This window comes from Echiichthys vipera (genome assembly GCF_963691815.1).
Source record: "Echiichthys vipera genome assembly, chromosome: 11".
Taxonomy (NCBI): Eukaryota; Metazoa; Chordata; class Actinopteri; order Perciformes; family Trachinidae; genus Echiichthys; species Echiichthys vipera.
This window is the reverse complement of record NC_139836.1, coordinates 29,907,919-30,196,276: the sequence shown is the minus strand read 5'-3', so window position 1 is coordinate 30,196,276 and position 288,358 is coordinate 29,907,919. Positions and strand designations below refer to the sequence as shown.

Below are 288,358 nucleotides of genomic sequence, written 5' to 3'. Positions count from 1 at the left end.
CCCCCGCGCCCCAGCCCCGTTTGTACTCACACTGCCTGGGCCACGGCCAATGCTTCTTGCTGTCCATACGCCATCACGCCGTAACACGTCACACGCATTGATCGCATGTGTGTGGCTTTGTTTACAAATCTTTCCATAGACCTCGGAGTTTTTGTGCGTCTTGTCGACTGTTTTTGAATATTTTCATCCGACCAAATCTGCAGTAAACACAACGTGAACCTTTCACCACCATTGTTGTTGTTGTTAAATATCCGCGCATGGTCCGTCCTTCTATTTACATGTCCGAACAGGCGGACATAACGCTACTGCCGTAGGGCTCGTGCTCGTGCTTGTACACGTGCGCACGCTCGTGCTCGTACATGTGCAAACGGCTCCGCTAAAGCCCACCTATTTCAAGCGGGCCGTGGAGGGCCAGCTGGCCCCAGTTGAGCGCGGAGCGGGTGCGCTCACACTACTTAAAGGTACTAGACTTTAGCTGAAAAACCGGTTTTGGCCGCGGCCAAAAGGATAGTGTGATCACGCTCTCAGACACCTGGTGGGCCTCTCTGGTACTGTTCCTAAATGGTTTTATTCTTACCTCACAGACCTTAGGTGGGGGGTGCCCCAGGGGTCAATTTTAGGTCCAATACTCTACTACTTTAATTTATATATGCTCCCCCTTAGGGACGTCATCAGGAGACACGATCAATTTTCCCAGCTACGCTGATGATACACAGCTCTACATTGCCGTGTCTCGTGATGACACAGGGCCTATTTGTTCCCTTTTAAACTGTATTTTAGACATAAAGTCATGGATGGCAGAGAACTTCTTACAGCTCAACCAGGACAAAACAGAGGTTTCAATTATTGGTCCTGAAGGCAAGAGAGAGAAACTTTTACCAAAACTAAATGCTTTTAAAGATTCACAGTGCGTAAAAAAACTGGGCGTTCTTATGGACTCTGAGCTTGATTTTATTCCACACATCAGAAATACTACAAAGATGTTTCCATCTTAAGAATATAGCCATAGTTCGCCCATTTCTCTCTATGGCCAGCACAGAGGTGCTAATGCATGCTTTTATCTCTAGCCAGTTAGGGCGCACTCACAGTGTTCTACTGCACCGGGCCAAAACAGGTTTTATCTGTGATTCAAATTCTACAGGAGGCTTCCTGGAGTCAGCAGAGTCGTTGGCAGTTTAGTGCGCAAGCAGGCATTTATTAGCAAATGGACATTGGATGTTACAGACATCTGGAGAAATGTTCTATTCTCTATCTAGAGTAACTGTGTGCAACACAGTACCCGTGATCAGAGGCAAGAAGTTTCTGATCTCTATTCTATCTGCTCCAGCATATAAACTTGTTACAAAGGCGTGGTTATGTGTCTGCTTGTGCGTGCATATGTGTATTTCAGAAGCAGCCGTCCCGATTCCTCCATCTTACACCCCCGCCCTTCTGGGTTTCATCTGTTTGGCATGACTCGTCTTCTTTATCTGTGAAGGAAGCACATATTCTCATCCTCCCTCATACCTTGCCTCCTTATATGGTTGTTGTTTGCGAACGCCGATGCTCTAATCTCAACTAGTTGCTAGGTGCGTTTGTGCAAGCTGGCTATTTCATTGTCTTTGTAACCTTGACTGACTGCCAAAAGTTTGTGTGCTTTTGGAGAAAGCAGAAAAGCTTGAGCCTGGTCAAATAATAGCAGAGGCACATACTATCACACTGACATGATTATACTTATTGCGTCTTATTATCACACTCTCATTAATCATTACTAATACACACGCTAACACATGAGGCCCAGGCAGTGTGAGTACAAACGGGCTGGCCAGCAGGGGGAGGGGGGGACAAGTACCCTAAAGCCCGGGGCGTGGTGCGGAAGGACAGTGTGAGTGCGCCCTTCGAGGCTTTGTAGTAGCAGTGCTGGTGCTGTAGGAAACGGCTGCCTCTCCAGTAGCTCCCCAGTTTTTTAGCTCTTTTACCCTATTTTGACCTCTTTCTTTCTACTTTTTTACTCTTCTTGTGAAGAGATTGTGTGTTTTATATATATCTTATGGATATTTCTAACTTTAAAATGCAACAAAGAGCCAGTTTTCTCAATTACTCAAGAGAGGAACTGCTGGCTCTGCGTACAAAGGGAAGAGCGTGGACAAGGGCGTACTCACACTGTCCTTCTGGCCGGGGCCAAAACCGTTTTTTCAGCTAAAGACTAGTACGTTTAAGCAGTGTGAGTGCACCCGTTCCGCGCATAACTGCGGCCAGCGGCCCGCCCACGGCCCGCTTGAAAGAGGTGGGCTTTAGCGGAGCCGTTTGCACATGTACGAGCAAGAGCGTGCGCGCGTGTACGAGCACGAGCACGAGCCCTATGGCAGTAGCGTTATGTCCGCCTGTTCGGACATAGTAAATAGAAGGACGGACCATGCGCGGACATTTAACAACAACAACAATGGCGGTGAAAGGTTCACGTTGATGTAATGCGGAGGTGGAGTGTTTACTGCAGATTTGGTCGGATGAAAATATTCAAAAACAGTCGACAAGACGCACAAAAACTCCAAGGTCTATGGAAAGATTTGTAAACAAAGTCACACACACACGCGATCAATGCGTGTGACTGTTACGGCGTGATGGCGTATGGACAGCAAGAAGCATTTGCGCGAGGCCCAGGCAGTGTGAGTACAAACGGGGCTGGGGCGCGGGGGGGAGAGGGAGGGGGGACAAGTACCCTGAAGCCCGGGTGGTCTGGAAGGACAGTGTGAGTACGCCCTAAGACACCCCGTCCCGAGGCAGCGGGCGCAGGTTCAACTCCGACCTGCGGCCCTTTGCTCTCTCTCACCCCACTTCCTGTCCGTCCTAAATAATAAAAGGCTTGAAAAACAAATAAAAGAGTTTCATTCATTCTTTAGACTGGCAGTGTTTTATGTGTAAATATGTCACACTTGTTATGTAAAAATTAGTTGTTTAAAGTATAATAAAGATGCTTCTGTATCTAAATAATTTCAAGTTATTATTCTATAATAATATATGTATTACATATGTACATACATAATAATGTATTACATTATGTATATATTAATAACACTTGCTGATGTTACTGTTACTGCGATGAGCTGCATTAATTGTCCTCTGTAGAGATGACAGGCATTTTTAGGGTGTCCCACAACCCTCTGGTCCTGTGCTAAAAAAGTAAACGTAGAGCCCTGTAGCGTGAGCGAAAATACTCACGATGCATGCAGTGAGAAGGGAGTGTTGACATTGTCTTCACTGACACACAGATCAATACCAGTTAACTCCGGCTAGCACAATATTAACTTTATTGAATTTAACAATGTTGTGTAAAGATGACGTTTGTATCACGCTGGTGATGACTGAGTACAGGAGCATCCATCAGTCCAGGTGAAGAGCTGAATGGCTCTTGTCTGTCTGTGTGATCCATTCATACACACATCATGAGTGTATTTGCTCAGTATTTTTTTGACTGTCGAATTGTTGAAATCTATCGAGTCTGCTGAAAAGTGGACCCCAGGAACACTAGCAAACTGCTAAGGCATAAGCTAATGGGGATCCTTTAATAAAACAAAAAAACAATAAAACAAGACTAGAGAGGGACAGCTTGTTGCAGCCTATGGAGGGCGAGTAATCCTCAGCTCTCTGATCCACTTGGTATTTATCGATGCATCAAACAAGCTGCCAGGATCATCTGTCCCACAGATTGCATGTTCAATGAGAAGTGTTGTAGGCCACTGTTTGACTGGGCTGTTAGACCTGGAATTTTGCAGGTTTCATTCACATTTGTAGTAGTAGTTCATCACTGAGAAACTGCCTGGGAAGCTGGGATATCAGGTGAAATATAGCCTAAGCCTACTCTAAAGGCCTTACAGCTCATTTTAGGGTACCATTTAGGACTGGAGAATGTATTTTTTATAATATAACTTAGCCTGATTAGATGACTTGCCTTCAAAAACAATGCTACCTTCACATCAAAGCACATCGCGTTCCTTTAGCACACATTGACCCTCTTGAAGCCATGTTAGGGGGGCGGTTTCACTGAATTTTTCCCCTTTGCAGCATCAGTAGCACAGAGCCAGCCTCCAACCAGACTACGCTGCTCCTGCCTGCTCTCTCTACGGGTTTTTTCTAAGGTTGGGAAGCTAGATTACGCACAGGGACAGCAAATAAACAGAACCAAAACAAAGCACGCTGTCTTTCACCGGGGGATTCGTCTGTAGTCCGTGCAGGAGCATCTCTGACTCGCGCTGATTCGCGTGAAAGGCGGACAAAACAGGTAGAAACTTAAACGCTTTTTCATTTTCAATGCCTCGGCGCATATCCGGATTCACAGGGACGCTGCACTTTCCATGTCTGATGCGATTACACACAGGATTGGAGGCTACATGAGAAGAAGGGGGCGGGCGGGGACTCGTTGAAAGAATTGTGTCGTTGTGGTTCACGTTAATGTCTTTATTGTAGAGCAACACGCGAAAGTGCCTCGTAGAAATTTGTACTGAATCATTTGGTTTAGCGAAACGAAGCCTACCTGGCGTAGCTAACATTAATCCATAGCTTAACCCCCCCCCCCCCTCCGGCTGAATTAATGTAAATACATAAATACACCTCCGTTTAAGATAGTGTTGCCGTGTCGGGCTTCTCTACTATTTTAATAACAAAGTCTCAAGGTCTGCGTAGCTACGTCAAAGGGCTGTTGCCTGCTTCACTGGCGAGGCTCGGTAGGCTACAGTAACGTTAGCTTACATGGCCACGGTCACATTCCCGTAATTTTCCATTCGGTTCGTAAACCGAACACCGCACGCACTCTTTATATCCCTCCACCTCTAACGCCATCGAGCAGCTCTTAATTAGTGCATACATGTAAATAATATGGGAGTTCCGGCGGCGCCGCTGCAGGCCGCAGCCTATCACACCGCTCACTGCTCGAACTTGTTTACATGGAAACCGGGGGGTGGGGGTGGGGGGACGGTAACCTTTTTCCTCCGTAACACCCCCGGTCAACATATGGTTTGTCGGGGGACCGGCTTTCCTTCATTATGGCACCCTAGGTACAGATAGTGGACGTGACATATGTTGTTTTTCACAACATTAATTATGATGATTATAGATTCCCCTGGGCTTTCTCAAGCAGTTCACTAACTTGTGTGTTACATTTCATACATTTAGAAATGATGTATGTATTTCATATAATTTATGGTTTAGATATGGTAAATAAATAAATAAATGTAGAAAAACTACATGATAAAAAGTCTCAAGTGTCTTACCATCTTCTGCGGTCAGTTAATGTGGCCCATTTAACTCAACCCTCATAAATCTTTTATAAAGGCATATAGGCGTCAGTGCAATTGAATTATTATCCAATTATTAATTAATTGACCAGGAGGAGGGTTTATGGACAAGTATTTCCTTATTTTCTGGCAAAGGCCAGCACATTTAATTCCACTGGTGTATTATACCACTCTGGTTTAATATACAGTATCACTACATGAAAAGGCCAGTTCACTTAAATTACAAAAAGATGACTGGAAATTATGCTGATATGCTGTTTTGTGTAGGTATTGAAATGTGAAAAGTTAGAATTTAATTTCATAAGGTGTCCAAAGTTTTCAGTGGAACTTAACTTATATAAGAGGGGAGGGCCTCTTATTTGGCAGGCGCTACAGAGCACTGAATGCCAAAATGACCGGAAACAAGAACAGTTTCTTCTCGCTGGCCATCACTTTGATGAACAGTTAACATCAGCCATATAGTGTTAATAACCCTGTAACACCAAACATCTAACGTACTTCACAGTATCTGTCCGTTATATAGTCTTATAGTTTTTACAGAGGGTTTTGTTGCAAAGAATTTCACGATATGAATATCTCTGCCAAATCCAACTACCTCATGTATATAAAACAACCTGTTACCTTAATAATCCCATATTCTTTCAGCACCTTTTTAGCTGTTGTGTCTTTTCTGTTTAGGAACATTGAGAGTAACAAAAAACAGTTAAATTCCTTGTTTGTGTACACACTTACTTGGCCAATAAAGCTGATTCTGATACTGAACAAAGACATTTTTTTGCATTTAGATTTTATTCATTTAAAACAGTTTATGTTGATAAACATTTAGGTTGTAAATATAGTCTGAAAAGTCTCCAGTGTGTTCTTTGGATTATCCAGAGATAACAAGGACACTGTTTCTGGAAAGAGATATTCCTCAGACATGTTTTAAATGCCACTACAAACTAAGAGTGCTTTCACATCATCCTTATTTAGTTGGTTGAATGCAACTTGAGTGCGCTCCCTCATTTGCTACAGTTCGTTTGTGCAGGTGGGAATGCAACGATCGTACTCAGGTGTGCACTAGAAGTGAACCAAATGAGCGGAACCGAGACCTGATAGAAGAGCTGGTTTGTTTGTGGCGAGAACATGACTGGTCCTGGGTCCGCACTAACTGCAGAAAGCACTGTGCATTTTTGAACCAACCCAGCTCCTGTAGGCAGCTACGTGATTCACGCCATGATTAAGTCCCTCCCCTGTCACCACGACAACAACAACAACACACTATGTAATAACCGAAGATCAACGCCAAAACAAACCCACAATGTTGTCTCGCCATTGTGACATAATTTGTGGTGGGTGCGTTGTCTAATGTCACGTTTGCATTCTCAATGTTCTGACCAATCAGAGAGCAGTTCAGGATCTACATTATTGCGCCCGCCCCAGACACATCTGACCAATGAGTGAAGTGCTTTTTTTCCTTTTGTGTCCCAAACCTTTATTGAGCCTAAGTAAAGCTACAGTTAGGTTCACTTCAACATGTCATCAGCTGATCCGAACCAGATAAAATGAATAGGTGTGAATGAACCAGAATGAAAGAGCCTTAAAGTCACCCCCTCTCTCTCACTTCTGTTTCCTGTCATTCTTCAAGCTGTCCTCAAATAAAGTCATGAAAAGGCAGAAAAAAATAATAATAAAAAAAGAAATCTCAGGGACAGATATGTCCAAACCTTGACAAATAAAATCAGAACTATCTATTTCTTTTTGCACATTAGGACGACTAACCCCTTCTACTTTATTCTAATGTGTGTATTCTGTTTAAAAAGGTGCTACACGTGTAGCATAGCTATGTCTGTCTCACTGGCTGTGTTTGTACTGTGTGTCCAGAGCAGGATGTCAGCAAGAGGAGGAAAGAAGAAGGCCACCAAGCTGTCCCGTTCAGCCAGGGCAGGTGTCATCTTCCCTGTGGGAAGGATGATGAGGTACCTGCGCACCGGCACACACAAATACCGCATTGGCATGGGGGCGCCTGTCTACATGGCAGCAGTCATCGAGTACCTGGCAGGTAGGAGGACGACATGATTCAGGCTTCTTACATACAGTGTATCATATTTACATATTCACTGTACTCTTGCGTGGGTAAATTGTGTGATATAGGGAAATATTCCTCCGTTCAACTGAAATTATGAAAAATATTTCAACATAGCAAAACGAATTATTTGGTGTAATTTATTTGGAAACAGAAATGTGACTAAGGGCGCACTCACACTGTCCTTCCGCACCGGGCCAAAACAGGTTTTTCGGCTAAAGCCTAGTGCGTTTGACCAGTGTGAGTGCAACCGCCCCGCGCATAGCTGCGGCCAGCCGGCCGTCCACGGCCCGTCTGGAGAGGTGGGCTTTTGTAGAACGCGTTTGCACATGTACGAGCATGAGCGTGCGCACGTGTACGAGCACGAGGCCTATGGCGGTTCTGACGTCATTTATGTGCGCCTGTTCGGACATAGAAAATAGAAGGACGGACCATGCGCGGACATTTAACTACAACAACAATGGCGGCGAAAGGTTCACGTTGGTGTGATGCAGAGGTGGAGTGTTTACTGCAGATTTGGTCGGATGAAAATATTCAAAAACAGTCAGACAGAAAGATTTGTAAACAAAACGACGCATTGCGATGACGTCATCAATGCGTGTGACGTGTTACGACGTGATGAGGTATAGGCAGGCAAGAAGCATTGGCCGGGGCCAAGGCAGTGTGAGTACTAACGGGCTGGCAAGCGGGGGGAGAGGGAGGGGGGGACAAGTACTCTAAAGCCTGGGGCGCGGTGCGGAAGGACAGTGTGAGTGCGCCCTTAGTTTTCTGGGACATCACAAAGAAAGTCCGAAGAAGGACAAAAACGGTAGCAGAGCCTGGTCCATATTTCTTGACTGTTTTCCTCTCATTTCCGATGGGCTGGGAGTCACACAGTGGAAAGTAAACATGTTTAAACAGTCGAACACATTGGATGTCTGATGGGTTTCCACACTTTCTTTTTTCTCCTCTAAGCTGAGATCTTGGAGTTGGCAGGAAACGCAGCACGGGACAACAAGAAAGGCAGAATAACTCCCAGGCACATCAAGCTGGCTGTGGCCAATGACGAGGAGCTCAACCAGGTAACAGTGCTCTATACGCGTCTGATGGTTTTTTGGGTGTAGACCATTACGCCTCAGGTTGTAGAACAGTGAAAAGTGAGCCATCATATGATAAAAGCTGCTCAGGACAACATCATTATGTACAAACAAAGGCAGCTTCTCACACTCACTCACAATGGCCCTCATTTATCAAACGAACGCACGGCAGAAAAACGTGCGTACGACCATTTCCTGGCAAACGTCGGCATTTATCAATTTGGAGCGTGAGCTACGATCAAATCTCACGTCTGGTCTGAGATTGTGTACGCACATTTCAGCCTGTGGATTTGCGGTGCAGCACAGCAAAATCTGGCTGAAAATAATGAACAAACCTCAGCTGTCATTAAGCATAAGCAGTCACATATTAAGAACAGATTAAAACGGATTCTTAAAACGAATAAAAAAAATAAAAATTGTGGTTGGAGCAATTGATTGTACTCATGTGCGTCTGAAGGCACCATCCATGAATGATTACGCATTCATCAATCGCAAAAACTACCACTCGATAAATGTACAGGTGATTTGTGATGCCAAGCTGTTGCTTTTAAACGTGGTGGCCAGGTGGCCACGGGGTGGGACACACGATTCTTTTATATTTCAAAACAGCTTGGCTCAAGCCCCCCGCGACCTCGACATTGAATTAATGAATGAATGTGTTGGCGCGCGGCTGCAGCAAGACGCACTGCAGAGCCAAAGTCATCTCCTCGGTTGGTGGCTACCCTCGATAAATTGCATTAAATCAAACAAGGTATCAGATGATTAACATCTTGGTATGGTTCTAGGTGACAAAGGTATTATCTTACGGAATACCTAATAACCCCGCTTGCAAACCGAGCAAGAGCGCCGGTGTTGTGCCGTATCCAGCACCCCTGCCGTGAAATGCACCCCCTCGCATTATAGGTGATATTCTGGATCAGAAGGCTGTTGTTTCCACCTAAAGGAGTAGTTTATATACAGCTAACCCACAACGGTCAGAACATTGGTTACTTACAGTCTTTAAACTATTTTAAAGAGTTTAAAGTCACAAACTTGGATAATAGCGAACACAAAACAACACCTTTTTGTATGTTCTGTGGAAATACACTGCAGCCATAATTACAAAATAAATGAAATGGATCTTTTGAGCAAGTTGAAGGTATTTGACTCAGCGTTTCCTAAATCTAATCCCAGCTTTTCTTGCAGTTCATATGTTCAAAGGTGTGTGCTTTTAATTGGGTTACCTGCATATAAACTACTCCTTTAGGTGGAAACAACAGCCTTCTGATCCAGAATATCACCTATAATGCGAGGGGGTGCATTTCACGGCAGGGGTGCTGAATACGTAACACCTGTCCAACAGTGCTAACTTGGGTCACAGTGGAGCGCTGCTTTGGGTTGACTGCCTCCGTTATTCTTTTCCATAAAGCATTTTTATGGGCCCCTTTTATTCCACTCTTAAAAATGCCAAAAAGCACATCTTTCTTTTGCTCCATCTCGGATGTCCGGAGGCCGATCTGTGTGTCAGTTTCTTTTCTAACCTGCGTTCCTTCTCTCCGTGTTTGACCTCAGTGGGCAAAGCCTCCGAAACAGGAATATTTAGGGGCGTAACATGTTAAAGACGATCAAATTCAGCCGCCGCATTTATCAAGGCCCGCTCATTCGTACGCTGAGATTGGTCAGATACGAATGTTTCATAAATCACACGTGGGTCCTGCCATAAGACCAAGTCTGCGCTCAGATCTGTGCCCTTTTTCACGCAAGATTGATAAATGAGGCCCACTGTGTTGTTGCAGAAGAGGTAATCTTGTTCTTGCTTACCAACACATTGCAGTTCATGTTACTACCAAGATGTTTTTCAAAAACAAACTAATCAATGGTAACTGATTTTAATTCAGGGGTTTCATGCAATCAGAAGTTGTTGTGTGTCTTGCTAAAATACACTGTAGTTCTTACAGTAAAGAGATATGTTCAGAATATGTTTTTTAACTACACAAGTGAGGACAGAAGTGTGGAGGAGGTAAGGGATAATGCCCGATGAGGTGTTGATTAACAGAAATGAATCGGACGACTAAAGGCGTGAACCATCTGACACGAAGCGGAGGTCCGATTAATTTCTGTTAATGTCGTCGGGCATTATCCCGCTTATACCATGTTCACCTACGAAAGAGAGTAATATTTAACAAATTAATAATACTTCAATGTGTTTTAGAGTTAAACGTTTTTTATTTTATTTTTACAAGTCGAACGGACTATTTAATATCTCCCGTATGCATGCGTTGCCAAATTTTGTTTCAAAGAATCAAAGTTCACAGATAGTTTCCTAAATCGTGCTCCGGAGGCTGTGGTTGGTGTTAACCCGCAACACACCCACCTTAAAGAAACAATAATAAACACACTTAGGCTACATTAATGAGGACAGAAGAAGGGTTATGCGGCTACATTATTATTAAAATGTAGCTAGTGTACAGACCTCTTTGCTGATTTTTTTCAGCATGTTCCCCAGGTAGTTGACACCCATCGGCTCCCTGGAGTACCACACATCAGATGCCACAGTGATAGAGCGCTTCGGGTGGAGATAAAATGATTTTGCATCTGGGGGATTCTTGGAGATGTACTTTTTAAAACTGTTTACTGGATACAGAGGATCCCCGGGCCTGGCGAACATGAACCCTCGTAGGTTTTCCTTGTGTGGGTCGTTGTGTGCGTCGTCGATCTTTATAGTTGTTTGTCTGAGGATTATGCGCTAAGCTGACGTATTCAACGCCATGTTAGTCTCTTTGGATGACGAAAGATGTCATGGTCAGCTCACGGCTTCCCTCCCTGCCACGGCGAGCGTAACACAGCTGGATGTCAAACCGCACCTTTCTGACGAGGCCGAGGGGCGTGTCGGGAGACAGCGCAGATGAACATGTGATTCTCTAAAGATCTGACTCAGTGATGCAGGATGGTGGAAGCTGGTGTCCTTCCCACTCTTTCTGTAACGTTTCTGTATCGCCTTACAAACCGCAATACTGGTCTTGAACACAGTGTCACTGATGATGTTGATGTCACATAAATGGCGGTTGATACCGGCTGTCAGACTCCTCAAACTGGTAACACTGTCATCTCCTCCTTCCTTGGTCGACTGGACAGACGCATAAAACAATCACAAAACGTCCTTGAGTAGCCACGGTTACCATCTAGTGCTTGAGCCACTGCAATAATTTAGAACTGTCATCAGGCAATTTGACAGAACGTCTTTCCTAGGTGTAAATTAACACTTTCTAATCTACACCCTCCAGCCAATCAGAATCTAGTATTTACCCAGACCATGGTATAACTTAAAGTAAAATTCTTGCGTAAAAACATCCCATGGTCTTTTTCAGCACTTACATACATCAAATAAGCCATAGAGACAGTTTTTTTCATGTAACAACTATTAACGGAGAAATCTGGGAGGTTGCTAACAGTCGGAAGTGGCTTGCACTGATTAGCGCTGGGCAGCACGGTGAAGACATTAAAACATCTCAAAATAACAGCAAACCTCTGCAGTAGCATGAGTAGAGTCGCTACACAGAAAATCTGTCATTCTGTCTCTGCCATCTGTGGCTGCCAGTGGGTGAGGTGATCTGATGCAGTGGCTCTATCACAACAAACACATGCTGTACAGCTGAGCTATGTTCGGACTCTCAGAACATTAAACTGTAGCCTTGTACAGATATATCAGGATATATTTAGACAATATCTATAAAATGCATAAGACATTAACAATTGTCCAATGACTGCAATAAAAAATGATTCCAGTTTTGATGTTATTATTGTTCTGTGAGTAATAAGGTAACTGTCCTCAATGCAAGGTATATGTGTGGTGATTGTGAACGTTTCAGCTGACAGCAAATGGTGTGTGTAGCAGCTAATTTTTCAGCAGGCACAAAGTGTCCCAACAAACACTGTGGTTAACCTCAGCTGAGAACAATCACATCTGTTTTCACAAGGAAGTCACTGCTTCTTAGACTGAGGGAATCGTGGTACTGTATGTTGTAGGACAGTACATACTGAAATGTGTTCTTCACCAGCTCTTGCGGGGGGTGACCATATCAAATGGAGGGGTCCTGCCTCGGATCCATCCAGAGCTGCTCTCCAAGAAGAGAGGAGGCCGGGTGAAAGCGGACAGCCAGGCATCCATTCCTGAGAAGCAGGAAGAACGCTCAAAGAACAAGAAACCCATCAAATCCTTCAAAAAGGTTAAAGGAAAACGAGGCCGCAAGCCAAAGGTCAGTCAATTCACCAGAATACTCAGGAGATTAAAGCCTTAGTATGCTTCAAATGAAATGTTTCCAATAGCGGAGTCAGGGGGCTGCCTCTGAAAATCTTACATCCTCCACATATCTCAAGAACCATTCACCCTATCTACTTCACGCTCGGTAGGTGTTTGTCAAGTCAAGTCAAGTCAGTTTTATTGTCAAAAATTGCAATATGCATGACATACAAAATGCAAAAAAATGAAATTACAGTCCTCTCAGACCCAGTGCAATCGGCATATATATATACAACATAATAAAAATATACAAAGAGTAAAAAATGTAAAGTGGCAGTGGATTGTAAAGTGAATAAGATAATAATAATAAATAGACGGTAACAGTGCAATGACATTTGTTGAATTGAGGTAGAGCGGTATTGTTCATTAAAGTGAGGTAGTGCAGTGAAGTGCAAATAGCAGTTCGAGTCCGAGTTCAGATGTAATGTGTGTGTGTGTGTGTGGGGGGGGGGAGGGGGGGCATGATGTCAGATGACGGAGGGGAGGGGAGGTGTAAGGGTGGCTGTGGCAGGGGGCAGAGTTAGAGGGGGGAGGGGGGGCAGAGTAGGGAGGGAGTTGAGTCTCCTGACTGCCTGGTGGCAGAAACTGACTTTTAGCCTGCTGGTTTTGGCTCGGAGACTCCGCAGTCTCCTCCCCGACGGCAGCAGGCTGAAGAGGCTGTTGGAGGGGTGGGTGGGGTCACCTGCGATCCTGATGGCTCTGCGGGTGAGACGGGTGTTGTAAATGTCCGACAGGGGGGGGAGAGAGACACCAATAATCCTCTCAGCTGCCCTCACGATGCGCTGCAGAGTCTTGCGTCAGGACACGGTGCAGGCGCCGTACCACACGGTGATGCAGCTGGAGAGGATGCTCTCGATGGTGCCTCTGTAGAAGGTGTGCATGATGGGGGTCGGGGCTCTTGCTCTCCTGAGCTTGCGGAGGAAGTACAGGCGCTGGTTTGCTCTCTTGGCCAGTGATGCTGAGTTGAGTTTGCTGGGGACCCAGAGGAGTGCATTTAGTCGGGGAGACAAAGTCTCAAAAATGGGTTGAACCTGACATGGTCTGCCATACATTTTATCTGTGTTGTTTTCTCTGGTAACTTTGACCCTAAAAACCAATAATTGGAGCGTCTGCTCTGCCGGTAATGTCACAGGAAAAAAATTGTGGCCGTTATAGTGTATGCATCCTTTATTTTTTATCAGAAAAATGTGAAACATGATTTTTCTTTCTCAAATCGTCAGTGGGTTGGGTAAGCTGTCAATAATTGCATTCCAGATACACAGAACACATTCTGTCAACATCCACTAAAAAAAATAACTCTTAAAACACGTTTCTACATGATTTTGCAAAATGTCTTTTTCTTGCTTTTTTTCCCAATATTTTCATCTTTACCTCATTGGCAATCAACTATTCCCACAAGTTATGACTTCAGTCAATATGCCATTTGTTTCACCAGACAGTATACTCATTCCACAGAAAATCCAAAATGAGTGCATCTGTGTGATGTATGATGTAAAATGATATCTAGGACCTTCCAGGATCACAACCTGGGTGGAACACCTGGTCAGCTAGGGGAGGATAACTCAAGAGAGAGACCTACAGTACCGAAGGAGCTAAGGAGGAGATGGCGAGGCTGCAGAGCAGAAGCTAAACGGAGGAGGAAGTTTAAACCCTGCATCCCGGCAATTATTACTGCACTACAGACGAAACACTCCGGAGTATTCGTCATCATTACTATGACTTCAACCACGTCTCTCTCTCATCCACTCTCCCAACGTTTCACCAGTTTGTCAAATGCACAACAAGGGACAATAAAACGATCGATCTGCTGTATGCAAATGTCAAAGAGGCATACAGCTCCACTGCCCTCCCTCCCCTGGGAAGGTCAGACCACAACCTTGTCCTGCTCTCCCCATCATACAAGCCTGTGGTTCAGCAGCAACCAGTGACAGTAAGAACTGTGAGGAAATGGTCTCCTGAGGCCATGGAGTCACTCCAGGGTGCCCTAGAAGCCACTGACTGGGATGCACTGAAAGCCCTACTCAAAAAGAAAAAGAGGGCCTTCAGGTCAGGGGACCGTGCAGAACTCAAGCGTGTTCAGAGAGAACTTAAACACAGCATCAGGGAGAGTAAGGAAAACTACAGGAGAAAACTGGAATCCAAACTGGAGAACAATAACACCAGGGATGAGTGAGATCACCCGCTTCCAGAGGAAAGGAGGAGGAACAGCTGAGGGAAATGAACAACGTGTGAAGAAGTTTAACCTGTTTTTCAACAGGTTCGACCCCAGCTCCCCCAGCAGCCCCCCTGCTGCTCCTCTGAGCAACTACCTCTGATCACAAACCCCCACAGCTCCACACCAGCCCCACAACCCCACACCAACCCCTGCAGCAGACACCAGGTTTCACCACCTCCTGCTCCCCTTCCCCCACCCCCCACCTCCCTGCTGGCCCATACCACAGACCGTCTCACAACCCCCTCCTCCAGGACCCTCGCACTTCCCCCACTGCTGCCTACAAACTTCTGCAGCAGTCACCACTCTGCACTACCTCCCACCCCCCAGTCTGGACTTAACATCACAGCCAGCCAGGTGAGGAGAGAGCTGGAGAAGCTCAGTCAGAGGAAAGCTGCTGGACCGGACTGCATCAGCCCTCGCGTGCTGAAGGCCTGTGCCAGCCAGCTCTGCGGAGTTCTCCAGCACCTCTTTAACCTGAGCCTCCACCTTCAGAGTGCCAGTGCTCTGGAAAACATCCTGCCTTGTTCCAGTGCCCAAAAAAGGACATCCTGTGGCACTGGATGACTACAGGCCGATTGCACTGACCTCTCACATTATGAAGGTCATGGAGAGGCTGGTTGCTCTCATACCTTAGACCCCTAGTGTGCCCATCACAGGACCCCCTACAATTTGCATATCCGCCCCATGTTGGGGTTGATGATGCACTCATCTACCTGCTGCAGGAAGTCCTCCCTGGATAGACCCAACACTGCTGTCCGCGTCATGTTCTTCGACTTCTCCAGCGCCTTTAACACCATCCAGCCTAAGCTGCCAACTGGAGAACATGCGGGTGGATTCTCCTATCGTCACATGGGTAAATGACTATCTGACGGGCAGGCCGCAGTATGTGAGATTACGAAACTGTGTGTCTGATCAGCAACATCGGCACCGCGATACTGTACTCTTATTGTAGTTCATATTTTGTATTTTATATTGTATTTTATTTTTTGTACTTCTGATTGTTTTGTACCGCTGCTACGATGACCTAATTTCCCCAATCTATCTATCTATCTATCTATCTATCTATCTAAAGCAAAGCAAATTGGAACCTCAGATTAAGCAAGGGGTCAATAGGGGATTTTTTTGAACCTATAGATATCATTATGAAACTTTGCAGATTGACTACTGACATTAAAAGAATACTTTTTTGCATTATAGTATTTTCTAAATTGTTTGAATACATATGTGAATGTGGCAATATCTTACTAATTATGCGTACATTTGCATATTTATAAAACCAGAAAAAAATCTAGATGTAAAAAAACATTCAATTTGTTTTTAAATTTTGTCAACATATACAGTGGCTTCAGGAAGTTTTTAAGAGCTTTGGTGAGAGAAATAATGAAGAACCCAAAGATCACTGTGGCTGAGCTCCACAGAGGCAGTGGGGAGATAGTTCTGGAAAGTCAACCATCACTGCAGCCCTCCACCATTTGAACAGAAGCCTCTCCTCAGTGCTTGACACATGAAAGCCTGCTTAGAGTTTGACGAAAAACACATAACGGACTCCCAGACTATGAGAAATAAAAAAAGATTCTCTGGTCTGATGAGACCAAGAGGCTTCCGTCAGGTGGAATCTTCTACCTATCAGGGCGTACATGGATGAAATGACAACAATAGCAACAAGTGCATGCACCAAACGCCTGCTAGATAACTCCAGGGAAACATCAAATGGGCACAAATGGAGATCAAATGCATCTTTGGGTCACTGAAAAGTGCTATATAAATAAAATGAATTATTATTATTATTAAATCCAGCAAATCCCTCAGTATCTCCATTGTTAAAGGCCAGCTTGCAAAAGAGAGGTTCTACGTCAACAACAGGCCAATTCCAGCGCAGAACTCAAAGACTCAAAGCAGGTGGAACAACTCAGCGGCCAAAGCTGTGGAGCTCCGAGGCTAATAGGTTAAGCTTCATCATTAGAGGCACATATAATGTCCTGCCCTCCCCAACTAACCTACATCTACGGTATGGAGAGGACCCAGCCTGTCTCCAATGTGCAGCACCAGCAACCCCCAAACACATCTTGGTGGGATGCAGGATCAGCCTAACTCAAGGATGATACACTTAGTGCCACAACCAAGTGCTGACATTTTTGGTTGCCGTACTGGAGAACATAAGGGTAACCACCAATGCCTTGCTTCTAAATGAGAAGCAGCGGACGAAGCCATTGCCTCTGGATTTGGGCCCACTGAACACAGCTGGGGATTGGGAAGTGTGGGTGGACCTGAGCCCGAGGCTCACCTTCCCACCTGATATTGCAGCGACCAATCTGAAACTAACACCAAAACCCAGACCTGGTACTCTGGTCCAAGTTCTGCCGGCGGGTCTTCATCGTTGAGCTGACTGTCCCATGGGAGGATGCCATTGATGAGGCATTTGAACGAGGCTGCGGTATGCCGCCTAAGCAGCTGAAGCAGAGGGGCGGGGCTAGAACGTGAAGGTGTGGCCAGTGGCGGTGGGCTGTAGGGGATTTGTAGCCAGGTCCATCACAAGGCTCCTGAAAGAAATAGGGATCAGAGGGCAGGCCCAACAGAAGGCAATCAAATAACTTGCCACTGCAGCAGAGTGAAGCAGTCACTGGCTGTGGTTGAAATGTAGGCACACAACATAGGTAAACCACGGGCTGCCAAATGACCACGCAGTGCCATCGTGCAACACACACCTAGGTCTGTGGTGGGTCCTGTGATATGTGGCAGAAACACTCTGACATCGAGGCACACAACTGATGATGTGTCCTGCTGGTGGCACCACATGATTGGTGCCTAATTCCACCCCACCCAAGAGAACATCTCCAACCCTTTTCAATTGTTGTGCTGATATTTAGGGATCTACCATTAATAACCAAGTCTTAACAGACACACAAACAAACAGCCTGTTTGTGCGTATTTTAGTGAAAGAAAACCTATTTTCTTAATTTCTTCTAAGATTTGATAATGTAAAAGTGTTTCTTTGTGTATTCTTACCTAGAAGGCAAACAATTTTTTACCTTTTTGCCAACTAAATATATAAACGCGTAAATAAAGCAATGTGTCTCCTACTGTTTAAAAATCTCACTTCACTTTCATTTAAGATTGTTACAGTAATCCCTAAACAAGCTGCCTCATTATTTCAGTTTTTGCATGATTGCATCACGTCCTCAAAAATATCTGATTACATTTTTTTTTTAATTATTGGGCTACAAATCTGATACATTTTTTTTTTTAGAATCTAAAAGAAATAGAAAAAAACAAGCGAACCGAACCGAAAAACCGTGACCCGAAATCCGTGATATGAACCGAACAGTGGATTTTGTGAACCGTTCCACCCCTATTGGTTATGGATAAACATGAAATGGTTGTGGCCCTGGTACCTTCACATTGTTGTGCCATGCTCTTTGTCCAGTCTGAGTGGTAGGGATATCACTAGTTACCCCTATTTCACTTGAAAAAAGGCACCTTTGTAGAATGAGTCTGAACACAACTGCGCCTGAAGAGTTTGGTGAGAACCCCACAGTTGCACTTACAGATGACCTCCTCAACCAGGCACGAGACCTCACCATAGCTGTGTACACAGTCACAGCTAGTCACATTAAGGATTCTGATCTTAGCAAACTGAGAGCATACAAGTTCCTAAACAATAAATCCACGCTCTTTAAGCCAATACTTGCAACAAAGAAGGCAATTATTTATACTTTGGATGCTGAAAATGCAGTTCCAGTTCCATCCACACAGCCACACTTGTACAAACAAGGCAGTTCAGGCTACATAGGGTGCTGTTGCCAGGGACCGGCGAACAAATGCAGCAGGATACACACTGTAACAAATTACAGCAGTGACCCAGAAGAGGAAAGTAACATTGAACATTAATATTGAGTGTAGGTTACATGTTAACAATGGCAATTCTAGTCTGGGCCAAGTGAAGGATTTGATTTAGTTCAATTTCTGTTAATTCTGTGTCATATCTGCTGATAGAAAATGTAAAGTAAAAATAGATGATTAAAGTGAACTAAAGGTTTTGCTGCCAGGAACTTTGGTTCTTTCATTATCTGGGACATTGATTTGGACTCATAATAGCAGGGTAGTCATTGGGCAGGTGAATTACTAAGGACCCAAAAGAGCACAGTTTTGAGTATAAAGTCAATCGGATGAGCGGTTCTCAAGAATGCTGCAGGCAGTACTTTTAGGGGCCAAGCATTCGGCTAGTTCTGAACAGGCACTGCATAAATATTTGTCAGACAACTATGATCACCGTCAAGAATGAACTTTGATAACTTTTGACCTTGATTTAATTTTGCATTTGGTAGAAAAAATAATAAGTTTTTGTCATAATTGCTGAAACTGTCAGTATATCCTGACAGTATTACATGAGACAGATGATCTGTGAAAAATCATGTCCCCCTGCCTCCACCTGCTGCTCCTAATGAAGAAGAAGAAAAACAACCACTCAGAGCTGAGGAGTTTCTGACACAGCGTCAATAACTGCTGTGAAAATGGGCAGTACCTATCAAATATGAATCAATATTATGTTACTTTATTGCATATTTCTCATTAAATGTTTTCAGAAAAATAATTAAGTTACTGTTTAGCTGTAAAATAAGACATTTTATTGGGCTGGTCGGCTGGTGGTCGAACCTTGACATCTTGGATACTCAGTACTGAGGTTTGATACTAAGCTGGCTCATTACTGAGCCACACTGCCACATTACGCACTCTGTTCTAATTTAAGTGTAGTTTAAATGTGCTATTTGTTTCCATCTGACAAAGAGCACAGACAACGAGTCTGTCCCAAACTCCACAGTGGAAGACGGCCCTGGAGATGGATTCACCATCCTGTCAGCAAAGAGCCTGTTCCTAGGACAAAAGGTAATGTTCGCCACACTCACTGAAGCTGCTGATGGGAAATAAAATGCATGTTAAGATCTTCTAAGTGACAACCAGAGTAAATATGTAAATATGTAATCAGAAGAGACATCGGTCTAATCTAGCACATTTACCCTAAAGACTGAGTAAGAAAACCACAGCAGCTGTTTCCTCACACTGTGCTGATGACTCTATGACTCCACAGCTTTCACTAACAGAGAGTGAAATCAGCAAAATTGGAACAATCAAAGTGGAGGGGATAATAAACCCAACAAATGCAGAGATGGACCTCAAAGACGGAGTGGGTGAGGACATGTTCATGTGTACTTTCTTTCCTATCAATAAGTTTTCAGACTTCCCTGTACCCATCCAGTCTTATGTTTGCTCGCTGATGCTGTGCCGTTTTCAGGCAACGCCCTGGAGAAAGCCGGAGGCCGAGAGTTTCAGGATGGAGTCAAGGAGCTGCGGAAAGCACAGGGGCCTTTGGAGGTGGCATCAGGTATAAGGTCTTGGGACAGAATCTTCATACAAGGAAACTGTATCATTTGTGCTGTTTGAGAAGCAGTTTAAGTGTATTTTTTTGAATGGAGAGCTAATATACAGTTATAGTTGTTTCAGGCAACCAGGGGCCTCATTTATAAAACTATGCGTAGAATTCCTGAAACATTGCGTTCCCACAAAACCATGAATGTGCTTTGAAAAAATATGGAGGGCTATTTAAAAAATGGGACTAAAATGGCAGGTCTTAATGTGTTTATGTGTATGAAGTAAGAAAAAAAAAAAGGATGATATTTAAAAAATGGGAACAATATGGCAGGTTTTTATATGTATGAATATATTAGTATAGCCTAGTCACAACTACAACTAGGCTTTCTACAGTGTGAAATACATTTGCTACCATTTTAAAGTTCATTTGTATTTTTTCTGTTGACTCAGCTGTATTTCATGATGTTTCCATCGTGTGTCGCTGATTCTCGAGTCGGACAAAACTTTGCAGGAGCTCTAAGCACCGTTGATAGTAGGCGCAGGAAAACGCATGCTTCTTCACAAATAATTTTTCTATCAATACCAACGTTTGCCACTGCTCATTTTACTGCACATTTTTACTTGTCTATGCAAGGTTTTTGTGCACAGCGAGCTTAAGAAATAAGGCCCCACGTCTTCCACTATGATTGAAGGCTCACCCATCCCTGTGCTACTGTCCATGGGCATTATAGATGATGTCAGCTGATCTAGTATGACCCCATCAACTTTGAATGTCGGTTCCACATAGATCTGGCTTTGGTTACTCTCTGAAACTTTGAAGACTTAAAAGTACAACATTGTTAATGCTACAGGATTCTAATAGTGTCAAAGTCTGGGCCTCAAGCAAAACAACATAATCTGACATTCTATTCAACGGCATGAAACAGAAACTGGTAACTGGCCACGGCAGTAAAATTCAGGCACCAAAAAATGAAGGTTAAGTTTAAGCACCAAAATGAAGGTTAAGATGAGAAAAAGACCACTCTACTCCAACAAGTTGTGAAAGAAATTCTCTGGGGTCCTCAGTGTTTCTCAAATCCTGTCTTTACTATATACTGTATGCATCCAGGAGAGACGTTCTACCAACAGCCGGGTCTCCAACAATCTCTGCCTACCTCCAAATCACTTCAGCAGATATACACTCACATCATAGCACCTTACAAACACAAGGACATCCAAGTAACAAAAACACACTACCCAATGTTTATGACCCCAGTGGATGTTATCAGTGTTTTACGACAATCAAATGTCACCATTTGCAACCCATGTGACTCCTATCCGCAATCCCCCCAGCACTCATTCACAGCTTGACTGTTATGTTAATCAACACAAATGAATCAAGGATTTATATTATAAACTAGAAAACACTTACAAAGAAAAAAGAAATCTCTGGTTATTTCCCACAAAGTGCAACTCACTCCATCAGCCAGCACCACAAAGCAAACAATGGCTCTGCCGTGACCCGTGGACGCCAGCCTAAACCCCAGTACCTGGGTCTGATCCCGGACCGCCCTGAGTCCAACCCCCCGCCGGAGGAGCAAACTAGTTGTGTCACATCAGTCAGTCAGTCCACGGCCTGTTATAGACAACTAAGAAAGTTGATGAACGTCTCAGAAATACAATGAGTAAAGATAGTGATTTCAAAAGGGTGTAATATGGGCCCTTGTCTCTGGAGAGCCAGGATATATGAAAGTATCACACTCAGGGTTTCTGTCTTTCCATCCTGCAGTGGCAGTAAGCCAGGCCAGTGGGATGGCAGCCCGCTTCATCATCCACTGTAACGTCCCTCAGTGGGGCTCAGAGAAGTGTGAGGACCAGCTAGAGAAGACGGTGAAGAACTGCCTCTCAGCAGCAGAGGAGAAGAAGCTCAAGTCTGTGGCTTTCCCTTCACTTCCTGCTGGACGGTAAGCTCCACTCTAACTGTGTGTGTGTCAGGCAGTAATGCTGCTAATGCATTTATCCACTTAGAGGAGAAGCAGGTCAGTGGAGCTTATATACTGTCACTTGAAGTTTGAAAATGAACGGCTGGTTCAATCTGTTTGATGGTTCAGTGTCAGTCACAAGAGACTCTATTCACGTGCATCTCTTGCAGTCACTCAGCAGGGAAACTAAGAGTTCTGTTGTTCATTAGAACCTAATAATATTCCCCTATTACTTTCAACTTGGCAGAAGTTAACATTAAGGTACAACATGCAGAGCACTGCGGGGTCTTAAAAAGTATGAATCAAGATTTTATACGGTATTAAATTTTGTTTGTATTCAAGCTTTGTCCAAAGAGTTTGACTGCAAAATGCATGCATGAACCCGACGACTAATAAAAACAATAATGTTCAGGCCAGATCAGCTTGGGGCCGAGCAAGTACAGATGACGTTACTCATCTTGTGACAGCAAACACTTTCCTGGTGCAAAAAAACTCAGAAAGAGGGGGAGATGGAAGTTTAAACAATGATTAAGCCTGTCTCTAAGAACAACTGGCACGCTAACTATACTTTAAAAACAATATTAGTGTAGTCATGATGTGCATCAACACAGTCAAGTCGCACATGCACGGTGCTAGCCACAAGACTGCTGCTGCAGCTGTCCGTTGCTAGTTTCTGTGCTCCACCAGCGACACCACTACCCAGTAACACAACAGCTGAACCACCCAACCCAGCTACGACAGCGACCTCTGCCTCGTCGTCTGCAGACACCAGGGTGGTCATGGGCGGCTGCGCGCTGAGGTTATCTTTTGTCTCAACGCTGCGGAGAATCACCACTCACTGAACTCAAACGAAGGCATTTTTTATGTTTTAAAGTCAATGTTTCCTCCATTAACATGTACTTAAGTACTCATGCATAAGGGTCAATTTCAGAATATGCTATTATTAGATTATAATTATTAATAGATTAATGTTAATATCACTTTTATATTGCAGCTAACAGTTATTTAAGTTTTTAAAGTTAGATATTATAACTTTTTATTTACTTTATATAGTGCTGTGTAGCCTAATCTATCACTATATGTTATTTAATTTGTTGAAAATATTTTATATTAATAACCTGAATCTGTGAAGTAACTAGTAACTGAAGTTATCAAATAAATAAAAGGTACCATTTTTTTTTCATGACCAAAAGAAAAAAACTGATCTACGATCAGTCGACTATAGGCAAGACGTGACCAATTAGATTTGACTATGAAAATGATTAGTCGGGGACACCCCTAGAATAAATTAATCTATTAAGACCCAACAGCATGTAAGCAAATGTTTACAAATGAGAGTCCCAACTGAATGTCTTGTCGTTGTATGCTTTGGCATAATGTGACTTTATAAAGCAGCAGCAGTGTTCTCTAATGAATGATAGAATTGATATGATGAAGAAGACACTCATTCAGCTTTTCCCCAGCACTGACATACTCCCCCTGTGGACCAGGTGCCACATATCCTCCCAGTATATTGGCTTTCTGTAACGCCTTAGTGAACATTTAACAATGGTGTTTGACTACGTTCACATGAACCTGTGTCTGAAAGTCAAAAAAACATCACTTTGACAGATAGACTGAAGGCACCAATGATACTTACTCCATGCTGTCAGAACACTGTGCAGTACAACGTCTGAATATTCCTTCTAGAAAAACACACAGGTTCAAATGTGTGTGTGTGTGTGTGTGTGTGTGTGTCTGTGTGTGTGTGTGTGTGTGTGTGTGTGTGTGTGTGTGTGTGCGTGTGCGTGTGCGTGTGCGTGCGCGTGCACGTGTGTTGGCCTGCATCGTGTAAATGTACCCCGTCTCCTTCTCCTAGGTGTAGTTTTAGTTTAAAGAGATCATTCACATCATCACTCTGGGAGAACAGAGCTGAACTTGTTAAAATAAACATTTCTTATGTCGTTCCATTTTGTACATTGTAGGAGAAAGTGCATCTCTGTCTCAACCTCACCTGTCCAACAGTGACCACACGTTCTGTTTTCTTTTGGCTGCAATGTTTTTTTGTGTCTTCCTATTTCCATTGCCAGTCTGTGGTCACTGAGCCGGTACTTGGTCAGGATCTGTCTCTGCTTTCTATCTCTGACAGTACACAGATATTCTGATCATTCATGATCTCTGTGAAGGGCAAGAGAACAGTCCAATCTACTTTGACTTTTAGTTGTTTCTTCCCAATGGTTCATTATATCGTGATATCATTTGCTTTACTCTGACTGGTGTTTGGAGAGCTGTGTTGATGTGAGGCTGGTCAGACTGTGTCTAAGAGGGAGCAGTCAGCCTCAGATCCAACTGACATAGGGGACTCTTTTCTGGGCTCAGCTCTTGGGTTTGGAGGGGAGGGTGTCTCTGGGGCTGGTTTTAAGGTGGTTAAAAAAGTTGAGTGTTCGCTTCTGAACGTTAATCATCAGTGGGCATTTGCCTAATTCTGCTCTACATGCGTTTGTTGGTGTTTTTCTGTGTACGTGTAAAATATATCTGCAGACTTCTGCGTGTAAAGTTTCTGTTGGACGTTTGTCCAATGGGTAAAGCTCTGATGACCCCATACTTCACTACCAATAATAGGCTGGATGCCAGTATTCAATATTTTAAGACAGATTTTTATTGGAATTTGGAAATTATGAAACTTTCTCTTAATTGCATATAGAGCTCTTCAAGCATTTTCTTTTAGTGCATTCACGGTTGAAGCTTCCAGACACTGTTATGGTTATACAAAGGTAGATATAACTCATGCGTTGTTCAATGACCTGATAATTTATGGTAAATTACTTTTTTTTTCTCCTGACACCTGGGGCGTTTTTGGAAAATCATGACATTGGTTTTCTTCATGTTTCCTGCTAGGACCAAGTTCTGACAGTACCTCTCTACGTCCAGCTGTTGCTGTAGTCCTTGTTCAGTAGGAGAAAACAGAACGAGGTCATCAGCGTAGAACAAAGACTTCACCTCTCTATCTAGGAGGCAGAGAACAGGAGCAGAACATTGATCTAACTCAATAGCAAGTTCCTTTATATACACATTAATTAAAGTCGGACTTAAAGTGCAGCCCCGCCGAACGCCTCTTCTCTGGAGGAAGAAATCTGTTTGTTTGTCTCCAATTTTAACAGTACACGTGTTTTCCAAATACATTAATTTAACCAGATCTTAAATTTTACCCCCTATACCATAGTTTAAAAGTCTTTAATGGAGCTCTTCATGCCAGATAGAGTCGAAGGCTTACTTAGAATCAATAAAGCAAGTGAATATTTTACCGTTTTTTGTTTGTTGTACATGTTTGCTGATTAAAGTGTGAAGGGTATATAAATGGTCGATGGTGTAGTGTTTTGGGAGGAAGCCAGTCTGACTCAAGATGGACTGTTCCTCAAGGAAATCTAGTATTCTTATGTTCAGAATACTACAGAAAATTTTCCCATAGACAGCTGCTGACACAGATGCCACGGTAGTTATTGGGGTCTGATTTGTACCCACTCTTAGGAATGAGGGAAATGAGCCCTTTGCACCAGATATTAGTAAAACATCCTGACTGTAATACAAGGTTAAACAACTTTAACACTGCACCCTGCATCATGGGCTGCTGTTTTTGAGCATTTTGTTTTTAAAGCTGTCTGGACCACAAGCTTTATTTGACTTCAGACATTTTGTCTGTGCGGTTAATTCTTCCCAAGTCATTTCAAAATCCATGGGGTTTTGGTTATCTTTAATTGTTTCTTCTAATTTTAGGAGTTTTTCTTTTTTTAATATATTGATAAGAATTGAATTGATGGATTGGTATGTCATTGTAAAGACTTTCAAAATGTGCCCTCCAGATGTCACCGTTTTAGATGGGTAACATCTGTTGCTGCTTTGTGTTGAACTTGTTCCACATATCCCAGAATTGATTTGGATCAATGGCATTCTCACTATCTTCAAGTTTCCTTTTTTTTAATACTTTATTGTCATGGTATCTTATTATACATTAGCCAATTATATACACTATGTAAAGATGACAACATTTTTTATACATAAATAAGGTGAGTAGGTGTTACACCCAGTGATTGCTTTAGTCAAACTGGCAGTCGATGTAAGTTAAAATGGGTGATACCAATATTTACTGTGCAGGTTTAGGTTATTACATTATTTTTGGAATACATGCAGCATTGAATTCATACAAAAGCATTGTTCTTCGAAATTCTGGCTATTATTATTCCATAAACCCATACGTTTTTTCCCCCACCTAAGGTTATCCACCTTCTGAGCACTATGACAAAGCATACAGAAACACAGACCAATAAAAAAATTGTAAACAAACACGGAAAGAAGGAAAAAATTAAATAAATAAATTTTAAAAAGGAGAGAAAATAAATAAAGGCAAACAGAAACTAGAAAAACAAAAGAAAATGGGAAAAAAATAGATAAATCCATCATCAGTCACCATCTACAGTTTGGTACGGATATATTGAGTTAGATTATAAATTGATATGTCCATCAAATCAGGGGAGTTCAAGGCCTTGATGAATTTGTCTCCACTGTCTGGGGCCCATCTGTAATTAGAATTTAATTTATACAGTTCACTGGGTTCTCTTTTTGTGTCATCCATTTCAAGAACACATTTAGTTGGTTGTGGTCTGAAAACGGGGATTGCTGTCTGATAGTGAATGCCCTGATAGTTGAGGGGTCCGTGTCAGTGACTGCATAGTCTACTACACTAGACGCAAGAGCCGAGGAGTATGTGAACCTCCATAAAGAGTCCCCCCTGAACCTACTATTAACTATGTACAGGCCTAAGGCCCGACAGAGATGCCACTTTGATTCATTACAGAGTCAAGGTTTTTCCGATGGGTGATGGTTGGTGTGGTGAACATGATTGTTGCCCTATGGGTCCATGACATCAGGTTCAATTCCCGTTCGTCCATTCAGATCTACAGTTAGAACATTTCCCTGGGTCTGTAAATAGGCAATTTCTAAATCTAGTGTGTCAAAAATGTCTTCTTCAAAATAAGGAGAAACTACTGGGGGTATATAAATTGCATAGAGATAAATGTCTCTCTCTGTTATGCCTAACAGATTGTGTGACTTACCCTGTTTTACTGGTTAGATCTGATGGCAAAAATCTCCTTTATACCACACCAAGATCCCGATGTTCTGCCCTTGCATATGTTTTTGAGTTTTATAGAGGGCACCATGACTTCATTATATCCTGGAGGACAGTGAGTGAGCAAATCGTTTTAACACCATGTTCTGTCAATACAATTATGTCAGTGTCTTTGATAGATTTCGTGAACTCAGGGTTTCCACTTTTTAGCTCAAAGGTTGAGGAGTGTAGACCCTGAGTATTCCAACAGCCTATATGCAATGAACACACAGAAAGAAAACAATCAAAAATAACCTCTATAGTGAGACAAATATAGAAGATTAAAAAAAATATCTTTCTATTATCTATATACTGTATTTATAATCATAATGTGATATTAATTCCATGGAGATCGACTATTTTCAGTAATATTAAAAAGTAAAGGAAAGTGTTCCAAGTAAATATATCTTTGCTGGACAGAAGCTGGGTGCAAAGGGTGTGTAACATCTCCCTGATGTCTCTCAGCTCGGAGGTAGAATGGGGAGGAACTGTGAAAGCAGAGAGAGAGAGGGGAGGGGGACTGTGAATGTTCTCATTTGTCCAGGTCATCCAAGAGACTGACAAGGTACAACTGTCACTCTAACGGTGGTCATTGGCACTTGGAGCACAAAGGGTTCCAGTGACATCATCGGCCTTGTGAAAGGTTAAATACCTGGATCTCCACACCAGTTAGTTGGACCAGTCCCAGCCTGGTCAGATGCATACATGAACTGATGAAGCCTCTTGAATGAGAGGTGAAACATCTTCATGGACAAATAACCAAGTCCAGTTGCTTTTGACTAAAATTGCTTTGGGGATAGAGAGAGAGACTCTCTGAGTGAATGGAGGACTGCATGTTGAGAGCGTGGTGTGTGCTGAACTTTTCTAACTTTATTCATTCTTTTGTTTTGGTGTGTTTACAGTTTGTCTTTAGTTAGAGGTGTTTTTTCTTGTGTTTGGTGTTTTGGTGGTTGTGAAAGCAGCGTTTGTTTGGCACCATGCCGTTGGCGGCCACTGCTGCCGCAGAGTTTGAGAGGCTGACTTGGCGTCATGCCGTCAAACTGATCCCGGCGGTGCAGTGCTCTGTGGGGGAAGCAGGGAAGACGTTTCCCCTCTTATCCAAGAGGCTTCATCAGTTCATTTACGGATCTGACCAGGCTGGGACTGGTCCAACTATCTGGTGTGGAGATCCAGGTATTTAACCTCTCACAAGGCCGAGAAGACAGAACACCACACACCCACAAAAGCAATCTGGTTTATGCTGTCCAATGCAACGAGGAATGCAAAGATCTCTACATTGGAGAAACAAAACAACCACTGCACAAATGCATGGCCCAACACAGGAGAGCTAACTCCTCAGGCCTGGACTCTGCTGCCAACTCCTTTGATGACAACTATGTCCAAATCCTGGACAGAAAGGACAGATGATTTGAAAGAGGAGTAAATGAAGCCATCTATGCAAAAGTAGAGAAACCATTGCTAAACAGAGGAGGAGGTCTGAGACACCACTTATCTCCAATTTACAATGCTGCCCTTTCATCCCTTCCCAGGAGATTCAACAATCTAACAACTGTTCTCAAATGGCCTCCTGTGACTCCAACAACTGTCGTTAAGACTCAATAGAGCAATAACAAAGTCAAAACCTACAATGACATCATCGGTCTTGTGAGAGGTTAAAAACCTGGATCTCCACACCACTTAGTTGGACCAGTCCCAGCCTGGTGCCCAGTCCCAGATGCGTACATTAACTGATGAAGCCTCTTGAATTAGGGGGTGAAACGTCTTCCTAGACAAATGACTGAAATTGCTTTGGAGGTTGTTCACACACTTGAAAACAAGTTTCGAAATGAAAAGCTGTCAAAACCCAGTAAATTAGGTTTCTTGAGGATTTGGATCAATGGTGCCATCTAACAGGTTTCTGCTTCTATTATTTGGAGTGCCTGTTTGTATAATGATTGTATTGGTTTCATTGATGCTGTGAAAGTCATCTGACAACCTGAATCTCTCTCACAGGAACGGATTCCCAAAACAGACGGCCGCCCAGCTCATCCTCAAGGCCATCTCCAACCATTTTGTGTCGTCCACCAGCTCCTCTCTGAAAAACATTTACTTTGTTCTGTTTGACAGCGAGAGCATCGGAATCTACCTTCAGGAAATGGCCAAGCTGGACGCCAAGTGAGGGTTCCTGTTTTAGGGCTCTGTTTTTTAACTGTTGTGTCTTGCAGGTGGTGTAGATAGGTGATCTGACAGTAGAGGGTTTGATGTGATGTCACTTGGTTAAGAGGAAAAAAAACAATCTGTGTGAGTGGAGTGCTGTTCACATTTATGTTTCACTGTCCCTTCAAGAGATTGCATTCTTTTTAGATTAGATAATTTAAATCCCTACAGTTTGACATTATGGTTCCTTATTTCAATGATGTTTTTACATTCCATGTACAAATCTAACAGTTTGCCTGGCCTCTGTAGTTTCTGATACAGTTAGTTTACTAAAAAACTGTTCTCATTCTGCTTTGAAATAAAAATTCAGATGTTTTACACCAAAGATCTGCTCAGATTTTTAACACGTATGTTTCTTTCTTGTCACATTTTTGAGAGTACTATTATGAAACACATCTGTCTAAAGAAATACAAAAAAATGCATATAAATGCTATAGAATATCAAGTAGACATAATCGACTTGAACGAGAGCCAGTGATAGCAGACACAAGTTTGAATTCTACCATCAAATGCACAAAAAAAGAAAAATCTAGAGGCTGAAATTAGCCCCTAACTCAACAAGTGCAAGACATGCATCTTTAAAGACACCTCACAAATAGAAAGCAGCTCAGTGATGTGTTTTTAACGACAATGAAGAAAATAAATCACTATACTATTAGTAGATACAGAGTCTCTTGGTTTGGCTCTACACATGGCATTACATGTCAAAAAGAAAATCAAAATATATATTTTATATTTGTGCAAAGAAGTGGCATTTATCATCTAAGTGTTTACTTGAACAAAGAACAAAGATGAAAGCTGGAAAATTGAGCAAAGCTTAGTGAAACTAAAGCTAAAGGATCATCTACTGTATCTGGAACCTTCCACCTGCCCAGGTAAGCATGAGCTAAACCAATCAAGCATCCAAATCACACCAAATAAAGAATCCATTAACGCTGATTTCTTTTTTAACCATTTTTTAAAAAACGTTTTTACAGTTAGAGAATACACGGACGTGGTTATGAACTCCATGTATACTCCTGAAGGCTCAGTGGGCAGGATTGCACAGTACAATTTCATGAACTAAATAAAAATAAATAAATGTTGGAAGTGTTATTGACTTTAGCTGAGATGATGCTTCACCTGAGTTACCGGCGGTGTCAGTGGGTGCACTGTTGTCATCCATCCTCGGCTTCGGCGCATCATTCAGGGTTCGATTACTTTCCCCTGCGACCTGCCTGTGACCTATGTGACGTAATTTCAACACTTTTTCTACTCGTACCCACAAACTGAATTCGTGTTCACAGGGGAGACTTCGTAGTCGTAGAAATTAGAGTTGTACTCACAGCTTTTAGATTCATACTCACATAAAAACGCTCCTAAACCCAACAGTTTCTCAGACCTGTGTATGACAGCAGAATTTTGTGTAAAACTTTTTTATTTACGAATACGAATGGTTAGAATCACGGAGGAGTCTTTTAATCATGGACACATCTTTTTGACAGCTGTCCTGCTCCATAGAGAGGGACACACATAAAGGTTTAACCACTTTTAGTAGAGTGGCCAGCGACGTCTGTGGACTGTGTGAAACCTTCTTAAAACAATGTCCTTCCACTCATTCCTACATTTTCGGGTCATGTCCTTCTCAAATGCCAACTGGATCAGGTTAATTAAGGTCCTTCCGTTAATGAAACATGGTAGTTCATGGCCGTGGTGGCCAGGCCGCTCCCTGTAGACATGCGGACACAACGCTCCCCACGCTCCCGCTACCCTCTTCTTTGTGGGTTTCTAAATCCTCTTGGCAACAGCTCGCCAAGCTCCGCTTTGTTGTTTTTTTTGCAATAGTTTCAGTCTTGTTAAATCCTTGGTTAAATCACCACATCAATGTATCTTTCTACTCTGAAAAACAGAAAGGTTGACACAGAAAACCGTGAGTTCACCAGAGACCCGATTCCGGGTCGCTGCTCGTGTGGTCGACCGGTCGGAGCACAGAGCAACCTTTAGCGTTATTTATTTATTTTATTACGTTTTTCTACTTGTTTTATGTATATATTTGTTACTTTATAGTTTACCCTTTGCATGCCACACACGCCGAGTGTGTTTTCTAACTTTTCAACTACGTTACATAGACGTAGCTGACTTTTTTCCCCCTGCCCGTCCCCTCGTGATGCTCTCTTTGTTTACCTTCCTGTTAACCCCGTGACTGCCGGACAACGCGGAAGTACTCTTCTTGTTTTTCTTTTCCTATTTCACCCGGCACTTTAATTCTCCATTCGGCATGGATATACCCGTGTTTTTCATGGCCATTCTTCAAGTGTGGTTTCTCCTGGAGTTTGTGAGGGCGAGCAGAAACAACGACCAGCGGAACACATACTCCAGAGAGACCCTACTGCAGCTCGGACTCCATCCTCCACACGCCTTCGCCGTAGACTTGCTACCGAAGGAATTACTGCGGAGTAACTCAACCAGGTAATAAGGTAGGGCGGCTGTGGCTTGGTGGCAGAGTGGGTCGTCCTCTGTTCGAGAGATTGGTGGTTCGATCCCCATCTCCCCCCGGTCCACATGTCGAAGTGTCCTTGGGCAAGACACTGAACCCTGAATTGCTCCCCGTGCTGCGCATGGGTGTGTAAATGTGGTGTGAATGGTTAGATCAAATTAGATGGTATGTAGATGTCCACTGCCATCAGTGTGAATGTCTGTGTGAATGGGTGAATGTGACAGACACTGTGAAGCGCCTTGAGTAGTCAGATGACTAGAGAGGCGCTATATAAGTACAAGTCCATTTACCATTTACCAGAAGGGGGAAGAGAAAGAGCGGAATTAGGGCCAGGCTCAAACAGGAGACTTGTAAACAACGGCCGCTTCCATCTATTGTCCTAGCTAATGTTAGATCCCTCCGGAATAAAACAGACGAGCTACAAGCTAACGTTAACCACATGCATGAGTACAGGACTGCCTCGGTTCTTGCTTTCACTGAGACGTGGTTAAATAAGAACGACGATGACAATGCTCTGCACGTTGATGGCTTCGGCCCCCCTCTAAGACTTGATCGAGACAGTGAGCTCATCGGTAAACAACATGAGCGGCGTGTGTCTGTATGTAAACACACGCTGGTGCTCAACGATCGTCGTGAGGGAGAAACTGTGCACCCCGGACATTGAGCGTCTGGCTGTCTCCCTTCGCCCTTTCTACCTACCCAGAGAGTTTCCTCAGCTCTTTGTCATCCTGGTTTACATCCACCCCAGAGCCAACGCAGTCACAGCCACTGAACACATCACAGACTCTTTAAACAAACTGGACCACATTTCACCGGACTCTCCCAAATTCATCCTGGGTGATTTCAACCACTGCTCCCTGGACAAATCATTAAAAGGTTATCAACAGTATATCACATGCCACACACGCCAGGAGAAGACACTGGACCAATGCTATGGTTCAGTACCCGACGCATATAGATCTGTCGTCCTCCCCCCTCTGGGCTCTGCTGATCACCATGCCATCCTTCTTGCTCCGGCTTACATCTCTGTCATGAGAAGGGTGAAGAAAGTTGTCAAGAACATCAAGCAGTGGACCAACGAAAGCATCATCACACTCCAAGGATGCTTTGAATCCACTGACTGGGACAACCTCCTAGCCCCCTCTGATGATATTAATGAACATGTGGACACTGTGTCATCGTACATTTCCTTCTGTGTGGACAACATCATCCCCTCCAAAACGGTCACTATCTACCCCAACAACAAACCCTGGATCACCAAAGAGCTCAAGGAGATCCTCAACAAGAAGAAAAGGGTCTTCTTCACCGGCTCTGAAACGGAGAAAAAGGAGGTCAACAGAGAGGTCAAGCATGCCATAAAAACTGCCAAGCTGGAGTACAAGAACAAAGTAGAGGAGTGCTTCACGCAGGGTAACCTCCGCTCAGCCTGGCAGGGACTCAAGAACACGGCTGCTGTGAACACTGCTGCCAGCAACACAAAAACCATCCAGGTTTCAGGCAGCAGCTCTTCATCTCTCCCCAACGACCATAACTCTTTCTACACAAGGTTCGAGCAGGACAACACCACCCAGCTGGAAGAAGCGATGTCCAAGCTCAAGCCCAGTGACTCAGCAGCCTTCACCTTCAGCGCAGAGGACCTGGTGAAAGCCCTCAGGAAGACAAGGGAGAACAGCTCACCTGGCCCAGACAACATCAGCGGCCACGTCCTGAAGCACTGTGCTGAGCAGCTAGGGGGCGTGTTTCAGACCCTGTTTCAAAGATCCATGGACAGCAGCATAGTCCCCCAGCAATGGAAACACTCAACAGTTATCCCCATCCCCAAGAAGAGCGCCGTCAAATGTCTGAATGACCTCCGTCCGGTGGCCCTCACCTCTCTTGTGATGAAGGCCATGGAGAGGATCATAAAACAACACATCATCAGGGAAACCCACTCCCAGATGGACGCGCTCCAATTCGCTTATTGAGCTGGCAGGGGCGTCGAGGATGCAAAAACATTCATAATAGACACTGTTTACAAACACCTGGAGCGCCCCAACACCTCAGCCAGACTCCTGTTTGCAGACTTCTCTTCTGCATTTAACACCATGCAGCCCCACATCCTGGCTGACAAACTCTCAGCCCTCTTTCATCTGGACCAACAGCTAATCCTGTGGATACTGGACTTCCTAACCAACCGTTCACAGAGAGTCCTGGTCAACAGCACCTTCTCCGACCTCCGACACACCTCAACCGGCTCCCCTCAGGGCTGTGTGCTCTCACCTCTGCTCTTCATCCTCTACATCGATGACTGCAGAACCACGCAGCCTAACTGTCATCTGGTGAAGTACACTGACGACACCGTCCTCCTGTCTCTGCTATCAGGACCATCTCTGCACCACGGACCAGCTCTTCAGGAGTTTGTGGAGTGGTGTGACAGCTCCTGCCTGGAGCTGAATGTCAACAAAACCAAAGACATGGTGGTGACCTTCTCCAACAAGCAGAGGGAACTGGCTGCATCAGCAAACACCGTGATCCACGGGAAGCCTGTTAAAGCAGTTGAGGAGTACAGGTACCTGGGCACCATCTTCCACAGCCTGCTGAAATTCTCCTCCAACACAGAGGAGATTCTCAGAAAATGTCAGCAGCGGAAATACCTCCTTAGGAAGCTCAATTCCTTTGGAGTCTGCAAGAACATCCTCCTAACCTTTTACTACTCCTTCATCGAGAGCATCATCACCTTCTCCATCACATGCTGGTTCTACTCCACCAGCCTCCAGAACAGAAACCGCCTGCAGAGCATAGCCACGGTCTGCTCTAAGATCATTGGACTTCCTGTAAGAACTCTGTCGACCATCCACGAGCAGCAGACACTCAGGTTAGCTGGTCGGATCATGCAGGACCCCTCTCATGCTCTCTTCTCAGCGTTCGAGTGGCTCCCCTCAGGACGCTGTCTTCGCTGTCCCTGCTGCAGGACACAGAGGAGAAGAGCAACCTTCATCCCCAGGGCTGTCCAGCTTCTCAACTCCTGACCCCTCGGACCATCCCCCTCCCCACTCTTGACACTTCACCCCCCCCCTCCCTGGACACCATCACCCACCGAAAAATTCAAATACCATTGAGAGTGAAAGCAAAAAAAAAACAGAATAATGTGTCAGGATTTAGAGTGATGCATCAATATTGCATTTTCTAAAATCAATCACCAGCAACTCAAACCTGTGACATCTATGATGCCTTTTCAGGTAAAATGGGAGGTATATTTAAGATATTCCACAATGGCATGCTTGTTTTATAAGAAATAATCAGTGTTGCTTTCAATAACTTGAATTTTTTCCTTATGTGAGCTAAAAAATATTTTGTCTGAGCATATTAATCAAAACCTTAACTTTCTGTTTGTCTAATGATCAACTCTTACTGCAAAACCCTAATTTTCCCTATTGACAACAATACTTATTCTTAATAAATGTTCCTATATGTATATGCAAGTGTATGTATGTATGAAGGCTGTCCAGCTTCTCAACTCCTGACCCCTCTGACCATCCCCCTCCCCACTCTTGACACTTCACCCCTCCCCACTCTTGACACTTCACCCCCCCCCCCCTCCCTGGACACCATCACCCACCCAAAAATTCAAATACCATTGAGAGTGAAAGCAAAAAAAAACCCAGAATAATGGGTCAGGATTTAGAGTGATGCATCAATATTGCATTTTCTAAAATCAATCACCAGCAACTCAAACCTGTGACATCTATGATGCCTCTTCAGGTAAAATGGGAGGTATATTTGAGATATTCCACAATGGCATGCTTGTTTTATAAGAATGGCATGCTCTCATCCAAGAGGCTTCATCAGTTCATGTACGCATCTGACCAGGCTGGGACTGGTCAGATGCGTACATGAACTGATGAAGCCTCTTGGATGAGAGGTGAAACGTCATCCTAGACAAACAAACAGTCCAGTTGTTTTAGACTGAAATTGCTTTTGAGGATAATGATGACCTGGACGAATGAGAACATTCACAGGCTTAGTCTACTGCATGTTTACATTGTTTACATCATATACACCCGTTGTGAAAAATAACCAAAGATTGACCTACCTTATTTATCTATGATGTAAATCCTTGATTAACATAACAGTCAAGCTGAGAATGAGTGCTGGGGGGATTGTAGATAGGAGTCACATGGGGGTTTGCAAAGGGTGACATTTGGGGTGGTCGTAAACACTGATAACATCCACTGGGGTCATAAACATTGGGTAGTGTGTTTTGTCTACTTTGATGTCATTGTGTCTGTAAGTAGCTTTGATGTAACTGTATAAATGTTGAAGTGACTTGAAGAGAGGCAGAGATTGTTGAGACCCAGCTGTTGGTAGACCTCTCTCCTGTTATGCATGCAGTATTTAGTAAAGACATGATTTGAGAAACACTGAGGACTCCAGAGAATTTCTTTCACATTTGGCGACAAGGATGGGATTGGACGTTCTGCTGATCAGGCCTGAGTCCTGACTGAAGGTTAAACCGGTAAGGAAAAATTCCGCTCCACCAAGGAGGACAGGATTCCGCCTGATGTCAGGAACGGGTGCAGGACAGCAGACGCTCCATCCATTTTAAACGTGAGTACAGTGTGGGGTTTTTGAAGCTCAACAGAAGGTGTGTAAACCTAGGCGACAGTTCGAGAACCTGTGTGTGGTCTGCTGTCAAGATATTCTGTAATTCCTGTGAGTTTGAATATAAGGTCCGACGAGTCTATTTGTAGAGGTCGGACCGTCTTCATATGTCCTTTGTGGTTTTGAAGACTAGTTTCATTTTCTGTGTGATTTTGAGGCTCTGAGAAGGCAAGATAACCTAGGTGACAGTTCGAGACAATGTGGTCTGCTGTCTGATATTCTATAAATCCTATAGGGTTGAATATCAAGGTCCAATGAGTCCCGTTTGGTGGAGGATGCGACCATCTTCATATTTTCTGTGTAATTTTATTTTGTAGACTAGTTTAATAAAAAATATATATATGCACTTAAAGCTATATAAGTGATGTCTTAAAATAGACATAAAAGAGTATAATGTGCTGTGTGAGGTTGGTGCAACCTAACAAATGAGAGAAGTGTTTTTGGAAAATACACAAGCATTTAGGGAGAAAATGAATGATTTCTGAATCAATTGATTCAGAAATCATTCATTTTAAAGGAGTAGAAATTTTTGAAATGCAAATATAATATGCGTGAGTGTAGGGATTCCCAACTACAATAAAATGGGCGTATGAATGTGGTAAGAAAAATAAACTTTGGGGTAACTCATTTCAGTGTCTAAATATCCAGTTTGGATATTAAAGGGTGCGTTGCTCTGAACGAATGTGTCGTATAAACCACCTGGCTGATAGATTATCCAAAGTTAGTGTATGTGTGATAAGATCTAACCATATTCGTATGGAAAGATCAGCATGTGTGAAATAGTCTGAGTGAACAATAAGCCCATTGAAAGTAAAAGCACATCCCAGTGAGTCAATAGAAAAATGTGAAACAAAATGGGAAAGTTAAAATTTTTACAGATCCTGCTAAATTTATAGCAGATAAATGGGTTAATGTGGTTGAGAGCTTCCATTTTGGCATTACTAGACTAAGAGGGTTTTTTTTATTTTTTCGTCTTTTATTAGGCACATATTTAGGTACATATATAGTGAAGAGGGTAAAGTGATGAGAGAGAAAGGGACAGCGAGTAGGGAAAGATAGGAGGAAAGCAAACTCAGTTATAGAAAGACAAGAAATTAAAGAAATAAGTATGTGTGACAGAAAGAAGTGAATGAATGATGAGGAGCAGAGATTAGGGAGAAAAGGCAGCGGCCTCCTCCTAATGTCTCCAGGCCATGCAGCCCCTCCATCAAGCCCATATGCATATTCCCAGAAGGACTCTGACAATGAGGGGGAGGGGAGACTGAACCTGCATCTGATGTGTCAGTTTTCACAAAACCAGTGACTGAGGAAAACAGACTGAAAGTACTGCTTCTCCAGAAAGTTCTCTCTCCAAACAGCAACTCCTTTTTGACTACTGGCCTGAAGAAAATTAAACCGATGTCCACCGCACCAGATGTTCAGTTGAATTGAACACTGAAGAGCTTGTGTTCAGGACATGGCAGCCAGAGGAACTAAAAGATGGAGAGGTGTGAACTCTGATGGGCCAACATTCGACTGGCCATTTGGTTCACTATACCAGCAGAATGGGGCACAGAATCCTGGACAAAGATGGCCTCATCAAGACAACATCAGAAGGAGAGAAAGAAGGAGACTGGGACAAGATCCAGAGAAGTCCTGGTTGCGTGTTTCTGTTTGATGTTTTTTCATGGTTCCCCCATGAACAGGCCATACAGACAGCGGAGGAAGGTCAGAGCATTTGAAAATCACAAATTAGAAATTAAAGATAAAAACATCCACACTACATGACAACGTTAGGTGAACTTAGAATGAACATGATGTTAATGTTCAACACATACATACACTTGCATATACATATAGGAACATTTATTAAGAATAAGTATTGGTGTCAATAGGGAAAATTAGGGTTTTGCAGTAAGAGTTGATCATTAGACAAACAGAAAGTTAAGGTTTTGATTACTATGCTCAGACAAAATATTTTTTAGCTCACATAAGAAAAAAATTCAAGTTATTGAAAGCAACACTGATTATTTCTTATAAAACAAGCATGCCATTGTGGAATATCTCAAATATACCTCCCATTTTACCTGAAGAGGCATCATAGATGTCACAGGTTTGAGTTGCTGGTGATTGATTTTAGAAAATGCAATATTGATGCATCACTCTAAATCCTGACCCATTATTCTGTTTTTTTTTTGCTTTCACTCTCAATGGTATTTGAATTTTTGGAATTTAATGGTACAGTTTTCTGGGAAAACCTGGTTTAAAAAACTGCCATAGTGATGGTGAAGTTGTCAGAAACATACGTCTTGTTTTTGCAAATTGAAGCATTAGATATAACAATAATAATAAGGATAATATTATTAATAATGATAATAAGTGGGTCCTGACTGCATCCATAGGAACTGGATGGGTTTTTAAAAAATAAATAAATAAATAGATTAAATTCTATTGCCACTTATGGATTATTTTATGTTTCTGTGGAGATCTCCCCTGTATAAAGAAACTTGGCCAATGACTGACTTTTTAGACTGTGACTGCTGAGGCAAACAGCCTGTACCGACTTAAAATGACCTAACTTATCGAGCTGTTTCTGATTGTTTCTTTTTAATTTTTGCATGATAATTGTATGTCAGTAGTTTTATGTAGATTAACAAACACTAACATCTGACCCTATTGTATTTTGAAAGTGTGCATGATCTGCATGATCCTCATTGTCACACTAATGTTTAATGTCAGCCTGAAGCGCTGTACCGTCTTAATTTTTCAGCTTTTGATCCTACAGCTGAAGCTGGAGAACCATTCTTGAGTGGAAATGTTTAACAGTGGATTAAAACCATGGGATGCATTGTTTTTATACATAGTGTCTAACGATGATTCTGCTTTTCTTTATAGATGGTTCTGCGAGGAATCCATCTAAATGCTCTTTCTGTGTTTGCCTTTGAACTAAATTGCCAAATAGCTCGTCTGCTAAGGCGACAGAGTTATTTGTATTAATCTGTGGTTTTCTTTCTAGGCGCAACAGATGACACAGTGTCAGAGTCACAATATGCTTTAATATTGTCCCTAACTTTCACACTCTGGGAAAAACTGTGGCATTCTCACTCCTACAGGAAAACCTTTTGTTCTTAACCTTTTGTCTCTAACACTTTTACCTGTTTACAGTTAAAAGAGTTCACGCTGACTGTAACAACTTAGTTTTCACAGGGCAACGCCATTGCAGATGATGGTGCTAAAGAAGAAATTAAATGAGACAGTGGTAAAGACTGTTTCCGACGGTGTTAAGTGCTGGTAACCTCTGACACCAGGACATGGAAGAGAGAAGGAAATGGCATCCATGGCATCGAATGAGGCAAAATAAAGCAAAGAAACCTATATATTGGCTCAGATGAAGAAACCGTGTAAATAGAATTGTGTTTGTTTTAATGTTTTTCGTTGTTTTTATTTTTCCTTGTCATATTCGGAGAGTTAAAAGTGAACCTCTACTAATGTTTGCAGTGTGTAGTCAAAGAAAGAGTTAGTTGATGATTTTGTGTTATTTCCAAAAAATTATTTGACACTTTGTGTCAAAAGGGGGAAATGTGAGAAATAACCAAAGATTGACCTACCTTATTTATCTATGATGTAAATCCTTGATTAACATAACAGTCAAGCTGAGAATGAGTGCTGGGGGGATTATGGATAGGAGTCACATGGGGGTTTGCAAAGGGTGACATTTGGGGTGGTCGTAAACACCTCTTAACATCCACTGGGGTCATAAACATTGGGTAGTGTGTTTTGGTTACTTTGATGTCATTGTGTCTGTAAGTAGCTTTGATGTAACTGTATAAATGTTGAAGTGACTTGAAGAGAGGCAGAGATTGTTGAGACCCAGCTGTTGGTAGACCTCTCTCCTGTTATGCATGCAGTATTAAATAAAGACATGATTTGAGAAACACTGAGGACTCCAGAGAATTTCTTTCACACCGTTCACATGTCTGCTTACATCTGATACACGCATGTCTTTCTACATCTCACGCCGACGATGTTCTCCGTATCTAACCTGTACTAACACACTAACATCCTGTCACTTATTCTACCTGTACTGACACACTAACATCCTGACACTTATTCTTCTTTTACACTTTATTCTTGTTGTTAGGTTAAAATGTTTTTGTATAGTTGCACTGTCGTTATTTGCTGCTCTGTGTGCCCTGAATTGCCCCTCGGGACGAATAAAGTTTTTTTTAATTTAATGGACAGAGAAGTTTTAGTTTCTGTCACTGAGAAGCCTGTGTTTACTCTGCAGCTATATCTGTTTAAAGAGGATAAGTTGAGAAGGTATTTTAAGAAAAATCATGCTAACTTTAACACCATTTTCCCACTGAACTGTAGAAAAGACAGTGAATGAATAAACTAATGTTTCATATATTCTTGTAAGCCTACATGCTGTTGGGAATCATATAATATTTATGAACCCTGTCTATGTTTTATGTGTAAAAATCTCAATTGGTAAAGTATCTAGTAACTGAAGTAATCAGATAAATGCAGTGGAGTTAAAAAGTAGAATATTTCCACTGGTTTGTAGTGGAGTAGAAGTATAAAGTAGCATGAAAAGAAAATACTCAAGTAAAGGAGAAGAGCCTCAAACTTGTACTTTAGTCCAATAAGTGAGTGAAAACCTTTGGTTAACAGTTCATTTACTAAGGATTGTGTGTGAGTTGGCCTATCCCTACTTGTTTTGATCAGCTGTTATGCTGTTGCACTTTGAGGCCTGTTGCTACCATTTATATTGATAAAATATATATATGAGTATGTACTCCTATGTCGCTGTAGTTTTTTACAATATCCATTAAGGGGACGCTTATATTTTCCGGCCCCTCATTTTGGATCATTTTCGTCAACCGGCCTCAATTCTAAATTAATTTATTAGCTCGCTCTAATATATATTCATACTTATAAATTTTTCTCTCAAAATGCATCAGATTGATGCTTTTAGGGGGAGCATGCCCCCCTCACCCTTATCACCTGGTATGTGACTCCACGAAAGCAGAGGGTTACGACAGACATGCTGCCGATAAATGTCGTTGACGAACAGGGATTTCGAGAGGTAATAAAGTACATCAAGCCAGGGTACAATATCCCCTCCAGAACGACCATAACCACCTGCGTGGAAGCAAAGCTACACAAGGAAGAAGGCCGAGTTGAAAATCAGATCAGAAATCAGAAATATTTTAATAATCCCAGGGGGAAATTATTTTTGCTACAAAACTCCAGATATACAAACAACAAATATTATAAAGACAACATATATTAGAAAAACGTTTTAAGAAATATATACACGATTAAAAATACCTAACTAATGTGCAAAGAACCGATTGTTTATAATTGGATCCATATTGCAGAGAGGGGGTGACAGACTCTCCTAGGGATGCGTTGTATAATTTAAATTTACAGAAATGAATATTTACAGTAGTGAAATATATACAAGATCAAAGATTGTCTGTGATTGGGTCTGAATTATAGAGAGGAGGTGACAGGCTCTCCAAGGGATGCATCGTATAATTTAATGATTACAGGCAGGAAAGATTTCCTGTGGCCCTCTGTGGTGCATCTGGGTGCGAGGAATCTTCTGCTGAAGGTGCTCTTCTGCTGTGCCAGTGTGTCGTAGAGATGGTGGGAGACATTGGCCAGGATAGACCGGATCCTGGACAGCATCCTCCTCTCTGCCACGGTCACCAGGCTGTCCAGCTCCTCTCCCACGACATCACTGGCCCTCCTGATCAGTTTGTTCAGTCTGTTGGTGTCTGCAACCTTCAGCCCACTGCCCCAGCATGTGACAGCGAAGAAGATGGCACTGGCCACAACAGACTCATAAAACATCCTCAGCAATGTCCGGCAGATATTAAAGGACCTCAGCTTCCTCAGGAAGAAGAGTCGACTTTGGCCCTTTTTGTTCACAGCCTCTGTGTTTCTAGTCCAGTTCAACTTATTATTGAAGTACCCCCCTAGGTACTTATACCCCTCTACAGTGTCCACAGGGCCCCCCTGGATGGGGACAGGGGTCACAGGTGTAACTTCTTCAGATCCAGTATGAGCTCCTTTGTTTTAGTCACGTTGAGCTGCAGATAATTCAGCTCACTCCAAGTGACAAAGTTGCCCACAGCAGTCCGGTATTCACTTTCATCCCCCTTTCCAATGCAGCAAACTATTGCTGAGTCATCAGAAAAACTTCTGAAGGTGTCAGGACTCTGAGTCTGAGTTGAAGAGGGTGAAGAGAAAGGGAGAGAGGACAGTCCCCTGTGGGGCCCCAGTGTTGTCACCCTGTCAGAAAAACAGTTCTGTAGGCATACATATTGTGGTCTGCCCATCAGGTAATCCACAATCCAGGACACAATGGGGGCCTCCAACTGCATCGCAGCCATCTTCTCACCCAGTAGAGCCGGACGGATGGTGTTGAATGGACAAAATCTGCTGAACACTAGACTCTGTTTAGGAGGTAGTTGATGCAGTCCTCAACTCCCAGGCGGGGCTGGTAAGCAAGCTGTAGTGGATCAGTGAAGGGCCTGACCATAGGCCTTAGCTGCTCCTGGAAGAGTCTCTCCATGGTCTCCATGATGTGGGACGTCAGGGCCACCGGTCTGTAGTCCTGAGGGCAACTGGGGGGTGGCGTCATTGGCACAGGCACGAGGCAGGACGTCTTCCACAGCATAGGGACCCTCTGTAGGTGCAGGCTCAGGCTGAAGACTTGACTCAGTACTCCACACAGCTGGGGGGCACAGGCTTTAAGCATCCTGGGAAATGCACCATCGGGGCCTGCAGCTTTGCCAGAGTGGAGTCTTGTCAGCTGTCTTCTCACCAGGTCAGGCGTGAAGGTGTCCGTTGAGGGAGGGCTGAGGTCATCAGATTGTGGAGGACATGATGTAGAGCAGGGGGAAGGGTGGGATAGGTAGGTATGAAGTGAGGTGGTGAGGGGCAGACAATGGGTCTGTAAGGAGGAGGAGTAGGGGGAGGTAAAGTAGCAGTCGTTGAATGGCAGCCAGCAGCAGAGTCATGTGGGGGATGGGCCGCAGTATCAAACCTATTGAAAAATAGGTTCAGTTAGTTTGCCTGGTCCACACATTCCTCCAACCCTCAGCTACCAGTCTTCTGGAACCCGGTGATGGTTCTCATGCCACTCCACACATCCCTCATGTTGTTTTGCTGGAGCTTTTTCTCCAGCTTTCTCCTATAATTGTCTTTAGCTTCCCTGATTTTCAGTTTCAGTACCCCCTGCACTCTCCTCACCTCATCGTGGTTGCCATCTCTGAATGCTCTCTTCTTTTCATTTAGGATGGCCTTAATGTCCTTGGTGATCCAGGGTTTATTATTGGCGTAGCAGGTTACAGTCCGAGCTGGGACATTGCAGTCCACACAAAAATGAATGTAGTCTGTGATGCACTCAGTGAGGTCATCGATGTCCTCCCCGTGTGGCTCACAAAGTGCAGGCCAGTCAGTCACTTCAAAGCAGCCCTGCAGTTTCTCATAATCCTCCTCAAACCACCTTCTCACAGTCCTTGTGGTCGTAGGCTTCCTCTTGACCAGAGGCACATAACAGGGTTTGAGGTGAACCAGGTTATGATCTGATCTGCCCAGAGGGGGGAGAGAAGAGGATGTATGTATCCTTAATGTTAGCATACATCGGGTCCAGAGTCCTCACCTCTATGGTAGGACAGCTCACGTACTGTTGGAAGGTCCACAGAACTCCAAAGTGACGTGGTTAAAGTTTCCCGACATGATGATGAGGGCACTGGGGTGTGGAGTCTGGTGTCTGGAGATGGTGGTGTGTATGATGCAACACACAGATGTTGGGTTTGCAGAGGGAGGGATGTACAGAACAACAGTGATGACATGCGGGATCTCCATCCACCATGTGCTGTTTACGAGAACGGCAAGCCCCCCTCCTTTCCGCTTACCGCTCTCGGAGCAATCCCAGTCAGCCTGATTGGTGTGGAAGCAATCCACGGAGACGTTCTGGTCCGTAATGTCCCTGTGCAGCCATGTCTCACATGATACTGCAATCAAGGATGGCTCTGGGTTAGCGCCGTCAGTTCATCCATTTTGTTGTAGAGAAACCATACATTTCCCATAAAAACAGAGGGAAGACACAGCTTCAAATCTTCTCTCCATAAGCCCATCCCGTCTCGACCCTCTTCTATTGCCCCAACGTCGCTTCCCACCTCTGCGTCCCCGGTGTGTTTTTCTCCAGAGTTCGGGTGGGATTTCAGCTGGTCTGACCGCTATGCCGGTATTAGCGCGGTCAGCTGTTCTCCGGAGTAAACAGAGACAGCGTGTACCGGTTGAAGCGGCCTTGATAAAAACAACACAAAAAGATACACGAAAACTAGCGAAAGTAATCTCATTGTAGAGGGCAGAACTTCACACCGGTTAGGGTGAAGAAACAGAACGAACAAAATGACAATAAAAGTTATGAAAGTTTTAAAAAAGCGAACTCAAAGACCGGAGCAGTAACAGGCAGCATGCAACTTATGCGCATGCGCACTTCTGCAACACAACTTGCAACCGCGAATGTGGCCCTCACAACAGACTTTTGGACTTCCTTGACAACAGAAAGACAACACAGTTACATGCCACTACATTGAACCGGAGTGGCAGGTAATGTCAGTCTCCAAGGCTGTTGCCTAGTAATGGAATTCCATTAAAAAGGTCTATACAGTCAACCTATTCAAAGGGGAATTAAGCTTCTCAGAAGAATTGCCGCTTATCAATTAATCGATCGTTAAGATGAAACAACTATCGATTAATGAATTACTCGATAATTTGCATCCCTAATGCAACTATGATGAATCCTGCGTAGTTCCGTTTTATCCAATGCATCAACATGTGTGCTGATTTCCTCAACAACGTAGTCAGCAAAGGCAGTGTTCTGTGAGTGTTTTCTTTTTGATGGCCTTTTTGTGACACTGTCTCTATGCACAAGGATTGCCTAGAATTCAGTCTCAGTGCGGATATTCTCAAAACAGGTACATGCACTGCAAGCCTAGAAGAAAAACCTTATTGTTACTGTACAGAATATTACACAACTTAAAAAGCAGCGTTTCATGAAAAGACAGAGGGAAATGAAACAAAACAAACAAATCCAGCTATAAAATATTGTGTAACACACATCACTATGGGGATGCCCACAACAATTTAAAGTGATTCTTTAGAATTTTCCATAACACAAATGAAACCTAAACTAAAGTTAAAGTTGCAAGCAGCAATGAACGGGCACTTGCACCCGGTGTATGTCGGGAAGGTGGCTGGTCGCCGGCACTCGCGGCAGTGGGCTTTAGATATTGAGAATTTCATATAAATCTAATTCATTTTCTCATATAAGTCAGATTTCCTGTTGCTAGTAGATGGGGCTGTGTCTGTTAGTCGATATTTGCATGTATTTGTCCTCAGGCCTTGACTCTTACCATCTCTGGGAAATGTGGTGCAGTTAGGCAATTTATACTAAAGTTAGAGCGACTTCCTGTTTATGGCTAGCGGTACAAAATGCCTGCAATGCCATTACTCAACATACACAAAACATGCATTGTGTTACCCTACATCAAGTGTAGAACCCACAATATAAGTTTCATGTAAATCGGTAGATATGTCATTTTTCCTGTTGCCAGTAGGGGTATGCTTATGACTAAATATTGAAATGCAGATGTTTTCAGGCCTGGACTGTCATGAATCATGATATATTTGGGGCATGTTGTTCAATGTTGAAGTTACAACCACTTCCTGTTTCACAGCGAAGGATGGTCGCTATGACAACAGAATTTGATGAAAAGCCAAAAGCTACACGATCAAGCATAATGAAGGTCTTAAGTATGTGCTGACAGGATTTGAGATGGATGTGTTCAACCGGCTGGGAAAAGAACATCAAAATATATAAAATGTAACTTCCTTTTGCCAGTAGGGGGCGCTATGACAATGATTCCAAACTGTCCTACATACATGTTAAGGCCAGCGTTTCTTATCAAACATGTGAAGTTTGGAAAAGATCTGAACTCCTGGTGTGGAGTTTCAGCAGTGTCTTTTGTCATGGTGTTGCATCGAAATTCGCCATGCTGCCACAGCTGTGCCGTTACACAACGTCATCCCTTTGTCACAGTGAAGCATAATTCGCGTCTTAAGGCTCTCATCACCACTTTTGAGGAGGATGTGATGAACCAGTCAGGCCGAGGACATCAAAGTAAAAAACATGTCATTTCAAGTTACCAGCAGGGGGCGCTATGACTATACGTAAATATTGTCACATAGATGTGTTCAGGCCGAGAGTCCAATTATGCCTGAGAAGTTTGTGACAGATTGGACAATGTATGGTCATGATTTTAAAGTGTTAAAGACAACTTCCTGGTTCATGGCGTGCATGCAAAATTTGAGGCCCCGACACAGCCAGGTCGGCGTCGGCCATGTCTTGAAGGCGTACAGACCAACTTTGAAGTAATTCCGTTGAAAGCTCTAGGACGAGTTTGTTAAAGTATAGAGCAAAATTTAGGAAAAAAAGGCCAAAAATGAATATAAATTACATGTTCAAATCAAAATGGCGGACTTCCGGTTGTTTTTAGGGCATATCTCCAAGAGGAACTTTTGTGTCTCTGCATTCTTCACATGCCTACCACTTTTCATACATGTAGGTGAAAGCATATTGAGTGGCTGGGCTTTGGCAATAATAATTTGCCACGCCCAAGACTGAGACCCATAAAATATCAAATTTTTCACCACTTCTGATCAGTGTGCAAAGTTTAACTAAAATTTATACATGTTTAGGCCCTCAAAAATGCGATTGAAGAGGAGGAAAAAAAAAAAATAATAATAATAATAACAATAATAATCATTCCAATTACAATAGGGTCCTCGCCAACTTAGTCTGTGCACGGGCCCTAACAAGGAATTACATAAACAAGAAAAACACAAGGGAGTCACTATCCAAGAAATCTGTCCATTTTCTTTTACTTATCAAGTTTTTTGTTTTGTCGCTGTTCATTCATAAATATTGTCCATCTTAACCATTTCTCTTTGAGTTGAGCTTTCTGTTACAACACCACAGTCTGGGATGTGCTGATCAACACGCTCGGTGAGGACATAGAGCGGATGACACATTGTCTGATGGAGTACCTGAACTTCTCCCCTGTCAAGACTGTCCGCTGTTACACTAATAACAAGCCATGGCTAACGCGGGAAGTTAAGGCTGTCCTCAACAAGAAGAAGGCTGCCTTCAGGAGCAGGGACAGGGAGGCCATGAAGGCACTTCTCCAGTGCCTTTAACACCATCCAGCCCCCTATACTTTAGGACAAACTGAACAGGATTGGAGTTGACCCCTATCTGGTGGACTGGGTCAGAGACTACCTCACTGACAGGCCACAGTACGTCAGGCTGAAGGACACCAGGTCTGACACTGTGGTCAGCAGCACTGGAGCCCCTCAGGGCACAGTGCTGGCCCCTCTTCTCTTCACCCTGTACACCTCGGACTTCTGCTACAACTCGGAGCTGTGTCACATACAGAAGTATGCCGATGACACAGCCATCGTGGGATGTATCAGGGGTGACAGAGAGGAGGAGTATCGAAGTCTGGTAGGGGACTTTGCTCTCTGGTGCCACACTAACCACCTACAGCTCAACACCTCCAACATGAAGGAGCTGGTCATTGATTTTGGGAGGTCCAGACCAAGGCCAGTCCTGCTATAGGGAGCTGAGGTGGAGGCTGTGAACAAATACCTCGGGCTGTGGCAGGACAATAAACTCAACTGGACAACACACACCAGCCACCTGTACAGGAAGACACAGAGCAGGTTGTACTTGTACAAACTACTGTCGATGTTTTACCAGTGCTGGGGGGCAGCATATCCAAGGACACCTTCAGAATGGATAAACTTATCAGGCGGGCCGGCTCTGTGGTCGGCACACGATCATCAGCAACCAGAGGAGTCTGTTCGGTGGAAGGCTGCTGCTGCCCAAGTGTAGGACCAACAGGCTCAAGAACTCCTTTGTCCCTCAGGCCATCATACTCTACTACTCCTCACTCGGGGGGAGGAGGAAATAAAGAGGACAGAAGAATATTCTACTCTTACATACATACTGATTTAATTTTCCGGGAATTTTATTTTACCTGTATTCTTACATCTACTATATATATGATTAACTAAGAGTTTATTGATTACTGTTTATTGCTTTATATATATATATACTTTCTGTATTTATTTACTTTTGAGTTTATTGGTTATCCTATCCCAAAGGGATCAATAAAGAGAACTCTAAGTCTAAGTCTTCCTGTAACCTTAGGCGGTGCGTCATTTTCTCCATTGTGTAGATTTCCTCTACAAAGTGAGTCCATTGGTCTTGTGTAGGGATGTCATCCCTTCCCGATTTCTGTGTGATAGCTTTCTTAGCTGCTGTTAGAAGTACCTTTACCAGGTAAGGTATCTGTCCTTCGTTCTTATATTTTCTTCACATAGGTTACACAAATACAGTACTGTACAAGACAGGAATTTTATATCCAAGCATTTTCAACAATATATTGTGTAACATTTTCCAAAAGGGTCCGATTCCATCACATTTCCAGAAAATATGCAAGTGATCCACATTCATTACTCCACAGTCCCTCCAACAAGGTGTATTTTTGGTTCAACTGTTTACTCTTGACTTTGGGTGAAATAAAAAAAAATGTATCCGATTTTACGAGGAGAACTTTCTCTAGATCCGTGAACTAGTGGATGTGTGTTGCATTTTCCACATGTTCAGCCACTCTTCATCAGTGATTTTTATTATAAATTCTGATTCCCATTTTTGTTTTATGTATTTAGTTGAGTGTTTATTTGATATAAATGTTTTATATAAACCCGATATAATTCTAATTTTGGTTTCTTTGTATTTATTAATTATTATTTGAATCACACCATACACTTCTGCAGGGGGGTCCATCCTAATCTCTAAGTTGTAGGTACCTATAGAATTCATGCTTATCTAAATCATATTTTTCTTTTATATTTTGGAAACTCTCCAGCTGACCGTCCTTCATTAGCACACATTTTATATCCCGATAGCTGTCCAAATGCTTCCAAAAGTTTCATCAACAGAGGTAATGATTTATTCGGGCGTTTGAGGTAGGTTATGACATCATCTGCGAAAAGTCCTAGAGTAGCCTAGAGTGTTTTTTTGCACTTTATTCATTTATTGCTGAATCCATATCTGCCCAATACTTTATAAAGAAATTTCCAATTGACACAATCGAAAGCTTTTTCTGCATCAATACTTACTAATACAGTGCTCTTTTTGTCTTTTTTTGCTTGCTTGACTACCTGTAGTGTTCTTCTAATGTTATCATGTGTCTGGCATCCTCTTTGATCTTCCTCAATTATTTCTGGTTTAAAGGAGTTCAATCTTTTAGAGATTATTGTTGTAAATATTTTATAGTCAACATTTAATATAGAGATTGGTCCATAGCTTGCACATTGTTCTTTGTCCTTTCCTTGTTTTGGAATGACTATGATTATTGCCTCAGCCCATGATTGGGGAATTTTATTGTTCTGGAGTGTCCAGTTGAGAGAGGCAAGGAGCAATGGGAACAGCTCTTTTCCAAACATCTTATACCACTCTGCTGGGTATCCGTCACTCCCTGGTGATATATTGTTTTTCTATTTATTTATTGTACTCCTCTAATGTAATCTCAGCCGTTAATTTATCATTTTATACGTCCAATTGAGGGTAGGTCTAACAGCTACAGGAATGCAACCATTTTGTTTTCTTCTACAGATGCTGGTTGTGTATACAAATCTTGGTAATATCTTCGGAAAATATTTTTAATACCATCTGGGGTTGCTAATCGCTTGTTTTTCGTATACGCTTTTCCAATATTCTAGTTGCCTTTTTTTTTCAATTTCATTTTTTTTCATTTTGTTTTCGTTTCTTTAATTTGTTGACTTGTCTTGGGATCATTAGTGTTTTGGTATTCCTGTTCCAATTACCTTAACTTCTCAGCATGTATTCTATCTGCCTCCACTTTAATTATTTTTGCATATGCCGTTTCAGGCATATCAGTTTTCCTTCAATGATCCCCTTCGTGACATCCCAAAAAATTGTAGGGTCTACTGCGCCATTGTTATTTTCCTCTATGTATCTTTTTATTTCTGTTTTTACCTTCTTCCTTGTAAGATTCATTCATTCATCTTCAACCGCTTATCCCGGGGTCGGGGTCGCGGGGGGGCTGGAGCCGATCCCAGCTGACATCGGGCGTGAGGCGGGGTTGTTATTCATAATTCCCAGATTGAGTCTCCATGGTGTATGCTGTCTTCCATTGTTTAAATTAAGTAGAGTGGGTTGTGATCTGACACATCGGTGCCTCCTATTCTGCACTCCTTTTCCATATGGTTATCCTCTCACTGATTCTTGGGAATTTGGATAAAACAGGTTTTAATTTTGAAAATAAATGACAAAATCTGAAGGTATATCATAATAGACCAAGGTATTGACTGTGCAGCAATGTACCGGTACAACTTCCCAAATTTGTAATTTTTTTTTTCATGAAATAGGCGTTTCCGAGTTATAACGTTGTTTTTGTTGAAACCGTCAGACACAGTAGAAAGCAGATAATTTCATACTTATTTGGTCGAATTTGTATTTAGAGTTTTAAAATCATTATCTGGCATTCTTAGTGTGTCTTAGCTATTTAATGTTGATTATTCACTTTTGTTCATATTTTATACTGTTTCACGTGTTTCACAACATTTACTTTAAGCCTAAATAGAAAAAGTAATGTTCTTTAATTTAACAAACATATTTTTGTATTAAAAGAGACTATTCCTTGCATAACTCAACAGCACTGAAGAAATATTTGTAAGCATATTCATTTAAAACAAATAAAACTCCCTCTGACGGTGGTGACTTTAGAACTGACGGTGGTGACACTAGTCTGATGATGACAGTGGACTCATTACAACATACAATTCCAAAATGTATACATCTCTGGTCAATGGCTTCTTGCTTAATAACTTTATTTTACTTTTGGTCCATAAAATAACAATCCAGAGCACTGTGATTAACATTTTTCAAGGAATATAAGATACAATTAAGCAACATCAGTATTAAAAGTACCCCATCCCCATATTGTCAAATATCAAATCATATTAAAAAATAAAGTCATAACCAGTAGGAATAATGTATAAAATATAATCACTGACATTATCTTAAACTGCCATCAAGAAGTTCCAGGTTGTTCTCTTGAAACTTAGAGTTGGAGGGACACTGCAGAGGAGAGAAAAGTTTTTCTTGTTCTTTTACTGCTTGCTGGGGCCATCTGACCAGAAGTGAATAGTATCAACTTTTAGAAACTTTAAACGAATATCTGTCAGGACTAAAATGGCAGATGCAGGGGCGGCTGTGGCTCAGAGATAGAGTGGGTTGTCCTCCATTCGAGAGATCGGCAGTTCGATCCCCTCGGTCTGCATGTCGAAGTGTCCTTGGGCAAGACACTGAACCCCAAATTGCTCCCCGTGCTGCGCATGGGTGTGTGAATGTGGTGTGAATGGTTAGATTAGATGGTCTGTAGATGTCCGCTGCCATCAGTGTGAATGTCTGTGTGAATGGGTGAATGTGACAAGTGGTGTGAAAGCGCCTTGAGTAGTCAGAAGACTAGAAAGGCGCTATACAAGTACAAGTCCATTTACCATTCATTTACCATGCATCTTGTCGCTTGGATTCTGATACTGTGCAAAAGCCTGACTTCTGTTCTTTTGTATAGTACATGCCAGTGTGCAGGTTGATATGTGGGAGGTTCTGACCAAAATGGCATGGCTGTACCTCAGAACTATACTTACATTTCCATGCCTCAGAAAAGTCTACATGCACAATTACTGTGCTATCATTGCACTTCTCAATCATGCTCCAGTACTCTGGTTCTGAACTGAGCACACGTGTGTTGTTTCTGTCTTCAGTTTGTCTTCATATTGTTGGATAAGCTCCCCAAGCGTGCTCCCACTTCCTTTGATATTCCCTGTTTTTTCTCCTTCTCTCCTCCACAGATAGCCTAGCCATAACTTCCTAAAAACATAAAGTCAAAGTTGATTGTAGTGATTATAACATTGGAGGGAATTACAATGATTGTTAGATTTGGTTAAATGCTGTCATGCCATTTTCATGTGGCTTTAGTCATTGGAGATGCATAGCCTACCAGGGATATTGTATGATGTGCTATGTAGTTAGGTAGTAGGTGCACTACTGTATGTGCATCCCAAATGACGTAAGCCAAATGAACATGGCATAAGTAAGGGATAATGGACAACACACCATTAGACTATCCAAAGTTAACGCACATTCAAGGTTGTAATGCGGCCACAACATGCAGATTGTCTAATGACATTAAGTCCATTGTCCATTATATTATACATAAATAAATACATAAAAGTGGTTAATGAAACATTACAGGTCATATTGGTATTTATTGTGATCAACAATTACATTCTAGCCTCCGTTGAGGACCATTTTGGAGGTTTTTGTCACCACCCTCAGGTGATGGTGGTGACTAAAACCTACTCTTTCAAATGATATGCAAGAGTTCTTCACATTAGCCATCTTGTTTCCTCTCTGTTGCTAGCTACTTCAGACCTCTTATTTAAAAGCAGTGGTGGACCCTCAAGGCCAGCAAGGCCTTCTCTGCTGGCCTAAACATAATCAGGAATATATTTTTTTAATATATATTCTTTCCACAAATATGTATTAAATTGTTCCCCATAGTCTATTTTGTAGGCAATGGGCCAGCATGTGATCATTAAATTAAAACAAATTAAAAATAAACTAATAAAATAACCTTACATTTGTGCAAAGGACCCCTTGATTATAACATAGATTATTTTTATTCATGAAAATGTTATTAATTTCCAACAGATTTCGATCTTTTCTTAGTGGGACATGTTTTATCGAAATTTCCAAGAATCAGTGATCTACATTTATAAAAAAGTAATCCATCCTTGAATGGACTATGTGCTGCCGAAAAAGTATTTTTCCAGGGGGTGCAGACTCCTCCAAACATTAATCATCCCCCTCTCCCCCAAAGATATGTTTATAAATCTTGTCAAATACATTTTGTCCCTTTTTGGAACTAGTTGTATCTATTTTGTGGTCTTTCAAAACATTCAAGTCTCCCCAGCAAACCAAAATACCATGTGTTTCTGCTATAATATCATTAAATAGGCATTTAAAAAAGTATTTGTGACTTTCTGGAGGTGCATATATGTTTACTAATGTTACTAGTTCATTCTCTAGTCTTCCTTTACTATGATGTATTTTCCTTCCTTATTCCTGCTTTCCTTCTCAAGCTCAAACTTAGATGTATTTGATATCAGTATCACTACTTCTCTTCTGCATCTCTCTTTAAACTAACTGTGGTATCAGTTCCTGTAGCCATCATTTTTAAGTTTATTATGTTCTGACTGACATGTGACATGTGATTGTCATGACCTTGGACTATTTAGACCATTGACGTTCAGCGACAATATCTTACTATGGTAAGTTATCATTATGCTCTGCTATTCTTTGAAAGTGAACTCCCAGACAATTCTCAACAAAAAAGTCATGAACAGTATGCACAACAACATGAACTAAACAGTTAGTGACGTCAGACAACGGGGTGAGCTACGTTTTATCCCTGAGTCCCCATTGGTGGGTGAAGGGGTGGTCCTCATCTCTAAAGATGGCCCCTTCCTAGACTTAACTAGTTCCTAGAATTCTATAAGGTGTCCAACTATTGAAAATAAAACTAAATATCTCCCAGTCGGGTTTGCATTTGTGTTGAAGGAGTCTGTTTTACAGATTCACGGTGCTACCTTTCTCCTCCGGTGTCACACCGCGGTGAGGACTGTCCTGTCTTTGGGTTTGAATTTCATGTTTTATTTTGAAAAGTAACTCTCCTCTCTTTTCAGGTCACTTGCCCTTCCTCTTGTGTCACCGGTCTGAGGTTCCCCCCTGATCCATGATTGTTTCCACCTGTGTTCCTCTTCCTCATGTGTATATAGTCTGTGTACCTTGGGTTAGGTATAGTTCATCTGTTGAGAAACCTGACATTGTGTCCAAAGGCCTGACATCTGCGGCAACAGTCAGGTTGATCATTGCATATTTAGTTTTTTTGTACCACATAAGCATACAAATGCTCATCAAAGAACTTCACTGTAAATTTTTTTACAAACATCAGAACGGATACATTGTCAGCCTGTGGTATAATATGATTATTTCACAAAACAAAGGCTCTCCATTGTTGTAAACTTTAAGTGGCATGCTGAACATGCTGCAGACGCATCTGCTAGACCAACACAGTCTCACTCCCAACGCGTCAAATACTGAAGATTGGTCAGGGCCTTTGGCGTTAGTTACGGACTAAAAAGGTCTCCTTAAACGTACAAACCCGACGCAGAGGGCTTTCAACTCATTCCAATGTAAGCCCGTCCGAGGCGATATTTGAAGCTTAGGGCTATCCTTTAACGTCCACATCTGAAGTTTTGGGCTCTCCTTAAATGAGTTGAAAGCCCCCTGCGTCGGGTTTGAACGTAGGCAGGACGTATGCCTCTTTTCGCATGTGTCCATGGTGCATTGTGGGTCTATTTGATTACATCCTTTTTCATCGCTTGACACACGGACTATTAAAGGTAAGTAGCTAGTAATAAATAGTGCTAAAAACTATTTGAGAACGATCAAATGTGTAAATCATTGCATTCTTTGTCCTTTCGCCGCCTATTAATGTAATAGAAACTAGATTATTATCGGCTGTATAATGTTTTAAGAGCTCAGTTAACATTCATTTAACTAAGCAAGCTAGTCAGCTAGCGCGGACAACCACTAACGTGATATTTAACTTTGATGATGATTTGTATAAATATCCGTTTTCACAATAGCTAATATTAACTGAAAGAGATGGCTCATCGTTATTGTTTTAGGTGTTTAACGTTATATGCGTTTACACGCTCCCAATTAGTCTTACGTTACATGAAATGGTAAGCTAAAATGATATGTATTTTAGATTTAATCTTTTCTTTTAATCAGACTGTCTAGTTGAGATTCAAATATATTTTTAGACACCCTAGATTACGTAAAGACACGTACAGGTGCAAAGCCAGGAATACATAAGACACGGTAGAGGACAGACAAAACAGGTGTACCGTCAAATATGTGACCCATTTACTATGTTTGTGACTATTTGTGCATGTTTTAAGGAAGAATGCATTTGTTAATATACCACCTAACGTATTTTGTTTTCAATAGACCTTTTCAACGGAATTCCATTGCTAGGCAACAGCCTTGTTCCTTGTTTACTTCCTGACAGCTGGTGTCATTCACATACACTGCAACAGGAAATAAACTAGGACTGTTGTGGAATGTTTAAGTTTACATCTTTGAAAAGGTCTATAGGTATTTCTTAATTCATAACAAGCATTTATTGTTACCTTCTAGAGCCCTCAATAAACTATCACATATACAGTTTTTATAAATTGACTTGGAAAAAAAACTAATTTGGGGACACAGGTCCTGAGTAGTATTATGCTGTAGCAGTTTTCTTTGAAGGCCAACATGTAAGAGCACTGTATTTATTGTGTTAATTTATTATTCACTGGTAACACAGCATGCAGTGTTCTCATTTCTTATTTCTGTTTCTGTCTCCAGATGCCTACTCAAAAACAATGCATCACATGCAAGGAAACGATTGGTGTGGCCAGCAAGATGTGTAAGCAGTGCGGGGCCAAGCAGCCTTACAAAAAAAAATTAGAAAATCAAAAGAAGGAATTTGGCCACGATTGGAAACACACAAAAAAAAACTTCAGCATCAACAAAATGTATGATGCAACAAATTTACTGGTAGGTTATTTTTTTTCTTTCAGACAGTTGTCATAAATAATAAGTAATTAATTGCTGATCTTTACATTTACATTGCTATATTTCTCTTACCTTATTTGCTTTTGCAGCAATTTAACACTCATCTTTGTTTTATTGTGCAAGACAATCCTGAATTCTCGATTTACTGTACCACTCCCAATTGTCTTGTCTTGTTGTCTTGTTTTCACTCTACCTAAGGGCGCACTCACACTGTCCTTCCGCACCGGGCCAAAACTGGTTTTTCGGCTAAAGCCTAGTGCGTTTGACCAGTGTGAGTGCAACCGCTCCGGGTATAACTGCGGCCAGTGGGCCGTCCACAGCCCGCCTGAGAGAGGTGGGCTTTTGTAGAGCCCGTTTGAACATGTACGAGCCAAGCACGATGCCTATGGCGGTTCTGACGTCATTTATGTGCGCCTGTTTGGACAAAGTAAATAGAAGGACGGACCATGCGCGGACATTTAACAACAACAACAATGGCGGCGAAGGTTCACGTTGGTGTGATGCGGAGGTGGAGTGTTCAATGCAGATTTGGTCGATGAAAATATTCAAAAACAGTCGACAAGACGCACAAAAACTCAGAGGTCTATGGAAAGATTTGTAAACAAAGAGACGCATGGCGATGACGTCAATCAATGCATGTGACATGTGAAGCATTTGCGCGAGGCCCAGGCAGTGTGAGTACAAACAGGCCTGGGGCGCGGGGGGAGAGGGAGGGGGGACAAGTATCCTAAAGCCCGAGGCACGGTGCGGAAGGACAGTGTGAGTGCGCCCTAAGTCACTGGTGAACAGGGTTATGTACTACTAGATCAGAGCCTGCTGTTATTGCGTATATATAAACACATTGCTATCTATCAATTTTGGATAAAATATCCTGAAAATGAACATTTACATTGCAGGATTAGAATTCGGAAGTTGTTCCTTAACGCATATCTGACGGTCTTTGATATCTTATAGTGTGGTTTTGACCTGCTCTTTATGAAAAGTGTCCTGAGACTACTTCTGTTATGATGTGTTTGTTACCAAGGTCTTTTGTTTTTTACATTGCTACTAAAACAGTTTATAGTGACCTCACTCTGAGTCTCAATGTATAGCTTATATGTATAGGTATGAAAGCATAAAATATATTTTTTATGTATTATGACCTTCCATTTATGTATCCAATTTTCTGTCTTGTGATTTTGTGCCAATTTTGTTTCAGCTCCACAATCGACATCCCATCCTCCTTGCCAGCAGAGCTCCAGATGGGTTTACAGCCGAGTGTGTCTGTCCATGGGAAATGGACACAGAAGATGCCAGGAATGCCCTTATTACAATTAAGAGGATTTATGAAAGTCTTCTTAGCGGTAATGTACACAGTGCATGCTATATTTTCAAGACTCCTTTGAAATACTGCCTTTGCAACATATTTCTGCATATAGCAAAGCAAAGTCTTTTTTTCTTTGTTAACATGTGAACAATATGGCTTAGGATGAAAATGCAGACCTGGTTACCCATCAGTCTTTAACTGTGTCCTTCCACAATTTGATGCGGAATAATGAATCTTGATTGATTCCATAGTGGTATTATGTCTCTTTCATTTGGTACTGACATGTTCAGTTTGTACAGCAAACTGTTTTGTGCTCTAATCAAGTGTCACACACTTATTGTTCCTTATACCTTTCTTTCTTTTTTAAGGACCGTGCCGAGGTGTTGGTGCAGTGGCTGCCTTGCTCTGGAGGGTGTTTATGTTCTTAAGTTTATTTTACTGTAGATGAGAAAAATCCACTAATAAAAATAGTAAAATGTCTTCAACTTTAACTGCAGTTTAATAAGGGTCAGCAAAGTCTGAGGGTCAAGCAAGTCACATAGCAGTCAAATGTTTTGGGCAGTATTGTGCGTTGGACTTGAAATTAATTCACAGTATATAACATAATCAAGAAACCCCCTGTGCAATATCACTATAATGTGAAATGATTCAAAATTGTATCACCTTATAAAAGTGAACGCCACAATTTTCTCAGTTTTGGCCTGGTGTCTAAGCAATCTAAGAAAAAAACATTCCTCATAAAACGGCACAAAACTGCAAGATTTAACTTGGCCAAAAACATGAAGAAAAAAAGATTCATACTGGCAATACATTCTTTAGTCAAATTAAACCTAAATTTACAAAATTTATTCCCCCATACAAATTTCCCATTTACACAGACGTCGACTCTGTGCTGTTGCGTCTCTGTGACTACCTCCAATGCCAGCTCAGGGGTGTAACAGTTCTGTTGCCCCCATTCCTTCTCCATACCTTTCACACAGACGTTGGGGAGTTTTCTTATACACTGTCTAAATATGATATTGAAAAGCTCATTTTCAAAAAAGAATGCATGCATACCTGTATAATCCATGTCTCATTGTAAATAGTACAGTGTCAGTTATATTCTCAAAAATTATGAACAATTTGACAGTAATACTTCTTGCTGTGTTTCTGTCTTACAGTGGGGACAAATGGAAAAACTCCTGGGAGCCGAAAGACAATGTTTTGCAAAAATAAATGTTTTTAAAACACATATACCAGTTACTGGCTGTGTTCCTTCATATACACTTGATTTCTATGATCGTTCAGAACCTTTCAAGAGCGAATTGTAGTAGTTGCAGTTTCCCCCCCCAAAAAAAACATTTTTCTGTTATTTTTACTGTTGGCAAATTTAGTGTTCAGTCACCATCTTAAAAACATAAGAAATAGAATGATTTACTGAAAAAAGGTGGATGTAAAACAATTATTTTTTTGCTTATTCCCTCACCTTTTCTTAAAGCAGAAATATTTTTCCATCCCCTGGGTTTCTTTCTATGTATTATGTATTTGTACGCTGAAGACAATACCCAGACAAAAGGAAGAGTCCATCCTGTTCACACAGCTAAAAATAAACGTTTGAATGTATTCACAATCACCATGATCTACAGGCACCTTATCGATTCATCTGAAATGCTCATTCTTGGCTGGTGTAATAACACCCATAAGGATAAGGTAAGAAGATGCCAGAGAGGGATAACGTTTTTATCGTAGAATCACTGAGCTTAGACTCATAATTGTTGTCCTTTACTAAGTAAATAATTGGGCTTTTGTTTTTGAATACATTTATGACTTGACATGGGTTTTAAATCCTCCTGCAGTCCCATTGGAGAACCGAGGACCCGCCTCCCGGAAGCATTTTTTTCAACAATCTCCTGATAAAGAGTCCTTAATAACTTCACAATACGATGGGTTAATGCAATGGCCATCGATTATAATTATTTCTTTCGGATCTGAGAAATATAGTTTTATTTTGTCAGTTTTGGATAACGGAAGGCTACGTTTTTACCCCCAGCCACCGTTGCGCTTGTTTGGCTTGTGTTGCAGGCGGAAGTGGTGTGTTCGAATACTATTATGAGCTGTCCGCCGTGGATGGGCTGCATTCCAACTCAAATTGCCGCCGTTCAGCGTGGTGTGTTCGAATACTATTTTGAGCTGTCCGCCGTGTATGGGCTGCATTCCAACTCAAAATGCCGCCGGTCAGCGTCACTAGCTCTGTTGATGAGACATTTTATAGCCAGTGATTGTAAAATATGAAGTGGCTCATTAATATAGTTTAATATTATATTTTTAAGAATATATGGCTGATTTTATTTCAAATAAAATCGTATTTCGTATGTGTCTTCCTCAATTAATATTGAACCACATACGAATCAGAATGGGTTTTTATTATCATATTGTCATATTAAAAGGAAAAAGACCAAAAAATAAATAAAAGGTAAATACTAAATAATAGATAACAGGCTATAGACATTTGAATGTAATTCCCGTGCTAGGCAACAGCCTTGGTCCTTGTTAACTTCCCCAAATTTCAGTCCTGGAGAGCCACAGTCCTGCATGTTTAAGTTTCTCCCTGGTCCAACACACCTGATTCTAATGATGTGCTCGTTATCAAGCAGCTGAAGCTTGTCACAGGTTTGATAATCATATAATCTATATATGTAATAATATGTTGCTGAGGATATTTGATCTATATCATCAAATAAAGCACTGTGTGTGTGTGTGTGTGTGTGTGTGTGTGTGTGTGTGTGTGTGTGTGTGTGTGTGTGTGTGTGTGTGTATGTGTGTGAGTGAGTGAGTGAGTGAGTGAGTGAGTCTGTGTGTGTGTGCGCGCGCGCGCGCGCGCGCGCGTGCGGCATTTGTGCGTCATACATCAAACATCATTCAAAAGAAAGAAATACAGAAATGGGACCAACTGTTATAGAGAGCTCTTGGCCCCAGCTATAACATGAGTACAATCAACAATTTTGGGTTTTGTCAATTATGGGTCAAATTAATTTTCACCTATGGAATAATTTGATTTTAAAAATCTGATTACATCAATGTGTTAACTATGCCCTTAAACTCCTCAATGTATTCTCATTTCAACATTTACAACTTCCAATTCTATGAAAAATACAACCTTAATTAAAGAACTACAACTCCAATGAGCCGCGCAATAACGCTAAGTACTGCTATCTGCCATAGTTGTAGTTCTCTGTAGTTCTTCCGGTTTGTAAATAAATGGGTTCACAAAAAAAGATATATATATATATATATTACATATATCATATCTAGAACAGCTGGATTAGTATTGAGATTACATAAAGATGATCTATGTCAACAAAAAGTAAAGATGTATTCTTGAAATAGGTATGCAGTTTTCTGGTTTGCAAAAAGGGTAGTAAATAATGTGCCGTATACTTTAAATATTGAATATAGCCTAACTCCCGGTTTCTCTTCATTTATATGGTCTTTATGTTAAGAAACAGTTCAGATGCTAGGTGTTTGAACAATATGTATTAGTTTTAAGTAAATTAGGGTTTGCATGCAGCGGACTGGCTCCGTCTCTATAGCCACTTCCGGCTTCCGCAGCGTGCGTGGCAACCACCATAGCAACAATAGAAAACGATGCATCTGTGGATTCCAACTATTTGTTCGCTTTGTAATAACTCATAAATAATATATCATAAACATTCACTAGACAAAGCTGTAGATAAGACATTTATTTGTGAGGCTTAATTCTTCATGTCTACATTGTTATTACATACAAAATACAATATTTTTAAAGATTATCTCCAGACATGTTAGATGTATGAAAAAAACTTGTTTGTAATAACAGTAATGTTTGAATAAGCCACCGGTATACTGGATGAACCAGAACACCATGGCACAACAATTTGTGACACAAATAATGTTACATTTCAAAACGCTATGTTTTTATATTCTATGTACTCACATTAGAATATGCCACTCTCATGCAAAATAAAACACATCCCACTGTGATATACTGTAAAACTTACAGAACCTTTAAAATATTTAAACAAATAATTGGTCACACTGTCCAGAACTAGGCACTATATAAATGCAGCCATTTACTGAACTTCCACGAGTAACAAGTACAGCACTCTGACCAAAACTGAGCACATCTTTCGTCACCTGTTATGTAAACTTTATACAACAGTTAGTTTCCAGCTTACACAAAGTATCAAGCTATTGCACAGACAAATGGTTATGTGTTGCTTAGCCACAGTCCAGTTCCAGTCTGGTGCTTTGTAGAAAGGATGTATAAAAGCAATATCACATGAGAGGGAGTGATGCTGTGCTGAACATCATCACAGCTGTGAATATGTAAAAGGCACACGGCCTGCGGCCTTATGTCCACAACTGAATCACAGCCTCAAAGGCTTTACATTTCTTCCTCTGAAATATCTGGAGTGCTGTTGTCCTCCTGGTCACTGTCCTCTTCAATGTCCTCATTGTCTTCCTCCAACATGAAAAAGGAGGGTTCAGTGTCAAAATGGGTATAAGTGCTGGTGACTGCGCTCAGTTTCTGCTGCAGAATGTGCAGCTTGTGCAGCAGACAACAGAGCAGCCCCCTGTATCCCTTTTCTCTCAGCTCTCTGGGAGGTGCTAAAATAAAATGTAAAAAAACAAAAAAACAATAATCAGATAGAAAATAAGGCAACTCTTTATGAACATTAAAATGCAGATTGTCTGCCCAGCTCTGAGACTGTACTACTACATACCATACTATGTTTCGTGAGGCTGTATACTTTGTCCAAGGCCTTTCTCAGGTACTGGCAATGCTGGGTCATCTCCTTCACAATTATAACTTTTTCCTCTTCCATAGGCCTGACCAGCATAACCTGGTCAAAAAGTCGCCTCTTCAGGCGAAGACTCACCACTGTTTTGAAAAAGAGAACAGATGGGACAAAAGTAGAACACTTAAGCCCCTTTCACATATACACTGCAACCATAAAATGATCTAGACAATCAGTATGTGAAAACACAAATACTTGATCCAGTCAGACTGGACATCAAGTGGAATTTACCTGGCCAGCTCCCAAGTACTACTACTATGAGCTACGTGTCTCTTTTGAAAAACAGAAACAAGCAAAATTGACCATAAAAAAATAGTATTGTAAAACATATAGCGAAATGTACCATAACACATACCAGTGGCTGCCCACTGCTGGACGTCACACACCCATTCCTCCGTGTCCTCCAGAGAGATGTTGAGCTCCTGCTTGAGACTCTCAAGATTAGCTCCTTCGATTTCTGCTCTCTGTTTAGTCCATTTAGAATGTTTAAAAAAAACAAAAAACATAGATAAGTCATGGTGTGATCCGTAAAAAGGTATGTTAACATAGGGCATTAGAGATAAGAGAATAAAGATGTTTTCACATTTGAACCCAGAATAATGTCAGAGAATCAGGTCCGTAGATAGTCCCGAGTTTCTCTTTCACACATGCAGCACACACTTAGATGTGTTCACACTTAATGTAACTACTTAGTTTGGTTTAGGCAAGGGGAGCGTGCAGCTGTATTCACACATGTGCACACTCTGGATTTACCCAGTCTTTGCACTATTAAGCTGGGAGGGTAAACTCCATTTGATGCCCGGTCCGACTGAATCCGATATTTGTGTACACACACAGCTGTACCAGGAAATGTTCAGATAGTTTCAGGTTTGCAGTGCATGTGTGACAGGGGCTTAAGATGTAGGACAACTATCTAGTGGAATGTAATACACCAAAAATATTTCATAGTATCAGAAAAAATGTTATTTTAAAAAAAGGAGACAATATCAGTGAGTGTATCTCTAATCATGATTGAAAAACCTAAATGACAACATGCAAAACATTCAAGCACAAATTGATGAGGATATTCTTAAAGGTATGTCCTCAAAAGAGACTATGTGCCTCATGAAACAATTATTTCCTTGTTATAACAAAGGCTATTTTATGGTGAAAGAATGCAATACGTATATAAGAATGCTAATTGGATAGAAAGGACATTGAGTTGTTTGCTGCAGTCATTTGATGTCAAAAACACTTAATGGTGATTTTTGTGAGTTGTCATGATGACAACACACACCAGTGGGGCCGTCAAGTGTGCCACAGCTAGTTGGGAGGATGTTCTTCAGAGGAAGGTGTGAGGAGAAGGGACTGTTAAACTCAGTAGAAGTGAGTCAGTGGACCATAAGCCCATTGTTCTGCTCATTTTTTGTGGCCAATGCAGCACAAAAACACAGCGATCCAGCAAGCCAGCAGCCAACCAGCATATGGCTCTGCCATGCCTCCACACCACACCAGTCACAGGACATGAGCTGAACAAAGTTGTCACTCCTTTAACCTGTGATGCCAGTATTCAAGCCCACAGAAAGTAACCATGAAATGACAAATGTTAACTTGCAGTAAAGACTTCTTACTTTGAAAAATCTTTTTGCCAGGGTCTTGTGCAGACTCTCTGTCTTCCTGTTGTTCCATCCCATGGCAAGCACAGTTATCATCTCTGCTCTGCCTGTAAAAAAAATATCCACACACACAAAACCCCCCAGCAAATATCAAAATTCAGAAAATTTTTACAATCTGGTACAGTGTCAAGCCTACCCTTTTCTGACTACACACCAACCAGCATCAGCTGTTTTACATTGCTGACAGCAATGTGGAGTTACAGTCTCTGCGCCCAATTTCGAATTCAAGAGCTCTGGCATTGCAGCTCTGAATTCTTTTTCAGACATTAACTGTTTTCTTGTCCATGCTGACATTGTGGGTGTCTGCTCCACTTTAGTCTCTGAAGATGATGATCTAAAATAATAAAACACAAAAATTGATGTAAAGGACAGCGTATTTAAAGACAGAAAAGTCCTTTCCATAATGGCTTTGTTACTGCACGTGCATAAAAAAAATCACGGCCACTACTTAAGTCAGTTGCCTAAATTTCACATTTTTAAATGGAAACATAAAGGTCGTCTTTAAGCTATTTAAGCTATCAGATGTCAATATGTGTACCAAGACTTAGGACATCTTGAGGAATGTCATCTGTCAGCAACTCCTCCACTTCTGGGGGCTTCCTAGCCACACGGTTTAACTATAAACACAAAACATAATGCAAGAAACATTACTGCTGACCAACTTGTGATTAACAGTAGAACTGTATTATATTTTACTGACCAGATCGATTCTTCCTAAAGTGTTGAGCTATAATGTTCCCATTCTTGTCCCTCTTCCTCAAGGTAACTCTGGAAACTTTAGTCCCTTTGTTTTCTTTTCTTTCCAGATGCCATTTTAGATGAGAGAGAGAGAGAGAGAGAGAGAAGAAACTAACAAACAGAAGACCAAACAAAGGCTACAGTCAAAGTAAAGACAAAGAGACAAAATGACAAAGCAAAAGCTCAGAAAATTAAATGAGTGTAACAGGGAGAAGGATTAAGAAAATGGCTCTTAAAAGTACCGTTGGATTTGTGATATATGAAGAGAGTTTTTTTATTATAAAAAAAATGAAGCAGGATTAGTTGCACTTCCATAAATGTTACTTATTGCCACTAAAAATAAAAATTTAGCAAAATGTAGAGTAAATAATCAAAAGAATAAAAAGAGAAATAAAACGTGTGCCTACAAAAGTTAAGAGTACACTAACACTAATTAAAACTATCAGGGCTCTGTATTTGAGTATCAAAATGCGCTCTCTAAGTTCTAACAGTGCATTTTCACCTGTTTATTACCAAAATAAATAGTTAACAGATGTCCTAATACTGACGGAAATACACAAAATCACATAAGGTAGCATTTTTTTGTCAAGATAGCATAAATAAAAAGCGTGTTAGCATGTGCGCTAACCTTAGCGCCTTATTGATAGTTAACATACGACCTCCGTGGCATTCCCAACTGAGTTGTAACTTAAACGTCAAACTGAACTAACTTACTTACACATGATTTGGAGACAATCACCGTGATAGCTCACGCACAGAACACAACATGACCACATAAATTGAGTACACAAACGGACTTACCAATGCTACGACGTCCAGTGAAACGTGAATGCCACGCCTCCTTCTGGCGCATCACATTTTGATTGGTGCCAAAGGTTAAAGGGTAGGCGATGACGACATACTCAACACACCGTTTATTGTATTCATGTACACGACCGCTAAACTCGAAACGTGCCTATGGGTCGTAATAAGCTCCTTGATCAAACAACCTATGTGGTCGTTTTTGGGTGGAGGACAGGCTGCTTACATTGGAATGAGTTGAAAGCCCCCTGCGTCGGGTTTGTAGGTTTAAGGAGCGCTCCGATGAGCGCTCCGATGAGCGCCCCGAAGACCTTTTTAGTCCGTAACTAACGCCAAAGGCCCTGACCAATCTTCAGTATTTGACGCCTTGGGAGTGAGACTGTGTTGGCTAGACTGTGGTCATAAGCTTGGAAAGACACTTTGTCCAAGAATGTTGTTGTGGACTGGTGCTCTCTATGAAGATGTTTGGAAAAGTGATTGAAGGTGTGGTACATCCTTGGGCAACCATCTTGGCTGCAGAGAATAGTCAAGTCCTGTCCATCTGATTAGGCGTGTATTTCACATAAATGCCAAATGAGTGTCTTTACTTCTGTAGATATTGACTGTCTGCACCTTGGACATATGTACATTTTCTTGTGATCTACTCTGAAGCCTGACGCTTATAGATAAGCTCTAGTACCTTGGATGTGGACATTGTTGTCATCAAAGGAGTAGGCTTTCTCCTTGAGAGGTACGTGGGCAGCAGAGTCCAGGCCTGGGGAGTTAGCTTTCCTGTGTTGGGCCATGCATTTATGCAGTGGTTGTTTTGTTTCTCCAATGTAGAGATCTTTGCATTCCTCGTTGCATTGGAGAGCATAAACCAGCATCTGCTTGATCTGAGTACTCCAGCCAGGGAAAGCTTCCAAACCAAGAACGGCAAAATAACCTCTTTTTCCCTGAGAAAAGGTGCAAGGGAAAGCTCTGCATGAGTGACCCAAGGTCAGTAGGCTGCAATGGCCTGTTGCTGTTCCTCGCAGCTGTAATGTTACTGTGAATCTCTGTGTTGTCGATGTCACCACTCACGTTTCTTCCATGCAGATGAGTTACACTGCTCGGTGCTGCTACTTGTGCTCCCTAGCTGCTGTAGCTATTCAATTTTATTTATAGTGCCAAATCATAAGAAAAGTTATCTCAGGACACTTTACAGAGTAGGTATAGACCACATTCTATGACTTATTTATGATTTACATAGACCCAACAATTCCCCTGTAGAGTACGATGGCAACGAAAACCTTCCCTATAACAGGCAGGAACGTGGAACAGACCCAGTTCTGTGGAGGATGGCCATCTGTCTGCACTGGTTGGGGAGAAAGAAAAGGAGAAAGAAAGAAAAAAGACAGACAGATGGACCGAGAGAGACAAAGACAGACACAAAGACATAGACAGAAACACTTCCAGTAACTATAATAATATCTATAGTAATGTGAATATGACTTATATGTTGTGGGAGTTAAAATAGTAGAATAGTAATAAGCAAGCACAGCTAAGGTGATAGATATGAAAATGATAATTATGGTGCAAAAACAGTAGGTAAGGAGAAGGATTTTAAATTATATTCTAGATTTTACAGGTAGCTAGTGCAAAGAAGCTAATAGAGGAGAAATATGTTCTCCGATTTGTTTTAGTCAGTACACAAGCTGCAGCATTTTGGACCAACTGGGGACTCTTAACAGACTTATTGGAGCAGCCTGATAATAAGGAGTAGCAATAGTCCAGCCTAGAAGTAACAAATGCATGGACTAGTTTTTCTGCATCTTTCAAAGACACAATGTTCCTAATTTTCGCAATATTACGCAGGTGAAAATATGCATTTCTTGTTGTTAGTTATATGTGAGAATTGAAGGACATATCCTGATCAGAAATAACACCCAGATTCGGAGGCCAAGTACAATAACTTCAGTTTTGTCTGAGTTTAACATCAGAAAATTGCAGGTCACCCAGCTTTTTATTTTCTTAATGCACATTTGAAGTTTAGCTGACTGATCGGTTTCTTCTGGTTTGATCTACAAATATAATTGTGTATCATCGGCATAACAATGAAAATTTATGGAGTTCTTCCTTATAATATTTCCTGAGGGAAGCATATATAAGGTGAATATAATCGGTCCAAGGACAGAACCCTGTGGGACTCCATGACTGATTTTAGTGTGCATGGAGGATTTGATGTCAACATGTACAAACTGAGATCTATTTGATAAATACAACTTAAACCAGCTTAATGTGGTTCCTTTAATGCCATTTAGATGCTCCAGTCTCTGTAGCAGGATGCGATGGTCAATAGTGTTGAAAGCCACACTAAGATCTAGCAAAACAAGTACAGAGACAAATCCTTTGTCTGAAGCTAGTAGAAGGTTGTTAGTTATTTTTACCAGTGCTGTCTCAGTGCTATGATTCGCTCTAAATCCTGACTGGAGTCCTCTAATAACTCATTAAATAAAAAGTCACACAGCTCATTGGCGACTAATTTAAATAAAATAAACAGCTTCCAGCCCAGGGTGGGCACAGCTGACTCTGTGGGCGGGCACGGCTGAGTCTGTGGGCGGACATGGCTGACTCTGTGGGCGGGCAAGGCTGACTCTGTGGCCGTGCATGGCTGACTGTGGGTGGGCACGGTTGACTGTGGGTGGGCACGGATGACTCTGTGGGCTTGGATGACTCTGGGCGGGCACGGCCTGCTAATGCCCGCCCATGCCGCACAGTTTTGGCCTAAGTTAGCAGGAGGCTAACCTATTAGCAACTTCCGACAATGCATTATGGGTAGCAGCTGTGACGAGACTGTTTACAGCCTAACCCCATCGCAGCAACTGGAGTTCAGTCAGGAAGACTTAATGCTTTTGTTTATGATGTGAAAGAAAGAATTTAATTTAACTATGCATGACAAATAATATGATTGAATGAGAGTCTTTTGCGATTAGACTCCATGGAGACTTCATGTCAAAGGGGTCGTGAAGCTGAGGGAAGAGCAGGATACCCCCCTCCCGATGGAGTCTAGACACTGGTGTGGTGAAGAGATGACTGAGATGGATGCAGTGGAGAAGGAGTCCAGATGATGCTGTTGAAGACATGGAGGTGAATGGGGTGGAGGTGGGTGTTTGCCATTGCCTGATACCTGGAATGACAGCTGACAGCACAGACAGAGACCACTTTTAAACTTTTGAAAGCTACAGCCTGATTGGCTGAGGACAACAAGGAGATCTCTGATAGGTTTGAGAGAAGTGGTGAACCGCCCCCATTTAGATGACTGATCAATGAAAGAAGCGGGACAGCAAGAGAGATGTGAGATATGATGAGGGGGAACAGTCTTCCTGTCTGAACTTTCGCTAAGCTACATTTGTTCAATCATTTAGCAGTTTACCTGTCCAAGAGAAGAACAGCGAGCTCTGAGTCGAAGTTCAAACCAATGTTATCACCAACTTCTCTTGTCAGACTCTCTTTTTAGAGTCCGTCTTCCTCTTCTTAGGTTGTTTTACACTGAACCGTGTTTCTAACCCATGGAATCCCAATTTTTCCTGTCCGGTCATTGGCCATTGCTGCAGACTGGTTTCCACCGAAGAGATGTGAACATGCATCTGCTTTAGTAGAACAGCCAATCACAGGGCTCACTCTCTCAGCTGCTCTGTGATTGGTCAAAGTCTTCCGTCACAGGGTAGATTGTTGTCAGGCTGAAAACAGCCTAGGGGAGACGCAGAGGTATGATCTTCTCTCACATCACTTCATTTACATTATCCCCAAGGTTATTATGGAAGTTTTTGCCTAATACTGATAAAAGCTGATAAGCTGCCTAATGAGCCTTTAAGCCCCAGCCTAAGGGTCACCTGAGCGTAACACAAAGTGCGGTCCCTTTTTCCCACCTCCCAGAGATGAAGATGACGAGTTGCAGTCCATCACAAATTTATTATTAACACAAGGTAGTTATGTTCAGGGCCAACATAACAAACATGATATCTTTCAATTGAAACTGACTTACCTATCCATGAAGAAATAATCTAAAAGAAAAGACAGGAATTTTACCTGCCTCCCTAACACAAAACAGGAGCAAAGAAGGTTCCTGAGCCAAATGGTTACTCACCCCAGCCTACCAGGACTGCACTCACTGAAAAGGTTTCTTAAACAAAGATTCACACTTGACAATAATCAAATCTACACGACACAACACAGGACAGCATGGTCTGGTTGGAAGTCAGGACAAAGGCAGAGAGGACGACATTCTTCTTCTTCTTTTTGTTTATTGGTTACAACAGGTTACAGGTTACAACCACAGCTTTCTTTAGTGCGTACTGCCACCAACTGTATCAGTATGTAACAGTAGTATCTACTATATAATCTTACAAGAAAAGAAAGAGGAAATAGATAGATAAATAGATGAATACATTAATAATCATAATATTAAAGCGAGAGAAAAAGAGGAGGGTTGAGGCTATATAAATACTAAATTCTTTGAAATAATCCTGTCTTCTTTAAGTACTCGATCACTGCCTTCTCTCCTGTTTTTCCAGTCTGCCTCCCAGACTCCACACTCTTCCTGCTCTCTGCACTTTACCAGCCAACCTCCTTCTCTCCTCCATTTCTGTTTATCCACATTCACACTCATCCGTTCCACGTTTTCCTATTAAAAATAAATTTTGATTCAGTCCTGTGTGTTTTATTCTCATTCTTGTCAGAGCTGTTTCCTCCCTTCTGTTTTTACTATTAACACCATGTGCACTCACACTTTTGGATATTATAATATTTCTGCCACAAACCACAAAGTTGATTTGCTGGAATAAAGCACCAATGAGCTCCTTCCTTTTGGATTGACTTTGGTAATCGACTTGAATGGACTTTACTATGAGAGGAGCTGGTACAGGGGCCAGTAGGTAAGTCTTTAAAACACTCTTTTAATAAACTCTGGGTTCACTAACCACAATTTTGGTGCTTAGTTTTCTGTGTAGGGACTCTTCTCATGCTGCTGCAAAGATTTGGTGTTATTTTGATGAGTATTAGTGCTGCAGCTGTTAGCGACTCTCCTGGATTTCTCAGTTAATAGTTGTTACACAAAAAAAAACTGTCTCGATGGATAATTTGATGCATATGCCGAAAAAGACCATGGGAGGATTTTAAACCGGAATTATGTGGAGGAAAACATGACTGAGAAAGTGAATAACAGGACAAGGTCACAGTGTACTTTGGACATAGGCCTGATAAGCACACATTCTGTTTAGAGAATAATAGAACTATATTTGGGCATAATGACATCTGGACACAAAGTAGACCCTACTTATGGTAAATGTATGAGTGTGTATTGGAAAGACCTGATGGGGCGTGTAAACGTTGTCAGCACACGATCATCCATATAAGACGGGAAGTTCTGTTAAGAGACACTTGGAATTTAGGAATTTAGGATTTGGAATCTTGGAATTTGGAACTCTGTGATGAGAGTGTTAACCTTGATTCAATAAATTCCCCTTGATGGCTGTGAGACTTCTCTTCTGCCTCCTACTTGCATGGAAGACGTCACGGTGACTAAAACCATCTCCATCCGGGCCAACCAGAAGCCATGGTTGACAGAGGAGGTCCACAGGCTCCTGAAGGCTCGTAACGTTGCCTTTAAAGCCGGCGACGAGATGGGCCTGAGGACAGCCCGGGCCAACCTGTCACGTGGCATCAGGATAGCCAAGAGACAATACTCCAGGAGGATCGCCGACCACTTCAGAGACAGCAGAGACACCAGGAACCTGTGGTGGGGGATACAGACCATCACAGACTACAAGCCCTCTCCACAGACCTGTGACAACTCCTCAACTCTGCCAGACCAGCTGAACGACTTCTTCGCTCGCTTCGAGGCTGACAACAGCACCCCGGCACAGAAGACATCACCACCTCTCGGCGACCAGGTGCTGACGCTATCCCCGGACAGCGTGAGGAAATCCCTCAGAGGGACCAACGCACGCAAAGCCCCGGGTCCCGACAACATTCCTGGTCGTGTCCTGAGAGACTGTGCTGAGGAGCTCACAGATGTCTTCACGGACATCTTCAACACCTCACTGAGCCAGGCTGTTGTCCCCACGTGCCTCAAAGCCACCACCATCATCCCGGTCCCGAAGAAGTCGTCCCCCACCTGCCACAATGACTACCGCCCGGTTGCACTCACTCCCATCATCATGAAGTGCTTCGAGCGGCTAGTCATGCAACACATCAAGTCTGCCCCCCCCCCCCCCCCCCCCCACCCTGGACCCTTTCCAGTTTGCATATTGGTCCAACCGCTCGATGCCATCTCCACCGCCCTCCACTCAGCCCTCACCATCCTAGAGACCAGAGACTCCTACGTCAGAATGCTGTTCATCGACTTCAGCTCAGCATTCAACACAATCATCCCTCAGCAGCTCACCCACAAGCTCAGTCAGCTGGGGCTCAACACCTCCCTGTGCAACTGGCTGCTGGACTTCCTGACGGGGAGACCACAGGCAGTTCGAGTTGGAAGCAACACCTCCAGCACCATCACGCTCAACACAGGGGCCCCCCAGGGGTGTGTGCTGAGCCCCCTCCTTTTCACTCTGCTGACCCACGACTGCACACCATCATTCGGCTCCAACCTCTTCATCAAGTTTGCGGACGACACAACTGGGGTCGGTCTCATCAGCAACGATGAGGAGACCGCCTACAGGGACAAGGTGAGCCACCTGGCCACGTGGTGCAAGGACAACAATCTCCGCCTGAATGTGGAGAAGACGAAGGAGATTGTTGTGGACTTCAGACGACGGCCCTCCCAGCATGTTCCACTCACCATCGACGGTGCTGCAGTGGAGCAGGTGAGCAGCACCAAGTTCCTGGGAGTGCACATCTCTGAAGACCTGTCCTGGAGCAACAACTCAGCATCACTGGCCAAGAGAGCAAACCAGCGCCTGTACTTCCTCCGCAAGCTCAGGAGAGCAAGAGCCCCGACCCCCATCATGCACACCTTCTACAGAGGCACCATCGAGAGCATCCTCTCCAGCTGCATCACCGTGTGGTACGGCGCCTGCACCGTGTCCTGCCGCAAGACTCTGCAGCGCATCGTGAGGGCAGCTGAGAGGATTATTGGTGTCTCTCTCCCCCCCCTGTCGGACATTTACAACACCCGTCTCACCCGCAGAGCCATCAGGATCGCAGGTGACCCCACCCACCCCTCCAACTGCCTCTTCAGCCTGCTGCCGTCGGGGAGGAGACTGCGGAGTCTCCGAGCCAAAACCAGCAGGCTAAAAGTCAGTTTCTGCCACCAGGCAGTCAGGAGACTCAACTCCCTCCCTACTCTGCCCCCCCTCCCCCCTCTGACTCTGCCCCCTGCCACAGCCACCCTTACACCTCCCCTCCCCTCCGTCATCTGACATCATTCACTATTTTTATAATACATTGTTCTACCATAAATTGGTGACCCCGAACGTTTGATCGCTTTGGACCTGCTCGCTGGGACGATGGCTGAGCTCACCTTTGCAGGGGCTGTGCAGAAGGCGCCAAAAAGGTAGGAACTTTTTTCCTATCTCGCACAGTTGTATGCCTGTTGAGGCTCGGCCTCGACTCAGGGTAGTGTTTTTGAGGTTAATTCCAAGTTCAACAGGCTGAGTCAGCTGGGAGGCCTCTGGCTGTCTTGTGTGTTCCTGCATGCAGGAAAGCTGCTGTAATTCTTTAAAATTTGCTATGATATAACAAGAATTTGAAACATTGGACTTTATCAGCAGCTGTGATACAAAAAGGAAAAAGAATACTGGCCAGAAAAAGGGTGAAATTGTGCGTGTGTGGTGACCGGTCATTGTGATTGTTATTGACTGGATTTTTGGTATTGGCTTAAGAGAATATTTCCAAAGCTGATCACCATGGTACTACAGAGTCAACTAAATCATTTATATATATGTGAAAGGAAATTCACTAGAGATTGAGCAGGAACTGTTTGAGCACTGGATAAAGATATGAAAACACACACCGCACAGCAAACAGGAAAAAGTGTCTCAAGAGGTCTATTGAAAGGCTCACAAATAAAGTAATTCAGTCGGTAAGGGGAACACACTGCTTTTGAAAACTTCCATAGAAATATACACAAACTCATATAAACACTGCATGTATGATATGTAAAGCACCAATTAATAAGGGAAAATTCATTCATTCATTCATCTTCAACCGCTTATCCCGGGGTCGGGGTCGCGGGGGTGCTTGAGCCGATCCCAGCTGACCTCGGGCGTGAGGCGGGGTACACCCTGGACAGGACGCCAGTCTATCGCAGGGCACATAGAGACGAACAGAGACAGACAACCATTCACACCTACGGGCAACTTTAGAGTCATCAATTAACCTAACACATGCATGTCTTTGGATTGTGGGAGGAAACCGGAGGACCCGGAGAAAACCCACACAGACACGGGGAGAACGTGCAAACTCCACACAGAAAGGCCCAGGCCGGGATGCGAACCTGGATCCGCGCGGGCACCGCGTATAGTAGTCCTTATTTCTCTTATCTTTTCCCATTCATTCTCTATGGTAGTTCTTATCACTACGACTGCCATATATTTTTGGCCACAAGCGTGATTGTGGGGGCGCTGTTTCTCCCTTTGGGAACAGTCAGGAGTGTGATTTTTTTCAGACGGAGCAGCAGCAGAAACACAATCAGTGCACGGAGTTTTTGCATCTACACGGACTTTTATCACAAACTAGACGGTTAGTGACGGTTTGACTCGACAAAGGTAAGTAGGGCTCATGTTTCATAGTCGTGAATTAACGTTTTTCAGTTATATTTACCGGGTTTTTTTTAACAGTTTTTTTTGTGATAGCATCGACAGGTTGTAACAGTATTTACAGTCACCGTTAGTTGACGTTATTTAAATTCATCAATTGTCATTAGTTAGTTAACGTTAGTTAACGTTATCTACACTCTTTCATCGTCTTTTTTATTTAAAACGTATGGGACCTAATGGCTTTCGCGCTTTCCTTGTGTAAGTTCGTTACTGTCGTTAATATTTCTGATACAGGGGAATAACAGTACACTTGAATGAGCAGCGTGTATAACGTCTGTGTCTGTCTGTCTGCTGTACTGTACAGGTGCACACTTTGAATGAGCAGCGTGTATAACGTCTGTGTCTGTATCTGTCTGTCTGTCTGCTGTACTGTACAGGTGTACACTTTGAATGAGCAGTGTAAATAACGTTACTACAGTGTGTGTCTGTTATAAAGCTTACATGTAAGATGGAGGTCGAATCGCTCTGTAATACATAAATGATAATACTGTATGCGAAACACATAATTAGTTACCATCTGTCTGTCTGTTTATTGTTACCTTGTCAAAACAAATGCTAAATAATGATTATATGATTGATGATACAGTTCTGTGTGTGTGTGTGTGTGTGTTTGTGTGTGTGTGTGTGTGTGTGTGTATATAAATGGGCCTGTTTACAATATTGTGCATACATTTTTAATCATTACTATATAATATGCATTGTGCTTTGCTATGCACAGGAGAAAATGAAGAAGAACATCTTCAGCTTCTTTCCAGGAAAGATGACGGTGTCCTTCAGAAAGGGCCCATCAGGCCATCTGCGTCAGGACCCCTCTGATGAAGCCATGAGGATGACGACTTATCTTTCACTGCAGGACAAGTCTCCACCTCAGAGACAGGGCCTAGTGAGGACCAACGCCCTCACTGTGGTCGTTCAGCGGGGTGGGGATGTGTCGGACTGACAGGAGGTGATGGGGGAGTATCGGCTTCAGTTCGGAAAATACAAGGGGAAGTCATTCAGGTGGCTTTTGCAGAACGACGTTGGCTACACCATCTACCTTATGCAAAAGGTAGAAGACGAGGAGCAACATGGGACCTTCAATCCTCAGGGAGCCAGCAAAGACAGCCTGCTGTCATTTCTGGACTATGCCAGAAGCTTCAAGGAAGTAGAGGACCTGAGGGAGTAATCTGTCCTCCAGGAAGCCTGCTCCCACCGTGGCCTCAGAGGGGGACAACATGGTTGGTTTCGGACAGAGGGCCAAGGACACCTGGAGGCAGGTCTGGGAGAGCAGGGCAGATGGGTTTGCTGGCTTCATTCTGGGGGTGAAGTGTGTGAAGAACAGTAGGATGGACATGCTTCAGCAGTATATCCTGAGGCAGCAGACGGCCGAGTCTTCTCCACCACCTGTCTCCACCACATCAGCTGCCTCCACAGCGACATCCACCACACTTGGTCAGTTCACAACCATATACATACTGATTTAATGTGAACATTTAATGTACTGAACATGTCATAAATGTTATTGTTTAATCCCCTAGTGATGGAGGAGGACGAGGAGCTGGAGAGAGAGATGTTAGAGATGTCTCCGTCTAAATATGACACAGAACCAAGTAGGTGGATCTAGTTTAATAAAAATAGTTTTCTAAAGTCTTACTGTACATGATAAAAGTCTTATGTCCCCTGTGCTTCAGGGCCATCAGCAGCAGTATCCAGATCCCCGGCTGTGCCTCCAGCAACAGGTTTTTCTCCTCACTGTGGAGGGAGGATTCTGTTTCACCAGAATCCTCCTGCTACTACCCTTCTCCGTCAACTCGTTTGTTATTTTGGCCTGTTCTGATGCTTGTGTTCTTCTACTCTCCTACTAACTGAAGGAAATAACATGTCAGCGATGAGGGTAAGTGTTTTCTTTTTTTGTAGCAGGTAGCACCGCTGCCTGTTGCCTCGTCTCCCAGGGCCACCCCAACAGCCTTCTCCATCCAACCACATGGCAACATATCTCAAGATATGTAAAACATCTGGCCAAGCTAAAAAACACCAGCTCCTCCATCAACACAAGCACAGAGGTTCTGGAAAGACAGCAGCTGTGGCAGAGTTTGACCACAGGCAGTCAAACGGTCAGTGTGCCTGTCATCACCCTGCCTCCTGCACCTGTTAACCCTCCACCTGTGGCTGCGCCCCAGGATGAGTCACTGAGTCGGGCTACAGTGGAGAAGATTGTGAGTGAGATCCTCCAAAGACAACAGCGACATCAGCAGCATCAGAAGATAACAACCAGAAACTGTTTAGCCTGCGGTCAGCCAAAGTCCCGGTATCTCTGCGACGGCTCTTCAGTTTATTTATTCTATCAGGCAACAGCAGTGAAGTACTTTTACTGCTCCAAGAGGGTCTTTAAGACATTCAAAGATGAAGGCCTCACAAACCCGCGGATGCCTTTTGAGGAGTTTGCAGCGTCTCCGTCCTTTGAGCAGGAGCTGGAGGGTGCCAGAAAGCGAGGCGCAGAGTGGAGGAGAGTGGTAGAAGAGAGAGCGAAGAGAAAGTCAGCGGTGCAGCTGCCTACAGGTCGTCTGTGCAGGTTCTGTCACCAGCCGCTGGAGCAGAGCCCACACAGCCACCACATTCACGCCTTTTGATAATGATCCCGTGGATGAAGGTGCAGCATTACTGCGCAGAGAATTAAATATTCGTCGGGAGATGATTATCAGACCGCGCATAGACGTCCTTAATATACTGCAGCCATAATTACAAAATGAATGAAATTGATCTTGCGAGCAAGTTGAATGTATTTGACTTAGCGTTTCTAAATATAATCCCAGCTTTTCTTGCAATTCATAGGTTCAAAAGTGTGTGCTTTTAATTGGGTTACCGGTATATAAAATACTCCTATATAGCCTTCTGATCCAGAATATCACCTATAATGCGAGGGGGCTGAATACGGCACAACACCGTTTCATGTCACAGTCCATCTCACCCCTCCTTACATTTCCAACATTAACAACCAGTCATGCTCTCATATCACAGCAGATATTGTGTGTTGCGCTGCGTTTTTTTGCAAATGGGAGTTTTTTATACAACATTTATATGTTAAATAAAAAACAGCCACTTACGGTAATATTTACTTTACCATGTAAAACATGCTCAAAATGAGGCGTCACCATGAGATTTTGCCGATGTTTTACCTGTTTGAACAATGTTTTTATGTTTCATCTTAAGCTGCGCTTCTCCCCCGTGGGGTTGCACTTAAATGAAATAAACTAATAGGCTCCCACTCAAGCAGTTTCCCCTGTGATATTACTGTGATTGCAACAGGACTACATTTAAACTTAGACATTGACCCGAGCAGCAATGTTCTCCCGCACCGTCTCCCTCTCTTTTGCTGCTGCAGCGGTGTAAACCTGCTCAAACTCCGTATGAGCGCATTCATATTTCCAATTCCAGTTGTAGCGTAGCCCTTCGCTTCCCCGTTGCTATGGTGACTCGTCGAATCAGGGCTCCATTGATGCTGTCTTTTTTTACTTGTGGTGCACGCGCTTAACTCCAGGTCAAACTACTCTGAGTTGATCAACCTAACGCAAATCTGCTGTTCTGGAACCGAAAACTCAGAGTTTCCTATCTCAGAGTAGATCAACTCAGAGTTCAGGGTTAGACTCAGAGTTTTTTGAACCTGCTTTGTGAAACAGGCCCCTGGACAGACTTCAAACTCTCTGACTTTTATGAGGCTGAGAGGGACCGATGGGTCGCAGAGAAGGGAAAGTGACTGCATACCACAGATATACCCTCAGACACACATACACACACACACACACACACACACACACACACTCACACACACACAAACATACACACACACACAGAAACACACACAAACAAACACACAAACAAACACACACACACAAACAAACACACACACAAACACACACAAACAAACCCACAAACAAACACACAGACAAACACAAACACACACACACACACACAAACACACACAAACAAACACACAGACAAACACAAACACACACACACAAACACACACACACACACACACACACTGTACATGGCCGTTGCTACATGTTCATAACCAAAACATAGATTTTTTTATTTTATAAATGAAAATGAAGATGCTGAAATTAATTTATATGTTTTTATAAAGAAAAAATAAGTGGTTATTAATATATTATTCAAGATTCAAGATTCAAGAAGCTTTATTTATCCCGAGGGAAATTATTGTGCAACAGTTTCGATACAAAGGCGGAAAAGGATCAGAGTAACAATAAGCATAAACATAAATCAAATCAAAATAAAGCTAACGTCAGATAAATCAAGCAATGAACCAAGTGTGACAGAGTGCAACAGACGTTGTGGTTAAGCGTAGGTATATACAATATACAACAATACGCAGCGTGCAGTTTAGCACCAGATTGAAATAAAATAAGTACAAACTAGATAAGTGAGAAGGAGCGATAAGTTATAAGTGTTAAAAATGTTAAAAATGTAGCAGCATGTCCTACAGAACTAAGTGACAGTATGGCACAGTGGAGTGTAGCAGCATTTCGTACTTAAGTAAGTTACAGTAAACCACAGTGAAATGTAGCAGCATGTCCTAAAGCACAGTAAGTGTATCAGCAGATAGTTACAGTAAACCATTAATAAATAAATAAAGTGATGTAGTGGTGATATAAAGTGACAGTGTAGTATAGCAGCATTACTTACTGAAGTAAGTGACAGTACAACTGAATAAAGTACAACTGAATAAAGTGGTGCAGTGATGGTATAAAATTACAATTACAATTATAATGTTTAATTTATTTTAAAAATACTACTAATTATAGAGAAAGGGTGGGACTAAAGAAATTATACTTTTTTTCCTCCTCCTTTTCAAATGTTTGAATTTAAAAATTTTTTTTTGTTTGCTTGCAATGGTAAGATCATTTTGCTTTATTATTGTTATTTTTAGAATAATTTGTTTGCTTTTGTTTTCTGTTAATTATTAGATTGTATATATTTATGAATGCACAAATATCTGCTGTATTTAATCTGTGATCTCTTAATCTGCTGTTTATTATTATTTGTTTTATTCATGCGTTTTCAAGCATGTCAGTTGAGATTTTGTGTGTTTTAGAATTTAGCTGTTTTTCAATAAAATATTTCATATAAAGCATCACTGTGACTGTCTTTACCTGGGAGGGGGAAGAACTAGTCATAAAGAAATGTTTTTATTAAATATTATAATCTATTACTTTGTTTACTTTATGGGTGAAGTAATAGTGATACAAAATAAATGAATTAAATATTATAATCATTAATGTGCACAGCTGTATGCTTACGCATCAACACAATATATTAATGAAACCTTAGAATAATACTAACATCATTTTGGAAATGAATATCTTTCTTGTGTAATTATTTAAAGGCTGTTCTTTCTGTAAATCACTTTGTCTAGTGTTTAATCTATTATTTGTATTGCTATTATTATTTAGTTCAATTCAAGTTATATTATTAACACTGATACTTTAGTTCAATTCATTTTTTACCAGCAGCAGCATATAAAAGTTGCATTATTGTCCATTCTTTAAACAATATGGTTTTATCATCTAATTATCATCCTAAACAATTCTTTCTACAAACAAATTTTGATTAGTTTCACTTTAAACGACTGAATCTGATAGTTTTGTGTTATGAACGCATGCTGTAGTTTAATATTCTTGGTTATATATGACATTTATTGGTCTACTCATGCCGGGATCGAACCTGTGACTTGCTTGCAGGGCCTATTTTCAAGGAAGGTCCTCTATACCTATACACGGGTGGCCCTTCCGTGTGAGGCGACAGTGCTAACCACTACACCACCGTGTAGCCCTAAGGGAAAGTTAACATCGAAAATAAATAAATAAATAATAAAATCTATATATAGATGTGTAAAAATCTGTCTATAGCCTATAAATATATATTTAGATCCATAAACTGAATTCTAGAAAATCTTTGACTGAACTGACTGACCCACTTTCAACAAGGATGTTCGTAGGGGTGTGAGACGTGTTTTGACTGGGTATTGAGATACTGTATGTGCTTTGGCAAACTGCTATCTGCATGTTGAGCAGCTGGCTTACAGGGTTCCAAGTAGAAAAGTTAATGTGACTCAGCCGTGATCCAAATTTAGAGGAAAAACAGCAAAATAAAATTGTGCAAATACATACTGTTAATTAAACAAATAGGGTTTTGCGGGCGCTATCATTTTAAGGTTGTGGCGCAGTTGAAATTCAGAAGTTGGGTGTGGCTATAAAGGCCAATCGCCATTTTGAAGCAGTGGCGCAGAAGAAAATCGGAAATAGGTGTGGGTGTGCTATCAATCGGCATTTTGAAGTTGTGGCGCAGTTGAAATTTAGGAGTTAGGTGTGGCTTGGAGGGCCGCCATTTTAAAACCTGATGATTCAATTGATTTAAAATATCACTAAAGACGAGCTTAGCATAACCAAGGTAAGCTAGGCCTAAACTTACCACCAGTACAACATAGAAATAGCATTCACCTCTGCAAAGGGGATATCAAAGATTAGCATCGCCATAATAACACAGCAACACAACAATGACTGCACGACCAATTGAGATGCAGGCCAAACATACATAAACCAGACAGATATGAGGCAGGCCAGTATCCAATTTTAATAAAGGGCACTCAGGGGCATTATGTGCCGTGGCAAACAGTCGACCTTGCAGGTCTTGTCTCAAGGCTGCCTGACATTCACAAAGGAGCCAGAAAATGGATTAGAGCATTTGTAGAGGAGACAGTAGGTAAATGCTGTCCCTCGGTGACATAAAAGCGATATGGGCAACATGTTTTGGGGCGGCAGCATTGAAGAACCTTTTCGTGATGGTGGTATAGGAGATACAAGAAAATCAGATACCACAACCACCTGCACAAGCGTTAACACCAGCGCAACAATCACCAGAAGCTGTCAATGTATACCAACAATCTTCTGGTGCACGGGGTGGATATGGAAACTCATATCGTTCAAGGGGAGGTCCCTACAAAGGACAAGGACCACGGCCAACCAGTGGTGAATGCTGGGAGTGGGGCATTCCAGGTCATTTTGCAGACCGATGTCCAAAGAACAATGCATTCAGAGGGGGCAGAGGCAGGCCAATGCAACGTTGAGCTAGAGGCTCGGCAGGCCACTGGGGGAGGGTCAGTTTCCAGGGTTAGCTACCGTGGCCCTAAGGGGCAAATGACAACGACAAATTCAAAATGACAATGACAAATTCAAAATTACAACGACAAATTGGAAATCGCAACATTAACTCAAACCGGAAAGGGTAGGTCTCTCTGAGCAGAGGATGGGCCCCTCTGATTGGACAGACGGACTGTCTGTCGTATAACAGGAAGAGAGAGGTGGAAAACCCGGAAAAGAGCCTATTTTCAAAGCATGAGTATTTCCGAAGATACTTTCGCTATTATTAAGGATTATTTTTGATGCAGGGCAGCCATACGGCGTGACAGATGATATGCTGTCAACAAACCTAAGCATCAGGATGAGTATATCGGACTATGTGGGAAGTACTTCAGCAAAAACACCAGCTGCGCGTTAAACGCAACCTTTGCTAACAGCAGATAGCCGAGTAGCTGCCCTGGTCCACGCAGCTCCGTGAGGACGGCACGTCTCACCTCATCTGGATGTGAACAGTTTTCTTCTGTACAACCCTGCTTCTCTCAAACGTGACTTTCAATATGTACGGCTACACTACGTGTATGGGGCTGTAACGAACAGCAGGAGAGTGAGGACAGAGAGAGAACTCATTTATTATTTTATGTTTTATATGAAATGTTGACTTATCTCTGAACTTGCAAATACGACTAAATAGATGAATAGTAATATTAAAAAAGGGTATCCTATAAATAAAACAGTAAATTTAAGACCATTTTAAAACAATCTGGGTTATTTTCTGTACTATTTTTTTAAGTATGAGATCATCATTACCTGTATCTACCTTTGAAATGTTTCTCTCATTAACTGTAGATATTGTGTCCATAAAACAATGCACTATTATTACACAGCTAGGATGCAGGTCGTCTGCTCGGCCTGTGGCCGGCACAGAAAGCCCTTACCTTCACTAGGTCCATGATCAGGAGACAGTTTCCAGAAGGAGGAGGACTTTAGATTATGAAATGTCCCGTTAAGATGACAGTCTACAAAAATACTCAAAGTGTCATACTGTATAAAAACATTTTATGCAGTTAAGATCAGCTACAGCATTAATGTTAGGTCTGCATACAGAAGTAAAACTATTTACCAACATCCCAAAATATACAAACTATTCATGTACTTTTATATTCAGGAACTACAGTTAAAACAATAAGAAACATTCTGCAATACAAATGTAAAATAAGTACTGCACCAGCAAAACTTAAAACACAAGACTGGATCTTTTTGAAATATGAATGTGGTTGTGCCAAATGGTCAAAAGTAAAAAAAAGAAAAAAAAGATGTATCCATTTAAAACTAGAAAGCACTCATTAGATTTGTACGATCCTAAATTAACTATTTTATTATTAGAAAAATGTTTTAATTGATCAAAATACATAGACAATCATGAGATATATGGAACATTTATTTCTCAACGTAGTAAAATATGCAAATGTGAATAGTGACAAAGGTAAAAGCAAACATCTTGCAATGTTTTAGTAAACATTTTTTTTTATTCATATGAATTTTAGACTTTGCCTGACGCATAATAATCTTAAGCTTTAAACTTTCACACTAATGTGCTGTGTTAAACTGCAAATGTTGTGTGAGAGACAGGCTGTCCAGCTGTCCCCGATGATGTTCTGGCAGGATGTGGAAAGGGCAGGCAGCACGGCTCTCTGGTACAGCAGTCTTTGATGAGGTGATGATGTGATGAAGACCTCCCTGTGACTCTGTTAGGGCCGATGTGAAGGCTGAGGAAGCAAACACATGCTTTTAGATCACATGCAGTGATTCAGCGTCTCCTTGATAGGGTGATCAGACGTCTCCATCAACCTCTCAGCTGCCATCATGGTTTAAAAGCAGGACTGCCAAGAGAAGCCTGGAAAAAAATGTGGATATGTAAATATGTCTATTTCTATTTCTTCCCTTTTTAAATTTAACTATTGCTTATTTTTGGTATTTTTTATCTTATTTTGTATTATGTTTCTGCTTGTTATATTCTGTTGCTGCTGTGACAAACAAATTTCCCTGTCTGCAGGATATTAAAGGTTTTCTGATTCTGATTAGGGGATCACTACCAATCTGATAAAACTGTTGTATTACACACTGACAATAAATAAATAATGTAGTCAAACACAAGGGCCCTGCAATGAGTTCAATATGCATTACGTTTATAATGGGTTTGTTCAAACTGTTAAAGAGATGCTTTAACTTTATTGTTTTTTTATGAGTCTGCAGTTGAGTTGTTTATCAGTCCAGCTTTACTGAGATGAGGTCATCACATTATGTCATTAAGATTATCATACAATATTATCATTGAGGTCAAAGGGACTAGTAGAGTTGTGTCTGACTGCATTATACTCAGTGGAGTTATTTTACACAGCATCATGTGAGTGGAGTGGCTATATCTATGTACAGTCAACAGTTCATGCTTGATAGCAGAGTAAATGCACATGAATCTACAACACTAACAGCTCTGTAACTGTTGGTGCATCTGTCCCTACATTAACGTTACCGACGTTATCTCCATTAAACTTAGAAACTGACGCTAACACACCAACATCGCTGTTAACGTTACGTGCCTGATAGCTCCGTTTAACTGCCTGTGGGCTGTCTGGGCCCAGGCAATAACAGTCCTTACAACCGTAAATTATAAATACATTAACTGTGCAAACATACTCTCAAACTAACGCTCTGTAACTACACTTCGGGGTTTTAACATTAGCGAACTGATGTTACAGATTTCGCTGGGTTAACCTGTAACGTTAGGTTTGATAAAATCCGATGCTAACCGCTAATGCGGGCTAACAATAGCGTTAGCTTGTTAGCTGGTGTGTTTGGGCTGCTCTACAGCAAGAGTACTAACCACACTTCGGTTCTTATGACTGAAACACTTATGCTGGTTTATGTGGACACTGACAAACATAAAGAAATTAAGCTTACGATGCACAGTTCATGTATTGGTCCAGCTGAATCTTCACGGCCATTGCCATCCCTCCCACCGGGGCGTCGACAGCATCGGTGGAGCTGCTGCACTGAAGGAGGTGCAGCAGCTGTCTGCCTCACATGTGTGTCGGTGTCGGCTTCAATATCTCACTCTTAAACCCGTCATATCACCGGGAAATTCAGAGCGCCCTAACGTTACACGGCCATGTAGAGCTGCAGCGGGTTCTCCACCTCTCTCTTCCTGTTATACGACAGACAGTCCATCTGTCCAATCAGGAGGGCCCATCCTCTGCTCAGAGAGACCTACCCTTTCCGGTTTGAGTTAATGTTGTTGCGATTTCCAATTTGTCGTTGTCATTTTGAATTTGTCATTGTAATTTTGAATTTGTCATTGTCATTTTGAATTTGTCATTGTCATTTTGAATTTGTCATTGTAATTTTGAATTTGTCGTTGTCATTTTGAATTTGTCGTTGTCATTTTGAATTTGTCGTTGTCATTTTGAATTTGTCATTGTCATTTTGAATTTGTCATTGTCATTTGCCCCTCAGGGCCACAGTAGTTAGCAGTGGAGGCTGATGAAGAACCTATGCTGTAGGTTCAAATTGAGGGTAGACAAGTACCAATGCTAGTGGACACTAGAGCCACTCACACATGTGTGGGTCAAAAGTTTACGACGCACCTCCCCATGTCAGACAGATTTGTTGAGACAGAAGGATTCTCGGGACAAAAGCAGCTAATTCGAATGTCGGCTCCAGTGAAAATAACCACAGAAAACTAAGAATAACTAAGAACTAAGAACTAATTCAAATGACGGCTCCAGTGAAAATAACCACAGAAAACGAAGAAATTAAAATCCCAATCCTCATTGTGAAACAAACACCTGTCAATTTGATTGGAAGAGATGCATTGTGTAAATTAAACATTACAATTTTGTGTTCGTCAAAAAATCTGCAAAATTCAGTAGAAAACACCCTTGACAGTCAAATGGCCGTTCATTCAGGAAGAGCTAAAGTATATTAGCTGGGAAACATCACAAAGCCAGTGTCACAAGCACTCCAGAAGTGGGAGAAATATTTAAAAGTACATAATTTTAATACAAAAAGAAGCGGTTGAGGATGAATGAGGCATTTGGAGAAGGCGAGGCGCAACAATGAGTGAACAAGGGTTATGGAGGTCACAAAACGGTTTGTTGGTGGCCCCAGTGACGTTGTTATCCATGTTCATTTCTGAAGTGCACAGTCTAGATCACTGTGCAAGGGGGGAAGTGATGAAGAAAATTTGACAAAAAGGTTACTGGTTGCCTTATATGCAAGCAATGGTGAATGAGGTGTTAAACCAATGTGAAATATGTGCTCGAAATAATGTAAAGAAAGGTGTGAAAACACCTGTTGGACATATTCCAGTACCAGAAGGTCCATTTAAACATTTAGTTATGGACCATGTCGATATGATAAAATCAGTTCAAGGCAAAAGATACATGCTTGTGATAATCGACAGATTCAGCAGATGGATTGAAGCTACACCATCAAAAGACTTGAGCGCTGAGACTGTTTCTAAAAAATTTCTAAGAGAAGTCATCCTGCGATTCCAGCAGAAATCAGCTCTGACAATGGGTCTGCGTTTGTGCAGAAAGTTGCAAAAGGTATCCTACAACAGTTGAGAAGAAGAGATGTAAACACTCAAGAGATTAGATGGTGATAATCGCCAGATCACAGCGGATGATCTGCACAGTTGAGAGTCAGAAAAGAGGAATATTGAGTATTGTTTTCATTCATTATATTCAGTTAGGTCAAGATTCATTTTCATTCATTGTTCAGTGGTTTCATTCATTATACTCAGTTAGGTCAAGATTCATTTTCAGATATTAACACATATATACTCTGATTTCATGTTTTGATTTAACACAACTGCACAACGCAGGCAAGCGCTAATCTACAGTTTCTCAGGCTTACACTACATTTGTGACTCAGTTGATAGTTTTACAGGTAATAACACTATGTCATGATTGCATTTATAATTTAGTTTTACAGTTTATAATTTACAGTTTTTATAGTTTAATTTACAAATGTTTTCTCACTGGTTTATTTTTATCACATGCTAAAAGAATAACGCTGAGAAATTAATGTAGCCATTGCTCGCGCCCAGCGCAGTCGCCCATTATCTATGTATGTCAAAACAGAGGCCATGGGGACTATGCAGGACTTTTCTCCTCCACAGAATGATGAGATGATCAAGAATGAATACATGATGACGAAATGAAGGCCAATGGTCTGATATTTAGAAAACCACATTCTAGTGTCTGTAAGGTCTTAAGATAAGACCCGCAGTGTAAAACAAACAAACACCACAACGAGCACTTTCATTACATTATATTTATTACATAGTAAAAAGTACATTACCTTTAATTTATATATATACAAATTATATTCATGTAATGTCCTGTTCAAGCAAGACTCCTCTCCTGATAGGAGTCCCCTGCAACAAATAAACACACAGCTTACAAAATGTCTCCTGTTGGTGGCTCTATAAGGCTGTAGTGTTACCTGACTGCCGACTGTACTGCAGTGGGAAAATTCAGCTCTTCTTTCCCAACTCAATAAAAGCCATTTCACATCACTGAGAGGATCCCAGGGCCACTCTGAGTGGATGTTAAGCTGTCCACATCTACACCTTACTCTAGATCACATATTTGGTATTAAAAAGGTGAATTAGTTAGTTTGTCAGGGGTCATTGTCATTGTACACAAGGCACAATCAGCATGCAATAATGTCAACAGATTTCTAAAGAAGTAAACTGGAGCAGCTCAACGTCTTCTTGTCAAATGTTCACACCTGACTTTGAGTTGATGTGTTGAAATCCCACTGTGGTGAGTACCTGCCACATCAAACACTGAGCTTTAGTTTAATGTTGTCTATGCAGGTTCCTCAATTGTAGTTGGTCAAAATATGATGTTAAGATTTAAGTTAGGTCAAAAAACCATAATCATAATGGATGTCCTTAGTCAAAAATTGTAATGAACAGGTACAAAAGGGAGGAAAAAAAGAGGAGACTTGTATACGAGACTAAAACGGTGTTTCACTCAGTTTCTAAAGAACTGCTAAAATGAACTATAGAACTGTCTGCTCCTTTTCACTTTATGACGTATCAGGGAGTGGAGAAGTGGAGCGAAATGCACTCGGCACCAGAGTTCCACTGACAGCTTTCACACCAGCACAAACGAAGCAAAGCAGAGAGCCAAACAGGTGAGGTGTGAGAGCAGTCACACCAAAAGGTCAGTGTTACACTAACACAGTGAGTCTGAATGAAGTGGATCTTTGTCCAGTCTGAAATACATAAGTATTCTTGGCAGCCAGGATGTTCCACTCAGAATTTTTGATTTGGAGTTTTAGCTGACTTGAACTTATAATTATTATAATTTTATAATGCTGGGGATTAATCATGTGTGGACTGTGGCAGAAAGCTACACAAACAACATCAATACTGACGTTTACTATTTGTTAGACTGTACACTCAACTATCTACATTTTGGAATGTTGTAGATGTGACATCTCTGGTACATCCGAGAAGACATCATATGCACACAGTCCCTCTTTATTTAGGGGAAGAGGAATTCATAAGGTTGCCAAAAGTAGTTTGTTTTTTGTTGTTGGGGGCAAATAGCTCATGCAGAATGTAAAAGAAATCAACAGAACAGGCCATGTGTCTGTCTTAGTCCGTTACAGCAGAGCAGAGCACAGTGTGGCTTCTCTGAAACTAAACCTGCCGCTACAGAAATAAAGTCCTTCTCCTGTACAGTTTTTAATCGACGCTGATCCATCGGTGGTGTGATAACAGTGGGTGATATAACAGTTCTGTTAAACTCTGAAAAATCAGAACAACATGCAGCTTCTAAAATTCAAATAACTTACTTTACTGCCCCTGCCTGCAATCTCTAGATTCATATGAACTGTGACCAAAGCCATGAGGTCAGCCAGGTCTTATCAAGGTAAAATAATCTACGAGAGTGAGTTTTGTGAGAAAGAGATGAAATCAGAAATAGTATGTACTGCAATTTCAATACATTTGGTCCGATTTTAGCACTGAGTCTCCTTCTGATCTACTATTGTTTGCCTTGTTAAAGTAATTGCATTAGGCCGTTAACACAAACCCAACACTTCCTGTATCTGTTTCCATTTAAAAGTTGGAAGTTTATTCCCAGGACTTAATTTGTTTGTGTTGACCACATCCCTGTCCATTATCCAAGACCTGGCCTTTATCTGAAGAAAGATGGTAAACCATGTCCCCCAAAGCTATTGGTATCTCATATTAATTCTTCCTAGCAACAAATGACATGTGCCCAGCCACACCAACAGTTCATAAATAGTGCTATCAAGTATTGTGATACAGTATATTTTCTTCATCTGTGCCACAGAACTCCACTGTCCTTATATGAACACACGCTGCAGTTCATTAGAACTCACAAATACTAGAGCACCAACTGTGGATTCATCCGCTGCTGAAAATAGTCCCCAACAAATGACTAGTTCCTCTTGTTTGAGTAACGTTTGTTGAATACCACAGTGAGCAGCTGTTTTAGGAGATTACTGAGCCTCTTTTTTTGTCTGAATGTATAAATGTGTTAGATGTTTTAGAATATTTAAAGTGAAATTCCGATGTAAAATCATCCCAGGTTCTTTTAAGGCAAATTAGGTCATCAAATTAGCCATTGAGACAATTATTTGTGTGTATGAATTATTGACGCAGATTTTCCGGAGAGTCGCTAACTGCCTGTCGCGGCTAACACAGATTAGCTCGGGGCGGTGAGTTGGACGCAATAAAATGTCTTTTTTAACCACTAATACTGCTCCAAATTACACCAAACCTCCGCAGTAGCATGAGAAGAGTCCCTATAACCAATTACATAGTATGTGAACACAGAGTTTATTAAAAGAGTGTTTTAAAGACTTACCTACTGGCCCCTGTACCAGCTCCTCTCGTAGTACAGTCCATTCAAGTTGATTACAAATACAACCCAAAAGGAAGGAGCCCATTGATGATTTATTCCATCAAAACACGTAAACGTTGTGGTTTGTCTTAGTTTGGTGAAATGTCCTACACAGCTTTCCCTGCAGCACCAAAACTTTATGCAGATCTCAGGGGTCAGGGCGCGTGTGTTGCACAGTGAGTGCAGGCACGGGTAAAGACAACTTGCCTGCAACTTGAAGTGAGGAGACAGAATGGTTCGTGTTTGTATCTTTCCCGGCTGTGAAACAAAAATTAAAAAAGCTTACAACCCAGAGACTTTTCATAGGCTGCCATTACGATGAGCGTGCTCTGATAAACCAGTGGTTTATTGTTTTGAATCGGGACATTGAGACGCAGATGGAGACGCTCAGGCAGAGGGATTACCGTGTCTGCAGCAAACATTTGGAAAAGGACGACTTTATAATTTCTAAAAGAGCTTCTGACTCAAAGAACCCAAAGAAGGCGTGCTTGAAGAAGAATCCCATTCCACGAGTGCAGCAACTGACTACGGATAGACTGGAGGGTAAGATATTTCACCACACTGCCACAAACCACAACGTTTACGTGTTTTGCTGGAATAAATCATCAATGGGCTCCTTCCTTTTGGATTGTATTTGCTAAACGACTTGAATGGAGCAGCTGCTGCCGGGGCCAGTAGGTAAGTCTTTAAAACACTCTTTTAATAAACTCTTGGTTCACTAACTATGTTGTTGGTGCTTCGGTTAATGTGTAGAAACTCTTATCATGCTAGTAGAGGTTTGGTGTTGTTTGGAGCAGTATTAGTGGTTAAAAAGATGTTTTAATGAGTCCAACTCGCCGCCCCGAGCTTATCAGTGTTAGCTGCGACAGGCTGTTAGCGGCTGTTAGCGACTCTCCAGAAAATCTACGTTAAAAGCTGTTACGTGAAAAAAATTGTCTCAATGGCTTATTTGATGACCCAATTTGCCTTAAAAGACCCTGGGGTGATTTTACACTGGAATTTCACTTTAAGTCTTCACTGTGGAGGGCAGAGGAATCAGAAAGTGTTGATTGATGGAATAACACATTGTGAGCTCTGTTTCTTTTTTGATGAGATTGGAAGACAATTGACAGCTGCCTTACATTCCCATAAATAAAATTTGTGTGAAAATACTCAATCACAATTTGTATTTTATTGTATTGGTCTAAAATACACATAATTCATTGATTTTTAAAATACTGGACTCAGCCAATAAAATGTTCACCATGTGAGTACAACATAAACTCTTCCCTGGTTGCCAAAAAAAAAAAAAATCCAATTTCTCCTTTTTAATATTTTTTCACCCTAATATGTGGACATGGTGTCCCATTGTCTCCTTGAGTCATCTATCCACAGTAGGGGGATAAAACGTGGTATAACTGAAGCGTCTTCTTCTACACATCATTTAAAAAACCTGGTGACAAGCTCTTGAAGTTGTAGTTGAAGCCTGTTGGATCCAGATGTGAAGGAGGTGGTGGTCTGGAGAGAGGACAGAGGTAGAGGTGTAGGGTAGTTGGAGTGGTCTTACTTGACCCTATCAGAAGGGCTCGAAGGTCTGGGACTGGGAAGCAGCGGTACAGGGGATGTGGCCTCGATGAGGGCGGGGTTCAGGATGATTGGCAGGGACATGGGTGGGACTCCCACCTGCAGGGGGGAGGCAAGGGGCTGCAGGATGAGGGGAGACTGGCTTAAAGGTGACGGAGTCTGGACAGGGGACGTTGTTAACGGCCCCGGCATGGTGGCAATGGATGGTGGGACCGGAGAGGACCGGTCTGATCCTGGAACACAGAGAAGAGAAATTCAATAGAGCTGAGGTCATGTTTTCTTCACCAGCTGCAGTGTGCTTCTCTGCTCTGGTTTGGTCCTTGTTGCCATTTTTGCCAAGATGCTTTATAATAATGTTATCATCAACATGGACGCAGGAAATATTTCTTTCATTGTTGTTCATTCATATGAGAGATATTTTAGAAATTCAAAGATTTTCTTTAATACAAATTTAACAGACTATAAAAAATGGACGTAGCGTCTAAGCCGAGGTCCGTTCTCTCAACTTGATCCAATCGCACTTTTCTATGGGAGTCGTCATCTTGTCCGCCTCATTTACTCTTACCAAAAAAGGGCATGTATGTGACGTTGGGGTGAGGGAGATCCGAGGAGAAGTGAGGGCCATAGGCACTCAAGAGGCCACGCCTCTAATGATTCTTAAACTTTAACCTCCAATGAAATAAAAACTAGCCTGGTACAAAAAACTTCACCCCCCTCAGTGTTTTCATGGAGATATGACCTAAGCATACAGACGATAATGTTTTTTGTCCCAGGCCTTAAACAGGTTTAATTATGCTGTGAAAACGGCCTGTTTAACGTGGGTGTCAATGAGAAACTGCTCTCTTATGAAACCTGCACCTAGTGGACACTCAGAGAACTGCAATTTTTGGCACTTCCTGATTGGATCAACCAGGAAGTCACTTTGGTAGGGGCTTAGTATTTAACTAAGAAAGTTCCAGGAATATGAACACAACACAGCTGTGAGTGGAACAGATGGAAGCTAAATCTGATCTGCTGTTCTGCTTTAATCCTATACCTACACACTAGCTGTTTTTGAGTGACTCCCTCCTGGAGTAGATTTGAGTGTTGTTCTCAGAAGTGTAATAAATACAGACTCTGGTGTAGTCAGTATGGTCCCTGTCACATGGATATGATACAGTATTTAGTGTGGTGTGTTTACTGTGCAGTGTGCTGAGGATGGTGATTGACAGAAAAAAAACTGTGACTATCTTTTTTCACTTTTAAACAACAGTTTCTGTATTGAATATGCAGTGTAAGGAGTGTGTGATTGCTGTTCGGAATTATGAAACCCTTTTGGCTCTGAAATGCAGATAGGAAGTTCAACATTAGAGTGCTGATCATTATAATCAAGGCAAACTAGCATTGTAGGTAACCTCCTAATGTTATAGGAAATCCAGTCGGCGGGGCTCTAATTCAAGCTTTCTGTTATGTATAATGTATAATTAATAAAGAATAACGTCTGTGTTATCTGTTTGCTATGTGTTCACCAACTGTGGAAAGACAAGTGTGGAGCCCAACACTGTATAATGATCAATAGCATCATAAAGAAACAATAAAAGAAGAATATTTACTTATACTCTACACTAGTGTCAACATTATTTGGCTTTGAACTGCAGGAATACCAAGTGCATAGGGATGGGAAGATTTTATTGATCGATTCTGCTTATTGGTCCAATTCTTTATGGATTCCTGATCAATTTTCTGTGTGGAAAAAAGTGGTCCTGCCCAGGATTTCAGCATCAAACACAACTGTTTTAAGATCTGAGTATGAACCTAATGTAGATGAAATAATATTACTACAGCTTTCTTTTTCATTAAGGTCTGCAGGTTTTTCCAATTAAAAAGTCTGCTAATCCTGCCTGCGTGGAGCTAATGTTATTAGAACACTTTGGACTGGTTCTTCCTCTCCACCATCACTTCTTGTTGTTGCAAGTTTTCAGCTGCGTAGACACGAGTTTGACGTCATTGTTTTGCAATTGCTGAAATTAATAATAATAATAATAATAATGATAATAATAATAATAATAATAATAGGAATTGATATATGACTTATATGATTATTAATGAATACTTCTGCACCGTGACAAAGATTGTACACTGAATAAATGAAAAATGCTGTCATTTACAGATAGTGAACACTGACACATTATGTCACTGTCCTGCATGTGCTGATCACAGTGGGCCTCATTTATCAAACGAACGTACGGCAGAAAAACGTGCGTACGACCATTTCCTGGCAAACGTCGGCATTTATCAATTTGGAGGTGAGCGGGAGCTACGATCAAATCTCACGTCAGGTCTAAGATCGTGTACGCACATTTCAGCCTGTGTATTTGCGGTGCAGCACAGCAAAATCTGGCTGAAAATATTTAACAAACCTCAGCTGTCATTAAGCATAAGCAGTCACATATTAAGAACAGATCAAAACGGATTCTTAAAACAAATAAAAAAAATTAAAATTGTGGTTGGAGCGATTTATTGTACTCATGTGAGTCTGAAGGCACCATCCATGAATGATTACGCATTCATCAGCGCCAAAACTACCACTCGATAAATGTACAGGTGATTTGTGATGCCAAGCTGTCGCTTTTAAACGTGGTGGCCAGGTGGCCGCAGGGGGGGGGGGGGACACGATTCTTTTATATTTCAAAACAGCTCGGCTCCAGCCCCCCGCAACCCCGACATTGAATGAATGAATGAATGAATGTGTAGCCGCGGCTGCAGCAAGACGCACTGCAGAGCCAAAGTCATCTCCTCGGTAAGTGGCTACCCTCGATAAATTGCATTAAATCAAACAAGGTATCAGATGATTAACATCTTGGTATGGTTCTTCTAGATGACAAAGGTATTCTCTTACGGAATACCTAATGACCCACCGGTGTGCCATATTCAGCGACCCTGCCGTGAAATGCACCCCCTCGCATTATATGTGATATTCTGGATCAGAAGGCTGTTGTTTCGACCTAAAGGAGTAGCTTATATTCAGGTAACCCACAACGGTCAGACCATTGGTTACTTACAGTCTTTAAACTATTTTAAAGAGTTTAAAATCAAAAACTTGGATAATAGCGAACACAAAACAACACCTTTTTGTATGTTCTGTGGAAATAAACTGCAGCCATAATTACAAAATGAATTAAATGGATCTTTTGAATATCACCTATAATGCGAGGGGGTGCATTTCACGGAAGGGGTGCTGAATACGGCACACCTGTCTAACAGTGCGCACAGGCGCACTCAGATCACAGTGGAGCACTGCCTCAGTTTGACTGCCTCCGTCATTCTCTTCCATACAGCGTTTTTATGGGCCCCTTTTTTTCCACTCTTAAGACTGCCAAAAAGCATGTCCTTATTTTGCTCCATCTCAGATGTCAAGATGCCGATCTGTGTGTCGGAAAAGTTTCTTTTCTAACCTGCGTTCCTTCTCCCCATGTTTGACCTCAGTGGGCGAGGCCTCCGAACCAGGAATATTTAGGGGCGTAACATGTTAAAGACGATCGAATTCAGCCGCCGCATTTATCAAGGCCCGCTCATTCGTACGCTGAGATTGGTCGGATACGAATGTTTCATAAATCACACGTGGGTCCTTTCCTACGACCAATTCTGCGCTCAGATCTGCGCCCGTTTCCACGCAAGATTGATAAATGAGGCACAGTGTGTGTGAGAAGACAAGACTGTTCTGAGACAGGAAACCTTCAGTGTTTTACCGTTGGCACTGGCTGGTTGGGGCTCCTGAGGTGATGCTGGTCTACTGGGGGTCTGTGTCTCTGAGAGGGTAAGTGGGACTGGGGAGGGTGGCTGAGCAGGTGGAAGAGACACTTGAGGGGATGAAGCCCGGCCTGCTGAGGGTGTCTGCTGAGCAGGCTCTGCTGGAGAACTGGGCATTGAATCTAAACATGAAGATGATTCATGAGAAACACCATTGTTAAACTCCTGGTACCATAAAGAAACTGAGCCATTTACCTTCTCAGACCAACATCATGCTGTCTAGAACATACAAATGTATTGCTACATCCCTGCTGTGTACCTGGTATGACAGTCTGTTTGAAGAGCTCCTCCCTCAGGTGAGGCAGGAAGCACACGATTCGTTCCCAGGTGATTTCCCACAGGTCTGAGTATCCTGTCTTGGAGTCAGCGCTGTGAAAGATCCCTGCTGTGTCCATCACCAGCAGCATGTTCTTCAGAGACTCAGGGATTGCCTCCAACTACACGTAAAAAGAAGAGGTCAGAGAGTCAATCAATCTCTCAATACCACACCTCAAAATCGTGGCAGATATATTCCTTTTTGTTCCACGTTTGATTTTTCCATTTTTAGATTACTTGAAGAATTATATTCTCCAGAATATTCCAATTCACAGGCTACCCTTTCATTCACTGGATTTTTTCTTCTCTTCTTTTTATGATTAACATTTTTTATTTTAATAACAAAAGTTAAGTACTTTGCATCTCTTTGCATCTCTCCACCATATGACCTCTTTCAAGAGTCCTTTAAAAACTGTAAGTATTTGCCCCACTTTGCTTCATATAGATCCAGAAGTTGTTTACATGACATTTTTTCAAATGCTGCAACTCGTGCCAACTCCACAGCCCACTCTTGAAGACCATAAAACATGAACTAGATTACCATCCTCATTTTTGCATCGGCAACAGCTTGATGTGGGTAATAATCCTAATCTAAATAATCTGGAGGGAGTCCAATAAAAACGATGAATCATTTTGAACTGGATAAGACGTACTCTTCGATCCCTTGAAACTACTTTCACATTTTTTAAAACTCTGTTGAAATGCTGAAAAAAAGCTGAAATGTGCCCGTTGCCAAGAGTCTGAATCATCCTAGAATAATAGACAGCTGCCTCGTGTCCTTTTCCATAACTCAATGGGGTTTGAGTCTCTCAAATACTTGTTTGCTAATTCACCAGTGCTTTGACACGATCATGCCAAATGAACAACTGGATTTCCAACAAAAAGTAATGAACACAGAAGTTTGAGAAGAATTGATTTACACTGATGATTATATAATGAGTTCATAATGAGTTAAGCCAATACCAACAGTTTAGGAATAGTAGTCAATAGTCAATGAATGCAAAAATATTTGGAACATGAAAGTAAAAGCTGCTGCAATATTTCCATATATTCCATTTTTCTGCCATAGCTGAAAATCTATAAATGCAGCCATTTACACTCATCTGTTCTTAAAATTCCCCTCATGCAGATAGCCTTTCAATGGCATCGCATCAGAGGTGGAGAAGAACAACGGACCATGTTCATAAAGCCATCAGCCTGATATATCAGTTAGCTGTAATCATTTTACAACACTGTATGCTAGTGCTAACATTGTCCGCCGTCTCAATCCCCTCACCAGTAAGTCACTGGATCCTGCATGCATGTACTTGTCCATGAAATCCAGAATGGTGAGCCAGAGTGCAGCAAAGGTAGGCAGGGACAGCAGAGGAGAGAGGTGTTGGAGGAAAACCTGGACAAATGGAAAACAAGGCCACATCAGCCACAGCTGCTGCCATAATGTGAGATGATAGGAGACATTTCATGTTCACTTGTAAACCTGTGGTTGAGGTAAGTGGGTGTAAAAAGATTGTTATGGCATCTCAGCACACATCTTAAGTGATGCTCATCAACAGCTGATTACTGTGGATTAGGGTCGTCACAATACTAGAATCGATCTGAATACCCAGGAAAACACTCGATACTATTTTCAATACCACAGGGAGAAAATTTAAAAAATGAATATTTAGAACACTACAAACAACATCAATCACAACCCTTTTAAAAAGTTCCCTGATGTAGAGCAAAAAAGAAAAAAACAACTGTAGGGAGTATATATGACAAATATGTTGAAGTTCTCTTGTTTGTTTTCCTTTGATTATAGAGCTCAGGGATTTGTGTGGACATTAAATGATTCCATGAAGGAGGTTAAACCTTGGATTCCAAAACTGCACTTTTGCTTCGTCCAATTCCTAAAACTTGTAGCAAAGGTCCTCAAGCAGCAGCAGCAGTGTTCCATCAGCTCAGAATTGTTAATATTATGAACCAGCTGGAGCTTCTGTCTTGTTTTGTCTGCAGAGCTTCTGGGTGACGTTATGTGTCAACTGGAGGAGGCGGAGACGGCACTGTTAACGCCAAAAGTATCAATACTTTTTTTGACAACCCTAGTGTTTATGGTTAACAGTTCTTTTTTAGATGATCTTCCTCTGGTTCCATCTGTATTTAAATATTTAAATCAACTGGGAATGTTAAAGTCCCCCTCAAAAACAGATTTTCTTCTTCCTCCTGTTGGATGTTTGTAACCTGACTCTCACCACATGAATTTGGTTCCTCCTTGCTCCTCTAATCCATCTGGGATCTCTCGACTGGGAAGGGATTTCAGGAGGTTGGGCTAAAAATCCTTGCATATGATTGGATAAACCACTTTTCCGTCATCTTTATTGACGTGCTACTTCAACCACTCACATGGAAACAACCCGTGACGCTGATCAGAGTTACGCAGGGAAAAGCCAAACCCGGTCAGGAGAAGGGCGACAACTTCCACCAACCAAAGCCTTCAGAGCCGTTCTCTGGTGTTCTTTTTAAGAAGAAAGATTGTCTAGATCGGACAACACGGATAAAACAGCAGCATCCATGCGAGCCGCCACAGTCGTTTCTCTGCTACGTCACATCTATAAAACCCCGCCCAGCGGTCCTGATTGGCCTAACCATTCTTTACAGACCCTGAAATCACTTTCCTATGGAGCGAATCCAGATGGTTGAGTGGAGCTAGGCGGAGTAAAGGGAGAAACAAGGCTGAACGAAAGTCATCTAGCAAGAGTCATGTTAGGATGTATGAGCTTCAGCTTTCTCTATGCTCACTGAAAACCTGATTTTAAGGGGCGGGCCTACGAGCATGATTTGTGACATTTAAACTAGTAGGGAGGGGATCTTTCAAGTCTTCAGAAAAAGGGGCCACGAGGAGCTATTTTCATGTATTTGTGAGCTCTTGGTGGTGGGCTTTACTTTCCTAATAAAATGTTCTGTCATGTTCAAATGGCAATGTTTATGTATCTTACAAATTGCAATCACGCTATAAATTCAGCATCTTTGAATAAAACAAAACAACTCCAGCACAGCGCTATTTAGAAAAGTGTGTAATGCTCTAAACCTTTGATAGCAGTGTGCAGGCTCTCATTCTGGTCTCCTCCATACCACCCACATCTGCTGGGCTGATGTTGTCAAGCAGCTTAGTCAGCAGGGGGAAAAGCACCTGCGCGCACACACACACACACACACACACACACACACACACACACACACACACACACACACACACACACACACACACACACACACACACACACACACACACACACACACACACACACACACACACACACACACACACACACACACACACACACACACACACACACACACACACACACACAATGGTTTATATTATCCAACATAATTCACACATCTGATGGACCCCGTTGTGTGATATAAGAGCACATGGAAGATTTGACTCCCCCCCCTTCCTTTCTTACCTTATTAAAGCAGGACTCCCACTCAGTTGCATCAAGTGTCTGCAGATCATGGACCAGCAGCGCCCTCTGGAGGTAGGTGAGGGCCTGCATGCGAACCTGTCGTCTGGCGTCACAGCACAGCCAAGCAATGCCTGGAGCAGGCAACGATATAACAGACATGAGCATTAGCGGACTTTAACAATGACCTAAAGCATGGGATGGACAGTAACAGTGCTATAGATGCTGAGGCTAACCTGCCAAAAAAGCATGTTATTCTCAACCTTTCATCAGTCTCTTCAACATTACAGACATCAACATTCAAGGGACAAACATATTATACACATTTATGGATAGCAAATGGCATCATTATTATTTCATTATGGCTAAAGTCAGTTGAGAAATGGCAAAGAAAGGTTTAATGCTGAAGTTTGAACCACCAGGCGACCCAGCTGCCCGAGTGTGTGTGAATGCATCCTGAGACAGACCATCTGGGAAAAAAATCATGAAGCTCTACCTCCACCTGCTACTCCCTGTGTACTCTTAATGGCATCTGCAAGATTCCACTGCGCCCAACCTACAACCAATCAGAGCCGAGGAGTCTCTGACGCAGTATCAATGACTGCTGTGAAACTAGGCAGCAATGAGGCAAGACTTTATGTGAGAAATATGCAATACAGTAACAGAATCTTGATCCATATTTGATCTGTGCTGTCTACTTTCACACTCTGATGAGGTCAGAGCAGTTGTCGACACTGCAGTGGATCTAACAGATGCCATTAGTCTGTCTCGTAGTGCAGTCAGGTAGTTTTAGCAAATATGAAAAAGAACATATATTTCTCATAAAAGGTAACCGACTGCAACCTTTAGGTAAGTAAGAAACCACACATCTTGTCCACCAGAGAGCACTGACAAGTTTACTTTGAAATTATGAAATATCTTGCTCAGAACATATTGGCCACACTTAAAAAACAAAACAAAACAAAAAACAATTTAAGAAATAGCTTTCAAAATATACTTTTATGTTGTGTTTATGTGAAGAAATGGATATCAGGCAATATCATTAACTTGTTTTTAAACTCATAAATATCTGTAGCTGATTATGGCCTTTGAACACCTGGCATTTGAACCTTTATTTAACAAACCGCTTTGGGCCGAATCAGTGTATTTGCGTGTTTTCAGGATCACCACTAACTAACGTCATGACATCAGCTACAGAATTGTTATAAATGACACATTACCTTTAAGACAGTTTTGTTAAAAAACAGACCCATGGGGTCTGAAATGCCATGTGTGGGTTGAAAAGATTTGACCTTTGGTTGAAGTAGTCTCTCTTGCTAAAATAGTAAGTACAGTAATAATGCATCAATTTGCACAAACGGCAAGATGTGTCGAGCAGGTTTTGACCAAATTCCATTTTTTCCCAATATAATGCATTCTGGTAAAACACCACAATAAAACAGATTCATAAGTTTCAATGTCTCAACAACAATGCATTCTAAGCTTCTTTAAGGTTCTATTTAAAAAAGCTTTTGTCCTGTATGTGACAGGATCTACCTTGCAGCAGAGGGCACCAGCAGCTGGTCCATAAAGTCTGGGAGTCGGCTTCAATCTTCCTTCCTGCAGCCTCCAGATGGCGCTGCTCCTCTGCCCAAGAGCTGTAGATGCTGGCAGCCCGCGTGTGCAGAGTGTGCATGAGGTCTAACAGCTGCACGCACACGCACGCACACACGACCACGCACGCACGCACGCACACACACACACACACACACGCACGCACGCACACGCGCACGCACGCACGCACGCACGCACGCACGCACACACAAACGGTAATATAGTTTGATTTTGAGGTTTAATCATAGTAAAAGTCTTCATAAATCTGTGTCTTTAAACCACCTGATGCAGTCAAGTAACGGTATATATTAAACAATGTAGTTGTAACTTTAGACTCCTATGAGGTATCAGTTTCAAATCAATTAGGTTTCTCTAATTGTAAAAAGATTCAGAATTCCAGATCACTCTTTACTGTGCAGCCCTCCAGCAGAGTCACTTAAGAGTAACTATAACTTAAGAGTGTTTTATGAACAGGAACTCTGGATAATACTAGCGACAACAAGATGCAAATACACTGGAATTATCCTTTAATCTTACATTCCCACCAAAGCCAGCACTACACCAGAAATATACCATAGGGAACGGTGTGTTCTGCTTAAGTACTGATATGAATGTTTCACATGAAAGCTGTAAGGAAAGCTCCTTCGCAACATTTTCATTGAATCATCTTATAAAGCTACAGCTGGGCCCTGTTTCAGAAAGCAGGATTAGTGAAAACTCTGAGTCTGTTAAACCCCAGATGAGGATGGATTTACAGATCCAGAGAGAGTCTGCGCTCAGAATACAACCTATCCATGTCCCATTTGAGAGTGGAAGATGTTATTTTTAACACTGTGACACTGCAGACAAGACAGCTGTCAGTTTGTTCGAGCAGTTCCACTATATGTCAATATTTTTGAATGAGCAGATTGTGGTGCAGCAGAATGTAGTTTTTCAAAGAGGCTGTTTACAGTCTAAATATGTTTTAACAGCATTTCACTGACTGTGTTACTACTTTAGTCGAAGCAGCTCAGATAAAGAAACTGAATACTGTTGAACTAACATTTAAATCTACTGTATTTTTACCTCAACACATTTTCAAGTCAAGCTCACCAAACACATTATTACTAGATGGATCAGATTGTGAGTTTACAATCGTGTCTCTATGTTGCTTAGATCTATCTTTTTATTCTTCCTCTTCAGTTGCTGGCCCCTGTGTTTCGTCCCTGTCAGATTATAGCTGAACAAATATATTTCTAATGAACGGTAGGCCCCAGCCTAATACTGTCAGAATCCACCACTCTATTATCCATTAAGGAAATGTAAAAGGATGAATTAAGGGACAACATACTGTAACTCATAATAATAGAATGTTATGTTCATTTAATGTTCATTTAGTGACACTTTCCCTTGCTCTGACTCTATTCTTTAAAGATAAATGTGGACAGTCAGCATATTCTTGCGTTAATATCACTACGTCTACTGGATTAAACTGGAGGCTCTGCCTTTAGTTACCTTTTGCCATGGTGAATCATAGAATTGCAGCTCCATTGATTGCTTTTTTCATTCACCACCCATGAGCTTTACCTCTTAAATTTACTCTGAGCTGAGTGTAATCTGATCAGCTGTTCAGAAAAGATTTGGTACAGAAAACTCAGGGTTTCCATCTGAGGATAAGTCAACTCAGAGTTCAGGGTTCGGCTAAGGGTTTGGTAAACCCACAGACTGTATATAAAGATGGACAGCTTCACAGCTCCCTGAAAGTGAAGCCAAAGCATGTGGAGCGCCCCCTGGTGGCTGTATGCTGGGTATGTCATATGGCCAAACTTAAAAGTCAAAGTACAGGCGGGTGTATGGACAGGACTTTGATGATGTGACTTCACCGCCTGATCACTACTGTGCAGACCCTGGTGGTCGAATAACAACATGACAGTGCCTGTGTCTGGGATATTTGGCTTCACTTTTGTACAGTGGGAGGAAGACGAGATGAGTCATCCATTTTTATATACAGCCTGTGGTTAAACCTGCTTTGTGAAAAAGGGCCATGTCCTAAATCTGAAATCTATTTGGGAGCCAGAGCCATGGTTTCCCAAAAACGTCTTAATGCCAAAAAAGACATGGTATCCTAAAGCAGAGTTTACCCAGCTACTGAAAAGAAAGGGGGAGGGACTATGACTTTCATGAATCATTCTAGTGCTGCAGGGACTACAACGCTCCCCTACGCTGAGTGAGAAACATTTGTGAGTGAAACAAGTTTTGCTGGGCTCAAATCAACATAAGGTAGAAGGGTAAAGAGTGCTGTTGTACTTACATCTTGACTAACCTGTAATGACACCGTGTGGTAGCTGGCCGGGACACCCTCATCCTCCTCCTCGTCGCTGTGGGAGCGTGATGGACGCTGGCTGGACACCCGGCTGCCCCCTCGTCTCGTGCTACCTCCACCCTCCTTGTCCCTTCCCCCTGCTTTCTTCCTCATACGGGACTTGGAGGAGTCGTACTTGTGGCTCTTCTTCTTGTCGTGGTTGCGGTAACCTGAGGGAAAGAAACATTCCAAAGGAAAAAAAGTATGTTATTTAGGATCTAAAACTAGAAACAGAAGTAGCCTTGGGAACAATAGTACTATGGTACTACTGACTATCTGATTGTGAAAAAAGGACACAGTCATGCTCATCACACACAGCATAATTATGTTCAACCCTTTTGATTGAGGTTAACATGACTTTTCCTCTGATGCTACCCTTAAGCCAAATTAACTTTGTAATGTAACCTTTCATCCATGCATCGTCTTGATTTTCTGTGTGTCATGTGCTTTACAGCCTCAGACAGTGGTCTTTTCTATTTTTCTGTTCTTCAACAGAGCAGCTAACAATTTCATAACGAGGAACTCACACTGCGGTTTTATATGGATGTTGGTGTGAAGGTGGTTTCCATGGAGTTGTCAAGGTGCTGTTTGATAGTTGAATAGTAGGAGACTGACCTCACCAGATCAAAACACAGCACTTGTTTGTTCAAATCAAACTACAGGATCACTGCAAAAACTGACTGAAGTACTGGAAAGACTCAGGAGTGGTTAACATCAAACTAAATATGTTCTCTACATACTTACAGGCATGGTGCCCACACCCCTGTGTTAAGTGGTAATGTCTATTATCATGCTACAAAAGCTTGTCATGAACTAATCACACCAAGATGGTGTCAAAACAATCACAGAACTATGGGCTATTTCCAAAAACTTTCCATTTATCTTGAAACCACCTTTAAAAAAAAGATATGACCGCAAAAGCTCAAAAGAGTAATAGCAGGTTTTCCACTTTCTATTAGTGTTTCCTACAGATTAACGCCATGCCTCAGCCAAGTGCTTTGATCGACCCATGGCTTTTGTTGCTCTGTGTAAAGCTGTTGACAGCATATATCCAACGGCCTGAAGCACTAGGACAAAATAAATAGGATATCATCTATGCCACAGCACATTTGTACCACCGCCGTTTCTCTACGTTAATCCCTGTAATACTGTAGATCACAAACAGCACAAGCAGAGACAAATGGTAAAAGGCGAGGAAGAGGTTTAAGGGACAGATGACAAGGAGGTGGAGGAAGTGTGGGAAGAGGAAGAGGGAGAAGAATGTAGGGCAGGACAGTGAGGTGGAAGGGAGAAGCAGACTTTTAAACCTGTCAGGTTGTAACATTTGTATCAGTCACCATGGAGTTTACAGGTTTAAGAGATATTACATGACTGTAATTTGAATCCAAAGGTTCTACACACTGCTACAACAACATTCTATTCAGGGAACAGTCTGGCCTGGAAGAACTAGGGCTATTACGTATATTGTTATTGTATGTCCAATCATATCCAAAAATTAAAGAATCTGAATTTGATATTAAGGAACTAATAGAAGGGTCCCTCACTTGATTTTACACATTAGTGAAATTCAATTCTATTTATAGCTTCAAATCATAACAAAGTTATCTCAAGACACATTATATAGAGTAGGTCAAGACCACACAATATCTTATTTATGATTAACAGAGACCAAACAATTCTATCTGTAATAATAAGTAATGTACTTTAACAATAATAATAATAATAGATCAGTTTCAGGATCAGTTTACTTATCATTAGGGACTCTAAGCAGCTTGTCAAAACAGTTGTATAAAGTTGTCTGGGGCTCTGGCTGAGCTTGATTATGTCAGGGTTATTTGTGATTAGGGTTCTCAGAATTATTTGACAGAATCTCAGCCTTTGCTTGAGGACACATATTCTGAGATAAGGGAAAAAAACACTTTTTTTTTTCTTCTTTGAACCAATCACAATCTTCTTGGGCGCAGTTAATCTCTGGATGCAGCGATGGTGCCTCTGCAAAATAGTCTCGGAGTGGACATGCTTCACTGAGACATTTGTACGTAAAAGACTGGACTTTTCCTAAAAGAAAATACAAAGATAATGATGGTCGGTGACCTCGAGGTGAAACCTGCCTATACTTGGCCTAATTAAAACTACAGACCAGAAATGTGTCAAACCGTTTTCACAAAAGCTTGTGTGAAGTGGAAGTGATCAGTACAATGGTCAAGTCAAAGTCAGTGCTGTATGCCCCTACCAGAGTTAAAATATGTGTTAAATCAACTCTGACTGACGCCAGCCGTGTAAGCAAACAGATCAACATCAAACATGAGACTGTGAATGTTCTCATTCGTCCAGGTCATCGTTATCCTCAAAGCAATTTCAGTCAAAAACAACTGGACTGGTTGTTTGTCTAGGAAGACGTTTCACCTCTCATCCAAGAGGCTTCATCAGTTCATGTACGCATCTGACCAGGCTGGGACTTCCTAGACAAACAACCAGTCCAGTTGTTTTTGACTGAAATTGCTTTGAGGATCAAACATGAGAGTACTGCAGACTGAGTCTGGCCTTTTCCCAGGTGTGTTCACAAGTTTCCAGTCTATAATCAGAGCCACAATGCAAACTCAGTTTAAATCAGTGTATTGCACAATGAGCCACACACAAAATGTCTTAAATAGTTGTCCAAAACTAGTTGTTTTGTGTAAGAGTGAATTATCTTCTCAAAATGAATAATAAAGGATCTCTGGTTTCAGTTTCGTTTTTCCCGTTAAGAGTGGAGCATCTTCACAAACAATTTAACAAACGATCGAAGTGAATCTCTGATGCTGTCGAAATTTTCTGAGAATTATAAACAGTCAACCATGTAGAGACAGAAAGTACATGCTGTCATGTAAATAAGATCAATAACATAAGGCTGTTTAGTTTGTTTACTGAAAGGACAAGTTACAGAGCTGTTCTATAGGAAAGGGATCCTTAAATGACTCCTGTTGGATCTGACGCTATTCAGAAAGTACAATTACATAAAATTAACTTGACTTTCAAGGGGGGCGGGGGATGCCGATGGGGGGGTGGGGCGTCCCCCTAATATAATGGTAGGGGAAACACTGAGAACTATACGTTCAGTGGAGAGAACACTGCCCAGTCAACTTACGGTTTCCACACTAGTAGCTAAACAGCTAATTGTAATAATCTTTGGGTAGCTTCATGTCATGTTTTAGACCGATACTCTTTTGCTTATCTTCGTCCCTTAAATAGCTTCTATGAAATGTAAAATGTATTTCTGTGTCTCACCTCCATTGAGGCTGGCCTCCACAAACACTCGTATAGCTCGAACACATAGCTCAAAGTTGTCAGGGGTAACGTGGGCGGCATCACGGACGATGAACGAGAGCGTTTCCACACACTTGATGAGAGACTTGGTGTCGTGCTGGCCCAGATCCTGACCAAGCGTCAGACTGTACTGGTTGACCAGTGGGTGATTCAGCTGAGCTTTAGAGTGTACCAGAGGGGTCTTACTCGTCTCCAGGTCATCTTTCCCAACCTGGGAAAAATACAAATCACAAGAATATACAATAAGATTTATATTTTAATATTTGAGCACCAAACACCCTATTTATCTGCAGCTCTCCTGGTTACTTTGTAAGATGTCAGCTGCTCTAAGGTGACTGAAACTCTGAGACAGCAGGTTGCCAAGATGAAGGCCTAAGGGATGACCCTCTCAGCCATCAGAGAGAGGTTGGGTGTTCACAGTCTGTGATTTCAAGAAGATTGAAACTTTACAAGGACACAGATTCCTTTAAGTCCCTCAAAAAGGCCAGTCGTCCACGTAAAACAAGTGCACCAGAGGACAGGATTATGAGAAGACTCTCAATGGGGAATCAGTTCAACACTGCAGCTGGAGTTGGTCTCCAGTTCAGTGCTGAGCAGGGCAAGGATCCGCTCTGCACACAGAGTCTCACAGTTTAAGACTTTTTGGACTGAAAGCCCACTCTGCAGTGACCAAACCTCTCATCAGCAGAAAGAATAAAAAGACTAGACTTGCCTTTGCTGAGGAGCATGTTGTGTGGACAGAGGAGAACTGGTCCAGAGTGACTTCACTGATGAGAGGATGTTCAGTTGATTTAGGTCTGATGGAAACATTATGTTGGGTGTAGGACTGGGTAGAAGTCAGTTACATATGGAGGAGGAAGTGTCATCTAAACCTCTGAAAAATCCTTAGCAACAAAGTAATGTCTAAGAAACCCAGAACGGACCAAGATCAAACCAGAGCAGTGTGAGAAACTAGTGATGTCCTGTGGGTGCAGATGTGCTGAAGTCATTCAAAGCTGTGGCCTCTACACTTCCTGTTCATTTTTGAACCCTATACAAGAAAACATTGTTGAATCCTCTCTTTTGACACAATAGTTACTGTTCTCTAATTTTGCTCACTGTTTTTTTCCCCACAAAATAAAGGTTTTTGTTCTTTAATGATTTTCAGTGTATGTGAGGATGTGTGTGTGTGTGTAAGCTCTGACCACGAGCCATCCGCTGCTTGCTACATCCACATCTGTTGCAGAGCGAGGGATCCTGGTCTTGCTGTGCTCTGTGTAGATCCCAGAGTCAGACGTGTAGCCTCGATCTAAACTCACTTCACTGTGATGATGAGATGGCAGCTCGCTATCTGACTGGGCTCCTGGACACACAAAGCACACCAATGTTTGCTCTTTTGCTTGACGGCTTCATATAAGACAAACATTTGGGTCAAAATTTGTTTTTCAAAAATGCCACTACCATTATAATCCTCAGCTTTTTGTGTTAAAAAACATAAACTTTGGGACAATCACTTAAATAATCTGCTACTTTCACAACTTCAAGGTGTTTTTCAAATCCATTAAAAAACTAAATTGAGGAGCCTTTTGCATACATCAGCACCTAATCATAAAGTCAAACGGTCCAAGGAAATGTCTGAATGGAAGAAAACCCTTGTAAAATATTACCGGCCAAGTATTAACAGACGCGAGGAACAGTAAGGACAACACACTAAAAAGTAAAAACACATTTCATTATCAAGAAGTCATTACCACAATTATCACTGATATGGAGCTTGTATTTATTTACTAAAACCAACCCACCACACAACCTGGTCAGACTTTCACCACATACTGAAAGGAAGGCCTCTTGGAATGATTTGGATTTACATACTTTATCTACTCTACTTTTCCATTCTGTTTTGTGAACTTAATCATCTTTCCTACATTTCTAGGGATACACTTCTGGAGGGGAAATACTGAATCCTTTATTTGTATTTCCTGGCTTATACTGTACAATGTAAACTTCCTAAAATAATAAATAAGAAAAATACAGATATTTGTGTCTTCAGTGGTGACAGAGTAAGGTCCCAGTTATTATGGATTAACTACTTCTAGAGTTCATCATATAAGCAACCCTGTTAAAGAGCCTTTGCTTTAAATTTAGAGAACATGCGTATTTTCCAATATTGGTTGTGGAGTTTTACACCAGTGATATCAAACCCTGTGTATTGGAGGTTAGGTTTAATGTGTCTCATCAGTGCAGAATCAACCTCAGACACAAAGTTATGATGTGGAGAGAAAGACTGAACCTGTGTCATTGTCAGTAGAGGTGGAGGCGAGCTGGAAAGAGGCCGGAGCTTTGACTCCGGCTCCGATGCACTCCAGCAGGGAGAAGAGCGTGAACCAGTCGTTTGTACAGTGGATGTTGGCTGCATTAGTCTTCAGCAGCTCATGAAGGCCGTAGGCCACCTCCCTGCTTACCCGGGACAAGACATGAGGTTTCATCATCAGCAGGAGACGCAGAGAGAGGAGAACCTGTGGGTACACATGAAGAGAGTGGATCAGAGCTGGAATATAACTGTGGTGTTAGGTTTATTGTACATTCTTCAATCCTACCTTCATCTCAGTACATTTTAACAAAGAAATGTAATCCATCTTGGGCTGTTTGAGTCATGGTCTGACGCCTGCAGCTGCAGGCAGGATACATGGTATGTAAATGGTTTAAACCATGGGGAAGTCCACCTTGAAACTTTTAGCTGACTTTAGGAAATGAAACAGTGGAGCTGTACAGCTGCTCCACTGCTGTAGTCGATGTGAAGTGAGAATAAAATAAACTGTATTCAGTATTTTTAGTTTCAGAGCATAGAGAGGCTTTTCAGTTATATAGCCTGTAATGACCTGTTGCCTGCTGGGAAAGTGTGTTCAGTGTTTGTAAATGTGATACACACGTTTAAAACTTGAAAATGGTGACATTATACTAAAGTTGCAGGTGGACAAAATGCTCCCTCAGTCCCCATCAGGAGGATTTTGTCTTTGACACACAAGATAAACATATGCTGTGCTGAACTCCTTTACCGGGTATCAACCAACTGTCACTTCTACACCACACCTGCAAATGCAAAAATACTAGAGCAGTCTTCAGGTATGGCCTAATGACATCACCAGGAGCATATACCATTTCAGTTTGCTTAGATCTTCTTTTTGATGATTAATATAAAAGCACTGATTTGCACGTGAGTGCTTCAATTTGACCTCAAATGTTCTCTTTCCCTGTCCTGTTTATATGTTTCTAAAGGACTATAATGTTTGTTTTGTTTTTCACACAAATTGTTATGAGTCGTTCCTTATAAGGTTAACTTCAAATACATAAATGAATGAATTCAAATAGTGAATAATGTGGTTTCAACATCGGCTCGACTGAAAACCAGCTGCTGCAGTGAAAAGAAACAATTACTCGACACTCTTGTACAGATGCCCAATTAAAAACATTGATTGATTGTTCCTTTCTGCCTACTGGTCATATTATCATGATCCTTTATTATAAAGTTATTATAACATTTATTAATTAAAAAAACATTTTACAAGCATTAAGTTAACTTGATTTGTTGTTGTATTATGAGTTCAAACTGTCTTTTACCTACAAAAACAACACAAACTAACATAAACCACACACAAAAAAGGTGAGATTCAAAGCTCTGTCAGAGCATTAGACTATAGGGTTTAAATGTAGGGCACCCTCCTAATATGAGGTCAGGTCAGCATTAAATTACCTATTATCAGTACACATCTCCTAAAGTACTTGTTTAGACACAATGGAGTCTTCATCATATTAATGTTCAGACAGTGTCCTCATTAGAGAAGTAGGGTGGCTATCGGTAAAGTATTATCTTTTGAAAGCCTAACTGTCATACTGTAGGTCATCAACATTATCATGATAACATGAACCTTTAGTCAGTGACCCCTTGACTAAAATGACTGAATGTAAGACGAGCTGAGTGACCCTGGAGAAAAATGTTTTTAGATCAAAGCACAACACTACCTAAACGCTGTGTCCCATTTACGCAGTAGTGGACAGTAACGGAGTACATTTACTTAAGTACTGTAATTCAGTACAATATTTGTACTTTATTTTAATATTGTTTTTTTGGAAACTTTTTACTTTGATTTCACTACATTTCTATGAAGACCCCCGTACTCGTTACATTTGCGTTCATAACTCTATAAACTATGTTCGTGCAGGTCTGCGTGTGTCTTGATTGTTGTGTAAGTGGTGTTGCCGTATCTCTACCTCACGCATGCGGTAGGCAGCTGTTTGGTAGAGACAGGTAGCTAGCTAGAGAGACGACATCATCAATAGGTGGTTGTAGGTTAGCTATGCGATAGAAGTTAAGTAATGGCTATGGCAGCTGCTGGAGACAACGCTTTCCCACCAAATCGTCCATGGCCGTACCTTAGATCTATGTTTGAAATTAGAAATGCAGAGAGGAGAGGAAGGCAGAGAAGATGAAGTGAGTAAAGAGGAGGGGAGAGATGAAGAAGAAGGGAGAGAAGAGGAGATGAATGGAGAGAACAGGAGTGAAGAATAGTAGAGGAAGGGAGAGAAGAGGAAGTGAGAGAAGAGGAGAGGGGATGGGAGAGTACTTTTACACTTTTGGACTTAATATTAGGTGGATGTGACCCCAAAGTTAAACAGTCTATTTTTATTGTGAATTCATACAATTTTAGTAAGATTTTGCTATCGAGCAGAGTTTCTGTTTAACGCTATATAGCTACAGGTGTCGTGTAACTGAAATGTTGGAGTGTTTTATTTATGATTTATTATTATTTTTTGAACAAGTTACAGTAGGGATCAAAATTAAAGAATCGTATTTATTTATTATTAAATCTTGATTTTTCTAAAAAATACTGTTATTTTTTACCGTCCATATTTTGATAGAATATCCGCTGTGGCTAAACCAGTGTTGTATGAGCACGTTTTTTTAAATAACCAAGGCACTTTAACAAAAACCTTTAGTTTTTTAAAAAAGCTGTTTTTTTAATTTAAATGCTTTTATTCTGAAGCAGGGAAATCAGGAAATGGGCTTCATCTGCAGTAACTTAACATGACAGTAAACTACAGCAGCCGGCGAGCGGAACATGGAGACTTTCAAAAGTGGATTTCTTTCTGCTCTCCAACAGCAGGTTAACATTGTCATTTATATGTTCATTTAAAACACCCGAAATTCTGAACATATTACACACAAACACTGCCGTTTGTGAGAGACAAATGTCCGGATGAGGAAATCGCTTTCATGAGTCATCTCACCTTTCTGTAATAAAGATTGATGTGAGAAAACTAACAACACAACATTAACAAAAACAAGTTTCATTCAAATATATAGGTTACCTGAATCCTAAATGGAAATAATGTACATGTGGATTTCCACATCAGGGAGGTGAAATCAGATCACAAGTGGTCACTGAAGACGCATGTGGAGAGGCAGGCTGCTGCCGGGTGAGTACAGACAGACTGAGACACCTGAGACACCTTTGCTTGGATCACCCAGATCAGATGTTTTTACCAGAGAACAGCCCCTGTGTGTGTGTGTGTACCTGAGAGCTAACATCTTCTCGTCGTAGCAGGCGGATTGCGAGTCGAAGGAGTCCCACAACAGCCCTCTCCACCAGGAAGCAGCTCTCGTTGGGGTGCACGCAAAGATGGTAGAGATGGTCTCTCACTGTCTGCCACACGCAAGACACGCGGTCTCTGCGCGCACACACACACACGCACACGCACACGCGCAGACACACACACACACACACACTCAGAAATGACTAAGACAACACACGTGGCTGTGCTATCGACAGATTCTCATTCATACCGATTCTCCAGAACGATACGCAGCAACATCTCCAAGCAGAAGGCAGCATCCTCTTCATCATACGTCTCTTCATCTGGGGTGACTGATATCAAAGCCTGAAGAGGAGAATCTGCTCTGTTTTTGGTTGTCTTTATGACTGAGCCATTATGTAGATGCCATGAATTAGAAACATTTAACCAAACTAGCCCACAAGCACATTGAGCAAATACTACCCCGGCAGTCAAATCAATACATAGCAAGACAATTATGAGTTACATATTTGTTGAGAGGAAATACTACTAACCTTCATTAGCTCCTGCAGAGACTCCAGCTGTAGAAATTTACTCTCTGTGATCAGCTTTTCTGGGTCACATTGCTTGAAATGGAGAAATAGAAGACTAAGTGATGTTCACACATTTCATGAAACTATTAGAATGGGTGATGTCATGTGTTCATCAAAACAAACCATAAAAGTCTTCACAGCCAAGGCTTTTATGTGCATGAGAAGGTCAATAGAAAAATATATGGTAACGTTTTAATTTATGGGTCTGTGAAGATAAATTAATTTGTCCAGATGCAGTCTCTGTCTATCATAAAGATACTGTAAATGACACAACCAGTTGAGAGGATTTCAGGCTATAGCCAGTTCCTGGACAGACTGATAAATACAGACCAAAAGATTAATAGTGAAGACAATGGTTTCTAGTTTTGTTTAGTAAAGCAGAAAGGAACCTGGCTGCATTCTAATCTAAGAATGATTATGCAACAATACTTTTTAATTTGAAATGTGTTTTCATGTAACGACAAAAACGATCTCCGTCCACAGTAGTGCTGCCCCCAAATAGTCAACCAAGCACTGGTCAACCAAAAATAATTAGCAGACCAAAACTTCATTAGTCTATTGGTCGAAGGAATTAAAAAAACAAAAATTTGGAGCCGTTTCTTGTCAAAATTCAGTGAAAATCTATGTGACTGGTGGCTGGCCTAAAAGGCTGGAGGACATTTAATTTGAAGGGCCAGGTACAGTAAGTCGTGACACTCACTCAACGTCAGTGTTTTGTTTTTTTACATGGCAGGTCCTTTCGACATCTCGATTAGACAGTTAATAATTAATCGGCAATCATGTCGGGAAAGACGTCCAAAATATGGGAACACTTTGAAAAGAACAAGGATGACCCCAAGAAGGTCACATGCAAACTTTGCAAGAAAAACTTGCAACGAACATGACATTCCATCTTAAACATGTAAGTGACCTTAGCCCAGAGATAAATACATTTTATTATTGTTATTTGCTAGTATTAGACTATTCATACGTACTTTTCCGGTGTCATTAACAGGCGGCAGACTTATAGCGTGCGGCTGTATGCACTTGTAAAATAATTGTTATTAATTATATTGAATTATGTTGTTGCAGCTGCTCGTTGGGGAAAGAAACCGCAGAGTGACAGAACAGAGTCGCCAAACACAACGCTAGTGGTTTTTAACAAAGACAAAGTGGCTGGGGATCGGTAAAGTCTCTGGATCAGTTCAGAACAACGGAATGAAAAACTTGGAAAATGCTCCGCTGGATGTATATTCTGCAAGATCACTGATTCGCTCATTTAGCTGTCAATCAAAAAAGGATTCCGCCTCAGACAGCTCATCCAATCATCATGCAGAAGCCTAGCGTCCAGGCCAGTCCACTGCCCCATAGACCCCCAGAGACTTCTAGCTTTCTAATGCGTATTTAGTCAATGAAATGTACACACAGCAGTACATATTTCACCACTTTTTAATTTCTTTGGTGACATTTTAATTTCGCTTGCAGTCTTAGAGCAATCGTCACTGCTCAGCAGTGTTTCCAAATGTCTCCATTTTGGAGGCTTGTGATGATGGTGTACAGTAGTGTTGATGCCAGGTTTAAACACAGTAAAAGAAACGTGTTTTTAAAGGAAGGAGTCAGTCTGAGTAGTACCTTTATGCAGAGGATGGCAGCCTGCTTGGCCTCCTGGTTTTCTGTTGACGGTCCTCTGAGTCCTGACTGCTCGGCTCCACTCAGCGTCAACCAGTTGACAAAACTCAACACTGCAGACTCTCCACTAACATGCAACAAAGGAGACATTTAAGTTTTACTTTGGTCCTCTTGGTCAGGATGGTATTATGAAATACAGTTTTTCTTATCATAGTCAAGTTGGTCTCTTCTTCTTGGAATTAAAGTTAACTATGAAAAAAATTGAAAGGAAAACGACTGGAGTGATGACACAAACACATATGACTCTGTATGAATACCAGGACAACATTTTCCTATCAGCTTTTAATGTGAATAATCTAAAAAGATGGCAGATGAGATTTGTGCATACCGATTTGAAGGCGTTTCCTCTCTTTGAAGAGAAATTTTCCCATTTGGCTCCACAAAATCCTCCACCTGAAACAAGAAGCAAAGTGTTTGAGCACTCTGAACAGTAGATGGCAGCAGAACATGATGGATGCAGTGTCTTTCTCACACTGTATCTGCAGAGTTATGACAAAGCAGACGTTATCAAATCAATGACAGAATGGAAAAGAGTGTTTAGAGTTTGTGAGTCCTGACCTCAACCATGGCTTTGGGCAGGAGCTCAGCTCTGAACAGCTGTAGCATGGAGTCCATGATGTTCTTCCAGCCCTCCCTCAGGATGTTACCATGCCGATGGGCGAGGTCAAACACTGTCTTGGCTGCCGTCTGTGCTTTATTATTGCTGCCGAACACTGTAGGAAGGTTTTCCACAGACTGCACACAGACACCCAGTCAACAGACTTTCTGACACACATTTTCTTTCTTTATCTCTGAATATTGGAAATATTGGACCGACTGAACGTGTAAGTGGTCCAAAAATATACACCTGTCATTTCTGTCACCTGTCATACTGTTTTAACAATATATTGTGTGAAAATTGTTAAGCTCCAGTGCCCCTAGGGAGGTATATGTTAGTATATGTTTGTAGTTCAGGAGAGGATCATATCTTGTGTTATGCTTTTTACACATGGGAAAATGTCAGCTTTAACTGTAAACTGAAGTTTGATGTCCATATTTTATACATTGGTAAGCCAAACATTAGCACAACATGATGCTGAGGACTGATTTTCTGAAGGGGCCTCACCTCACTGCTCAGAGTGGTGAACTTGCAGAGGGAGATGATCAAATTGTCGAAAACATCACTGAATCCATAGTGAGCTGCTATCATTGCGCATTTCCTGCAACGGCAGAAACACGTATGACTATACACCTTAAAATCTCACGAAAGACCTTAATACATGCAGCATATTACATTCTTAGGGATTTCAGTCACAAAGGTCTGGTCTACTGCTGAATATGATGAGGATGAGGATGAATTTCATTCAATTTCACCCAAACTAAATCTCAAAAGCTTACTTCTCACACCAGTCAGCACACTGTGGAGTGAGGTTTTTAAATTCTGACACAATTTGCCCCCTTGATATATTTATGTAGAAAGGTGACAATGCTTCAAGTAGAGCCAAAGCCCTTATTCCAATTTAAGATTAGAAGCTGAGACCAATGTAAGCCCAGGTAGTGATGCGTTCCTCGAATCAGGCTCAGGAAAAGAGTATGGTAATTTGTGTAAAAATATATCTGAAAACGAGATGCGATTTTGGTACTGGAAGTGGTGTGGTTTCTGCTTGTAGTCCTTTACAGTCTGAGTAGTATTGACCAATCACATTAGAGCAGGCTTTGGTTGCATACAGGTAACCAGTCAGATATCTGTTTATAGAGCTGAAAAACTCCTACAAAAAGTATTGGCACAAACTGTACAGAATTATCAGTGCATGGAAGAGGAAATCTTGGCTCGAATAACCGGATAGCGGAAGCCCAGAAATATTGGCTGTTGCCAACAGAGGCTAAATCATGGTCAGAACAATAACCAATGAGATTGCAGTATGGTTGGACTGACAACATAAGAAAAGTGATACTCAACTTACTGACCATTTTCTATTTCACACCCAAAATAAATTGATTCACACCGAATGTGAATAAGGTGCCAGTGTGCATGAAAAGCATCAACATTACAGTTTTTCTCGATTGCTAAGACACATTTCTTGAAAGCTTCTCTCCTTTTCTCTAAACTGTGAACACAAACCCCAATTTTCAAGCTACATTCACAAAACCTCAGACTCTTCTTGCAAAACCAAACTTTCACCTCAAAACAGTTCAATCTGTGCCCAAAACTGAACTTTGTTGTCAAATCATGCCCCAAGTCAATCAAAATTAAAAACACTACTGAGCAGCCACTAAACACTACATAGAAAAATAGAAAACACAATGCTCAGGACATGAAGCTGAATGCATGTTGTAAAACAAAAAAACTTGCATTTAGCACTTTACACAAAGACAAAAAACAGAAATCTTGTGCATTTACTTGTAGCACTTGTACAGTACAAAAAACAAAGAACTTTTGCATTTACAGTACACATATTATTTGTTCAAAACAAACAGAAACCGTATGCATTTGCCACTTGTGTACAGTTCGGCATTGTCCTCACGGACCATATCAACAATTAGGGTCTCTTGGTGTGGGGAGAACATACCTGTCCTCACACCCTTATGTGACAGTCTTTCAATTCTACAAAAAGAGAACATGCAGTTACAAAAAATATACATGGAATACTAGGCCTAAAGACAGTTAGACTAACCCTCCATTACAATACTTCAGTACATTGGCACAGTGATGTACTGAAACATATATTTACTTACAGTATACTGTGGTACAGTATATACTGTAATATTTCATACTGTAATTTGCTCTCAACATTTACATACTGTACTATAATGTCAAAAAAGATAATTACCTATTCTCTTCTCTAAATCTTCGGAATATGGTGGACACAGTGAATCTACTGATGTTTGGTTGTACACCTTGTCCAGCTTCCCTCATGCTCATACCATGGACAAGAACATGGTCAATCACAGTAGCTCTGATTTCGTCAGATATTACTGTTCTTTGTCTTCGCTGACCACCTTAACCACCTTGACCACCTCGACCTCCTCTCACACAAACTCTTCCTCTTAGATTTCTATCCATTGTAGTGCCTCACAAATCAGTGCTCTCTGAACTGGCTTTATATATTCCCTCACATCATTAGCCAAAACTGTCAATGTCAACTCATCAATTTTGAGTTGTTGTGTTCAAGTAGTGACAACCGTGCTTTAATTGTGTTTGACTTTTGCCACCTGTGCTCGACATTATGCAGCACATGTGCATCACAATGAAAATGTGTTGGTAAGTCGTGTCTACACAGGTGAAAAGTGCTCATGGTTTTGCCAAAAGAGTGATTGATTCAATCAGTGTGTTCAGGCAACAGAGAAATTGGTTCAGACAACAGGGTTTAGTGTTTTAGCAATTGAGAAAAACTGTAATAGGGGAGGACCTCAGTTCATCTGAAAAGAAAGACTTTAGTTATGGGCCTATTAAAGTTTATATATTTGATCTGATAATAATTAACTATCACCCCTTCATTCTGGAAGAGTGGCCCTTGGGCAAAGACAGAGGAGTATCCATGACATAGGAGATAAGTAGAAGATTAAAGTTTCTTCATTTGGATGTAAAATGGTAAATCCTAAATGGGCTGCACCTACGAAGAACTGTTCTACCTTAATGGACAAAGTGCATTATAATTTAGAACAACACACTCACACACCAATGTTGACAGAGCCGCCATTCACAGCGGAGAAGCCATGGATTGAATCGCTCTACCTCCTTTGCCACCGCAGCCCCACACTGAATTTGTGTTCAAGTACCTCCCTGTTCCCGCAATAAAGCTTCTGACCGTTTTCAGCTTGTATACCTGAAGCCAGTGATGGCCTTCTGGATGATGTTGTCGTCCAAGCTCTTGTCGAAGACGTAGGAGAGGGCAGCGATTGTGGGACCCCAGGTCATGGTGAACAAGTCGTGGTCGTAGCTGCCGGGTGGCACGTGGAGGAAAACACCCTCAGGTGTGGCACCGCGGTGCAGCAACACACTCCATACGTAGTTCTCCTTCACTAATCCTATCTGCTCATCTGGCATCACAATCTCCTCATTCCTACAGAGGAAAAAGCATCTCAGCTGGAACTCCAACTCACATTCTGGAAAAGACTTTTAGAGGAACCTTTGTCAAATCTTATCAATGGATTATCGGGCTTTACACTGAGCAGTATAAACATGTCCGTCTAAACACAAGCAGTTTAAATAAAAACTTGCCTAAATGAGGGGCATTATTATTAAAGAATAAAGAAACATCAATCTGACCAGACATATGATGCTAGCTTTTGGTACTTGAGAGTAGGGCTAAAACTTTTTGTCAATGAAGGGGAACTGTGTCTGCAAAATTGTGATAATCCATGAGTTATATCAGTCATTAATTTAGTTGAATTGCCCAACATTCTCCAGCTCCAGATTCTCCAATAGGAATATTTGCTGTGTTTTCTCATTATAAATGAATTATCTTTGGGGTTTGGATAGTTGGTTGGAAAGAACAAACAACCTAAAAGCTCTCCCTGGACTTGGATGGGCATATATGAGTATTTTCTGACATTTTACTGACCAAACTGAATATTGGTCCCCAAAAACATAATAATATACCGGGCTCTTGAGTGTAGCTGTGTATTTACTTAAAACAGGCCCCATAAAAAAGGTGTGATGGCAGCTTACTTGATAGCATTGTAGATATCCTCCAACATGTCCTGGTCAAAGTCTTTGTTTCCATTTACTCCCTTCAGGTTTTTCTTGAATTGCTGTTTAATGAAAAAAAACAGTTCAGTTATCTATGGAACAGTCAGTCTCTTTCAGAAACTTTGCTCAAACATCTCACAAATGGACTGTCATTTCTCCACCATCAATGTGTCAGTCAGTGCATCTCAAGACAGGAGCTTAGCTCAGACACCCAAGCCTCTGGAATCCACTGCTTTGTTAACTGAGCGTCTAGCAACCAACAATTAAAAGGGCTTTGTATGGAAACACACTCGCTGTGTGTTACTTAATATGCTTTAGTTTCAGTGTTAGGAAAACAGGGATTAGAGCCAAGTAAATAAACAGAACCATCCTGTGATGACTGACGACCTCAAGGCTGACAAGACAGGGTTTGTCCTACAGGCAGGTAAAAAGAGGGGAAACAGGAGCTTCTCTGCAGGGACACTCAGCAGGAGGCTAGCTACTGAGGATCACACCTCTATTATCCATTTCCATCAGTAACCCAAAAATAATCTTACCCCGGTTTAGGGAATGATCGGATTTTTGAAGTTCCCCTTGTATACATGAAAGGAGGTTGTATGGGAAAATGGAGTAACTCTTCCTACGATACAGTAGGTGAAGCTCTGCCAACATACATCTGCTCTGTATACAGATTTATTTCTGGTTCACCTTTGTCAAAATTACAAACGGCCGACTTTTGGACAGAATTACAACAGAAACGGGTCTTCTTGGTATTAATGTCACTTCCCATGGTGAAGTCCTCCCTCGATTTAAAAGTAACACTCTGTTGTTGCTGTTTTTTCACGTTGTTTTCGGCGCCGTTGCTTCCTGGTTTATTCTATTTCCGGGTCAAAAGCCACTGCTGCAGAGTGGGGAGCATGCACAGACAAGAAATCAGATAATAATCCGAGAATACTGTTTAGATGCATGAATAATCAGGGAACTGAAGGAGTTTTGTAGGTCTGTTAACCGGGGTATGGTGTTTACATGGTGTTTATGCCCTTAACCCAAATATAATCAGGTTTTTAAACTGCATGTAAACGCAGAGGGACTTTCTCAGGCACTGTCTCACACTAGGCACATATAGCGGAGTAGCCATTGGTAAATATAGCCAACACACAGGCTGCTACAACAAGCAGCATGCTGTATTTTATGGACAAAATTAAATTATACAACTGACCTTACCTGCACCTTAGTGAACACATGTCATCTCCTTGTCAGATCTTTGGGAATAGGATCTGATTTACACACAGTAATGCTGGGCAGTGTTTTCTCATATCAAAAATAACCCCACTGCCAACACATGCTGTGGTGAATACTACACATTGCAAGCTGCTAAGTAACTGAAGTGCTAGGCGCCACTTTTATTGGCCCTCTCCAATCTATTGTGTGGAAGACTCTGCATGTTGCCTGAGCACGGAGGTCAACGGGTCTTCGTCAACAAAGTGCAACTGACCTTTTGGGAATGTGTAGGGATCATTTAAACAACATACAACAGCAGCTGTACAATGAGGTATGACTCAACTCGAGAAAGAGCATTTCTACAAAGTATGCAAACATAGAAGAGAGTGAGACAGAGAGCCTAGCGAGTGCTTGCTATTGTTTGTCAGTGAGAGTGGCCCACCCACAAACCGTTCATAAGCTGCCCCAGAGACTGTTTAGTCTTCAGCCACTGTCAATCAAAGGCAGAAAAAACAAAGACCAGTACCAAATGTACAGGTTTGAAACTTTACCCAGACCAAACAGCCAAACCTTGGTCCGGACCGGATCAAAGCATTTTATGGTTCACACTTTAGACCAGTTACAAGAAGTTCTGACGGGCTATCATGATGTAATAAGAGAAGGGAAGCTCCTATAAGAAATAGCTCAGTGCTTGTACGTACTGTTGGGTTGAGATTACTTTAAAGTAGGGCTTGGCGATATGGCTGAAAACTGTATCATGATATACAGTAAGTGTTTCATATCGGTCGATATCAGTAATTATTGATATTTTTTTATTAGAAGTAGAAAGTTCCCGGTTTCTGATTACAAATGAACGCAGCATAACTGGTAGTGACGATCTGGGCTGAGAGTGAATGTTTCCACAGACACAGCTATTGTAATACTCAGCTAAAAGGCAAGTAGAAGTGCTTCCATTAGTGGGTCATATGATCACTTGCCATTTTTTTAACTCACTCTTTGATAAATAGGACACCAAAAATACCAAAACACACAAACATTCTCTCACTTCTCCCTGCATGAATTAAAACAAGCAGATATTTGTTTTTTTTGTACATGACAATGGCATTGTAAATACTCAACATTGATCTTTACAGAGGCAATATCATGGTTACTGTGGACAAACCACAGACGTAGGTTTAGTTTCCATTGGGACTGTGAAAGGACTTCCACAGAAAACTGTGTGTGTGTGTGTGTGTGTGTGTGTGTGTGTGTGTGTGTGTGTGTGTGTGTGTATGTGTGTGTGTGTGTGTGTGTGTGTGTGCGTGTGTGCGTGCGTGCGAGAGCACTCACCTCTATGGTCATGGGGATATTCTGCTTGCGGACATTGTGGTTATGCTGGTCAGTGTTCAGCATTATAACAGCATAGGCCAGGGCAAAGCCAGCATCATTGGTCATGAACGGAGAGCCGTTCACTTTCTAAAACGCACACATAAGGTACAATATAACACACAATCAACAGTAAAAGGACCTTACTAGAAATAGTTTCCAGGTCACATAACTCCTACGGCTATTTTGAGAAGTGAAATGTTCCCCCCTGTGAACTTTGTCATGACCATTGTGTATCTGTGTGTCTGTGTTAACACTTATGTCATCCTACTACTATAACCCAGAGGGTCAATAATGTGACGCTTTGATTCATATTTTCACCACCTTTACAACTGGAATTATCTGATCAAGGGAAAGTCTATTTGTATCCTATGTGTGTGTGTGTGTGTGTGTGTGTGTGTGTGTGTGTGTGTACATGACTGAGAAATAGTTGCGTTTTAAGAGATGAGAAGAGGAATCTGTTTTAACTTTTTTTCGCATGCTGCTGTGTTTTTTTCCTGCACCCCTAAAGCCACTATTGCCACAGCCTAAACACTACCTCCATTCAAATGAATGGCAGGACTGATGTTTTCACCAGAGCATCTGATCTCAGTGTGAATGCCGCCTTAAAGCCAAGTCACCACCCATCGTGTTTTGAATATGCTGCTGCTAACCAAGGTCAAGTCAAAGTAATCCCTTATTTAAGTCTGACTCAAGTCAAAAGTAAAACAGTTAGGTGCACAGCTCTGCTACTAACCTTGTTCTATATTCATCTGCATGTAAAAATGCTGCTGATACACTGTATCAACTTATTCAGACATCTTTAAAAAGCAAATGTGCCTTACATGCCAGTTGTCTGTGAAGGTTTCGAGGAGTCTCTGGATGACAGGAGCCTCTCCAGGTAGCCTGAAGGCCTCCAGGTAGAGCCGCAGGGCTTCATCAATACGAAGCCCCTGGAAGGTGAATGTGCTGCAAAAAAGATTCACCTTATTAGGAAAAACCTGAAATATTTTAACACTTTAAGGAGTTACTATCAATCTTTCATTAAAGACCAGATTGTAAAATCCCATTTGAGTGATCAACCAATGCACAATGGAATTTCACCCTTACTTTACAAAGCTGTCCAGGAGCTCCATGTTCTTCCGATCGCTGATGTATTCGCCGATCATCTTTTTATCGAGTCGGGGGTTTTCCCTGAGCCACTGGGCCACCTGGTTGTTGTCTATGGGGTTACTGAGGAGGCCTTTCTCCTGTAGAAACTGGATTCCCTTCTTGGGCTTCTGGTTAAACTGCTCTGTGCCTGTGATCAGCAGCTGGAAACATGATTAAAAAAGACAGTGTGAAGGTGAAGTAGGTTTTATAATTGGTGGATGTGTTGTGTTCCAACAAAACTAGATCAATCAATAGAGCTCACCTTCTTCTTCGTTCGAATTCCCATCAACTCTTGGGAATCGGGTAAACATGAGGAGAAACGGTGAGGTTTTTTCGGGGCTCTCTTCTCAGCTGGATGAAAAATTAAATGTATATCAGCTTAGGAAGACTATAAAGTAAAACTGAGTATAAGATGGGGGTCTTACCAGTGTCAGTGTCCCCTTGATCCTGTCTACCCAGTGTCATCTTCTCTGCCATCAGATGTCCACTGGTTGGTGGACACACTGGTGCATTCTCAGCTTGTGGAAGACTCAGGCCATTGGTACTGCCCAGTCTATTGAGATCTGAAGACAAAAGGAAAATATGGTCGGTTAAAAAAAGAAAAAACTATCAAAAATGCCATTTCTGCACCAAACCTACTGATATCTGACATTTGTGTTGTTATTTATTATCTTTACGATGTAAGCATGCTGATGGTCTACATGGAACAAGTCAGTATGTTTTATTAGTATAAGAAGAAAGACAGGAAGACTACCAATAAACACAGTTAAAGCACTCAGACTCTAACAAATAATGTGTACCAGTTGTAGTCTCTGGTCCATTTATGGAGGAACCTTCTCCCTCTGCCAGCAGTGTGTCTGACTGCTCCTGCTGTACAGTGCTGTTGAGCACCTTGGCTTGGCAGTGGGCTTCAGTGCTGTCAATCACTGTGAGCAGAGCCTCCAGTGACAGGAGGTGGGTGGTGTAGAGCTGCCCTGATACTGGGAACGCATTCTGTAGCAACAGGCAAAAAATAATTAGTTTATAATGCCAGACACATATTTCTAGGTCAATAACACACGTTAAAAATAAACCTGACCTTTTATTTGACATTTGTTGTCTCAAAAATGGTCAGGATGAAGTATTTCATATCACCACATTTGTAATTAAAGAAATACTTATAGTATAATGAAATAACATATTTAAAAACAGGGACCCTGCAGTGTTCACAATGTTTGATTTAAAACTTTTTCAATGACTCGTATATTGCAATTTAGTATCTTCTGCAAGGTCATACTGGTCAAAGAAGGCCAGAAAACAATAATAACATAAATAAAAATGTAAGTTGATTTAAGTTTTTGCTAAATTTGACACTCGCCTGTCATGAGTGAATGAGCTTTCTAGCTACTGTTGCTAGCAGTATCAACAGTGTTACAGTAGCTACAGGTCTGAAACCCCACAAAAAAAGCTTGAACCACCTCCTGCATGCACAATTCATTTTCCACTTTCACTTGTAGCTTTGAGATCTATAATATCTCCTGAAAGCCCACAAACCACGATAAAATAAAATAAAATGCACACAAAAGTTTGGAAGCAGCTGTTGTATTTATATTTTTCTTCTTTCCTTCAATAAGAACTATGATAACAGAGATGAAAAAAGTATATTTCTTATCCTATTTTTTTTAGCCTTTGCATGCCTTCATTTGCTGAGTGGTTAGAGCAGGCGCACCATATACAGGGTCTGAAGGTCCGACCAATTGCAGTATTTACATTTGAAATAGTTTTGTTAATGAAATGATTCAAACTTAGTGAATTAATGAGCCCACAGTATTCATGACAGAAGGTACAGTTGGAAGTTGGATAATGAATTTGTTTTCCAGGGTAGAAAATGGTCAGTGACCCTGGATCATTATTGTAGCCCAACAATGCAATGTGGCTCTCTGCAGTCTGCTCAGTGGTTAGATTGAAGAGGTTTAAACAGGGATTTGTCCGTCCATAGTATGATCAGCTATTATATATTATATATTATTATTATGGTGCTAACCTTAGACTAACCTTGAGTTTTTATTGTAAAAGAGCTTTGCTGAAGCAACACATTGTTAATTTCAGCTTATTTGAATATGCATCATTGTTCTCTTGACAATTATTTAAATCAGCACACAATTTGATGCTAAGCATGCTGGAATCCAGTGGATTGCTTACTCCTTAAAGGGAAGTTCGGGGTCCCCTGCTAGAGCTGCTGCCCCGCGACCTGACCTCTGATAAACGGTTGAAGATGAGTGAGTGAGTGGGTAAGTGACATTTTAATGCTAAACCTTCCATTAAATTTACCACTGACTGCTCATTTCGTCTGTTGCTAAGAGGGATCTTCTCTTTCAGTTGTCAGTCTGGGTGAACCATTGTGCAGTGCCTATGGAGAGTCATGATACATTTTTTAAATAGTCACTTTCTTTGTTTTGCAGCCTGAAATGATAATACATAAAACATATATTTTTCTATTAATAATTCCTTCTATTAATCTCAATGCCAGCTCCTCCGTAATCTTGAAGTCCCTCCTTATTGCCCAGAGAAATACCTGTAACTGGGCAGTGTCACGGACATCACAGCTCTCATCCAAAGCCAAAGGGAAAAAGTCAAAACTTTCAACTCCACTATTTAGCTGAAGTTCGAGATTCTCCACGATGCCCTCTACCCTTATGGTGACGGTTCGCCTGGACAGCAGGATTTTTTCAAAATGCTTCTTTATTCTCAGGGCATATTAGTGTGGCAGAGTCCACCAAGCACTCTTTCACAAACTCGCCATCCGAGAATGGCTTACTGTTTTTAGCGATTTTGTGGGATATTACAAAGCTGCTCTTGGTCGATGCATCCCGGGCTGTGTGTAGCTTGGTAAAATAGCCTTGTTGTTTTGCTAGCTTCGCTAGCAGGTCTTCCGAAATTCGCGGTCTCTCAGCCTCCGCCAACTGTATTTCTCTGCGTGTTTTGTCTCATAATGTCGACTCAAATTATACTCCTTAAACACGGCGACCTGCTCACCACAAACTTAACAAACGGGTTTACCCCCGACTTCAGTTAACAAATATTTAGTGCTCCAAATCTTCTTGAAATTTCGGCCTTCAGCGTCCACCTTTCTTTTTTTGACATGCCCATACATCGTTGAGGGGTGACAATGATCGTGCACTGATATGCTGCGTTTCAATAGTACGCAGGTATAGACTTGTTTTACAGATTACGTAGGCTACGTACACTGTACATAAATAAACAGCAATAAAAGCATTTCCGTTTTAGTTTATACAGCCTATGGTTTTAGTCCATGCATTAAAATTCAAAAGTAGGCTTTATTTTCTAAATTCCAAGCAACCTTTCGCAGGCTGGTCAAAGTCGGGCCAAATACGGCCCTCGGGCTAAAATGCCCAGGTCTGCTTTAGACCATTACCCTTATACCACTATAAACATTCTCAGGTATAACCAATCACCTTTCAGATCACACACCACGTTAATTGGCCTCCATCTGACATCAATCGTGGTGGTTTTGTCCAGAAGTGGAAGGCATATGGCTCCACCCAGACCTTGCCTAGATCTAGTCGCCCCTCCAAACTGGAAGACCGAGCCAATAAAAGACTGATCAGGGAAGCTACCAAGAGGCCCATGGTGACCTTGAGTTAGAAGTCTTAATGGCAGAGGTTGGTCGATCTGTGCATTTTCACAAGTTCTACATGTATGGCAGGGTGGAGAGAAAGAAGCCTCTTCTGAAAAAATGTCACACTGAGTCATAAAAAACATAATGAAGATTCTGATGCCATGTGACAAAAGGTTATATGGTCAGATGAGACCAAATTTGAACTTTTTGGGCTGAACTCCAGAAGCTATGTTTGGCAGAAACAAAACACAGCACACCATCCCTACAGGGAAGCATGGTGGTGACAGCATTATGTTGTGGGCTAGTTTCTCTTCAGCAGGGACTGGGCAGTTGGTCAGGATTGAAGGGAAAATGCATGTGCTATCTCTGTGCTGTATTATTGTGATGTAATGTGTCGTGTTGTGTTGTACAGTTTTGGGATTGGTGTGTTGGTGGGTTATAAGAGCCTCTATGTATGTAATGTTTGTCATTGTGATTGTACCTGTTATGTTTTTTAGTGTGATTGTACACCTCAAGGGGCTATCTGTGAATCATTTTACAAATCAGACATCTGACTGGACACAATCAAGCTTTGTGACAGAAGATTCAAAGCTTTTGAACTAATGCTAAGGTATATGACAGCAAGGAAAAATATTCTGGACCTTTGTAAATCAAAGACTTTTTAAAATCTTAGGCTTTTTTTAGGGAATCAAATTCAATGTTTTTAAAGACTCATCAAAACCTTAAAATACAAATGATTTTATCTCTAACAAATCAGTGGTGAAGAACACAATGTTTTAAAAAGACAGAATTCATAGTGCGTCAGAGATACCTCACAACCGACCCCACAATCCAACTTGGAGCAGAGCATCAACAGTAGAAAAATCTGCAGTAATATACTGTTATTAGCTCTTCTGTCTTATTTGTGTCTCATTAAATCAGTTGTGTACACGACAGTCCATATTTTATATGTGGACATGTTGCTACGGTGTTTGAATAAACAGAATACCACTGGATACATTCTTATCAGATGGTATTGCCAACAACAACTAACCTGGCTACAGTCCCCCCACCCGGTTATGGTTTTCCAACTTGTAACTGGAATGCGATCAACTCGGATGTGACATCATTCCCAGTTCCAACCTCAAGGTTGATGGAACGCAGCAATAAAGTGGAAAGCAAAAAAGTTCATCCACCTGCAAATCTTGCATTATTTCTTGTAATGTAAAATTGTGGTTGAAAAAATGTATTCATTTGAAAAAAAAAAAAAAGCACTAAAAATGGAAACAAAGCACTTTGATTGAAGTTTGGCCTGTCCACCAGGGATTTCCACAGTCTTGTGTATGACAAAGAATAGCAAGAATGCGAAAATTGGGATTTTACCTTGGACAGCAGCTTGGTGAGGTCTTCAAACAGATTGGAGAAATAGAAGTCACAGTCATAGTTGATGTACAGCTCAGTGACAAAGCTGGGAATCCTCCACAGCTGGACCAGCGCCTCTAGAGCCATCTCCTTCATCTCATAGGGCATCTTAATGTTCTCTGACGTGATGATGTCCATCAGTTTCTTAAGGTACATCTGCCAGTTCAACAAAGGGTGATGATTATTAGGGCTTCAGGTCAATTTTACCATATGCTGTATTGTCCTAAATATAAGAAAGTGTTTTTTTTCCCCTGGAAAATCTGCCTGAAAAAGAGGTGGGGGTCATTTTATTTTTGGGGATCTAGATTTTAAAGTGAGTGTTACAGCAATGTCAATATACAGTCACGACAGCAGATAGCGCCAAAAATCTCTAAAACAAGTTCCTTTCACAACTAACCGTCAATCACAGCAGTTTACAGCGACCTTGTTTACAGAGACAGGGGCCTGAAACATGGAGAGACTCAGTAATTGCGCTGAAAAAAATGGCTCAAAAGTCGACCAAGTTCGCCGACAGCTGAAGAGGAGTTCTGATGCAATTTTAATATAATGGTGATTAACGCAGCGGTAGCTGCCCTGGCCAAGGCCGCTGCTGGAATACTTGTTCTTTGTTAAACACGATTTGGTCTTCAAAAATTATTCTTAAAAAAGGAGAGCTGTCTTATAATCAGGGTCGTCTTATATTCAGGGCAACACGGTATATATATTTGGACTGCGTGAGTCACTTCAGATGGCACACAACTGACAGAGTGTAAAGCTAATTTGATTGAGAAGACTAGTTACATAGTTACCTCAAGCTGAAACTTCAGATGAACTCTCATGCTTTCAAAAAGCAAGAAGCAAACCCGTATGGAGGAAGCATAAAGGTTCATACGGTCCACACTCAGCAACTACACAGAAGAAATGATCAGAAAAGATGCCTCAAAACATCGACTTAAAAAAAATCAGTCCAGCTTTTCATAAATACAATTTTGATTGTGTTCCATACCAGTGATGTGCTCAGCCTGCCAGATCGGCTGAACAGTTATGCATTATAGGGCTTTAATTGTGAAAGGTATGGAGGGAAGGAGTGGATCTTGTAAGCGCTGCCTTTGAAGATATATTGACGCGTGCCAGTGTTTAGGCCTTAAAGGCAAAATTATTGTCAGAGAAGATACAATGAACTTCTCTCAGTTTATACATATTGCATGACAAATAAACTCATGATGAGATGGTTGGTCGTGCTGGTAACCAGACCCAATATTTTAGCTTTATTTTAATGACTTAACATGTTTTGTGTATTTCTTGTTTTTAATCAACTTGATTTTAATATCGATAAAGGTATTGTGCTTTTAAGTCCTGGGTGCCCAGAAAGGCGCCAGCAAATTAAATGTATTATTATTATTCTAAGTAGACAACATACCCATACAACATATAATAGTCAGAATAATAAAGCATAATTTCAATTTTAACAAAAATATTAAACAAATCAAGAATCTGCATAGGTGATGTTTTTGCTTTAGATTCCCACAAAGTAGATCCCATAAGATTCAAGATTCAAGAAGCTTTATTTATCCCGAGGGAAATTATTGTACATAAGTTAGAGTCAACCAATGGAAAAAGGCAATCCCCGGCTAGCAGGTGCTACAAGCTTCTTAGTCGAAGTGCTAATAGTTTTCTGAATTAAACTGTTGATAAAGCTTTCACAAAGCAATAGCAATCGTCACTAATGCAGAGAAAAATCCAACCAGTATCCATCTGAAATCAAACAACAGGCACATAAGGTACATGCAACAACTAAAAGCGTTCATTTCTATATTCCACTTTACCTGGAAGAGATGTCTGCAGAGCTCATCTTTGACAAGTCCCAGTAAAGACTGGTAGTTAGTAATGTGTGCCGACTCAAGTGCTACAGTCAGCAGCTGCAGGCCCATGTGCATCATGGCATCAGTGTTATGGCGGTCATGGGGATTGGTCAGTGAGATCAGGAAGCGAAAAAGCTCCCTTAGACATGGCAGACCATAAGGTATGATGGACGCTCCTACGAGGGAGACGAGAGGAAGACAAGATTAACAATTCATCGATTTGGAGATTTTTATAATCGTTAATGGCATAAAGCAATACAGAAAACAGAAGTGAGGTCAAAAAGTAGAGAGAAATACGAGGTGTAAAAAGCCTCCGGATCCTACCGTCTCTTTGTGTGGACTGTGTGAAACGTACTCCTCTGGGGTTCACATAGTCCATGTCATGGATAGAGGTGCTGTCTGACTGCTCTGTAATGGTGTCTTTGTCCTCCAAGCCTTCAGGGATGGACTCCACTGAGGCCGAGTGAGCTGGTTCTACCTGCCTGCCCTCAGACTGGACATACATTGGAAACAGCACACAATTCATTAGAATTATATACACATACACAGTATATATATATAGGCTATGTAGGAGAGGAGTCCCTTGTCAAGCACATCATTCAGAAACGGACACGATGCTGTGAAAGACAAATCACACACCAATAGGACCCTTATAGGTCTATTGCTGTCGTCACTGACTTTATTGAAACCTCATTTGCAACTTTATTGGTCATTTATAATCCCCCGTGCAATTATATATATTTTGTAGCCTAATCTTAGTCTATTTATCAAACTTGTGACGGACAAAAAAACATGAATAAACTATCACATGAATTAATCTTATGAGGCTGCCTAAAATAAAAAGAATAAAATACTTTTTAACGGACTATGTATCTCTGGTGCTTTCATACAGGCTTATAAAATTAAAGTAAGCTAAAAGATCATTGAATAGCTGTGAAACATGTTTGATTTGTGATTGGAGTGACAGTTGACTGAACAAATAAAGCAGCAGGATTAATCAAGCCTGGCTGTTAGCCTGGTCTGGAGCAGGCTAACAGCCAGGCTCCCATCCATCCATCCACCCAACCATCATCTTCAACAGCTTGTCCCTAACGGGGTCTTTGGACTGTGGGAGGAAGCTGGAGAACCCGGAGAGAACCCACACGGGGAGAACATGCAAATTCCACATAGAAGGGCCCCAGCCGGGATCAGAACCCTCTTGCTGTGCGGTGTAAAGTAAGACAGGATAACCAAAATACCACAGCTTTTGTTTTATTTTGGTTTAGTGCAACAGCCAATGTGGTATTTGTCCCGCCCCTCCTCAACTGTTATTGGACAGGGTAAATAGGGACAATGAAGAGCGCTGGGTTTAACGAAAGAGTGAACTGTTTTCAGCTCTCGGCGAACAGAAAAAGCTCCAAACGTGCAGTGCTCAGTGCGGAATAGATACTCAGTGTTTCATCATGCTGATGATGTTTGTAGCAGAGTGTAAATATGTGGCACTCTTATTGCAAAGAATTAAAAAGGGGATGCTGCCCTCAGGACAAAACACGTTGGTGGACACACAACGCTGCCAGGTAGAATGCTGTCAGAGCACTGCGGACCATTTAGTTCATCTAGAGATAACATGCTTTTTTTCACCCTGCATCGACCAATAAAGTGGTTGAAGAGTAGCTAAAATTTTAGTCCACCTGATTACAGCCTGACACAATTTGAGAAAATGAGCTTGGAGATATGGAAAAGCTGAAGAAAATATTCATCAAAAAAAAAAAAAGTGTTTGTGGGGCAAGAACTGATCATGATGTTGGTCGTCTTAAGCCTGACCTGTGCATCCAGAGAGCCAGAATCAGTCCCAGGAAGAATCCCAGGGGTGGTTGCAGATGAGTTACATTGTTCCAGGTCAGAAAGGTCTTCCCTGGAGGTGGCTTTGGAACAGGTGTCCAGGCCACTGTCTGTGGTTGTAGGGCTGGAAACGGATGAACCAGCACTGTCTGAAGCTTGTAGGCTTGAGGTGGACAAGCCTTGCTCAATGAACGGGACACCACCTAACAGGAAAGAGATGCAGTCATACAATAATGTGACATATTGTGTTTTCCCCGTTCACCTGCATGCACAAACGTATACTAGTGTTTATTTTATCATGTAAAAATCAAAAGCAATATGTGAGGTCCAGCAGATTCCTTGTGCGTTGCCAGAAAATGGGGTCACTACTAGACAACTCTTTAGGAAAAAGGGCAGGTTATCTTTCTCTCCTTTCTGTCATTTTAGATTCTTGATGGGTCACTGATCATAGATCACAATGATGGGTGTGTCTTACTTAATATGTTGTTGTTGCTGAGGGGACTGGACTGGGCTGAGTCCATCTGTCCGGAGGGACTTCGAACCATGTGGCGGGGCGGCCTTGGCGAGCGTTTCTGCTTCTTCCATTTGGATGACTCACTCATCCCACCGGCACGCATCTTCAACTAAAGGAAACACAGTGTATGGCTAAGTAAGGCTTCACCAAACACACTGTACTGCTGGACCACCATAACTGATTAAGGCTATGATCAGATAGGCTGCTTCATCTCTCTGAAAATTGTTTGATAGGTAGCTTTGTGCATTGTGAAAAGGTTGCAATCACAATTATTTGTATTTTTAACTAGAGGATGAGGAGCTTATTCTGAGTGGGGATCTCCACTGATGCTTATGGCTGGGTTTTATTCAAAACTATTCAATGCCAGTACCAGTACCTTGACTTTGATATTGGTCCGCGAATGATTAATTTGAATAAAAATAAATAAAATTAATTTTAAATTACAACATTACGGTACCAATCTTCATTTTCCAGCTCCTTTACACCTATGTGGCAGTAATATTGGCAAAACAGGAGACCGCTCCTGACTACAAGAAGGTTTTAACAAGGAAGAATGATGCATGGAATTAAAAAAAGAGAATATCTCCCATCCTGCTTTATCAATTTTGCTACTTTAAAAAAAAAAAACTGTTCTGAGTTTAATTATGTTATAGGAGTGCAATATTAAATAGGCTGAGAAGTGTCTGAAATGAAGGACTGTCTCAAATAAACAGCTGCATACAGTATTTTCCCTCGAACAGCATTAACATAAGCTACAGAGTAGACTGTCCCAGGGCAGCTCAAAAGAAACCATTCAGTTGTTACATTCTGATTGATTACACTTAGACTGTAAAGCTTGCACAACAGGCTTTAGCAGCACTTTTCTTAATAATGCTCATACAAATAAATCTAATTTATCACCTGTCGTTATTATCTTGTATAACATAACTAGGATAAAAAGGGTAACCGTGGTTCTCTGAGGAATGAGTGGCGTATCTCACGCTGGGAAAGCACTCAGTGAGAATCAAAAGAGAACATCCTATCTGACCATGACCTTAAACGAAAACAGCTTCAGCTGTGGATTAACCAGCAGGTCATGTCATAAGAAAGTGCCCAAAAAAAACAGCAGTGTATGTACATGCACACAAACACTGTACACTAAGAGGAGCCATTGTCACTTGCTCTGCTCTGATGAGGTATACTGTGTTTGTGTTTATGCATTCAAACCATTTACAGCCTCACTCTGTTTTGAGGCCTTATATTAACTTCTTAAAACAAACTAACTAAAACAACTAGAGAGACATGCTCTCACCTGCAACAGCTGAGAAAATATATGGGTTGCATGAAACACAGCAGCTGAGACAAACGCATGAAGGTGTAAACCCAAAAGATGATGCAATTAAAAACTAAAATCAATAACAATTTGGATGTAATGTGAGCATTCACAAGCACAGACATGTCATAGTGAACTATGTTTCACTTGATCAAGACTTTCCAGAATCATCTACAACAGCTGAAATGTTCTTCAATAATAAATAAGTTCTTCATCTAGCCAGGTTTAGAGGAGTGGGAGGTTAGTGAGAGCTTTAAAAAGGACACGGGTTACAGGGGGAGATTCTCCTGCCTAAATACTGAAAGTCATCTTCCTTACCTGCACTCGTTTGTTTTTCCACAAGATATTGTAAGCCTCAGAAGAGAAGGGGAGCGGGCAGGTGCCCGTGATTAGTGATGGGTTACATGTCAGCAGTGGGACCAACACAAAACACACTTGAACATACACGTTGGTGCATGGTGGGAGGGCACGCGCGCACGCGCGCGCGCACACACACACACACACACACACACACACACACACACACACACACACACACACACACACACACACACACACACACACACACACACACACACACACACACACACACACACACACACACACACACACACACACACACACACACACACACACACACACACACACACACACACACACACACACACACACACACACACACACACACACACACACACACACACACACACACACACACACACACACACACACACACACACACACACACACACACACACACTCTCTCTCTCTCTCTCTCTCTCTCTCTCTAACCACTAGAGGATGTGCAGCCAGCTAATGAGCAGGCAGAGTGAGTGGATGGGTAGACAGAGCATGCAAAAAGTGCTGGAACAACTGCTTCCAGCTCAATATTCAGGTCTCACACAAATACATGTCATACGGCAGCCATTCAAAGAAACCGGTAGAACGGGCAACGTTTAGTTAGGGTGTATTTATACAGTGTAGTTTGTTGTCATGGAACCATAGTACAAACAATAGTGGAAAAGCTGAAAGAAAGAAAATGATAATCCAATTTCTGCCTAGCTCTACTTGGGGAACAGTCACATAATATTTGCATGGAAAAGTTTAGGGAAGCTGTTTTGTGCTGTTCTTTATCTGAGCTGGGGAAAGAAACAACTAGCTAGACCTCATTTCTTTTGTAAAACCAAAACAATGCTGTTTGAACTGTTTGAAACATTTCAGAGAAAACCTAGAACCCTATGTGGCTGTGTGACTTGTCCAAGTTTGTTTTCAAGTGCAGAATGGGCTCATTGTTGTCCTTCATGGCCTACAGGGGAAAAACAAGCCCCCCACCACAGCTATGTCCTGGTTGATCCAATAAAGAAGTGCCACACATTGCAGTTCACCGAATGGCCACTAGGGGCAGATGGACCCCCATGTTATTATTATTGGATGTTAAAGTTCATGAATAATTAGGCGCGCTGCCTCTTGAGTGAAGGCTAGCCTCTGGTCCTCACTTCTCCTCAGAGGTATACATCAGCCCGATGGACGTATCTCCTTCCCCCCAATGTCACATACATGCCCTTATTTGGTAAGAGGAAATGAGGAGGAGTCTGGCGACTCCCATAGGAAAGGATGATTGAATAAAGTTGGGAGAACGGGCCACGACAGGTATGCTACGTCCATTTTTTATACAGTCTATGGGGGAAAAAAACCCCACTGCAACTGCAGTGAAAACACAGGATGCAGTAATGAGCCAAGACTGGCTTGGCACATCAGAAAACGAGGGGGCGGCCGGTGGCACAGTGGTCAGAACAGTTGCCCCCTGTAAAAAGACTGAAGGTCCTCGAGGCAGCGGCCGTAGTTTCGACTCTGACTTCCGGCCGTTTGCTGCATGTCTCCCCCCCTCTCTCTCACCCCAATTCCTGTCTGTTCTATAAAATGGCTTGAAAACTTGTCAAAGGCTTGAGAACTTCCAAAAAAATAATCTTAAATAAAATGATGCCATGTAAAGGTGAAATGTATGCTGTATCAGAATTGTTTTGAACCAATATGTTAAGGTTTTACAAGAAAGAAGGCTTCCAGGGTAAGAACTTATTGATTGGTAGAGCAAATGCTCCAGCTGTGACAAAACAAATTCAGTTGGAGATAGCAGGTCAACAAGAGATGCCACATTAAGTGGTGTACATCATCTGACATATGCAGCTCAGCACTATGTGTCAAGTTCTTCAGGTCATAAATTCAAATGTTGAAAGTTTGTGTAAGGGCTTGGAGCATTATGATGGAAGTGTATGATGAACATTGTATGATGTGCTAAATTGAACTTTTTAAAAAAAAAAATTGAGAATAAATAAAAATGGTCAAAAATGAATTTACAATATCACATTAAGACACCCAGACCTTGAGGAACACCATCGGAAAAATCCATGCATGTCTGTAAAAGGTAGACTTGTCTGTACCATGCCAGTTTTTCCCTCATCAAAATTTTGAGTGTTGTTTAGCCCTCTTCCCGACAATTTAACTGGTTGGTACCAATGGATTTCTGAGATTGTCTAGTTTCTCTCTCTTACTGGGTTGGCACCGAAATCCCAGGCCACCCCAATGGACACACCCCTGGTGGATTTGGAATAAATTGGTCTTGTTGTGAGTCCAGATTTTTGAATTGTGTTGTTGATACAGTGTAGCAGTGCCAATTAAGTACAGCCATTTTCTTTAAACATGCCTCATCTATTTCTATTTCACTTAATCATCACATGTGTTTCTATTGAAGTGGACTTTGAAACCAAGCGTCTAATTGGTTCAACCTGTCTAAAGTCACAGAAGTAGTCCTGATACGATTAGCTATTCTATTAGCTATACTGTCTTAATTAGTTAGACAACTGGGATATGTAATGTTGGAATAACAGAAAACTGTTATATCTCAAAATGAATTAATTATTTTAATAGCTTGAAAAGGCAAGAGAAAACACACTTTGAAGGCCGTAAAAACCACCAAAGTTTAATAGCAACCCAATGCACCCTCATGTACTCCTGCCAAGAAAACATGTGTATGGTACTACTCAACCATTTGGTAGACCACATTTTAAGTCACTATATTTCATTGAAAAATGCATCAAGCTTAACTCAACCTGAATGAGTCATCTCTACCGTTTGGTGTAGTTGTGCAATCCCAAAAAATCCACTAGATGGCACTGTGTCTGTGAGCAGTATGCCTTTTTCTGTGTTCCTTCAATCAGGAAGTCACACAGCAAAAATTCACTCTTCCTTTGATGACGCATATCGGTGAGACTTTCAAAGGTAAAACGCTTTTGTTGCATATCATTTCAGAGGAGTTGTTTAACACAATTATGGAATTTAATTCAACAAAAATAAGGTCAAATCATTTTTTCAAAACATGCTCTAGCAAACAGTTGAGTTGTCATTTTATGGTAAAGGTAGAGAAGCTGTTTAGGATGTTGTCTCTTTAGGTGCTTGAAAAGGTTCGTTGTGTTACAATCCGATGTGCGCACCTTGTATGACAGTGTGTGTGTGAAAGGTATGGGCAGAAGGAGGCCTCTGTGAAGTAACAGCGCTGCCTCCTTTGTTAAACACATTAGGAGTCTGTAGTTGCATGGGACATTTATTTGATTTTTAGGCGCTTGTTCCAAAATTCTATGAATAATTGTGTACAGACAGGGATGATGTGACGTGATAGTCTGTTAGGACCCAGTAGTTTCATTTACATTTTCAGCCATGATTTCCCGCTACTCTCTGAATCAATCATGATGGGGGGATGAGAAATTCTCGTCACTGCCTGTAGTCCGCTATCAGTGCATGAGACGGACTAGCCAATAGTGTGATTTGGCTGAAGAATAAAACCCTGATCCGTCTGTGTAAGAGCATAGAACAGCAGTGGATAGAATATGCCCTACAGAAGATACTACGATCTCTCTGCTTTGGCAGATTGTCAACAAGTTCTGATCCTTCACCATCTAATATCGTCATATCGCCCACCCCTACTGCTGCCTCTCAAAAAGTTCCATCTGGCAGTCGCACACACTTTGGCTCAAGTCAACAAGCCAGCATCCAAAGTTGGCCGACCTTCATCATCCTCTCTACCACAGATGTCGTCAAACAAAAAAAAAATACCCTAAGACTCTCCCACCTACAACCACATGTACAGTATGACAACTTCGGACATTTGCCACTTCACTCTAACAAACAGGGGCGATGCAGGACTGCAGGAAAGCAAGAACGCTTTGCAGCATACCATCAGAAATGAGTGGCCAAAAGTAATATAATTGCTGTTGCAGCCCTGACCAAAATCTTTAGTGCAGTTGCACAACAGGTCGAAAACCATTAGTGCTGTTGCCTGACCACCAAAAGATATTTGTGCTGTTGCATGACCACCAAAAAATGTTTGAGTGAGTAATATTGGTCAAGAAATTGCACTCAATGGCCCTCATTTATCAAAAGAACGTACGGCAGAAAAAAGTGCGTACGACCATTTTCACACAAACTTCGGCATTTATCAATTTGGACGTGAGCGGGAGCTATGATCAAATCTCACGTCAGGTCTGAGATCGTGTACGCAAATTTGAGCCTGTGGATTTGTGGCACAGCAAAATAAGGCTGATAATAATTAACAAACCTGTCATAAAGCATAAGCAGTCACATATTAAGAACAGATCAAAACGGATTCTTAAAACGAATTAAAAAAAATAAGAACTGTGGTTGGAGCAATTGATTGTACTCATGTGCGTCTATAGGCACCATCCATGAATGATTACGTATTCATCAATCGCAAATACTACCACTCGATAAATGTACAGGTGATTTGTGATGCCAAGCTATCGCTTTTAAACGTGGTGGCCAGGTGGCCAGGGGGACACACACGATTCTTTTATATTTCTAAACAGCTCAGCTTTTTATTTGCCCCTTTTATTCCACTCTTAAGACTGCCAAAAAGCACATCTTTATTTTGCTCCATCTCGGATGTCAGGATGCCGATCTCTGTGTCGGAAAAGTTTCTTTTCGTACAAGCGTTTCTCCTCTCCATGTTTGACCTCAGTGGGCGGGGCCTCCGAACCAGGAATATTTAAGGGCGTAACATGTTAATGACGATCAATTCAGCCGCCGCATTTATCAAGGCCTGCTCATTCGTACGCTGAGATTGGTCGGATACGAATGTTTCATAAATCACACGTGTGTCCTGTCCTACTACCAATTCTGCGCTCAGATTTGCGCCCGTTTTCACGCAAGATTGATAAATGAGGGCCAATGTGACTTGTTCTGAATGTTGTTCATTTATTATGAACAGACTTCTCAAGCATTTGATAGAGGATTGTATCTGAAATACTATAAGGTCTGATTTAAAAAAAAAACTATTGATTGTTGTTATTGTTAAAATTGAAAAAAAAAAGGAAAATTATTTTTTCCTTTGCTTTTTTCATGGTGCGTACCTTAAAGGGTTAACGCTGCCTATGCCAGTGCACTACAAAGAACAAGTTATGTACACTTGATTCAGTCTGAAATGTTATTTTTTATTGTTCAGAATTTGATAGAATATCAGCTGTGTCTATACCACTGCTGTACTAGCATGTTTTTATAAATAACCATCCGGGTTAATACTAAAAAACAACCAACAAATGCCATGGAAATACAAAAAACGACAGAAGTACCAGGAGCTACTGCAACAAGCTGCCACTAGGACGGTGCCATCTTAAAGCCCACTTTGCAGTGACCAAACCTCTTATCAACAGAAAGAATAAGAATATGCTGAGGAGCATGTTGTGTGGACAGAGGAGAACTGGTCCAGAGTCACTTCACTGATGAGAGGATGTTCAGTTTATTTGGGTCTGATGGAAACATTATGTTGTTTATGTGAACCTCCTCCAGCAACATGCAATACTTCCACTGCAATTATCTCCCAATCAGCTGCAATTTTCATGCAAGACACTGCCCCCTGTCACACTGTAAAACAGGTTAAACAGTTCCTTGGAGCTAAGAATATTGAAACAATGAAATGGCAAGAACAGAGTCTAGATCTAAACCCCATAGAAAATCTCTGGAAAATCCTTTTCAACAAAGTAAAGCCGAAGAAATCCACTACAGTTACTGAACTGTGGAAGAGACTGAAGAAGAATGGACCAAGGTCAAACGAGAGCAGTGTGAGACACTACAGATGTCCTGTGGGCGCAGATGTGCTGAAGACATTCAAACATGTGGCCTCTACAATTCCTTTCTATTATTGAATCCTAACGAAGAAAACATTGTTGAAATCTTCTCTTCTGACACAATGGTTACGGCTCTCTCATTTTGCTAGCTGTTTTCTTCCCACAAAATAAAGGTTTTTGTTGATGTGGTTACTGGTTATTTAAAAAAAACATGCAAGTACAGCAGTGGTATAGCCACAGCGGAAATATAATTCTCACCCATTCACATTTATCTTCAACAGCTTCAACATCTTCAACAGCAGGGGACCCCAAACTTCCCTTTCCCGGGCCACATTAACCAGCTCTAACTGGGGGATCCCGAGGCGTTCCTAGGCATGTGTGGAGATATAATCTCTCCACCTAGTCCTGGGTCTTCCCTGAGGCCTCCTTCCAGCTGGACATGTCTGGAACACCTTCCTAGGGAGGCACTCAGGGAGCATCCTTACCAGATTCCCGAACCACCTTGACTGGCTCCTTTCAACGCAAAGGAGCAGGGGCTATACTTGAGTTCCTCACAGATTGCTGAACTTCCCTATCTCTAAGGGAGACTCCAGCCACCCTCCTGAGAAAACACATTTTGACCGTAACCTTGTTCTTTCAGTCATGACCCAGCTTTCATGACCATAGGTGAGGGTAGGAACAAAGATTGACCGGTAGATCGAGAGCTTTGACTTCCGGCTCGGCTATCGTTTTGTCACAACGGTGCGGTAAAACGACTGCAATACCGCCCCCACTGCTCCGCTTCTCAAGCCAAACTCACACTCCATCGTCCCCTCACTCGTGAACAAGATCCCAGAGATACTTGAACTCCTTCACTTGGGGTAAGGACTCATTCCCTTCCCGGAGTAAGCAATCCACCAGTTCCTGCTGAGAGCCACGGCTTCAGATTTAGAGGTGCTGATCCTCATCCCAGCCATTTCACACTCGGCTGCGAACCGATCCTGTCCATGAAAATCACGAATAGGATTGGTGACAAAGCGCAACCCTGACGGAGGCCAACCCCCATAAAAACGAATCCAACTTACTGCCGAGGATCCGGACAAAGCTCTCACTTTCAGTGTACAGAGATTGGATGGCCCTCAGAAGTGACCCCCCTCACCCCATATTTCGCAGCACCTCCCACAGAATCTCCCGGTGTACCCGGTCATATGCCTTCTCCAGATTCACAAAGCACATGCAGACTGGATGGGCATACTCCCAAGCCCCCTCCAGGATCCTTGCGAGAGTGTAGAGCTGGTCCGTTGTTCCATGTCAAGATGGAATCCACATTGCTCCTCTTAAATCTGAGGTTCGATTTTAGGACAAACCCTTCTTTCCAGCACCTTGGAGTAGACTTTACCAGGGAGGCTGAGTAGTGCGATACCCTGTAATTGGCACACACGCTCTGGTCCCCCTTTTTAAACAGAGGAACCATCACCCAGGTCTTCCACTCTCTTTGTAGTGTCCCAGACTTTGCAATGTTGAAGAGACGTGTCAACCGAGACAGCCCCTTCCAGCCCTAAGTTTTCAGCATTTCTGGACGAATCTCATCATTCACACCTACACTTATGAGCATCCTTATGTTCGAACATGGTGTTTGTTATAGACAATCTGTGGCTAGGACAGAAGTCTAATAAGAGAGGCCCGCTCAGGTTTAGATCAGGAAGGCCGTTCCTCCCAATCCCGCCTCTCCAGGTGTCTCCATCATTGCCCCAAGTCTCCCAGCAGAACTATGGAGTCCCCTACTGGAGCCCCATGCAGGACTCCATTCAGGGTCTCCAAGAAGGCAGAATACTCTGAACTGCTGTTTGGTGCATATGCACAAACAACAATTAGAGTTTTCCCCCCTACCACCTGCAGATTTAAGGAGGCGACCCTCTCGTCCACTGGGGTAAACTCCAACACTGCGGCACTCAGCCGGGGGTTTGTGAGTATCCCCACACCTGCCCGGCGCCTCACACCCTGGGGAACCGCAGGGTAGAAGAGAGGCCAACCCCTATCCAGTAGTACGGTTCCAGAACAGAGATTGTGCATGGAGGTGAGCCCCACAAGAACTGGTAGCGCTCCACCTCCCTCACAAGCTAGCGCACACGACCCCAGCAGTTTCTCCTGTGAGTGGTGAGCCCACAGGATGTATACAATTCTGAACAATAAAACAGTATTTTAGAATAAATCAAGTATTAATAATTTGTTCCCTAATTTTGAACTTCAGTGTATGTCAGCGGGCCAGTTAGGAACCCTCTCTCTGCCAATCTGACGTGTGGATGGGCTCTGTGGGCAGGAGAACAGGCAATGGGCATGAGATGTGCAACTCAAACCGAAAATTAAAAGTTCCCAAAACCAAAAGTGAACTGAAAGGACAGAAACTCACTTAACTACATTGTTTTATGAATCAGGGTAATTTTATCAGAGATGTGTTAGTTAATTGATTCTACAGACTACCATATGCAGTAATGGTGTGGCTGATCTTGGTATTTAAGACATCCCAACCCTGCTCTTGGAGAGCTACTGCCCTGAATGTTTTAGGTTTCTCCCTGCTCTTACACACCTGATTCTAATGCTGTGCTTGTTATAAGCAGCTAAAGCCTGTCACATGTTGGATAACCATTAGAATCAGGTGTGTTAGAGCAGGGAGAAACCTAAAACATGTAGGGCAGTTGCTCTCCAGAAAAAGGGTTGGACATCCCTGTACTACATCAATAACTGGATTTCACAGCCACAGACATAATGCTCAGACCGGAAACTTAAAAACGGCACAATGACAATGTGAAAAACCAAGACAGTAAAAACTGAAAAAAGAAAGAGGACAACAATAGTGAGCAGATCAAATACTTATTCAACCTTTCTGTTCTTTTACCTTTTTCATGTTGGCACCCACATAACTCTTGGCCTCCTCTTTGAACTGTGGTAGTCTGGAAGAAAAAATAGACCCAAAGAATCTAGTTAAGAAGTTAATCTGAAATCATCGTCTCAAAATAATGAATCTGTTTCTGCTGAGTAGCTGTTTACTGCTTCTGTGTTATTTCTTCCTTCATTTTATAATCTTTATTTGCGTATTCAGATGCTACATTTGAAAAAGAGAAAAAGGATGTATGCAGTGACAATAACAGTCTAAGCTGGATACAAAAGCAAACTGATAAACATTGTCGTGCACGAGGTGGTGTGGCTGCTCTGTAGTTGGAATTTTGTGAGGCTCAGCTTAACATGAGACTTTTTTTCAAAATGATATGTGAAACTAGTTCTTACCCATTACAGCTGTGGTTTGCGACATCCGTATAATTGTGAATGGCGTCATAGCATTGTTAAATTAACTGAAATGCTTAAAATACAGTGCAAACAGGCAAGTACAGCACTTATTGGGTCATCCACTGGCTTGTTAATGCGATTAGGAGGGAATGAAGCATAAGCTTGTGTCCTGAGGTGCAGCCTGTTGATACTCTGACAGCAATTAACACCAACGATCTCTTTATTTGGTTTCTTGATGGGTTGAACGTGGTGTTGCTGTTGTATTTTTATCTGTCACACCTCTGGATGTGGCATGAGTAATCAGAACCCTGCCAAATTTTAATGCACTGAGAATACATAGTATCTCTGTATCTGGCCACATGCAATTAGATTATCTAAAACTATGTGTGTGGACATGACCGTTGTCAATTATGTCATGTCTGCTTATCCAGCTCATCCATTTATTGCTTACTATGACTTTCCTTGGAATGACCTACATATGAGCTATTCTCACATTCCGAGACCGATCGCCACTGCGGTGGAGTTAAATGGCAGGCTAGGATAAATCCTATCCTTCATCTAAATCTGATGAGTATATAACTGAGTATAAACAGAATAACTGTTGTAGTGCCTCAATCAGAAGTATAGTACAACAAGTAGCATTCAGGTAGATAGATACTTTATTCATCCCCTCAGGGAAATTCTATAAGATATATAGATACCCACAGGTGTATCACATTTCAGCCACAGCAAATAGGCTGGAAACTGAGAAATATCTTTCTTACCATAAAAATGATTGGACTGCCCCAGCAAAAGTTGGTTTTCGTTGCTATTCTGATTAAGCTTTTTAGAAGTGAATCCAAAGTTAGAAAGTAGGCTAATAAACTAATGAATTCCCCTTTTCGATTTGTACAGAGTCTGAGTCTAAGCATAATGTCGGGGCAGAAAAGATTCTACTACTTTTCAGGTTGTACGGAGTAACTATACAACATTTACAATGCAGACATTTTGCAATTGTGCCACCCATGGAATAAATCCTTAACAGAAGATACATGATATCCAATGGCAACATAAGAGGAAACACCACAACAATACATTTCTTTACTCATATTTGTGGATAAATGTTTTGCAATTTGAGTAATGAATACTACTGGACATAATAAGATTTTAGAGGACACTGTAGTGATAATTACAAGTCAAAAATATTTTTGAAGATTTTTCCGGAGAAAAAAACCCTGATAAGGCCATCAGGTTATCTCCCTTTGGGCTAGGAGACTGTAAATGTATCACAGGAAGTGTGACAAACTGGTTCCTTTGGTGTGAAAGTCACTAGGGCTGTGACTATGATTATTAACCTGTTATTTTAATGAATAATTCACGAATAATTTTGTCTATAAGAAGTCAGCAAATAGTGAAAAATGTCTGATGTATCTTCAAAAGTCCTAAATCCAAAGAGATTAATTTACTGTCAAATACTAAGAAAACCATATGATCTTCACATTTAAAGTGTTGGAACCAGCTTTACTATCTTTGCTTAAAGGGTTACTCAGCTGTTTAACAGATTATCAAAATTGTTTCAGACATTCGACTAATTGATTAATCCCATTTCAGTTCAAAAAAGTCACTATATCTCAACATTACTACTGCTTTTATTCTGAGAAAAAAACTTAATGCAATACTAAACTGCCAGGGAACCCCTTTCATGTATTTTCTTAGCCCAAAACAAAAGAAACAAAGAAGAACATATTCTAAGCTGAGAGGCTGCTTGAGAGGCAATATCTCAATGGGAATCTCAACATTTTCAACCTGATCCACAAATAAACTTTTCCACTGCTGCTGTTCTCAAGTGTGTGTGTCAGTAGTTTCTGTGGACTCTAAAGCTTTGCAGGAAGCACACACACACACACACACACACACACACACACACACACACACACACACACACACACACACACACACACACACACACACACACACACACACACACACACACACACACACACACACACACACACACACACACACACACACACACACACACACACACACACACACACACACACACACACACACACACACACACACACACACACACACACACACACACACACACACACTTTAACTCAGCGTTAATAGAGTGCTAGATTATTGGATGAGCTGTGGGTCCAACAGATTAACATGCCTAATACTTTCAGCAGGCAATCTAAGACTCTGTGCTGCTGTTCATCATTCTCCGATGTGGTGGGAGGGGGGTGGCCCAGACCCTCTCACATCTCTATTATCCAGGGTCTGTGGACAAGTGTGGGGGGCTGGGGGTTGAACATGAGCAAAATGAGATGAGGGGCATGTGTATATGGGTGTGAGCAGTATCAAAAGGCTGTAATAAAAACCCCCACAGTAAACTTATACCTCCTATTTATGTGCAGGGATGCCTCTGTTTACGACTGTGGCTGCCCTTTTCTATTTCCATGCTCGCACAGTAAAATCTTGTTAGACGACCTGATAACAAGGTGCCATACAAGGGTCCTGCCAATAAATAAGAATGCTTTGAGGAGGGCATCGGTGAATGGCGACAAGCTTGGCAAAAAACAACACTGGACTTCACTGGAGGGAAAATAACCCAACCCTTTGTGACAAATCCTGCGTCAAATAGTCATACATACCTTCAGAGAAAAGGTGAATAACATCATAATTTTTTTTTTAGCTCTGTTTGTTCTGCAGGTGTGTTCCTTTACATTCAGATGAGCACAAGGTTTTTTTGTAGCTGTTTTCCCTGATTGCTTCTGTCTGAGATCGCTGGCAATGCTAATTCTGTATGCATGCGTGCGTGCGTGCGTGCGTGCGTGCGTGCGTGCGTGCGTGCGTGTGTGTGGTTGTGTGTGTGGTTGGGGGGGTTGTGGGTATGCTTCTTAGTATTTATTGGGCTGCGAGCTTTGCTGCAGAAGCAGAGAACCGCTTCATTTATATGCAGATCATGCGGTGTGCAGCTCAATTGGCTCATCCCCTTGTCTGTGACTGAATGTGACTGGCACTCTGATGCATCTGGACAGGCTGCTTTGTGTGGGGGGTGATGGGGAGAGAGGCGCTCTTATGCTAAATGCCAAAGGAGAAATCATGTTATGGCATTAGTGAATCAGTGACCCATTGACCCTGTGCACAGTGCAAAATGAAATTCATGAGCTTCATGAGGAATAATGAGGCCTGAGAGACAGACATATGCATAAAGCCGACAATCTATAATCCAGAGGTGATGAAGGAGCACAGCTGGACTGCGTCCTGCTCTTCTGTGGAGAGACAACTTCAGATTTGGGGTTTGAAACTACTCTTTACTTTCCTGTTCTCTAAGATTAAAAAAAAACTGAAGCAGCACCACATATTCTATTTTAGTCCTACAAGAAGCAGCCTTTGATTAGATAGTTATGATATTATATATATATTTTAACATATCAGAAAAAAACTTGAACATACACAAATGTCTTACTTAACATTTTGCCCATCTTAAGCCCCCACTGTCTCATTAATTTACCTAGAGAACAGTAGCTGCACCATGTCAACCAGTGTATGTTCAGCTGATTTCCTGAGGAGCTCTGTGAACAAGAAAAACAGACATTAGAACCAAACAGAATGAAATAGAGAAGCAATAAAAGTAGAGATTGCCAGACATAGAAATTTAGACAAACTGACTGAGTAACTAACTAACTAACTAACTAACTAACTAACTAACTAACTAACTAACTAACTAACAGGTTTAAACAAACTAGAGCTAAGACAGAAGAAGAGAGAGAAGTGCCAGCTCAGGCAGAGAGTTGAAACTGGGCGTAGGCTTATTCTGACCGTTTCAGATGTTTCTACGATGTCCCTCAATATTTTACCATTTTAATGTCTGATTAAATGTTTAATTTTTTGTCTTGCACCTGACTATTTTGGCTGGATGTGCGCACAAATGGTCCCTCTTCTGGTTAATAAACATATCATCCAACACATTAATTAAGAAGTTGCACAAGAGATAAATGTAACTTCCTGTCTTGTCAGTACAAGGCCAATCTCACTCAAACAGTACTGATCCTAATAAACGTGTATGTCAAAAGTCCTTAGGTTACAACAGTGGCCACAACCTTTTGGTTTGTGTTAATTTCTAATAAAGTAATATTTGCAACCCTTTGTCACAGTTTTGAGTTTTAACTAAGGGATTTTTCCTTCTCGCTGGGGTAAATGATTGTACAATAAAATAGAAATGGAAATAAAAAGTCTGAAAACACAGAGGATTGTTTTTATTGTATTCCTTTTCATTAGTCATCTTATGAACCATGCGACCCATTTGGAGGTCCTGATCTTCAGGGCTGGGAACCACTGTGTTACAAGATGGTCAAAAACTAAGAGTATGCACACAAACCATTGGAGTCGCTTCAGTATTTTGTGGTAAGTGAAGTAAAAATCTTCTTCGAAATGACTATCATTTGATAAAGAGAGGCTGATGGGTGTTTATTGCGGCTCACCACTTAGGCGCATCTCAAAGCAGATTCTGAAGCAGGACTGCATGATCTCACAAACAGATTCGTTGGTCAGATGGGCTCCGACTGGTGTCAGCAGCAAAGTCCGCAGGACCTGAAACACAGTATAATATGACTGTACTAAAATCCACAGTTGATTCAATCAAGTTCTTCTAACAAGAAATTAAGCTGAGGACACTGAACCTAACCATATCAGTGGACTGAAACTGTGGATGGAAATCATACGACTACTTGCTCTGCTACATGTTTTGTTTTATCCAGCACACAAAATACTGTTCAGAAACACAGAGCTCCATAGCCCTCACTGAAGGACACTGTGGACACACAAGAAGGGGCTTAGAATGTGTAGTTCACTTCCCTAGCAAGAGCTGGGATTTACTACTCACTCAGAGCAAAAGTGTGTTCCTAAGCATCCTGTTCCCAAAACTAGTGCTCAGTGATAGCTTCATGGAAGACTGTTGAGGGTTAAGACAGACCATATCATAAAATAAATACATGTGGTGTATTTGTTCATTTGGTTAAGGTGGTATTATTATTTCATTCTGTCTAAATATGCATAGAAATAAAATAACACAATATACTGTATAAATGCTTGTATGCTGTGTACTTGCCTCTGCAAATGGAAACAATCATTTTCAGGTTCAAATTTGTATTTTTGGTTTCTACTAGAAAACGGTTACATGTTTTAATGTTCAAATACACATTACTTCTCTCATACTCATATTGCTGCACCACCTGAATTCTTTAACATTTACACTTCCATAGTGAGGAAGTTCAATGGAGAAGCTTTATTTTACATGTTTAATGTCACCTGCTTAAACAGTATAATCACACATAGGATGTTATATCGAGCTGCAAGTTTAACTAGCTCGTTGTAACGCCAAAAACACACTAAAAGGCGACAGATTGCATGCTGCTTGCCACAATAATTACATTTTTTTGCAGCTGAGAGTGGTGTTCATGTGTCATCATCAACATCTTACAGGAGTCACAGGACTCTGTTACTGACTGGCTGGGGGTATTATCTGGTCGCAATTCCCTGTGAAAAGTTGATCTATCCCCAACTTTTAGTTTGCCACAGTGAGCCGAGCCGCTGCTTTGAGTGTTTTCAGCATTACACACATTTTATGAAAGAAGGATCAGGAGAAACAGAGAGAGGATGGTCTGTTCAAAGTTTGAGATAGTTCATAAAAAAAATGTGTATCATCAAAAAATGCATGATATTATATCAAAATAATGTTTAACTGCTCTCCTTGTGACATCTCACTCAGAAACATGTTGTTCTAACTCCACATTACCATGCACTTAAATGTACACAACGTGCACAGGGATTGAGACAACATGAGCCATATTTTTCGGGTCCATCACACATGTGCAAGACCACTACTGCTAGTAAACATATTGTACCTGCAGAATTTTCATAAGGACGACTTCATCGCTGGCAGGGTCTGTTCCCACAAATCTAGCGTGTGTGACCGCATCTGCCATGTTCTCGATAGCTTCTGCTGCTGCTTCATGGTTAGCATCTGCAAACACAAGAAACACACAATTTCACCAAAAGACTGAAATATTCTAACTTTTTTAGCTCCATAATGAGGAGAGAACATAGAAAGGAAGCCATGTTACTGATGGCAGGCAGAGTCTCAAATTGACAATGATTGACACTCAACTACATACAGAACCATGGAGATCAAATCTGAACAGGGCAAGGATCTGTCTCTGCACAGTGTGTCACCGTTTAAGACTTTTGGGACTTAAGATAAATAGAGAGATAATTACTTTATTCATCCCTGAAGGGAAATTATTTTGTTGCAGCAATCTGGTACAACTAAATATGATACAATACAATAGAATAAAAATAAGATAAAATAAAAATAAAAATATCTGGGTATAAGAAGTAGAAGTAGAAACACAGAACGGAACATGGGCACTTGAACATAAGCATGAGATAATGTAAGATAATTGAATAAATGAATAGTGAGGTGTAGTGGCAGGATGATGATAAAATAAAATACTAATGTATATGTTCATGCAATATATGATATAATATATGATATGTATGGGATTTGTAGTATGGGTATAATATACATACTGATGCTAAAAAAATACTATACTATGAATATGTGGATAGAGAATGCGCAAGAATGCAATGTGCAAGAATTTACAGATCTGCTTTAGTCCAGGTGGGATATTGAGGCTCTAACGAAGGTTTATGAATTGAAAAGTCTTATTGTTGTGGGTAGAAAAGATTTCCTGTAACGTTCCTTAGAGCAGCAGGGTTGGATCAGTCTGTTGCTGAAGCTGCTCTTCAGCTTGTCCAGTGTCTTGTGGAGGGGGTGAGAGGGATTGTCCATGATTGCTAGCAGTTTTGCCAGCATTCTGTCCTCCACGACCTCCTCCAGGGTGACAAGCTTGGAGCCAACAACAGACTCTGCCTTCCTAATCAGTTTGTTCAGTCTGGTGGCGTCCTTTGCCTTGATGCCTGCACCCCAGGACACCGCAGCAAAGAAGATGGTGCTTGCAACCACAGACTGATAGAACATCTTCAGCATCTTGTTGCAGACATAAAAGGACCTGAGCCTCCTCAGGAAGTAAAGCCGGTTCAGGCCCTTCTTATAGATGGCCTGTGTGTTGGTGGACCAGTCCAGTTTATTGTCCAGTGTGACACCCAGGTACTTACAGGAGTCCACATCCTTCCCACTGATGCTGACTGGAGAGGGCAGGGGCTTGTTCCTCCTAAAGTCCACCACCATCTCCCTCGTCTTCTCCACGTTCAGCTGCAGGTAGTTCTCCCCCCACCACTTCTCAAAGCGGTCGACCAGGACCCCGTACTCTGCCTCCCCCCGCCCTCAACACACCCCACAATGGCCTTGTCATCAGAGAATTTCTGCAGATGACACGACTGAGTGCAGTACTGAAAGTCAGATGTGTATGTGTTAAAGAGGAAGGGGGACAGTACAGTTCCCTGGGGGGCCCCGGTGTTACTGATCAGACGACCAGACACACAGTTCCGTAATCTCACAAACTGCGGTCTGTCCGTCAGATAGTCATCGACCCAAGTGATGAGGGGAGCACCAACCTGCATGTTCTCCAGTTTGGCCTTCAGCAGTCTGGGCTGGATCATGATGAAGGCGCTGGAGAAGTCGAAGAACACGATTCATGACTGAGGAGTTGGGTCTGTCCAGGGAGGAATATGCCTTCTGCAGCAGGTAGATGATTGCATTATTAACCCCAACATGGGGCTGATATGCAAACTGTAGGGGGTCTTGCGATGACCACACCAGCAGTTTGAGGTGTGCCAGGACCAGTCTCTCTATGACCTTCATAATGTGAGAGGTCAGTGCCACCGGCCTGTAATCCTTCAGTGCAGCATGGCGTCCTTTTTTGGGCACGGGGACCAGGCAGGATGTTTTCCAGAGCACTGGCACTCTCTGAAGGTGTAGGCTCAGGTTGAAGAAGTGTTGGAGAACTCCACAGATCTGGCTGGACCATGCCTTCAACACATGAGAGCTGATGTGGTCCGGTCCTGCAGTTTTTCTCTGTTTGAGCCTCTCCAGCTCTCTCCTCACCTGGCTGAATGTGATGTGGAGTCCAGACTGGGGGGTGGGGGATATGGCAGTGTCTGAGGTGGATGTCAGCCATGGGTTGTGAGTTGGAGGTGACGACGGTGGGGCCGGGAGGTGTCTGCTGCAGGATGTGGTGGGGTGCTGTGGCGGCTGAGAGGATGTCCTGTTGGTGGGAGGTGTGAAAAGGTCTGTGGTGAATGTCAGCGGTGTTATTGGTGATTTATGGCAAGGGATGGTGGGGGGAGGTGGGGGGTTGTTGCTTGTAGGAGCAGTAGAGGGGCCGCTGGTCGTGGAGGTGTTGGAGTTGAACATATTTAAAAACATGTTCAACTCATTGGCGCACTCAGATGCCACTCCAGATGTTCATGGTGTTGTTCTCCTCCAGTTTGTGTTCCAGTTTTCTTCTAAAGTTGTCCTTGCTCCCCCTGATGCCGCGTTTCAGTTACCTTTGCACACGTCTGAATGCCTCGTTAAGAGGGGCCTTCAGGTCGCTGGCTACCCACGGTTTGTTGTTTGAGTAGCAGCGGACCTCTTTAGTAGGGATGGTATGCAAAACCCAATGAACTCAGAGACACAGTCAGTCAGGCCATTAATGTCTTCGCCATGTGGCTTATACAGAGCATCCCTGTATGTGGTCTCCAGCGCTCCACGCAATGTTTCCATGGCCTCAGGAGACCATTTCCTCACTGTCCTCACTGTGACTGGGTGCTCTATGATGGTGAAGTCCGGACTAGGTTGTGGTCTGACATGCCCAGTGGTGGTAGGTCGCTGTGGTGTCTCTGTCTGCACGGACCATCTGGAAAACGGGAATGGTGACGTTAGAGTCCGGTATCTGCCCATGCAGCCATGTCTCCGTGAAGCACATAAAACTGGACTCTCTGTACTCCTTCTGCGTCCTGACGAGCGCTTCCAGTTCATACACTTTATTTGCCAGAGAGCATACGTTTCCCGTGATGACTGCAGGGATGTAGGGCTTAAACCATCTCTTCTTCATCCTCCATTTAAGCCCAGCTCTTCACCCTCGCCGTCTCCTCTTTAGCTCCTCCAGTACGGAGAGTCTCTCTCTGACCAAGAGGGTCGAGTGCCTGAGGGCCATCAGCTGGTCACGGGTGTAAACGATGCCGGCGGTGTTGCAGGCATTGCTCCCAGTGATCCGAAGAGACCCAAGTGCAATTAAAATAAGTAGAAAGTGTCCAATCCGTTGGAAAAGCTTCTTGCCGTTGTGCTTTGCGAAGTTGCTCAGGACAGTGCAAAAATACTAAAAAAAACAACAACAAATGCCATAGAAATACAAAAAACGGCAGAAGTACCAGGAGCTACTGAAACAAGCTGCCGCTAGGACGGTGCCATCTAAAAGCCCACTCTGCAGTGACCAAACCTCTTATCAACAGAAAGAATAAGAATGTGCTGAGGAGTATGTTGTGTGGACAGAGGAGAACTGGTCCAGAGTCACTCCACTGATAAGAGGATGTTTAGTTTATTTGGGTCTGATGGAAACATTATGTTGTTTATGTGAACCTCCTTCAGCAACATGCAATACTTCCACTGAAATTATCTCCCAGTCAGCTATAATTTTCATGCAAGACACTGCCCCCTGTCACACTGTAAAACAGGTGAAGCAGTTCCTTGGCACTCAGAATAGTGAACCAATGAAATGGCCAGCCCAGAGTCCAGATCTAAACCCCATAGAGTATCCCTGAAAAACCCTCATCTACAAAACAATGTCTAATAAACTCACTACAGTTAGTGAACTGTGGAAGAGACTGAAGAGGAATGGACCAAGATCAAACCAGAGCAGTGTGAGAAAATAGTGATGTCCTGTGGGCGCAGATGTGCTGAAGTCATTCAAAGCTGTGGCCTCTACACTTCCTGTTCATTTTTGAATCCTATAGAAGAAAACATTGTTGAAATCTTCTCTTCTGATACAGTGGTTACTGTTCTCTAATTTTGACCATTGTCTTTTTTACAAAATAAAGGTTTTTGTTTAAGTGCCGTGGTTATTTAAAAATAAAACATGCTAGTACAGCAGTGGTATAGACACAGCTGATATTATATCAAATTCTGGACAGTAAAAAATAACAATATTTCAGAATAAATCAAGTATTTATAATTTGTTTTCTAATTTTGATCTCCAGTGTATTTAATGGAACATCTGGCAAATTATTTTACATTTGAAGCCCAGTCATGTCATGATTACCCTGTGACTGAGGCAGTGTGGAATACACTCAGAGGCCACATTAAGTAAGTACAACAGCTTATAATGTCCAAGTGTTGGCGATACTGTCAGTGGCTTAAATCCAACCATATGTTTATTGTTGAGGTCATACTTGTAATGTGGTGGTGTTGAACTGGAATACATTGTATAAAAAGGTGCTTTGAATGTTTTGTTCACCACATAACATACATAAGAGAAGCTAAATATTAGAAAAACCTCACATTATTTCTCACATCAATATAATGCAGTCCCGTGCGACACCAGCACTAAAGAGAAAAAAAAATGAAAATTATGAATAATAAACAAACATAAAGGTAAAGAGAACAGCTGCAGCAGCCTGTTAATACCTGCATTTGCCATATCTGCTACATCTGTTCAGGGAAGACTTTAGAATGAAACAGGACACCTTCATACAGTATATTGGTAGGCTATTCATTCCGACCATCCAATGCCAGTAAAGAGGTAGAGCAGTGTGTGACTAGCCAGTGCCCAAAATACATTTATGTATATGTAAATATGTGTGAAATCATTGCTGAGATACAGTTATTTCTTCGTCCTTTTTCGGCCATAAAGTTTACCTGTGGTGCATATGGTAAATTGATGTTCTGAATGGAAATGTGTACTTTGGGCAATTCAAATAATTCTGTGCCAAATATGACAAATAATATGAATGAGTGACCCCCCAACAGTGATATAAATGTAGGCTGAGATTGTTTAGCTCAGCAACCAAGAACACAGCTCCAACAGCTCTATCCATGTACAAAACTCAACAAATCTGGTACAGCCTTTCCACATTGTCCTTGAAACCCGGGATCTAATGACCAGATGTGGCCTTTTGTTGGGGGTAGGCTGGGACAAATTGGCTGTCAGAGCAACAGGAGCCAGTGTTTTTGAAACCTGAGCGGCTGGTCAGCTCTCTGCCTGGAGCCAGCCTGTTTTCCTTTCCCATCGCCCTCAGGAGCAGCAATTCATTAACTAATAAGCACAGGGGGGAAGAGAGTAGAAGAGAGGAGTAGAAGGATGGAGGGAGAGATGGAGAAAGGGAGGTGTAGATAAGGATTATCCAAATAAGACAACAATGCAGTGGACATGACGACTCTGATGTGGAGGGATGATATTAAACCTTTTGTGTGAGCATGTGGTTGGAAGTAGATATTAGATAAATGATAGACGATATTAGTTCTTGGTAAACTACCAAAATAGCAAATGTTTGGGACATTTTGGTAATTGTCAGCTGTTGTGAAGATCTGCAGTGCAGACAGTATATCAGTCAGAAGTTGGTTAATGGCTGAGAACTGGTTGCGTGGTTGAGACAGAGCAATGCCAAAATCCCTCCAGAGGCTAGGGCGACAACATGCATGGAAGTTGTGCTGAAACCATCCAATGTCCAGACACAGAAACTAGAGCCAGAGGGGGATCCTGCTGAATGTCAGAAGTGATATAAAACACTAATCCTTCTCTTGGCACACAGTCTATACAAGCGGCGTCCAAAGGAAGGGTTGTGGAGGGGGGCATTGTTAAAATAACAGAGGAAAGGAGAGGCTTGATATGACTGTCTGTGTGTGTGTGTGTGTGTGTGTGTGTGTGTGTGTGTGTGTGTGTGTGTGTGTGTGTGTGTGTGTGTGTGTGTGTGTGTGTGTGTGTGTGTGTGTGTGTGTGTGTGTGTGTGTGTGTGTGTGTGTGTGTGTGTGTGTGTGTGTGTGTGTGTGTGTGCCTGAGGGTATGTAGGCAAAGTCAACAGGGGTTTGAACCAGCTGCCACATAAAGCAGTTTAAGTAATATCAAACTCTGGTCACAAAAATCAAAAGACATGGTGAGAGTGAGAGCAAGCAGAAAGGGCAGAGTGGCTGCTTTTTAAGAGACCAACACAAAAAGCTCTCAAGCTGCACTCTGCACAAGGGCCAATACATCTTTAGAAACCAAACAAAGGGACTGCTGCTTTTTCCAGCGTCAGAGAAGAAAATGAGTTTGTTCACCTGTTCATCTTGTGAATAGCAAGAGATCACCTTTCAGCCAGGCTGCTCTGCTCTCATCTTTAGCTACACATTCAGTGTGCATAAAAGTAAGGAAAAGTAGGAGTTTGTTATCTTGATGGTAAGTGTTTGTGATTTTGCATTTAGTTTTCCAAAGATCCCGTAATCTCTGGGGTTTGTTTGGTTCCCCAAAACAAATCCAGGAAAAGGGCAACATTGAAGTTGATGGGTAAAAAAAGGGAGGTGTGGTGGAGAGTGGTTACCTTGTTCCTTTTTGGTAAATTTTATTTTAATAAACCAAATCAGCTTTATTGGCGAAGTATGTGTACACATACATGGATTTTGTCTCAGTTTCCAAGAAAGAAAGAGACATGCAGATAAAAACAAGAACAAGGCTGACTGAACTATGTGACAAGTATAAACATACAACTGTTATATACCGTACATACATATACATACATACTGTGTCTTCTGTATGTACAAGTCAAATTGTTAATGTAAACTGTAAACAAGAATACATACAGCAAATAGTGCTGGGGTACAGAATGAATGGGAATATAATTAGTCACCTTATAAACATGAAGTATGCACACACAGTACAAACCCACTTCATGTATACAGTATAAAGTAACTTCATACATTACCCATTTTTACATTTAAAACTATCTGAACCAAAAATCGATAAACCTAAAGTACAAATCTCTTAATACAAAACCACAATTGGGGCTAAGAACAGAATAAGCTACAGCCAGACATCTTTACTTAAGTGTGCTGGTTCTAAAAAAAGAAATTCTCTGGAAATGAACTATGTGTCATGACCCTGCATTGTCTAAGGGCGCGCTCACACTATCCTCCCGGACCGAGACCCGGACTTTAGGGTACTTGTCCCCCCTCCCTCTCCCCCCCGCGCCCCAGCCCCGTTTGTACTCACACTACCTGGGCCTCGGCCAATACTTCTTGCTGTCCATACGCCTTCAAGCCGTAACACGTCACACGCATTGATCGCGTGTGTGTGGCTTTGTTTACAAATCTTTCCATAGACCTCGGAGTTTTTGTGCGTCTTGTCGACTGTTTTTGAATATTTTCATCCGACCAAATCTGCAGTAAACACTCCACCTCCGCATCACACCAACATGAACCTTTCACCGCCATTGTTGTTGTTGTTAAATGTCCGCGCATGGTCCGTCCTTCTATTTACATGTCCGAACAGGCGGACATAACGCTACTGCCGTAGGGCTCGTGCTCGTGCTCGTACACGTGCGCACGCTCGTGCTCGTACATGTGCAAACGGCTCCGCTAAAGCCCACCTATTTCAAGCGGGCCGTGGAGGGCCAGCTGGCCCCAGTTGAGCGCGGAGCGGGTGCGCTCACACTACTTAAAGGTACTAGACTTTAGCTGAAAAACCGGTTTTGGCCGCGGCCAAAAGGACAGTGTGATCACGCTCTTAATGACTTCAAGTTTAAATGTTTCGTAATGTCATGTCTATGCTCTGTTCAGGTTTTGTCCAAGTGTATCAATATAGACCCTGTGGAATACAATCCCTTACTGCTTTTTTAAGAGGTGTTTTTGATACCAATTTTTCCTTCCCGATATCGATTCCCAAACTTGTGTATTGGTCAATACCGAGTATCGATACGATATCAGTATGTCAAAAAAATCGATATCATTATTCATTGTGTTATTGTGGATGTGATACGGTTGCTATCATTATTGTATGTCCGGGATCAGGTTAAACTTTTTGTCTTTGTCATAACAGAAAAAGAACAAAAATAAAGTTGTTTAAAGTAGATTTCTTTCAGGGCTAAATTACGTGGTATCGGATTGGTGCATACTTGTGTACTCACCAGTGCCGATCCCAGCATATGAGGCAGTGTTGGAGGTATTTCCAATACTGTCACAGCATTGGAAGAAATCTTTATTTAAAGGACCTACAAGAGGGCCATTTAGAAAAAACAAGACAACCCTGATGAAATCATTGGGTTAATTCTCAGACTTTTTCTGCACTTTAAAGAAGTTGAAAGAAAGTTGTCCTCTGCATTTACATATTTACTCTTTTATAATACATGCAAATCCCATCCATGTGAGCTATGTCTTTGACATAATACAGAAATAATGAACATTTGACATGAATATAACAACATGGCAACCCCTTTTGAGGAATAGAGAATTTTCTCTTATCTCATTAATTTATGTTGTTATTCATGTTATTATTCCTTTATTAATAAAAGAAAATGAGAAGTGAATAAATATATTAATGTTTAAAAAATAAGTACTTGTTCTACTAATTCTTCCTACAATACATTTTTAATTTTTTTTTCCTCTAGTTTATTTTATTCAAGAACAAAAATTCCTTCAACCTTAAAATCATAGGCAGGCTAACGCCTCGCTAAAGCCTCAGCTGAGCCTCGATCCAAGCCCTATGTGGCCTAGTGACTGTGCGGCTGCTAGCAGCACAGTGAGTAGCTTTGCTGGCTCTGCTGGGCAGGAGAAGAACAGGGAGAACGAAGGAGGAACAGGGGCGGAGAGATGAGCAGTGGGAAAAGAGAAAATAGATAGAGATCTGGATGTCTATCAGCACAGAGGCTTAGTTTACGGCTTCCTCCATGCCAGTAGACCTCAGGCCACAGATTGAGAGAAATTACCTAAATGAAATGGGTAAGTGAAATGAGTGGGTGAGTGTGGAGGCCATTTCCTTTCTTCTCTTGGGCCTTAGACAAGCAAAACATTTAAAAGATGGTGCGAGGGAAACGTTGGGAGTGACACACTGAAGGGTAGGCCTATATACGTCACAACTGCCTGCTGGAGGTGCTTCTATCACTGCAGGCTCAGAGAGGGCTGATGGTGTAATGTGTGCAAACCTAAACTGTCCCTGACCATCAACATACTCCAGCCTTTGCTGAAAGCTTACAAGACATAAAATAGTAACATGAATCATTCAGCAAGTATCACAATGAAGTGGTGACATCATGTCTGCTTACAGAAGCACACCAAACAACATCGGCCTTATTGCAGGTAGACAAAACAAACAGATTTGACAATGAGGTATCACATGCAAAACTAATGCTGAGTAACATTGTTTCAGAAAATGCAGAGGAGTTAGCCACAAAGAGTGTTCAAAGGCTTTTTTTCTATATCGCCCTAGCCAGGAGATGGCAGTACTTGACAAGACCAGTGTTGTTGTACTTTCTGTCCATTTTACGCTCACATCTACTCAGCTCTCCTGAAGCCAATGTCAGTTTCATCTATTTCAACTTCAGTTAGAATTTGATCTAAAGCAATGTACTGATGAATAAAGACATTCTTCAGACATTCCCATGGAGCATCAAGATATATGATTTTACTGTCATGTAGTTTGGAATTAATGTTAATATTATTATTAATATAATTTGATGTTATGATTCACATGATGTGCTTTGAACTAGAATTACAGGAACTTACAGGAATTACCAAACTTCTGTGTTTTTTAACAGTAGCATATCCCTACTATATGGATGCTTTTTGCTTGGGTTGCCTGAGTGTGGACTTGCAGTATAACACTACAGTATAGTACAGGGCACTGTCATTGTACAGTGTATAATTAATATAAAGTTAGTTAGGGTTAAGGTACGAGCATATGGCCCTAGTTTTTGTTGGGGGGGTTTTCTTACATTTTATTCCTTGCACACCTCATTTACTTTACAACTTTCAAACATGATGATGTAACACTCACCATCAGTTGTCTGTTTACAAGACAGAAAAAATCATGTGTTTGACACTTTGCAAGGACAAAATGTAAAATGACATAAAACATAAAACAAAACATAAACGGGCACTAGACATTCCAAACGATAGGAACTAGTTAAGAACAATTTTTTAAGCTCATTTGAAAGCTATGTAATATTTTGCAGTTGTATAGATGATCTGGTGCAATACAACTCTAACTCTTAGACACAATCACTCATGACAAATGATGTCTTTGGGAGTCCCATTCTTCAGATCAGGTTTCAATACTTTGAACTCATATTTAATATGACATGCTTATAGGCCACACTGCCAGAAAAATAATGGATTCATTGCTAAGTAAAACAAGAGAAGAGGCCAATGTGTTATCACATTGCTCAAGATTTTGTACTGTTTGAGGAATAAACGTTAATCTGAGGGATAATAAAATTGTCAAACTACTGTAATATTTTTTCATCTTTACAACAACTGGAGTGCAAGAGCAAGTGTGCTGCATCGGCAAAATAGTTCACCCCTTAGAACAATGCTGATGATATGCTGGTGGAGGATGGCTTTAGGATGGGGGAGGATGGGGGTGGTGGGGATTAAGGGAGCTGGTGTCAGGTCTGGAGTGACAGACAGAGGCTCTGGGACTCTGGGCGATTTGTGAGGTGATCTGTGAACAAATATTATGTGTACATCTGTGTGAGCCCTGGCAGGCAGAACCATCTGTTCCAGAGAATGTTTCACATACAGTATATGTGCATAAGTAGAGATGCCCCAATCCGATACCCTGATCGGATATCGGCTCCCATATTGACTAATCAGCTGGATCCGATATCGGATGAATGAGGCCGATTCAGAATTCCAACCCAGTCATTTCTTTATTAATATCATAAACAGCAATACAGTTACAGTGATCTAGTCGCTTCAATTCTATGTTTGCAAAACGGTTAGGGTTTTATATTCCATTTAAAAATATCTTTTTGCATTGCACTTTACATGGAAGTGTTATTTCTTTCTTTTTGCTGCTAATGTACACTTTGTTATTTGTTAATCAATAATATTAAGTACATTTATATCTCTGTTAATTTGTTCCCTTTTTTTAACAAGGCTAAATGTTTATATCAAGCCTGATGCCTTCACTCACATGAACAGGTATACGCTTCATTCATTCCACAGTAGTTGTACTGCTACTGAACACTGAAGACTAAACAGAAAAGTCAGTCAGTGTCAGGCCTTGATGGAAGTGTTATGTGATGGTGATCCATATTCTCCCGCTCCTCTGACATTGCTACAATGAATGATGTTCCCTGAAATGATTTAATAGACTACATTATCGTTTTGTTTTCACCAGATCTCAAATTAATTATCTTGTAATCACGCGAACAAGGAGGAAAATGACCTTCTTATCACAAGAAAACATAGGTATTATCTAATTATCATGGGAAGATGGAGGAAATAAAATGTATGTAATGTATGACCCTTTAGGGCTTCCTTACTAAAGGGTCATACATTACATACATTTTATTTTTATTTCCAGGCAGTCCTAACTGGATGAATTAGCTGACCATTCAAGGTAGAATTCTGCTATGTCAACTAGATAGCTATTCTTCCACATTAGCGAACATTACCCAACTAAAAGACCAATGTATTTCACATGTCAGTGTTTCCTCTAGGATTTGTATCAGCACTGGGTGAAAAGGGTTTGGTTGTACGACCAAAACACACATGCTGTGCCTCTGCTACACACACTCCAGCCTAAACCCCAGTGAAAGACGGTGAAGTTATGCAACAAACCATTCATCCATTGGCAAGAAAAAAATGATCAAGATATGTAAAAAGTTACACACAGGACGTTTAAAAAGGACCCAGAAATGCAAGGTACATTCCACAGAGCTTTTTAACAGTGTGCAATATATCTGTAAGCTTAGGCTACAGCTGTTTTGACAGCATTGTAACATTGACTCAGCCCCTGATATTATGACCAACATCTGGTGATGCATGCTCATTTCACACTTAACAAAACAACTGGCAGACACTGGTCCATACTTCCATGATGAGGCTAATGAGGACAGGCAGTCCTGACTGTACGCCAGCACAAGTAAGCTTCTGCATCGATGATGAGAATAGACCATTCCTAGTATTCCTCAACTGAGCTGTTGATGAGCAACAGCATTGACTAAATAAAATATATCTTCTCAACAGAAAAGTCTTTCATCCTTTCGAGAAGATGACACACAGGTTTTCTGAAGTGATTTACTTATTTTTTATGAGGGAAAAAAAGTAGAGCACTAGTACTAGCTTGACTACCCCACCGGACACATTGCATTAACATGCCTTTTTCCTTAACAAATACACTTCCTCCATATAAGACATTCAGACACAGGACGCATGTTAATAAAAGGTGTAAATGCGGTCTACGTATGAGAGCAGTAAGTGAACCCAACAGGCCAGTGAAGAAGTGCTAAGAGAAAAAAAGACTTGGCTGGATCAGAAACAAAACAACAGACAACTACATTTGAAGAGTTTAATTTGGTACGGCAATGTAATGTGGGCACATTTCTTAATGTGGTAATGCCAACTGAATATGAATATGATCCTAAACTGCTTCAACATAACCTATTATGAATGAAGGACAAAAAATAACTCTTTTTAATGATCATGTGTGATCATTCTCTAATCTGTAGTAGAGACAGGCCCAGCAAACATTGGATGTGAAGGTGCATCTCTGTGTGATCGTCCCTTAACACGTCCTCTTATTTTAATTAGAATATTGTTGGTTGTGATTAGTTTGCAAGACCTTTTCTTCTGTTACAAAGAGTTTAGACCTTCACAGATTACTGACAGGTCAAGTAAATAGAATTGGGGACCAGGTTCCTGAACCATGTTCATTTTCCATTTTCCCATGGGACCATGCTGGTTCTCCCCACTTACATTCAGTGTCTCAAGCTTCTGACTGGAACTGGAGCTACATTTCCATAAAGTAATAGTCACAACTTATATTGCAAATCATTTTTCAAGTAATCGACCTGTAAAAATGTTGGGAGCCATGTATTTTTGAAAACATACAGTATATGTTGGTATTCTTTTGGAGATAACAACAAACAGATCAGACACGTTGCTAATGTTTTCTTACCTATAAGGCCATAAGAAAGGAACTTATTGACAGAAGTAAGGGCAAGGCCTGTGATTGGTCCAGTGGTGTCCTCAGAGCGGACCACTTCAAGGAAGGGCCTCAGATAAACGTTGGGTTCAACATCTGACAGCTCTGAAGGAGAAACACACACACACAGTCATGTAAACACAACATGATATCAAGGGAATCTAACTTTTGGGTAACTTTAGACCAAACCATATTCATCCATATAGGATGCAGTTTGACTCATTACAGAACAGACAGTTTAAGACAACCGATCATCATAAATACAATTCTCAAGGAAGCACTGAAAAAAAGAAGATTAGAAACGATTTATGAAGTCAAACCAGAAAACCTCATTCAAAATCCCACTGACACTTGGAAATACTAATAATTAAAACTCATGTCATGGAACAGAGCATTTCTCAGCAGTTCGTTGGGGGTAGTTCTTTTTCTAAAAAAGTACCGTACCTTAATCGTTATTAATGTTTTTAGTGGCCTTTTCACCATATCTCATAACCCCCCTAGATGTCCGTGGGGCAGGAGAGGGAGACGGTCAGAAGCCCCTTTCACTCAGAGATTTTGTAATCTTCTGAAAATTCAGGATTCTTCAGTAATCAACAGGAAGGGTCACCATTACACACACTGTACCAAGCAATGGTACGTAAGCACCTGAACCAACCCACATTACAAAGGATCTTTGAGAAACTGATTTAAAGGAACAGTTCAACAATTTTGGAAAAATGCTTACTCACTTTCTTACTTCAAGATAATAACTTTATGTATGATTTTCAATAGTAATAGTAGACCATAGAGACTGTGTCCGTCCAAAGTTAGAAGATAGAAAAGTTAAGAAATAAGTGCTAAAGCTGATCAAATAAGCCAGCTAGAAGTCCTGGGACAACCGTGAGAAGGTGGCTGTGGTCTACTTCTGTCTCAAGTGAAAAATCTATTGTTTCAAAAATCTGCCACTTACTTTGGTGATCCAATGAATTTTCCTCTGACAACTGAGGTTGACATTTCACAGTGAGATGTCTCTTGCCACAAAATTTGGTTGAGACTTGAACTAGTAACTTAACTTTTTATTTTACCAGAAATCAGGTCAAGGTTTCATTGTCCAATACTAGGGTTGGGCGGTATGGCCCAACAGTGATATCACAATATTTCACGATAAGGATATTATTGAAGATATCACATAAATACAGATTTCTTTTTTCAAGAATGTAGTATTAGTTCAATAGGCCAGCATGAATGTAATAATTTGCCTTCAACATATCCAGTAAAAACTAACAGTCTGTATCAAATATTACAGCTCCATTTGGAGCGTTCCATTTGTGTGTGAGTGACTGTGTGAGACCTCGTATGTGTGTCTGGCACCTTTAGGAAAAAGGCAGCCTCTGTTACCACACACACAATGTGTTAAGCACATTAGGAGTCCACTGATGCACAGGACATTTAACAGTTTTTTCAGGGGCAGATTTTAAAGCTTGTTCAACACATTCTATGATAAGTGTGGACAGACAGCGTCAATGTGACGCAATAGTCTGAGGCTTGCGCGCTGCTGAGCTCTCCTCTCAGATTTTTTTGGCGCACTTCGTATTGAACTGTGTGTTTATTCTTCAGGGGGCTGAATAAATTCAACGCATTTCCACCTTTGGTCACAGGCTGTAAACAAGTCTTACACAACTGTGGTTTGAGCCACATCTGCTCTTTTAAAACCAAAATATTTCCACACTGTCAAAGTGGCTCCTTTTTAAGTTAACTCCAGCGGCACAATTGATTGCCGTCTCCGTCCGCCATGTCTGTTAGGTTGTTGCTCACAGCCGCCAAGGCTCTGGAGGGAGGCTAGGACACCAATCAACGACGCCAGCGCTTTGAGGGTATGACGCATGTGCAGTGGAACTGGAGCTGCACTGTTAGAGGGTTCCAGCAGAATTAAAGTGGTGGTTTCTGCTCAGGTGCTGTTTAGGTGTGCTTGGGCCGTTTATTCTTCTCTTTCTATAATAGTGCACCAAATATTGAGCCTGATGGCAATTGCAGACCAGATTTAACTGCACGTGTCATAACCCCAAAGCACCCCCATTTTTGTTTTATGACTCAGCCTACTAGTCTTCACAGCCGCAGCATAAGGGTGTGACGTCATTACGCCGCCGACTCATAATATGGCGATTTTCATATTTGCCCCGGGATCTGATATTATCCCGGATTTATCGTTAACAATAGGATATAGCATACCCCTACCCAATACTTTGATTTATGACCGAATACCTGCAAAGCTAATGGCATATCACTCAAACTAAACTAGACCTACGTGTTAGTACAGCAAACGTTAACATGGTAACACTAGATGAAGATGGTGAGCATGGTCAACAATATACTTGCTAAACAATATTTAGAGCATGTTAGCATGCGGATGTTAGCTGCTGTACAGTCTCACAGAGCTGCTAGTGTGGATACAGACTCTTGTTGAAAGTAGTAAGTCGTAAGTAATTGAAATTAACTGATTTCAACTGCATTTTTAAAATAGTTTAGAACTAGAAAAACAACAAACAACTTAGTTATGAATAAATAAAATCAACATTTATTTCTAAACTAAAAACAACAGAAAAATATCTATCAGAAGTAAACCATAATCCTCGACATAAGCGTAAATAAGCCACACCAATTAAATCCTACAGTTTATTGAATCCAGCTGCAGAGCAGAGCAAGATGCAGCAGATCTTCCTCTGTAATCAGTTCCCAGAGAAGGGAGCTTTGCTGGGCATTCGACTCTGGGAAACCACCTTTGGCCAATCCACCCTCACTTCAATAGTGTCTCTCTTTCTCTGGATAATTCAGAAAGAAATGGGGTCAAGAGGGGGAAGCAAAAATACAAAACAGGTAAAACAACAACGGGGTAAATTAGGGGAGTCACGCATGCCGCTGTGAAATGCTGTTCCGGAGGAGTGCTTGCCACACCAATACCGTGAGGATTATGGCTTTCTTAAAAGCAGCTCTACTCCACACAAGAAAAAAACAACTTAGACATCAAAACCTAGGACAACCAATTTCCAAAAGTGCACTTGTGACCGCTGTGCTTAAGCGTGTGATATCCAATACCCCTGCAGCTTGTTAAGAAATAAAATATGACATAATCTGAAAATTTACAAACTCACTTTATCAGCCACCAGGTCACTTTTAGGCCTCACTTTTAAATGCAAATCTCTTCCTTGCTGCTTTATTGAATATTTTTTCATCTGGTGTTTTATTTTAGTAACTGTTAAATCTGAAAGCTTGGAGCAGTTTTTGGTTCAAAGGGTGACACAGAGTGTAAATGAAACAACTACTGCACAAGCAAGAAACACTTTTCCCTGCGAAAGATGTAATAAAAACATAAACTTGTGAATTAAACAAAATAAAAAATCAGCGTTAAAGCGAGAAAGCTGTGCTGGTTGGACCTGTCCATCACCTGCCAGAAAACTTCATAAAGAGGGTTTTTGTGTCCTATTACTTTACAGTGTAGTAAGGGTGGAAGGAGGCTGCTCAAATGAATCTGTCAATGGATCCTGATGAAGACTTCATCAGAGGCGATCACCCTGTAAGTGCTATGGCTGCGTTCTCAAAGACCACAGATTGGAAAACTCAATTGTGTTATATTGATCGAGCTGGCCATCGGTGAACACAGGGCTAACTGGAGTGGTCTGTCGGTGGCCACCAGCAATCTTCTTAAATAAAGTCTAAATGCAGGCTCTGTACCTTAACTCAATCTCCGGGGCTTGTGAGGTGGAGTGAAAATAACGACGGCTGCTCTCTAACCAGGTTAACCTCTGGCTGACATTGACCAAAATAAAATATATTTAAAAAAAAGCAAGATTAAAGCAGCTCACCCAGGCGTGCATGTTGCAATCTAAGGGCTGGGTTTGCTGGCTACAAGTCCTGATATAAGAGTGTATACAAGTCCAACTTTAGTTCAGCTTAATTGGTAAAAGAAAAAGAAAAGAATAGGTTTGTGAAATGAGCCCATTATGATTCACCATGTCCCTAATCCTATCTACCTTTACCATGCTGGAGCTCCATCGTTCTGCTCATAGCTGTAGTGAGAGTATCCAGCCATGTGTGGATTACCTCTTCAAATGACGCCAGCAACAAGAATGAGGAGATGGCAGGGGTGAACCTTTGCCCCCAGGAGAGCACCTCGGGATGAGGCTGGCTCACCACAAAACAGAAGCCATCTTTAACACATGCACATCTATTGGCAGTGGAGCAGAAAGGCTTAGAACACAGGGAGCAACAGCAGGGCTGCAGATGCACCTTATTGTTCAGACAAGAGAAAAAGAAACTGTGCAAGAAAGATCAAGAAATGAAACACAAACAATGTCTACACCCAACCAGACCATCTCAATTGAAAACAGGCAAATACTTTAAAGTAGAGGTTCTTAGCACTAGGAACAAAATAACCTTTTTAAACATACAATATGTACTTTTCTGTCACTATCAAGAGACTTTTTGATGAAATTGTGTAGCATGGAATCATGGGAGTTGTTGTCTTTGTTCTAACTGATGTGACTGAGTCAGAAATAATGTCCATGGATGATGTATTAAAGTAACGTTACGTTTAACCATATCATGCCATTCTATTGAAACAGGCACAGTGTTTCCCTGACAATCCGATTTCATTTGTGGTGATAGCTGACCAGTTAGTGAGCAAGCAAGCTAGCTAATATTAGCCAGCAGCCAGATAGCTACAGCTCCGCTGTATGGGTCTTGTGTTAGTTGCTTCGTAACATTAGCAGATACAGCCAGGCGCAAGTCGCAGCTTCAGAAGTCTGATCCTAAGCCGCCTCCCTAACTTACTGTAGCCAGCCTTATGTTGCGTTTTTAATTGTGGGGTAGCCTATCGCTGTTGTTCATGGTCAAAACAATCATCCTAAAAAAACATTTATGAGCGCATTGATATCTGTTGCAACTGTACAGTTTAGCCACAAAGCAGAGGGGTTAAAGGTTATAGGATGCCACTGACAGGTGACAAAAGGACAAGCTCCCTGTCGTAAATTACGGATTTCGTTGGGTTTGCATATTGTTGGAAACATTTGGGATGTCAGCTGGGATCGGCTCCAGCACCCCCCGCGACCCCGACCCCGGGATAAGTGGTTGAAGATGAATGAATGAATAAGTACACAATTTAACAAAATACATAACATAGTAGGGGTGTGACGAGACCTTCAGCTCACGAGAGGATATACGATACGATATTGAGAGATAACGAGACAAGATTTTAACACTGTTTTTAACTTTGAATATTTTCTTGATTTTGATTTCAGCAGAGAGCTGTGGTGGTGCCGCAGGTGTCTATGTATAGTGCTTGTGTTAGCCACAGTGTAGCCTGCGGTACTCACGGCAGTAAAGTATAGTATAGATTAGAGATGCACCAATCCAATACCCTGATCGGATATCGGCTCCCATATCTACTAATCAGCTGGATCAGATATCGGATGAATGAGGCTGATTCAGAATTCCAACCCAGTCATTTCTTTATTATTATTATCATAAACAGCAATACAGTAACAGTGATCTAGTCACTTCAATTCTATATTTGCAACAGCAACAGTTAGGGTTTTATATTCCATTTTAAATCTGTTTGCAGTGCACTTTACATGGAAGTGTTATTTATTTATTTTTGCTGGTAATGTACACTTTGTTATCTGTTAATCAATAATATTAAGTACATTTATATCTGTACAAGTCCAAGACCGGGGGGGGCTCGCCTTCCTGCCGTACTTTTGAACATATGAACCGTATCTACACTGACTGATCAGCTCAGTCTGTGTGTGTCACCTGCAACTTCACTCACTGGGCGGAGAAATAAAGTCAATGAATCGGTTAGCCACTGTTTATTTCTTGAAAACGTTTTTGGTTTAGTAAATGTCTGTCAGCTGGTGAAGGCAGATTATACAGCAGCTGTCACTCGACTCAGGAGCTGCCGACAGACGGCTGAGAACGATGCCTTCTCTCTACTCATCACGTACAGAGGCTTCTGGTCAGTCAGGTGCCAACACTGTGACTAAATTTTGTAGCCTGATTTTAAAGAAGCTGCCGAGCTCACGTGTCACGTGTTACGTGTAACATGTACTGTGTAACGTGTTTGTGTTACGGTGCTGACGGCACTATCTCACATCGCTCACTGCTTACGCATTGTTTGTGTCTTATCTGTCACTCTGTTGCTTCTATTTTAATTTTGCATATCTTGTGGGAAATTATCTCGTCACATCCCTATAACATGGGTTTAGTCATTTTTAATATGAAGATGATACGTATTATATTTTTAAATGGCTTATATGGCAGAAACAGAGAACTGCAATTGGATGACACTGGCACTGCAACTGAGTAACTTCCTTGTCTTTCAAAAGCAAGTTTATCAAAAAACACAATATTGTCCAACTAGTACGAGAACATTGCAAAGCTTATATGCATATGTATATGCAGTAGTGTAACACAAAATCAGGGCTCTGCAGGGCATTTTCTTTGTACATGCTGGTGATATTTACAGCGGAAGAAAGAATGATTTATGTATGTGCACCTGTCCTGTATGGGTGAGTCTCAGCACTGATTCCCAGGTATCATACGATTCAAGTTTTAATGCAAACTTTTTAAAGAAATTATTCATCAGGCATCCACTCAAAACTAGTGATATACTGTAGTTCCTGTATATTTATAACTATAAAACCTGATGGTGATTGGTATTCATTTTAAATGGTTGAACTTTAACAATGCCCATAAAATAACAGATCCATATTCAAATGAGTTGTGTGTTCTTAACATCTAAATTAACTGGGCATTTTATATTAAGCTGTGTGTGTGATTGCCAGTCATATCTCCTTTTTGTTAATTTCTATTCTGATGTACAATGAGACTAAACATGCTGAGAGAGATTCTTTGTGTCTGATGCTGTACAAATAAAAAGCCAATTTAAGCGGTTGGAATGTGTGCATCAGTGTGAGCTGTTTGCTTGTATGATGGAGGGACAGAAAGTCATTTTGATCAAGGTATAGTGGACTAATAGGCAGGAGGGAAGCTATTCACAAAGAAATATCAACACCGCAGCCGCTGGGTTAGACAAACAAATTTGTCATTGATTCTTTAAAACCATAAAAGGATGAAGAAGTGAATCTGCTAGTCTATGTGTCACATATTGTACAGTGATAAAGACCTCTGCTTCAACTGTCCTGACCATGGCATGTGACCTTTATCATGATTCATCAGCACAAGTCATTCAAACAATCTAATTTTCAAACCGTCATCTACCAAATTACCATCAGACAATGCATTTTTCACTATTTCCGATATTTTATAGACCAAATGATGAATTGATTCATCTAAAAAAGAATTGATGGATTAATCAATAATGAAAATAATTGTTAGTTGCAGCCTTAAAATAAACCTTTCTGAAACACCAGTTGTAGTAAATGCTGCATGACCTGCAAGTCACCAAAATGGGATTTCCCCACATAGGTCCATGTAGCTCATCCTTCTAATGGATGAGTTGCCGGACTTTATATTACAACCTTACAAAATTGAACTGTTTGTAAAAAGTAATTGTGAAGAAGAAGCCAACTATCATCCTAAAATACATTTATGAGCACACTGATCTCTGTTGCAACATCCTTTTGCTTTTCACAGTCTGGAGAGTACCAGAACAACAAGTGTAATAGCAAATTATAAGCCTCACAATTATATCATTTATATTTATACCATTCAAATATCTTTTATAGATTATGGTCTCTTGCTAATAAAAATAAGAAAGATGTAGTGAAAGCATGTATGATTTGTGGACAGTGATTGTAAAACACACTGTAGACCCTTTGTTCTGTGAACATTTTAGACCACTAACAGATAAAGATTCAAAAGTGGTTCTGACACAGCCAGACATGTATAAAATCAATGCATTCATGTGCAGATACCAGTAGAAGGAATCAATCAAGAAACTACCTTGTCCAGCTGTAACATCACTGCAGTACACCTGTGCGCACGGCACATGCACACAAATCTCAACTGCAACACTGACCCACAATTGATAAGCCTTCAGTGAAAATGGACAAAACTAAATGACACATTCTATTAAGGTGCAGCAGAGGCAGAGAGAGGGGGAGCAGTAGATGAGGGAGGGTGAATCCCCCCTCTGACCAACACAGCGGCCCAAAACCAAACACTGATGGTTATTGATCTGGACCTGCTGCTGCTAAAGCTGCTAAAATTAAAGAGTCAGGGTCCTTGGTTGAAATGCTGAGCTGAAAGGCAACGATTTAACAAGACCAACAAGGCTAAATGAAATCCAGGGAGAGTTCTGCTGTTCATCTGCTGAACAAAGTCTTGCATGACAGTATTTTTATCCATCTGTCGGGAGAATTTTGATGAATGTCAGCTCGCCTTAGCCCTTAGCCCCCACCCTGGTTTCATTCATTCTTCTTCTGCCCTCAGTCCCTGTATTCTCCTGAATGAAATTGACACTTGTTGAAGGGGGCAATTAGGATGAAACAATGCTATGGAGCTCCATATGGTCATTTCATTGGGCCACAGTGGTATTTTATAGACACTTGAAACAATGCCTCTGCACAACCTAAACAGGCAATTTGAAAGCCCCAGAGAAATTAAAACTTTCTTAAATGCTTGGGAGGACGGCTTTAATGGCTACTGCAGGGGAATATTTCCTAAAGGGCTACATGGAATATAGTTTGCATTTACAAGAACACGGTTACCGGCTTGCTAAAGAAGCAGAGAACCAATAGCCTTACAAGCACTAATAAGCATCTAAACCTAAACAATCTCTAAAAGTGCTTTCACACCTCCCTTGTTTGGTCTTGACTGTCAGTCTTTTCAGTTTGCTCAGAACCAAAATAACAGATCTGAAACCAGACCAAACAGCCCAACTAGATCCGACGAATAGAGGTTGTCTCAGATCAACTCGAACCATAGTCTGGTTCTTTTTAAGTGGGAAGGCATTGTTTTGATGGTTCAGTTTTGTGGACCACATGAAATTGTGGCAGGCCAGCATCATGTTGTAAGAGCAAAGAAGCTCCAATAAGGAATAACTCAGTGCTGAAAGTATGTGTATGTAACAAGTGTGTGGTTGAGCAAGAGGGAGAGTTACGGTGGATACGCTCAGAGCAGACAGCAGCTGTTGATTAGAGCAGAGAATAAATTAGCAGTTAAATGTACAGTGCAGGTTTATGCTCATCTCTGAATAAATTCTCTAGCTCTCCATGACCCAAGAAAAGTGTCTTGCTTCTCAACAATGCAACAAAACTAAATAAGCTATGGAGGGCTGCCCCCTTATAGTCGACCAATCGTTAATCAACCAGAAAGATAATTGGTCGGACCCGATTTCAATGGGGGCTTGGTCTAAAATATATATATATATTTTAAAAAATTAACTTTATTAGGAAAAAAATCTTAATCCTATATGGTTCGACCGTGTAGAAATTTATTTTTGAAAGGACAGACAGGAAGTGGCTACCACACTGCAGCAGTCCACGTTAGTTTGTTTTCTATTGCTTTTGTTTGTCAGTGAGAGCGGCTGTAGCCTTGGCACTTTTCTTGAATTTCCCCTCAAGACTCCTGGCAGCAGTTATGGCTCCACAGAGTGGATCTTGTTTCAGAGCCACATTTATGCACAACTGCAAAATGTTGCCAGCACAACAAACTCCCCGTAAGTTTCCCCAGGACGGGTCTTGTGCCAGATTTGCAGCCCACAGAACCATACTAGCTGCATTGTCGTATACGACTGCAACCTTCTTCTCTGCAGTGATCTCAAATATTGCCGTTACCTCACCAAGTGGCTCCGCTATGTTGGCAGTGTGGCTCACCTGCAGCATTTAGTTTCCAGCACGTGAACAAACTTGGTTATTTTTATTCTCATATTATGAGCTATGACAGCATGGGGAAGGCAATACAAATTTTTAGGGTGCAGTTAGGGGTCCCCTTTCAATGCGCTCTCATAAACGTGTATGGCAGTTTCTGAAAAGATTCCTATCATACGGGAAATTAAAGCTGGTATACCGGTTCTTCATGCTATGAACAGTAACAGCACCTGGGGTTTACTCATGGAGCCTCTCTCTGCCATGATGACATGTCTAATGCTGCACTGCTAACAAATCAGTGTGTGAGTGTGACCAAGAACAATCCTGCCCATTGTGCAAAGACAGGCACTGAGGAAGACATGGTTTGGGATGCTGCCATTAATGGCTTGATAACCTTATTTTAGATATTATTTGCGCAGTAATCCAGACCAAAGCAGTGAATCAGGGAAATAAAACAGTTTTTCTCTTTTTCATCTCTTTATAAATGCAGCTGTAGAAAGTGTCTCACTTTCTCTGTCCTCATCTATATTTTATAATGCTACAAATGATATCCATCTACGGAAAAAAAAGTCATGACACAAAATGGTGACTTAACGTGACATAAATTACACTGCAGACAATTACACAACTGCAGCCCTTATTCTAATCATGGTAAAAAAAAAAAAAGCTGAAGACCAGACAAGCATGCAGTGCTGGTGGCAACTTCTGACCGAAAGAGCTCTGTTCACATTGTTTTTCGGTGTGGAATAACTTCAGATTGCAGCTCAATTACGAACATCCACACGCATTTAAAAAGGCACCACTCAGGTGTTACTATCCCCTTTACTGTGAAACAAACCAAGCTGTGCAAACCCAGCTCCAGAAACTATTGCATCAACCCCTACCTGGGAACAGGCAAATGCCATAACCTAAGTTCATGCTGCAGTTGTAATTATTTAAGAAGTATTTTATTTATTGGAGAATTTCAGCGAGATTTCTTATACATTTTATTTGTATGTTTCATACTGACAGCTAAACTGTTTAACTGTTGTGTTTAATTGTTTACCAATGAAACGTATGTTCATTCTGACGAACATGCAGTTTTTTCATTTTCCCCCTTGACTATGAACCGTAATGTCCTGTACGTGCTGTGACTTGAAAACCAAGGGATGTACCGAACGGTGACTTTAAGGCAAGGCATCTTTATTTATAGAACGCATTTCATACCAAGGCAACTCAATGTTCTTTACCTAAAGACAAAACATTTTTTTTAAAACAAAAAACACATTTAAAAGCAGGAGCAAAGAAGAATAAAAAGCAAAAGAAAAGAAAATGGGTAATGTTTAAAGTTATTAAAAAGAGCTCAGCTATAAGCACATGAACAGAGAAATGTTTTTAACCTGGATTTCGAAGTGCTCACAGGTGGGGCTGATTTCAGATCTGCTGGTAGTTTGTTCCAGTTGTGTGCAGCATAACAGCTAAATGCGGCTTCACCACGCCTAGTTTGAACTCTGTGCTCCACTATCTGACCTGAGTCTGTAGATCTACTGGGTTTATACTCTACTAACATGTCCTTCACGTATTCTGGACCAGAACCATTCAGTGATTTGTAAACCAGTGGCAGAACTTTAAAATCTATTCTGTAGCTGACTGGGAGCCAATGTAAGGTCTTAAGAACTTGGGCGACATGATCTGATCTCTTTGTTATGGTTAAAACTCCAGCTACAGCGTTCTGAATGAGCTGCAGCTGTTTGATCCTTTTTTGGGGGAGTCCTGTCAGAATACCTATACAGTAGTCCAGTCTATTGGAGATGAAAGCATGAATCAGCTTCTCCTGATCAGTTTGGGACATAAAACCCTTAATTCTGGATATGTTCTTAAGTTGATAAAAGGCTGATTTGGGGACTGATTTGATGTGGCTGTTGAAGGTCAGATCTGAGTCTATCAGCACGCCAAGGTTTCGGACTTGGTCATTAGTTTCTGAAGACAGTGACTCAAGGTGTTTACTGACAGCAATCCTGTTTTCTTTATTACCAAAAACAATGATCTCAGTTTTTTCTTGATTTAACTGAAGGGAATTTAGGTTCATCCAATTTTTGAACATAATGACTCTATTGGACTGCAGTCATCTGGAGACAGTGCAAGATATATCTGTGTCATCTGCATAACTATGATAGTTTACATAAGAATTCTGGTGCTTTAGTGCACCATTACACCCCTATTACGCACTATAATCCTTTTTTAATCCCCATTGCTGTTATTGTGTCATATTGTATAATATCTTTAAATATGACCTTTTGCAATATCAAATCCCTGGTCTGAAAGGGCTGGGCCATGAATCAAATTACATTTACAGTAATTTTGCTAGTCAAGGGATTACTCTTCAGCCTGTGGAAACATTTGTGTAATGACCTCTGTGGCTCTGGAGAATCTGTGTCAAAAAAACCCTGCTGATGTCATCAGCTACTGGTATTAGTACATTCTGACGAATCATTTTGAAACTGTCTTATGTGCGTACCAGAACTTTATAATTGTGCAGCCTTAAAAAAACTTTTATTTTTACCACTTTAATTCAGCTAATTCAGCAATTTTTAAAATCCCTGTGAAAATGGAGTTATAGTCTAAGTAATTTAAGATACACTTAAAAGTAGACTGTCTTGAGTCATAACAGTCCTGTAAACTGCAGCATGGATAATTAAACTATATTTAGTTCTTTGTATACAAAAATAACAACATAAATAACAACATAATAAAATGCAAAGGGCATGGCAAAGGAAGCCACCGCACATTAAAATTAAAGTCAGCTGTATATGCTTGCTTCAATATTTAAAAAATATCTCAAGACAGGGAAATACAATTTACATATTACAGATAAAAAAAACATGGAAGAAAAATTAATAAAATCAAGGATTACAGTATTTATACTGCTGTACTGAGTCAAAGAAATTGTTTCAGATTTTGATTTTTCATCAGAAATGAGACTGACTGAAGTGAAGCAGAAAGGCTGTTCCATATATAACTGGTGTAGCAGTTTAAATGACTGTTGTGACGTGGTTGGTTCTGGCTACCTTCTAGTTAATCTTGTCATCACATTTACAATCACTTATATGAGCTCTTTGCTTGTATGTTTTTGGTGAGATATTATCTAGGCTTAGCAGAGGTAGAGTGTGGAGATTCTATTTTGTTCAGTCTGCCCATGATGCCATACAACCACCTAGCTAATGCTAACAGCAGCTGCATGGAGGTATCAGGTTGATGGGCGCAAATTAATTACGGAGCTGATTTTGTTCCTGCTGAAAATTATTAAATTGGATGAGATTACAGATTATCGAATCCCCGGTTCTGTCAGGGGAGAGAGCATTTGCAATAACATGCAGATCTTGGATCTCTAAAAGTCTCCAATAAAATCAGCAACTTGACAAAAATGATTTATGTCCAACGATGATTTCAGCAACATTGTCTTTCACCTAGAAAAAAAAAAATCAGAACCAGTAAAAAGAAAGGTGCAGTCAAATAGCATGACTTCATCACCTAACCTTGCCTGGGCCAGGGCCTGACAGCCACTGTGCTGCTTTGCACCTGTTACCCTGTACATAAAATGTATTTTCTATGCTGCATTCTTTGCACAGAGGCCACATTATTCCAGCAGGGAGCTGGCCAAGCACCAACGTCCACTTAATGTGTTTCACAGCCTGCTGTCCCCTCTGTGATGGATGGACATACTTAACGCTTAGTGTACTTATAAATAAGGGATGTTTTATCATGCTGAATTCAAACCTAAGGGATGCATGAACATTTGTGTATGACTGTGTGATATATACAAGGGAAATATTGTGTAGCACTGGGACCTTAAGTAATTCATCAGGACATCATCCGTGTCAAATAAAAGTCCTTAATTTAATTTATTTTTTATGGTGAAATATCTTTGTCCTTCATTAAAGCTAATAAAAACATAAACTCTAGACATTTCTTCAAATGACCTGCCATGCCATAAATGCAGCCATTTAATCAAATCATTCCATTTCATACTGATGCATAAGTGTTGCTTGTGGTGCCACAGCGACGTGCCCTTCAGATGAGGCAGGCTCGTATTATCACCTCTATTTCCAGAATAACAAACAGTGGAGAGCAAGACGCACAATTTCCATCCAATCCTTTAACCATGTACCCTTGCCAATGTCAGCATGTGTCTTGGTTAAGAGGTGTTGGGCGGGGAAAGAAGGGAGATGAGGACAGGATTGGGACGGCAGGAAGAGGAAGGGAAGGAGGGGGCTCACAATTGGGGTAATGATGTTTGGAGGGCTTGAGGTTGGGTACAGTATAGGGTTAAGCTGCTGATGGCATCCATTTGACAAGATAAACCAGCACAAATACTCGTGCTCGGATTGGATTTCACATCCCTCCCTCTTGATGAAGACTGCTATGCAAAAGGGCAAAGAGAGAAAAAGGAATGGAGTGCCATAGAAGTATGGTGAGGTAGTAAAGCAACTACAAGGTAGAACTTGCCAAGAAAAACTAGAGAATGCAGCGATTCACGCAAATACTCGGAATATGGTGATTTTGGCTACATGACCAGCAGATATTAGCATAGAGATCAGGACAATTGAAGAATTCTACTATGTCATCATGCCGTTTTCAATCATTTGTTGTGTTAAATGGACCAGAGGTTGTACTCCATGACAAGTACGAAGTATGTTGCAGGTAGCTAACTAAAAACAATAGCTTTGAGCTTGATTATTTTAGCAGCATATGTCTGGAGAGGACAAGTTAGCTGTTAGTATAATGTTAGCAAGCTAAGGCCCTCAAACATAATACTGCATGGTTTTCTGTAGCTAGCATAACTGCTACAACCATTAAATAAATAAAAAACTAAATAAATTGTTGTTAGCTCAATGCTAACACATAATGGGGATTAGCATTAACAAGATAACAGAAAGTAGCATTGCAATTATCTTCTTAACAAGAAATAATTCCTTTAACTAGCATAATAGCTACAACCATGTTTTAAATAATAAGTTCTTAGAGCGTGATCACACTATCCTTTTGGCCGCGACCAAAACCGGTTTTTCAGCTAAAGTCTAGTACCTTTAAGTAGTGTGAGCGCACCCGCTCCGCGCTCAACTGGGGCCAGCTGGGCCGCCACGGCCCGCTTGAAAGAGGTGGGCTTTAGCGGAGCCGTTTGCACATGTACGAGCACGAGCGTGCACACGTGCACGCGCACGCGCACGAGCCCTACGGCAGTAGCGTTATGTCCGCCTGTTCGGACATGTAAATAGAAGGACGGACCATGCGCGGACATTTAACAACAACAACAATGGCGGTGAAAGGTTCATGTTGGTGTGATGCGGAGGTGGAGTGTTTGCTGCAGATTTGGTCGGATGAAAATATTCAAAAACAGTCGACAAGACGCACAAAAACTCCGAGGTCTATGGAAAGATTTGTAAACAAAGCCACACACACGAGATCAATGCGTGTGACGTGTTACGGCTTGAAGGCGTATGACAGCAAGAAGCATTGGCCGAGGCCCTGGTAGTGTGAGTACAAACGGGGCTGGGGCGCGGGGGGGAGAGGGAGGGGGGACAAGTACCCTAAAGTCCGGGTCTCGGTCCGGGAGGATAGTGTGAGCGCGCCCTTAGTCTGTCAGCTGTTACTGATTATTGTTTACTGATTCATATGTTAGCTCAATGCTAATTACTATTAATAGGCTAACTAAAATTGGCATTGCTTGCAATCACAATATCATACCAACAAATGACTAATTTACTTCACATGCTTACAAAACGACTTGTGTGCTTATACTTAAAGCGTGTCCTAACAGCATGTGACGCGATCATCAGTGATAAAAAATCTGTTTGATTACATTATTTTCTACTGGAATGTCTTCACTGAATGCAAGCGCAGCGCTGCGCAGCCCTATGTGGGTATTATATTGAGCTGAACTTTTGTTGGATGCTTTCTATGTATTCCTGTCGTTGAAAATTGAAAACCTAAATAAATGTTTCATTGAAGCTTAACAGGGCCAGATAAGGTAAAACCAGAGGAATCTCAGGAAATGAGGGTCACTGCATCTGTGTATTGCAGGACAGAGCTTTGGAAAAACAGAAGCCTCTGCAAACTGACAGTGCTTGCTCCTTGTTAAACACACTGGGCTGGTTGACCAGTAGTCATCATTCAGGTCCATTATTCGACTTGATCGTTGCATACATAAGGCCTAAATGTTTATTTACAAGTGAACGCCATGCATGTTAATTAAGCTGTCAGCATTCCATCGCCAATCGGCACAACCCTATTGAGTATGTAATATTAGTTTAGGCTGCTCTTAATGAAAAGTTCACTCTCAATCAATCAATCAATAACGGAAAAACAGGAGTGACACATTTCACGGGAATCCCGGGTTCCGATGAATGTGTGGAACATCCATCAAAGGAAAAATATAACATTTTGTTGATTTTCAAAACAATATAATGACATCTTATCAGTGTTGGGAGGGTAACTTTTAAAATGTATTCCCTACAGATTACTGATTACATGTCCTAGAATGTAATCTGTAATGTAATCCCTTGGATTACTCAAGTAATCTATTCTAAATACTTTTGGATTATTTTGAGTTTACTTCAAAATGGTCTAGTTGAAAACGTTTATGTGGGACACTGATTTTAGTTCACGCTTGCATTAGAGAACAATCTTATTCCTGTCTTCAGCGAAAAACTTCTGCAAATACACAAAACATATATGTGGTATGTTTTTTCCGCTACTGTTCATCATGGGTGTAAGATGGACATCCTCAACAATAAGCTTTAAAGAGAAAAACCTTCTCCCCAACAATGAGATAAAACACAGCTATCTGTCTGTTTTTCTCTTTCTGATATTTGACATCCTGTAGTCAAACACATTACAGGTAACCAACCAGCAGCTACTACTCATTACATTTGGCAATAACATTTCAATATCTTCGAATCTATCTATTTATCTATATCTATATAAACATCCATCCATCCATCCATCCATCCATTCATCCATCCAAGCCTTGAGGATTGACATGGTGTTACCAAGCCCCCACCACCGTGTCTTCAGTGTCAATAGAGCAGTTTCTCATTGACCCCCATGTTAAACAGGCCGTTTTCACAGCATCATTAAACCCGTTTAAGGCCTGGGACAAAAAAACATTCTAGTCTGCATGTTTAGGTCATATCTCCATGACAACACTTAGGGTGAATATTTTTGTAACAGGCTAGTTTTTATTTTATTGGAGGTTCAAGTTCATTAATAATTAGGGGCGTGGCCTCTTGAGTGACAGTTAGCCTCTGGCCCTCACTTCTCCTCGGAGGCTAGTTGTCAGGATTAGCATGCTAACTACGTCATCTGGACCTGGACTGTGGTCATTCGTGTGGTGGTGTTTCCATAAGTGACAAGATGGTTTGCTCTTTGATCAACTGTACAAACAGATGGTTTAGGAACACACCGTGTTAACATTAGCTCTGTTGTGCTAATTAAATAGCCACACTTGCACCATGACTTGCAATACAGACTGCTATCTATCACACATACACTAGATGCTAATCTGGAGCAGCGGGAGGACTCAGGCCGTAAGGGTCTGTGTTTTACAGTTTATGAGCGTGGTAATGAGCACGTGTGAATATCAGTTTAAATCATAGATCATAAATGCTGCCTGCACTTCACTCCTGGAGCCGGTCTATTCTCTGCTAGAGACACAGGACTCCCACTCCTGTTTATCTAGTAACGTGTTCTGTTAGCCTAGCTCCCAGGCAGTGGAGCTTATGTGTGCTAATGTGGCTAATTCTGTAAACGTCACCCAGATGGACGTATCTCCCTCCCCCCCACGTCATATCAATGCCCTTTTTTGGTAAGAGGAAATGAGGAGGAGTCAAAGTCTGACAAGATGGCAGCTCCCAGAGGCGAAAATGATTGGATCAAGTTGAGAGAACGGGCCCCAGCGGAGAGGCTACGTTCATTTTTTTATACAGTGTATGGGTGTTACAAACGTCCCTGGACCTTCAGCCATGTTTTGACCTCATGTGGCTTAACTGCTACTTTGGTAGATTTTTATTTCTAGCTTACAAAACAGTGCTTCTAAATATGTCTGTTTTCATTTTTATGAAATTTAATATCAGGACAGTATCCAAAAATGATACTGATAAAAAAAGTACCAAATGTAATTTTCAAAGGTGGCAGTAATGTAGTGTGCACTTAATAATCATATTGGCCCCAGTAGATATGAGATGTGGCCTGAAAATCATCGCTAACATGTTTGTGAATCTGACGAGAGTCAAAGCACAGCTGTTGCTGTTAGAGAAACACAACAAGGAAACCCCAGTAGGGTAACACCGGCTCACATTGATGACAGTACCCGGGGCAGCTGTGAGCGTGAGGCTGTGGTCGGGTTCGGTGCTCTACTCATAAGTGCGGACCGGAGAAGTAGATCTGCTCCTTTCCGGAACAGTTAGCCTTTACCGAGGTCGACTGCAGTTTAAGACGGTGGTGTGATTTCCTACTCTGTCGGCGACACAGCAACAACGTGCAACAACACAACGTGCAACACCAACACAATAACAAATAGTAAAAAAGCAGCCTTTAAAACTATGTTTATAATAAATTATGTAAAACGAATAAATTGGCACACAGCAAACTTAATCACTTCATAAAAAAGATATTAGTGAAAAAACGAAATACACAGACCAACGTACATCCTCAGCTGCTGCCTCACAGTATTTTTCTAAATGTTAACGTAGAACTTTTTCTGTGGTCTGAAAGCAGACAAATTAAAATAAATAGGCTAAAAAAACATAAACTAACGAATAAATAGGCACAAAATAAAACAGCCCCAACACATCGAAAAGTGTTTATCAACAAATAACAGTAGCCTACCAGACTCAGTTTTTCAGAGTCTTCTCATATTATGAGAATAAAACACAAGCTTGTCCACGTTGTGCTGGTGGTGAGCCACCAACAAGAAAGACACAAGACTAGGTTGAAATCTAGTATATGTCTGGACTATGTGGCCACATTGTTACACAACTAGTCAGTGGTGTCTATAATGTGAGTGTTGTGTGTTGTGTGATATTAATGTTCATTTGCAATTTTCTGTCGTAGTCCCAGTAATATTTGTCCTGGAAGAAGCCATCACATGACATGGTTAGGCTACATTTATGTCAATAATTGAGAACTTCCTGCTCCTTGTTGTAAAGCCTCCAGCTGCTGCCTCACAGTATTTTTCTAAATGTTAACGTAGAACTTTTTCTGTGGTCTGAAAGCAGACAAATTAAAATAAATAGGCTAAAAAAACATAAACTAACGAATAAATAGGCACAAAATAAAACAGCCCCAACACATCGAAAAGTGTTTATCAACAAATAACAGTAGCCTACCAGACTCAGTTTTTCAGAGTCTTCTCATATTATGAGAATAAAACACAAGCTTGTCCACGTTGTGCTGGTGGTGAGCCACCAACAAGAAAGACACAAGACTAGGTTGAAATCTAGTATATGTCTGGACTATGTGGCCACATTGTTACACAACTAGTCAGTGGTGTCTATAATGTGAGTGTTGTGTGTTGTGTGATATTAATGTTCATTTGCAATTTTCTGTCGTAGTCCCAGTAATATTTGTCCTGGAAGAAGCCATCACATGACATGGTTAGGCTACATTTATGTCAATAATTGAGAACTTCCTGCTCCTTGTTGTAAAGCCTCCTGAGTTAGTAAAAGCTTGTGGCTAAGCTTTGTTTATACCTGACCCAGTGTCGTCCACCTGAAGGTTCAAGCGCCAAACGTGATGTCATTGTGCCTCTAAAATTAAGAAGTGAAATAATTAATCCATTTATACCAATATATCTCAAGGATTTCAAAATGCCAGCCAATTGTTTTGAAATGGTTCAAAAAAAGGGAGGGGATCTTAAAATTCTACATGAGAAAATTAACCCATTTTAAAGAGAGTCAATGTTTCAATCTTAGTGTCATAAGAATAAATTTGCTGTTAAAAAATACTTGACTTCTTTCTTCACAGGGATTGTGTAAAGGCACAAATAGACGTGTTTCCAATTGATAACAATTTTTCCTCAGTTTTGAGGAGCTGTATAGATTATTTCGCACCTGTAAACACAAACATTCTAATTGTGTCCGAGTTTATTTCCAGTCTCACTGTATGTGAATGACATCAGCTGAGATAACATGGACCCAGGCTGTTTAGTAATGGAAATCCATCCAAAAGGTCTTCAGCAAAGCTAGCAGTCGTGTTTGCTTTCAGAGAATACTGCAACAGATAACAGAGTAATCATAAATGCTTCAATACTCACTCATACTTCAAGCACATCAGTGTCTCGTGTCTGCATAAACAAAGCTTAATTGAGGAATGTTCATGGCTATTCATTTTGAAAGAGCAAGGGCTATAGAGAAACTCCAACACTCAACAACCAATGGTGTAACTTCATGACCCACTTATAGCGTGCTCACACTATCCTTTTGGCCGCGGCCAAAACCGGTTTTTCAGCTAAAGTCTAGTACCTTTAAGTAGTGTGAGCGCACCCGCTCCGCGCTCAACTGGGGCCAGCTGGGCCGCCACGGCCCGCTTGAAATAGGTGGGCTTTAGCGGAGCCGTTTGCACATGTACGAGCACGAGCGTGCGCACGTGTACGAGTACGAGCCCTACGGCAGTAGCGTTATGTCCGCCTGTTCGGACATGTAAATAGAAGGACGGACCATGCGCGGACATTTAACAACAACAACAATGGCGGTGAAAGGTTCATGTTGGTGTGATGCGGAGGTGGAGTGTTTACTGCAGATTTGGTCGGATGAAAATATTCAAAAACAGTCGACAAGACGCACAAAAACTCCGAGGTCTATGGAAAGATTTGTAAACAAAGCCACACACACGCGATCAATGCGTGTGACGTGTTACGGCTTGAAGGCGTATGGACAGCAAGAAGTATTGGCCGAGGCCCTGGTAGTGTGAGTACAAACGGGGCTGGGGCGCGGGGGGGAGAGGGAGGGGGGACAAGTACCCTAAAGTCCGGGTCTCGGTCCGGGAGGATAGTGTGAGCGCGCCCTTAGAGCGTGATCACACTATCCTTTTGGCCGCGACCAAAACCGTTTTTTTCAGCTAAAGTCTAGTACCTTTAAGTAGTGTGAGCGCACCCGCTCCGCGCTCAACTGGGGCCAGCTGGGCCGCCACGGCCCGCTTGAAAGAGGTGGGCTTTAGCCGAGCCGTTTGCACATGTACGAGCACGAGCGTGCGCACGTGTACGCGCACGAGCCCTACGGCAGTAGCGTTATGTCCGCCTGTTCGGACATGTAAATAGAAGGACGGACCATGCGCGGACATTTAACAACAACAACAATGGTGGTGAAAGGTTCACGTTGGTGTGATGCGGAGGTGGAGTGTTTACTGCAGATTTGGTCGGATGAAAATATTCAAAAACAGTCGACAAGACGCACAAAAACTCAGAGGTCTATGGAAAGATTTGTAAACAAAGCCACACACACGCGATCAATGCGTGTGACGTGTTACGGCTTGAAGGCGTATGGACAGCAAGAAGCATTGGCCGAGGCCCTGGTAGTGTGAGTACAAACGGGGCTGGGGCGCGGGGGGGAGAGGGAGGGGGGACAAGTACCCTAAAGTCCGGGTCGTGGTCCAGGAGGACAGTGTGATCACGCCCTTAGTAAGTCAGGGGCTTTTGCATTTATATTCCTTACTGTTTTGCTGTCAAGACCATAATTTCAACAGTAAGGATATGAAGTGGCATCGAGGAAAAATATAATGTGGACAGGATAGGAGTTGATGAGAGAAAGAAGGCAAGGATAAATCAAATGTTGGAGAGAGGGAGAGAGAGAGAGAGAGAGAGAGAGAGAGAGAGAGAGAGAGAGAGAGAGAGAGAGGGAAAAGACTGAGGCAAAGCAGTGAACAAAGAGACAAAGCTGTGGTGTGAGGGTGTGTGTGGAGGAGTAGGGAGTTATCGTCCTTATTTGTTTCACCTGCTGCACTCCTTCAGCTCACTAATGGCATTCCCATGGGGTAGGAGAGATTCCAGAAACTACGCACTGTAGAGGCCGACTCTACTGGGTTCACACAGGACACAATGCACCACTGCCAGGGGCTCACACTGCAACTTCACTCTACCGGGCATTACGCACAGCCACTGTGTTTGAAAAACTGCTGTTGAATAGAGGTTCACGGGAAAGACTTCACTATCACAAAGCAACTAACTGGGTTATTAGACTTTGTCAAAAAGCTGCTTTTTACATCTATATTAACGTCAGCATGACGCCTGTGGATGTCAGTACATGCAATATCATTTGAAACCACTCAAAGAACAAAGGCTAAAATATCAAAAACTGGTGATATTTTGATATATTAGCCAATTAATATTTAATGTTTAAAAATAGGAAAAAATAATAATGTAATAATGCCAGAATGTTAGAGATCCACGCAGTGCCATCTTTAGTTAGTATGCCTGATTATTAACATAAATAGACAGTGGATCAATTGGCTGCAATTCGATTTCTAAAGTCTATAGACAGGGTCAAGATGTTTAGTTACAGTATGACTCAACATTAAAACAAGCAAGATGAGATATCTAAATGATTTAGAGCAGGTAATGGTGTGATGGTGCCCGGAGTAGGGGTTCCGGTATATCCATCTATAGACTCTATAGGAAACTGGACAACATTTGGGTAGGGGATGTGGTCTGGTTTCCATCTGTAGTCCAATTAGTAATGACCAATCACGTTAGAGCATGCTTTGGTTTCATGCAGGTTTCAAAAGGGGCGGAACACATTAACGGTCATGTGATCATGGAACCCATTGGTTATTGTCTGCCAATTTATCTTTTCATTAGTTTTTATTATTATTATTGTCTACATTCAGATGTCTTTCTATAGAGACACTGTCTCTCAACTCCATTCTCATGTCTCAAGTTGCCAATTGGACTGTAAACAATGACTCACACAAAAAAGAGGAAGTCTTGGCCCGGGAAACCGCTGTCTACACTGGAAAGCCCGAAATATAGTAATAGCCTTTGTCCAGTTTCAAGATTTGCTTTCCGGCATATCAGAAACAGCCACCCTCCTGGGAACTTTGTACACTATGGGGTCTGGAGTTTACAGGATATTGTACAATATACAAAATAAACAATGTCAGCAACACTTATGTGGGCAAATACAGCTTGGTAATGACTGAAATCAGAGAAGGCCAGACTTGGTAAAGCTAACAGAAAAGCCAAACCTGGGCAACTAGCATGTCAGTACAACAGTAGGAAAAATGAATCTCAAAATAAAAGCTCTCTGAGGGTTGAAGTGAATGAGCTACAGCTGTAGGGAGGATGATGTTTTGTTTATCGCCCATCTGCAAAGACAGAAGATGAGGCTACAATGGGCACAAGATCATCAAAATTGGAAAACAGCTAAGTAGGGTTGGGTTTCTATTGCAAGTTCCATTTTGAATCTTGGTATTACAATTACCCAGATTTGTTAACTTCAAGGTGAAATTTTCTGATTTTCAAACTTTAGCGAGGAGTCAGTGATGGAGCAGGAGTTAACATTCTGAGATAAGTGGAAAAAATGCTTTTGTTTAATGATTAGACCAAAAAAGCTAAGAGGACTTGTGTAATGTAGCAAACCCATGGCTCACTCACAGTGCATCCTGGTAGGGCCTACATGTAGGCACGGCCAATAACATTCACTTGCAAGACACATGATTAAGGAACATTATTTCAACCAAATGTCAAGTTTATTTCTTAATATCTGTATATTTATTTATTAATTACAGAAAAAAAAACTTATGAATGAAATCAATAATTTCCCTGTCAATCAGACAGGGCTGGGGTGGAGTGTTACCTACTCTTGAGGTTGGGTGAGGATGACTGTGAGGCAACAAATGAAGGTTAAGAATGGTCCCTGTGTGGTATGAAGTGAGGAATGGTCTAGAAATGTGTTTGATGGTATTTCAGATCCAAGACAGAGTGCAGAACTGACCATAAAAACTTAGATTAGCTTCCTGAAAGCTCTGAAGTCTGGATGGTTAGTAGTTGGATTTGATATGCAATTCATTTTAAAAAGGTCTTTGTTACTGACAAATAAGTGAGGTGCTTGTAGAACATGCTGAGGAATGGTAGAGAGCTCATACATCTCATTCCATGCTAGCCTCTGTGTCATTTGATTGCAACCACAGCACATCTCATCAGTTTTAATAGGATGATACCACTGTATTTAGACATGATGCTCTCCTTATACCCACCCAGCATTGACAGCAAATCCTCTGTGTGCGTTTAATAAATCGCAGCAGTTAGGTGGGTTGGCTTAGTCTCAAGTCACCTAATGACTATATTATGAGCCACAGCATTAAGAGGGATTAATACTAATCTTGGTTGTTTCAGTTTGCCCTGGTCTGAGGGGGGGGAGAGGGGGGGGGGGGATCGGGGGAGACAACGGAGCAGAGTGTGTGTGTGTAGTGTTGCTTTCGTCAACGAAAATGATGACGAAATATATTCGTCAACGAACCTCTATCACGTGACTAAAACTAGAAGAGACAAAACGAAAATGCTGGGCATGTGACGATGACTAAGACTAAATATATAATGCAATTTCGCTGACGAATAAAAACGAGTATAGTTTAGCCACGTTATTATTATTATTATTATTATTATTTTGTAGTTTTCTCCCAGTCTCGCGTCTGGGCGACGTCACATCCTCAATCCCCACACGCGCATTATTTGGATTCTGAAGCTGCCGCTGCTGTGGGTTAGCGTTACCGTTTAGTGTGGCATCAGCCGGGGCTCGTGTTTGGGAGGAAAAGAAGAAACACTTTCATTACACAGACGTGGAAAGGAAAACGGAATGTGTTGTGGAAAAAGAAAGACCACAAAATCACAGGAAAAAACACCACGGATCTTAAGAGACACCTCAGGGCATCCCATAATGACATTTAGGTAAGTCAAGACAAAACGTAACGAAACTTTCTGTTTTATTAAGCTCATGCGACATGAGGCTACGGTTAATGTGTCGTTTTTTAACGCTAGCTTTGGCGTTAGCCACTGGAGGTGTGTGCGTGTGTGTGTGTGTGTGTGTGAGAGAGACTAGCGTGCTTGTGAGAGAGACTAGCGTGTGTGTGTTAGTGTGTGCGCGTGTGTGTGAGAGAGACTAGCGTGTGTGTGTGTGTGTGTGTGTGTGGTGTGTGGTGTGTGTGTGTGTGTGTGTGTGTGTGTGTGTGTGTGTGTGTGTGTGTGTGTGTGTGTGTGTGTGTGTGTGTGTGTGTGCGCGCACTCGGCGTGGCTAGCGTTTGTATGTGTATTTATTTGTGAGAGAGTGTAAAGTGTGTTTTTAGTTCATACCTGACTGACTCACTGAATAAGTGCACTAAACTGCCTCTAGTTTTGTATTTCACAGAGCAAATATCACTGAACTGAATTTAGCATCAACATTAATTGGATTACTTATTCTAGACCTGTACATGCATGTAAACAAAAGATATCTGCATGGGTTTGGCTAAAAGAAAATGTTCGTTTCGCCAATACTACTAGGTACTTTTATTATATTGATTAAATATAATTGCATCACTAAAAAGAGACTAATATACAATTTTCTTTAACTAAAACTTGACTAAAATGTCATAAGTTTTAGTCCACTAAAACTAGACTAAAATGCTCAGACTTTTAGTCGACTAAAACTAGACTAAAATGCTCAGACTTTTAGGGCGTGATCACACTGTCCTCCCGGACCACGATCCGGACTTTAGGGTACTTGTCCCCCCTCCCTCCCCCCCCCCGCGCCCCAGCCCCGTTTGTACTCACACTACCAGGGCCTCGGCCAATGCTTCTTGCTGTCCATACGCCTTCAAGCCGTAACACGTCACACGCATTGATCGCGCGTGTGTGGCTTTGTTTACAAATCTTTCCATAGACCTCGGAGTTTTTATGCGTCTTGTCGACTGTTTTTGAATATTTTCATCCGACCAAATCTGCAGTAAACACTCCAACTCCGCATCACACCAACGTGAACCTTTCACCGCCATTGTTGTTGTTGTTAAATGTCCGCGCATGGTCCGTCCTTCTATTTACATGTCCGAACAGGCGGACATAACGCTACTGCCGTAGGGCTCGTGCTCGTGCGCGTACACGTGCGCACGCTCGTGCTCGTACATGTGCAAACGGCTCCGCTAAAGCCCACCTATTTCAAGCGGGCCGTGGAGGGCCAGCTGGCCCCAGTTGAGCGCGGAGCGGGTGCGCTCACACTACTTAAAGGTACTAGACTTTAGCTGAAAAAACGGTTTTGGTCGCGGCCAAAAGGATAGTGTGATCACGCCCTTAGTCGACTAAAACTAGACTAAAATGCTCAGACTTTTAGTCGACTAAAACTAGACTAAAATGCTCAGACTTTTAGTCGACCTAAACTAGACCAAAATGCTCAGACTTTTAGTCGACTAAAACTAGACTAAAATGCTCAGACTTTAGTCGACTAAAACTAGACTAAAATGCTCAGACTTTAGTCGACTAAAACTAGACTAAAATGCTCAGACTTTAGTCGACTAAAACTAGCCAAAATGCTCAGACTTTTAGTCGACTAAAACTAGACTAAAATGCTCAGACTTTTAGTTAACTAAAACTAGACTAAAATGCTCAGACTTTAGTCGACTAAAACTAGACTAAAATGCTCAGACTTTTAGTCGACTAAAACCAGACTAAAATGCTCAGATCTTTAGTCGACTAAAACTAGCCAAAATGCTCAGACTTTTAGTCGACTAAAACTAGACTAAAATGCTCAGACTTTTAGTCGACTAAAACTAGACTAGACAAAGTAAAACAGGCCGCCAAAAACAACACTATGTGTGTGTTCCCCTGGCTGGCATCTAGTGAGCCAGTTCCCCAAAAAAAAATGTACATTACAGATTTGACTTTGTATGCTGATCAATGCCAAAGAAAAGGCTGGTGATCCATCGACAAGACTACATGCTGTTAAGCTTGTCCGCAGAGCACACGAATAAAAAGCCTCCTAAGATATAGCACCTCACCCTGTGCTCTCTGTAGCTGGGATAAACACCAAAACAAACAAAATATGAGACTGGATATACAGAACTGAAAGCCTAATCGTCCACTTGGTGACCAATCCTTGGTCCTCTGGCCGAGGTTTGCCTCATTCTACTAACAGCACTATATAACATACACAGTGTAGCAAGTAGCTGTGAGAATGTTATAAACTGGTGCAAAAAAAATAAAAAAATACAATTAAATTTGCAGAAGGGAAAAGTTCCAAGTGTCTTATAATTCATGTAATTAGCTAATCAAGGCAGATATAGTAATAAATACAACTATAACAAGGTACAAAATGTTGTTCTTGGTGCATCCGGTTCCGGCGCTGTGTAAAGCAACAGTTGCTCTCTCTCCTTCCTGCACTTTTTTGATATTTTATCTTATTTTACTGTCTTTTTATTAGTGCTTTTTCCTGTAAGTCGTCGTGCTAACCTTAGCAAACTTTGTTCGTTAACTACATGTTTTTTGTCCGTTTGTCTCATTCTTGGGACTATTTTTGCCGACCGCGTCTCCGTCTGGACGCAACAATGCGGCGGCTCCATTGTTTACACCCATGAACAGCTGTTGTCGCTAGCACCAACGGCGCTAATGCGGGAGAGGCCTGAAATCCCCACAGAACTGAGGAGAAAGTACAGGGGATGTAAGGCTGGACGTAAACACCGGGAAAAGAAGAGGAGATACAAACCATCTCACCCTTCCATCACCATGGGGAACGTGAGGTCGCTGGCTAATAAGATGGACGAGCTGGCAGGCCTGGTGAAGACTCAGTGGATGTATCGTGTGAGCAGTGTGCTGTGTTTCACGGAGACGTGGCTCCCCGAGGACTTGCCGACTCTAACGGAACTGTGTACGGCTTTCAGACTGTTCAGGCGGACAGGAGTCACCGTGAGAGTGGCAAGAGGAAAGGTGGGGGACTTGCTATTCTTATTAACAACAAGTGGTGTCATCCTGGACACGTTACTGTAAAGGAGCGTGTGTGCAGCCGGGACATTGAGCTGCTTGCCGTGAGTCTGTGGCCATACTACCTGCCGAGGGAGTTTTCACACGTGATCGTCCTGGTTGTTTACATTCCTCCTTTGCGCGAGTGACGTCATCCACACTGTCGTCGTGGGCCTTCAGACGCATTCATTGCAATATCTGGGGACTTCAACCACATCACTCTGGCTGCAACACTGCCCACTTTCAAGCAGTTTGTGGACTGTCCCACCAGGGAAAACAAGACACTGGACCTGCTGTATGCTAACGTTAAGGAGGCTTACAGCTCCACTGCCCTTCCTCCTCTTGGAAGATCAGACCACAACCTCATCCAGCTGCAGCCCCTGTATAAGCCCCAAGTCCAGCGACCTCCTGTGACCACCAGGACTGTGAGGAGATGGTCACAGGAGACTGATGAAGCTTTACAGGGCTGCTTTGAACTCTCAGACTGGGATTTGCTCTGTAATTCACATGGAGAGGACCTTGATGATCTCACGGACTGCATAACAGGATACATCAATTTCTGTGTGGACAGCGTTGTTCCTACAGTGACTGTACGCTGTTTCCCAAATAACAAGCCTTGGGTCACCAGAGACATCAAGGTCCTGCTGAATGCGAATAAGAGGGCCTTCAGAGAAGGGGACAGAGAGCAGATGAGGCAGGTCCAGAGGGAGCTGAAGGAGAGGATCCAACAGGGCAAAGACACCTACAGGAGGAAGCTGGAGCACAAGCTCCAGCAGAACAATTTAAAGGACGTGTGGAGCGGCATGAGGAGCATCACTGGCTACAAACCATCTGGTAGCCAGACAGTAGGAGGTGGTAGTGAAAGTGCCAATGAGCTGAATCTGTTCTTCAACAGATTTGACGAAAGGGCTCTGAACCACCCCCCCACGGCTCCTCCACAACCATCCACCTCCAAACCTCCAAACCTCCAGCCCTGAGAATCTTATTCATGGACTTCTCCAGTGCGTTCAATACCATCCGACCTGCTCTGCTGGGACGTAAGCTGACGGCGATGCAGGTGGACCCTCCCCTGGTTTCCTGGATTACGGATTACTTGACGGGTCGACCACAGTATGTCAGACTGCAGGACAGAGTGTCTGACACTGTGGTCAGCAGCACTGGAGCTCCACAGGGAACTGTTCTTTCCCCCTTTCTGTTCACCCTGTACACCTCAGACTTTCAGTTCCTCTCTGAGTCCTGCCACCTGCAGAAATTTGCTGACGATTCTGCAGTTGTTGGCTGTGTCAGTGAGGGAAAGGAGGAGGAATACAGGGGCGTTGTGGACTCCTTCGTCGACTGGTGTGCAGCTAAAACCAAGACTAAGGAGCTAGTGGTGGATTTCCGCAGGAGTAAATCTGTCCCCACACCCATCTCCATCAACGGCGTGACTGTGGATGTTGTCCAGGATTACAAATACCTTGGAGTATACCTGGATAAAAAACTGGACTGGTCCAAGAACACTGGGGCTGTCTACAAGAAGGGCCAGAGTCATCTCTATTTTCTGAGGAGGCTCCGGTCATTCAATTTATGTAACACCATGCTGAGGATGTTCTATCAGTCGGTGGTAGCCAGTGCCATCTTCTTTGCTGTTGTGTGCTGGGGCAGCAGACTGAGGGCAGCAGACGCCAAGAGGATCAGTAAGATCATCAGGAAGGCTGGCTCCGTCCTGGGGGTCAAACTGGACTCTTGGTGGCAGTGTCTGAGAGGCGGATGCTGTCTAAACTGCACAGCATCCTGGACAACAACTCTCACCCTCTCCACCATCTGCTGACCTCCAGCAGAAGCACCTTCAGCCACAGACTCATTCTCCCCCGGTGTAATACTGAACGCCGGAGGAAGTCTTTTCTTCTGGTGGCCATCAAACTTTATAATTCATCTCCCCCAGGTCAGGTAAGGAACAGTGGAGACACTGTATCCTTAAAAATGTCACTTTGTCACTTTACATCATCACTGCACCACTTTATTCAGTTGTACTGTCACTTACTTCAGTAAGAAATGCTGCTACACTTTACACTGTCACTTTATACCACCACAACATCACTTTATTTTGTGGTACTGTAACTTACTGCTGCTACACTTTACACTGTCACTTTATATCACCACTACATCACTTTATTCAGTTGTACTGTCACTTACTTCAGTAAGAAATGCTGCTACACTTTACACTGTCACTTTATACCACCACAATATCACTTTATTTTGTGGTACTGTAACTTACTGCTGCTACACTTTACACTGTCACTTTATATCACCACTACATCACTTTATTTTGTGGTACTGTAACTTACTGCTGCTACACTTACTGTGCTTAACTGTAACCTAGTTCTGTAGGAAATGCTGCTACATTTCACTGTGGTTTACTGTAACTTATCTCAGTAAAATGCTGCTACACTGTACCTTACTTACTTCAGTAAGAAAGGCTGCTACACTTCACTGTGCCATACTGTAATTTAGTTCTGTAGGAAATGCTGCTACATTTTTAACACGGTTATCACTTATCGCTCCTTCTCACTTATTTAGTTTGTACTTATTTTATTTCAATCTGCTGCTAAACTGCACGCTGCGTATTGTTGTGTATTGTATATACCTACGCTTAACCACAATGTCTGTTGCACTGTGTCACACTTAGTTAATTGTTCGATTTATTTTATGTTAGCTTTATCTTGATTTGATTAAGTTAGCTTATTGTTACTCTGATCCTTTCCCACCTTTGTATTGAAACTAACACAATAATTTCCCTTGGGATAAATAAAGTTTCTTGAATCATGAATCTTGAATCTCAGCAAGCTGTGTTCCACCAGATTATTCTGACTGAATGAATAATAATGCCCTCCAATAACTGCTGAAACTACACTTTTCCCACTCATGTAGAAGTGGCGAACTTCAATAATCTGATTATTCCCTAATTATTCCTCCTTGCTTCCTCCCAGAGTCCAAAGATATGCAGGTGTAAGGTTCATTGATGACTCTAAATTGCCCGAAGGTGTGAATGTGAGAGTGAATGTTTGTCTGTCTCTGTTTGTCTCTATGTGCCCTGTGATAGACTGGCGTCCTGTCCAGGGTGGACCCCGCCTCACGCCCAATGTCAGCTGGGATCAACTCCAGCCCCCCGCGACCCCGTTAGGGACAAGTGCTTAAAGATGGATGGATGGATTGTTCAAATATTTTCATTGCCTTCAATGTAAAGCACTTTGTTACATCTTCTCTGTAAAAAGTGTTATATGAAATAAAATTGTACTTACTTACCTTATTTTTCATGTTACTTTGTCCAAATACCAAAGGTCCTAACAGTTCACAAATATTCCACTTGGATTTCCTATTTCAGAAAGCACTTCACTGAAGTAAGACTATACTGTATACAGCGGCCTTCAGGAGAGCACACTGAATCCTTCACAAATGTGACACAATTCACTCTATAAAGTTAGTATTAGTAAAGGGAAAAAAACACTGGATGTTTTTATGTCACTTGCATTTCAGAATAGCTCTTTCCACAAAAGACACGGGTGCAAGTCTTAGTGTCATGTAAGCTGTCCATATGCAACAGGTTGCCCTCGCCATGGTAACAAATGGTGACTTTCAAACAACAGAGGCTTACAGGGGACATTTCCAAAGACTGATGCCACACAGGCTCCATGGCGGGGTAACATTAAAGCCTATCAGGTTTATCCCCACTGGGGCACTGAATTGCCCCGCTCAGAGTGGTTGGAGATGTCCCGGGCAGGCTTAGCAGACCAAGGCGACAAATGTCACAAATTACTCCCCTGTGGGCCTGCATGTCAGCCATACTAGAAAAAGCTTTAGGGAAACTCAGAGGCAACATGGGAGAGGCCTTATTGTCATTTGTACATCATTGTACAAATGTATAGGATATACTCACTAATTAAACAAATCTGATAAAAGTAGTAAATCACTTAAAGACAGCTTCTAACACTCCAGCCTTCTCTTCTTTGAGATCCAAGTTTCCCTGTTTCTCAGTGTGCCAACTCAAGGAGGAGGCTGAGTGGTTGAAGAGGAGAAAAAAAATGAACCACTTCACTGCTGTTCACATAGCAGCTCACTTTCACTGATGTATAAAGTGCACTTCCCTAGGGCTTGCTGTTTGTCATAAAACATCTCTCAGCACATAATTTAACCAAACTTGAGAGGCAAAAAGAAAAAAAAATGGAATACGAACATAATTTACTAAAGGGGTGTTGGAGTCTAACACTGGGGCTGTTTGCCAGGAGTGCAGTAATTCTAAACCATGCTGCAGTAAGTGGCTCCTCAAAGATACTGTGGGGGAATGTCAGACAGCTGAGCAAATGGGATGGGATCCAGGGAGTGCATTATCTTTATGAATTCATGACTAAATTTTGTACTGAAAGTGACAGAGGTGTTTGTAAACACACTGTCTTGTGGTTTGCTCTTGCAAAAGAATGTTGAAAATCACAAATCTTCAGTTGTTCATTTAACTTCTGACTGCAATATATCACTTGGGTGAAAAGAAAACTTAGTGACACCGCTAGTGCACACATCACCCTTTCAAAATCAGGCATTACAGCACAACATCTGGAAATGCACATCGTAGGCATCAAATAAAAAAAACCTTGAAGTGAAAAGATACCCAACAGTATATGGTTTCCAGTTATTTTGGCTTACACTACAGGCTTTACAAGGATTAGCTCCAAGCCACAAAATGATGGGCCTCTACTCTTTAATGTCCTACACTACTACAAAAACGGTGCCAGTGACAACATAATAAATGTCTGAGAATAACACTGCACTGGGACAAAGACTCAGTCGAAATTAAAAAATAATGTAGAACATAAAACTGAAAAATATGCAAAGCTCAAAATATTCCTGTTATTTGTGTTTTCTGTTAGCTCTTTCAAACATGTAGACAAATTCTTTCCCATAAAGTTAGTTTTCTGCAGTGCAATGCCCTCACACCAAGCTCGTTCTGCACACGCAAGGCTGCGCCTATCCAATCCGACTGGCATCACGGCCATGGAATGCTGAAGTCCACATTTTTCCCATTCAACAAGGAAAAACGGCCTTTCAAAGCCAATCAGCTAGAAATGTTGCTTTGTTTTTATTTTCGACTGAACTTCCTGGAACCTATTATGGAGCTGTCAGGGATGTATATTTAGCTATGGCAACACAGGGCCTCCTCGCCCCCTTGCGCCACTGGTCATGTCACCTCTGATAAACAGAAAAACAATTGGTTATCCCTTTTGTCACCTTTAAAGAAAATGGCATGGTAGTGTATCTGTGGGTGTAAGTGACTAGCCATACAGACGGTGTCAAACACAACTTCTCTGTAAACAACAGTAAAGGGTTGTAGCATGCACCATATACATACTACAAAACACACCTTTACTTAATCCACTGGATTTATTCAGAAATGACCAGCAAAAAACAACTTTTCGACTAGATCACCAACACTCTTATAAAAGATAAAAGTCAATCTGTCCACCAAGTCTATTCAATTAGAAAATGCATTATACAGTTATACATCAGGGCTTCACAGGCAGTACAGTGGTGAGGAATAGTTACAATACCTTATAGCCTAAAAATTATATCAAAAAGGTCCTGTTAGCATTACGTGATGCTGTAATACTCTTTGTTAAATAAAACATATTGCAAGGTAGATAAAAATTTGAGGTCCAAAATTTGGTTTTCATGATAAAGTAAAATGGTTTTAAAGGAATTTCCCCTGTGGTGTGTCAGAGTGGCTCAAAAGCACCAAATGTGGTGTTATTGCATCTACATATGGTATGTAGATTGATGCATGTAATGCAGAACCCTGTTTCCCAAGCATGAGTACCTTTTGTAACCTTTAAGCTGTTTGTCATTAGTAACAGGCACTGGGGTTAATACAACAAGCCAATTGGTGAGTAGGGTTCCCGGTCAGCTACACAACAGCAACGGAGAGTTTTGTATGAGGATGGTGGGTTGAGCTACCGTTGTAGGGGATGTGAAAGAAAGTGCATCAACTGTACTAACTCACATTAAACACCATTGGTTTATATTATGAATTTATTTAACATTCGATACACATGCATTGTATGACAAAAAGGGTCTACTGTCGTTGCATGAAAAAAAAGACATAAAGGTGAACATAGCGCTTGTGGTGGGTTGCTTGCGACCCCCTGCAGTTGGCTTGTTAAATAGCGCGGTATGGTAATATGGCAGTTATAGCGATAGCCCGATGTTGACCATGTTAGTTAGCATGTAAATTGGCTTTAAAAACAAACTAAAGGGTGATGCATAATTTCACTAATGTCAGCTTACTGCTTGCCTCAGACAGGCCTGAGCTCCATTATAATTCTTGTTGACCTCAGTTCATACTTTGAAAAACTATATTAGCATCAGTGATGTTGGTCTGCATTGGCTCTTCTCATATCTATCCAACAGGTCCTTTTCTGTTTTGCTTGGAGATGCCTCTTCCTCTCATGCTCCTATCTTTTCTGGGGTCCCCAAGGGTCCTATTCTTGGTCCCCCTTTATTCATTATAGTGCTAAGGCAAATAATGCGTACACCTGATAACAATTTTTTACAAATGACACTACAGTTGGGCGATTGAAAAAACTGTGAATTAAGAAGTTAATAATATTTCCTTTCTTGACATCTTGATTGTTAATTTTGTTTATTTATTGGACCTAAAAAAGCTCAAAGCTGGCAATGACCTCTTCCCCAATTCCTGGCTACCTACTTGTTCAGACCACAACCATTTTTGAACTCTGCCTTCATTTTGATCTCAACTACACATATATCTTTTGTTTTGGATTTGATATACTTTTATTATTAGTTTTCTCTAAAGCACTTCTTAACTTTGTTTTAAAAAGGTGCTGTAAAAATAAATTTGGTGTTTCAGTTCTGCTATCCTTTATAACCAGCCTTACGGTGCAAGCATTTCACTGTATGCAAGTTAAAGCTAGTTTGTGAATGTGAAGAAAATATTTAAATCTAACTACTGATAACAAATCTGTTATCTCTCATATCGCTTTGTCATTGGCAAAGAGATATGTACAAACCTCATACGATGAAGAATTCATCTTTTAGAGTTTTTTTCTCATTTAGTCAATGACCATCCCAACTGGCTTTTCTGTACTAGTTCTGGCTCTCTTTTGGCTAAGCTGTAGCGCACTACCGTTTTCTTCTCTCTAACCTGAATTTGGAATTGCTAAGGAAAGAAACGGGACTCTGCATCAATATGTGTTTTCTATGGTAAATCCATCAGCTTCTTAAAGTATGTTGGTTTTAGTGCTGCAGCTATATAATCTTTTTGTAATAGAGTATTCTACCAATTATTCCATCGATTACTCCATCGATTAATCGTATATAAAAAAAATGAATAAAAAAAATAAAAATATATATATATATATATATATATAAATATATATATTTTTTCAAATTGTAATACATTTTTGATGCAACATTTTATATATATATATAGATATATGACATTTTGCATCAAAAATGTATTACAATTTGTGTTATTTTTCAAAAAAATATATTTTGTCTGGGGTATGCCTGTGTTTGACTGTGCACGGGTGCGTGAGGGGGAGAGAGAGAGAGAGAGAGAGACGAGGTGTGTGTTGAAGGCAATACACTCGCAATGTACCATGATTAAGTTTACTATTTAAACAATTCAAAGTGGTGCATCAAATTCTACGTGACACACGTGTCGACTCAAACAGGTTTAAAGACAAATAGATTTATTTAGAAAATGAATTAGAGATAGATATTATCAGGAAGAACGAGTCGCTCTCTTTGTTTACCGTAACAATTTAGTCGAACAAAACTATAAAGACCAGATGATCAGGTAGGTGACATTCTGTTTAACATTCATGAAAAACTAAACATAGAGGCATTCACAAGGACAGCTAACGTTACCAATTCTCTCCCTGTTTATCTGTAGTTCAGCAACCCTCCTTAAACCGGAACAGCGGCACTCAGTGAAGTGACGTTAACAACGGGCTGCTTTCAGCTCAGACGCTGAATCATCCATGTCCTGCTGTTGTGGCTTAACAGTTTGCAGTGGACACATTGCAAGTGTGAAATGATTCTCTGCCTTTTCCAGATGTAGTGGTGTTCATCCGCAAAAACGGTCCGTGTGGAACAATGATCCCTGCGTTGAACATGCCGTATAACGCGCAAGATAGGAATTAAAGGAATTATTGAGGCAGAGATTTTGCCTCGACGCATTTTTGTAATCGAGTAACTCTAGTGAATCGATTACAAAAATCTTGACTTTAATCGAGTAACTCTAGTTACTCGATTCATTGTTTCAGCCCGAATTGGTTTAATAACAAACTTAATAAATTCCTAGTAGTACATTTACTGATATGAGTATTTATGTAGATGGTTAAATGAAACAATTGAGTATTATCCTTCTCTCAAAATAGATGAGCCCATGTAAAAAGGTACAGAAGTTACACTTGTGAACCCTGCGTTCTCAGAGCACACACAGTACAAAGCCAAGACCAATACATCTGTGGTGTTGACTAGAATATGTGCTTTGAGCCCTGGATTAGTTTGACCTATACTTGACTTCAACATAGATGCCCACTAGTTCCTAAGTTCATTCTCCCTTGACCTCAGTGTCTGACGCCCCACCACCCCACAACACAACCCCACCTCTATTGACCAATCCGTGAGACGACACCCAGTGGCCCCAAATCACAAGTACTTTCCAGTTCATAAATTTAGCAATATTTCACCACTGATAACCTGCTCTGCTCCTGCCAGTTTAGCAGGAATTTTTACAGTTAAAAACCAACATAGACATATCTGCATAGCTGGGATTGCTGCTAGCTGCCTTGTGCATACAAGCGCTGGTCAGACTGGGAGGAGGGAGAGCCCAGAGTGTTCATCTCACACAGGGAGAAGTACAATAGACTAATATCTCCCAACTGCTATTCACTACATTATTAGCACCTGTGGGGAAACTGTAGCACTGTATTCAAACTGTGTAGAGAAAAAACACACATGCATTTGGACACTTGTCGCTCTAGTGTCTCACTTAAACATTACATATGTTCAATTAAAACCACAATTTTAACATTTAAATAAATATAAGGTGATGTCAGTTACGATAGTGTATCATTTTTGTGACTCATGTTTCACAACATAATTGCATGCACAACTCTTGTAAACATGATATAAGTCATAAGCCAGAGTGTGGTCTTGACCTACTCTATATGTGTCTTGAGATAACTTTTGTTATGATTTGGCACTGGAACTGAAATTGAATTGAATAAGCAGTGATGGACAAATTTTGTGTTATAACTAACCCTTACTAACAGATAATACAGTATATTATATCTGGAGTAGACCTATTTGGTGTGGTAACCTAACACAGGGATGGGTGGGAGAGAGAGACGGAATGAGTGTGTGTGTTGAAGGCAATACTTCAATTTTCCATGATTAAGTTTACTATTTAAACATAAAATTCTACGTGACACACGTGTTTACTCAATCAGGTTTAAAGACAAATAGATTTATTTAGAAAATGAATTAGAGATATTATATATTATATATTATATTATCAGGAAGAGCAACTCGCTCTCCCTGTATTTCATGAAAAACTAAACACAGAGGCATTCAGGAGGACAGCTACGCATTCACTTACTGTTTTTAACATTTGCAGTAACTACGGAAACCACAGACGCAATCGCCAGTTAAAAGGGACACTCGTTAAACCAAAACAGCAGCGCTCGGTGAAGTGGCGTTATCAACGGGCTGCTTTCTGCTCAGATGGTGAATCATCACTGTCGTGCTGTTGTTGTATAACAGTTCCAGTTTGCAGTGGACACACTGCACCTTGTTGGCTTCTTTTTTTAAGTGTGAAATGATCCCAAACCTTGGACATTCTTTGCCTTTTGCGGCCTGTAGTGGTGTGCATCTGCAAACACGGTCCATGTGGAACAATGATACTGCTGAGCAGTCTGCATAACGTGCAAGATACTACTGGACCCTGGAACCATCAGCCGAAGTTTCTTGGGCCAGGGGCGGAGTGGATATCGGGACGACAGCGAGATTTCCTGGTCGGTCAGCGGCCAATAAGCTCAAGTGAAACGGCCGGCAGACTGCCCTGCGCAGCCGTGTGGTGTTCATGACCGGCACATGGAGGAAAAACTCTTCCGGCTCCAGCACGTTCCTGTGAAAATCTCCAAGATCTCTAAAAACCATACATAAGGAGAGTCCAACCACTATATCTAACACCTGTTGTGTCTCTACATCTCACTCATGGTTGCTACAGTGTCACGCCTACTTATTTTTGTTTAGCATCCTATCTAGATCTAATCATTTTTATTCAGACGTTACATAACTTTGATGACCACAAATATAAAAGGGCCAACGATTGAATTTGTTTTTTTGTTCATAAATTAATGTAGAATGCTCAGAGCAAAGCCTCATGGGAAATGAGAAATGGGAACTGCGTATCGCTCCAATGATCGCTCCGCGTTTATCCAATGAAAGAAAAGGGATGAATGAGCGTCTGTCAGACAGAGAGAAAGAGGGCAAGGTTGAAGTAGTGGATTTTCTTACAGTGGAAAAGGAATCGGATTTGCGTGTTTGATTTGCTCAGTTACACCTGATGGAGGGTAATAAGAAAAATGAGAAAGGAGGGGCTGAAAAGGCCAGAATGAAGAAGAAGCAGATGCTGGAGGAGAGTGCATCAAAATGGTCAAAAATCACGGATTTATTCCGAAACAACCAGGCTTCAACTAGTGATGCAGGTGAGTTGACAGGAAAACGGTTAGCTCAAGCTTTGACATGGTTGAGAATTAGCAAAATATTTGAGCTAAGTTCTTCATAGTTCCTCCTCAGTGGGGCGGTGTGGTCATATCACGGTCTGCACATGACAAAGCAGTGTTCAGAGTAGCCTATGTTATTAATAAGTATTGGACATATGTGCAATAGTCCACAATCTCACATGTTTTGCTGTGTTATTTTAATAAATTAACTAAATGTTCCGACAATTCCCTTGATTTTTTTTTTGACGAATCAGAATAATAAATTGCTTTTATTGTTTGCGGTTGTTGTTAAAAGGCGACATGCATAGAATGCTGACAGCGTAATTAACATGCGTCTTGCTCAGTGTGTCAGGTGGTCTTTTAGGCCTTACATGGAACGGTTCATTGACTAATGGACCTAACTGACGACTACTGATTGACCAGGAAAATTCTTAGTCGGGGGGAACCCTATCTACTACAATATAAAAGTTAGTGGTTTGTAGAATTAAAGTGAAATTCCAGAGTAAAATCCTTCCAGGGTCTTTTAGGCAAATTGGATCATCAAATAAGCCATTGAGAGATCTTTTTTAGTGTAACAACTTAACGTAGATTTTCTTAATAGTCACTAACAGCCTGTCGCGGCTAAAACGAATTAGCCCTGGGCGGCAAGTCCAAATAACAAAAAAAGACCCTGGGATGATTTTATACCAGAATTTCACTTTAACAGTGCGGAAAGGCTCACACACTACGATGACACCTCTTCGGTTTCCAGAAAGCCGACTGCTATGTGAAATCACACACTTGGACGGGTGACTAACTCCTCACCCCTCTTAACTGGCCAGTAGGGGCTGCAAGTGATCAACAACTGCTTCAATTACATAGCAAAATACAAAGCATACCCGATAACTCACCTGGAAGAGTGTGTGTCAAGTACAAAGGCTCAGTCCTCACAACAGCAATCCAAGATCGAAGCTGACCTGTGGCCCATGGAGTGTTAACACTCAAGCAATGGGGTTAAGAAGCCTGAGTTCTGATTAACTCTGTTATGTGGGGCCAGGCGTGTATGCATGATCAGAATGTTTGGGTGAACATACAGTGTTGTGATGCTCTAATACACTGGATGCATGATGCACTGCCTCATTGGATATAGATGGTTTCAGGTGGTTTGTCTGGACATAAACCCACTGCTATTTCAGCAAAACGTTTTATTTCCCTCTTACTGTGAGAGTATCTTCCTTTGGACACACTTCCTACTGGTGTCCATACTCAACAGCAGTATAGCAAGTCTTTGGCTGTGCAATTATCAAAGATGTGATGATTACTGAAATTTTGAAATGTATGCTGATAAAAAACATACATTTCCAGATAACATCTTGCTGAGGACCAGAATTAATTCCCTGCACATATTAGGAACAAATTGAATTGTTAATTAAAATTTCATAATCTTCTCCAACATTTCATATTTCAACTAGAAATCCTTCAACCTCAGTTTTCTACAACCAGATTATTAAACTTGTCTGAACCACATCTCTGTGCAGTCAAAAGCTGTGGAAAAAAAACAGTGGGCCAGAGAGCAGGAGTGAACATGGTTGTAAATATCGGCAGGTCTATTTTGCTTTCAGAGCAATCAACACCTTCTTTTTGTCCCAGGTTGTTAGCATGTCTAGTCGTCAGCTGCACTGGGCCGCAGCAGCCTGTTCGGCTCCCTCCTCTTGAGGGCGGCACTGATCCCGCTCTATTTAAGAAGGGGTGCGTCAACAGGTTTAAAGCACTCCTGCTGAATGTGTCACCTCTTTTTCATTCAATATTTGTGCAATGAAATATGGCCAGTTGTTTAATCACCCCCCAAACATGCCCTCCAGCACGACTGTCCTCCTCTATCCACCAGTCACCCTCCCATCGTCCCTCAACAAGAAATTTTTGACCTATGTCACCTTTATAGCACACATTCATTTCAAAGCCCCAGCTGCAGCCCAGAAATAGGACAGCTTTTTTTAATTCTTGGTGTCCACTCAAGAGGCGAGTGCCTTAGTACCAGTGTCCTGTTCCAAGCTCCAACGGGAGGGGGATGACAACTGTATGGATGTTGTTGTACAGAGTTTTTACATTTACTTTGTCAAGTGATTTTACTGGAATCAGCAGTTGATAAGCTTGCGTACTGTCAGGATTCATTTGATCAACAAAAATTAGGATGGAAAATATTTAACCATCTTTTTCCATAATAAAAACTGAATAGAGTTACCTTTGACCACGAAAACTATGATTATATATGTAGGCTTTTACAATTTCAGTCAACGAATGATAACTGAATAACAGTGTGAAAGACAGACGAATGGGACAAATGAACTCAATACTGTTTAAGTGTAGTCTTATTCAACGAAGAGGGCGCATCTGTGGAGACATACATTGTATGCTCCTGAGCAGAACAATGTTTTCCACCAGTGATATTGCCAGGTATCCATCCAAATCACTATCAACACATCCAGTGGACACACCCCAGGCCGAGGCAGCTCCTTCCAGTCAAGCGCAAAGTTGAATGGGGATTAAATTACTTAATTGTGCGACTCTAGACGTACAAAATGTTATTTAACTGAATGTATCAAATTCTGATAGTGAAAGAAGTCATTTTGCGTCATATGTGTGAAGGTGAAGTGCGCCGAAGCCTGAATCTGGAAGGAGCCAGCCAGCTCCAAGCTCCGTGCGTTATTATCAAGTCCCAACCACAGCGACTTCCTGGTTGATCCAATAAGGAAGTACCAAATAAGCAATCTGCAGAGTGTCCACTGGGGACAGGTTTCATAATAGAGCAGTTTCTCATTGACCCCCATGTTAAACAGGCCGTTTTCACAGCATCATTAAACCTATTTAAGGCCTGGGACAAAAAAACACTCTAGTCTGTATGTTTAGCTCATATCTCCATGACAACACTGAGGGGGGGTGAAGTTTTTTCTACCAACCTAGTTTTTATTTTATCAAAGTTAAAGTCTAACAAGATGACGACTCCTGTAGGTGAGTACGATTGGATAAAGATGAGAGAACTGACCTCGACGGGTATGCTATGTCCATTTTTTATACAGTCTATGGTAATTATGCTTGGCAGTAAAAGGTGTTTCTTTCTTCATTAAATTGCCAGAAAACAACATCTGTCTGATACGTTTAAGCCCACAGACCCCTACACACTCCAGACTCACACGCTTCGTTATAAGCACACAAACATTTTTGGAACTTCTCCTTCTTTTATTGAAAAAAACTATAAACCATAAAATGTATAAAACAAAATAGTATACATATTGGGAAAACTTACCTTTCAAACAATAAAATAAATAAGCTTGAATAAAAAATGCAGCAGGTAATGGGACCTTAAAAAATATATGATTTATGTAAAAATAAATGATATGTACTACAGTATCCCCCCCCCACAAAAAAAAAAAAACTAAGCTAACATTACACTCAAGCTTCACACTACCACTGGTCAGTGTGTATTGTGTCGGCGTTTCGGCGTTGTTTTTTTGACTTTCTGTCTTCTTCTTTTACGGTGTAAAATTCCCACACTGAAAACAGGCTGCCTCACTGACTGTAACCATAGACCGGGACTGACGCTGCAGGCCTGCTTCAAGATAAGTGTCAACTCACATTTGGCCAGTTAAAAGCTTTTAATGTGAAGCTGCAGCTGTATGATGTCCGGATTGCATTAGCAGTAATTTTACTGTTTAATAAGAGGACAAGGTATAGACCTGTTTTATAGGAAAGGTATCCTTAAATGACTTCTGCTGTGATCTGGCGCTATATAGAAAATACAATTAAATTAACTTGACCTTCAAGTTCAAGTCCCTGTGTGAACCATGAATGGAGCGTGGACTGCTGGGCACTACCGAGGTGCTGTTGAGCAAGGCACCAAAACCCGAACTGCTTGGGGCGCTGGGCTATTGGCAGCCCCCTGGCTCTGACATCTCTCCATTACTTGCATGTATAGGTCCATTTGTTTGTGCATGTGTGTATTTCGGGCCTGTGTGTGTAACCTGTATAATAATAACGGAATTATTGCTGGATTATTAAAAGGAATTCTTCTTCTTCTATTTCTTCTTCTTCTTCTGATGGTAGGGGACACAGTGAACATGCACAGGCTGCAGTGTTTCAGTGGAGTTTATAAATTAGTGGCTAATTAGGGCTGTCTCAAATAGCATTTTTGAATGTTTTGGTCCAGCCCTACTGAGAAGTCGAACACCTTCCCCTGGAGTTTTCCTAGCTTTCTTTCAAATAACCATATGACTGCAGTGGTGTCATGGGTTGGGCATTCTGAGATTGCAGCATATGAAACATGCTGAGAACAAATTTCTGAAACTGCATTTCATTTCGCAATAATTTTACCAGGCACCAGGATTCTTTACTATTTCAACCCTTTTCCAGGGTGAAGGCCATGTCAAAGCAGGTATTCTATGTAACAACTCAAATAGAAGAACCACGGTTGAATATGGACCAAATGTATTGTATCTTGGCCATGTTGTCTAGTATCACATAAACAAACCTGTTTAAGATGAAGATATTTTGGTAGATTGTAGCAGAACAGAAGGATATTGGTAGGATCCACCTTAACATGGACTTTTGACAAATTAAAAACAACAATGAAGTGACTAGATAATCTTAGATAAAGGCCTTGAAGAAACGACTACCATCTGCAAAAACAAATGATTCATCTTCTAGGTGAATGAAGTGCTGCTTGAAATAAAAAAAGCACTAGTTTGTAATGAGAGCCCAACAAAAAAATAAGTTGTATGTCCAGTACAAGAGAGCATTTATGCATCTGTGAGAATCCCACGCGCAAAAGCAAAGCGATGCTTAGCTAATTGGATATGTGTATTACAATGTCTGTGGTCACAGCACCCTTATGGGGCATGAAATAACAAGCAGCTGTGTGTGTCAAGAGACTTCTCCGTGTGTGCGTGTGCGTGTGCGTGTGTTAGTTGCTGAGAGGTTTATTAACCCAGTCCATCAAGGCAGTGTGGGATTCACACTGAGACACCAAAGGCTTAAGGATGTGAGCGCCACACAAGCAAGACAGCACAGACGGTGCCTTTCCGAAATACTAATATGGACCCTTATTTTCGACCACAACAACACTCCCACCAACCCTACACAGTCAACACCTCTATACCAGTGCCGTTTCTACAGCTAGTGGACTGTGTGCTTTGATTTGACAAGCTTTGCTGTCCCACTCTGGAGATTATCAACAGCATCCTCATTTCTTTAGCATTTACTTTCCATTGGGATTTACACTGCAGAACATTGTATGTTTACAATCATCATCAACAGGACGGTGTAAAGCCCAATTTACATGACTTTATAACTGTCAATATAGAATTATAGGGCTCTGTCAAAAGTGCAGCAGCTTTAAAGCCCTATTTTAGTCCTTGTTCTCACAAACACATTTTACAACCATCAGTACGTCAACATACCAGACATCAGAATGGTGGCGACGCCGTTAACTAGGCATGACTTATGCATTGTGCACATAATACAACTCTGTGACAAGTCAAACTGCAGTTCTGACATTAGCATGCTTAGCCTTATTTAAGTTGGGTAATGTTTCAGCAATAAACTGTTAAGCTAACCTCTCTAACCTCTCTACAGTGTGTCATAAGTGTAAGGATAAAGCACTGCGCTGTTATCCAGAGAACACAAAAAGTAGCAGCGGTCAAAAGGTAATTTTGGCAAAAGTATGTATAATACTGGGATTATTGCCTGACATTATTTGTCAATCAACAAGACACAAAATATTAGGCTTATTTATGTAAAAAATAATGTAGAGTAGATCTACTTCATATAGAAACAATACACAAGTGGAGTTTTTTCTTTTCAACAGCAAAATGAAATGTAACGCACAATGGACCTTGTGTCTTATATCTAAAGACTTAAGCAACATTTAGCTTAGATGTAAAATTATGTAAAAATCGTTGTTTCAGATCATTTCACTAACTGCAGAACACCTATAATACTCAAATATGACACACAAAGCAGAAAAACTAAGACAATTGGTGCAGATATATAACCCATACTTCAGCTGATGTTTGATGACAGACTGTGTGCTTTATGTGAATTTTTAGTTAACACACCAAATAGATTTAAGTCATACACTGCAGGTCAGGTCTAGGAAATTCAGGTGCTCTGCGACTCTGCCTTTCCAGGAGCTAAACTTAGAGATGCACTCATTTACATGTTGGAAACCTACACTTGACATCTTCAGAAAATGTCAATCCCAATCAACATGTCACCACGTGCAGAGCCAAAGTCTGTTTTTAGAACAGACCTCCGGTGATGAGCAGGCACTGAAATTTAGGTGTTGAAACATCCCAAACCCTTCCTCAATACCTCCTGTTTTATAAATGCTCAGAGCTCAGTGTGAGTAATTAAAGCAACGCTTAACTCAAAGCTCACTAGCTCTGGAGTTAGCTAAAGCAAGGTGGGTGTGGGTCGGGGTATGTGTCTCGTGCTGAACCCCAATTACCACCTCATAAGAATACGCTTAACAGAACATAAAAACAGAATCCAGGTTGCACAGAGGAAAACACTAAATCCCCACCATCGAAACACAGCTGACAACACAGAGATCTGAGAGAACTGATCCATCGGAGTCAGTGGGCCAGACCTGAAAAAGAAAATGGCCAGGTAGACAGTCCAAAGGGGTAACAAACATGAGTGGTCAGAACACTTTGCTACCACTTTATTTGAAAAGATTGAACAAGTCTGGTGGTCAACGTTGAAGCAGGAAGTGCGTCTTAAAACTGTTATGGATGTTTACAGACAGTTTGGGCAATCATTTTACTGTTCGCTTTTGTTTTCTCTTCCAAATAAATTTGACTAATCTTGAAGTTTGTTTTCTACCTGTATGATTGTTTGTTTGCCACTTTGACAGCCGCCATGAAAATTGGGACAGTAACTCCTGGTTAAGTTTACTATGACTGCCATTGGCCACACAGAGGCAAATATGTGCTAACTGTATGCAGAAGAAGAGAATTAAAAGCTGTTTCAGATCATAAACTGTAATAGTGATCGACAGATACATTGGCCGGCCGATACCGAAATGCAAATATCGGACGATAATATCGACCGATGCGGGCTGCTGCGTTAGCTGATCGTTTTTTCCAGCATTATTCACAGACATGCGTCCAAAGGCAGCTCCGTGTTGCTGGAGACGCTGCAGGTCACTTGCAGACCGTGCAGAGTCCCTCCCCCACTAGCAGAGTGCCGAAGCCTGCTCTTCATGACAGCAGTAAGTTTTAAATTTTTAAAGCATCTTTGAACTGTTTAACTTAGCTGAAATATTGCCATACACTTTAAAAGTGGAAACACCAATCCCAAATGCATGCTCTGTATGTGTTTTGCTTGAAACTATAGCTAAGCTAGTTTGTGGGTCCAAATGTAAACATGAATGCTGAATGCCTTATCTATAAAACTGCTGGCATTGTGTCTCTATGTATTTATACGGTAGCTGTTACAAACACTGGTCATTGGATCAAGTAATGCTGACGTGGTTGTGTGCAGTATTGTAGGAGTTTTATTTAGCGACCACCTGACTGGAGGTGTGTGTGTGTGTGTGTGTGTGTGTGTGTGTGTGTGTGTGTGTGTGTGTGTGTGTGTGTGTGTGTGTGTGTGTGTGTGTGTGTGTGTGTGTGTGTGTGTGTGTGTGTGTGTGTGTGTGTGTGTGTGTGTGTGTGTGTGTGAAATCAGGGTTTCTCTCAGCACTTTTAGGCGGCCGCCTAAGCAGCACACACCTGCCACCTTAACTAATGTCTTCATTCCAAACTGTGACCAACGCCAGATATTCCTGTAATTTCATTGTAAAATCAGCCGTTGTTGTGAAGCAGCAACATCAGGAAATGGGCTTCACCTGCAGTCACTTAACATATAAAGTAAAACAGCCGGCGGAGCTGAACACGTTAATATTTTTTTGTTTTAAAGATTATTTTTTGCCGTTGTCATGCCTTTAATTGATAGTGACAGGAAACAGGGGGAGAGAGGGGGTTACATGCAGCTAAGGGCAAGAGGTGGGAATTGAACTTGGGCCGCTGCATTGAGGACTTTTGCCTCACCCCTTTACTTGTTCTACTTCAACTGTTGTTAATATTTGTTAAGTATTGCTCACTTGTTCTACCTCACCTTTTTTAAGTTCAATAAATGTTCCTTTTTTTAAATTGAGACTCGTAACATTTGTTATCATCGTTGTGTAAATTTTATGATGTAAACTGAGGGAGAAAAGTAGTATCGTCTTTAAATATCGTCTTAAGAAATTTGGAAGTTTGTATCGGCCATCGGCCAAGACTGATGAAACAAAACAAAAAACGGCATCAGCCCTAAAAAAAACCACATCGGTCGATCCCTAAACCGTAGGGCTTTAACGTTTCAGGTATTCGTGCTGACTTGTCATGGTCCAGTGCACACAGCCTAACACAGAATACATGGTATGTAGATTCACAAGAGCACCTTTGGCCTGTAAACTTTTAGCTGTACCCCATAAGCAACATTGGGGAGAGAGTGTGCGTCAGACAAGGACAGTGTGTCGGCGTTGCACCACCATTGTAGGGGGTGAGTGGAAAAACACTGTTTGAAATGTTCATTCTAAGGTTGTTAGTGGGCAAATGCTACCTCATCCCCATCAAGAGGATGGTGTCTGTCTTTGACACTTGCATTACTGTCTGTTGAAAATGACTGAAGAAAAACTAAGATAAAGGAGTGTATGTAGCCTCTGAATGAGTTCTGCATAATCACAAGTTGAGCATTAAGAATTGTGTTGCAATGAGGTTAAAGTGACAGATTTCATCAGTGACTCAGTTTAGATGGTGAAAATGAGCACTGATGATTACTGTACAAATAAGTAAAATGTCAGTATTACAAGCTAATTTGTGTGTTGAATAATGCAAGATCATATTTCAAATCAGGTTTGGTTTATATTTTTTGAATGGAAACCCCTCTGTGCATGCTGGAGCTTTAATGTGAATACAAAACACATTTGTTGTGCCCAGGCTCTGGCTCAGTCTGCCCTCCACCTCCTCCTCCAGTCTTTTGGTGCTCATGGGGGCTAGTTTGTTTTGCTCACATCTTGCCCACTGTTCCTGTCAGCACATCCATATCCTCTGTGGCACCCTGGACCCTCTCTTCCATCTAACCCTCAGCTCTGTCCATGCCTGAGCCCAATCCCCCTCCTACCCAACAGACACCCCAGCCAGCATGATTAATAGCCCTCTGCTGGGACGCTCCATCCACTCAGCACATTGTTGAAAGCCTCTGAAACAGTACAACAGTTGCATCCCCTCTTCACACTGGGCCTAAGCCCTGCCTGTCAGTCCCTGGTTAGGGCACTGTTAACTGGCCAGATTTACAGCTACTAACCAGTACTAGGTGGCAGCCTGTCTAAGAAGGGGGAGCATCTCCTATTAATCATAGCCTTTTTGATGGGGGCTTTTACAACCGGTAGGACAAAGGCTTACCTCTGTAGAACACCTGTATAATCCATGGCGCCTCCCATCAACCATCAATCACTTCCCACTAATGCAGCTAGTATTTATATTCTCTATGATACCATGGCCGCCAGTAGTTTGATTTATTAAAGAGTAACAGGTGACCTGAATGTTGCTCTTAGAAGTCAGGCAATAATAAATTATCAACCAAATTAACTAAAAATGGAGGCTCAAATCTCCAAGAATCCCCATCTCAGTTCAGACAAAAAATGATTTTAAAAGGTTTTCTTTGCATTTCTAAACTGTATTTAAACATTGAGCCAAATCAATTAGTAGGAAGACAGAAATGAATCATCAACAATTCCACTAGTTGAATGATGAATTGTTTCAGTAATCTATCAAGCAAAAATAGCAAGCATTAGCTGGTTCCACATTACATTTGAGATTTTGTGGCTTGTATATCATAACCTGAACCCAAAATAATCATTAGTTGAGGCCTACTTTACAACAGTGGACAAATGCAGACACATCACTGGAGCAACTGTAAAACAAATAGAGACTGGGTCTTACCACAGACAAACCCGGTGTTCCTATAATGGATACGTAGTTTAGAAAGGAATACTGATAAGATGAAACATTTCATATTACTATAAACACTATTTTTTATTAAATCAACCTAGCATTTACAGTTGATGCAATTGAAAATTTGGCTCTGCTAGTTCTACCTGATAAGTCAATAAAAAAAAAATACAGGTCTCCATCAATCCATCTTAGGTTGTCACAACACAAGAATTTAAACTACACACACACACACACACACACACACACACACACACACACACACACACACACACACACACACACACACACACACACACACACACACACACACACACACACACACACACACACACACACACACACACACACACACACACACACACACACACACACACACACACACACACACACACACACACACACACACACACACACACACACACACACACACACACACACACACACACACACACACACACACACACACACACACACACACACACACACACACACACACACACACACACACACACACGATCTTTTGTAAAATTGTAAATTGTGTTAAACGTGACTGTCATTTATGTTACAATTACACATTCAATAAACCGCTCAACTATGGAAATTCTGCCAAAATTCTCAAATGTCCAATTGCTTCTTTTTTTTTGTCTTCAATGATAAAAAAAAACATCTTAAGGTTTGAGACAGACTACAACAAGCAATTTGAAGAGATAGACATGAATTTGAGAAAGACATGACTTATTAGTATTATTATTTTTTATTATTATTATTATTATGTAATTTTAATGAACCAAATGAATAATTAGGAATCTGAAATCAAGCAGATTAATCAGTACATTGGAAATAATGATTAATTGCATCTTTATTAGGGTACAATGCCAACACAACGGCCAGCCCAGGTAAATCTGACAAGACATTAAAGGAAGTGACAACTTGGCCGAGTGTATTGTCTTTTGACCATGTCATAAAAATAACATTGACAGCAGGACTGAGAATTTATCCCGTGATCTTATGCTTAAAGCTACGGGACACCGGGGCCACGCGGCAGACATGTAAAGAATTGCCAAGAGGCAGATTCTCCTTGCTCAGAATGCATTTATGAGTAAACATATTTGCATAAGTGGCTGAGTGACATGAATTATGGTTTCTCTTCCTCTGCATTTGCCAGCTGCCTTCTGCCGGTTCAATTGGGAGTGATATATGTGAAGATCAGGTGGCAAGGCAAAGGAGGGGGGGCTGAGAGGGTGTAAGGGAGGTAAAAGGCCACAACCAGATCCAAAGTGCTCGGGCTGCAACCCCGGAGGCAGGCCAGTGCCTGCCTGACCACAGCTGGGGACCAAGGCGACACTTGACCTTGAAATAACACTGAGAGGGAACAGCATGTGTGCATTCTCTCTTGTTGACTGACATGACGGTAAAATGTGATGAATTAGTGAGGTTGTCAGTAATGCATGGATTAGGCTGTGTGAAAACAAAAGGAAATATTTTCATAACACAAGTATCACCTTCATTTTCTTACAGACAAAAAAGTGTGCATACAATAAGCGTTAGGCCTACATGTTGGGGCTTCAAAATATCTGATTAAAAATATATTTGTCATAATTTTACTTTTCCATGCCAAATTATCTCTTTTTTGTGTTTTGCTTTGGGGAAACCAAGATAATTATTGTAAAGGTCAACTGGAGAGTAATCAAATCATCCTCCACAATGTTCATTCTGCAAATCCACTGCCATGCCCCCTGATATCTACCTCTGGTGCTGTACTGAAGATTCAAGTCAATTAGAGGTGTGCTTGTGAATTTCGTTAGTGTTTGGATGAAAGGAGAAAGCTGTCAGTCAAAAGGCCACTCTGGCTTTGTATCTGGGGGGCTGCAAGGGGCTTTAAACCTGTATTTGTATGAATAAAAATGAAGGGATTTAGGAGCAGACTGTTTCTTCTGCAGACTTGTCAAATATCTGACCTTCGCTGTAACTGGGGGGGTTGATGGAAAAAGGAGGATGGAAGGAAAGAATTGAAGATTTGAGAAGCTGAGGCTCAGTGACTTCTGGATAAAAAAGGTGGAACTGGAAAAAAAATAAGGGAGCAGGAGTATAAATAAAATGTATGTCTAACTAAAAAGCAGTTCTCTGGGCTCTCTTACTCTCTGAGGTATAGTTCAGCAATAAAATAAATCCACAGAATTATTGAACAAGAGATTGAGACAGATTTGTCTGTGTGATGACAATCTTATACGGGCGAGACCCCCTGTCAAAGAGACAAAGACTCAATCTGCAGTTCAAAACAATATTTCAGTTGTTAGAACAACAAACACAATAATACTCTGTATTTCTGCACTTGTATAGTAATCTAGTGGTTGATAATGGTCGTTTATGCTTATATGCAGCAACTGGAGATGAAAGGGTTTAATGATAAACTGCTGTAAAATTCCTAATGGTTAGTATTGCCAGTTCAAATTTTGATTATCATGAAATCAGTAGGCAGTAAAAGACTTTTCAGTCTTCTAAGAGAGTCAAAGTCAGATTTTTTACAGGAGTGCAAAACCTTGAAACCTGATCTACTGCTAACTGTATTTGTGATTTTTGATATAAAACGTAGTTTGTAACATTTTCAGCACATTACGGCGATAATACTAATAACTGTGATAGTGATGGTCACAATGACATCTCTAGCGGCAACAAATCAAATCTAGTCAATCTGTCACTATCAGTTGCTTGTTTTTAATTCCAGTGTAGTGCCTGGATTAGACGCAACACAACCCACATAGCTATTCATGTCATTGCAACGGCTACTGGTCCAATTAACCAACTGTTCACCAACTAGCACTGAGGAAGATATATCACACCACAAGGCTTGTGAGACATATGTTTTAAGATGTCTAAATAATAATTAACTAACATGATAGTGTAAACAACATAGGGATTTTTAAGGGACATTTTATTTTAAGTTTTCTATTGGTCTAATGGTACGCACAATCCATGGTAGGGTACCTAGCTCAATTTAGTGGTGTACATCTACAATGTAGTAGGGAAACAACACCCAAAAGGGAAAATCTGTCATTTAATAAAATGTATTGTTAGCCAAAATTTTAAATTTAACAATTGTGACACTTTGTAATATATGGTCGATTGAAAAAAAGAAAAAGTTAAAAAAATGCCAATAGGTCAGCAGTACTCCATCGTTTTAACAAAATGACTTCAAACATATCGCAGCTGCTCATAGGGCATAGGGAACTGAACGTCTTGTATCAAATGGTTTGGGTTCATGACATAAAGCCCTTCACCCCATAAATACATAAATAAATTATATATATATATATATATATATATATATATATATATATATATATATATTCACTCCAGAACTTGACTGATGCTTCAGCTCAACTGCAGAGCTTTCTGGAAGGTAACTATGAGTGAGTGGCTAAAGCACTGGGCTTTCACTCAGGAGACCTGGATTCAAGCCCAGCATGAAACTTACCTGAAAATTTAGTTGACCTTTAAACTGGCATTTAAACTACTTGGTCAGGTTGCGGCGTCAAAACAACTTGGTTAGGTTTAGGCAACATAACTACTTTGTTAGGTTTAGGCATTAAAACTACTTGGTTAGGTTTAGGCATTAAAACTACTTGGTTAGGTTTAAGCAACATAACTACTTGGTTAGGTTTAAGCAACATAACTACTTATATATCATCTGCCTTTTTAAAATTATTATTACAAACAAAATTTGTCATCGTGTTCTTTAAGTTTAAAACCAAAGAACCTTTGCCGTACAGAAACACAACACAATTTATATTAAGCCAGTACATATTTAAAGATAAATGCTGGCCACAGAGCTGTGGAAAGCACTCAATTATATGGGTCTAATGAGGTTAGGGACGGGGCATTAGATATCAGGCTCAATCCAAACCATCCCATTTAAATCAGAGGAAAGGCCCCCGCTTCCTGACTTGCCTAGCTGACTGAGCAAGGTGGAGCTGAGGCATCACAACACATGGTCCATCGTTGGCCCATCGTCTTTAACTGTGCTCTCATTGTTCAGCGGCTGAGAGACGACCTTGCATTCTCCAGGAGAAGGAAACTTTTTTTCCTGCTTTCAGAAAAGAGCGAAAAGACTTCCTTTCCCAGAACAATTTATCTTTCTGCTTGACAAGACACCCTGCTATATTTACCCAACTAAAATTGCAGATGATATACTTCCAGCTGTACTACTCTCCAGCTCTATGGCACATGGTCCTGTCAATCACACTAGTTACAACAGAAAAGGACCGCCAGGGCAGTGAAACCCTCAGCCAGACGGAGAGAGTGACAGAGCAATAAGGAAAGAAACAAAAGAAGAGAGGAGAAACATAGTGGCTGGGTAACCTTGTGGGGACTAATTCTGATTTCCTTTGCTTTTTGCTCTTTTCTTTAGTTGTTAGAGGAAGCGGAGATACACACCAGAGTGAATGGAATTACTGGGCTTGTATTAAGCCGACAGCTGGGCCGCTGCGAAGCCTCAAAGTAGCAGCAAAGCACAGCCCACCCGCAAGATTTCCTACCAAAATGTTTCTCTATGAGAGATCTATTAGGTTGTTATGCTGCTGCAAAAACAAAACAAATTGATCAGTCTGTCAAGCACAGAATTGAGCTCTACTGTGGTTATTTGATCTCCATTTTGTCTCTCATCACGGCATGGATGTAACATTTCAAAGACTAGGTGCACAGGGGATTTGGGCTTAAGGATGCAACAAGGCTTTCAAACATCCTTGACATGGACTCATTACTTCATGCAAATGCCCTAAAAAGCTGGGGGGAAAAATCAACTTCAATTCTGGTCATATACAGTAACTATATTGGAATAAGCAAGGGTAACAAAGGAATGTGGGCTTTTGGTGATTTGAGGGCTGAAAGGGAAAGGGTTATAGGGAGAGGAAAAGGAAAGAGGAGGGTTAACCAGTGTGGTAGATTCCTCCTCAGCCAGCAGCGCCTGTCCATCTCACAGCGGCAGAGGCATTCCCTGGAGGAGGGCAGCAGCAGTGTGTGCTCAGACTGTGCACTCCATGTGTTGCATCTTTCCCATTGCTTACAACTTCTACAACTGGAGCTTTGGGGCTGTGGGACCTGCCAGGACTCTCATTGCAAAGACATGACAACATGCAGGATTGTCCTCAGAGCCAGCTTGTGTCTCTCAGAAGAAGGATTGCCGTCAGACCTCCATTGCATTTACACACACTCAGGGCTGCTCATTTATCGTCAAAATCCAAATGACAACTATTTTGGTCAATACTGTGATCATGATTGTTAAACATGATTACTTAATTAAATAATATAATATATACATTAAAATAAATTTGAAATAAACTTGATCGGTAAATTAGATCAACTATGTTGTAAAGTTACTGCACTTCCACAATCCACTGAAAAACTTAAATAATCAATACATAAAAAAATGTGATGTTTTTATATATAAAGGATGTCCCAAAAAATTTATACAAACAGTTGATAAGTCAATTTCATATATATATATATATATATATATATATATATATATATATGTTCTCAGCGTGTGAGAGAGTGTGAAACGGCTGGGATGCGAATCGGCACCTCTAAATCTGAGGCCATGGCTCCCAGCAGGAAACCAGTGGATTGCTTACTCCAGGTAGGTAATGAGTCCTTACCCCAAGTGAAGGAGTACCTCGGGATCATGTTCACGAGTGAGGGGACGATGGAGCGTGAGTTTTGACGGAGAATCAGAGGAGTGGGAGCGGTATTGCAGTCGCTCTACCGAACCGCTGTGGCGAAAAGAGAGCTGAGGCAGGCAAAGCTCTCAATCTACCGGTCAATCTTTGTTCCTACGCTCACCTATGGTCATGAAAGCTGGGCCATGACCATAAGAAAGAGGTCGCGGGTACAAGTGGCCGAAAGGTGTTTTCTCAGGAGGGGGGCTGGAGTCTCCCTTAGAGATAGGGTGAGAAGTTCAGCCATCTGTGAGGAACTTGAATTAGAGCCACTGCTCCTTTGCGTTGAAAGGAGCCAGTTGAGGTGGTCCGGGCATCTAGTAAGGATGCCCCCTGGGCACCTCCCTAGGGATGTGTTCCAGGCATGTCCAGCTGGGAGGAGGCCTCAGGGAAGACCCAGGACTAGGTGGAGAGATTGTATCTCCACACTGGCCTGGGAACGCCTCGGGATTCCCCAGTTAGAGTTGGTTAATGTGGCCCGGGAAAGGGAAGTTTGGGGCCCCCTGCTAGAGCTGCTGCCCCGCGACCCGACCCCGTATAAGCGGTTGAAGATGAGATGAGATGAGACATATATATATATATATATATATTTGCAAAATGAAAGTCAAGGGGCAGCCGGTAGCTGGTGGTTAGAATAGTTGCCCCATAAAAAGAGGCTGAAGGTCCTCGAGGCAGCGGCCCCAAGTTCGACTCTGACCTGCGGCCCTTTGCTGCATGTCTCCCCCTCTCTCTCTCACACCATTTCCTGTCAGTCCTATATAATAGAGGCTTGAAAATCTTTGGCAACACTACGAATGCCCACTGCAGTCAAGTGAGCTGCATTCACTTCTCCGTAGACAAACCCTATATTTGTAGTGTGTCTGTGGTCTGACATTTATGGTAAATGCATTTAAACTGTTAAGAGGAGCTGACATGAAGGATAAACACTTTGCTGTCATTCTGTCTCACTCTGCAGTATAAAACTCTGACCTGCAGAGAGGAAATGAAGTATTAACTTAACGATAACACTACATGAAATAGAACTCATCCTATGTTTTTGTTGCGTCCATGTCCGGTTTTCAGTTTTCAGAACCAATCAACCAGTCCCAAATAAATATGGAAGGAATCAAAAGGAATCTCAAAATATACTTTACACTACAATATTATACTGTATTAAAAATTATAAACTAGAAAAATACCAGTTTTGCAGTATTACTTTTGTACAATTTTATTTCGGAGATGGCCAGGATTCTGAGAAATAAGGCAGCTACTAGCCTACATGTATAACTTAATCTATGTTAATAGCACTTTTGTTTTTGATGTCACTGAAAATTGAAAGTTAAGCATTAATAAATTACATTTTTTCATAAATTTGCCTTTGTGTGTTTTCTTTTTTGCAATCAGATGATACCTTTTTCATAAACTAAAGTATAATTGTATGCTTTCATGCCACAATTTTCCACACAGTGACTTTATTAGCACACAGAGGACTTTGCAGTTTGGGGATGCTTTCACACATCAGATTAAATCTGGTCCACTTGTTTGTTTGGTTCATTTCATCTAGGCTGCTGTGCAAGCTGACACCCAACTTACATCAGCCCCACATACCTTTTATGTTGTTGAGTATCTCCTTGAGGTGGCCAAAGCTGTTAAGTAGTGGGTCCTGTTCTTCATCCTGAAAAAAGATCATGAGGACATTAGATTGGGAGAACATTGAAGACACCCTTTACCATTCAGAGTAGTTCCAGCCTATTTAAATGCCCAGTCTTAGGTCTGTCAGTCCTGGTTCTGGAAGACAATACGACAGCCATGTTATGCTGATAGCAGGTTAACAAAATCAGTCCATTTGTGCAAGGAGAGAAAGTGAAGCAGATGTTTCGACAATATTTGCATATCCTGTGGATCTGAGTGGTCAAACTGTTTTTGATGGATTTGAAAATCGCAGAAAATTTAATCTCTTACAAAAACTTTAATGACAGACAAAAGTTTCAGAGTCAGTGTGTAAACGTGATTGACACAAGCTGAGGTCATGTTTATTTTTTAAAGGTGCAACAATTTTGGATGAAAAATACAGACTTGATGTGCAAAGGCCTTTACTCACTCGAGATCAGAGCCAATGATTTTGACCTGTGACATGTATGCTTTGCAAACTCGGGTCAACTCTCACAGCCATATGTACTGTAGATGTCAAGCCTAGTTTATGCCTTTCACTCATGGTAGCTGAAAGAACACATTTATTAGAACAGTGTATTAAAGTATAAATGTCACTACTTCACACATGATGATGTCACATGCAATGTCAAGAACAATGTTGATAATTTAATGTCATCCATAATTTCCCTTCTTGAAACAAAGTGGACAGGAGATGCAAGAAAGTGATGTTTGTGGCCTTTTTCACAGACAAAATAGAAGGTATAATGTCCAAGATCTCCACTCTTGTTTCCTATCATTATCACCTGCACCAACTGTCCCATTTGCAGCTATTTCACCCCAATTTATGTTAATAAACCAGTGGTGCTTCATTTGAAACCATCCTGTAGTCCAGTCGATGTCATGCCCTCTATATTTTTATAAGTTTGGAATGTGGTTGCCCCCTGTCTGTTCAATACAGTAAAAACTACCCTGTGTGTGTCTCTGAATTTTTCAAGACTGCCCCTTCTCAAAAAATCTGACTTGATCCCTTCATCTACAATAACTACAGAGCAGTTTCCAAATACCATTTACTCTCGTCATCTTAGAAAATGTGGTTAAATGAAAAATTTCTGGACATCCATTTTTTTTCTTTTAAATAAAGCGCAGAAAGCAACCATGCAAGAATCATCACAAATCATCGTTTAATGAATCCAGTGGATTATGAAGTCTTGGAGACCTCAACAGTGGGTTGGCGTATCTGGTACAGCCTTGCAGTGCTTTTTAGCATATTTGTCAGATGGTAGGTTTTTTTGTTTCACTCGACAGTAAATTCTTTAGCCCCAATAAGATGTGGAGTGCCCCAGAGTTCAATTTTAGGACCAACCTTGTAAGGGATGACCCTATCAGCCACCAGAGAGAGGTTCAGCCTTCACAGTCTGTGATTTCAAGAAGATTGAAACTTTACAAGGACACAGGTTCATTTAAGTCCCTCAAAAAGGCTGGCCGTCCACGTAAAACAAGTGCACATGAGGACAGGATTATGAGAAGACTCTCAATGGGGAATCAGTTCAACACTGCAGCTGGAGTTGGTCTCCAGTTCAGTGCTGAACAGGGCAAGGATCTGTCTCTGCACAGTGTCTCACAGTTTAAGACTTTTTGGACTGAAAGCCCATTCTGCAGTGACCAAACCTCTCATCAGTAGAAAGAATAAAAAGGCTGGGTTTGCCTTTGCTGAAGAGCATGTTGTGTGGACAGAGGAGAACTGGTCCAGAGTGACTTCAGTGATGAGAGGACGTTCAGTTTATTTAAGTCTGATGGAAGCATTATGTTGGGCGTAGGACTGGGGAAAGACTGAACCCAAAGTGTGTAAAGATGTCAATTCCATTTGGAGGAGGAAGTGTCAAATACCAAATCTAAACCTCTGGAAAATCCTTCGCAACAAAGTAATGTCTAAGAAACCCACTCCAGTTAGTGAACTGTGGAAGAGACTGAGTCAGAATGGACCAAGATCAAACCAGAGCAGTGTGAGAAACTAGTTATGTCCTGTGGGCGCAGATGTGCTGAAGTCATTCAAAGCTGTGGCCTCTACACTTCCTGTTCCATTTTTGAATCCTAGAGAAGAAAACATTGTTGTAATCTTGTCTTATGTATTGTAGTACAGATAATTTATTTTTACATATATTATATATTTTTACGGTCCCATTACCTGCTGCATTTTTTATTTTATTGTTTTTTACCTGTTACATTTAAAAAAGTAAGTTTTACCAATATGTGTGGGTCATTCCAGAATTGCGGGTACATTTCAGGTATTGAAAAAATACAGGATTTTTTCTAATTCAACTTTTTTAGTCTGATAGAACACAATCTTAATGTTGTATATTTATTGTCCTCTGACCTCAAACCGATGATTTAAAAAATGTATTCTCAAAAACAACATACTAACCGTAAATTCAGTCAACTCTGTTAGGGACAAACTGGGTCAATTATATAGAGTAAAATAACAACAGATAATTTAAACCCTTGCCCTCCTTAAGATAACCTTTGTCTCTATATCCATAAATAAAACTTTTTTTTTAAAGTAAACCATGCCAATGCATTTACCTGATGACATCTCAAGATTGTGTCTTTTTTTCATTAAAGGTAGCTTTAAATATGTATTAAATAATTGTAATTTATTGTGGTAAACATGTTAGTTATTACACACTTTCTAATCATTTTTAAAACACTAAAACATACTTAGTCATCATTTTTTACATAAAAACACAACACAAAAGGAGTTGACATTGATGGTAACAGAGATGACGTACATAACAGAGTTGACCACCCATAGTTAAAAGACCAAAAAACGATAAGACAGTCACCTTACCTTTGGGCTTAATTTGAACATTTAAACACCATTTTATATTCAGAAACATTTTTCTGTATATTTCATGAACCTTAAGAATGAGTGTGTGTCTCATACAATACTGACAGCCTAGAACTAAGCCCAAAACCATTAACAATAACACACAAGTCAACACTAGCACTAGGCCCATCATCCAAGACCATTAAGCATTCAGGAAATGTGGCATCCATGTTTCATTATTTAAGCTAGTTGGCAGCAATTTCAGCCCATATTTCTCAGTCTATCTCCACATGATGTACTGTCACAGTGTTGTGGAATGATTCTAAGGACATCATCGAAGAGATACCACAAGGTATTGTCGCGGTTTGGCAAAAAGAAGTGATGCCTCCCCACATTGTGCTTGCATTTGACCTTTGCAAGTGTCTCGTTGACCTTGACAGGGGTTCCAGGATAAAATCCATTATCATAATTGATGACACACTACCGCCCAATAACATATCTTCCATCCTAAAAGATGTCATGTGTTGCTTGCACTTGTTCAGTGGGGACATAAAGGCCTTTGTGTGTTGTAACATGCTCAAGTATCTGCCTAGCTGAAAAGAGACAGCTGACATGTCTGTAGATGACCTTTCTGGTGTCAGAGTGATCAGCTGGCGAAGGAGCATTGTCAAAGGAACTACTGGGAGTACTTTTGGCAGTGTTTAGGACTTTGTGTTGGTGTCATCTCTAAAAGTTTCAGCTTTTTTGCTCTGCACTTCTGCTGTACCTTTCTCCAATACCTGCACTTTGATCTTTTCTCCCTTTCGCCCAACTCTGCAATCATGCTTGCGTGTCCTGCAAGTCTCCCTTTCTTCCATCTAATCCAAATCCTGTTTTGTTTAACTTACCAGTGGAGTGTGGGTATTCCATCTGGAGTTCCTCTTGATAGCTCCAACAACTGTGCTAATTTCACCCTGGACGATGTAGATATTCTTGTCCACCATGCTGCTTTACTGAGGGAAAAGACAAAGGATATGATGATATGAAGATATCATGATTCACAGTTGTCAGGTTGTTTTGAAACATACTGTTTTATTACAGTGGGGTTTGTTTGGTGTGTGTTTTTACAGATACACTTCCATTAAAATTGAACCATTAAAATCACCCGCAGCCAATATATTGTGAATATATAAACTAGAGGTATAACAACGGATTACAGCCACCAGTTCCACTATGGGCATTAAGAGCTTTGGTGAGGGGAGGGAATAAAAATGGATGATTCAATAAATGGAAACAATGCCATTGTCTGTTACTACTAGCTGGAACAGTTCACCCCAAAATCAGAAATACATACTTCTATGTAGAGCCATTTATCAGTCTAGATAGTTTTGGTGTGAGTAGTGTTGGAGATATCAGCTGTAGAGATGTCTGGCTTGAAGAGCCAGATTTCTGGAAAGACACTTTTCTGTTGAGTTTTTCAAATGTATTTTTTGTCTCTTTGAGCAGCACAAGCTGAGTGTCATCTTGTTCCATTATATTGGAGAGAAGTTAGACATATCTACAGCCCATGCCTCCAATACTAGGCAACTCGCACCGAAAGGATCTGGACTGATCTAGCTCTACAGGTAAGAGGAAAAATGTGTATTTTTAATTTGGGGGTAGACTGTCCCTTTAAAAACTATTTTTGTTGATATCAGTCAGCCCAGTGGCGACGGTCTGCTGTCTTTTCAGCTCCTCAGGAGACATGCTGTTGACAGGACAGCTGGTTCTGAGGACACTGACAGTGTAACTGAGGTCACAGTTGAATACACTGACACTTCAGAAGCATTGGTTTGACACTAATGTCTGATGTGAATTTCAGGTTAAAAAAAACATAACTTGACTCAAACAACATGAGCTTATCTTTACTTGTGATTTGCAATACTCAAGTAAAGATTATGAACATATTGGTATCAATAATGTTGTGAATATTATGAGAAAATGTATTGTACTTATAACCTGCATTACACAAGCAGTAACCAAAATTCACTAGCTGGCAAACATCACAATGGGGCAGATAATCTTAAAATGCAGTGCATGGGCATACACACTTGAGACTGGCATATACTTGCTACTAAAAATAATGTACTACAGACCACTGAGTCATGGACTAAAAATGTCTGATAGTGTTTCTCATGGCAAAAATATGTCTAAAACAAACCATGTGCGTACACTGGAATTAATTTCAAGCTATGGGTAAACAATCATTTTAGACTTAATTTCCAGTCTGACAATCTGAAATGCTGCAAGAAATATAAAAAATTAAGTCACCAAACTTCAAGTCAAACTAAGCACTCTCACCCTCAAATGATTATAGAATCTAAGAACATAACAGCACATTTCCATGTGTACCTTGACAATGGCTAAAACCAATAAGGATAACCACACAAAATCAAAATGACATGCTGTTCATATTTGACAAGCAGTAATCCTCAAAATGGTTGGATTAACCTTTTTCCTTGTGTCATGAAAGCCATGCTAGATAATACTCTTACTTTACAGGAAGATGTATGAATGTAGAAACTAGGTGGTGGAGGCCACGTTCTTTTAAATTCATGGTAAGCACCCTTTTTCAAAATAATAGGAGGATAGAGGTATGACACATAGAGACCAGGAAGTAGAGATATAGTGATAGGCTCAAAGCCGATTTTTAAACCATCAATTTCAATCTGAATGATATTGAGTCCTGGTCTGATATTATATTTTCCAACATAGCACATGCACATAGCAGATACAGTAAACTTAGTAAAAATAAGTACGTTTAGGTCAAAGATCTGAAAACTGAATGGCTCCACATTAAAAATCACTGACTGCATCACAGATTACCTTCAATTGTTTCAATTGATTTTTTAACAATAGAAAAAAGAAGCCTCTCTTTTTAACAGTTAAACAATGGACAGCTGTCATTTAATCAAGCCCACAAGTCTGATCATACAGTCACTGCATGCTCTGCTCAGCTACTTTGATGAGCAGGAGAAAACTGAACGGGTTCTGCAGGGTTTCTGTGGAATGGTAAGACTATGTGTTGTATAACTGGGTACCACACAGGGAACGCAAGGCTGTTACCAGAAGACATGTCATTGTCAATTCACAACCATTCCAATTAGCAATTTCTACTCATTCAAGTTGCAGACAAAATAATCTAAGTTGTTGGCATGTCGCCCTTCCAGATGACTGCCTTATACTAAAACCTATCCATATTAAATATTTTTCATTTTATTTATAAATTTTACACTGCAAAGAGCTTTCCTAACAACAATGACGGTCAGGCTAGCAATGAAATACATGAACCACTGCGTGTTGTTGAGTCAACTCCAGACTGCATCCCTTTCTATAAGATACCAATGCTAACACTGGAATGTGAGCTAGATAGCACAGCATCTCTGCTAGTAACTTGTCACATTTCGAACATATTTCTAACAAAGTCATAGTGAAACAGTCGATACACGTTACAGTATCTTACAACTAAAGCGTGTGATACAAGCCACCTAGTTGGCTGTCAGGTGAGCTAGGGAGGTGCTGGCTGGCTGATTAGATTAAGTAGAAGGCATTGGCGTCTACCCAAAGGCAAAGCTAACAGGTTAGCTCTCCACCACATCACGGTGTAGAAAGGCAGTTGACAGTCCTCTGGGAAAAACAAAAGAATAATGCAAGGACACATGGCTGCTATTTAGTTCATCTATATCAACGCCCGGAAGAGTGTACAAATTTGTTGCATATATTACCTGCAAAGAAAGCTCACAGTTAACTACTCAACGTTAGCTAGCGTGTCAACTGTCTGCGGTTAGAGGTGTCTTCCGTGTTTGTCCTCTCAGACAACAGACATTTATTGCCTTGGTAAAATAAAGCAAACCCCCTGTTCGTAAAAATATAACCACGCGTTTCTGGTTCTCTATAAATAATGAGATTACCTGTGTGTGGCTGATATTACAAAGATGGAGTCCTGCTGTAGCTGATGCTAGCCTAGCTCGGGAAGCCAGCAAGCTAGCCGGCCAACAGTGAATGAAGTAGACCAAAGTTCAGCTCACTACGACAACAGGATGAAGTGAAAATGTCGGACATTCCACTGCGTAATAACTCAGTACTTCCAAACACCACCTATTAATTCACTCTTCAAAAAACTGCTCCATAAGTGAATAAATTGAACACCTTAATGCAGCTGTCAATCAGGTCTTGGTAAACACACTGACGTGGAAAAGCTCTGCACTCTCACTCTAGCCTGATGACAGAGTTTTGATTGACAGGCTACCAAGCTTATCATATTAAGCGTGATAAAGAGTTTTAAAATACAATGTGTGTATCAGATAATTAAAGCTTAATATGTGTTAACGTTTGTGTATTTTTTACTAATCATATAGACTGTCAGGGATTCCCCATAAAGTAAATATATTTTTTGTGACAGAGAAATAGGGGCGGGACAAAGATAGCAGTGGTGGAGTAAAGGTTGGTTGCGCCGTCCTGATGACGAAGGCACAGTCAGCAGCTCCATTGAAGAGAGCAGACTACCTAATGGATCCTCCAACTGATGGAGCGTCACTCTGAGCAATAAGAATTGCAGGATTTGGAACCGTCCCTTTATGTTGATAGAGGAAATATTAAAAGTCATAAGTGTACCAATAAACATAAATGGAATTACTTCTACAGCAAAAGGAAAATCACTCCACAGGGAAAATTTGTTTGGAATTCTGTTTTTTCTAATATTCATTGGGAAAAAAACATGGCTTCTACCATATAAATGTATTATCCCCAATAATTTAAAGAAATTACATTATTAAATCCTGCACAATATTTACCCCACCAATAATCCTCAAAGAAATTTAGGTCAAAAGCAACTGGACTTGGTTGTTTGTCTAGGAAGACGTCTCACCTCTCATCTGCTTTTACTGAAATATCGATTACCTGGACAGACGAGAATATTCACAGGCTTCCCCGACTAATACATTTGTTTCAAGGTTTGCAGGTGTGAATTTTGTAAGATTGAAGAAGAAACTATTATGCATTTATTCTGGGAGTGTCAGTATACTTTGGAGTTCTGGAAAAGAAAATGTAGCTTTTTTAACATTTGTACAAACATTTCATTTAATTGGAAGCAAAAGACGTCATTACCTGCTATGAAAAAAAACAAAAAACAATACAATGGATTGTCAATTTACTAATTCTGCAAGAAAATTTCCATATCCATGAAAACAGATTTTTCTAAATCTCGGCCAAACTTTAATCCCTTCAAAATTGAATTTCGAAATTATTTTGAGTCTATCCAAATTATTAATAATAAGAAATGTATTTATACTGTTACTATATTACAAGATTCTTTCAAGGAATTGTAATCATATAGCCCACTTTTTAATTTAATTTCTTTGTATGTATCTATATATGCATCATTTATTGTTTTATTTTCTGCCCTATTATTTTATTGTGTGCTTTATTATTGCTTTCTCTTCCTAATTTTACTTATGTTATTTGTGAAAACATGCTTATAAAGTTGTAAAAAGAAAAAAAAGACCAGTCCCACTGACAACTGGACTATGTGGTCTCCGTGCAATAATTCTACAACGATAGGAGAATTAGAATTATTATAATATATATATATAATATTATACATCATTTATTTAAATTGATATAAAATAAAATGTTGGTCATAGCCTATTTCCCTATGGGGGCTGTAGGAAGAAAGATGGGGCTTTGGACTAATGCAGGGCTGAGCAGATTACTATTGAATATCTGAAGTGATGATTGGGGAACATGAACATACCTCATTAGATTTTTGAGTATGGAATTCCATTCTTGACATATAGGGGTCAGGCCAAAGGGTGGATGATACATTTGAACTATGTTTGGGTTTCATTGATGAATCAATAAATCAAATATTTTGATAATCAATGAATAATTTACATCACTCAAATTAAAATGCCAAACAATTTCATAATTCTGAGGAACTGCTGCCTTTCTCTGTCTTGTTCAGTAAAATGAACATGTTTGGGTTTTGGACTGCTGGTCGAATAAAACCAGCAACTTTATGGCATCACCTATATGATATAGCCAAAATATGTAGGTTATTTCATATCTTGATAACCATATGATATAGCATGTTGTCTGGTAATTCGAGAAATAAATTGTTTATATGAAATAACCACATGGTAGCATTTGTCTTTGTATATTCCTGTGTGAATTAAATAGGTTAAAATATGAAAGAAATTGGGTACTTTCTCATTTCATTATGAACTTTAGTAAAAAAAAAAACTAAAAAAAACCTAAAAGGAACATGCTAACACAACTAAACATGCAAGGATCAGAATGTAAAGTGTCATCTTGATGATGTACACTGGAATGCAGCAGGTAATGGGACCTTAGAAAATATATAATATATGTAAAAAGTAACTTATCTGTACTACAATACACAAGAGAAGATTTCAACAATGTTTTCTTCTCTAGGATTCAAAAATGAACAGGAAGTGTAGAGGCCACAGCTTTGAATGACTTTAGCACATCTGCGCCCACAGGACATCACTAGTTTCTCACACTGCTCTGGTTTGATCTTGGTCCATTCTGACTCAATCTCTACCACAGTTCACTAACTGGAGTGGGTTTCTTAGACATTACTTTGTTACCAAGGATTTTCCAGAGATTCTCTATGGGCTTTAAATCTGGACTCTGGACATTTCATTGTTTCAATATTCTTAGCTTCAGTGAACTGCTTCACCTGTTTTACAGTGTGACGGGGGGCATTGTCTTGTATGAAAATTGCAGCTGATTGGGAGACAGTTGCAGTGAAGGTGTTGCATGTTGCTGAAGGAGGTTCACATAAACATTTGCATTCACCCTGTAATGTAGCTGTACAAGAGCCCAACTCCTGCTGAAGAAAACATCCCCCAAACCATGACACTTTCTCCTCCAAATGGAACTGACTTCAGTGTGGTGATGTCCATCGATCACAAAGTTCTGGTCTTCTGCTCAAACACAGATTAAGAAATGCTATAGTTTATGACAATTTAGCCTCTGGGAACAACGGCTAATATTTCAGGCTTTTGTCCCTAAAAACTGGGGCCCCTCCTTTCATCTTTTACCTCCTTTCCCTCTGCAATATCTTCAACAAGTACAACATCAGTTTTCACTGTTATGCGGATGACACCCAGCTCTACCTCTCCAGTAAACCCACCTCCGCCCTCCCACCCTCGCCCCTTGCTGACTTCCTAACTGCCATAAAATCCTGGTTCTCCTCCAATTTTCTCAAACTAAACAGTGACAAAACCAAGGTTCGCCTCATTGGTTCCAAATCAACACTCCCCAAAACCGACAGTTTCTTAACAGCCATCGACAACTCCACCGCCTCCCGCCCCTCCCTCACCCCCCATACCACTTGTATTCTTGTTCATAGTCTCGTCACTTCCCGCCTCGATTACTGCAATTCTCTCTTCTTCGGTGTCACTCACAAATCCCTCCATAAATTCCAGTTAGTCCAAAACTCAGCTGCCCGCATCATCGCAAGGACCCCATTCATCCACCACATCGCCCCCGTCCTACAACAGCTCCACTAGCTCCCAATACAGTTCCACAATGACTTCAAAATCCTCCACTTAGCATTTAAGTCCATCCACAGTCTCGCCCCTCCCTACCTGTCTGACCTCCTCCACGTTGCCTCGCCCTCCCGCACTCTTAGATCCTCCTCCTCCATCCACCTGACTGTCCCACCTGCCCGTCTCACCACCATGGGGAGCAGAGCATTCAGCCTGCTCCCCGTCTGTGGAACTGCCTACTTCCGGAATTCAGGAACACTCCCTAACTTCAAATCCAAACTGGAAACCTACCTGTTCAAAACTGCCTTTTCCCTTTGATCTTATTTGCATTGTGTTGTTGTTATTTTTACCTGATTTGATCATTTTGTTTACTCCCCATTTTTATTATTGTTTGTGTTGCACTGTTTTTAACACATGTACGGTGTCCTTGAGTGGTTAGAAAGGCACCTATGTATAAAATGTATTATTATTATTATTATTATTATTATTATTATTATTATTATTATTATTATTATCATTATTATATCTGCATATGAATGCAGATACATAATAACAAAAAGCTAATGCTCTCCTCACGGATTGTTTACCTGTATGCAACAAAGCATGCTAAAATGTGATTGGTAAATTCATACTGTTCATGGCCACTCGGGTCAACAGAGCAATGGTCCCAAGATCAATGCTGAAGCACAGAAGAGAACCCACCTTTTCACCTGTACCCCCCAGAAGAGTTGCCTCTGCATGTTAGGGTGGCCCAACCTGTTTTTAAGTCCTATCCTAAAACACATCTTTAGTCTTTGGCTTTTGACTTACTATGAGAGTTACAGCTGCATATTATTGTCCTTTTGTCTTCTAAACTGGTATCTGTGTTTCTATTGTGTTGTCTTTATATCTTTTGCTGTCTTACATTGTACAGCATTTGTATTTAAACGTGTGTTATAAATACATTTACATTGGATTGAATGTGATTTTGTCTACTTTGTATGTGTGTTTGCATGCTGGGATGGTGGTATATGCTGATGAATTTGTTCTATTAATTTGATAATATGTACGATAATGCTTCCCTGGTATGTTCTGTTTTGTAACAAATAATTACCAATCTAATACAGTGACATAACACATCAGTATCAAAACAATCTATGTGTGTGTCATCTGGTGGAGGGCTTTATGTAAAGACAGCACAGCTACAATCCTACGGTCTCTTATCTCTGTGTGCAATCAGAAGCAGCCATTTGCTCAACACCTACACTAGTATTGCTCTGTGTAGAACTGACATGTCAGACCTCTGTTTGCTCAAAGTGTTTGATCACCTGTGGGATTTGTAATTGCAGCATTTCATCAGCAATTATATGCATGTCATTTTCAACAGTACATCTACACCACTTAGGTAACAACTTTCTTTATTTTTTGTTATGCACTATACACATTTGACATGCTCTGACAAATAGAATAGAAAATCTATCCTTATGTGAGAAACAAACATGCAGTCCCAGATTGCCATTATTACCTAAAGAACCAGCTTCAGTCACTAAAGAAACTATCTTTGTAAGAAATTATTTTTAATAACCATGAAGTTGTGCTGCATATCCTTATTTGATCCCTTATATCCCAGTCCAATCCCCACTCAGCTGCATATGAAACAGCTGGATTTTTCTTGATTACATTTTCGTCATCCAAACTGAAAATATTTATGTAAGCGGGTGCCTTTGACACAAGACTGTTCATCATTAATTACAGACATGAGTAGAAGAGCAGTGAAACTTCTTTAATTTTTTACCTTCTCATTTATATAAAATCCATACACCACTTTTCCAGGCTCCAGGTGAGGCTTGTATGCTTCAGTGAGTGAAGCCTAGGTCTTGTTTCTGCTTCGCCTTGTTATGCAAGTTTATAATCTGCCCTGCTGTCCGGTAAGAAGACAAAGAATCGTCAGTTTGGCTTTAAGAAACATACAAACATAAAGACAATGTAATATGCTTAGTGTTGCGAAATGGTTGTGTCTTATTTGGCGAGTATATTCTTGTTTGAAAGATGTGGAAGTGATAAATTGAGGCTTGTTTATCGCACAAGTTCCTGCAACATTCTTTGAGATATTTTCTAGCACTGCTTGAGTCCTGAGAGCATATTCATGGCTATGAAAAGGTTTGTCTTTTCTTTCATTGATATCATCAGTGTTACGGAACATTGAAACATAGATCTATAGGTTTATGTTGTGGCAATTGGGAACATCATCCACAATATATCACAGGTTTGGTTTTCAGTTCTCTCAGCATTGTAAACTTCAGCTTCCAGCTGCTGCTAGAAGTGCACAGAATCGAATTTGAAGCTATGTGATTGGATGCTTCTTGCCTAAATGCACCTAGGGAGTCGTCCTTGACTTATCTCCTTTAATTTTATGTGCCAAGGCTATACATTTTTATAAGAACCAGACATTTTCTTACACAGTTGTTCATCGAGTTTCATGCCAACCCAGGCTGCAGAAGTGTTTCACCTGGGAAAAACATAATAGATGCCAAGGAAGAAAATTATCCTGTAGAGTAAGGCTATTTAATTAATTTGGAATTGGGGCCCGTTGATGAAAATTATCCAAAATGAGGGGCCGGAAAAATATGATCATCACATTAATGGATATTGTAAAACACTACAGTGACATAGGAGTGCATATATTTTATCAATAGTACTTATAGGCCTCAAAGTGCAACCTTGTCAAAAACAATCCTTGTTAAATGAACTGTTAACCAGAGGTTTTCACTCAATTATTGGACTAAAGTACAAGTTTGAGGCTCTTGTCCTTTACTTATTACTTATAGTATTTTCTTTTCATGCTACGTTATACTTCTACTCCACTACAAATCAGTTGAAATATTCTACTTTTTACTCCACTACATGTATCGTGCAGCAGGTTTCCTAGCGCACCAGTATTTGATGCGCTGAGATCAGATAGGAAAGCAGTTGACAGCAGATGAATTACTGTTTCACACAGACTTCTATTCAAGGGGCCAGGAAATATTCCATCGCGGGCCGGATCCAGCCCGGGGGCCACCAATTGAATAGCTCTGCTGTAGAGCATACGTCCTATTTTGTATGTAATTGTCAACTGTCTTAATCATTCTGAAACCAGAACACAACAAATGTTGAGGATGACTAGGGTAGGAACTTGGCCTAAACAGCATTACTGATCTTGAAACCATTTTTTGTTATGCTATACTGGAGTGTAGTTCACAGAATAAATGTTTGTCAAATCTGCTGCATTCGGGCCTAACATAATAAGGATTGCATATAAGGACAAAGTACAACTGATTAGGACAAAGTACAACTGATGTTGATGGGAATGTCATTAGGTGGTAATGCGATGCTAAGTCAGTCAGTGCGTTTCTATGCACATCAGTAACCCGAAAATGGCCTTCCCCCGGTTAAGGGAATATTCAGATTATTGAAGTTCCCCTTGTATACATGAAAGGGGGTTGAACCGGTACAGTAGGTGGAGCTCCGCCAATATACAGCTGGTCTGAATACAGCTTTTATTTCCGGTTCACCTTTGTCAAAAAAAAAGGTGGCCGACTTTTGGACAGAATTACGACAGAAACGGGTCTTCTTGGTAGTGATGTTATTTTCCATGGTGAAGTCCTCCCTCGGTTTAAAGGTAACCCTCTATTGTTGTTTTTTCCTTTTGTTTTCGGTGCTGTTTCCTCCTGGTTTATTCTATTTCCGGGTCAAAAGCCACTGCTGCGGTGTGGGGAGGGGGAGTTATAACCGACGGAGCATGCACAGACGTTAAACCCGATAGTAACCCGGGAAGGCTGTTTACATGCGTAAATATTCAGGGTACTGAATTAGTTCATAGGGCTGTTGACCGAGTATGAGAACTCTGATTTTACCCGGGGTACGGTGTTTACATGGTGTTTGAGAAACCTGAGTATGCCCTTAACCCGAAATGGCCTAAACCATGCTTACATCTAAAAGAAATTTATCAAAATATGCAAAGTTTTATCCATTGAGCCAGAGCGATTATCCCTGTGGAACTCTGTGACTGACTTTAGTCTTCATGGAGGATTTGTCGTTAACATGTACAAACTGAGATTGATATGATCTGCTATTATAACTATTTTTCATATATATTATCATTAGTTTTATAAATTCTAAAATTCCTAGCCATAAAAACATTGTTATTAATTTTTTCTCATTGTATCACAGCTGTTTATACTACTACGTATATCACTGATCATATTTACCCCATAATTATTATCATTATCATATTCTATCACCTTAGCTGTACTTGCTTCTTACTATTCTACTATATTAACTGCCATAATATATAAGTCATATTCACATTACTATAGATATTATTATAGTTCCTGTTACTTTTGTGGTTGCTTGGATCTCTGTGTCTGTCTTTTTCTTTATATATATCTATCTGTCTCTCTGTCTATCTGTCTGTCTCACTGTCTTTGTCTCTCTCTGTCCATCCGTCTGTCTTTTCTCTCTTTCTCTCTCCTTTCTTTCTCCCCAACCGGTGCAGACAGACGGCCGTCCGTCTTTAGCAGTTAGCTACATGGCTCTCTCCTGCTCTCTCTTGCTCGGAGTGTCTTATGTTTCGCTACTCCTCTGCCTCCTTTAGTGATAATGGTAAATGGAATAAGTGTAGTGTACTTGTAGCATTGTAGGCGAGGCTCAGTGAGTTAGAGGCACAGCTCCGCACCATGGAAGCTCAGTCTTGCGCTACGGTAGCTAGCCGGCCACCTATAACTATAGCCGGTGCGGAGCCACACAGTGTAGTGTTAGCTTATGATAGCCCTTCTCCAACAAACCCTGAGCAGCCGGGGCCCTCCTGGGTGCCTGGGAGAAGAAGGCATAGTTCTAAATCGAAGACCATGGTTAACCACCCACCCGTTTACGTTTCAAACACTCAGTGACACACCCCCTGAGGAAACAACACTGGTTATTGGCAGCTCCATTCTAAGAAACGGGAACCATAGTCAAATGCGTCCCAGGGGCCACAGCGGGCGACATTGAGTCCTATTTGAAAGCTGCTGGCTAAGGATAAACGTAAATATGGTAAGATTGTTTTTCACATTGGCGGTAATGACAACTGGTTAAGTCAATCGGAGGTCAAAGTTAACGTGGGGACCTAAACTAAATTATAATTTTATTTGGTTTATTTATTTTATTTGTTCTTTGTCTTCCACATTCAACCTGGAAAACTTTGCAGCCAATTATACTTGTTATAGTGTACCGTGCTCCTGGTACGTACTCTGAATTTCTATCTGAATTCTCAGACTTTCCGTCAAATTTAGTCCTTAAATCTGATAAAGTAATCATTGTAGGAGGTTTTAATATTCATGTGGACGTTCATAATAATAGCCTTAATATTGCGTTAATCTCTCTATTAGATTATATTTGTTTTAATCAGAGTGTACATAAACCTACTCACTGTTTTAATCACACTCTCGACCTTGTTTTGGCTTATGGTGTGGAAATCAATTACTTAATAGTCTTTCCACAGAATCCACAGAATTTTATCAGGCTAATTTTTCGTAACTTTTGAATTCATATTACAGGACTACTCACCTCTGGGCAAAAGTTTCTACACTAGATGTTTATCTGATAGTGCTGTAACTTAATTTAAGGAAGGGATTCCATCTGCATTTAATTTAATGCCTTATCCTAATATTCAAGATTCCTGTACTAATGTTAGTTTCTCTCAAATTGATCACCTTGTTGACAGTGTTGCAGGCTCACTACGAACAACTCTGTTGCTCCTTTAAAAAAGAGGATAATGAAACACAGAAAGTTAGCCCCATGGTATAACTTACAAACCCGTGAATTTAACCACAACGAGAAAGAGGATGCCAATCCGGGGGGGAAAGTTTTACCAGTAAAGGATCTACAACGGTCCGGCGCTGCATGCCTGTCCGCACAGGGTATTAGTAGTGGTCCAGGTGATCAGCGTAACAGGCTGCAGCTTGGGGGGAACGCCTACCGGACCTAGACGAGGGACACAATAGGAACACACACACATGCAGAGAAACACAGACAGAGGGCCTTCCTGGCCTTCCTCCACCGGGCCTTCCTGGATAAGCCCGGTAGAAATCCCGGATCAGGGACGGATCCAGGATAAGGGATCTGGAGACCCAGCTCCTCTCCTCTGGACCATAGCCCTCCCAGTCCACCAGGTATTGGAATCCACGTCCACAGCGCCGCACGTCAAGAATGGATCTCACGGTGAACGCCGGATGGCCGTCAATGGTACGGGGGGGTTGGAGGGGCGACGGCAGGCGGGCACAATGTGCTGGTGTTAACTGGCTTAACTTGGGACACATGAAAGGTTGGGTGGATCCTGAGGGACACAGGGAGCTTCAGGCGGATGGCACTGGGGTTTGATGGCTTCAATCTCAAAAGGACCAATAAAACGAGGAGTTGGTTTCTTGGATGCGACATTCAGGGGAATGTCATGGGAATTTAGCCAAACCCTTTGTCCAGGTCTGTACCTTGGCGCAGGAATTCGATGGCGATCCGCTATCCTACGATTCTGCTCCGCCGTTCGAAGCAAGGCCCCTCGGGTCTTTCTTCATATCCGACCTACTCTCCGGAGATGGTGTTGAACAGACGGAACAGCGATTTCAGTTTCCTGGGCTGGAAACAAAGGTGGTAAGTAGCCCAACGAAGCCTCGATGGGGGACATACCTGTAGCGGTGCAGGTCAGGGAGTTGTGGGAGTACTCGAGTTGTGATGACCACGACACAGGAAGTCCAGTAACAAAATCCAAAGCAATATGGGACCATGGTCGACCGTGTACCGGGAGAGGGCGGAGAAGACCTGCTGGGGGGCAATGAGAAGTCTTTCCCCGAGCGCAGACGGTGCAGGCCAGAACGAACTCCCGAGTATCCGTACCCATGGTCTTCCACCCTAAGTGACGACGAAGAAGGGTTAGGGTCCTGGTGATTCCGGGATGACAGGAGAGACAAGAAGAATGACCCCACTGGAGCACCTGGGAGCGAACGCCGGCAGGAACAAACAGACGCATCGGGATGGGCGCACTGAGCCTGTCTGACTGTGGACTCGATCTCCCAGGTTAATGCTGCCCTCACACAAGATGCGGGAACGATGTTATCCACACCGGTCTCTTCCTCCTCGGCTGGTCCAAACTGCTGAGAAAGGGCATCTGGCTTGATGTTTTTGCTGCCAGGAATATAAGTCAGGGTAAAGTTAAACCACCCAATTGACGGGAATTGAGTTTTGGTGGTCAGTCTAGACCACAAATGGGACTTCTGCCCCCTCTAGCCAATGTCGCCACTCCTCTAACGCTAGCTTCACAGCTAGTAGCTCCCGGTTCCCAACATCATAATTTCTTTCAGCGGGCGACAGTTTCTTTGAAAAGAATGCACATGGGTGCACCTTATTGTCGGATACTGCCCGCTGGGACAGAACCGCCAGAACTCCTAGATCCGAGGCATCAACCTCGACAATGAACTGCAGGGCAGTATTAGGTTGGACTAGCACGGGAGCAGACGAGAAACGCTTCTTAAGGGTCAAGAAGGCGTTGTTGGCGGCAGGAGACCAGTCAAAAGGAGTTGAGGGGGACGTCAATCTGGTCATGGGAGAAACTACCTGGCTGTAGTTACGGATGAACCGACGATAGAAGTTAGCGAAACCCAAAATTCGCTGTAGTTGCTTCGATTTTGAAGTGAAGTGGATGTCGGCCATTCGGTCACCGCTGTGACCTTGGTAGGGTCAGCCCTAACTTGTCCACTCTCCACAATGTACCCCAAAAATGTCACAGCGGAGACAAGGAACTCACACTTTTCGGCTTTCACAAACAGACGATTCTCCTGGAGACGCTGGAGAACCTGACGAACGTGCACCACATGTTCGTTCAAGTCCTTGGAAAAGATCAGGATGTCGTCCAGTTACAAAAAGACGGAGCGATTAAGCATATTACGAAGTACGTCGTTCACTAGGGCCTGAAACACGGCTGGCACGTTAGTTAACCCGAACGGCATGACCAAATACTCAAAGTGTCCGAGTGGAGTGTTGAAGGCTGTCTTCCACTCGTCCCCCTCCCGCACCCTCACAAGATGATATGCGTTGCGAAGGTCTAACTTAGAGAAGACGGTTGCTCCATGCAACGGCTCGAACTCGGAATTGATCAACGGGAGGGGGTACTTGTTTTTAACCGTGATATTGTTGAGACCACGGTGGTCAATACAGGGGCGTAGAGATTTATCCTTCTTGGCTCCAAAGAAAAAAACAGCTCCCAGTGGAGAAGAGGAAGGACGAATGATCCCTGATTTAAGCGAGTCATTTATGTATGTCTCCATTGCCTCACGTTCGGGCCCTGACAGGTTATAGAGACGACTAGTAGGAAAAGGGGTGCGCTTTGTCCCCAATCCTGTTTGTGATTTTCATGGACAGGATATCGAGTCGTAGTCGTGGTGGGGAGGGGTTGCAGCTCTGTGGGCTGAGGATCTCGTCTCTGCTTTTTGCAGATGATGTGGTCCTGATGGCATCGTCGGTCAGTGACCTTCAGTACTCACTGGATCGGTTCGCAGCTGAGTGTGAAACGGCTGGGATGAGGATCAGCACCTCTTAATCTGAGGCCATGGCTCTCAGCAGGAAGCCGGTGGATTGCTTTCTCCCGGTAGGGAATGAGTCCTTACCCCAAGTGAAGGAGTTCAAGTACCTCGGGATCTTTATTCACGAGTGAGGGGACGATGGAGCGTGAGTTTGGCCGGAGAATCGGAGCAGCGGGGGCGGTGTTGCAGTCGCTCTACCGCACCGCTGTGACGAAAAGAGAGCTGAGCCAGAAGGCAAAGCTCTCGATCTACCGGTCAATCTTCGTTCCTACCCTCACCTATGGTCATGAAAGGCCACGTGATGGCCAAAAGAACACTGGCCTGGGAACGCCCTAAGATCCCCCAGTTGGAGTTGGTTAATGTGGCCCGGGAAAGGGAAGTTTGGGGTCCCCTTCTAAAGCTGCTGCCCCCGCGACCCGACCCCGGATAAGCGGTTGAAGATGAGATGAGATGAGATTTTTTTTTATGCTCATGCTAATGTTTGAATAGACTACGTTTTGTGGAAACAATGTCTCCCACAGTACTGAACAACCGTTCAGTTGCTATACTGGTATGTTTTAGTGAGAGATGACAGCAGTGGCAAGTCCTGCTGCTTTTTCCACCACTGTAGGTTTTTTTTGCAGGGGCAACGGATCACGCTCTCTGTACTTCTTGACTTCTTCACTGGCCTCGTCTCTTACAGATGTAGCTGCCGTCCTCACTTTAAAGTCTTTTCCCAACAGCTGGTCCAACGCTGACATTTTCTTCTTTTTGACAGGTTGATCATCTGAAATAGAAAACAATTACTGTATACTACTGGCTTTGTTTGCCACACCTCAGTGGTGCTTTTTTTTTTTTACCTGACTTTACCATTTCATCTATCTTCATCTGATGTTCAGAATGGATTACACTCTTGTGCACGTATGTAAAAGTTGTATTATCATCACTATTACACTCTTTTTCTTTTTATGCCAATTCTTTATGATATTGAATGTGTTGATGTTGTTGTATTTTATAGCTGCAGCATACGTTTAAGCCAATGTCAACTCTTTCTTGATTACAAGTTATAAAATACAAAAACCTTCTGACTCATCTTGGTTCTGGGGTGCATCAATGCTGATGTCCAGATCTCCAAGGGCAGGTCTGTCATGGATTTGTGGGCCTTTTTGGACTGGATCCCCTGTTGCCCAGAAATATAATATGTAATAAAATAAATATGTGTAGTGTACACAATCAAAAAGAAAGTAACAGCAGTCAGAATAAATCTAATGACAGTACACTAAATGATGCATTGTAATATGTATGTTGTGTTGGGGGATTTACCTTGCTATGCAGGGATGTAGCTCCTGCTGTTATGTTTTATGAACGTCCGCTCAGCATCATGGTCCGTCAGGAAGAGCAGAAGCGGGGGTCCAGAGCTGCTGCAGTGAAGAAGAGATCATCCAGGCCGGTGTAGCAGTTCTCGAAAGTCTTTCTGAACACTAGTTTCATCTCTCTGATAACCACCAGGTCTTCATCTGATGATTAAAAGTTCTTTTTAAGCTTCGTTTTGACAGGGGAAATGATTTAGAGTATGGGCTGCTTGTCTTTACACGTATTGGTGTTCACAAGTTTTGACAATGTCTTCAGGTGGCAGGCTGTTGTTCCAGTACACTTTGAAGCATATTCTGGATACTGCTCCCCCGGTTTGGACACATCTTGGATGAGTTTGTGGATAGGCAAGGCCAGTTGTTTCTGTTTGTCCTGTAGAATTTTTGCTACCCTGACACTGCGGTGAAAAAAGCCAACTACTCTCCTCAACCTCCCCAGCAACCTTGCTACTGTGTCTACTTTGAAGGTTTTCTGTGTGGCCAGATTTATTGTGTGTGCAAAGCACATGATGTGAGGGCTCATCTCTGCTTCTACACCAGCTAAAATCATGTTTGTGGCATTGTCAGTAACCAGGGCTGGCGCTTTATCAAAAAGGTTCCAGTTAGCACATGCTTGTTTCAGCAGAGCACCTACATTCTTCCCAGTGTGGGATCCTTTGAATGCCCTGGTCTGTAAGACATGAACATTTAACTTCCAATCAGGAGAAATGTGGTGGACTGTCCAAGCGTCTGTTGTTATTGCAACTCGCTCTGCATTTGCCAGTTGATTTTCAACGTGGCTCTTAATTTGAGCATACAACGCTGGTACGCACTTGTTGGTCATATGATTTCGGGATGGTATCTTATACCTGGGCTCTAACGTATGAATCAAATCCTGAAATCCTTCCCACTCAACTATGTTGTAAGGACATAATCCCTTGGCGATAAAACGTTATTGATGCCAGGATTTCCTTAGCACGTGCTGAATTTTGACCAAGTTGCCTGAATTAGTTGGAAATGGTGTTCGGTGTTCTTGGCTGTGTGCTACTGCTTGCTGCACACTCCTGCTCATGACCATGTTCCCTCCTTGCATGCTGGTCGAGATTTGTAGTGCTGCCAGTGTACATCGCTCTACACAGTTTACAGATAGCGTGGCTTCTGTCAAGCTTTCCCTCCTTTTTATAAAACCCAAAAATGGTCCACACTTTGGATTTTTGTTTCCCAGAAGCATTGAAAATCTTTCTCTGTACATTATCACCTTCGGAGAGGCTGGCACTTTCATTCTCCACCTCCTCCATTTTCTGTGTTGTCCCTCGTTTATCACTCAGCTAGGCAGCTATGGCGTTTCGTGGGCAGCTACATGCCTCTTGTTGTTTTAGAGACGCTGGCGCAAGTGCAATGCCCCCTACCGATTCAAAGTCTTGTGATACCCGATCCATTACTCTATAACCAAATCATCTAGGAATTCATTGATAATTCGTATCGACTGAGAAGGCTAATACCCATGAAGCCGTATCTCTCACTTGTTGATATCTGGTTGCATCGGTTCACAACACTATGAAGAACATAAGTTTTGTTTTCTCTAAGTTTAAAACAATTTGCAGATGACAAAGCTGTTCTTGTACTCGGTCAAAAGCATGTTGAACATATTCGACAGCCTTTGCAGTAGTTGGTGTGACGCAGTAGATGACAGGTCATCAGCATAGAAATTTAAATTTGAGTTCAGAATGTCCTGTGCAAGGTTATTAATATACATAGTAAACAATAATGGTTCGATTATTGAACCTTGTAGGACCCCCTTTTGTACTTGAAATAAATCTGAGGCAGAACCCTCTAATTGAACAGCCTGGATTCTGTCTGAGAGAGTTTACAAACAACCCTACTGCTTGTTTAGAAAAACCAATAGCTGTAAGATGATCAATTAAAGTCAAGTGGTCAACAAAAGCTTCAGAAAAATCTATAAACAAATAAAGACAGCACTGCTTGTTACCAAGAGCTTCTATTATATCAGTTATGACCTTCAAGGCAGCAGTAGCAGTACTATGATTTTTGTGGAACCCTTACTGAAATGATGACAGAATACAGTTGGAAGCTAAATATTGTTTTACCTGTTCACTGACCAGAGATTCAAGCACTTTTGTCAATACAGAGAGTTTAGAGATAGGTTTGTAGTTATTTAAAATAGTTGGGTCACCGCCTTTTAGGAGGATTTCCAATCCTTGCAAATTTCATTTGACAACAAAGTTGGATTAAAAATGTGGCAAAATGGTCCAGCTATAATTTCAGATGTCAATTTTAAAAAGTTATCCGGTCCAGCTGGTTTTCTAGGATTAAGTTCTTTAAGAGTTCTTTTGACCTCTGTTGTGGTAATAGGAGTCTTTCAATGATCCTATCTGTAATTGGTCCTCCCAGTTCTTAGTAAACTGATGGAGAGAATAGTCCACTCACAAATACAGGAATACTGTGACTGTAACGGCTTGAACACAGTAATGACAGATGACTGGCTCAAGGAAATTGATAATTGACTGGTACAGTATTACTTGATTTTAGTGTGGCATTCTATGTCGTAGACACAATCTACTCATCTGTAAATTGGAATGATATGGATTTAGTCCAAACGCTATCCAATTTATGAAGAGTTATCTCACAGGTAGGACGCAACAGGTTTATTACACTGGCAGCTGGTCTCACTCTAAGGTCTTGGACTGCGGAGTCCTGCAAGGGAGCTGCCTGGGACCACTCTTATACACCATCTTCACAAATTAGTTACCATCAGTTTTGTGTAAAGCGACTGTACAAATGTATGCCGATGATTCCCCATTTTAATATGCTGCAAAAACTGTCAGTGAACTGGACAATGTTTTTCCAGCTGAGTTAAATATGGTTTTTGATTGGATAAAACGGGGTAAGTTAATACTGAACATTTTGAAAACCAAATCAATTATCTTGTGAACGAGTCATAAACTTTCATTTAAACCAAGGATGTGTCTGAACTTGGTTGGAGAATCTATAGAACAGGTAGATAAAGTAAAATTACTGTGCACAATAATAAATAATCAGCTCTCATGAGCAGAACACATTGATTGATTGGCTCTTGGTTCAATTGCAACCCCATCACCCGCCCTGCTGCATGGAGGCTCATGGTCCATCGGGATCAGTGTGGACACCAAGGTGGACATCGATGTGGTAGGACAAGGCTCAGTCCTGAGGAGTGAGCCATTTCACTAGCACTTTTTTTCTGAGATCTCAGCATATTTTTTTATTTTTTTTAAATTGTTTTACCTTTTGCTTAAAAAAAAAAAACAACCCGATAAAGGAACTAAAAGAACTGTTTTCTCCTTGGAGGACCCTGGGAGACAATAAATAAACTGAAACTGTCACGACCCACAGGTCGTGATCTGGACCCTGTTAGCGTATAATTGTGGTTTTTGTGTTTTCTTTTTGTCCTTTTGGTGTGCTTGGTGGGTTTGCTTTTGACAAACAGCTGTCACACCTGCAGCCCATCGAGGTGATGGGCTCCAGATGTGACAGCTCCCTTGTCTGCATCTGAGTTCCAGGTCAGCATGGACTCAGCAGACCTGGAGCCAGTTCGCCATTCCATCGGCACCCAAGGAGCGAGGTTGGACCAACACAGCACCTCACTACAGTAGATTATGAATGAGCTCCAGATTCTGTCCACCCAGATGACGACCGTCCAGGGAATCATGCTAAGCTCGCCCCCGGGACCAGCTTTTGCTGCTCCGACTGCCCAGTCCGCACCTGCCACTCAAGTCGCGCCAGCGACAATTCACTCTGTACGGGAACCCTGGGTCTCCCCACCAGAGAGGTATGGCAGAGATCTCGGACAATGTAAGACTTTTCTCATGCAGTGCAGGCTTGGTTTTGACCTCCAGCCGCTGACTTACACCACGGAGAAAGCCAAGATCGCTTACCCATTTGGATTACTGAGAGCAGCCGCGCTGGAGTGGGCTTCGGTTCACTGGAGGAATCAGGACCAGGTCGCAGCTACTTATACCGCCTTCACTGCTGAGATGAGTAAGGTTTTCGACCACCCGATCCAAGGTAAAGATGCGTCCATGAGACTCCGCGTGGCGGAATACTCCATTGAATTCCGGACGTTGGTAGTGGAGAGCGGGTGGAATGAAGCGTCCCAGCAGGCGGCTTTTGTTAATGGACTAAGTGATTTACTTAAAGATGAACTGGTTTCACATCCTGTTCCTGAAGACTTGGATGAAATAATCTTGTTGTCAATCCGCATAGACAATTGATGCCGGGAGCGGTGAAGGGAGAAGCGGCGAGGTCCAGGCAGTGACATCACCTTTCACCGCAGAGAGGATTCGCCAGTCCCAGTGAGATCTAGACCGTCCTCCGACCCAGTTCTGACACCGGGTTCCGTGCCGCGAGGGAAACTGCGAACCTATGCAGATAGGTCGGAGTCAACTCAGCCCAGAGGAGCATGAACGGTGGAGAGCCAATAACACCTGTCTCTACTGCGGTCTGTCCAGCCATTGTCTCGCCACCTGCCCGAGCCGCCCGTTAAACCGGAGGGCTCGCTAGCCAAGAGGGGCATCCTAGCGAGCCGTCGCTCGTGAAACAGCTCAGGCTTCCCACTGAACCACTGGGCGAGCCGCTGGAGGCTAACGCTCTTGATGGCAGACTATTGGCCTGAATCAACTCACGCACCTGTCCCGTCCAGCTTCAACTGTCAGGTAACCATTTTGAGAACATTTAATTTTTTGTCATAAATTCACCGTACATACCGCTGGTTTTGGGGCACTCCTGGCTAACTAAACATAATCCTAACATTGACTGGACCACAGCTAAGATCAGTAACTGGAGCTCCTCCTGTCATGCCAATTTTCTGCGATCTGCTCTGCCCCCCTCTGTCGCGCACCAGGAGCCCGGACCGGTCCTGCCGGACCTGTCACAGATTCCCATGGAGTATCATGAAATTTCTGAGGTGTTTTGTAAACAACAGGCTCTCTCTCTTCCTCCACACCGACCCTACGACTGCACCATCGACCTGCTGCCTGGAGCTATGTTCCCCCGCAGCTGTCTGTACAATATCTCACGACTGAAGCGGGCAGCCATGGGGGAGTATATCCATGACTCACTAGCAGCCGGCATCATTAGACCCTCCTCTTCACCTCTGGGAGCCGGGTTCTTTTTCATAGGGAAGAATAATGGGACACTCCGTGTATTGACTTTAGAGGTTTGAATGATATCACCAATGATATATCCTCTGCCTCTCATGAACTCTGCTTTTGAGTCCCTTCAGGGCGCCACCATCTTCTCCAAGCTCGACCTGCGTAGTGCCTATCACCTTGTACTTATCCTTGAAGGAGACGAGTGGAAAACAGCTTTTAAGACGCCCTTAGGGCATTTTGAGTACCTCGTAATGCCTTTTGGACTGACCAACGCTCCAGCAGTATGTCAGTGTCTGATAAATGACGTGTTGAGAGATATGCTGGGCCAATTTGTCTTTGTCTACCTAGACGACATATTCATTTTCTCTCAGAATCTAGCAGAGCACATCCAACATGTCCGCCAAGTACTTCAGCGCCTGCTGGAGAACTCTCTGTTCGTCAAAGCTGAGGAGTGTGAGTTCCACGCCTCTACAGTCATGTTCCTCGGTCACATCATCACCCAGGGGCAGGTGAGGATACAGAAGGTAAAAGCGGTTTTTGATTGGCCCAAGCCTTAGACCAGGAAGCAGCTTCAGAGGTTCTTGGGGTTTGCTAATTTCTATAGACACTTCATCAGAGACTACAGCCGCATTGCTTCACCCCTAACTGCCCTTACTTCCCCTATCAGGCCATATCTCTGGACCTCGGATGCTGAAGGAGCCTTTTCTGAGCTGAAGAGAAGGTTCACATCGGCTAGCGGTCAAGCAGAAAGGGCAAATCAGAAGTTGGAGACCACCCTATGCTGTCGGGCTTCCTCTTACCCCACATCCTGGGTGTCTCAGCTCTCACGGGTTGAGTACGCCCACAACACACTGCCCACTTCCGCCACAGGTCTGTCTCCATTTCAATGTGTATATGGTTTTCAGCCCCCACTGTTCCCCTCTCAGGAGAGGGAACTCGCAGTACCCTCAGTTCAGGCATACATCCGGAGATGTCATCGAACTTGGCACCGAGCACGAGCCGCTCTTCTGAAGACGTCAGCCCAGAAGCAACACAATGCCAACCGTCACCGCACCCCCGCATCCATGTATTCAGTAGGAGACAAGGTATGGCTCTCTGCCAAGGACCTCCCTCTGAAAGCTGTCTCCAAGAAACTCCCAAATGGGTCGCCCAAATTCATTGGTCCGTTTGTGGACAAAAAGATCATCACCCCTGTGACCGTCCGTCTCCAGCTGCCCCGCTCTCTCAGGGTCCACCCAGCCTTCAACGTTTCCCTGTTCAAGCCGGTCCTTATTAGCCCACTGCTCCCTCCTCCACGGGCCCCTCCTCCTGCCCGGCTCATCGATGGCCAACTGGCATTCACCATTCACCGGATCTTGGACTTCCGTCGCCGGGGCCACGGCCTGCAGTACCTGATTGACTGGAAGGGGTCTGGACCTGAGGAGAGGAGCTGGGTTCCCAGACGACACGTTCTGGACATCCCCCTCATTCAGGCTTTCCACCACGCTCATCCAGAGAGGCCTGGAGGACCGCCTGGAGGCGCTCGTCTGGGAGGGGGTACTGTCACGACCCACAGGTCTTGACTAGGCTCCTGGCCTCTGTTTGCGAATGATTGTGGTTTTTGTGTTTTCTTTTTGTCCTTTTGGTGTGCTTGGTGGGTTTGCTTTTTGTCTGTCTCTGTGTTCTTTTCTCTCCCTCTCCTCTGGTAGCTGCTGAGGGTAGGGCGTGGTTACTGAGGAGACAGCTGTCACACCTGCAGCCCATCACCGGCAATCACCCCGGCTACTTATGCTCAGAGCAGCCTTCCAGTCTCCGCCGAATCGGTTTATCTACTCTAGTGAGATGACGCCCACTATCTGACAACTCGTGAGCCTATTTTTTAGCGCGTTGCTAATTCTGTTTTTCCTGTGTACGCTACAGACACCAGCCAGAGCCTGAACCCAGCCTGCCTCGCCAAACGACTCAAACCTCCAGCCTGCACCCTGAGACTCGCCAACCTTCACAGACACCACCGCTGCACTGCCTCAAGCCATATCTATGTTCCGCTCAATAAATTATCTTGTTTCAACCAATCCCTTGTCTGCATCTGAGTCCCTGGTCCCAGGAACCCTGACAGAAACAAACAACGGAAAATGGAAGAATAAGGAAATTTACCCGTTAAGGGGGCAAGAAACACATCTATTTTGTTTTATTTTTTATTTTATTTCTATACCAGTACCTACTTGGTCAGCTAACTTTATTTTCATACTGTAAATTTAATTTGTGCGAAAAGAATTGAATTTTGTTTAACAAGTGTAAGGCTGAACATTTTATGTTGAGAGGAAATTGGACCTTTAAGTATATACATTTATACCACATTCTGTGTGGTGTGTTATGTGGGCTGGAGATCAATTTCTCTCATGCTTCAGTGCTACCGTCAATCTCCTTACCCGAATCTTGTTGATTTAGACAGAACCAGAGAAGGAAAAGATTAGAAATACAACATACAAGTTTTTTCAGAAACACAGTCTTTTCTTCTCAACACGTTTTCTCATACAACCAAATTTTCAGGTGTGATCAGATTCATTCTCATTTGACTAGGTCAGCTGATAATGGCCAAGTGATGGTACCAGGCCCCAAATCAAATGCTTTAAAGAGAACAGTGATTTATTTTGCCATCAATCTTTAGAATACTTGCCCACTGAATATATGTAAACTGAATAGCAAAGTATCTTTCAAGTACCATCTGAGAATGGACTATTTCAATTTGTACGTATATAATAATGGATGTAACACTATAATAGCTGATTCTGAGTATTTTCTGATGATGTTTATAATGTCTACAATGTTTTACTGCTTTTAGATTATTATTGTTAAGTGGTGTTCTTTTTCTTCGTTGTGGACGCCAGGAAGATTGGCTCGTCCAACTTTGGTGACAGCAAATGGAAATCCTTTTAACAATAAACAATAAACAATAAACAATAAACCCCATCACCCTCACTTCAACCATACCGTACCTCAAGTTTGCCTTCCCTAGATTAATTCCCCTTTCAAGTGAGAAACCCCACCCTCTCAAACCAAATTACTTCCTCACCCTCCAAGCATCAACTTCTCTCTGTGGAGGTGACACTGTGGCACAATTTCCTCCAGCTACGTTAGTATGGCTGTAGATGACTCACCTCCACATGGCCACTGGAACCATCCTCGCTCTCTCCTTCCTCCTCCCTCTGCGAACCGTACCCCATAGTCTTTGCCACACTTCTTTGAGGGCAAGACTGGTCCAAAAAGTTATCCGCTTTTCAGACAACTGCACCACAGATGATATAGTGAAGGTCGCTCACAATCTTTTGGCCGACTCCAATTCATAATCTGTGTCACCCACAGGGGAGCAAGTGGGCATGTAGTTGATGTTTTTATTATGGCCGACATTGGAAGAAAACAAATCTCTGACTGTGAAGAATAAGAAGGGTGATTTACACAAAGACGGCCACGAAATGTCTACCTGAGAAACAACAAGATTTGGGAACTTCTGTCAGTATGGACTGACGGCGAAATCATCAGACAAATTCAATGAATGGCAAGAGACTCTGTTGTTTATGACCATATTAAGAACAGGCTCTATCACCACAGTGTAATTGGTCTAATGTCCTACCTCCTGCATGCTCTGCCTTTATCAAAACCAAAAGGAGCCCAGGAAGTATCGAAAACAAATGGAGCCCAGGAAGGGAGAATGCAACTGACACACAGAATCTCCTGTTGTGTGCTACATGTGAAAAAGGGAAACTCCAGACACATAATTCTCCTGAGATTGTCTGGAGTTCATGTGTGAAAATAGCTTCAGCAAAATGCTGCAAAATAGATTGTGGAGATAGAGGAAAGGGAGGAGAATACCTGCCATCTACACTACTCTTCAACGTACAGATAGACTGCTTTCGTCGCTTATTCTTTAACTGAGAGCTCATCTGCCTGTGTGATTGCACTTCAACTGACATTTCCATCTCAATTCTTCAATTACACTGATGATTCTGACAGTTTTTATTACTTGAACTTGAAGTGAATCTTCAACTTTATTCAGCACTTTCACTTCACATGATATTTCAACTTCATCCAATGCTTGCACGGAAACTTCTTTGAGCCCTTTCATTTTAATCGTCATTTCAACTTCTTATATAACTTCTTATATAACTTACTATAAACTGTATATACGGTACATACATATTTATAGTATTACATTTAAACTACTAAATTTGGACATACATGCCATAATAGGTCCTCATCCCTTTGATTGTAACTTACAACAGTGCAGGTAAATAAAAAAGCTGCACTGTGGAGGCTGCAGGCAGAAAGAGATGGAGAAAGGAGAAGCGTTGTAGACAGAGAGCCAATTGGAAAGGGACGTGGAGGTAATGTGTGTTTGCACTTATTGTGTATATGCCTGCGTACGTGCTTCATGTGCGCGCAGTGACACACACACACGCACACACAGAGAGAGAGAGAGGGAGCGAGGGAAAGAGAGAAAGAGAGAGAGAGAGAGAGAGAGAGAGAGAGAGAGAGAGAGAGAAACAGAGGGAGTGGGGGCCGTCCTTTTTACAGTGGACCTTTCACGCACAATATTTAGCATGACCCCCCCCTCCCTATACTCTGCGTGGGGATCAAGCCTCACTACTCCACAGCCTTCATGTCTGACAGCACAGAGGGGAGAAGGACACCGATTGACTGACTGACGGTTTTTCTGACTTTTTGTCGCACCGTGGAACTTTTTGTCCATGTCACCAGTAAACCTGAGCCAAGGACACCCATCAGCCTGTAGCAAAACTCTTTGCCTTTTCCACGGATTTATTTAACCAGACCGGGATTTGATGTAAGTGCAAATAACCGCTCCTTTCTCTCTCTGCTCTCTCTGTTTCGAACCTGCCTTTTTGTTCTTGTGCGTCTGGAATCTACCCAGCGCAATTTTAAATGTATGCGTAGAAGTTGACAAAGTCTAGCCGATTTGTAAAGCATGCAGGGGGCTTCATTAACTCTCTTCTAAGGTAGCCTACGATCTGCAGCTTCCCATAATTCCAGCAGCACTTAATTCATCGTGTTTAACGCTCAAGTACTTCCAAGAATGGATATGACTGGAAACATACATAAAGAGTCAAATCAGAGGAGCAGGGGTTTACTTTTCAGTGCGCATCCACGGAGCAGACAATTATTGCGGATGAGAGGCGACAAGTCAGGCAATGTATTCAAAGTGTGTATTGCATCTTCCATTCACACGTAATGATCACCGTAATTACGGATCACTCAAAGATCTTTAACTCTTAAATCAAAGAGCGAAATGTGCTCTGCGTAAAGGCCCGTATCCTCTGGGCCTCGTTCAATTTTAGTCTGATTACTAATATTCGTGCTGTGTTTTATTCAGTCAGCTCTTTGTGTGTCTGTGTGTGTGAGGAAAACGTAGAGAGTTTAGGAAACGGGAGAAGTCTGTTTCTCCTGCTAAATTGTCATGTTTGTAGCGTTTATAGCTTTTTGCTTTGCTTTGTTTTCTCAAAAATGCTAAGACTTCGCAGAGGCCGTTCTTGTGAAAATATTTGGGAGGTCAAAAATATTTGGGGATATGGAGGAAATTGATAGGTGGCAGGTGGCTGCAGAGGCCACAGGAGACCGCGGAGAGAAAAACAAAGCTGCCCCCCCCCCCAACAGACAGACAGACACACACACACACACACGCACAGACACACACGCGCGCGCACCATGAACACACTCATCCAACTTCTTACTTATGCTTATATTTGCATCCATATTGCAAACATTATAGATCATTTCAGATTTTTAAAGTTTTCATATAAAGTCTTTTCTTTCTAAACAGTAGTTTGACAATAATATATCTAATAATAATAATAATAATAATAATAATAATAATAATAATGATGATGCTAAAAGACTAATGACAACTACGACAACAACAACAGAAGTAATAGCAATAATAAAAATAACAATAATGAAATTATAGTTAAAATAATTATTAATATAATAGTAATCACCAACATCATCATCATAACATGAAATAAAACGGAGGGCTACTTAATAGCTTTTTCCGGAGCTTTCAGCAGCACCTGCCGTCTTCCTCGGCGGATGGATATATTGGAAATCTCTAGGCTATATTTGGTCAATGTTGATTTCAAAAATAATTCCTTGTTGTCCGGTGTCAGCCCGTTGTTAGACCGAGGCTGATCCACTGTGAAAGCTTGAAGCCATTCTGCATTAGCAGCTAATCAAATCAGAAATAAATACATGAATCAAATACCGTCATTGTGATAATAAAACTAGAAAAGTGAAATGAACAGCGGAGCCCGCCATGCAGCAGTTGTAATATTTAAGAATATAAAAAGGTGCGTACCCGTATTTCGGGGTTAAACCACGGTTCATTGAACTAATCCATGTACTTTCATTGTTTTTCCCGCGCTGGTATATCAAAGTGAAGGCAGATTTCCCTTTTAAGATCTGCTCCATGTTCGGGCCTTCACTTAATAGTCTCCTTTGCATGTGCTCCCGGCTCAGGACATATGAAAATAGCATTTGAATAATCGAAGTTTACGTTTGGCCTGGAGCTAGAATGGAAATATTTCTTTGAGTGGTGGTGGCCCGACCGTGCGCACCAGAGGCCAGAGTGAGGCCACAGCGCATCTGCAGTTTCAAGTATGTTGAAACAGCTTTATCTCACTGAACAAATAGAAACCACGTTAGTTTGTCAGCAGCGAAGAAATCAACCGCATTGCCCTTAACAGGTGGGAACTTGCATTTGACCGTAACTCCCAATATATGATTGAATCCCAGTACAACAAGGAGCTAACATGTGCTAAAACAAGAGAAAATATGCATCCGCATACATTTAACGCGTCAGCCGAGATCCTGGATTATAGGCTCTCACTGACTCACTTAATAGGCTGTTATCGCCATAACTTATGGATCCGTTAATAAAATCGACAATATCATTCACACTTCACTATCTTAAAATATGCTCCCCATATTTATAAGTGAAATCAATTTTCTATGTTAGATATGCTACTTTGTTATCATGGGGGCCAATAAAAAGACCCTAAATTATTCAAAAATTGAACAAATGTATTTTCAGACTTCACATTCTTCACATTTTAGATTCATATCTAAAAAAATTATTGAAATGGTGGAAAAATAATTTTGACAAAAAGATTTCTGACTTCACATTCATCTCTGCTCTGCTCCACTACAACACACACATTTACTAATATAACAGTTCAGTAAATGATGATTTACTAACATAACAGTTAAAATGAGGATGTACTAATATAACAGTTCAGTAAATGATGATTTACTAATATAACAGTTCAGTAAAATGATGATTTACTAATATAACAGTTCAGTAAAATGATGATTTACTAATATAACAGCTAAAATGATGATTTACTAATATAACAGTGAAGTAAAATGATGATTTACTAATATAACAGTTCAGTAAATGATGATTTACTAATATAACAGTTAAAATTATGATTTACTAATATAACAGTTAAAATCATGATTTACTAACATTACAGTGAAGTAAACAGTGATACTCTGTTGGCTGTTTAGGACAAATGAACAGGAAAGGTGAGAACAGGAAATGATTCACTGTGCAGTACTTTTTGAATGATATGCTGAACCTCTATGCAGTTTTGATTAATGGATGAAAAAAATAATGACCTGTGTGTCCTCCCCATCCTGACTCCAGATCTGCCGCCCTGGTTTCCTCTCTTAGTTATGCTACTTTGTGCCACATTTATAGACAGAGTCAGAATGAGTGAAATGTATTTTTGTGACCCTACCATAATACAGTGTTGATATGTAAAGGTTGTGTGTTGGTCACTGTAGTGTTGTGTAGCCAGCTCTCCCTGCCTCTCCGCGCGCGTGTGCGTGTGTGTGTGTGTGTGTGTGTGTGTGTGTGTGTGTGTGTGTGTGTGTGTGTGTGTGTGTGTGTGTGTGTGTGTGTGTGTGTGTGTGTGTGTGTGTGAGAGAGAGAGAGAGAGTGTGGAGCAGCTCCTGTGCAGGCCTCACTCCCTCAATCATATGCAAATATGTGTTATAGGAGTGCACAAATTAACATCTACAAACATTGGACTGAAATTCCATCTGTCGTGTCTTCGAGGAGGCCCTTAATAAGTTCTCAGACAGCAAAGTGACACACATCTTAATCAACTCTTAATCCCGAGAATTAATTCTCCACGCGTTTATGAATAATTCCCGTGGAAATGCAAGCAGTCTGCCGCGCGCACCGCCAGATGGACCCGGCAAAAAAGAGAGATGATTTTTGCTTATTCTTTTTTTCATTATTATCACCAGATATATATTTTAATGAGATCGGTGTCACCGGGTGGCTGCTTATGCAGAGCGGAGAGTCACCCCTCTGTTTCTGCGTCCGTTTGTGAACAGGAGGCCTCAGCGGCAAAGAGCAAACACACCGAGCACCGTTCTACCGAAGCGCAGAGCGGCGGGCAGCATGTCAGAGGCTGCTGCGGGGCCACAAGTGCTCCAGGAAATACACGGGACCTTCTGATATTCTCTGTTGTCGATGAAGAGGAGGGTTAGAGCTCAACCACATCAGCTCAGGGCTCTTTTAGTTTTTCATGAACTTCAGTCAGGAGTGAGCTCACACTGGGATGAAGGGCTGCGGATCTGTATTTATTTACCTGTATCCAACTCACACCATGTCACCATAAATCACAACTTCATAGAGGTTCACCATATAATTCAAAAAGTACTGCACAGTGAATCATTTCCTGTTCTTACCGTTCTTGTTTATTTGTCCTAAACAGACAACAGAGTATCACTGTTTACTTCACTGTAATATTAGTAAATCATCATTTTAACTGTTATATTAGTAAATCATCATTTTACTGAACTATTATATTAGTAAATCATAATTTTACTGAACTTATATATTAGTAAATCATAGTTTTACTGAACTTTTAGATTAGTAAATCATAATTTTAACTGTTATATTAGTAAATCCTAATTTTACTTCCCTGTTATATTAGTAAATCATCATAATTTTAACTGTTGTATTAGTAAATCATCATTTTATTTAACTGTTATATTAGTAAATCATCATTTTATTGAACTGTTATATTAGTAAATCATCATTTACTGAACTGTTATATTAGTAAATCATCATTTAATGAACTGTTATATTAGTAAATCATCATTTTACTGAACTGTTATATTAGTAAATCATCATTTACTGAACTATTATATTAGTAAATCATCATTTTATTGAACTGTTATATTAGTAAATCATCATTTACTGAACTGTTATATTAGTAAATCATCATTTAATGAACTGTTATATTAGTAAATCATCATTTTACTGAACTGTTATATTAGTAAATCATCATTTTATTTAACTGTTATATTAGTAAATCATCATTTTATTTAACTGTTATATTAGTAAATCATCATTTTACTGAACTGTTATATTAGTAAATCATCATTTTAACTGTTATATTAGTAAATCATCATTTACTGAACTGTTATATTAGTAAATCATCATTTTAACTGTTATATTAGTAAATCATCATTTAATGAACTGTTATATTAGTAAATCATAATTTAATGGACTGTTATATTAGTAAATCATCATTTACTGAACTGTTATATTAGTAAATCATAATTTACTGAACTTTTATATTAGTAAATCATCATTTTAACTGTTACATTAGTAAATCATAATTTTACTGAACTGTTATATTATTAAATCATCATTTTAACTGTTATATTAGTAAATCATCATTTACTGAACTGTTATATTAGTAAATCATCATTTTACTGAACTGTTGTATCAGTAAATCATGTTTTAAGGGTCTCTGTGTGTTGTAGTGGAGCAGAGCAGAGATGAACGTGGTGGCAGAAATATACACATAACATTATTTTTTAAATTTCACCATTTAAATCATTTTTTTAGTGAGTTTAGTTTTATGTGAATCTAAGATGTGAAGAATGTGAAATCTGAAAATACATTTGTTCATTTTTGAATAATTTAGGGTCTTTTTATTGGGGGGGGGGCTCTGGAAATATAATAAATATTGTGTGTGTGTGTGTGTGTGTGTGTCTTTGTGTGTGTGTGTGTGTGTGTGTGTGTGTGTGTGTGTGTGTGTGTGTGTGTGTGTGTGTGTGTGTGTGTGTGTGTGTGTGTGTGCGTGTGTGTGTGTGTGTTTGTGTGTGTGTGGGGGGAGGTGTACTGACACCTTGTTCTGGATGAAATGGCTGGCTTGCATCACCTGCATGCCCTTCGCTGCCAAGCCGGCCTCTCAGCACCACAATGACACCAGGCCGTCTGTCCATCCATCACTGATATAGCCTTGCAGAATGGCTCACATTTAGAATTCTGTGGACCTGGCTAATACTAGACCTGGGCTCTGCACTCACAAAGGGGCAGCTGCTGCTCTGTCAGGCATGCTCCCTGACTGAACTGTTCCAAAAGACAGTGGGACCTGTTTCTGAAGTCAATCACCTCAACACACACATATACAGCAAAGGTAACGCTGCGTCAAACAATACATGTCCTGATTTAATTTGATAGAGTTGAACATATAAGCTGCTTGTGGGCCAACTTCATCTCTTGTTTCTGTACATTGGCTTTAGCTCGCCAAATGACAGAAAACAGTTTGACCTCTCTCGAAAGAAGTCAAAAAATGTATGATGGTTGGCTATGTTTGCCACATAAGTCATTTTGCTGTAACATTTGATCTGGACAGGTTCTGACCATGGTGCTCCAGCTCTGTCAGATGAGGCTCCCCCAAATATCACATCAGGGTTGTTCGAAAAAGATACACAAATTGAGACAAATGTAACATCAACTATTCTCAGTCAACTATGCAAAACTACTTACAGAAAAGCAAACAAATGAACTTCAATTGAAATAAAAGGTCACATTTTCACTTTTAAAATGCAAAAACAGGCAGATAATCTGCTGTTATTAATGTCATTATTAATGTCAATGTTATTAATCTGCTGATCACACTGTCCTTTTGGCCGTGGCCAAAACCGGTTTTTCAGCTAAAGTCTAGTACCTTTAAGTAGTGTGAGCGCACCCGCTCCGCGCTCAACTGGGGCCAGCTGGGCCGCCACGGCCCGCTTGAAAGAGGTGGGCTTTAGCGGAGCCGTTTGCACATGTACGAGCACGAGCGTGCGCACGTGTACGAGCACGAGCCCTACGGCAGTAGCGTTATGTCCGCCTGTTCGGACATGTAAATAGAAGGACGGACCATGCGCGGACATTTAACAACAACAACAATGGCGGTGAAAGGTTCACGTTGGTGTGATGCGGAGGTGGAGTGTTTACTGCAGATTTGGTCGGGTGAAAATATTCAAAAACAGTCGACAAGACGCACAAAAACTCCGAGGTCTATGGAAAGATTTGTAAACAAAGCCACACACACGCGATCAATGCGTGTGACGTGTTACGGCGTGATGGCGTATGGACAGCAAGAAGCATTGGCCGAGGCCCAGGTAGTGTGAGTACAAACGGGGCTGGGGCGCGGGGGGGAGAGGGAGGGGGGACAAGTACCCTAAAGTCCGGGTCGTGGTCCGGGAGGACAGTGTGATCACGCCCGTCATTCAATGAAACAAAAAAAGAACAAAAAGAAACAATGTTTGTGTAATCATGAACAAGAGTAAAAGGGATCTCTCTGACCCACAAATCCATATCAGTGGCTCATTAATCCAAAGCCACAATACAGGTGCAGTGTCCTTACCGAAGTCATCTCTCGACTGGGAGACTTGACCTCTTCCTCAGTCTCACATCTTGTTTCCCAGGGATGCAGGGAAGGCCTCTGTCCGACAGCAGAATACCTATTTTCCTGTCTCCTAATCTTTAATGAAACACTCTGATCATTCTCACGGATGCGAAACAGAAAACAGATGCAAGTCTTTCTTTAAAGTCTCTGGTGTTAGTAGTGACAAACATGAAAAGTGTGTCAGGCAGCATTTTGAAGGGTTGAGCTGGTGTTTGTCTGGCCAAAATGAGACGGCATATGTGTTTGATGGAGGGAAATGTTGACTCACCTCTCAGATGTCACAGATATTCAGCGGTAAGAAGGTGCTAAACCTTTAATCAGAATATGCAGGTTGGCTTTAGTGCAGCATTTTGGTCCTCTATCACAGTGACTGACACAATGTTAAGTGAGGCTGAGGAAGAGTTTAGGAGAAATCTAATGACTTAAAGTGATGACATTTCTGTGTGCCTAATTAAAATCATTGTAGTCATATGGAGCTCCGTGGGAGCAAAAGGACAAAGCAAGCTCTATTTGATGTGTTTCTCTGACTTTTCAAATAAGTGGATAATGAAGTCTGAAACCCCTTTAAAATCAGGACTTTTCATATCTGCTGTTTAACAATGGCTCTTTAGTGATGTTCTCAATTTAGTTTTATGATCCTTGTGTGTCTTTATAGCCTGCTAAACACTGAGGTCCCGTCCTCAGTATTTCATTGTTTGACGCCATGCCCCGCTCTGTTCTCCGCCTCCCCTCAGGCTTCACATTTAACCTCTGCAGCAGCAGTCACATGTGACTGCCACACAAAGGACTGGCATGGTGGCAAACAGAGCGCAGGGAAACACGCAGGAGGAGCTTGTGAGGGGGAGTGACGGAAACACCTTCCCCCTGAAAAGCTACATTTGCTGCTTCTAGAGCTCATATAACAGGAGTGCACTGTGACTACACACAGAGGCTGGCAACAGGGCTGGTTGAACCCGGCTCAAAATCACTGTTTGATATTCAGGGATGAGGTTTGTCGCCTTTTTAAATCTTTGATGACATGGATTCACTGTAGTCTACAGCGGCCTTCAGAATTTCCTCTAAACCTGTAAACTTTAGATTTATGTCCTGGGAAATGCAACGTAAATAGAAAAGGAGGGTAAAGAGTAACACCCCACTGAGGTTAGGTGGACTGAGGCTTTATCCCTTTATTCCTCTGTGGAAATACCATTTTCAATGTTTAAAATGAAGCTGATGTTGATACTGGTGTTTTAAATTTTCTGTTTAAGTTTTTTGTAGTTATTTACTCCCCCCTTTGTGCCAGAGAAACAAAATAAATCAAAAATAACAATAATAATAAAAACTGTTATAAAGTAATTCAGCCCATCATTATGCTATTTTTAAAGGTGCAAAAATTCAATCATACAAACATCATTTAATATGACCTTCTTTGACAAGAAAAAAAAGGGATTCAAAAGGCTTTCTTTCCTTTTAACACAACAGAAAAGAAAAGAAAATAGATGCAACACAGCGGAAAAACATCATCTTATTTGACGATGGCAGTCGACCATGAATATCGATATAAGCCGATGTTCAGTTGGTAAAGGTATGACATGTCGTTTCTTTTGCGGTCCCTGAAGTCAGACACTTTGTCAGCTGAATAAGTCAAAGTCAGCTTTTTTGTCAATTCTGCAATATGTGCCAGACATACAGAGGAATGGAAAATACGTTTCTCTTCGACCCACGGTGCAATCGCACAAAATATATACAATAAAAAATCAAATTAATTCTAAATAGTGCAAGAGAAATAGAAAAAAAATGAATAGTGCAAAGAAATAGAAAAACAGGAGATGAAAAATGTGCAATGCAATGGACATTCTGTACTATATGAATATCAATGCCTTTAATTGAAACAACAATTAAAGGCATTGATGAGGTGGAAAGTAACCCGTGCTGTTCCTGATGGGGGGTCAAAGTCCAGAGTTCTTGGGGCAGAGGGGAGGGAGGGTGTTGAGCTTCCTTGCAGTCTGGTGGATGAAGCTGTTGTCCAGTCTGGTGGTACAGGCTTGGAGGCTCCTGTACCTTCTCCCAAATGGCAGGAGGCTGAAGAGGCTGTGTGAGGGGATGCTGGGGGCACCCACAATGCTGGGTGCTTTGCGGGTGAGGCAGGTTCCATTAATGTCCAGGGGTGAGTGAGGACTTGACTTAATGTCACAGGTAGAAACATTAAGTATGAGGTAATTACTTTTTATATTTTAGGATCAAATGTGAAGTGTAAGACAAAATATTAAAGTGGATTATCCCAAAGCGCTCTCTCTTAAACGAAGGCTACCACAGCCCACATTTCCAAGGTGTTAACAGCTCTCAGATAAATAAACCAGCAGCTATTTTTAAGCTCTATTGAGCAACACTTCTACCACCCTAGCTAGAATTTGGCTTGGAAATGTCATCGCGTATTTCACAGCAATAACTCTATTGCTCTCCCCATGTAGCCCAAAATAGAGGCGATTCAGGGCAGCTCTCGTTATAGCTGCTTATGTCAGGCTCATATAAAGGGATCAGGATTACAACCACAACCAGGGCTGATGGAAAGATCAAAGAGAAAATAGAAACAGAACGTAAGGCAGAATGAAACAAATAGACACAAACCCACACCACACGAAGTACACTGATTTAATTAAACATTCACTAATATAACAGTTCATTAAATGATGATTTACTAATATAACAGTTAAAATGATGATTTACTAATATAACAGTTCATTAAATGATGATTTACTAATATAACAGTTAAAATAATGATTTACTAATATAACAGTTCAGTAAAATGATGATTTACTAATATAACAGTTAAGTAAAATGATGATTTACTAATAAAACAGTTAAGTAAAATGATGATTTACTAATAAAACAGTTAAGTAAAATGATGATTTACTTATATAACAGTTCAGTAAAATGATGATTTACTAATATAACAGTTAAGTAAAATGATGATTTACTTATATAACAGTTAAATATAGGATGATTTACTAATATAACAGTTCAGTAAATTGAAATAATTTAATTTCCAGTACTTTTTGAATGATATGATGAACCTCAATGAAGTTGTGATTTATGGTGACATGGTGTGAGCTGCATACAGGTAAAAAAAAAAAACACTTCACTTTTGTATCTGTTCAAGTTAGTATGGAAGCTTTGGGCAAGGCAAAATCAAAATGAAACTTTTAACTGGAATCATATCGAAAACACAACACGATGATGTAAACATGACGCACATATAATTGCAGCGGTGACAGGAGAGTTAAAGTTAGGTAGGGATTTTCTGCTCATGATTCAATTAGGATATCAATACAAACTGTCTCATAATTCATATAAATATCATATATATATATATGTGTGTGTGTGTGCCCATTTAAGACAAAAACACCATTTACGTCCGTCAACGATGGTGATAAAGAGCTGCACTCAACTGTGAGTGTCATTGTGGAGGAGGATGAAGCCTGACGGGTCTGTCTCTCTCTCTCTGTGTGTGCGTGCGTGTGTGTGTGTGTGAGTGTGTGTGTGTGTGTGTGTGTGTGTGTGTGTGTGTGTGTGTGTGTGTGCGTCTGCAGAACCTGGTTATGGATTTTAACCTGCTGACGGACAGTGAAGCCCGCAGCCCGGCGCTGTCGCTCTCCGACTCCGGGACCCCGCAGCACGACCAGGGATGTAAAGGCCAGGACAACAGCGGTCAGTCTACACTGCACTGTGATGCGTCTGCATATCTGTGTGTGTGTGTGTGTGTGTGTGTGTGTGTGTGTGTGTGTGTGTGTGTGTGTGTGTGTGTGTGTGTGTGTGTGTGTGTGTGTGTGTGTGTGTGTGTGTGTGTGTGTGTGTGTGTGTGTGTGTGTGTGTGTGTGTGTGTGTGTGAGTATATGTGTGCGTGTGTGTGTGCGTGTGTTTGTGAATGTGTGTGTATGCGTGCATTTGTGTGAGTGTGTGTGTGTGTGTGTGTGTGCGCGCGCGGGGAGCTCTCCCAGTGCGTCCCTGGATCAAACCAACAGGATCCTGAACATGAAAAATGCTCAAAATTATGACTTTTATGGATACATATTCCGTGCACGCAGAAACTTGCAGACTTCTATGCAATAGGAAAGACATTTTAAATGATAATAATGATGATAATAATAATAATAATAATAATAATAATAATTGGCCGAACAATAATCGAGAGAAGCCTGCATGCGTACTTCTGCACAGTCGCTTGAATAAATGATGGCTGCAGATTGGTTCCAGAACAAACATCCATAATGATGTTTCAATAGCAGCCTGTGTGTCCTTAGTGCGTGTGCATGCTGGGTCACAGCGAGCTACCAGAAGACAATCATTCCACCAATCCACCGATTACTCCACGTGTTCAGCTCGAGCATTGTTTAGTCAGAACCAGTTGGTAAAAATTAAAGTATGTTCTGAACTACGCAGGTTTTGAGCTTGTAAACGGCTTTAGAGAATCATAAAGGTCAGTCTGAAGGGGGAAGAAGAATTCTAGAGACATTTCTAAATCAAGATTTAATATTTAATATAATATCTATAATGTAGTGTTAAATGACAAATAATCATCTGTATGGATTTTCTCAGCTCACTCTCTAACTTCTCCATACAGTGGATAACATCTCAACCCACCCAGCTATCTCTATTGTGGGGTGTGTGTGTGCACTCGCTGCATCAGTCTTCTTAAGGAGGACTCATGGAGCTAATTTAGACCTGAAGGATTTAGTCTTAAGTCAAACTTATTATTTGCAATTCTATTACTGTGTATAGTGCCAAATCTTAACAAAAGTTATCTCAGGACACTTTCCATATAGAGTCGGTCCAGATCCCATTCTGTGACTGATTTATGATTACAGAGACCCAACAAACACTTAGCTGTCTGTAAACCCTTTCTCCAATGGGGCCTAGTGCTTTGTTATACATTTCAGATTGATGACATGAAAAAGGTCTCAGATGGACAGAGGAACTTTATCTCATTTGTTTTGCATTGATACATGGAAGGAAAATCTGCTGATGAGGTAAAACTATTCTATATAATGAAATACAAAATTTTCACTAAATCTAAATTTAATATACACATTTTTTTGATCAAATCTATTATTCCACAATAAAAGCCTCATATCATGGAATGTGTGTACTGTTCAATAAAACGATGATTTAAATTAAATAAAGAAATGTTCCTCAAATGGTGGGTATTTTAAAAGATAATTTCCTTATTTTGAGACTTAAAATGTTTAAATTGTATTAGTTTTAGTTCAGCAAAAGGTGAATAAGGTACATTGTTTAACGAACAGATACACAATTACACCCCCTGCAAATTATTGACATTAAGACAAATGTTTTTTGTATTACAAGTTTTCTGAAATGTCATGTTTAAATATGCAAATTAGATATCTAATCTAAAAAAAAATCTTTTTCATGTTTCATGTTTCATTTTCTCAACTTATTAGAGTCAAAGGTTGTTTTTTTTTTTTTACAGATATCTCTTTTTATCACTTCATAAATCAGAAATGACTAAAGCCTAATTTGTATTTATTTGTTTTCATCCTGTGCAGAAAATTAAAAAAAATAAAGTCGGGTGGCATTTAGAATTGTTCCCCAGTTGATACCAAGTCAAATTTTATGCAAATAAATATTTCCAGAACAGAAATGTGAACATTGGATGAATCCAGGTTCAAAATTCTTGTTTTTCATTTTGTTGACTAATAAGAGTTAAAGGTTTTTAGAGAGATCTCTTTTTATCACGTCATTAATCAGAACGTACAGCCATAAAACAAAAACAAAAAATCTAAATTTCTTCATGCTTTTAGGTATACAATGTTGTATAAATCAGGCTCTGAATGAGAAAAAAACAAATTTGGAGAAAACAGCCTTTAAAGATATGATCGTAAAAGTCATATATGTTCCAACACACTACAGGTGAAAAGGGTAACATTTTTATTTTACAGATATCACAGTGAATATTACCCAGCTGATTACTCACATTATGACAAGATTTGTGAAATGTTGCATTTAAATATGCAAGTAAGGCATTATCTCAAGCTACCTTGGTGAATTTAGGAAAAGTAAAAAAAGATTTTCTTTCCACCAGTGTGAAAGAAGACATGTCAAGGGAGATACAGATAAAAAAAAGGATGTTTTGCCTGCAGTGTTTCCCTAAAAGGGTTCAGCAGTGTAGGAATATTAGCTTCCGTTTTATTTCTGCGTGAACGGTGGTATTGGGCGACTCCTGGCCTCAGTATTTGTACGAGCCTGAAGACCCAGGACTAGGTGGAGCAAATTCCAGCAAATAGTCATGTCCTGGTGACTGCAAAATGGCTTACGAATGTGTGCTCCAATACTGAGAATACAGTTCTTACAGTTGGTTGTAGGACTGGGTTATACCGAAGTATTAGCTGCCACGCAGACAAGTGTCTCACACGCATGAGACCTGAGTGTCTCTCTTCATAATAATCTGTCTTTCTGCAGCTTCTGTAAAAAATGAGTTTGATTTTACCCTGGAAAGAAACTTTGTCAGACTGCTTTTAATAGCTGTGACCTGCATGAGATGTGATATTTCAGCCATTCTGTCATGAGAACTCACTATTTCTCTGAATATGTTCTGAATTCCACTGTTTTCCCATGTTGAAAAGTGATTTCCTTAAAAGCCTCTTGAGGTTCTTTTCCAGATTAAAGCTCTCTGAGAAGCTGACCTGGAACAGCTCTGTCATGCCGGCACATTATCAGTCCCATTGCTCCTATTGTTGGTCAATGTGCCACTATAAAAAGGGCTGCCCTTTCCTCAGTATTGTGTTATAGACTTTGGCCTTAAGTGACAGCTTACCCAGTGTCAGTTTACTGCCAGATAACAGCCTCAGCCCTGCTCTTATTGGTTTTGCCAGCAGCCCTGTGGAGCCTCTTTTTAAACCCTACTGATCATTTTGAACTACTCCAAGAGCTAAGCCCTCGCCAAACAGAGCCCAACTTGCCCCAGTCACAAAAGCCTTATCTGCAGGATTAGGTGGCCAACTAATTTCACTTCTTTCTGTGAGGTCCTCAAATTGCGGGAGTCAGATCTGGCAGAGAGAAGCCGTGACAGACATAACATGGATGTGTGGTCCTTTAAACTCCCTGTGCAGGGGGCCAAATGCAATCACTCACTACTCCTGCAGATCTTTGAATGTAATGCAGTGTTTGGAATCAGTCTCTCTTGGCAATGTCACACTCATGCTCGTCATTTTCCAGCCTGTGGGATGAAGGGATTTCAGATGATGTTATCCAGTCACTTTCAGCAGGGAGTGATGCAGGTTTTACAGATACAGTGTGTTGGATTTGTTACTGTTGATAGTATAAAGAATTCATCCAATTCCGACCTACAGGAGCAAGAGCAGATTGATCTGCAAAAGAGCTCTGCTTTTACATGATTCTTGGCTCCATTTTAGAGTTGTTCTGAGACTCAGGGTTTTTTTTTTAAATGCAGTGCATTACTTTCACCATATTCTACTGGTAACATTTACTTGACAGGTTATCCTAATAATTCCCTAGAAAGAACTGATTACTGGTAGATGTAATTTCTTAATTCTGCTACTAATTATAGGGAGAATGAGAACAGTATTGGTGAATGTCCTTTTCTATACCACGAACTCCAGCTAATGTCTAACCTTTTACTCAAACACAGAATGGAAAGTTCAAAATCAAAAGTCACAGTATAGAGTTTAGAAAAAAAAGAATCCAGTTATGAGGAACTATTAAAATTCATTACTGTACATACTAATTTCCAGTTGTTAAAGGGAGACAACTCAATTAAATTTTAAGATGTTGGGCTTTCTTTACCCCTTGACATGTCTTCTTCCAGACTGGGGGAAAGAAAACATCTTTTTTTACTTCACTTTGCCTGTTTGTGTCTGCATATTTCTCCTAAATTCACCAAAGTAAGCTTGAGATAATGTCTTATTTGCATACATGAACACAACATTTCAGAAAATTTTTAATACAAAAATATTATAGTCTTAGAGTCAATCAATCAATTGGGGAAGTTTCATGGTGACATCTACTAGGAAACATGTCTACCCTATTTCCCTGTAGTGTATCAAAATGTATGGAGTTGAACAATATGTACTGTATCTTTAAAGGCTGTTTTCTCAAAATTCGTTTTTCTTTTCATCATTCTGAGCCAGAAATCTCCACAGCAGCACTTACACACACAAAACTACCCAGTTACATTTCTATCTGTATTCTGAAGGTTTTTAACAGAGGCATTTGTTCCGATATCATTCAGAGCCTGATTTATACAACATTCTATTCCTAAAAGCATGAAGAAATTTAGATTTTTTTTGTTTTATGGCTGTACGTTCTGATTAATGACATGATAAAAAGAGATATCTGTAAAAACCTTTGAGTCTCTATTCAACTTGGGAACAATTCTAAACTCCACCTGACTTTATGTATTTAACTTTCTGCACAGGGGGAAAACAACTAAATACAAATTACCGTAGTTAAGTAAAAATGTTGAGGTGTTGAGGCTTTAGTTCTTCCATTTAATACTTATTTCTACTCCACTACATTTCAGAGTGAAATACTGACAGCAATAACTATATTTACTCTGCAGATGAAGAGTTTACTAACCAAACATTGTGATAAATGAAAAAATGATGATTTGATCAAACCACCCAGCATTATAAAAAAAAGTGTTCAAATGAGCTCCACTTTGACCAGCAATGCCATCAAAATGCTGCTTACTTCAGTTCTCAGATTCGTTATGTATCTGCATGTAACAACTAATCATTTCCTTGTTCTCACAAACTCAAATGATTGTGCAGTTTACCGTCTTATAACACTACTTTCTCTATAAAATACATTACATTACATTCTGTAGACCTTTCACAAAAAAATAACAGTAAGAGAAACTGTACTTTAAACAACACATATAACAGACAGCTCACACCTTTTAAATGTGACGTTAGTGTTTTAATTACAATTTTGGGTCACTGGGGAGACATGGATTACCAACAGGACAAACCTACTAACAGCCTGAGGGCTACAGGTTAATTGAATTAGCTTGTTAATGCTGTGTGCATCACTAAAGGCTATAGGAAAGCAATGGGATAACACCTGCCTTATTTCCTACTCTTGAGGAGGAGCCCTTTAAGGCCCTCTAAGGGCTGGATGTATTTTGTTTACATGGGTATACAGGTGCGAGGGTCCATAGGTGCACACAGGTAGGCTTAAGGCTAATAACCCCTCATTTGCAATATTTCGTTTAGTGGAAATTTATAAAATATATATAATTTCAGTTATTGACTTGTTTATTTCATTCGCATTTTCAATTCATATATTTCCACTTACAGTTTTTTTGCATCCTCATCATTCTCAAAACACTATGTGAAACATTACACATGTATTGCTATAATCACATTTTTATATGACCCACTGATGCATTGAATTGTTCTCATTGATATACATGTATGTATGTATGTAACATGTTATTCATGTTCCTCTCTCACCTATAGCTGCACCTCCCATTGTCCTATATAAAATCCTGTTTCTCTCTCTCTCGCTTTCTCTCTCTCTCTCTCTCTCTCTCTCTCTCTCTCTCTCTCTCTCTCTCTGTTTGCAGACACAGAGAAATCCCACCAGAACCAGCTTGATGAGTCCAACACTGAGGACGGTTCTCTGAAGAAGAAGCAGCGGCGGCAGAGGACTCACTTCACCAGCCAGCAGCTCCAGGAGCTGGAGGCCACCTTCCAGAGGAACCGCTACCCTGATATGAGCACCAGAGAGGAGATCGCAGTGTGGACCAACCTCACTGAGGCACGGGTCAGGGTAAGTAAACAAACTGAAGCCTGATCATATTTTTATTCCATTTTTCTTAAGATTAGAGGCTGAAGGTGTGCTCATCAGCCAAGTGCAGTATTTGGTTCCAATGAAAGCCTTTGACTTTTCTCTACCATAATCTTGGGGGTAAAGGTGACACATTTGTATAGGGCATTTGAGTTGACCCTTAGAGTTTCATGAATTCTAATGAAAACAAATGATACAACATCCATACCTGAGTGTCAAAGAAAAAAGTAGATTCCGACACACACGTCACAAGGACCTTTCTCAAGATCCATCCATCCATCTTCAACCACTTGTCCCTAATGGGCTTGCGGGGGGCTGGAGTTGATCCCAGCTGACATCGGGCGTGAGGCGGGGTCCACCCTGGACAGGATGCCAGTCTATCACAGGGCGCATAGAGAATAACAGAGACAGACAACCATTCATACCTATGGGCAATTTAGAGCCATCAATGAACCTAACACCTGCATGTCTTTGGACTGTGGGAGGAAACCGGAGAACCCGGAGAAAACCCACTCAGACACGGGGAGAACATGCAAACTCCACACAGAAGGGCCCCAGCCAGGATTCAAACCTGTTGCTGTGAGGCGACAGCGCTAACCACCACACCAAAATGCCGCCTTTGTCAAGATATAATTATCTATTTATCTATTTAATATCTATGAAATCTGTTTATCTATTAAATATCTGACATTGTCATAGATATTAAATAGATACATAGACACAGAATTTATGTCTTGAGAAAGGTCCTTTTGACAGAATCATTGACTTTTAATAAATCAATGCGGCGGTGATGAGTGTACTACTCTTTGCTTTGGAAATTGATCTTTGGGTGATTTGATTCCCTTCACCACAAAGGAGACACAGCCAGTGGTGTGTTTGTGTTTATTTTTCTACTTATCTTATCACCTTTGATCTTTACATTTGAAGACCCAATGCTGATGAGGCTGCGTTCAGACCGACTTGAACCCTGGAAAAACACCCCCTTTCATTAAATTCAGTGGAACCAGTTCAATGATGCACTGCAGAGAGCTCCAGCACAATGAGGCAGAAGAAATAAGCTTAGGCTGGCTAGTAGTACCTGGTTGTCCCTGTGATAACTTTCATTGTGACACCAGTGCAGTTCCTTGTGCTGCCTTAATGCAGGGATGATTCAACATGTTGGTTTGCTGGTGCTTCTTTGGAACATCTTTGAAGTGTGGGGGTGTGATGAACTTTCAAGCCTGAGACAAAAATGTAAATAATTTCAACCAGGGATTATTAAAGTATTTCTGATTCTGATTCTGATTCTGAAAATCTCAAGGTTTGCTTTTCCAGGAATTTCAACGACATCCTCCATCGGCTGAGGAAGACTGTGAGATGTGTGTCAAACCTTTTTCCCTGTCAAACGACTGTTTTTAAAGCTTCTTTGGAATTAATGATAATGCTGCTCTAGGTCTGTTGTTGTGTGATTAAGCAACTATTTGTTTGTCATGGCTCAGAGGTAGAGGGGTCGTCCTCCATTTGAGAGATTGACAGTTCGATCCCCGGCTCCTCCGGTTTAATGTTGAAGTGTCCCTGGGCAAGACACAGAACCCCAAATTGCTCCCTATTCACCACATGGGTGTGTGGATGGGGTGTGAATGGTTAGATTAGATTAGATAGTATGTAGATGTCCACTGCCATCAGTCAGTGCATTTACATGCACATCCGTAACCCGAAAATGGTCTTACCCTGGTTAAGGGAATAATCGGATTGTTGAAGTTCCCCACGTATACATGAAAGGGGGTTGAAAGGGAAAATGACGGAGTAACTCTTCCTCCGGTACAGTAGGTGGAGCTCCACCAACATACAGCTGGACTGAATACAGCTTTATTTCCAGTTTACCTTTGACAAAATCACAAACGGCCGACTTTTGGACAGAATAACGACAGAAACGGGTCTTCTTGGTATTAATGTTAGTTGCCGTTCCTTCGGTTTAAAGGTTATGCTCTATTATTGTTGTTTTTTCCCCGTTGTTTTCGGCGCCCTTGCTTCCTGGTTTATTCTATTTCTGGGTCAAAAGCCACCGCCAAGAAACCTGATAATAACCCGAGAACGCTGTTTACATGCATGAATTATCAGGCACTGAAGGAGTTCTAGGTCTGTTAACCGGGGTATGAAAACGCCGATTTTACCCGGGGTACGGTGTGTACGTGGTGTTTAAAAAACGGGGTATGACCTTAATAGGAAGTGTAAGCAAAAAAAAAAAGTGAGCTCCATGGAAAGCCATGGTATAGTTCACACAATACCTCAACGGTTAGAAAAAACAAGAAAACAAAGTTAATGTAGTAGATACTTTGTTTTATTCCCTACTACCAAAGCTTCAGTTCACACACCAAACCTAAATGTCAAAGGTGCAGCAGAGTGCACCAGTGTAGCTGGGTGTGGGCATTGTAGCTATATAGAGCCGGAGGAGACACATTCTGATGGATGACAATACAATCCCTGGCCTGCCTTTCAAGTAATGGATCAAATTAATGTTGGCTGGATAAAAGTTCACATAGCACACACTCTTGGTTGTTATTTTGATAGGAAAACAGACTACACATGGTCTTGTCCTGTATGTCTGTTAGTGGCCTTTCTATTCATGTGATTTGTCAGAGAGTTGTTGTTGATCATATAGACACATTTTACTTCACTTCATTTGACTGATACATTTTCATCAATATGCAATGGTACCTTCAGAGTATGCCACAAAACTGCTCATATGCTATATGTGTTATGATCTACAGCCCTGCCAGGGGCTGTATTGATGCACAGCAGTGCTTTGAGCTAGCATGTGGGTAATGTGATTGCCTCCTTGTTTTCAGCATCACATTCAATTCAATTCAATTCAATTTTATTTATAATGCCAAATCATAACAAAAGTTATCTCAGGACACTTTACAGACTAGGTATAGACCACACTCTATGATTTTTTTATGACTTACATGGACCCAACAATCCCCCCCGTGGATTACATGACCTTAATTGTATCAAAATGGTGGGTGGTAAAACTGTAATTTCCAAGTGATCTATTATACTAATAAAGTTATCATCTGTTGCATGGGAAATGTGATTTTAGGAGGTGTGAATTATGGTAAATTTAGCTACCAGCTTGCCTTCAGAAATACTGACCTTTTTTCTAATCTAAACCAAGTTGATTTGCTAAACTTAACCTTCTACTTAGTTTTCTAACCTTAACGTCACCTTTAGTTTTCTGAACTTAACCGCCGACTTCAGTTTTCAAAACCTAACCACCTTTACTTGTCTAATTTCAACCGTCACCTTTAGTTGCCTAAACTTAATTGTCATCTTTAGTTGTCTATACTCAACCGTCATGTTTAGTTGTCTAAACTTAACCGTCACCTTGTGTTGTTTAAACTTAACCTTCACCTTAGTTTTCTGAACTTAACCATCACCTTTCGTTGACTACACTTAATTGTCACCTTCAGTTGTCTAAACTTAACCATCATGGTCCAGTCACCACGGCATTAAAAATAATGTCATATAAGATATCATACAAATCAGTTCCGTCATACTTTGTGAGATATCATACAAAATTCTTGTGGATAAGTTTTTATAAGATATCATACAAGCCCAATGATGAGAATATGTTGACGAATTAATTATATTTTTATTAATATTGAATCACTATATGACTATATCCGTGGCGGCTGCTGGTCTTTCAAGGAGGGGAAGCTCATTTTTTCCAAATTTTCAAAACGCTGAGGTCTGCTCTGAAAGATTGTCTAGGATGGCCATGTACAGATTTCTGTAGCGCTTCTTGGGATCCTGCAGTTGTGACAGACGGCGCTTTCTCAGGGGCTCAGTTTGCAGGTCCGATGTTAGATCTGCTGCTTTGGCATGACAGCCTGGAAAGCCCCCTCCCCCATCCATAGATCTCTGCTGGACAAAGTCAAACACCACATCAGTCTCAGAGAAGATTTGTTCATATGTGTACAACATGAACACAAACTCAAAATCCTCCAGTTTCATCAGAAAGCCTTTGGCACAATCTAATGTGTCTACATCCATGATGAGGGCATCCTAATTGTTTGCCAGAGTGCTCTCTATCTGTGAAGTAAAATTCCATCGAGTAGGAGCATTTCTAGGCAACCTTGAGCAACCTGCAGACTCAAGAAAAGACTTCCTTGTGGATTTTGAAAAAAATGTTGCAAACCCAGAGAGAGATGCAAAAGAAATTCTGCACTTAGCCCCCTGAGACAGCACGAGATTCAGTCTATGTGCATAGCAATGCACAAACATGGCACTGGGGGCTATTGCTTTAACTTTGGCCTGCAAACCATTGACAGCTGAAGCCATGACAGCAGCTCCATCATAGGTTTGTGCCACAAGTTTCTCCCTGAAATTATAGCCCTGCATGTTCTCATTCAAGACTTCAAAAACAGACTGAGCATCTCTTCCCCCAGAAACATAAAAAAATCCAATAAAGCGCTCCTGAATTTTACCTTCACTATCCAAAGAGCGAACAGTGACAGAGAGTTGGGCACAGCGAGCTATATCAGTTGTCTCATCCACCTGCCATGTAAAAAAGGGAGCAGCCTGAATTTCATCTTCGATCTCATCAGAAACAGTGGCTGAAAGAGCAGTGATCAAGTCATTTTGGATTGAATGGGACATCCCTGAAAACACAGCTGATGACTGGAATTGTGTTGCCAGGACAGAGTCATATTTTGCTAATGTTACTGTAAACTCCCTGTAATTCCCCTTGTTGGATGATTCTCCACTCTCATCATGCCCCCTAAATGACAGCTCCTGACGGCCAAGCAAGGAAGTCACATCACTAAGGCGGTTTAGGAAAGCCCTGTTTTGTTTCACTGTTTCTGTACGAAAGGGACGTAGGCCGTTATTATTTACTCTGGGCGCGTGACAGTGTTTAGAGGCGGATGCGCGCGGCGCATTGGGAGCGAGCACACGCGTGAAGACGTTGTAGCCTGAAGACGGCAGAAAGTGCAGAGAGGAGAGAGAGAGCACAGACTGCCAGTCAGAGACTTAAGTTACATTTGTGTGCGTGCGTCCATGAGACCTGTAAGTCCTATTATTTATGTTGCTAGTTCAATATTCTTTGTTTTCATAAGTTGATAATTATAGCCACCTAGCTTGGGGCTACTTGCTAACTTTACAGCATATGATTGTTAATTGGTCAGCTAGAAGTGGATGTGTAGCTACGTGTTTGTTCTGTATTTAAGCTAGTGAGTGTGCTGTTTATACTTATTAGTTACAATGCATACTATCTATAGAAAGCAGTGTGTTTATTACAAATATTAGGTTCACATGTCAATATATGTTTTTGTATGTAATGTGGGCATGATAATATGTTTTCCTTTTTTTGGGCCGTACCACTCACACAAAGCTATGCCCATGTTCTGTACTGTTGCTTGAGTTTATTAAACAGTCAAACTAAGAAGAGTTGTCAGCATCTGTGTTTTGGCAGAAACAGATCAGGATCAGCTAACAACCATTATACAGTCCTTTATTACAACCCTCAGTAACAGTTTCATTATCTTTGCTACTTGAATGCAAGCACCTTCATTTATTACATGTTCAACCCTGACTCTGCCAGGGCAACTTAACCTTGCACATGAACTATCATGTTCATTGCTTTTTTCATGCCTTGTGTATGCCCTGTCAAAGTTAGATAGATCCCCAAAACCCACTTTTGACCAGATAACACATCCCTGAGATGGTTTCATCAAGAGGCATGGCCAACAATACATTTTATTTGGGACAGCACTTCCAGTCAGCCAGCTCGCCTTGTCGTACCAGGACACCTGAAAAGACCTGTTACTTTTCCCCACCTTTTGCACTAAATCAATCTTAGGAGTTGACCTGCCCTGCTGTTTAACTCTAATATTCACTTCGTAAGGAAGACTATCAAATGGCTTCGCCAAAATCGACTACATTCATATTATTTGCCATGATGTGAAGCTTGCTAATTCTAGCAGCTGAAGCTTCTGCCCCCAGCTACTGTGAATTGTGACCGCCTGTCAGTGTGAGTGTGAGTGACGGGGGGACGGGGAGAGAAGCTCCGCAGCTGCCGCTGCTCGTTGGGGAAAGAAACAGAACAGAGTCGCCAAACACAACGCTAGTCATTTTTAACAAAGACAAAGTCGCTGGGGATCTGGAAAGTCTCCGGATCAGTTCAGAACAATGGAATTAAAAACTTGGAAAATGCTCCGGTGGATGTTTATTCTTCAAGCTGATTCGCTCATTTAGCTGTCAATCAAAAAAGAATTCCGCCTTGGACAGCTCATCCAATCATCATGCAGAAGGCGAGCGTCCGGGCCAGTCCACTGCCCCGTAGACCCCCAGAGACGCTGAGCGTCCGATGGGCGGGACAAAGCCCAGCATTTATCCAATGAGCGTCTAGTTTGGCTGCAATGGAACAACCCGCTCTACGCTTCCCCACTGAAGTCAGTAGAAGCTGAGCGTCCGACTGTGTAAAGCGCTGTGGTGCTGAACGAGAAGGAAGTTGCGGTGGTTACCTGTGATAAGTAGCTGATTCTGAACAATCTATTAGTGTATTTAGTCAATGAAATGTACACACAGCGGAACATACTTCACCATTTTAGGGAAGGCTGAGCTTCCCTTGCAGTCTCAGAGCAATCGCCACTGGACTATACTGTATGTTATGTGAAAGGTTGACAAACTCACTCCATACTACCTGTCCAGAAAACAGACAAAGTAAGTGCCTAGATGTTGAACAGAGAGGAGCATTTAGTCTTATATTCTTCTCAGAAGTTTACCGAGACAAAGTCAGAGGTAAAAGTAGAGTGATTATTAGACTTACATCCATCAGATTTTACGGGTGATTATTATGTAGCTCCACTTTTGCATGATGTGTAAACAGGCATCTGTTGGCTGACAGTCTGCTAACTGTTTGATAGCAAGTGTATGAGGTGACAATATATCAGATGCTGTGTTGCCTTTCATGCAAGTGGCCAAAAAGATCAGTTAATACAGGGTTATGGCTCGGGAAGAAGTTGAACCCTAATTATTCATACATTTTAACCTTCAATAAAATAAAAACTAGCCTTGTACAAAAAAAAATCACCCCCTCAGTGTTGTCATGGAGATATGACCTAAGCATACAGACTAGAATGTTTTTTTGTCCCAGGCCTTAAACAGGTTTAATTATGCTGTGAAAACGGCCTGTTAAACATGGGGGTCAATGAGAAACTGACTTATTATACATTACGCGTTCGCATGGATGTCCCCTTGGTGGAGGAAGTCCCCACAGAACGGAACACTGGAGATCTGCCGAAATCCACCAAATGTTTGAATTATCACCCTCTGTTGGAATCTGCCAAATCACTGATGCACGAACTTCCTCCATTGAAACAGGTTAAAATAGGTAAAATATTGCTTTAATAACTTGAAATGAATCCCTGATTTATGCATTTTCCAATTTGGAACTCAGATCTTGAAATAATCAAACATGTCATTCAGAATACATGGTGTCTCTGATTTTCTGAGTCTTTGAATACTTGATTTCTGTTTACATCAAATAGATATCAGAGCTTTTTTAGACCAAGTATTTTGATCTCCTTCTCATGCTATCATTTGACTATTTCACAGAAGACGTATAAATGTGTTTGCAGTGGAGCTATTGAATAACCTTGACATTCAGCCTTTTCCACAAACCTTCAAACAGCATTGCCCTCGAGTCACCAAAAAGATTGGGTAGCCTCTGTCCTCTGGCGTGGGGTTTCCCCTGCTGTCACCGAGTGGGATGGAAAACTCAGAGTCATGCACTTTATACTCATATTAATGGTCAACAGCATTCTGTTACTATAATAACAGAGGATTGGATGATACACAGCATGTATGCCAAGGAAGCATAGAGACGGCTGAGTATCATCACAGGAGAGGCCTATAAAAGTTTTATGAGGATGAAATAGAGAAAACACTTGATTGCAAATGATTTTAATGGAAAACAAATACAAATGGATACATGACCAGAGACTTTCAAGTCAAGTCAAGTCAGTTTTATTGTCAATACTTCACATGTGTTATACATACAAAGGAATCGAAATTACATTCCCCGCTATCCCATGCGTAGACATACATCCAGACAAGACAGAACATGACACCACCAGGGCAGACAGGACATGACAACAGTAAGTGCAAAAACATACAATAAAGTGCGGAGAGCTTAAGGCTTGTTCCATAGAATGGCAGGGTACACATATTATATATAAAATAACAAGAAAATAACAAGACACAGTAACAGGTAAGAGTGTGTATCTTACTGTCAGATACTGTATTTCTATTATTTTGTGGTTCGAATCCAGGCTGGGGCCCTTCTGTGTGAAATTGCATGTTCTCCCCGTGTCTACGTGGGTTTTCTCCGGGTTCTCCGGCTTCCTCCCACAGTCCAAAGACGTGCTCGTGTTAGGTTAATTGATGACTCTAAAAATTGCCCGTAGGTGTGAAGGTGAGTGTGAATGTTTGTCTGTCTCTGTTTGTCTCTATGCGCCCTGGGATAGACTGGTGGCCTGTCCAGGGTGTACCCCGCCTCACGCCCAATGTCAGCTGGATCGGCTCCAGCGTTTGCTGATGAAAGATGAATGAATGTCTAATTCAGGGCAAAAGTTTGTTCACAACTTTACACGATGATGAACACACACATTTTTGGCACATTTTTAATTTCTAAAAACCCAATTTAGAAATTCCACTAAAGCTTTAATCCAATTCATATCCTCCAAATATAGGACCATAAAATGACAAATGTGAAGATTGCCCTTCCCTGACATTTCTTTCATTGGATCTCACTATTCAAATAAGTCAATGATTAGTTTTAATAAGCCTTGCCTAATATGACTGTTTGATGATACACTTTAACTTACTTTCTGGGATCATTGTGTCTTTCAAAAATTCTGGATACAAATGCACATGATATTCCTGAAAGTATTTGAGGTGATTTAGGATACTCCCTCTATATGTGTTTTAAAATTAGACTTTATTGACTGCCAACACTTTCTGATAGTCAAAAAAGTCATTTGAAAATACCTTCTGCAGCCACTCTATTTTTTCCTTGATTGCAAAAATAACATTATTCTACAGTAGGGGTGGAACGGTTCGAAAAAATCTGTCCCGTTCGGTACGCACTTCACGGTTCGGTACACGTGTGTACCGTTCAGTTTATGAGGTTTAACGTAGCGTAAGCCTTCATGACCGCTGTCCTGTCTCGTGTCCGTCTCAGCGCTACGTCTCAGCGCGTATAATCCCGGCATGCTGGGAGACTTGCACACGGCCACAACGCTACACACGCTCCCGCTACGCACGCTCCCACTACGCTCTTCTTCGTGGGTTTTTGAATCCTCTTGGCAACTGCTCGCTAAGCTCCGCTCTGTTGTGTGCTCTCAATTGTATCTGTCTGGTTAAATCTGTGGTTAAATCAACACATCAACGTCTCTCTCTGCTCTGAAAAAAAAGGTTGACACAAAAAACCCCCGCCAGTTCACCAGAGATGTTTTTGTTTCTTTCTCTGTGAAGCCAGTGTTTACTCTGCAGCCATATCTGCGTGTAAAGAGAAGTTGATAAAAATCATGCTACTCTGCATTTATGTTAGGTTTATTTTTGTCAGTCCAGTTTTTGATGAATAAACTGATGTTTCATATGCGATAGCATGCCTCAATTGTTTAGATAAGCCACATGACCTCAACCGATAACACCAAGGTAAAAAATACAACCTTAATATTTCAATATAACTAACTTTTACAGTGAGGTAATGTAACCTTAACGTAAGTAATTTATAGCAGCAACGTCTGTCCCACAAACTATGTTGAACTTACCGGCAATAATATTATAAAACGTTTTATAGATACAGTTGCATTAATGTAAGATATGGCTATACGTTAAGTTGCCTACATTTATAAGTTACAATTAATATAAAGGTTGTATTGTTTGTCTTGGTGTCACTGGTGGAAGTCATGTGGCTGAGCTTATAGGGCCGGGGCCCTATGTTCCCCGGTCAGGGAACATCGGACATTTTCTTTAAAAAGCGGACAATGGTACCTATGCGTACCTATGTTCCCCGGTAAAAAAAAAAGGGCGAACAAAGGACCCTGGGAACATAGGTACGCTTCCCTTGTATACAGTGGCATGAATTTGATACAACATAGAATTAAAGTTAAACAACGTTCCACACACACAACATTCTAAAGTAATTAGAGAACAGAGTTTGCCCCATTATGTAGCTACAGTATGGGTAGTTGACTCATTTGGTATCATTAAGCAAGTTAACTAGCTAGCACAGACTGTGGATAAAGCATTAGCACTGGTGTGCACAGGGAGGGGGCAGGGGGGGCAACCACACGAGCCAAAACACATGCTAATGTTCTCTCTAGGAGCCAAAACGTGTGCTAAGTGCCCTTATGGCAACCGAAACGCATGCTAAAGTGCCCTCTAGGGGGCCAAAACGCATGCTAAAGTGCCCTCATGGCAACCAAAATGCGTGCTTAAGTGCTCTGATGACAACCAAAATGCATGCTAAAGTGCCCCTCTAGAAGCCAAAACGTGTGCTAAACTGCCCTCTAAGAGCCAAACCGCATGCTTAAGTGCCCTCTTCAGTGGCGAGGATGTGCTGTATGTGGCCTTTTTTTTTTCTTTTCGCCTCTGCCCTTCAAAAAGTCTGTGCACGCCACTGAGCATGCTTAGCCACTGAGTTTTTAAATTTTACAACGAATGTTAGCTAGTTTGCTAATTCCCCCATGCCCCCCACCCACCCACACACACACACACACACACACACACACACACACACACACACACACACACACACACACACACACACACACACACACACACACACACACACACACACACACACACACACACACACACACACACACACACACACACACACACACTCTACAGGCCAAAAGTTTGGACACACCGTCTCATTCAATGATTTTCCTTTCTTTTCATGACTATTGACATTGTAGATTCACACTGAAGGCATCAAAACTATGAATTAACACATATTAACAAAAAAGTGTAAAACAACTGAAAATACGCCTTATATTCTAGATTCTTCAAAGTAGCCACCTTTTGCTCTGATTACTGCTTTGCACACACTCTGCATTCTCTTGATGAGCTTCAAGAGGTAGTCACCTAAAATGGTTTTCACTTCACAGGTGTGCCCTGTCAGGTTCAATAAGTGCGATTTCTTGCCTTATAAATGGGGTTGGGACCATCAGTTGTGTTGTGTAGAAGTCAGGTGGATACACAGCTGATAGTCCCACTGAATAGACTGTTAGAATTTGTGTTATGGCAAGAAAAAAGCAGCTAAGTAAAGAAAAACGAGTGGCCATCAGTACTTTAAGAATTGGAGTGCAGTCGCGAAAACCATCAAGCGCCCCAAAGAAACTGGCTCACAAGAGGACCGCCCCTGGAAAGGAAGACCAAGAGTCACATCTGCTATGGAGGATAAATTAATCCGAGTCACTAGCCTCAGAAATCGCAGGTTAACAGCAGCTCAGATTAGAGACCAGGTCAATGCCACACAGAGTTCTAGCAGCAGACACATCTCTAGAACAACTGTTAAGAGGAGACTGTGTGAATCAGGCCTTCATGGTAGAATACAGGCTAGGAAACCACTGCTAAGAACAGGCAACAAGCAGAAGAGACTTGTTTGGGCTAAAGAACACAAGGAATGGACATTAGACCAGTGGAAATCTGTTCTTTAGTCTGATGAGTCCAAATTTGGGATCTTTGGTTCCAACCACCGTGTCTCTGTGCGACGCAGAAAAGCTGAACGGATGGACTCTACATGCCTGGTTCCCACCGTGAAGCATGGAGGAGGTGGTGTGATAGTTTGGGGGTGCTTTGCTGGTGACACTGTTGGGGATTTATTTAAAATTGAAGGCATACTGAACCAGTATGCTTACCACAGCATCTTGCAGCGGCATGCTATTCCATCTGTTTTTGCGTTTAGTTGGACCATCATTTATTTTTCAACACGACAATGACCCCAAACACACCTCCAGGCTGTGTAAGGGCTATTTGACCAAGAAGAAGAGTGTTGGGTTGCTGCGCCAGATGACCTGCAGTCACCGGACCTGAACCCAATCGAGTGGTTTGGGGTGAGCTGGACCGCAGAGTGAAGGCAAAAGGGCCAACAAGTGCTAATCATCTCTGGGAACTCCTTCAAGACTGTTGGAAGACCATTTCAGGTGACTACCTCTTGAAACTAATCAAGAGAATGCCAAGAGTGTGCGAAGCAGTAATCAAAGCAAAAGGTGGCTACTTTGAAGAACCTAGAATATAAGACATATTTTCAGTTGTTTCACACTTTTTTAAGTATATAATTCCACGTGTTAATTCATAGTTTTGATGCCTTCAGTGTGAATCTACAATTGTCAGTCATGGAAATAAAGAAAACTCTTTGAATGAGAAGGTGTGTCCAAACTTTTGGTCTGTACTAGTATACACTGTATATCTTCAGTAGAATGAAATGACAAACACTGAATAAACTTTAATACATTCACTTGTCTGTAAACATGATTTCTACCTGAGATTTTCATCAGCAATAAAGACTAATGTAAAACTCCCGTTATCCCACACAATTTAGTTCATGACGGCATCATGTTTTGATTGAGAGACCCCTAGCGTTGATTTTCTACCCCAGTGTTGAAGGGGGCCAGAGTTCTGCAGCAGGACATTATTGACTGTGCTAAACAGTTACAGTAGAAAGCAGCCGCATAACTAAGATTGTGTGTTTTATATATATCGTATGGATATTTCTAACTTTAAAATGCAACAAAGAGCCAGTCTTCTCAAACACTCAAGAGAGGAACTGCAGGCTCTACACACAAAGGGACCAGCTGGGATACGACACCCCATCCTGGCGGAGCTGAGGAGGAGACCCAGGGGCTGCGAGGCTGGGGCGAAGCTAAAGGCAGAGCGAGTGGAGAATCGGAGGCGCTACAAGCAATCGATTCCCTCCGTAATCAAGGGGAATTTGAACTCGCTGCCGAACAATATCAAGATCACCAAGAACCAGCGGATCTACCGTGAGAGCTGCTTGTTCATCTTTGCAGATACAACCACCTCGTACCGGATGCTATTGTGGACCTGCGGGGATTCACTGCTGTGAGAGCCAACAGAGACACAGAAGCGAGCGGAAAAAGCAAAGGTGGGGGAAACATCATGTATGTGAACAACCGCTGGTGTAACCCAGGATATATCTCTTGTTGCCGGGACCTCAAGCTGCTAGCTGTTAGCCTATGACCATATTACCTGCCGAGGGAGTTCAGTCACGTGATCTCCGTCTATGTTTACATTCCTCCTAGAGCGTACGCAGTCACTGCCTGTGACAAGATCCACTCAGTGCAAGGCTGCAGACACAGCACCCTGAGGCATTTATGATCATCTCTGGGTACTTTAATCATGCAACTTGGCTCGACCTTGGCTGTTTTTTTACCAGGATGTAGACTGTCCCACCAGAAACAACAAGACAATTGATCTCCTGTATGCTAATGTAAGGGATGCATACAGAGCGACTCCCCTCCCCCCACTGGGGAAGTCTGATCAGAACCTGGTTCACCTATAGCCACTATATACCTCCCTGGTCCAAAAACAGCAGGTGACAACTCACATCATCAGGAGGTGGTCCCCGAAGATGGAAAGTGCACGGAGAGACTGTTACAACACCACAGTCTGGGATGTGCTAATCAACCGCATGGTGAGGACATAGAGGGGGTGACACATTGTCTGATGGAGTACCTGAACTTCTGTGCAGACGTGGTCTCCCCTGTCAAGACTGTCTGCTGTTACCCTAATAACAAGCCATGGGTATCACGGGAAGTTAAGGCTGTCCTTAATAAGAAGAAGGCTGCTTTCAGGAGCAGGGACCGGGAGACCATGAAGGCAGCACAGCAGAAGGTGAAACACTGTGTGTTGGAAGCTAAGGACAGCTACAGCAGAAAGGTGGAGCAGAAGCTGAGGAAGAACAACATCAGGGAGGTCTGGAAAGGTAAGAGCACCATCCCAGGTCACAACACAAAGACCAGAGCTTCAGGGGGGACAATGGAGAGGGAGAATGAGCAGAATGACTTCTTCAACAGGTTTAACCAGCCCTTGTCCCCCCCACCCCCACCCTCACTGCTGCCATATCCCCTTCTTCCCTCTACACACCTCCCCCCTGACACCACACCAGCCCAGGAAAGCAGCAGGCCCGGATAAAGTGTGTCCAGGACTACTTACGACCTGCGCTGCAGAACTGGGGGAACCACTACAACGGATCTTCAACCTTAGCCTGCAGATAGGGAGAGTGCCTACCCTCTGGAAGACATCGTCCGGTTCCTAAGAAGAACAGGCCCAGTGAGCTAAATGACATGTAGAGGATGCCAACCTCTACATGCTGCACTGAGTCAACTCCCATCTGGATAGGGGAAGCGGCACAGCGAGGATTCTCTTCTTGGACTTCTCCAGTGCCTTTAATACCATCCAGCCCCCTATACTTCAGGACAAACTTCAGGATGGGAGTGGACCCCTATCTGGTGCACTGGTTCAGAGACTACCTCACTGACAGGCCACAGTACGTAGGCTGAAGGATACCACGTCTGACACTGTGGTCAGCCGCACTGGAGCCCCTCAGGGCTGGGAAGGAGAGACCCCCCCACCCCTACTCTTTTCTTCTTTTTTTTGTTTTTCTCTGTCTTGAATTACTTTATTTATTCTTGCTATTATTTATTTATTTATTTTAACTTTACCTATCTACTTATGTTACATGTTTTTCGGTTACTTGGTTGGTTATTGTGACCGTGTCTGACGTGGGTTGTTGGGAGGGATAACTGGATCCATGTTGCCGTTTTTCTGTTCTTGTCTGTTTTTTTCACCTTAAAGCCAACACTATGTAAACTATTCTACTTTTGGTTGTGTACTTGTCTGTAGAATTCAATAAAATGATTTGGGGGAAAAAAAGTCAAAATCTCATTTCTAGGCTTGGAAAAGTCAAGGAATTTTGTTTTGTGTAATAAAATTGACCATAGATATCTGCTGTGGGTATTTATGTTCTGTAACTGTCGATGTAATGATGCATGACATGATTTTGTTTACCATCACGTAAATTTTTTTTATTTTTGCCCCATGTTTACGCCTCTCCCTCCATGTTGGCCAACAAGCTGAAATTAATCCGATGTGTTTGAAGAATGTGTACATTTCATGGCTCTCTCATGACCGACTGAGAGAAATTGTCAAGAAATATTGTGTAGTAGGCTATGTACCCATGTTATGACATTGTTATTCAGACATCCATAAGTTAGTTTATAATCAAATGCATTAAGAGTACAGTGAAAGTACAACTTTGGTTCACCTCATGTTGTAAAGCCAGTGCCAGAATGCTTGTAAAGAATTTAAAAATATAAAAATAAGGGCTGTAGTAAGTATCTAAAGTGAATATGAAAATAACCCACTATTAGAGATTGAAAAGGGTTGCTGTTTCATTTTCATACAATAATTAACATTTGGAGTAAAGTATACTATACAGTTCTCTGCGTGGTCATGGATATTTTATTATAAATCCTTGAAAAGTCATGGAAAAGTTTTGAAATAGTGTCAATGAATATGTGTGGGAATCCAGTGACATACACATTTGAAGAGACCTAATAAAAACAGTAAAGACTCTGAAAATACATTTTGTTTTAAATATAAGCTTCTTACTAATACAGTAAGTACAGTATGGTTATTTCACATCAGCGATATCTATATTTGTTTTTCTCTGTGCTCTACTCACTGGTTGAAGGTGGGTGAGGCTCAGTTTGAAAAAGATGATGTCAAATACTTCTGATATACTTCTGTTTTGAAGTAAAACAGTATGAGGTATGAGGACTAAGTTTTTAGGGGCTTTAAGGGAAGCATCAGGGTTCAAAGAGGGCTGAAAGAATAAAGACTCTACACTGAAATTATTCTTCTTCCTTTGGCTTCCCTAGGTATGGTTCAAGAACCGCCGTGCTAAGTGGAGAAAGCGAGAGAGGAACCAGCAGGCAGAGCTGTGCAAAAATGGCTTTGGTGCCCAGTTCAATGGACTCATGCAGCCCTATGATGACATGTACACGGGCTACTCCTACAACAATTGGGCCACCAAGAGCCTAGCAAGCAGCCCACTCTCAGCCAAGAGCTTCCCGTTCTTTAACTCAATGAATGTAAGCCCCCTATCATCCCAGCCCATGTTCTCTCCTCCCAGCTCCATCCCCTCCATGAACATGGCCTCTAGCATGGTGCCCTCAGCGGTGGCCGGGGTTCCCACAACGGGGCTCAACAACCTGGGCAACCTCAACAGCCCCACTGCACTCAACTCAGTAGCGGTGACTGCGGCCACTTGCCCCTATGCCGCCACAGCCAGTCCCTACATGTACAGAGACACCTGCAACTCCAGCCTGGCCAGCCTGCGGCTCAAGGCCAAGCAGCACACCAACTTTGCTTATCCGGCAGTTCAGAATCCCGTCTCCAACCTGAGCCCCTGCCAATATGCTGTTGACCGGCCGGTATGAAGAAGGAACTTCGACAACCCCTGATCCAACTGACCAGCTGTAGGCCCACTATTACCCCACTTCACATCTCTTGACTTCCATCTGTAAACTGCCAGATGTGCTTCAGACTAGCTGATCGTCTTCTGATGGTACACAGTGAGAATAATTTAAAACTGACACAACCAATAGACATGCTCAGATGGACCACTGTGATTCAAAGGGATTCTTTCCAGTTTGTGAGACTTTGTCGCTGAACTGACCAACTGCTTCAAAGGATTTTTAAAGATTATATCCATTATCATTTGTTTCCTTCTTTTGAGCTGCATGATTAGAGTAAACGTAGAAACCAAAATTAAATAAAACACGGATGCTTCAACTGGACTGGTGGTCAACATCTTGGCCTGAAAACATCAAATGTGATTTTTGCTATTGTCGCAGGAAAAGGGACCTGTGGTCACAATGTGGGAGAATGGAGGATGTATATAATGGACTTTTTTGTTTTGTGTGACAAAAAATATATGAAAACGTACTTTAAAGATGAGAAAAGCATGTTCTTCAAAAGCAAAGGCCCTCGATTTATGTACTATGAGCACATCCTTTAGGAGCTTTAAACTTTGTTGTGAATTCTTCTCCCGTTGGAAGGTCATCTGTTAAAGGTCAGCTCGGATGGGCAAGAGGAGGACAGTCCTGGAAAGTGAACACAACCTCAAGCGGTTAAACACAAAAACAATTTACTTACACATACCAGAATATCAGCAAGATTTTTCTAGCAAAACTCTAAAAAGCCATTGAGTATATAGAATTGTGTGGTGTTTTACAAAGGGAGTCCATGACTGTAAAAAATGTATGTAAGAGTGCAGTTGTCATAACAAAAAAACAAGCTTTTTTTTCCTGGTGTAGCCTGCTTTGTCTCATTAAAGAACCAATTAAAGGATCAGTTTTTATGAACTACAAATGGACTTTGACATTGACGTAACAGTACATGTCCTTTCACATCTCTGATGTCATTTGAGTGACACAAGCGAAAACACAGTGTTCCCACAACAATGAGCACAACACCAGGGAAACCCAGACTCACTTCCATGGCAACCCTTATGCAACGATAAAAGAGAGTAGCTCGCTGAAGGGACAGAGGTAGGGAAATATAGATGTCCCCGATGGCTGCTCACTGATATGTTTGACCTACACTCCAAGTGGTTACCACAGGCTATCCAGTAACACAGTAGGAATTCACAGACGCAGAAGCTGCAGCAGGGCCAGGATTAAATAAGGGCCTTAAGGAGCGAGGTGTCCCAGTGGAGCCACAAACGGGGGGTTAGCAGCCCATCAGGCCCTGCAAGTGTTTATTGCTCTGACATTTCCACCAATGTTGTCTTTTCTTTACACTGATTTCTATGTAAATTCTGCGAAGTCACATTTTAAATCACTTCTTTGAAATATCTCGTCATTAGGGTGGTCCCCTACTGAGTGTCTGCTGTGTAAGAGGAGATAGGGAGAATGAATTACCATAGGTTTCTCCCTTTTTCCCTGATGGTCTGAATAAGTCGCTAAATTTGACGCTAGTCGCCTTGTATAAATAAAGTTGCTAAGAAGGTCTGAAATGTTGCTAAATCTAGTGAGAAAGTTGTGTGGGGCATGTGTTTTTTTTTATCTCCCAAAAAGTAACTGAAGTAGTTACCGAGTTTCAAATTATAAAAGTAACTAGTTACTATGATAAGTATCTATTGCGTTTCTAAATTAATTACCTGTAACAAAAAAATATTAAACATCACCACAAGAACTTTTCTTAGCTTGTTGAATAAACAACCATTTTGGCATTATATGGTTATTTCAACTCTTGCTGAGTATTGGTCTGGTTTAATGCTCATGATGACCTTCTGAAGGAACTCAAAGGTGTACCTCATATTTTGCAGATAACTCAAGATTAAGGCAGTAGATGGCTCCCAGTAGCTTGGCAAAGCCAGAGAGCACATCTCTGATGCCATGTAGGATGATCTATCTTCTCCTCTGCTACCAAAGCGACATGAAAGACTTCCAAAGGAAATGCATCCTGTAGAGGGCCTTCATGCCCTATCAGTAGTCCAACTTCCATCCCTCCCATTATCACATCAAGGGTTTCACCATGAGGACATAAAGATCTTAACTTACATGTTCAAGTTTAAATCATCATGGCCATTCTGTTAAATTAAGGCTCTGTCTAATTGGTGAGTGATAAAATAATGGGACTGAAAGGCTGTGGTATCAACCGATGATAAATAAAATAACTCTTGCAAATATAATAAAACCCAGTAATGTCAGAACTTGACCAATAATGTAATAGCTGTCCTGGCTAATACAGTAATACCTGTAGGATCCAAAAATGTATTTTCAAAACTAATACCACCTGACAGTGTTATAGTTTGTGTTTTAATAATTTAATGTTATATACATTGGATTTGAAATGAAAGAACATTGTGAGGAAAATGATGAGTATGGTAATACCCCTTATGAACATGACAAATGTCGCCTTAGTCCTGTTTAAAACTAAATCTATAGAGTGTACTATAAAATGTGTGAATATAGTTTCTTACATCACACATCCTGATGATGTTGGTGGAATCATCTGAAGTTCAATGCGGGAGACCAAGTAGGACAGCTGTTCAGTCCTAAAAAAACAGGTAATAGTGGGTGAATGCAATACACAAGCTAGAATCCTAATCTTAATATGCTTTGGAAATATCTCCACTGTACATACCTCCTTTTGAAGACAATTCAGAATGCTGCTCAGGGCCAACCTCCTGCCTGAGGCAGCAGCTGCTTTGTACAGTTGTAGAAGACTGGGCACCAACACATCAAATCCACCCAGAAAGGACTCCAGCAGGTCTTTGGCGACAATTCTTCGGAACTCTGCGATTAACGGAAGCAGATAGACAACAAAAAAGCAGAGAAAAGGGCATGAGTGAAGGAAAAATAAGAGCAGTATAGAGCTGTAGGTAGTGTTGCTTTCGTCAACGAAAATGGTGACGAAATATTGTCGTCAACGAACCTTTATCACGTGGCGAAAACTAGACGAGACGCAACGTAAATGCTGTGCATGTGACGATGACTAAGACTAAATATATAATGAAATTTCGTTGACGAATAAAAACGAGACGAAATGTCTCTTCATTTTCGTTGACGAAAACGAGACGAAATAATGTTGTTTCGTCTCATTTAGTCACGTTATTATTATTATTATTTTGTAGTTTTCTCCCAGTCTCGCGTCTGGGCGACGTCACTTCCTCGATCCTCACACGCGCATTATTTAGATTCTGAGGCTGCTGCTGCTGTGGGTCACAGTTAACGTTAGAGTTAGGGTTAACTACAAATAAAGAAAAATGAGAACAAAGTGTGACACCAGCAGGGGCTCGAGTTTGGGAGAAAAGAAGAAACACTTTCATTACATAGACGTGGAAAGCAAAACGGAATGTGTTGTGGAAACAGAGCAAATCACACTGAACTGAATTTAGCATCAACATAAATTGGATTACTTCTTCTTGACCTGTACATGCATGTAAACTAAAGATAACTGCATGGGTTTGGCTAAAATAAAATGTTGGTTTCGTAAATACTACTAGGTTCTTTTATTATATTGATTAAAGATAATTGCATTACTAAAAAGAAACTAATATACAATTTTCGTCGACTAAAACTAGACTAAAATGCTCAGACTTTTATTTTGAATAGAAACTCAAAGAAATAACAAATATTTTTGCAACAAAGAGAACTTGCTTTATGACTACATCAGTGCTCAAATTTAGATTTATATGCTGTACTCAGTTGCCAAAGTATATATATATATATATGTAGCCCGTGGAATTAGATGCCACACAGGACACAATTACTTCTGGGGTTCTTGTAGCCTTAGCTTTATTTCATTAACACAAGTTGCTACTTTGTTTTACAGAGGGTGTGTTTACAAAAAAAAAAGTAAATAAAATACCATAAAATAAAATATGACAGTGGCCACAACTACAAACAGAAAACACAACCGGTTAGCATTTACACACATTCCGTAACCCCAGTCTCAAAAAGGTCACTAAATGATTAACCAAAAACACTTACGTTTTCAACACACTTCACTTAGCGCCATGTGGATATTCCCGACAAATTTCACCAGTCTTTATCTCTAGACAGAATAACTTTAACACAACATTTCTGACAATCAAAATCACACTGCATGGCGTTACACTTGCTAGCATGTTTATGAAGTTGAACAGTATTGCATCGGTAACTCAAAATCCGCAAATATCAAAGGTATACAAAGTCATCGGTTACAAATATCCACAGATACCTCTATATAAGGGTTTTATACAGTGATATTTACCAGAATATGTCAGTTTTTTACCTTCTTCACACAATGGCATTAAATCACCGTCTTCCTGACCGAAATATGTCCGTGGTCCACACGCAAAACAAAACAAAGACCATAATGCACTTGGCGCAGTTACAAATCCCCAGGGCAAATGCTGCCCCCTAGTGAACATATTTAAGCACTGACTGTGGCGAAACACAATTGCCTTCGCAGTTTTAACACATAGTTTTTGACATAGAAATGGCACTGTCAAAATAAAACAACAAATAAACTTATGAAATAAACTTTATATTTTCCATGTATTTAATAACTCATTTGGAAACTCAAACATGCCTGGTTTTACCACCCGGTTACATATATATTGTTTTAACATGACCAAGTCCACCTCTGCTCTTATACCCGTTGAGTGCCCTGCTTTCATGCAGACTTGCTGCAAACATGCACCACACAAAAACAAAGGACAGAGAGAGAGAAACGGCTAGAGTTTAGTCTACTGGTTGTCAGCAGAGCATGAACAGCATTCAATCTAGTCAATGAATGGATATTCATTGACTTTTTGAGATAAATAAAGTTGTTTGAACTTGATTCTGCAGATATGGCACGAAAATGGCTAACTATTTGCTAACTAGCTAACTCCTGTTCGGCTTGAAGGGTGGAGGAAAACTCCAGTGAAAAAATTCAGCAGCACATGAAATAAACAACAAATATCACAGTCACATTTAAACAGTACACCAGTTATTTATACATTTAACTTTTTGCACGTTTTAACCAAAGGGGGTCATTTAAATTGTCCACCATAGCAGGGTGTTATCGTTAACTCATCAATGACTAAATTTAGCCCTTCCAGATTATTAAAAAGCACAACCTACATAGTTACTGTTTTTATTTTACTGCACCTACGGTTAATTGAAAGAAATTAAATAAAATAGAGATTAACTCACCTAGCAAGGCTCTGTCCACTTAACTCTCCTCCATGCAAAGTGAAGCCAGTGTTGTATTGCTCCGCCTCCGTTAATAGGCTGTTGTCAGCGAAATAGAGTTGTTCCGCCGGTGGAAGTAGTCATTTCTTTTTTTTACTGCAAAATGTGTATATTATGGATGGAATTTGATGTGTGACCTAGCTGCAATGTTTAAATGATTATTCTCATGCTTCAACCTTACTTAGAGATCTAGACTTAGACTTCTCTTTATTGATCCTTTTGGATGACTTCCGCAAGGAAAATAAGTTTCCAGCAGCTTAAAAAAACACGAGGGAGGTATAAAAAATACAGTAAGGATAACCTATAAACTTTTAGCTAAATAAATACAGAAAGTATAAAAAAAAACAATAAACAGTAAACAATATACTCTTAGTCAAATGAAGTAGATGTAAGAATACAGGTCAAATAAAGTTCCCAGAAAGATAAATCAGATAAGTTAAATGAAGAGGAAATGTATAAGATAAAATATGTATGACTGTATATGACAGAAATGAGCAGTAAGATTAAATTATTGCACTTAAGTGGTGGATAAAGTTATTGCACAAAGAAAGAAGATAAGGGTCCAGGGGCCTCATGTATCAATGTTGCGTACGCACAAAAACGTGGCGTATGCCATTTTCCACGCCAACGTTCAGATGTATCAAAAGTGAAATGACCGTGGAAATGTGCGGTGTGCCACGCAAACTTCATGGCTGTCGTACGCACGTTTCTACAGCTATTGTTTCGTTGGCGACACTTAGAGGTGATGCTGGGAAACTGTTAGTTATGTGAAAACAATTCATCCTCAGTGTAATGTGCGCATCAGAGACACATTAATGGAAAATTAACACACACGTGTTTGCAATCATAAGGATGGATATAAAAGCATGCGCAATTTAATGAAAAATGGCATTAACAATGGCAGCCTTGGCCTTGTTAGAAGACATCGCAAATGGTTATATCAGACGTGAGAGGGTGTTAAGAGAGCGGGATGATCTGTTGGCAAATGACGACAACTGGCTCATGAGTCGTTTCAGGTTGCCGAGGCCAGTGTTACTGGAGCTGTTCGCGGAGCTGCGGCCAGCCCTGGAACGACACACAGCCAGGAGCCAGGGGTTGTCCGTTCCCACACAGGTGCTGACCACTCTGGGGTTTCTGGCAACGCATGACTCGTTCATTCTAACCAATAGCATGGTTGGTAACAGGTTGGAGGCTGGCACGGTGCGCGATGGGTGGCTTCTCGGTGAGTAAATAATTTATCCGTGTAATGCGCCCCGAATTTAAACCAGCACAATGCCCGTTTGGACACGCACATTCAAATATATGTATTTGTTTTTTTCCCTGGTGAAAAAAGAATGGCAGAGCTATCTTTTCTCCTTGTGTTCAGTATTTGTCTCAATAAACGCGTGCGTAAAGTAAACTTCAGTAGCCACGGCGCACCTCTGCAGTCATTAATATAAGTGTGATTAGTCTTGTCAATCCTTGTAATGAAGTTGTTTTGTCCTGTTTGTTTTCCCGCGAACAGTAGTGTGATTTTTATTTATTTATTTATATTTATATATATATATATATATATATATATATATATGTGTACCCCCTGAGAACGTGGCTTTTGACCCCTCTCACTAACCCCGGCACCGACCAAGAGGGGAGGTACAACGACCGCCATTCCCGTGGTGGAGAGGGGCAATAGGCCTATTGAAGGGGCGCTGGCACTGTCTAGACCGGTCGGGCGGGGTGCTGCTGTACACACCTGAGAAGGTGAGCCGCATCGTGCTGGCCTATGGTGTCCTGCACAACTTGGCACACCGCCATGGCATACCACTGCCAGAGCACATCCCCCCACCAGAGGAACCGGATGCCGGACCCGTCAACCTCGACCCACCCCGTGAAGCAATACGGGCCCGGCAGCGTCTGATTTCAACAATGTAAAGAGGTAAGGACACACTTTACTTTGTAAGTGCATTTATTGCATGATAAATATCTCCCAGTGCATTGACAATTTGATCTAGACGATCACTGACGCCACGGATAGCTCTCACTATTTCCTCCTGTGATTCCAGCACAGCTTGTGAAAGGACACGGCCAGTCGGGCGGACGTCAGCTGGCGTGGAGTCGCCAGGGCGCGTGGTGCTGGACGTGCCGGTGGAGTCACCGGGGCGCGTGGTGCTAGAGGTGCCGGTGGAGACGCCAGGGCGCACTGTGCAGAGGGATGAGCCCTCTCCTGTCTCATCGTCTATTGAGAAATAATAATAAAAAAATTAAGTAGTTAAACATGAGTCAATGTGTTTATATCCTGGCAACTTAACGCACGAGCATGTGTTATGTGAGCAGCCTATTGTACGACCAGTATAATGACATTTCTGAGTTTAATACATTTACCTTGAAGATGATCTGTGTCGCCTTCATGGGCCCCCACAACTCCGCTTAGAGCTGTGTC

At 41.4% G+C, this 288,358-nt stretch overlaps 3 protein-coding genes across 4 annotated transcripts; 2 read left to right on the top strand and 1 right to left on the bottom strand.

Annotated features, from left to right (window-relative positions):
* The first annotated feature begins 4,072 nt into the window (after positions 1-4,072).
* Positions 4,073-29,886, top strand: macroh2a2 (macroH2A.2 histone). The gene is made up of 9 exons (XM_083922718.1): positions 4,073-4,258; positions 7,134-7,311; positions 8,290-8,396; positions 12,449-12,646; positions 19,691-19,789; positions 19,992-20,091; positions 20,196-20,285; positions 22,041-22,215; positions 29,369-29,886. The coding sequence occupies exons 2-9, from the start codon at positions 7,140-7,142 to the stop codon at positions 29,532-29,534; spliced, it is 1,107 nt and encodes a 368-aa protein (XP_083778844.1). The 5' UTR covers positions 4,073-4,258; positions 7,134-7,139; the 3' UTR covers positions 29,535-29,886.
* A 57,327-nt stretch (positions 29,887-87,213) lies between these two features.
* gbf1 (golgi brefeldin A resistant guanine nucleotide exchange factor 1) lies at positions 87,214-224,169 on the bottom strand. Of its 2 annotated transcripts, none has more exons than XM_083922922.1 (40): positions 223,920-224,169; positions 220,878-220,982; positions 217,122-217,188; positions 161,238-161,369; positions 148,053-148,171; positions 146,631-146,739; positions 145,661-145,721; positions 141,767-141,821; positions 131,407-131,554; positions 130,914-131,134; positions 129,435-129,603; positions 129,075-129,286; positions 128,058-128,156; positions 127,231-127,425; positions 123,050-123,242; positions 122,675-122,812; positions 122,512-122,600; positions 122,208-122,410; positions 121,943-122,066; positions 121,083-121,208; positions 118,533-118,615; positions 117,688-117,924; positions 114,987-115,080; positions 114,440-114,616; positions 114,210-114,274; positions 113,825-113,948; positions 112,175-112,246; positions 111,892-111,986; positions 111,623-111,776; positions 108,340-108,565; positions 107,255-107,412; positions 106,032-106,281; positions 102,714-102,934; positions 100,367-100,517; positions 98,834-98,964; positions 98,452-98,553; positions 96,661-96,774; positions 95,329-95,506; positions 95,009-95,191; positions 87,214-91,513 (listed from the first exon to the last, which is right to left on the bottom strand). In XM_083922922.1, exons 2-40 carry the CDS (start codon positions 220,971-220,973, stop codon positions 91,260-91,262), a joined length of 5,625 nt encoding a protein of 1,874 aa, XP_083779048.1. In that variant the 5' UTR covers positions 220,974-220,982; positions 223,920-224,169; the 3' UTR covers positions 87,214-91,259. The 2 variants fall into 2 exon arrangements, with proteins under 2 accessions (XP_083779048.1, XP_083779049.1); XM_083922923.1 differs by having other exon boundaries at positions 102,726-102,934.
* Positions 224,170-247,245: 23,076 nt separating this feature from the next.
* Positions 247,246-280,990, top strand: pitx3 (paired-like homeodomain 3). The gene is made up of 4 exons (XM_083923324.1): positions 247,246-247,386; positions 257,890-258,007; positions 263,904-264,109; positions 280,087-280,990. The coding sequence occupies exons 2-4, from the start codon at positions 257,899-257,901 to the stop codon at positions 280,645-280,647; spliced, it is 876 nt and encodes a 291-aa protein (XP_083779450.1). The 5' UTR covers positions 247,246-247,386; positions 257,890-257,898; the 3' UTR covers positions 280,648-280,990.
* Positions 280,991-288,358: the final 7,368 nt, after the last annotated feature.

Bases quoted from the DNA above. Each gene is read 5' to 3' on its own strand.
- pitx3 (XM_083923324.1), top strand. From the start codon at position 257,899: ATGGATTTTAACCTGCTGACGGACAGTGAAGCCCGCAGCCCGGCGCTG. The intron at 258,008-263,903 runs GTCAGTCTACAC...CTCTGTTTGCAG, and splicing joins TAAAGGCCAGGACAACAGCG to ACACAGAGAAATCCCACCAG. The intron at 264,110-280,086 runs GTAAGTAAACAA...TGGCTTCCCTAG, and splicing joins TCACTGAGGCACGGGTCAGG to GTATGGTTCAAGAACCGCCG.
- macroh2a2 (XM_083922718.1), top strand. From the start codon at position 7,140: ATGTCAGCAAGAGGAGGAAAGAAGAAGGCCACCAAGCTGTCCCGTTCA. The intron at 12,647-19,690 runs GTCAGTCAATTC...CATCTGACAAAG, and splicing joins AACGAGGCCGCAAGCCAAAG to AGCACAGACAACGAGTCTGT. The intron at 20,286-22,040 runs GTATAAGGTCTT...TCCATCCTGCAG, and splicing joins GCCTTTGGAGGTGGCATCAG to TGGCAGTAAGCCAGGCCAGT.
- gbf1 (XM_083922922.1), bottom strand. From the start codon at position 220,973: ATGGTGGACAAGAATATCTACATCGTCCAGGGTGAAATTAGCACAGTT. The intron at 121,209-121,942 runs GTAAGGCACATT...TGTGCGTTTTAG, and splicing joins CCTTCACAGACAACTGGCAT to AAAGTGAACGGCTCTCCGTT. The intron at 107,413-108,339 runs GTTCAGTCTTTC...TTGTGTGTCCAG, and splicing joins CTCTACTGACAATGACACAG to GAGCCCAGTCAGATAGCGAG.